The sequence below is a fragment of the Barbus barbus genome (assembly GCF_936440315.1).
Source record: "Barbus barbus genome assembly, chromosome: 15".
NCBI classification, from domain to species: domain Eukaryota; kingdom Metazoa; phylum Chordata; class Actinopteri; order Cypriniformes; family Cyprinidae; genus Barbus; species Barbus barbus.
Window position 1 is genome coordinate 28,909,060 of NC_136743.1, and position 222,126 is coordinate 29,131,185.

General features: G+C 36.7%; 4 protein-coding genes across 6 annotated transcripts; 3 read left to right on the plus strand and 1 right to left on the minus strand.

The window, feature by feature from the left end:
- Window positions 1-33,119: 33,119 nt before the first annotated feature.
- Window positions 33,120-123,128, plus strand: LOC306881608 (A-type potassium channel modulatory protein DPP6-like; the record flags this gene model as incomplete). Its single annotated transcript, XM_079435775.1, has 4 exons — window positions 33,120-33,311; window positions 118,473-118,587; window positions 122,763-122,861; window positions 123,103-123,128. 4 exons carry the CDS (start codon window positions 33,120-33,122, stop codon window positions 123,126-123,128), a joined length of 432 nt encoding a protein of 143 aa, XP_079291901.1.
- LOC306881922 (uncharacterized protein) lies at window positions 77,573-82,542 on the plus strand. 2 transcript variants are annotated; one of them, XM_079436286.1, is made up of 8 exons: window positions 77,575-77,684; window positions 78,143-78,240; window positions 78,856-79,163; window positions 79,391-79,546; window positions 79,951-80,042; window positions 80,190-80,363; window positions 81,709-81,759; window positions 81,923-82,542. In XM_079436286.1, the coding sequence occupies exons 3-5, from the start codon at window positions 78,969-78,971 to the stop codon at window positions 79,984-79,986; spliced, it is 387 nt and encodes a 128-aa protein (XP_079292412.1). In that variant the 5' UTR covers window positions 77,575-77,684; window positions 78,143-78,240; window positions 78,856-78,968; the 3' UTR covers window positions 79,987-80,042; window positions 80,190-80,363; window positions 81,709-81,759; window positions 81,923-82,542. The 2 variants fall into 2 exon arrangements, with proteins under 2 accessions (XP_079292411.1, XP_079292412.1); XM_079436285.1 differs by lacking the exons at window positions 81,709-81,759; window positions 81,923-82,542 and having other exon boundaries at window positions 77,573-77,684; window positions 80,190-81,223.
- Window positions 123,129-127,847: 4,719 nt separating the features above from the next.
- On the plus strand, window positions 127,848-157,677 carry LOC306881921 (A-type potassium channel modulatory protein DPP6-like). Its single transcript, XM_079436284.1, has 23 exons — window positions 127,848-127,955; window positions 128,058-128,132; window positions 128,290-128,342; window positions 128,887-128,968; window positions 135,060-135,180; window positions 140,125-140,279; window positions 141,917-142,014; window positions 142,903-143,029; window positions 143,300-143,338; window positions 143,411-143,518; window positions 144,296-144,387; window positions 144,483-144,530; window positions 144,606-144,718; window positions 148,148-148,201; window positions 150,146-150,244; window positions 150,332-150,401; window positions 151,900-152,094; window positions 152,193-152,247; window positions 154,627-154,744; window positions 154,835-154,893; window positions 155,563-155,635; window positions 155,753-155,826; window positions 157,451-157,677. The coding sequence occupies exons 1-23, from the start codon at window positions 127,881-127,883 to the stop codon at window positions 157,598-157,600; spliced, it is 2,133 nt and encodes a 710-aa protein (XP_079292410.1). The 5' UTR covers window positions 127,848-127,880; the 3' UTR covers window positions 157,601-157,677.
- A 2,599-nt stretch (window positions 157,678-160,276) lies between these two features.
- Window positions 160,277-215,995, minus strand: LOC306881941 (rho GTPase-activating protein 21-A-like). 2 transcript variants are annotated; one of them, XM_079436324.1, is made up of 25 exons: window positions 215,778-215,995; window positions 214,796-214,972; window positions 192,444-192,617; window positions 192,329-192,350; window positions 187,512-187,604; window positions 187,352-187,430; window positions 187,226-187,280; window positions 180,357-181,941; window positions 177,116-177,268; window positions 176,890-176,986; window positions 176,754-176,790; window positions 176,277-176,405; window positions 175,836-176,135; window positions 172,471-172,532; window positions 171,863-171,996; window positions 171,640-171,782; window positions 168,597-168,755; window positions 168,426-168,504; window positions 167,986-168,059; window positions 167,756-167,845; window positions 167,308-167,433; window positions 167,188-167,229; window positions 166,152-166,257; window positions 163,419-163,450; window positions 160,277-163,278 (listed from the first exon to the last, which is right to left on the minus strand). In XM_079436324.1, exons 2-25 carry the CDS (start codon window positions 214,865-214,867, stop codon window positions 161,737-161,739), a joined length of 5,385 nt encoding a protein of 1,794 aa, XP_079292450.1. In that variant the 5' UTR covers window positions 214,868-214,972; window positions 215,778-215,995; the 3' UTR covers window positions 160,277-161,736. The 2 variants fall into 2 exon arrangements, with proteins under 2 accessions (XP_079292450.1, XP_079292451.1); XM_079436325.1 differs by lacking the exons at window positions 192,329-192,350; window positions 192,444-192,617; window positions 215,778-215,995 and having other exon boundaries at window positions 214,796-214,914.
- Between the last annotated feature and the right edge of the window lie 6,131 nt (window positions 215,996-222,126).

The window sequence follows — 222,126 nt, forward strand, 5'->3', positions numbered from 1 at the left end:
GTAAAGAGATCTTGCCAGGGATATGGAGTCAGGGTTGAGCTGACTGTGTGTCTGTTTAGAATGGGAAAACAGACTCATTCACAAAACCAAATAAAAGTGAACCCCTGTGATGCAGTTGTTTTATTCTGAAGATTCAGGAAAAGCCCACCTATAATGTACAAGCAGTAGGCCCAAAATATATCTGGACTTAAAAGTATGTAAACAGAGCATACTAATACGTAATATTAAATATTACATGATAGTTAGTAATGTAATCTAGGCCACACATTTTTGACTACTTTTATCAAAACTTGTTTTTAACTTTCCATAAACATATTACATTGATATAAAAAAAATAAATAAAATATATTCAATATTTTTAGCATCATAAAATGCATTAAATATTATATTAGTGAATTAATAGTGAATCAATAGTGAGTTGATAAAAAGCTAATAATTAATTAAATCATTACAATTTAAAATAAAGATAACTGAAAATAAAAATTTTGTTTACCTGCATGTTAATGTTATGATTAACCGACATCAAAGAACTGTAAATGTGTTAAAATATTTGAAATATTAACTTCCACAGAGATACTTCAAGTACATATTTTTATTTTAAGGGGTTTGACTGACAAAAACACTTGGGAATCCCTGCACTGACATTGACATTATACACAACCAAAGTCTTTCAAGTTTGAAATATTTTTGTCCAGATTCCAGAACTGACAGTTACTAAAGGTCACTGAATATGATGATGCAATGTTTCATGGCTATCCAAAGTAACTTGAAATAATTACTTGTTTCATACCTGGTCTAATTGCTTGAGAGGTGCTATTTTTAAAACCAAAACAAGTGACATTTATTTACAATGATGAAACATTAGACCAACATGTCCACTTGAAACTCTGAAAGAGTCACACTCAGTCTTGATTTCAGCACGATTGTATTGCCAAAGCTATCCATTGCTTTGTGATCAGTATCTGGTTGATGGACCAGAACTTGAACTTCATTAAGTCTGCAGAGTGATCTGATACTAGAACAAAAGTACCATACATTAGTGTAGTTGTAATTTACTTGTGAGACATTCTCGTGCCGACATGTGTGAAGTATGAGAGGACAGAAAACGGTGACAAATCTGCCATCAGAAAGAGACTGGATCAGATTAATTGACATTTAAATGTGACATGGGTCTACACTGGTGATAGTTGCTTTACAAGCTGCTTGATACTTTGAAGCTGATCAGAAAATGTTTCCTGGATAGTAGAACAGTACTTAGAATAGTATATTGGTAGTAGACATAAATAGTAGATCTAAATTGTTATTATTCCTTCCAATAAATTCAAAAGTAAACTAAAAATGCGTTAAAACTAGTCTTTATGAGTTTTAGATTCCAAGTCCTCTGAAGCCATGTGATGACAGCTTTCAGATCTTGTACACTGACATCTGCCATGTTTATGATACATGCAAGATATTCAGTAACATGTGCTGCATTAGTCCTCACTGTATAAGGAAGAAAAAAACTTGCCCACAGTGTTCACTCTTTCTCGCCTTTACTATCGACACATCAGAATTGAAAGCTTCAAAAGATCTTGGAGTGAGATTGTGCTACTTCTGTTATATTTCTATACAAAGGTGCCCAAAGCTCCTCTTGGTATTCTACAGAAGAATTTTGTATGTGTCCACATACGCCTTTCTCACAGTAAAATCAATCTAGATAAAAATGAATTCTTGTGATGTGTTGATTTGAAAACTGTGTTGTTTGGTTTGTCTCGGAGGGAGTAAAAGTTGCATGTTTTCTACAAGCCAGCTTGTATGATCTTTGACAAGGTTAACTTATACAAATTACTACAAGTCATGTTATACCAGAACAAGGCTTATATTTATGCATGGCTTTGAAAGAAAATGACAGTGCAGTCCAAAAATTGGAAAAGATATTTACATATTAATGTTGAAAACGACACAGAACGTTTGTGGTTTGCCCGAAATCAACATACAGTGACTCAGACCCTTATCTGAACTCCAGTTAATACAAAATAAACTCTTTTAAGCAATGATACCATTAAAGAACCATTCTGGGTTTCCCAAAGAACCTTTAAGTGAATAGTTATTTTTCTACAATAAAGAACCTTTTGTGCAATGAAAGTTCCATAGATATTACATGAAAGTTCCATAGATATTTAAGGTACAGTAAACAGCCATGAAATCAGAGATCTATCCTTCAAAATCCAATCATATTGTGGTCACAGATTGAGATGTATGTTATTATCAAGTGTAAACAACAAACTGTCCCACCATTATTGATATGACTGCATTGACACAGATGAGAACAAAACTGATGCCACACTATTGTTTTCTGCAGAGCTGCTATTTTCCTGTTTTGCTCTGTGAAGCTTCTTTGATAAAATATTTTTTGTATATAGTGCTATTGAAATAAAGGTGACTTGACTTGACTCTGCCTTATAACATTTGTTAATGGATGCCAGATGATTCAATCTTCTTCAAGCCATCTCATCTACACTTTTACCCGCAGTCATGCATATCATAAACACATCTCTTACAGCTGGCATCTTTCCCATCACATTTAAGCATACTCGCTTAACCCCATCGCTCAAAACAGCACATACACCTGCAGTAGCAGATAACTTAATTTCAGTCAACTTTCTTTTCACAGAATCTGCTGGATACCAACCAATCAGATTTAAAAGTGGACGCTCCACTGAGACTCTGCTCTGCTCTCTGTTACTACAAGGGATAAGAACTACCACACATCATTCCTCCATGTCCTGCTTGATCTGTCTGCTGCTTTTGACATTCACCTACAGCATTGCTGGTAGTTTTCTCCGGTTTGAATCCCATCCCAGGGATAGATCCTTCAAGATTTCATTGAGTAGGAATGTGCACAACTTCATATTTCAAAATCGACTAATGGGTGGGTTGCCTGTCAGCTAGATGGAAAAGAATGTCTCAATACAATTTTAAGACACATTTTTAAAAGATGGAATATTTTAATTTGAAACGCCTTAAAAAGAATGCCAAATGTGCTGTGAGTGGCTGTAGTTGCGGTGTTTTAAAGGAAACAAAGATAAAACTTTTCTGAGATGAATTTACCATTTAGTTACTAGATTTGTTTTTTTTAAAGTCGTGACGTATTGTCAAGTATGGTGACCCATACTCGAAATTGGTGCTCTGCGTTTAACCCATCCAAGTGCACACACACAGCAGTGAGTAGTGAACAAATGCACACACACACACCGTGAACACACACCCGGAGCAGTGGGCAGCCATGCTGCAGCGCCCGGGGAGCAGTTGGGGGTTCGGTGCCTTGCTCAAGGGCACCTCAGTCGTGGTATTGAGGGTGGAGAGAGCGCTGGACATTCACTCCCCCCACCTACAATCCCTGCCGGCCGATGAAGATGAACTTCAGATCAAGACCCTGCATGTCTGATTATGCTGCACAGTTTGTGGACTACTGCAACCATAGCTGAGCTTCCATTTAGCACTATCAAACCTTTACAAATGATCAAAACAACAGCGTGTCTGTTAGCTTCAGAACCAGATGTGCCAGCATTTTGATTCAGCATGCTTCACACTTTTGAATTTTATTTTTTGATGAGGTGTAATGCTATGCGTATGCCATATCTCAGTATGATAAATCTTTTTTTTTCCACCTGTGAAGGGAAAACGATGTATGCAGAAAACAATGTATTGCAATGGACCGTGGAAACTGTAAGTTTTGGCTGCATTTCCCAAGCACCTCAAAGAATATTCTAAGTTCACTTGGAAAACAGCCTAATAAACATGTTTCCTATTGAACATGAGCTATAATTAGTCTTCTGAAATGATGACCACAGTGGAATGAGTTCTCCATCATCACTTTTCTTTGAAATAAACAAAACAAAAAGAGTTTGCCCTACATACAGTGTACGCTCAACTGGTCCCACTGCAGAATCCCCTCCCCAACACCCTCAAGTATCGCTCTAATTTACTTTTTGCCTCACATAATGAAGAATTTAAATGGGAAATTGCTTTTTGTCCTTCTAATTAAATTGATGGAACACTACTAATGGGAGAGCAGAGGCTGTTGTGGCCCTTCATTCTGAGTGATCTTGAGTGTCTTATTCCTGTTGAATATTTGCCTCCTACACTGTAAAAAAAAAAAAAAAAAAGTTGAGCCAACTTAAAATTGTAAGGCAACCAGTTTTAGCAGATTTTTGAGTTCTCTCAATTTATTTTTGTAGGAGATTCTCAACATTTTGTTGTATAAACTTAAAACAACAAGTTGAGAAAACTAAAAAATCTGGCTGCCTTAATATTTTAAGTTGGCTCAACTTTTTTTTTTTTTTTTTACAGTGCAAATATTCCCAAAGAATGCAGAAGACTGATTACATTTTCCTAATTTCTAGTCATGCATGAAAACAAAAAATCTGCCCACTGTCAACAAAACACCAGCACTGTAAAAAAAAAAAAACATTAATAAAAAAAAAAAGTAAAATTTTAAGGCAACCAGCTTCAGCTTGTTTTAAGTTTATACAACAAAAAGTTGAGAATCACCTACAAAAATAAGTTGAGAGAACTCAAAAATCTGCTGAAGCTGGTTGCCTTAAAATTTTAAGTCGGCTCAACTTTTTTTTTTTTTACAGTGTTTAAACATTTCTGTAAAACATGTTCTTCTCAAGCTTATTGATTTTTGCATGTTTGCGTTAAGACAAAAAGGTTTGCACACACATTTTTTATGAGCTATTTCAGCTTTTTAAAATATGTCACATTTTAAAATAATATTTAAGTCATTAAACAGTTAAATAACACATATCCAGCTGTAGATGAAGATGTTAAATCTATTAAAACCATTTTCTTTATCACAGCTCTTTGGGATGCTTATTAAACCATCTGATAATACTTCCATTAAATTAAATTAAATGAATAAATTTTTATTCTGTATGTTTATTTTAACCTATATGTTAACTAACTTGTTAGAAATTTAAAGCATTTAAAGCATAATCTTTTGGAGATCATAATGTCCAGTTCTCACTATTAACTATTAACTACGACTTTTACCTCAATAAACTCATAATTAATGCTTAATAGACTAATAGTTAGTAAGATTATTAAGTTTAGGTAGACTATACATAAGTATGCAGCCTATAATATGGTCATGCACAATAAGGCATTAATATGTGCTTTATAAGTAGCTACTGATAAACAGCCATTATGCTAGTGATATGCATGCTAATAAGCAGCTTTGTGAGAACTGATCCCTATGCCAAAGTGTTAACCGTTTGGATCAAAATGCTTTCAAGATATAAATTCATTCAAATGCGCACTGCTTAAACTCATGATATAAAACGTGCTCTAAAAGACGAGGCTGGTGACAGCCCATCTTCAAGCAGGTAAAAGCTGAGAGAGCATTCCAGGGTCTTGAAAGAGCGCTTTCCATGCTGCTGCGGCTGCTGAGTGCTGCTGCTATTCCAGCGTTTCATCAGGAAATCATCCCCTCAGCGCGCGCTGCTGTCACACCGCGCGTGCAGTTGTGAGAGAGGGTCATTCCCGCCGGCGGGAAACTGTCTTAACACCTGCATCGGATGTTGACAGCTGACTGAAGATTTTTACCTCAGAAAACAACGCGGGAACACACCTAGTCACTTCACCAATACGACCTGATAAACATTTCATTGAACTTCTTCACAGAACGAGACTTCTGGTATGAAAATGGATGTTTTTTAGTTTGTTTTTTCTATCCCAGGCTTTTAAGAACATAATTTCAAGGATTAACTTCTACTTTTTCTGTCTCAGACACACTGTTGAGGGATGAACTCGTCTGCTGGAGTAGGGAATTACCGGAGGGGTTCAACCAATGGTGATAAGGTAAACTGCTGATTTCTTCCAACATTGATTCAAGACATACAACAAATTAATGGATTAATAAATAAATCCAATTTCTTCTGTATCATTCCCACACTCTCCCACACGCCTTTTATATGAAAATGGTGGACATAATTCTCATTGAGCAATTTATGCAGCTTCATTATCCATGAAAATCACCCACTTTGTATTGAATATGCCCTAGCTAGACATAAAAAAACGGTAATGAGAACAAAAACAATGCAGCCTATGTGAGTTTGAGGTACAGGGATTTTCATAACAGGTCAGGTGTTGTTCTGTTTCCCTCAGGTTTTGTTGTTTTGTTCTGTTTTACTGCACCTAATTTAACACTGAGTTTCAGGGGAATTGTGTGAACTTGACAGGATTTATGAAGTGAAAGTCAAAACCACCTCAGGACTGCCAAAAGCCAAGCAGTGTGTCCCACTCCAAAGCTCCCTATGGAGGATAACTGTTCTTTGATGTTGAGGTTGGAAGCAACATGAAATGATGGAGGTGAATATCACATAACTTATATGGGAGTTTAAGACATTACATAAATTGAGCGGAAGACTTTGAACGTCAAATGGGCATTTGGCACATCTTCTTTCAATATATTTATAAACTGATGATACCTAAAGATGCCTTCATTTTGAAGATAGTTGTCAATTTGAAGTACTGTACAACTGCACTGTATTTACAGTTGTATGCATAGCCTTACAGCAAAGCACAGTGTGATTATCTTCAAGGTGGCAGTCATAAACATCGTCAACTTTAGTGTCTGTTCGCAGTCTATTGTCAAAAAGAGTTTAAGAATGTGAAATACATTGCCAAGATTGAAGTGTTAGGGGTGTGTGGTATTGACAACAAAAGATATCTTGATATTTAATGGGATTTTTTTCGATAATGATAATTAAACAATATTTTGCTTAGTGGTCGGTCATGGATAAATAAGTATATGACACTGAAACCTCCAGTAGGTGACAGCAAGTCCCTGTCTTAATAAGTGCTTCATTGAATCATTTATTCAGACAATTTGTTCTAAACGGCTGATTCATTTAGAAACAAGCAAGTGTCTGTCTTTATGAATGGATTATTGAATCATTGACTCAAATTATTCGTTCTAAAACACACTGATTCTGAGAAGCACAAATGTTCTGCTGCAGCTTTGTTTGGAACTATTTTCATTGTTGAAAAAACAGACCACATTGTGTCTCAAATGTAACTCACTTAATATAACTTATTGTTTGTTTAACTATTGTATAAAATTAATATCACAATGGCGATTGTGCTAATATTTAGGAAAAAGCCACAGTTGCGTGTATGATTTTACTTAACTGTATAAATAAAAAAAAAACATATAGTGATATTTTTTTGCTTTCATAACTTGAATTATAGGGGCATTCGAACTGCATTCTAATAGGCTACATCATGCATATAAAGGCTTTTGGACTTTCAAGTCGTATTTTTGTTTATTTTTTGCAAAGTGAGTGACAATGTCAGCTCATATCTTTAAAACAACAATTATGACACTCAAAATATGGTCAATTCTAATAGATTCTAATAAAATTAAGCTTGTTTTATATACAGCAGAAATTGACCAGACCAGGACTGTTATATGGAGTTATGCTTGTGTAACTTGAACCTGCACTTTTCTGCAACATTATCCATTCTGATAACTGACTAATATGTTATAGATGAGACAGGCTCACTGCATTATGATATCCAGGCTTAAAACGTCTATATAGGATGCTGTCACTCAAACAAATCTGTAGATTCACTGGACAAGGTTGCTTTGTTCTCTTCATCCTTTTCCATTTTTCTTCCTTCCAGTAATTTTTTTGTAGCTTACCTTTGGTTGTCCTTATCCAGTCTAAAAGATATTCAAAGCAGATGTATTGCTCATTTTGAATCAAGCGTTAGACTGCTTACACCCCCCAGTTTTTCCTACCCTAATTATCCTCACCATCAGAGTTTGAGTTATTGTCTTAATATTTCTGTGCAGAGCTTTTATTATTTTATTGTGCCGCTGTTTTCTGCAAACACCTCTGGGGCTTTGTCTTACAAAATTGAAGGTCTTGTGACATCACAGCAGCGAATTGCCAACATCCTGACCCACATAAACTGATATTTAGCTCATTGCTCATGAAGATGCAACTGACTGGAGAAAACATCAGCCGGAAGTCACTGAAGTATTTTTTTCTTCTTTTTTATTAGCAATTCTGTATACTCATTTGAAATGTTTACACCCACTGGATAGGAACAAGAAAGGCAAAGCGGAGGCACTGGGGGTGTTCTACTCTACTGTCAGGCAGATGGCTTCAAGTTTTGAAGAATCAAAATTGTCAACAGCACACTGAAATATATTTTCGCTTTTTAATGCATTTTAATGACAGTCTAAAAAGAGGAGGAAGTTTGCTGAGAATTACTGAGTGGTTTGCTAGAGATTACAGCTCTGTTTTTAATGGAAAGGATAATCATGTCTTTTATGTCATGGTCTGGTGCATGGCCATTCTTGCCATGTTAAAGAGTACTGGGTCCAGATTCTGTGGAAGCAGCAAACTAAACAAAGTGCGCCCTCTGCTGGTAGGATGTGTACTTGTTAGTGGCATCAGAGCACCATCCAATAGTGCCTGTTATGGTAATCTGGTTAAACAGGTCTTGTTTACTGTGGTGTCAGGATCAGTATGGATTGAAGTTATGCAGCTTGAAAGTTAGAAGAATTACTGAGCCATTCAATGGTTTGTTGTTGACATTTATTCCGTAAATAGACAACCATTTTTTCCTATAATACCCAATAAAGTAATATTAAACACTCTCCTCTACTCCACATGTATTTTGTGTCTTTTACTATATACTACATTGTATATTAGGGTTGTAACAATTCACTCCACATTTCACGATATGTGACCCTAGACCACAAAACCAGTCTTAAGGGTCCATTTTTAGAAATAGAGATTTATACACCATCTGAAAGCTGAATTAATAAGCTTTCCATTGATGTATGGTAGGACAATATTTGGCCGACAACTATTTGAATATCTGGAATCTGAGGGTGCAAAAAAATCTAAATATTGAGAAAATCGCCTTTAAAGTTGTCCAAATGAAGTTCTTAGCGATGCATTTTACTAATCAAAAAACTATCTTTAATTAATATCCTAATGATTTTTGGCATAAATGAAAAATCTATCATTTTGAGCCATAGAATGTATTTTTGGCTATTGCTATAAATATCCCCGTGCAACTTAAGACTGGTTTTGTGGTCCAGGGTCACATTGGTTTCATAATATAATTTTCTTAATTTCTTTTTTTCTTTTAAGATTTAAGATTACAAATGAAAAAGTATCCCTTTATTATTTCTCAGACAAAACGCTGCACATTTCTTTGTGTAGCCTAATTGAAATGTCTTTAAATATTGAAAAACGTCAAATCAAATAAATATATGAATAATACAAATAAAATAAATCTGTTCATATTAACAAACTAAGGCTTTGTCTGCGCTTTTTCCTAGCTTGTTTTTTTTTTGTCAATTTAAAAAAAATAAATACATTTTAAGCAAGGGACATGGAGGAGCTGTAAAGTATACAGCTTCAGCACCCTTGCTGTTTAAAAGGCGTATTGTGATTCATTTAACATCTCAATTGACTTGAATCCTCATGTTTTCATTGATTTTCAGCCAGCTCAGAGTGCATTACATTCCTATTGGATGTGATATGGGGGAAATGTTTATCTAAGAAAATATCCTGTGTGTGCTGTTGTTTGCACGACTCTATTTTAACATTTGTCTTGAAAAAATCAGAGGGCTTAATAATGACATTATCCTTGCGTCTAAAATTTCTGTCATCTACTTTAGAAGACAGTAATAGAGTCACAGGTGCTCTCTTTTTGCAGCTTTGTTGTGTAATGCAATAATGTGATTTATTTATTTTATAAATAAAAGGCTATTGATTAATAGGAAGTAAAGAAAAGGTTCTGGAGTGACTGGACAGTTTAATGTGTTTTGAGTGTAGTTGGCTGGAATCAGCTGGAAAGGCCCTTTACTGAATGTTACAATCAAAGCATGTTCATACATTTCACAGAATGATTCTAGGCAGCTGACAGTTGTTTTGATTAAGTTTTTTTTTAGGTAGTTTTAAAGTATATTTGCCATGTGACAGTGGGTGGTCTATGACTATATTTGTTGATTTTCCACATGTTGATCTACTGCATCAAACATAACATGACATGACAAAATGTCATGAATCATCTACCCTTAGTTTTCCTCAGAGCAAAATGAGAAAGTTGGAAAGTTGGCAAGGTGGAGCAAGGGGGAAGCAAGTAGAAGTGGTCCAAGTCCAAGAAAGAGTTTAGCAAGAATCACTAGTGTCCACACCGGTTTATTCTGTTTTCAGCAGTATGTCTGTACTTTTTACTTCTGAATGGAGGGCTGACCAAGGACAGTGCACTTGCTAATTACTTCTCTACCGCACAGACATCTGCTACACAAGCCTTCGCTTTGTTGTAGAGTAAAATGCCAGATTTTATGGCAGTTGTCAAAATCCTGGTTTGTGAGACTGAGGACAGAGCAGAGGTCAGAAATTATTTATTGTTAAAAAAAATGACCAAGCATGAAAATGTAATTGGTAAAAAACGATGTAATAAAAACATTCAGGGCTTTACTAAAATGTTTTGAGGTTTAAGTCCCGTAGGCACTGCCCATGAGTCTCAAATCTTTCCCACAATAATTGCTTTTTGCAAACAGCCATTTCAGGATCATTGGAAAACTTGCAAACCCCTTATACATCTGTGCATTTGCAGCCCATGCTTCTGGGAAACAGCAATACACATGGACAGCAATAATAATTTTTATGTCATATCTGACACATTGTTGATTTTAAATGCAGAAATTTGCCATATGTATAATTGTTGCTTATTGCTACATTGTTTGTTTAATTGTTATACCAAGAACTTAGAAACTATACAGCATGAAATTGGTGAATAGGTTTTCTTCTTACCTGGTCTCTGTTTTTGGCTGTTTATCTGATGTATTTTAACACATCATTTAGGTTTTGTTTGTTCGTGTTTTGTAAGTTTATCATGCCTTAATTGAGTTTTTAAAGACACATTGCACCTGTCTTTAGTGGTTTCCTCATTTTTCATCCCTTATTTGCATGCATCTCTCCTCAATGACCCTGCTCCTATCAGCAGAAGCCTGTCTGCTGGAGCTCTGAATGGAGGAGCTGTAAAGTATTAGTGGATGCATCTAAATCACTGCACTGCTTGGAATATATCACCACGGTATAGAGAGAACCCATCATGCTCTCCTGCAGGAGCGGATATATGTTATAACTCACTCACCGCGGCAGGATTACAGATTTGTGATAGAGAGAGTTTGGATGAGCTTCCTTTGCTGAAAAAATTGCTTCCTACTCCCTCTTCTGAAAGGAAAAATACTTTGCACATAGACAGGAAATCTCATCGTGAATTTTGAATATACAAAATGCACCTAAGATTAGGAACATTTCAAACCTTTGAAGAATATGTATTGTACAAACATACACATCAGGCAGAGCACAACAGTTACTCTTTTCAAAATGTATTTGTCTTGCTCTGTATGCATTTGTTTGATGGATGGTACATTTTTTTTTCGGAGTGTCTATTTACACTAAGTGCAAATAGCCCATCTTGTTGGCAAAGGCTATTTACATTAACTCCACCCACTAACGTTGGTTGGGTTAGTCAACATTAAAAAAAGAAGCAAGTTTAACATCAGTTTCAGTGGCGTAGATGGTAAGGCACATGCTTTTTGACGTGAGCCACCCGAGTTCGATCCCACCTTTTGCCAAACATTTTTTTCTCCCTTTTCAAATCTCATATCGCATCAGAAAGGCATTTATTTTCAATAAAAATTAAGGAAATAATCAAAAAGTTGAAAATAAAGTATTGGGTAGGGTTAGGGTAGGTGTAGGGAGGGCTTTATTGTCCCAATAAGGTGGCATCCATTTAATAATTTGAATTAAAATTATAATTTACACTCAATACGCTATTATTGCGTACTGTTTTATAATGTACTACAATACTGAGGTGCAGATAATTGCCACTATTTGCAATAAGTAGTATAAATAGCAGAAAATATTGCTATTTTAACATAGTGTAAATAGAATCCATTGCTATTTGCACTTAGTGTAAATAGCATCTGTCACTAAAAAAATATGCTATTTGCACTTGGTGTAAATAGCATCTAATTGCTATTTACACCGAGTGTAAATGGCATCTATCGCTATTTACACTTAGTGCAAATAGCCGCTGCCTTTTTTTTTTTTTTGGATGGTTTTTAAAACTTGGGTTTCTTTGAACGTTTTTCAAAGTTTAGTTGGCTGCTGCACACTGGAGTTCAGGAGGATGCTTCATCTGTCTCTTTCAAAAAGAAAACGTTTCGGGTGTGGTATGCAATTTGGTACGAATGCAATCAGGTGTAAATCACAGACCTAAACCATGCATAATTGACTACGAATACTTTCCATAATACCTTAAAATACCAGTACTGTTTTATCTTGATCGGTTTGAATATCTATACCTCACTAACTTAACGAATACAGTGCTTCATTATAAAGAGAAAATGAAAAGCAAATAAAAAAATAGCATTAATGCCAGTAAAAATCTTAAATCCAACAGTAATTTTAATGCCCACTCTGACAAAAAAAAAAGGGTCCATAGTCATAGATTTTGATACTCACTATTGGCTCGGAGTATTCCTGTTATGGAGCACATTACATTTACATTCAGACATCACATCAGAAATAAAACATGGAAAATAGAATGTGTGTTTTATTATTTATATATTGTGCTGCATACCACCTGCGGGCACAATGCGTGCCACTGGTATAATACATTTCTTATAGCTGCTTGTCTCCAAATAAATAGTTTTCGGAGAGCAACTAGTTTCCTTTGCTTATTTTGCCATGCATCAGCAGCAGACAAATGCAAGCACCGTTCTGTTTGTTTGCTGCAAATAAGTATTTATTTATTTGATTCGCTGAATAATTGGATAAACAAGTCCAATTTTACTGTCTGTATTTTATTAAACATGTAATTATAAATCCTGCCCGATGTGTTTTTTCCAAACAATATACAAATTGAAGGCTATTAAAACTCTAAAACTTTTTTCAGCCACATATTTTATTACAATGTAGTTTTCACTACTGTGAAATGACATCACTGTTAGAAATGATCAGTGCATAGTGCACAAACCCCAACTGGTAATTGATTATTTTTATTATTGATTATTATCTTTTTTTCTGCTGATTAGTTGTCGCTGCCCTATTGTAAAGTTTTAAATCCAAGTGAGACAATAGTGACAGCAAAACTCACGTTGATGAATGGTAAACATCTGCAGCTAGCACTAGCAGGGGAAGTAGGGTGAAACCAAATGTTAAAACAGCTTTAACAGGGCGATGAATAACTTGTGATGAATTTTATTCAGGTTTTAGTTTTTTATATTTCCTCCTAGCGCATAATGTACGGTGTTACAGAGCGAAACATAATGAGATCTCCTCTCTTTATGCTACAGTTGTCAACTGATACAGAGCTTGACTTAATTTTGACAGATCAGTCCCTTTAATTCCTTCAACTTTTTAACAGTGTTACAAAAGGGAAACCTAATGGAATCAGGGTTTTCTGTGAAATCTATCACAGAGGCTGCCTAAATGGATGATAACCTCAGAAACCTTTCTTCAATCAAAGCCCAAAGTGTCATGTCTGCTGCTCTCTCCTCTCCGCTCAGTGGACTCTATTAACCAGGCTGAAGTCTCTCCTGTGCAGGATTCTGTTATTTTTATGTGCCATCTGTCTCCCTGAACTGATGCAGCTCATTTATGATGCCAGTATTCATCCAGGGCCTGTCACTGCTCTCCGCAATTTACACCAGAAGGAAAGGTTAGCCGCCATCATTTACTTTTATTCACCAATACTGTAGATACTGCTGAGTCTTTTAGATTTTTATTTCTCTGTTCAGGTGCAGATGTATAGTCCTCTGGACTAGTTCTGATAGAGTGTTGTTTCTCTATCAGTTTATGTGCTATTTTTTACAGCCGTTTTGAAGTTTTAGCCCATATTTAATTAAACTATGCACAAAAATCATTAGTGCTGTGATTGCATTGCGCTAAGATTTTATACAATAAGACCTATTGGTTGTGTGATGTCACATTTGACCGTAACTAGTTCCCTCCTTAGATATAAAACTTTGATTACACTTATATATGCACTCACATGTAATTACTGTGTACTTACCTAAGAAAATGCTAAATAATATAATACTAGAAAATACTGAGTAATAATACTAGAACAAATGGTGCCGCGCATGGCAGCCATTGTGCTTGGCTCTCCAGTTGTTTTAGTGTTTTTGTTAATTTTTCCTTTTTTTTGTTTGTCAAACACAATCAGTTTCACCAGGGCAGAATTGCTGAACATTCGGCAGAACACACCACAAAATCTCCAACCGGTTTTCGATTACTCTGAAGTTTTGCTGAACATAGTAGTCGGCGGAGCTGCAGCGCTGTTTAGACGCTTCAAGATGCGCCGACGGGGGAAGCGAGCCAGCGCTCGTGAAGCTCAGACAGCACGGATTTCGAATGCCGTTGCCTAGCATCCATCTGGCTAATCGCCGCTCTCTACCCAACAAAACGGATGAACTCCTTCTGCTTTGCCAGTTAAACAAGGACTTTTCAAACTCTGCTGCTCTGTGTTTCACGGAAACCTGGCTGAACGGCACCATTCCAGACAGCACATTACATCTGCCTAATTTCCAGCTGATCAAAGCAGATCGCGACGCGGAATCAACGGGGAAATTGCACGGCGGTGGGACATGCTTCTACATCAATGAGAGGTGGTGTACAGATGTAACTGTGTTAAAGAAGATGTGCTGTTCAGATCTAGAAACGCTTTTAATCAACTGTAAACCTTTCTACTCGCCGCGGGAGTTCTGCTCGTTCATTCTCGTTCCACCGCAAGCGCACGTGAGCTCAGCTCTACAGAAACTCGCTGATCAGATCACAGACACAGAACAACAACACCCAGACTCTATTATAATCATTCTAGGGGACTTTAATAAAGCAAATCTCTCCCGTGAACTGCCAAAATACAGACAGCATGTTACATGTCCCACCAGAGACAGTAATATACTGGATCACTGTTACACAGCAATAAAGGATGCATATCACTCTGTCCCACGAGCAGCTTTAGGACTCTCTGATCACTGTTTGGTTCATCTTATTCCGACCTACAGGCAGAAACTGAAATCAGTTAAACCTATATTAAGGACTGTAAACAGATGGACTAATGAGACAGAGCGGGTTTTACAAGCCTGTTTCGACCTTACTGATTGGAGTGTTTTTGAAGCTGCTGCAAATGATCTGGACGAGCTCACAGAGACTATAACATCTTACATCAGTTTCTGTGAGGATATGTGCATTCCTACCAGGATTCATCTAACTTATAACAATGACAAACCATGGTTCACTGCAAAACTCAGAAAGTTCTGTGAGGCCAAAGAAGATGCTTACAGGAATGGGGACAGAGTCTTGTATAAACAGGCCAAATACACACTGGAAAAGGAGATCAGAGTGGCAAAGAGGAATTATTCCGATAAGCTAAGGATCTAATTCTCTTCCAGTGACACGGCTTCAATGTGGAAAGGTCTGAAAGACATCACCAATTACAAGACACCATCCCCCAGCACTGTGGAGAATCAACAACTAGCAGACGATCTGAATGATTTCTACTGCAGGTTTGAAAACACAAAATTCACACCTCCTGCAACCCCCCTCTCCCCCACACCTGAACTGCAGATCTGCATCAGGTCTTCAAAAAGAACAAGAGAGGGAGGCACCAGGCCCAGACGGTGTGACACCAGCCTGTCTGAAATCCTGTGCTAACCAGCTGGCCCCCATCTTCACACAGATCTTCAACAGATCACTGGAGCTGTGGACCTGGACACTGGACCATCATCCCCGTCCCAAAGAAACCCAAGATAACAGGACTTAACGACTACAGACCTGTGGCTTTAACATCTGTGGTCATGAAGTCATTTGAAAAACTTGTTTTGGCTTATCTGAAGGACATCACTGGGCCCTTACTGGACCCCCTGCAGTTTGCCTACAGAGCAAACAGGTCTGTGGATGATGCAGTCAACATGGAACTGCATTACATACTGCAACACCTGGACAGACCAGGGACTTATGTGAGGATCCTGTTTGTGGACTTCAGCTCGGCCTTTAACACTATCATCCCAAACCTCCTCCTGCCCAAACTAACTCAGCTCTCCATCCCCACCTCCGTCTGTCATTGGATCAACAGCTTCCTGACAGACAGGCAGCAGCTAGTGAGGCTGGGAAAATACACATCCAGCACCTGCACCATCAGCACTGGAGCTCCTCAGGGCTGCGTTCTCTCCCCACTGCTCTTCTCCCTTTACACCAATGACTGCACCTCTAAAGACCCCTCTGTCAAGCTCCTGAAGTTTGCAGATGACACCACACTGATCAGCCTCATCCAGGACGGTGACGAGTCTGCTTACAGACAGGAGGTTAAGGAGCTGGCTGTCTGGTGCAGTCTTAACAACCTGGAGCTCAACACGCTCAAAACAGTGGAGATGATCGTGGACTTCAGAAGAAACCCCCCTGCTCTCCTCCCATTCACCATCATGAACAGCACTGTGACTGAAGTGGAGTCATTCAGATTCCTGGGCAGCACCATCACCTGAAGTGGGACATTCACATTGACTCTATTGTCAAAAAGGCCCAGCAGAGGTTGTACTTCCTTCGCCAGCTGAGGAAGTTCAGCCTGCCACAGGAGCTGCTGAAACAGTTCTACTCTGCCATCATTGAATCCATCCTCTGCACTTCATTAACTGTCTGGTTCAGCTCAGCTACCAAATCTGACCTCAGAAGACTACAGAGGGTAGTTCGGACTGCTGAGCGAATCATTGGTACAACCCTCCCCAGTCTCCAAGAAATGTACTCATTCAGAGTGAGCAAATGGGCTGGTAAAATCACTCTGGACCCCTGACATCCAGCACACTCCCTCCTTGAAATGTTACCATATGGTCGACGCTACAGAGCTCTGAGCACCAGAACAGCCAGACATAGGAACAGTTTCTTCCCTCAGGCAATCCATCTCATGAACATTTGAACTCTTAACAATAAACATGAAACACACAACACTATCATACTTTTTATTTTTTATTTAACACACATACTTATTACATTTCAAATTTGCACCTAACGTACCTGTGCATACTGAATTGTCTATTTTGTATACTGTGTTTGTGCTATTTTGCATATTGTCCATTTTGTATATTTGTCCATTATTATTTTTTTATTATCTATGTCTTGTCCTGTCGCTGTCATTCTGTCGCACTGTGGAGCTACTATCACTATAACAAATTCCTCGTTTGTGCAATCATTCCTGGCAATAAAGCTAATTCTGATTCTGATTCTGATTCTAATATAAGGGTTAAGGGTTAGTACCTAGTTATTACCCAGTTATTGTATGTACTATAATAAGTACATACATTAAACTGGGATTGTAAAATAAAGTGCCACCAAAACTTTCAAGAGCTGCAATCATAATTTTGACTTTTTGGAAGTAATGAAATCACTTTTAATCCTGAACCTACCCAAACTTGGTCTTGTTCATTTGACTTGAATTGTAAACATTAATGCTGTTAAAATAAATGTTTAAACTATTTCCTTTAGATGTATAAGTTTACACTCTTAAAAAATACAAGTTCCAAAACAGGGTTTATACAAAGAGCTTTTCAATGATCTAAAGAACCTTTTCCACTATAAAGATCTTTTTGTGAAATGAAAAAGTTCCAGGCATCTAAAAGGTTCTTCATGGGACCACAGATTCCAATAAAGAACCAATATTTTTAAGAGTGTAGGGCTACTTTTTGGTGGCATCACTCTTTGTTCAACTTGCATTTTCATGCTCCCCCAGTTTCTAGCACTTCAGCAATTTTACCCAACATTTGATGTTATTAAAATTCAGTGGCATATTGAGTGAAAAGCCCAGTTTTAATAATGCCTAAACATTTATGCACCCCCCTCCCCCCAAAAAATATTCTTAATCTAAACAATAAGCCTTATCCTTAAGTGAAGGATTACCTCTGAGCTTACAGGGAAACAAAAGTGTCTGTGTTCTGCTTAGCTGCGTTTGTTAAATGGATGATTCAGTTGTGCCTCTGTTTGACTGTGCTAGTGGCAAAGTCTCAAATTTGACAGTCAGTATAAATGAGCTCTTATTGGCCTTCCTTGTGCTGAATTTGAACTTGCATGCCTGCCTTTGAGGTGGCAAAGCCTTCTCCTCAGTCATTTCAATAGCAAGACTCACTTTGTATGGTAATATGACATATTTTAGAAAAGAATGATAGTTTGAATCAGTTGTTTATACATACAACATCAATGCCAGATTTCTAAAAAAATAAAACTTGTCTGTGTGGAGCACTGGCTGTTGTCAGACATTCACTGGATTATTACAATTGATGACAAAATGAATGTTTGGAAATGTAAACTGATATTTCCTATTGACACACTACAGCAAAAGATAAAAATAACTGATTTAAAACCATTTTTTAACTGATGAAAATACTAGTGGCCTAAAACTTTTGCACAGTACTGTGTATAGAGTAGAAAAAGTAAAAAAAAACAAAACAACTTTGGTTGTATGTCAAATGAATGACTTCCAGGATTCTGTGGTTGTGGGTCTGAAGACTTTTCCTCCATTCTTGAATATTGATTGGGGAAGTAGAGTTGGCAGGACTTTGAAAGCACTCTCCCTTTTAGCATCTAAACCATAAGAAACGACACATTGTAACACCTTTCCTGTGAAAATGTCTTCATTCCTTTAAATAGCTTGGATCGGATTGGATTGGATTTAAATAGATTGGATCAGAAACAAATGACACAGGCAGACCATGTGGCAATGGCATGGCTAAAGTGTGACTTAGTAAGCCTACATTAATGACTTCCTGAGACAAACATGTAATTTATTAGGAATATGTAGATTTTAGCGACGTTCTGGCAGAGGTGCTGCTGCTGTGAACACTCACAGAAAACAATGTGCTCAAATATTAAAGATGTGGGGCAGCTCCTGTAATATCGCCTTGTCTATCGACAAAGACATCAGCTCTCAGCAATATCTCTGACTATCGTCAATACACTATATCGTCTATCTGCACAACCCCACCAACAATTTAACCATTTAAAATTTCTGTAAACGAAACCATAAAATCAAAATTATTTCTTACCATGCCAAGTTTTCCTAGAAGCCTGGGGAACTCCTTCAAGATTTCTGGGAGGCTTGTAGACCCATTGCTGCAAATCCACCATTTTTTGAATTACATGGACATAGGCAGTGTCCTCATAAACCACCTTCATATTGTAATACCTCTGTCATACCCATGTCATTATACAAATTTGTGTCCTCATAAACCACATAAACACACACACACACACAGACACACACATATATATAACTTTTATAACGATAAAGAGATTGTTGAGGTCTTTTTTGTCAACAACACAAATGTAGGTGGCTACTTGATTCACAGAATAACGCTAACGTTTACCTGCACAGCGATAGAGCAAATATCACATTAACCATGAAATCAGTGTGCTCTTACCACAGCTTATTAAAAATAGAGGTAAATAATCATATCATCATATTAATTTACCTTATAATCCTGCTTGCTACGAGTTGCTTGACCGTCTGGTGACGAGACGAGTCAAGATTCCACAAAATTCGATGAAGAGGAAAAATAAACAAACCGGTTGGGTCAAAATAACCCAACCCAGGTGTTCAGTGGTGAAAGAACCCCTTGCAGTCCATTTGACCCAGCATGAACAACAGTACCTCAAACAACCCAGAATAATGACCCAGCACAATTAACCCAACAATGTGTTTACAGAAATAACCCAGCACTTTTAAGAGTGTAGTGAGAATTGGTCCCCAAACTAAATTGTGACAGAAAATATTTATAGCCCAATAACATTTTTATTATAATTATTATTATTGGCATTTAATTTTTCGTTCTTGCTGTTTTTTTCTTTTTTTGAGAAAACACCTTGAGGGATATAGTCATCTACAACCATCCACCATAGTCTAAAATTGTGCTTTATGAGGTTGTCTGCATCTATTCCAGTCAGGATATTTTGGACAGATGAGAAACTCTAATTCTCAGATTACATTTGAAACCCTTACCTGGAACGATATGGAGGAAACAAGAGTTGTACTACCCTCACCCAAGAGAGAAAAGGCAATATTTTCAGGATGTCTGCTTTACAGGGAGGTGGTCAAGCAGAACTCAATCAAGACAGACTCAGGTAGCCTTCGTAGGCCTGTGGGGAAATATCCTGGTAGACAGTGGCTTGTTGCCTCTGTGAATCTGTTTGGAGCATCTTCAGTCATTCATGGTTAGTGTCCCTCCATGTCCGTGGCCAGACTTTCAAACATTTAGTAACACAAGAATCATCCATTAACTTCATCCATATGTTATGCATCTTTTATGACTTTATATTACAAGCTATTTCAGAATATAGTTTCATACAAACTTATAAACTTGTGTTCTTTAGACTTGTCTAATGATTGCGTTATTACAAGACTGAATAAATCACTTATGTTTATATTTCATCAACTGGCTGCCAAACAACTTTGGCTGCAGCGCGGCATCTAATAATTCCCATAATTTGTGTCCATACTTGGCTCTGCCTGGGAATTTACAATCACTGAATAATTAAGAATCACAATTAGCTCTTTAATCTTAAATGCAGACCAAACTATTGATCCATCATTCAACTTTTCTGCAGTTTTAAATCTAATGAGGTCATCAGTCATTAACGGAGAGGTCAAATCGATAACATCTTACCTAAATGCATACGATTTTGTGTAAGTGGTTGACTCTGGCAGCCTGCAGATGCTGATAACTTTCGCTCCAAAGCTCTACACCACATCTTTAAACCGACCCTAATGGAGGATGCTGTGCAATTCTACCTCATTTCATATATCACTCCTTATGAGACAGCCAAGTGGGTCCAAGCCTGTTAACCGTGCCCAGGGAGCAAAATGAAAACTAACAACCACCACCATGACATCGAAACTGCTGCTTTTATACCTTCTATTTAATTTTGCTCATAGACCAACTCCCTAGAGACAAGACGTGCATTATATCAATCTTTGTTTTGTGCACCAGGCAAACAACTGAAGGAGACCGTCTCAAAAATGTTAGGCATATAAAGAGCAGGCAAAACTGTGATAGATAAATCAACTGATATTTGACCATATTAGGGTAAGGTTACACGACAATGACAATGAAATGTAACTTTTTCCTGTGCGTTTTATTAGAGAAAGATGACAATAAAAGAATCATTGTATACATTAATGTGTGAAAATGGCTAAAAACGCTGTATTATGCATGCCAGGCCCATAGTTGGCAATGTCAGTTTATGAATAAACACTATGCGTCCGTGCACATACCTATAGACTGAACATGTAATACTCGTGCATGACGTCACCGTTTTCACAAATTCACAAATGTATAGTTTACATGGAAACGATAGCGGTATCATTTTCAAAAAACCCAAAACGTCTTCACTGTGGATGAATGCCCAAAGTGCATAAAAAGTTTTCAATTTTTTTAGTTGAAAATAGTAGTGGTAAACATCCCCTGAGATTGAGACTGGCCAGTAACATTGACCATTTAGTAGGGCTGTCCTCGACTAAAGATTTTTCTGGTCGACTAGTAGTCGTTCATTTTAAGCATTAGTCGACTAATCGCACATTTATTAATAAAGCATTTAAATCTTTATTATGAGCCTTTAATTGCCTACATAGCCTAATAAGCGTTCAAGCACACGCATAAAGCTTGCCACAGCGCACTGCAGAAGTAATGATTATGAATGTGTCATGTGACTATTAGGGGGCAGCCCTACCATTTAGCCAATTAACAGAAGTAGAAGTTCCCCCTTGTTTAATTTCCAAAATCTAGCCCTTGTCAATTGGTAATGCAAACATATTATAGTTAATGCTGATTAAATATTGTGTTCAAAAAGTGTTTATATTAATCTCAGCAATTTTATGAAAAGTCTAATTGTATCTGACCATCTGAATAAAGAGTTCACATAATCAATGTCACAAATTGACTTTTTTGATTAGTGATCTAGAAGTTTCTTCTTCATTTTACGTCATAACTATCATTTGTTTTAAATTGTCAAAACCCCAAAACTTCCAAAAATCTTGAAAAATGTCAGATTTTCAAAGTCTCAGTCTTTTGGATGCTACCCTTTGTTGTACTTAACGGGTTCATGGGTTGTTTTAACAGCATTTGCCTGTTCATTATGTTTGTGTTTCCACAGCATTAAGGTAAGTTCGTACATATTTATGAATGAACCGTTTGTTTTAAAATCTTCCCAGGCTACTGACATTTGTTATGACATCTGCTTCGAACATTAAATTGCACATGATAACTTTCCTTGATTCTACAATATGCAATTGTGAATCCACTTCACTAGCTAATTACTCTTTAACAGTGATGCTATAGAGCAGGGGTGGCGAACTCCTGCAGCCCTGCAGAGTTCAGCTCCAACCCTAATTAAAACTCACCTGCCTGTTACTTCCTAGTAACCATTCAGACCTTGATTAGCTTGTTGAGGTGTGTTTGATTAGAGTTGAAGCAAAACTCTGCAGGGCTGTGGCTCTCCAGGACCGACGTTTGCCACCCCTGATATAGAGCTACTGCAAAAACAAAAGTTCAAAGACAGAATTCTAAAAATGACTGAACACTTGTTTCTCTGGCACATAAGATCTATAGGCTCTAGAAATTGTGGATGTTTATATTCCATTACAGCACATCTTGTGTTTCTTTGCTCTCCAATTAATAGCCCGCTAGTCATCTATACTGTCTGCTTTTATTAAAACTCTCTTGTCTTTTAATGAAGTCTACTCTTACACAATGCCACTTCTCTGCCTCTCTCTACCCCTCTCCTGTGTCCAGAACAAATCTTCCAGAGTCACTGGCAGAGTCGAGTCACTGGGGTTTGTGTAATAAATTCTTTATTGGGTGTCAGAAACCTGGACTGGGCGTGTGTGCAAGGCAAAGATGCTCCATAAATGAAATTGCATGGACAACAAGGATGCCAGCACTCTGACTTTACCTCATGACGTGGAGCATAAATATCACCTATACTGCGTCATTTGCTAACCATGCACTAGACTGAATTGATCTATTTCAGAGCGCCACATAAACAGTGAAATGTGCAAATGCTCTTCAGCGTCCTTGTGGATATGGTATTTGTCAGCACAAGGGCCGGATGAAATTTCTTATGAAATTAAGTGATATTTTAGCTTTTCTGTTATATTCATATATATCTCAATGGATTTGCGCTAAAATGGCTTCAGTTGCTACTTTTTTCTTTTAATCAGAATATACAGAATCACTAGCAAATTAAATTGTTAAAAATAATAAAGGCATGTTTTCCACATTTTCACATACTCTATATAAGTTTTCTTTTATATGCACCAATATAAAACTACATTGTACATATTTACCTACATATGATACATTTAAGATAAAACAGTTTCATATATGAAAAAATGCCACATAAAATAATTTTTAGGTGATGATGCAAATAAATATTTGAACATATTTATTGAAATTGACGCTTTGAACTCATTCTTGGAAATTGTTTGAACTTACCAACACTATTGTTGCTACTGAAACCCTGCCCTAGAGATTTTACATATTCACACTTTTTCCTTTGGTCTGTAAACCATTTGGCAATGGCTGCTGTCACCGGCCGCTGTTTTGATGTGTGTTTTGTGAAATCTGCCCAGAATATTTAAGTGGTTTACCCTCACGCTTCAGTGGGGCAACACAAGAGAGAGGGAGGGCGAGAAGGAGAGAGAGACAGCGAAAGGAGGAGAGGTGAGGGAAGCCAGAAAGGACAGAGAAAATTGACTGAGAGGAGAAAAATACAGCTTAGAGCAGCGAGTGCCATGGAATTGCATACTTCGCTGGTGGTTGGGCATGTGCGGCCAAGACCGAACCTATAAGAGGCAGAAGACAGACAGAGTGAACAACAGGCAGGTAAAACACGCTGTACCACAAGTGGACTTCCATACTTTGCTGCACCATCAACTCAGATCCGTGTGTTGGTCGCATAGATCCACAATGTCAGTCTTTATTGCAACTCAATTGAAGATCGACACAAGCACTTCATTTGGAAAGGTAAGGCCTTGTATTTGCAGCATTTATTTCAGTCATTCCAAAACCATTGTGCATGCAAAACTGCTTAATATTTATGAAATTACAAGAGAATAGGCTAAAGCAGAAAATGTTTTGATAAGTGTCTACATTGAAGACCCAGAAAGAACATTCTCCATGCTGTAAGATATGACAAAACTGTACAAGTGTACAGCTGAAAAAACTACAGAAGTAGAGGTTTGATATGTCTTAATCATAGCACAGTCTGTCAAGAGAGATCAAGCATATTTAAGAACACTTCTGTTAGTTGTAGAGAGTTCAACTCTTTGATCGCTAGTTGCATGACTTGTACTGTACTGTCCCAATGCATCTGATTACAAATTCACAGATTTTTTTATTTATTTTTTGCTTAAATAGAAGTGGACTATTTCGCTTTCACTCAAAACGATATACAAACATACTTTGTAGTCTCCTGTGCCAATACATAATACCATGCATATTCATGCACAACCATACAGAGGATAAAAAACTTCCTGTTGGACCCAAGGCTAAAATGCATTCTGCCATATATTGAGGCTCAATGCTTATCACACCCTCCAGCACAGGTGACACTGATACACCACACAGCAGTTGTAGTGTTCATTGATTGCTACAGAAAAATCTTTTTAGGGTTCACCTTAAGAAAATGACCCTTCGAAACCACCTCTAGTTTAAAACGTGAAGAGCGCCTTGAAGAGTTTCTAATACACGTGTCTAATCCTTGCACTCTCTATAGATGTCTAATGTACTCACTCATCATTTACTCCCACAGACTGCTCCATATCATCCTTGGATAAGTTTCAATTTCCCTGGCACCTTATCTTGGACATTTTAAAATTGGATTTGAAGGCTCTATGATGTGCTTTCTCTCAAAAAACTTGGTTCAGTAAACAGAAAAATCTTCATAGAGAACACATCGTCATTTTCATACTCAGTTTCATGCAACTTTCTGCAGAAGAGAGAGATTAAAGATGAAAGTAAAAGTCAATAGGCATATATGGAGGTTTTGAATGTCATACCATAGTTGTCGATAGGCTCTGTAAGAATAATGATGACCCATTCAGTCCACAATTTTAATCAAAGCTTCGTAAGTAGTTATGAATAAATTGCCTGCTCTTGCAATCAGTTGACTCTGCAAAAGTGAACAATTTTCACATACCTCAGGTGGTGAGAATAGGCTAAAATTTTAACTCAATGTTGGCCTTGCATGCCTGAAAGTTTTAATAGTTTGAGAAATTTTAACGTACAAGTTTTCTAAAGGTCACTTTTTCTGATGGGTGCTTGAAGCAAAATAAAAAAGGATTAGGCTAAATGAAAGACGGTGATGTCACAACACCAAATACTTAAAGGGATAGTTCACCCAAAAATGGATGTTCTGTCATCATTTACTCACCCTTATGTCAGTCCTAAACCGTATGACTTCCTTTCTTCTGCAAAAAACTAAAGAAAATATCTTGAGGAATTTTGGAAACAGACACTTTAAGTGACCTTTGACTTCCACTGTATAGACAAAAAACACTGAGACATTTGTGAGTGAGCTATTGCTTTAAATCTAATATATAGTGTACAAAAGACAGAGTATATAATAAATATATAAATATTTAGCATGACACTATATGCCAAGGTTATGTACTGAAATTACATTTCCAAGAAGCACACACTGACAAAATGCATACCTTAAATACACTGTAAAGCCACACTTCATTTACTTCCACTTATGCGCAACATTATGAGAGCAGAAATATTTAATCCTCAGCTCTATATGCAAATAATGTGAACTCTGACACAAGGTTCACCTATGGAGACTAAACAAATTTCACAAAATTGTTAAAGAACACAAATAGTTCATGCTACACAAAAATGTGGCATAGTTTCCAGTATTGTTGGGTCCAAGGTCATTTTGCATGTGTAAAGATGTGGCTGCAGCTTAAGTCGCTTTTTTGATAGAAAAGGAGCATGAAGGTGTATGCATATGGTATACAGTATAAGCAGGGGCAGAAATGTGGCAGCCTATTCTATTTATACCATGTTTATATTGTAAGTGAAATTCATGCTTATATTTCAGGACAGAACTGCTTTTCATTACAATTACACATTAGAAAGACTACGTTACAGTAATGAGAAAACACATGCCTTTACTATTATATAAAATAGCTGATAGATGTAGGTCATGAAGCATATATGCTAATGTATAGTATTAGGGAAAAGAAGCAATTTTAGCAGTACTGGTAACTTTTATTAAAGACATATAAAGAAACACAGAATATCAGTGTATGATGAGAAAGAACGGAGACTGAAATATCTAAAATGGTTTCAATATCCTTTTTTTTTTTTTTACATTATCGATATACCGATACCTCCTCTGCTTTCTCGCTCTCTCTTCTCTCGGAAAGTGAGTTCACACACACTGCAGTGTGATGAGAAGCATTTATAACCACGTTGTCCAACAAAATACAGGTGCAACTCAATAAATTAGAATGTTGTGAAAAAGTTCATTTTTTCTTGCAAGTTATTTCAAAAAGTGAAACTTTCATATATTTAGATTCATTACATGTAAAGTAAAACATTTCAAAAGTTTTTCTGTTTTAATTTTGATGATTTGAGCTTACACCTGATGAAAGTCAAAAATCAGTATCTCAAAATTAGAATATTTACATTTGAGTTTCAATTAATGACCATCCCTACAGTATAAATTCCGGGTATCTCTTATTCTTTGAAACCACAATAATGGAGAATACTGCTGACTTGGCAATGATCCAGAAGATGAACACTGACACCCTCCACAAAGAGGGTAAGTCACAGAGGGTCATTACTGAAAGCTGTGGCTGTTTACAGAGTGCTGTATCAAAGCATATTAAATGCAAAGTTGACTGGAAGGAAGAATTTGGGTAGGAAAAGGTGCACAAGCAACAGGGATGACTGCAAGCTTGAGAAAACTGTCAAGCAAAGCTGATTCAAACACTTGGGAGAGCTTCACAAGGAGTGGACTGAAGCTGGAGTCAGTGCATCAAGAGTCTCCACGCTCAGACGTCTTCAGGAAAAGGGCTACCAAGCCACTTCTAAACCAGAGACAACGTCAGAATCGTCTTACCTGGGCTAAGGAGAAAAATAACTGGACTGTTGCTCAGTGGTCCAAAGTCCTCTTTTCAGATGAAAGTAAATTTTGCATTTCATTTGGAAATCAAGGTCCCAGAGTCTGGAGGAAGAGTGGAGAGGCACAGAATCCGTGTTGCTTTAAGTACAGTGTGAAGTTTCCACAGTCAGTGATGATTTGGGCTGCCATGTCATCTGCTGGTGTTGGTCCACTGTGTTTTCTGAAGTCCACAGTCAACGCAGCCATCTACCAGGAAATTTTAGAGCACTTCATGCTTCCTTCTGCTGACAAGCTTTATGGAGATGCTGATTTCATTTTCCAGCAAGACTTGGCACCTGCCCACACTGCCAAAGGTACCAAAAGCTGGTTCAATGACCATGGTGTTACTGTGCTTGATTGGCCAGCAAACTCGACTGATCTGAACCCCATAGAGAATCTATGGGGTATTGTCAAGAGGAAGATGAGAGACACCAGACCCAACAATGCAGATGACCTCAGCAGTGCCACAAACTGATCAACTCCATGCCACGCCAAATTGAGGCAGTAATTAAAGCAAAAGGAGCCCCTACCAAGTATTGAGTACATATACAGTAAATTAACATACTTTCCAGAAGGCCAACAATTCACTAAAAATGATTTTTTTTTATTGGTCTTATGAAGTTTCTAATTTGTTGAGATAGTGAATTGGTGGGTTTTTGTTAAATATGAGCCTAAATCATCACAATTAAAAGAACCAAAGACAAACTACTTCAGTCTGTGTGCATTGAATTTATTTAATGCACTAGTTTCACAATTTGAGTTGAATTACTGAAATAAATGAACTTTTCCACAACATTCTAATTTATTGAGATGCACCTGTACTTCATACTTCACTTGCTTCATAACATAAGTCGAGTGTTTAAATTTGATGTAGCTTCTTATAATAGAATGAGGCCAAATACTGAGGCCATATTTTATAATATTCTACCCGGAAGTTACTGCTGACTTTATTTCAGTATAGTGATGTATTTCCAGCGGAAACGGAATATTGAAAAGAGGGCGTGGTTTTATTTTAGCGCTCCTCCTCTCTGTCTTTCACTCATAGCAACCTAACGGTCGGAGGGGTGTGTTTAAGGATATTCTGCCCAAGCCGTCAAACTGACGTCATCAGAGAAGGAATGCTATTCCAGAGCGGATGCAAATGTTCAGATTTTGATTAAAGATTACCAAGACAAACTATTTTTTCAGCAGATTAACTTGTACGGATTAATTGTTCACATCAAGACTAGCAATCTGCGCTAGTAAAGTAAATAAAGTCAGTTTTGATTTCATGAAGACTTTAAGAAAAGATAATCCATATATTGTCACAGTTGTGTCTTCAGTTTTGATCAGTAAAAATGTTTCTATTGTCTTTTTCCTTTATGGAAAAGGGTATCAAATATCAATATTTTTCAAGGTATCATATTGAAGTTAGACATTTCAGTATTGAGACAACACTCGCCAACACAGGTAGAACATGCAAACTCAATACAGAAAGAAGGACTCGAAACAGGGACCGTCTTGCTGTGAGACAATATTGCTACCCACTGAGCCACCATGAGAAGGTGAAGAGTGTGAACTGATATAAATGAGTATATCATTATTAAAGACACTGACAAACAATGAGATGAATCCTACCTTGTCGAAAACACTCCCTCAGCTGCCTTTGTTATTTTTTTTTTACATTTAAAATAACTTCTCTGCATATTCAGCACTTGTCCATTACAGTCAATGAGGCAGCAAATTGAGATATAGCCCTAAACCTTGAAGTGATGTTTCTCTGTCATCCTATGAGCCAGGCTGGTATTGCTTAGAGTATTTGTGGAGTGTCCTGACAGATTACTCTATTGATCTTCAGTGGCTGAGGTCTGCAGAACTCTTCACAAAGAGAGATGCTCTTTTAAACACAGTTGACAGCTCAAAGATAAATTCACAAACAACAAACTCATCAAATATCAATCAGTTTACATTTGAGCAAACCTTTACGGCTGTCTGTCCTAAGCACTAGTGTATTTTAAAGAAACTGTCAATGGGCCATTATTATTGTACAGGGCATTCAAAACTTTTCCTAGACTTTTTCATTGGTATTCATCGTACCATTATAAAGCAAAACAAAATTCAGAGAAAACATCAAATGATTCTGATGTTAAGTTAACATAGCTATGTTTTTGACACACTGCTCAAATATAAGCTTTGTACCATAAAAATGATCTGAGATTTGAAGTACTTTAGCTCTTTACCCACCATAGACATTGGCATTTTCTGGCTTTCTGTGTTTTCACTGTTATATGGTAGGAGGCGCTATTGCACATCTTCTAAAAGAGTACTGAATCTGGCTCAAAACAGTGAAGAAGCAGCAGAAACAAGTGATTGCATATGTAAAATAATATGATCAAACATTAAACAGCATATAAAGCAACACCACTTGAAGTTATCGAATGAAATGTCAACCAAGGAAGTGGTTTAGTGGTTGATGGACTCAATCTACATCATCTATGTTTCGATCATCATTCTGAGTCCGATCTGAATGCAGTATTTGACAAAAAACACAATTTTATCAGCTTTGTGTTCAAAATGTTGCTTTTTAAAATGAAACTTACACACATACAATTGTTGAAAAAGAATGCATGTAGTTGTAATAAAATCGATTTTTCGTTTGCAGAGGTGCTTTGTTCTTTCTTTAGACATTTTGCATGTTGACATAATTATTCATTAGCAAATATTCCGAAATATGAATGTTTTGTGAAAATGGTCAAAACTGTTGGGTGACTGGTAACTTTAAAAAAAAACCGCTGGCACGGAGAGAGTTAATTGTGTTCACCAGTGCCACATCATTGTAATCGAGCCCAATAATTGAATGTTGACGGGCAACTGATTGATAAAGAATTTATTACACAAATGAACTTGAATCTTATTAGCGTCACTATCACTGTGGTTAATTGCATTTTGATATACAAGCTAAAGCAGAAATCTGCACACATAAACTCTAGGATATTCACATGCAATTTTGTATTTCGATTTTTACTGTAAAGATAGCTCTATAAATGATAAATAGACCTGTCTCATTATTCCCTGCCAAGAATGATATTAAGATTGATGCTCAAATGTACTCAAATCTCACTTCAGTTCAATAGATAAATATAAATTAATTATTAGTGATGTAAATATATGGATGGATTTGATTTATGGCTTTGTGAGCATCAGGAGCTTCACACCAAGCTTTTTCATAAGTCAAGTCTTGAGATTTTGCTTCTTTTGCGATGCAGCCATATTCATCCCAAACCGAGCACCTGTGCAGCATACAGACATGTATTTCAAAGTCCGTTTGAAGGATTTATGATGTTATGTTGTGGATGCTGCAGAAGGCTGAGTGGCAGAATCTCTCATCGCAATCGATTTTACTCCTCATTCATGGTTTTCTTGCTAAAATGAGAGTGCATTTCATTTTTGTTCACTGCTGTTTGGAGCTTTATTGAGTCCAGTATTATAGCTGTGAGTGGTGTGAACTAAACCTGTGATTTCTCAAAGATGAAAGTGCAGCCACAACATTGTGAGTTTCCACCATGTCAAGTATTGTGGTGTATTATATTATTAGCTTATTACTAACTTGGTTTTAGCACCTTTTTGATGAGATATGTTGGAAATGAAACATTCATGTGCATTCACCTCAACAAAGATCAGAAAAGAGACTGCTGGACTTTGCATACAGCCCTATTTACTTCAACATGGCTTCTGGGTAAATGTGGTAGTTTGAAGAGTCTGGATAATGCAGACACTGTATTGTCAAGCAACATCCCTTGAGGTCAAGTTTAAGAGTTTATGATCTATAAGCTATGATTAAGGTATATCCATGATAGCTGCTTCTCTATTTTTGCCCATTAAATCAATTAAACCTGAACACCTTGTAGAACCGAGTGCATGAATAATGCAGGCCATAAGTTATTCAGCCTCCAGCACCTCTGTTTTGAGTAAGCACACTTCAACTGACTGCCTGCACTACAGGAAAATGGAAATTACACCCAGTAAAAGGGAAATTAATTTATTCTTACACACAATTTAATTTCCTGTGCTTTCTAGAGATATTTGGGATACAGTCTGGAGCACAGTAACAAGAGCTGGAGAATGCATTTGAGCTTGTATTGATCATTTAAATGGGCTCAAGGTTTATTTTTGTGTTTAAACAAAAAACAGTTTGTGTTTATTGTGTGATTTATGGATTATATAACTTAAGAAGCGTCATGCAGGCATTCAGAAAACACAAGCATAGAATTGCCTACAATCAGTCAAAAGAAGAAAAAACAAACAAACATGAAAAGCCTTCGGACTTTAAGTTTAGGGGGAAAAAATCTTAGCTTTTCCTGGTATGCTATTTTTACAGTAGGCTATATTCATGTGTTTGAATTACAGTGCTTTTTAACAATCGTAGCATGGATGTTGTCTGTTTTATAATGGGCACCAAGGCTTCCTTAAGAGCCTTGGTGCACATTATATACAATGTTCTTTCTGCTGCAAAAATGACCTTTTTTATACATAATCAGTGATGTGCTAGGCTTAGGCTGTACTACATCCTGCAGCATAATACATTTCTTTTACATAATCTTGTTTCTGTTGCCCCTCTATGGTCCTCATTCAGATGTAGTTTTGTTGGTCCTGATAAATTATTAATAGGGGTCATTCCTGTTATTCAGTACAAGACCCCAACATGTATGCATTAAGATATTGAATGAAATATTACACTCACACTGAACTTAAGTGAATATGGAATTCATTTGACATAATCTCACTTCATTGTTTTGAGCAGGTTTCCACGTCCCTGCTCTCTCAAACTAAACAAGCTTTCTTGCAAATATTGTTTTCATCTGCGTCCTCAATACCAGTTTACATAATTTTATTATTTTATAATAACTAGCCTTAATGACATTATTAAATTTTAGCAATGATTAAATTAATTCTCTGATGTTATGTGGTATTAGGTTTGAAACTTTAAAACAATCTTGTTAGATACAATGGGGCTTATGCACAACAAATTTACATATTTGTAATAGAGGTTGTGTCCCTTCTATTGAGCTGTTTTACTCAATATGCCTATAATCCATTTTTAATTGAAATAACTTATTTTTGGTAGTTTAATGAATGATATGAACGCAGTCTGAGCTGTTGTATTTTATTTTACCACAGTGTGGCACTCCAGTACTGCGCATATGACCTTTCCAGCACTGTTTAGAAGTAAAAGAGAAGGTTATTGCTTAATATTGAACATTTGTAAAAATCCATCAATTGATGGGATGATACAGAGTGGAAGTTTCGGGCGGTTTAACTGCGCTTTATTTGAATGAATGTGGGATTTGAGAGTTGTGCGTGGTGTGTGTGTGTGTGTGTGTTCTTCAGAGAAATATCCTGTCTGTGGTCACTTCTCATGCAGAACGCGTCTCACACACACACACACACACACACACACACTCACACACTGCTCTGCGTAAAGCTCACACTGCTGTCTTTCCATCGCTCGCCCCATTCTCTGAAATGCAGTGAGATGTTGTAAGCTCTGTTTGTTAAATCCGGTGACAGAGTGCAATTTAACACAGGCTGTTGTGTAGACGCTTTTCTGCAGGCGGGCTATAGAGGAAACAACGTGCTTTGAATGCAGAGCAGACTTTCTCTAGTGCCGCGCAGGCTCCAGCCAAAGCCATAAAACAGAGAAATTACTCCAACGGAGCGCATTAGAGATTCATTTCAATTAAAGGCTTCGTCTTACTGCCTTTCTTCGGAGGACATCGGGCACTGGGCTATTCAAGAAGAAGAGCGTTTACCTTCTTCGGGAGAGGGACATTAAAATAAAGCCCATCCGAGGAGAGATACCGCGCTTTGAGATGCTTTAGTGGTTTCACCGGACTCATGGCTTCGCTTTACCAGAGATTCTCGGGGAAGATTAACACCAACAATTCTTTTCCCCATCCACCTGAAGCCAGTCATCTCCTGGGTGGACAGGTTCCCGAGGAGGAGAATAAGGCTGGGAAGAGTCCTCATCACCCCTCATCCCGACCCCCGGTCCAGTACCGCAAGAGAAACGCCTGCGAGGATGAAGACGTAAGAGTCGCGCTTTTATGTTCTTTACGCGCTGACTGTGTTTTATATAGAGGCGGTATTTTCAACGTTTATGTTTTTATTATTTATTAGAGTACACGTTTTTCCTTTTAACGAGGAATAAAGCAGAAGTAAAAGTTGCTGTTGCATGTTGTATAGGTTCAAAGGGATTATTCTTTTTGGATTGTGAAAGTCGTGTAGCGCACTGAGCGGGTTTCTGGTTGTTTTTATAACTAAAGCAGGGTTTTAAACTGTAACACAACTGTTTCGGTTCCCGAGTCGGGTTAGTTCTTTGAAAGAAGGCAACACAAACAGTGACCAGCAGGGTGCTTGGCGCGGAACCGCTGCACATGTTATTCTCACTGACCTGACCTTCGAAGAGCAGAATGACGTCACAGCGGATCATGCGTCACAAATCGTCAACATGTGCTGTCAGGTGTCGCTAAAATTCGTTTCAAATATTAGAAAATTCTGGGGCTGAATGTACATGTGTTAAAAAAACCCTACCATTAAAATTATAATAATACAAATAAATAAAAATGGGATAATGTTTTATTTCTTTTAAATTATGCAGTAAACCAATGTTTTTTTTTAAAGTATTAACACTTGAAAAATTTCTGTCCGCCAAAAGACAGTGGCGTAACCAAAATGCAGGAAGCCATCTTGTTGTCATGTGCTGAGAAAACCCAGCATGATTCAAAGATTACCCCTGTAGACCTCGGTGACTCTGTGTCAAAATTGTTCGGTTTCTTACGTATACTTGTTATGAGAAGCAGTGTTTTCGTTTTTTTTCTGGTTAAATTGACTAACATATTTATATGAATTTTTGAATGAATATATATATATAGATAACTTTGATAAAAAGCTATATAATGGATTACAATCAACCAAAAATTATTCAGCTGTTCAATTTAAAGGGGTCATCAGATGCTAAATTCACTTTTGCATGTTGTTTGAACATAAATGTCTGCTGGCAGTGTGTGTACATATCCACCCTATAATGATAAAAATCCACCCAGTGGTTTTTATTTAATCCTTAAAAATAATATACCCTTTTTCAAATCAGGCCATTCTTTGCTTCTTGTCTGTGTGATGTCACATGGACGAAGGCCGAAGTGAGAATAAGGGTATTTTTATGAATCTTTGCAATTGCTATTCCTAATAACGTGCTATTTAGCAAGTTCCGTGGCTAAATGCGGCTAAAGTAAACAGTCTCTCAGAGCACGGCTAGTCACCTCACAGAAGAGAGGGGCGGGGCGAGCAGGGCTCATTAACATTTAAAGCAACATGCAAAAAACGGGTTGATTTCTGCAGAGCTGATTTTGACAAGGTAAAAAGGATGTTTTTTACTCTACCATTGAGAAATATTAACCAAAGTATGTTATAGACTTTTCATTAAGTACACAATTAGATAATACCAATTTAGGTCAACCAATTACCAAGAAATGTTAATTTTGTTCAGTCTGTGGGGTAAAAAGTTTGCATCATCAATTAAAGAAAAAACACTTCCCTCCCTCAACTAACACTACCCGATACTTTATGTTCCACTTTTTGATTATTTCCTTCATTTTTATTGAAAATAAATGCCTTTCCGATGCGATATGAGGTTTGAAAAGGGAAAAAAAATAGTTTGGCAAAAGGTGGATTTGAACTCGGGTCGATTGCATCAAAAAGCACTTGCCTTACCATCTACGCCATTAATACTGATGAGCAACCAGCGTCTTTTTTCAGTGTTGACTGTCCATATTACACGTTGGTGGGCGGAGTTAGTGTAAATAGCCTCAGCCAACAAGGCGGGCTATTTGCACTTAGTGTAAATAGACACTCTGTATATATATATATATATATATATATATATATATTCTATTCTATTTTAACATGAAAAGTCTTGTTTATCTACCATGGTGCTGTCACATCAATGTATTTTAGTAGTAGACTTTGCATACCTCATGCTGGTTTATTTCAGTCTTACAGACTGTGACACTAAGAGCATGATATCTTTGTGTCTGTAGGGAATAGCATATTAGCTTAATGGATGATGTGTTCACTTTTCGTTATTGAAACTGTCTAGACAAATCGCTCATGCTTTGCAGGGTCACGGCCTACTAGAGCTGACTGCAGAAGGTTATGACTCTCAAAGGAACTTACTGTAAAATCACCTAGATTAGTGATTATGTTAGAAAGACTTCGCTTTACTCAGAACCACAGCCTCTTTCTGGAATTGTTTTACAGAGTAAGTCTAAATAATGGTTACATAACCAACTGCAGTTTAGTTTGCTTTGGTATATTGCATTAAATAGTTCTGATAGCTTTGGCTTCAACAACAAAAACGGGCTCTTTTAACAAGCTTTGGATGTTGGGCTGACAGAGCTGTGGATAGTCTGAAGTCCCGCTCTGTCCGGTGACAGTCTGTCAGCACGAGTAGATTGTGCTGAATAATTAATGACCGAGGCAGTGACAATCAGCAGACGGGGAGCTCAATCAGTCCCCCTTGATTTTGATCCCTGCTGTGTTTTTTGCAATTAATCATTTTTGTGGATAAAGCTGTGCAAAAATTCTAAATTCAAATTTAAATGTATAATATTTATCAAATATTATTTTGATTTAAGCAATAAGGCATTGATACATTGTAAATACAGATTGTATTTTAGTACAGCTGATATCACTACAATAAATTATTTTCTAAAGTTGCACTTTTTTCAGTGTATATTTACCAATCAGCATACAGAATTCATAATATCCGTTTGATCATGTGACTTAGACATCCTTTACTATGAGCTAGTACAACTTATACAATTGAAATGTACACTGAATTATATTGTCAGTCTGGTTTGAAATGCATAGGGAAAAAAATCATAGATCTTTGTTGTAGGCAGACAATACACAGGTGAGTATATTGCGTATATGCAAATTTTGCAGAGTAAAATTACATCTCTAACATCATTTGCTGCTTTTATAACCTCATTCATCACAAAGACAAGAAAAAATGAGCATGCACTTTACAACATAACTTCAGCTCAAGCCACCTTCACCCGCCTTATGTCATCAATACTAATAATGGTTTGTTAATGATACTTAGGCTACGTCTACACTAATCTGCATACATTTAAAATGCAGCTTTTCCTCTACAATTTTGTCCTTCCATCCACACTGAAAGCACACTTTTGTCCAGCAAAAATTTAAAGCGTTACTATATTTTCTTGTAAAAAATCCTCCAGTAATCTATTTACAATTTTAAAAATATTTTTTTTACAGTGTGACGAGTAATTTTTTAATGATAAATTCTTTCTCCAGCTATAAGTAAGTCAATAAAAGGCTGATTTCCTAGAAAGGTGTAAACACCATGGCTCTGAAAAAATGAACTTGTTATTAAAATGATTGTGTTCCCTTTATAATAGTCGGTCAATATGCAGTGATGCTTAGCTAATTAGAAGGTTGACTAATTAGTAATTAAAAAATTGACCTCCTGATCTACAGACTGTCAACGTATAAAATATTACACCAGGTTTTTCGTCTTGTAATCCCTTGCTGTGTTTGGCGGGGCCGTGAGGCAGTACAGTGACCTTAATTAATCATCCATAGGTGGCTGGCCCAGAATAGAGTGACATTCAAAAGGACAGGGGCCTGTGGATATGTTTCCTTTTATGAAGAGAAGCATATTGACTTTCTCTGTATACTCAAGCAGGCGAGGGGCAGTCAAATAACCTGGCTTTGCCTTGTGTCACGGTCCACAGTGTGTGACAGGCTGGATAAGATCGTGCAGGCTGCCTGAAGACAGGAGCGTGAGAATTACAAATCGTGACTTGCATGTCTTGGTCGCGGTCTCGTCATGTGAGTCTCAGGACCCAATGAGAGCTGCTGACATTTGAGTAGGTCAATCAACACCGTATTTTTAATTACCTCTCCACACACCAGTGAAAATGATAGCGCGTGTGTGGAAATGTCACACTCGACTGTAGGCTTACTACTCTATTATGAATATTACACACGTAGCATTAGAGCACCAATGGCATGTAAATGAGTATCACACACAATTTCATAGCCCATTCTTGATGCTTTACATAGCGTAAACACTTCATGAAACATCATGAAAAATATGCACAGTGAAACTTTTTTTTTTTTTGTACAATAAAAATGATCTTATCTGAAAATGCTTTTATAAGCTTCACTAAATACAGACTTTTTGGTCGAATGCGCTTATCTCCATGATCCATTCCAAGAAATTAATCTACATCCTAATCTGGTGGTTACGTCACATGTCTCCGGAGTATACTGAGATCATCCAACCATTTTAAAACGTGTCATTTCACTACGTATCCTGAGACAGTGGCTTTTATAGAAGGTGTGAGTATTTAGCAATTGTCAAATATGGTACAGTGAAAAAAAAAATCACTGTGTAGGACAAACCAATCATAAAGTACACTTTTCGCTTCATCGACTTTTAGTCCTACCCATACAAACATGGGAGACCTATAAAAGCCCCCTTAATAAAAAATAAAAACTGAATAAAAAAAATTCCCCTCAGAAAATACTCGTCTGTAATAAAAAATAATAAAAATAAAAGTCTGACTTTTTTCTCACAATTCTAAAGTCTTTTCTCAAAATATTGAAATATAAACTTGCAATTGTGAGTTATATTGATATCAGCACAGGTGTACTTACCTGCTAGGCATCACTGCCAGAAGCACCTCTTCTGTTGGACCGGCTTTTCTCAAAATAGTGAGATATAAACTTGCAATTGTGAGTTATAAAGTCAAATTCTGAGGAAAAAAGACTGATCTGAGAAATTGCAGTTTCAAGTTTATATCTTGCATTACTGACTTATTTTTTTCCCCAAAATTGAGATATAAAACTTGCAATTCTGACATTTGTCTTACAATTGTGAGTCTTGCAATTATGATATTTTTCATGCAATTCTGACTTCTTTTCTGAGAATACTGAGATATAAACTTGAAATTGTAAGTTATAAAGTCCAATTCTGATGACTGAATTGCACAGAATTGCAAGTTTATATCTCACATGTATAACAAGCAAGTTATAAAGTCAGAATTGCAAGATATAAACAAGCAATTCTGAGAAAAACAAATGTATCTTTCTACCCGATCTCATGAATGTGCGTATAAATAGTACGCCAAATAAAAACGAAAACTCGTGGTACTGATACGCAAAAATGGACTTTGGCGTGTATATGCTACGCGATGGGTAGGGTTAGGGTTGTGGGGTAAATTTCATATTATATGCACGTGAAAACTGTGTATTATATGCACGCCAAACATGCGCGTGTCATATATAAGCCAAAGTCAATTTTTTTGTATCAAAACCACGAGTTTTCATTTTTATTTTGGCGTGCTATTTATACGCATTTTAATGAGACCGGGCTGTATCTTTACATTAAGTGACACAATGAAATCAAAATGAACAATTCTTATGTTAAAACTACATATAAAGCTGTCAGCAACTACCAGACAACAGATGTACAGTAACACGGTAAATACATTTAGTTTTCAGTCACACTCATATAACAAGATACTTAACTCTGATTGTTATGAACATGATGCGATTGAGCAAAGACAAACCTGTTAAGTCTTTTAATAATTATAAAGGACTCGTCAGTCAGTCGATGAATGAGATGCTAGAAGTCCATAATTACTCTAATGTCGTGTCAGCTCATGGGTTTCTTCAGGTGTTCTTTCAGATTTGCATCACTATAGGCAAGAAAAGACAATTGCCGTTTCCATTGTATGCTGACTTCAAATGTATTATTTTTTTATATGTTGTATTATATATTTTCTTAAGATTGCAAAAAGGTGTGTAGATAAATAAATAAAACATACATATTATGCCTGATGAAGAACTGATTTGTCGAAATGTTGAGCAGGTTTGGATATTCTTTTCTCTTTTTTAGCTATAATTTCAGTGTGCAGACATTATTTTTCTTCATTTTTACTTTGTTTAAAACCAGAAGTCACAGGGTGTGAAATCTTACCCTTTTTGTTGCAAAGAAAGTTTGTATACAGAAATTAGAATTTTGAACTTTAATGTTGACACCATTAAATATTCATAAGCTTAGTTTAGTCTCAAAGATATTCACACTGACAAAATCTAAATGTCAGATGGTGAAGGCAAACACTTGCATCTAGAACCTAGATCTAGCTGACCTATGTATGTGACGTTATCTTCACAGACCGACAAGCAGAACCCGTTCAATCAATGTTGTGATCTGATTAATATGCAAATTTGAACATAAACCCCAGGGTTAACAAATGCACAGTGATGTCTTGAAATCTGATTGTCCATGACTAATTTATCCCTCAGGGTACAATATGCACAGTCAGTGTAACATGAAACATCTTAACCCAGGCATGTATTTACTCAAGATTTAGAAAAACAATTTCAAGTATAAAAATCCTTTTTATATGTAGAGATGCTTTACTGACTAATTGAGCATGAAAGGTCAAAAGTAGAAGAAGACAGAAAGGCATTTTAGCATGAAAATTGAAAGTAAGTGACTCTAGGTGTCTGTGTCAGTTGCTCAAGATTATCACATCTGAGAGTTTTCTTATGTTTCCCACTGTGATAACGGCAGAGCAGATTGTTAATGTTGAAACATGTTTTGTATTCAAGCCGCTACGTGTGAGAGACACATCACTGATACAAATGCAACTGTCTCCCAGAGGACTCGCTCGTCTAAGCAATGGAGAAGAGAAATGTTATTCTTAGCCCTCCACGTTCTCATTCAAGTAGACTTGTTTTAGAAAAGTGAGAGACAGTGGTAACAAAGCATTTGATTTTCGTCATCAAAAAATGATTGTTTCGCAGCGTTCTGCTTCACATCACACATGGATCGCTGTGAATCTGTCTGTCTGTCTGTCACTTCCAACGCAAACGCCTAGACTGATTTCATGAGATGAACAGTCTGGCTTCTTTGAGTAGAGTAGAAGTTAAAAATAGACTGAACGCGTTTGCAACCAAACTTTAAGCCTGAATAATAATCTCGTCATGTGTTGGAAGTTGACTTTGAGTAAGTGTGGAGAGGAAGTTGATTGGAAAGACTGGCTCTGCCTGTTTGAAATGCGACTGCGTGAAATGCATCATCTGAACAGATGCAGGCAGCAGTGATCCAGGCCTGTCATATTAAGCCGCAGCTGTCATGGTGAGCAGTACACTTCAGTTTGAATGCGCAAACACTCCCCACTGACTAAACACACACAAACATCTAGTACTGTTGCACTTTGCATAGCCTTTGCTGTCCAGATAACAGCATGATAATATGCCCTACCTGTAACATATTAGTTCATGTTTTGAGATTTTGCATTTCTTGCTATTTTATCTGATTGTTGCCAGATAATCAGGTCTTTTGAGCCCCGTGGGCTAGACAAACATCCGGAACGAGAGTCTCACTTGAGCAGATTCTGTAGCTTAGGGTACTGAAGTCTTATTCTGTGCTGACAGCAGTAACAAGCTGGTCAAAATGTTTGAGAAATGAACATTCATGATGTGTGCAACTTGGTGGTGGGTTTTCTGCACTTACAGATTCACACAGAGCCACAAAAATGACTAAAACGCTGTATTACGCATACCAGGTCAGTAGTTGGCCATGTCACTTTGTAAAGAAACTCATGCATGCCTATAGACATGTAATACATGTCTAGACAGTCTTTCCTGTAGCTCAAATAGTAGAGCATGGCGCTAGCAACGCCAAGGTCGTGGGTTCCATTTCCAGGGAAAGCAAGAGCTGATAAAATGTAAAAACTGTAACTTGAATGCAATGTAAGTCGCTTTGGATAAAAGCGTCTGCTAAATGCATAAATGTAAATGTAAATGTAATACGCATGACGTCAACTTTTACACAAATTTCGAAAACGTCAACTTTGAAACCCACTTTCGGAAGTTTACATTTTTGGGCCCCCAAAACGTTGTTGTCATGTAAATGAATTATTTTTTAACGTTTTACATTCACATTTCTTTTTAATTTTAATAGGGATAGCAGTTAATCACAATGATTCTGCTTCTACTTTAACCCAATGTTTAATGATTCTAGTTTGCCCCAAAATGCAAAATCCGTATTTATTCACCCTCATATCATTACAAAACTGTCTTTCTTCTAATTTGAGAAGGGGGTTTTTTTCCCCTCCATACAATGAAAGTCGTCACCAAAACTGTTGCCAACATTCTTCCAAATATCTTCAAACTTTTGTATTCTGCAGACAAAAGAAAGTAATAGGTTTGGAATGATGTAAGTTATTGAAATAATTTTAATTCTTGTGTGAACTATTGATTGCAATTGATTGAGTCATTATAATAGTTCTTTACAATCATTTTAGTGGTTTTTGAGGAAGCCGTTGGTTCAGTAGTGTAAGAACAGAAACACTGCCATTAAGTATATTGCCACAGTGTTCTGTCTGTGTTGGCAGAAGAAAGCAGACATCCAAAAGCCATTAATGAAACCAAATGGTTTTTTAAAAAGAAAATTACAAACCCAATGGAAGTTCCAGATGAAGCCAAAACTGCAACCACTGTTTTGGTCCTAAATGAGTTGGTTGAGTGGACGATTCAATGATTCACTCATAAGAATTGAGAACTCATGTCAGCATACTACTCTTCTACTAAGCGTACTACTCTGGAACACTTATTCACTATTAACAATAAATTCCTAATTTGCTGCTTATTAATAGTTAGTAAGGTAGTTGTTAAGTTTAGATATTGTATAGGATTAGGGATGTAGAATAAGGCATTAATATGTGCTTAATTAGTACTAATAAATGGCTAATATTCTAGTAATATCCATGCTAATAAGCAACTAGTTAAGAGACCCTAAAAGAAAGTGTTACCTACTACGCTAATACACAGTTACAAATTCAGTACATGACTTGTTTTATTCTTCAAAAAAACTGTATTTTTTTTATTTGAATCAGTTGATTGGTTCAAAGGACTCACTTATAAAGACATATGAGTGCGTAACAATGTAAACTGCAGAAAAAATCTCCTTCACTAATGAACAGACCGACAGTCTGTTGGAACAAACAAAGTCACATGATACAGTGAAAAGCTCTAATAGTGGTGAACTGTGTATCAGCACTGCTGCTCTCGACTAATCAGATTTGAGTATCACATTAACTGTTGTGTTAATACACACAATAGAATATTACAGAATGTCAAAGGCTATTTTCAACCAAGTGACATATCTGAAAAATTATTTAGACGCAAAAATGATCTAAAAACTGTATACAGTACATCCACTTACAATGAATTCGGCAGAAAGCAGAATTGTGAAGCTCATATTTTTGTACTTGCATAATGCTCCAGTTTATTATTTAAGCTATAAAGTGGTCTCAATCGATGAGCTTCTGGTTATGTGTTACCTACAGAACTCCTCTGAGTGCAAGCGCAATAAACATTTTTGTGAGAAATGTATTTTGATGTCTCAGTTGAAGACAGTATAATGGTTAATCTAATATACATTGTTTTCCAGCTCTGCTTACAGACACTTCCTGTTTACTTCAGTTGAACTTCCACCACAATCAAATAAATGCAGTAGATCTGGCTGTATCTTTATTTCTCTTCTTTTCTCCGTCTGCCTATCAAATCAGTCTGAAGTGGCTCAAAGGTCAGCTGCTCTGTGCCGTAATGGCTTCCCGGCTCTGCTACAAAAGCTGTTCTCTCTGCCTCACCGTTGCCATGGTTTCTAAGGTTGAAAAGGGTGCGGCTGAAACCTGCATGTTTCCTCCTTTTTTTAAAAACCATCTGTGCATAGATGACGTTTTAGCTTCACGAAATCGGCCGAAGTGCCAACTGTGATATCACATGACTGTTGGATGGTTTGATAATAATAAGCTGCTTTTTGATCTGTAATAAAACAGCCTAAACATCAAAGGTCATGTGATCGTTTAGCACCAGAGGATGGGAAAATGCCACTTCCGTAAATCAGTTAATTGCAGACATAAATAATTCAAGCTGTTTTTCACAGACGTACGTGTGTGTGTGTGTGTGTTTGTGAAGGTGACAGGCGCTCTCTATATTCACACGTCGTGACTCTTCAGGTCTTTGAGGGTTTGCTGTCACTGAGCATTGATCTGTTTTCCCTGCCAAACTTCCCCTGAACCTCAGCGCCTCTCAACAGGCCGTCAGTCAGCTCTCGGTCCTGCCCACGGCTGTCTGTCATTTCCTGCCACGCCTCTGGGATGTGTTGGCAGGCCGTCAATAATGAGGAAAAGCTCTCCTCGCTCAGCCAGCCAATCGCAGCTCTGAGGGACGCGAGCTGTAATTTTTGAAAAATACACAGAGGGAATAAATTTACATTTGAAAGCGTTTAGCCTAAGATAATGAGTGCTATATTCTCTGTAACACATGCATGTCCATCACAGGTGACTGCAGGATAATGAGGGCATTTGCTAGCAATCAGAATTTAAATGATGCAGAATCCTTCAACAGAGAGAGGTATCCAGAGTAAAATATCCAATAATTTTCTTTCTTTTTTTTATCTGTGGAACAACATGCAGTGATCATTTGTCCACAATAAGAACAGGAGCATGTATTAAACTCATAAAGACACCTGTATGATATTTGATACACACATTTCTAAGGCCTCTAAATGATCAACATGGTTAAGTAGATCAAATCTGTGCTGAAAAACCTGTTGTACACAATTTACTACGCCTCATAATTCAGACTTTTTTTTTAGCAAGTAAAAGCCTTTTAGTATATTTATGTGTGTGTATATATATATATATATACAATATCTGCATTCAGGTTGTAGTTCATGTGTCTTTTTGCTTTGAAATCTTTTAAGTAAACATAAGAAAAACTTCTATACGGTTAAAAATATATATAAACTTCTATACTATAAAAAAAATGTCAGCCTATGTCAGCTTTTACATGGTTTAGAAAGCAAATAGGGTCAAGTTTTGATTTCATGCTGACTTTAAATATATTATGAAAACAATTTTATGTGTCTTGCCTCCCAGTTTTCTCTGACATTTCTGGCTCGTATTGAAATGTCAGGTTGCTTCAGGAGTCTTTCCTAAGAGGTTCACATTGATGGTGCGAATTGATAAATCTCCCTTCTTCAGGCCTTCATTTCTTTCTGTACCCTCCTTCTCTCTCTCATTCTCTGCTCGCTTCTCTCCATCAGGGCTCTGTGTGGTTGGAGAAGTTTCTCCTGAGCACTTCTTCATCCTCTCTGTGCTAAGAATAGCACTCGTGTTTACTTACTTTGTTCCACTTTCCTCCCTACTTTCACTGTAAGCTGTTTTCCCAGAGTTTTACTGGGCCAGCAGTGATGTACAGCTTTCCTCCCTACTTTCACTGTAAGCTGTTTTCCCGGAGTTTTACTGGGCCAGCAGTGATGTACAGCTCTGTGCTGTAACATTAGCCTGATATAAGCTGAACTTTTCCCCCCTCAGAACTTCTTCATCAGTTTCTCTTGTATGTAGCTGTTTTCAAAGAAACTGTTTTCTCAGCCCTGCTGTATGAATAGGGCTCAGTAATGTGTTTTTGTGGAATATGTTGAAGTTCTGTGTATGTACTGTATGCTGTAAACAGAGCCTTTTGTTTCTGCAGCTGTACGTCCAAATAAGAACAAGGCTACAGTCTGCCGGTGATACATTACTGTATATGAATAGCACACACACGCACAGAGTTGCGTGTGAGATATAAAACTGACTACTGACTGGATAAATCTAGCAAATAAAGGAAACTATGCATGGCCTTCATTACATACGCTGTCAGTCAAAACATTTTTATCCAAAGGCTCATGTTTAAACATTTAATTTACCTAAGAATATTCTTCCAAAGCAAGCAAGCAAACAAAATAATTTTGTCATTAATTTAATTTAATTTAATTTAATTTAATTTAATTTAATTTAATTTAATTTAATTTAATTTAATTTAATTTAATTTAATTTAATTTAATTTAATTTAATTTGGCCAACTTTTTTGGCAAAGGTTGTTTTAACCACTGGAATAAAATATTAACATGGAAAATATTATCTGGAACAAAAAGTTACTTTCTATTAATTTTACATTTAATTTTTTTCTGTTAATAGAATAAAATAATTTAGAATTAATCTAATGCAGCAGTGTTTAGAAAGCAGATAATCATGTTAAATTCAGTGAGCTATTATTATTATTATTAATACACTTTTATTTTTATTGAATTTTTACACTTTTTAAAAACGTCACAGACCCCAGCACCCTTTTGTGTCCCCTTGATGATGAAGATAATGACAATAATAATAATAGCAAGACAACTCAAAATAATTATAAAAATAATATATAATATAATTTTGTAACAATAAATTATAATAGTATAATAATTTATAATATAATAATAAAAAATAAATAATAAATATGATTTAATAATAATAGTAATAATAATAATAATTATTATTAATTTTATTGATTTTTATAGCATCTTAACGCAACTTTTCCTAAACATTTTCCGCAGACCCTCTTGCATTCCTTAAATGGTATTTTGAATAATAATAATAATCAGCATCATCTCTTTTTGTTTGTTTTTGTAAGCATGTTTTAACACCCCCCCCCCCCCCCCCCCCCCCCCAGGTTCCCTTTGTGGCCCAAGCCCAACATATTTCACTACATATTTCCCACACTTCCAGTTGTGTTATTTACTATTATTCTAAAATATTGCATATAGAATAGTTTTCTGCCACCTTTTGAATTTGCTATGTGTTCTTCTGTGTAGCTCCTTTTCAGCATTGTGTTCTCCTTCACTGTGGTCACTGATTAAGTCAGGTTTTAATACACTTGATGGAGAGCGTTCTAGTCTATCCTGCTTCGTAAGGGTGTAATTAGGGCTTTTCTGGTTCCAAGTGGAAACCTGAGCGTGGCTCATTATCACTGGTAGTCATATAGTGTGTCTATTGATTTCTGCAGGGAAACAGCAGCGTGAACCAGCCAGTCAAGTGTCCTCTTACTGCTGGAGCTCCTGCTGTCCACCAGGGGCGCTGCAGACCCACAAACCAGGCTGCATTCATCTCTGAACATTAGAGATGGATGCTAAAGTACAGAAATTTTAAAATAGCATATGCATATGACATATATAGAAATTGTTATCGATCTACAGAAATAAATGCACAGAAAATGTAATTACAGTCAACATGAAACCTATTTACTTAATGATGCACAGTCGCATCAGTGCAAAATATGTTTGTCCTCATAATCTTTTAGTATTTGTAATCCCTTCCCTTCACAATCCAAACAGTTCCTCATGGATAAAATCAACATTTGTTTGTGTTTTACTCACAAATGCATCACATTACAGACCCAAAACGAGATGCAAACAGTCTCAGTGAAGTTTTGAGATATATAAAACGGTTAGCATTCTTATGAATGAATGCTTCTTCAGAGGAAGATGGAGACCAAATCAGCCTCAAAATGAAACCGCACCTGACTTTCCTGTAATATAAAACAATTTCTGGGTTCAGAGTAAAATTATTTATAGCCGCTCACACTCTCAGCATTGAAGAGGATTGATTGTGTCAGGTAATGAGTGTGTCAGCGGCGTATCCCGAAGGCTCATATTAATGAGCAACAGGGATCTTTTTGTCCATTGGGTCACCTCATGCAGGGAAAAAGACCAATTTCCAATTAGAATGACTCAGGAGTCGAAAAGCCCCAAGCAACACTTTATCTAACACAGGAGTGTGTGTGTGTGTGTGTGAGAAAATGATGAGTGTTTGACAATTATTCTTTCCTAGAGGACGTGTGCTGTGAGTTGCTTTAGTTAAAGATTCTGTTGGTTCATATGTCTGAGACCCATAGTGCAAATGTAAGAGTTTTCACATTTGAACCTGGACATTAACCAATAATTATTTAAGTTATGAGATAAAATAATATATTTAAGATTTTGCACTGAGAAATGAATGACTGCTTCATTGATTCCACAAGATGCTCTTTCTTTTGAATGTTATTACATATTATGCTGGTACAAACAAAGACAAAAGCTGTCAAAAAAAGCACCATTTTGAAGAAAGAAAAAAAATCTACCATTTAAGTACTAATACGTACATTAAAGATACTAATGTGCACCTTTTAGGGGTAAAAAAGGTACCACCCCAGTGACAAGCTTTTGGACCTTTTTTCTGAGCGTGTAATATTTGTAATTTAATTTTATTTTGTGACACTTTCATTAAAGCCTTGATTATAATGCATTATAAAGGTATTCATAATATATGTTTTAATGCATTGTATCCTTTCATACATAATTGTAGCCAAAGTTAAAAACCATTATAATGTTTAAAGTTTTTTTTTTCATTTTTTTTTTAAAATGCATTATTCTTCTTACACGTGTAACAATAACTAGATAAATATTATAATGTATTATAACTTTGGTTACAATTATTCATGAAATCATGCAGTGCATTATAAGGTGCATTGCAAGGCATAATTAATGCATTACTGTACTTTTAAAATGCATGATATATAAAGGCTTTAGATAAAGTGTTTATAATAATAATAATGTAAAATAGAAGCAATTTCACTTCTGACCCCTGTTGCAACTCTACAGAGTGTTTTTTTTAAAAAGTAAAATCTGTGCACAATGTAATCAGCAGGGGGCAGTGCAGCCCTCCAGGATACTGTGAATTATTATTATATTTTTTTTTATATATATGAATAAATGGAATGAATGTAATCTGTAGTTTGATACCATTTGACCTATAATAGAAGAGTGTGTACTGTTCATTTCATCTTTCATGGCAGACATTTTAACCATTGATGATTAAACAAAGCAGAAGCACTTCAGTAACTTAATAATTCAGAAAACTGTCAGTTTGAAATGTACACAGACAGACAGCATCATTTATTATACCATAATTATGAAGTAAACTGTGGACATAGTCTTTCCTGCCTCCTTCAGTGTAAGAATAGTAATGCCAGAGCTATTATGTTGGTCCTCACAGCTGAGGGAGTTGTGCTATTCCTGTTTGTGAAGATGAAGCCATGTAGAATTAATGTGTTGTGCCACACAACTTGTCATTTATTGACTCTGAAATGATAGGAGTCACACAGGATCCAGCCGAGCGCACAGCCTTTGGGTTTGATCGCTCTGTTCTCTCCTGACACACTAAAACATAACCCTCGCTCTCAATCTGAATTCATTCGCACGTGTTATTCTGTGCACCTCACTTGTTTCCTGTAGTGACCGTGAGTTGAATTCTGTTTTATTTTACACATGCAAGCAAAGGATTTATTCATTATCATATAGTAGGGTAACAAACAAATCTTCCATTTTTGAGAAACATTACTGAAAATATGCAAAAAATATTTTCAAGTAAATAAATACACAAACATCCCTGAAACAAATTAATTGTAAAAGGTCAAGTTCAAGTTGAGCTTTATTGTCATTCTGATTGCCTAGACATACATAAACTTAGACTGTACAAGAACTTTACATATATACTGTACATGAAATGTATATTTCGTACATTAAATTGTTGTGCAGATTAAAGAGAGATTTTGTGGGAAGCAGCGCATAGTGAAAAAGATTTGTAGTGCAACGCTCAAGTAAACATTTTTTATTGAGTCTTTGTAGCAGGGAGTGTTTATAGAAAGTGTCTAGTGTGCATATAGCGGGAAACTTGTGAAAGATTGCTACGTTACGCAGTTGCAGGAAGACTCTGGAGGCACAAGGAAATGTTTAACAGTCTTTAATCAAGGAAACACTGTGAATAATCACAGGAGTTTGAGCAAACACACATAGAAACAAGTAGACCCGACAAAACCAAACTGAACAGACTGGGGCTTATAAACACAGGCTAATGAGCGACAGACAGGTGCGGGGAATCAACTAATGATCAAACTAAACAAGGACAGGAAGGTGACCAAATAAGGCAAAACAGGAACTGAAACAAATGACAAAATGGGTCCAATCCTGACAAAGATAAACTTTTCCAGAGAATATATTAAAATGAGAGAAATTATGCTTAAAATGTCAAATGTCAAAACAACAGTGAAACATGTATCTTGTTTTAAGTATGTTTTAATGCTGGGGAACAAGACAAAAATTTAATTTACATTTACAGTTCATGAAAGCATATTCCATGGTATGTTTTTAATCTGTAAATGATATTGGATCAAGTTTATGCTTAATTTGTACTTTTTTATTTTATTACACTTAACTTGTTTCTTATTGTGTGTATTGGAAAAGTTAGTTAGTTCTAAAATACCTTTGTATGCCTAAATACTATGGCAGCATCACATGTGTCCATAATGCATTGCAATATCTCATAATGCAAGCATAAAGAAAAAGTCCATCCAAGACGGCAGACAATGAACATTGTTGATTCTACATATAGCCTACTTGCAATCAAAACTGAAAAGTATTGACAAAGCTAATTTAATATAAATAAAAATACATAATCCCATGTTTGTAAATGCTATATTTTTATGCTTATGAGTATTACTGTTCGTCATAAGCTTAGCAACATGCTGTTGCAAAAATATATTGAAAACAACTTAGATTTTTTTCTTATATGGAGTGTTTAAAGTTGTTGTTAAAATGCCTTTTCATGTAGAATGTAAGATATATTTTAATCATGGCTTCATGATGTTATTAAATCGAACTAAGCACTATTTGGAAAAATGAATTTTTGGTCAAAATCTTCAGAAATCAAATGTTCAAGCACATTATTTACTATTATCTAATTTCTTTCTTCTCTGTCCTTTAGTTTCTTTTAGTGATCATTTTCTTTATGTCATGTCTGAGTCACAGCTCTCATGTTTTAGAGATCTCAGCAACCGCACGTCCCCCTGCAATTTCATGCTCAGTGCTGGAAATGAAGGCACAGTGGTTTGAAGAAGGCCGACTCTTAAGACTGAGAGGACGTCAGTTCTACTCATGCGGACAGATTTTCTATGCTAATAATTGCTGTAGCTGCCAGGTTGTTGTTTTGCCATGCATTTGTGAAACACTTCAGCTCTCCGGTTTGCAGCACAGCTTATCTGTGATCATCAGACGTGATTTCATGGAGATGAGATATGGATTATTTATCTCACAGAATAATCTGATCAATAACGTGGGCTGGTGTAAAATCAGGGTTATGCATCATACAGAAATGAGTTGAAAATGCCTTCTAAATTCTAGAAATTGTAAAAATTCAAATTCAAATTGGCTGTAACTGCAGTTTGTGTAATTAATATCAGTTGAAGTTGAAGTGGAGTTTATACACACAATGCGTATTTCCAAAAGCATTATTTGATGTTAAAAAGTGTCTTAGTATTCTTTATATATATATATATATATATATATGATATGTCATATAGTGTGTAATATAACTATTTTGAATGTAAAAAGTCTGCAAAGTTTCAAAGATCAAAGTGCAAATAGCAATGGATTCTATGTTAAAATAGCAAGATTTTCTGCTATTTATATACTACTTATTGCAAATAGTGGCAATTATCTGCACTTCAGTATTGTAGTACATTATAAAACAGTACGCAATAATAACGTATTGAGTGTAAATTATAGTTTTAATTCAAATTATTAAATGGATGCCACCTTACTGGGACAATAAAGCCCTCCCTAACCCTAACCGATACTTTATTTTCAACTTTTTGATTATTTCCTTAATTCTTATTGAAAATAAATGCCTTTCCAATGCGATATGAGATTTGAAAAGGGCAAAAGGCAGGTTCATTGCGTCAAAATGCACGCGCTTTACCACTGAAACTGATGTAAAACAAGCGTCTTTTTTCAGTGTTGACTGTCCCAATCACACCTTGGTGGGTGGAGTTAGTGTAAATAGCCTTTGCCAACAAAGCGGGCTATTTGCACTTAGTGTAAATAGACACTCCGAAAAGTGGCGGTATAGTTTTAAGTAGCCTATATTTGAATACTGTGAGCAGAGCAGTACTGCCGCTCCCATATATACGCAGAGTACTCAGTTTGTGTAGGGCACCAACTCCCAGGGGGATACCATCCTAATTAATCAAAAAAAAAAAAATGAAGATGAAGCTTGTGCATCACTTTGAGGTACATTCATCATAATCCTGTGAAACTGTTTTGGCTGTTGACTTTAACAACGTTTTGATGTCTAATACTTCACCACCACCAACGCATCTAATATTCTTTCCATGTTTCCATGTTCCCTTATGAAAATTAGCCATGGTTTTACTACGAATAAAACCAAAAATCATGCTTCTTGTAGCCATGGTAACCACAAATTAACGATGGTTTTGTTACTTCAAATAATAGTTTACAAAGACGTAGCTATCAAGATAATATTATTTTGTGGTTATAACAACAGACTTACGCCAACAATAGCCTTTAAAATGACTTAAAATGCATTATGTAAAAACAATGAGGCAATAATGATTGTTAATTAATAATTATATGGTTTCATTGAATAACACTGTTAAAATACATAATTTAATACAACATAATTAATTTATGTGCATTACATAACATTAAAAATGCCTGCAAAGGGAGCCAAAGGCCTGGTAATTGCTGCTGTTACACTAACAGGACTGTCACGAATCCGGTTTATGAACTTCTGTTGACTCACCACCAGAGGTCACCCGCTCACCACATGGACTCTTGAACTACACTAACTGTTGCACTTCACCCCGGACTACAGTTCCCATCATCCATTGCACTGATGACACACACACACACACACACACTCAGCTGAAAACACTGATTACACAGCTGATTCCTATCACATGCCTTACTTAAACCATGGACTTCCTCATTTGTATTGTAAGCACATATTGCTACCCTAGCTGATAGTTACTTTACGGAGCGAGTCTGAGTCTGAGTCTGAGTCTGAGTCTGAGTCTGAGTCTGAGTCTGAGTCTGAGTCTGAGTCTGAGTCTAAAGCCCGGCTCACACTGTGCGATTTTGGCCACGATTTGTTCGTCTGAGACAAATTTTGAAAATCCTAAAATCCTAAAAGATTCCTATAATCCTAGGCTAAAATCGGTTGTCTAGATCGCTGGTTTGACATGTTCACCGACAGCCGATTAATGGCCGTTGCGATAATTTTTTTCCTCCGATTAAATTCTGGCAGTGTCAGAAGATTTCAGACACTTTCCTCAAGTTTCCTGCAATGTGACATCTCCTACGACGACCGTCAAACCAAGAACCAATAGGAACACTGAACTTGATGACGCAATTAGCGCGACAACTTCAAACCATTCATTATTTGTAAAAACAATACATGTACAAGGTAAAGTTTACTTAAAGTTTATTTATTAAGGGGCAGGATGTTTAAACTCGAATAACAAAATTACCTCAAGTTCGCTCTGTAGAACTGGAAGTCCATAAAGTCCTCTTTTGCCCAGCCATGACTTGCTCCACACACGTCGTCTTTTTTGTTTTTTTTGTTTTTTTTAACATCAAGGCATGTAATTAATAAAACTAACGCTACACGTTGCTGTTGTTTGCTAGCTACCATTATAGCGAGAGAACGCGGGTCACGTATTGATGACGTAAAACTCCGGACAAGTCTTCTTGAGTACGTCCGTTTTTATCGGCGTCTTGACTGTCGTACAGTCTGACATTAAGATAACTGAGATCCTACAGTCTGACATGGGGATCATGTTCGTACAGTGTGACAAGCAACAATCGCAAAAGACTTTTAAAAATCGCACAGTGTGAGCCCGGCTTAAGTCTAAGTCTAAGTCTAAGTCTAAATCTAAGTCTAAGTCTAAATCATGCCTGTTTCGGATTGTGTTTTCCCCTGCCTGGATTATTGTTGTGTACCTGGATTATCTCTCTTTGCCTTGCCCTGTTGGCTACTGTTCGCCGATCGTAGACCCACGCTTGTCCTAGGAATACTCTTTGTCTTGCCTCATCTATGTCTTTTTGCTGTGTACCGACCAATGCTTGTTTCATGACCACACCTTATAATAAAGCTCTGCAGATGGATCCGCACGCCTCACAATTCTGTCACTCCGTTACTAGGACGATCAAAATCCTTGTTTAATAGGCTATCGACCAAGCATTCAATTCAAATATCCACTTAATCTTTAATTTTTGGGCATCTTTTTGCAATAGATGACACAGCCTCTATAATTTCTTCAACAAAAACATACCAAGGTTTTATCATATAGTAAAACTGCTTAATTTTCCTTTGCTTGATTTCTGAATGCTTGAGACTATAAAATCAATCAGACAACTGTATTTATAAAATAACCATAACTGTCTAGAGCTACAATTGTAATTGGTGAATTATACAATTTAATTACAATTTATTTACTTTTATATTCTATCAAAAGTTCTATTTTGACCCTTATAGTAGGTTTTTTTTATTTTTTACTTCCATAATATTCGAGGGAGGGGGCACAACAATACAATTCTGCTTAGGGCACCCATTTGGCCGGCAGCGTATCTTCTGTTGTATCTTTTTATCTGTAATTGATATTGGATCTAGTTTACATTTGTAATTGTATATTTCATTTTTAATTTTTTTTACATGTGATTCGCGTTTTATTGTTATATATTGCAAAAGGTTGACAACATAATCATAGTATGCTGCTTTCTATAATACCTTCATATGGCTAAATACTGAGGCAGCATCACATGTATCCTTTGTGAGAAGACAATCCCATAATGCATTGCAATATCCTATAGTGCATTATTAAAAATGTAAAGGTTCCCCTATTATACTCTTTCGGATATTGCCCTTTCATGTCATGTGTAATAGGGCTGTTTTTGCATGTAAAAAGTATTTAAAGTTTCAAAGACAAATTGAGTCAAAATGACGAATGGAATTATTATCTCCCAAAAGAAAACAAAAATGCTTCTGAACCGCCTGAAATTAGTTTTCAGTAATTCCAGGCTTACTTCCTGCACAAACCTAGCATAATGCGTAATGCCTGCCTCATGGTCACCTGAGAAGGGGACCTCAGAGGATGCCAACCCCCAGACAATATACAGAATTGCCAAATTTTGCCATTAGTTAAACATATTAAGTTCCTACAATATATAAATACACTGAACACAATTATAAACGCAACACTTTTGTTTTTGTCCCCATTTTTCATGAGCTGAACTCAAAGATCTAAGACTTTTTATATGTACACAAAAGGCCTATTTCTCTCAAATATTGTTCACAATTCTGTCTAAATCTGTGTTAGTGAGCACTTCTCCTTTGCCGAGATAATCAGGTGTGGCATATCAAGATGCTGATTAGACAGCATGATTATTGCACAGGTGTGCCTTAGGCTGGCCACAATAAAAGGCCACTCTAAAATGTGCAGTTTTATCACACAGCACAATGACACAGATGTCGCAAGTTTTGAGGGAGCGTGAAATTGGCATGCTGACTGCAGGAATGTCCACCAGAGCTGTTGGCCATGAATTGAATGTTCATTTCTCAACCATAAGCCGTCTCCAAAGGCATTTCAGAGAATTTAGCAGTACATCCAACTGGCCTCACAACCGCAGACCACATGTAACCACACCAGCCCAGGATCTCCACATCCAGCATCTAGCATCTTCACCTCCAAGATCGTCTGAGACCAGTCACCCGAACAGCTGCTGCAACAATCAGTTTGCATCACCAAATAATTTCTGCACAAACTGTCAGAAACCGTCTCAGGGAAGCTCATCTGCTTTTGAATGCACAGAGATACCGTGACGAGATCCTGAGGCCCATTGTTGTGCCATTCATCCACGACCATCACCTCATGTTGCAGCATGATAATGCACGGCCCCATGTTGCAAGGATCTGTACACAATTCCTGGAAGCTGACAACATCCCAGTTCTTGCATGGCCAGCATACTCACCAGACAATATTTACTTTGACCTGGCCCTAACCACTGCAGTTGTAGCTTAGGTCTGGATGAGTTCAGTTTGTGTTGTTGCCATATCTAGACTGGAATACACTGTTTATGGCAAAATCCACATTGCATGTTGGATGAGGATGTGACTTAGTCATTGGTTAAAATGTATTTTTACTCCATTTTTACTCCATTATAACTCCAGATTTTTGTAGTGATGATTGCTTCTCAATCTTGCCTAGTTACTCAACCCTGTGTAGAATTGCATGACATGTGATGTGCCAATAGCCCACTCTTATGTTACTACACACACACACACACACACACACACACATTAGAAGAGATAAATGACATTTAAGGATCGTTCATGTTCATCTGTTTGCGTGTATCTATTGAATCATTCACTCAACGATTTGTTCAAAAACACTGATTCATTGAAATGGACCAAAAAACCATACTGTGTTGTTTGTTGTTGCAATAGTTCTGTTGTGATTTTGTTTGGATCTGTTTTGTCAGAGCAAAAGCCAAACAACGGTAACTGGTAATACCATGTCTAAAATGTGCTCGATATTTACGCAATATATACTTTGGGTTGACTGAAAAATTGTATAACAGCAACATTGTCATGTTAACTTCTTGGAAATGATCCAACACTGGCGTTGTTAGTTCTGACATGATTTCGAATTAGTAGCAGCGATTTGGACACATCTTTTGAACAAACAGCAGATCCTGAGTCTGTGGTGTTAGAAAGTGGTTCTACTCAAAAGAGGGTCTTTTGGGCAACCTCTGTTTATTTCTTATTTATTTACATACAGTACTTTTATACAACTAATATAGCTTTTCTATTCTGAGGATGAGCAATGGACCTCTAACCCTAAATTTGTTTTACTATACAGTAGTTGTTAGGTGACTGTATTATAACTTGAATCTCACTGTTTGTGCTACAGACATGAATGATAGGGATGGGAAGTCAAGTTTCTTTACTGTGAGTCTGTGCTTTCAGAGAGTTTGTTTCAATGAATCGGTAAAAAAAAAAGATTCACCAATTCTTTTCCTTTGCTGCATAAACACTGCATACACAATACTCAGTCGTAAAATTCATTTCCATATCTTGACTGAGTTTTTAATAAAATGCAAAATGCAGTTTGTTGAGCAGAGGTGTGCTATTAATTTTCTAAGTGATCAGGTATACCGTTTTCGCCTGGCATACGCTTAAACGGATGAAAAAAATACTATAGATTTACATTGAAGGAGTTAAATTGTTAGCAAACAACACATTTCATCCGGTTTAAGTTCTCCATCAGCGTGGAGTAGGTCTCGGCTTCGGCTCACTCAGCGCTCTAGTGCCTGTGAATATACTCTTCTCTTTCAACTGCAGTGAATTTGTGGCATCTGCATTAGCAGAACTCACCAGCTGAAGTCAAGGGGTTAGCAGGAGCTTATCAGGGCGTTTAGACATGTGGTTTTGTAATGCTGATACGCGCTGAAGTGTAAATGGAGCCTAATGGATTGGTAAGTGGTTTGGTGCTGATGCTGGTGAAACAGTTTGAAGCAGTTTTCTGCCAGCTTATGTTTGTGTGTGTGTGTTTGCGAGTGTTGATCTGTGGCTGTCAGAGTCTGGACTCCGTTGACCTGATGAAGGCCGATACTGTTCTCATGTGTCCCTGTTCCACTCAGCAGGGGTTTCACGAGTCAACTTGATGGTACATGAGAAAGGTCCGTTAGTTTTACAGTAGCAGGAATATATACACTTACACTTACAGACGAACAGACAGGCCTGCATACGTCTTAAAGTTTCAAAGGGATAGTTCATCTAAAAATTCTTATCTTTCAGTTGTGTATCATGTTCATTCTTCTCAGTTGTGTATCATGTTCAAGCTTCTGTTTCCTTGCAAGGTAATTAAATGGAGATTTATACTGTCAAGCTCCAAAAAAGACAACAAATTGTGAAAGTAGTCCATACAACTCATGCACTACATTCCAAGACTTTTCAAGCCTTTGTATGAGGAACAGATCAAAACTGAAGCAGCTCTCAAATCTCAGTTGTGGTCATTTTCAAATGTGCCACAATGGTGGCAAGCAAAAACCAGTGCCGTGTTGTGTCAGTTTGTGTTAAAATTCTGTCATTAATTACTCACTCTCATGTCGTTCAGAACACAAATTAAGATATTTTTGATGAAATCCGAGAGCTTTCTGACCCTCCATTGACAGCAACACAACTACCATGTTCAAAGCACAGAAAGGTAGTAAGGACGTTGATAAAATAGTCCATGTGACATTAGTGGTTTAACCGTAATTTTATGAAGCTACGAGAATAATTTTTGTGTGCAAAAAAAATAATGACTTTATTCAATGATTTCTTCCCTTCCAGGTCAGTCTGGCACGTAAGAGAAGAATTGTTGAATTAAGTTGTCATTTTTGTTTTCTTTGCACACAAAAAGTATTCTCGTAGCTTAGTAAAATTACGGTTGAGCCCCTGATGTCACATGGACCATTTTAACATTCCGAAGATGAACAAAGGTCTTACGGGTTTGGATCGACATGAGGGTGAGTGATTATTAACAGAATTTTAATTGTTGGGTGAACTAAACCTTTAATTAATGAAACTGCTAAAAACTTTATCTTTGCAGACTGAAAGAGGATTTCAGGGCTGTTAAGGGTAAACACGAAAAGCAAACTCATACAAATTTCACTGCATTCCAAAATTCAAGTTTGGTGAACTGCAAATTTGTATCATTACAAATATGTTTGACCAACAAAAAATTGATACGTCCTGTTTCTGTGGTGCAGACAGAGTGAGAGGAGGTGGTTAGGTAAGGCACAGGGAACAGCTCACAAAAAAGCACAACAGAGGAACGAAAAGCAGGTGCAGTCTTGCCAAACTGCCCAAATAAAGAGCATTTGTCTTGGCACATAGCGCCCCTAAAGTGAATGATTAAATTTCAGTCTGTTGCTCACGCAAAGGAATGGTGCTGAGCAAATGATGACAGAACATCATTCAGCTATGCAGAGTGAAACCCAGATCACAGAAAGAGACAAACACACTCACTCACACATTGGGGAAGCCTCTAATGTGAGGAGCTGGCAGGGTTAGTGCTGAGTCTCAGTGTGTGGTTGGGATCCGGATCAGGTGCACTTAAAACTGGGATGTGTCGTCACCATTAAACGATCTTCAGCCCGTGACCTGGGCCACATTTCTCCCACACGCATCCTCAGACAAGCTGCTGTCCACCAGCAGCATCTCAGCATGAAGACCAGGAAGCTGTCCAGAATACAGAGACTATATATTGTAAGTTTCTTTTTTTTTAACATGCATGAACTTTGGTAGTGTTGCACAAAAAAATAGTTACTGTTTGTTTTCTTTATTTGTTTCATTTAGTTCTATGCTAATTTGTACACCATGTGTTTAGTGTGTTACCCAGTGATGAGTCTCAGGAGACGTGCATTGATCACATTAACTGAATGTAATGATCATTTCATGCGTTTGGCATAATTTTTTGCTTCTCTCGTTACATGTTGTCAGATTGGTTCCTTTGCTCATGTCTCATAAAATATCTTGAATTTTACGTATTTATGTACTTTATATGTGCTACCTACTTCTTTAGAAGTATAACACAGTTTTATAATAGATATAATAGAGAAAATGTCATTTGAAATGAAACTCCAAAGGCAGAGAAATCCCTGAATGCAAATGTTATATCAAAGGTGTCTGAGATGTCAGATAACTGTTGCACTCTAAAAGGTTTCTCTCAATTTAGTAAGGATTACAAAACCTCTCTATCGTTCTTTGGATTGGACTCTCGGGGGTAGCGATTGTCTCTGAGAACGGAGTAGAGTTTCTATTAAAGCAGGGGAAGATTAAACTCTAATTAAATGCTGACAAAGTACTGTACAGTAGCTCATTTTCAAAGGCTCCAACACTAATCATTTTACTGTAATTGTATATACTTTCACTACATATTTTCCAATCGTTTTGGTTTGTGAATTTGCAATAAGCAATAATTGTAATCTAATAATGGACTGTGGTAACGTTTTCTACATATGACTCTTGTCCTGAAGGTGGTTGAACTTTCTGAATACAAATGCATTCATTACTATTCATTACCACTGTACACTGCACTGCCGAAAATCATTTTTTAATGGGTATTTTTCCCCCCGTAAAAATAACCAGTCATCCTTAAAACAAGATCAATTTAATTAAGAAGCAAACTGCATAAGATATTAAGGCTTGTTTTCAGAGAATGTATTTTGAATGAAGTTCATTTCTATTACTTAGCCTATCTGTAAAATATTTTAGTTCTTGTTTTAATAATAATAATAATATATAACTTGCCGTCCAGGAGGTAGCACTTTATACATTCTATTTAAATTGATTAATCTACTATTTATTTGTTTGTTTGTTTGCTTGCTTGCTTTAAGCTAAAATAAATTGCAGTCCAGGGGCCTGTATCATAAAACAAGTTTACCAAATAAGCCAGGTTTATTTCAGTTAGTCTGACTTCTTGTGGTTCAAAATAAGTCAGAATAGCTGAAATAAGCCTGGCTTATTTGGTTGAGGTTGCACTTATCCTCTAATAATGTCAGAATGCTTATGCTGTATTTCCTCACATTTTTAAATACTCACATTGTGACTCACAAGTGAGCTACTTTTCAATTAAAAGTGCATTTGTGATTTGCCATTAGTAAGGGATAATAAAAAAAACATCCTTTTGAATTATTGAAAATTAATGTGTAGCTTGAAATGGCAATATGGCAAGGATGCAAAGAAATTTAAACTGCTGTGTTTCCACTGATATTAAAAGTACACATTCTTTGTAATTTCATATATTTGCTCAAATATTCTTTTGTTTTTTTGTTATGGGAGGCTTAGCTGCTCTTTGAAGATCAGTTAATTTTAAAGCTTATTACAATCCTTAGATTATAGTGACATAATATGCTATGTGACAATCAACAAAACTGGAACTAGTAGTACTGCAGTTATATCTAGGAACTTTTGAGTCATAATCAAGAATTAAACAATGTTACAGCAGCAGAATCAAATCATTCAATATTACAAGGTTCATTTTCTTGTGGTTTATTGAACTTGGATATTTTCTTTAAAGGTCCACTGAAGTGGTGTACAGCACTGGGTAAGTGCTGTTTCTAAAACTGAGTTTGTCTAACCATTTTTCTCATTCCATCATTCCCTATACCCTATATAGTGCACTATGTGCCTTTCACCATATAAAATATTTACATTTACATTTAATCATTTAGCAGATGCTTTTATCCAAAGCGACTTACAAAATAGAAGCAATCAGACCAATGAGAGAGCAACAATATACAAGTGCTGTGACAAGTCTCAGTTAGTCTAGCACAGTGCACATAGCAAGTTTTTTTTTTAAATAAATTAGACCAAATAGAATAGAATAGAATACGCAAGTGCTAGTATTAATTGGTCAGGTGATGGTGAAAAAGATTAGTCTTTAGATGCTTTTTGAAAATGGCTAAAGACACAGCTGCTCGTATTGCAATCGTTCCACCAGCAGGAAGAGGTCTGTAAGAGTGATTTTGTGCTTCTTTGGGATGGCACCACAAGGCGTTGTTCACTTGCAGAACGCAAGCTTCTGGAGGGTACATAGGTCTGAACTAGCAAGTTTAGGTATATTGGTGCAGCAAGTTATTGGCAGCCAGTGCAAGCTGATGAAGAGAGGTGTGACGTAAGCTTTCTTCGGCTCGTTGAAGACCACTCTCGCTGCTGCCTTCTGGATCAGTTGCAGAGGCTTGAGAGTATATGCAGTAAGGCCCACCAACAGAGCATTACAATAGTCCAGTCTGGAGAGAACAAAGAGCTTGGACAAGGAGTTGTGCAATCTGCTCTGATAGGAAGGATCTAATCTTCCTAATGTTGAATAAGGCAAATCTGCTGAAACGGGCGGTTGTGGCAATATGGTCTGTGATGCTTAACTGATCATCAATAACAACTTCAAGGCTGGCTGTTCTGGAAGGAGTTACAAACCTAGCTGTATAGAGAGGTTATGATGAAGTGCTGGGTTGGCTAAGACCACGAGTAGTTCTGTCTTAGCAAGGATGAGTTGAAGGTGATGATCCTTCATCCAGCCAGAAATGTTTTTCAGACAGGCTGCAATGCGAACAGCTATTGTCGGATCATCTGGCTGGAATGAGAAGTAGAGTTGAGTGTCATCAGCATAGCAATGATAGGAAAAGCCATGCTTCTGAATGACAGATCCTAAAGATGACATGTAGATGGAGAAGAGAAGTAGTCCAAGCATTGAGCCTTGAGGAACACCAGTAGCAAGAAGATGTGACTTTGAATGTTTGATGTGACCCTTCCAAGACACCCTGAAGGACCTACCTGAGAGGTAAGACTTGAACCACTGGAGTGCGGTTCCTGAGATGCTCATCTTTATGAGGGTGGACAGGAGGATCTGGCGGTTAACTGTGTCAAAAGCAGCAGACAGATCCAGCAAGATGAGTACTGACAATTTGGAAGCTGCTCTTGCCAGTCTCAGGGCTTCAGTAACTGAGACTAGGGCAGTCTCAGTTGAGTGGCCACTTTTGAATCCAGATCGGTTGTTGTCCAGGAGGTTGTTCTGTGCAAGAAACATAGAGAGTTGGTTGAACACAACTCGCTCAAGTGTCTTTGCAATGAATGGAAGAAGGGATACCGGTCTGTAGTTTTCTAAAAGTGCTGTCATAAAATATAGTATGTACATATGAAAAAAAATAAGTAATTCTGAGAACAAGTGACAGATTTCAACCACAGCTTCAGCGTCTGTTTATAGTGTAGGGGCAGGATGCTTCAGATTCATTTAATTGGCCAGAATAACTGTACGTTTTGAATGCTTATATCTTCTAAATGTGAATTTTGTCATTGTTTTGGAGCACACTAGCTTGTAGATAACCTTAAGGCTAACATATTCATACTAAAAGCCAAAAAAATAAATAAAAAATTATAACACCAGTATAGGGAACAATTCTCACTTTTAACTAGTTGCTTATTAGCATGCCCATTATTAACATATTGGCTGTTTATTAGTACAATATTTATAAAGCACATATTCTGCATGACCATATTCTACATCCCTAATCCTACCCAATACCTAAATTTAACAACTCCCTACTAACTATTAATAAGCAGCAAATTAGGAGTTTAATGAGGCAAAATTCATAGTTAATGATTTGTTAATAGTGAGAATTAGACCTTAAAATAAAGTGTGATCAAAACCACATTTTTGCTTTCATATGGACATTCAAGACTATTTTTATCCATTGCTTTTAACACTCATATTGTTTATCTCAGACTATAGTTTAATGTAATTTGCTAATTCTGAGCTTTGTTGCGTAATAATAATTTTAAATGAACAATTAATTGTATTTGAATGCCTGTGGATTTACAGCACTGTGCTTAATGCTATTATAGTGCATTGTATAAACATATACTAGAAATGCTCACCGAGTTAAGCTAGTCAAAATTAATACCTCACCATGTCACGGTGCTATAATGTAACATAACAATCATCAACACAATGAATTACGTGTACCATATTATAAGTATCAGCGAGTCAACAATTTTAATGCATCAGAGCATCCATTTAGCTTTTAGGCACTCAGAGTAATGGGCTACAGAAACACACTTACTGCAGTCTGCTGAGAGGCCTGTGCTCTCCCTTAATGCACAAACTACTTAACAGAAAACCTGACATGCATTGTCAGTCATTTCACCTCTGAAATTCTGTTTGCTATTTCTGTAAATGCAAGTAGGTCAATATGAAATAAACTTTATTGAGCTATTTCTTTAAAAAGTACAGTAGGTTCCAAAAGTCTGAGTGAAAACTTTTTTTTTTGTCTTTTAAACCCCACCATACAGAATATGTCTAAGACAATAATACACCTGCAGCACTTTTTGTTAAGTGGTGAGAAAGGTTTTGTACAAAACAAAGACTTTGGGAGAATAAATTCTGGCTCATCTCAGGGAAGCAGAGGACAGCATCTACAGTAACAGAGTGACTGTGGTAAACCACCACCTGCTGTGGGAATCTCTCCGGAGAAAGTGTCACTTCCAGCCATCTGGAGGAGATGTTTTGGTCAGCAGGTCCTGGACTCCCACAGACTGATTTAATTTAGTTAGACAGCAAGGTGAACTGGTCAGGCAGGATTTTCACGTTTGGGTCTTGAAGTTTTGTTTCCTGTACAAGGGAGGTTACAGTCCCTCCTTTTAGCATTCTGTCTACTGTTGTATCATTTTCATGCTGTTTTGTGCTTTGGCATTTTGAACCTCTCCTCTGTTTTTGATGGGAAATCTGCATTTACATTTTCACACATTGTTGAATTGGGTTAATGTGTGGGTTTTCACATCTATTTTACTTATTTTCCAAAAAACAAGATGTTAAAAAAATCACAGTATGACTTTACCCATCAGAGACTGATTGGGTCATAAAAAGTGATCTCTCAATAGCAGGTAGATGAATGGGAGTGGAGGAGTTGAAAAATATGAAGGTGATGTCGGCCAAAATTTTGGAAATTAATTATTACATTTGTGAAGAATGTGAAGATAAACTTTTTTTCAATAAAAGTATGACCATGCGTGGAATAAGCTATTATAAAATCTACAAAATGTTGTAGTCTCTTTGAGAAAAAGACATGGGGACTAGAAAAGTATTTTATTTTCTAAAGCATTCTTTGCGATTTAGCTATTCAAGCATGAGTAATATGGCTGGAATTGTTCAGTGCAGTACAAAAAATGTCCCTCACAGTTATGTAATGTGAACAATTAGTGGTAATTATACAAAGCCATGAAACTCAAAGTGAGATTTAGCTAATGTCATAAAATGTGATTCTTTTTGTGAGTCTTTTTGGGTTTAGGTTATTGTTTGTCTGTGCCATTTATGCATGCTTTTATGATTTTAAAAGATTCTTATTTTATAGCTGAATCCTTTAAAGCCAGCTATATCTGGAGAAATTCTGAGCTTTGCAGTGATAAGTGTACTGAATGACTGGTTACTTTTTCTGCAGCCTTGACTCCAGAAGAATTTCTCATATTCATTTTTTTCTGTACAGTTTTTTGTTGTTGTAATTCTTAAAGAAAAAAAAAAACTTGGAGCCTTGAACCAAATCAAACTTCAAATCCAAACAAACTTGGATTTGAAGCATGAAAATACAAGACTATACTGAAGTATTTTTTTTTATGAGAATGAACTAATCATCCCGTGATGCATTGAAAATGTACTATTATTTATGTTTAAATCTATGTATAAACAGTTCAAAACTGCATATTAGGAAGTTCAAATGGCACGGTTGCATCAACAAATCTGTTTTTATGCCATTTTTGCATTTGTTAACACTACCGGGTAGGTTTGGTGTAGGGGATATTTCCAACACGATAGAGCATTAACTTTTAGTGACACTCCCAGGATATTTGAATTATGAACCACTGGAATATGTACCTGAAGCAACGTAATAAAAACACAGCAATATGTACCTATATCAATGTAACAAATACATGCCAGGGTCACGTATTGAACCTGCGTTTTAGTGCAGACGCTTCACTTTAAAACTTCACAACATTGTTTCAGATTAAACATAACATAGGCGACATTAAATTAATCTTTTTGACCAGGTTATGTATTGATTATTAATCTGCATTCAAGCATTAAATGTACAAATAGCTTTTTAAATGTGAAAAAGTGAAATGAAATACGACGAATCCTCCACCAAAAGTGCAATTTCTATAATATTTATACATTTGAAAACCAAGTTTTGTCACATGGCATAGACTTTCTCAAAGTAATTCTTAACATTAGCTTTTCAAAGTATTTCATGGTCTGTAATCAAAATAATGTCTGTGTAAATGTGATTTATAGGCCTACAGTATGTCTGATTTCCCAACATACTGTCCAAAAAACCAATGGGACTTAGTAAATCCATTGGTCCAATTTATGAACTTTCTGGTCCAATAGTTGACGCAATATTTCTTGATGTACGTACAGCATACTTTATCATTATTGGTTTTCTTGGGTCCATTTTAATTACAGTATGTTCTCAAAGGTGTAACAAGGTTTAAAATCTAGTCATTCAGAAAGGAAATTATATAATTCATATAAGCGTATTTTCAGTTCTGTCTACTGAACAGATTTACTATTTAATGTATTAAATGATATACAGTAGCAGTATTCACCAAAGCATGCACTTAATGTTCAGTTTGTTTTGTTCTCTTTTACTCACCTTCTCATTGGGTTTTATCTTATTCATGGATTTTTTGTAAAGCGTTACACATCCTGCGCAGACCCCATTCACCTCTGCTGTCCCACTGTCTATAACTCCTCTTTTATTATTATTGTTGCTGTGTGTTCTTTGCAACCGATAACCATGGTTACGACCTTTTTTTCCAGTTTTACTGCCATTAAGATGGAAATTGATTAGGAAAAATAAAACCCAGGCACCCCATAAATCTTTGAAATTGCACTATAACAGCAGTTGAGTTAATGAACTTGTAATGAGTGCTGATTCATCCGAAGAGTTGAGAGGAAATATCACTTCTGTTTTAGAGTCCAGTTTATGCGTTCAGCTTAGAAGTGCAAATCAGTTTCCATGTCACTTGAAATTACCGTTCTCTACAGTCGATACCGTAGGAACCTTACCGTTCTCTACAGTCGATACCGTTGGAACCAAATTCACACTTTTCTGTTACCCTCTTAGCTGTTCAAAGTCAATAACCTTGAAGGAATAGTTCACCCAAAATCGATTATTCTGCATCATTTACTCATTTACCACACATTTCAATACCTGTATATGTAGAACGTTTCTAGAATTTGTAATTTTTGGATGAATAATTCCTTTAGTGGAAGCTAAAGAGATCGAGGGAAGCTTTGCCTTCTATTTGTTTTTCAAGTAATATTGAATTTTTTGCTAAGGAGAGGTTTTTGCTACAGCTGTCAGTTTCACTGGCGCTGGTTTCCATGGTTTTGTGACAAATAAATGGGCAATGTGACAAAGCATAATTCTAAGTGCCTGAAGGTTTCACAATTTTGTGCTGGATTATTGAGAGAACAATTGAGTCCACAAAAGGAAACCTTTTACAAATGAACTAGGCCTACTTCTTACTAATGGTAGTTCTTCAATATAACAAATGTGACAGTTTTATAACACAAAGGTCATGATATACAATAGATCAACATATATATATATATATATGTATAGAGAGAGAGATTATAAGAACATCCATTTTGAGACAGTAGGATAATGACTCAATGTAAATTTTATTTGAATATGTTGGTCTGTCACTGCCAGTGAACTATTGTATGTTGGAGGAAAGATGTTTTTGGCTGGTAAGGGTAGCAAATGAATATAATTCTCCATTCTTCCTTCTATTTTAGTGTCTTTATTCTAAATCACCTGCCTATATGTAATTAAAATTCTGAATATAGCTCATTGCATAAATATTCTGATCAGATGGCAGTCAGACAGTAATAAGCAAACACCACTAATTAATTTCAGGTACCTGCCTTGTGCTGCAAAAACACAACAAATCATCGGCAATCTGGGATTTTAGTTTCGCTCTGCCCTCTAAAAGCTATCCATTTGCCGATCTCTGGTCAGCTTTTCCATCTACACAAGTTAGCGTACAGCAAGCCACTCTTGGAAACAGACGGAATAATCCAGGGATACACGGATGCCTTCATGTCTTCTCAGATTGTGGAAGAAGCTAGATGATTCCTTTAAGACCTGGAAATAGATACTGACATTAGAGTGAACAGATAAATATGATTCTATATCTGTAATAAGCCTACATGATTATGAAAAATGTAATGAGAAACCAGGCCTAGATTTATTTTTATGACCCATTTATACTGTGTGAGAAATATTAAGTGTGATATTGCATATTATGTTTTTTGTTTATGTATATTATTTATACAACTAGCTTTTATTTGTACTGCACTATAAAATGCTGTGTAAATGTACAGTTATCATTAATTTATACACTACCATTCAAACATTTTGGAATCGGTAAGATTTTTAATGTTTTTAATCTCTTATCCTCATCAAGACTGCATTTATTTGATGAAAAAACAGTAAAAACCGTAATATTGTAAAATATTATTACAATTTTAAATAACAGTTTTCTATTTTAATTTAGTTTAAAATGTAATTTATTCCTGTGATGCAAAGCAGTCTTCAGTCTTCTAAATATATAGTAAATGTTATAAATTATAAATATAAATTGTTTTGACCCAAAGAAGGTCAATCTAAATGGAAGGCTTTTAACAATTACTAATCACGATACCTGTAACCTTGATAATTTTCGGATTATTTGTGTATCTATATGGGCTTGCTCAGTATATCCTGTTAGCCAAACACATGAGAATGAGTGTGTGAGATGTAATGACTCAACCTGCCTGGCTTAAATATGAGCTGTGGGGCCATTATGATTGGTTAATTTGCAGCCGATTTCAACAGCAGGTGGCCAACCATCAGGGCTCTTTGAGGGAATTCTGGGAAGGTCAAGACTGGTGCCAGCCAGCTGGAGAAAAGCCAGGGATTTTTATGGTTGGTTCAGCCATGAGTGCTTTGGTTGGGGCATCTGGCTTTAGGGCGCTGTTGAATTAGCATACCAATGAGAGAGCTTTGAGAATTCAATTAAAGCCTGTAGAACACATAGTCGGATATTATTTAAAGCCCTGGTATACTTCAAGCAAATCTGAAGAACAAATGGGCACTTTGAACAAAATTTGGTCAGAACAAAGTCCATTTCAGTGTTTTGAAACAGCTTGTCATTGTGCATTTTGTGGAAAACTCTTTTGAGCTGCCATTGGTCCATGTGCTCTGCTACCCCACCTTCTTTGATGTTGAAACCTTTCAGGCTCATTAAAGGTGCCATAGAATGCATTGATACAATATTTTAAATTGTTTTCTGATATCTGCGTAGAAGGCATGTGGCTTAGGTAAGGGCAAAAAGTCTCCAGAAATGGTTTTACATGTGGATTTACAACCCTGGGATTTCTCCCTAGAATAAAATGGTCTGTTATTACCTTATTTAGAAGGGTCATGAATAATAATGTTGAGCTCTGCTCTGATTGGCTGTTTCACAGTGCAGCTCATTTCAGTAGCTCACACAGTTGGAAGGAAACACAGGGAGGAAAATATATATTTCAATACTTTCTCTCGCAGTTATATCATCAGGTAATTACACTGTATATAAAATGTGGGCATCAGGGAGCCACTATTAATATGCTGGGCACTGAAACTGCTTTCAAATGCACGATCGTTTTTTACTTTCACTTTCACTTTCGAGATTTGCGATCGCACAAACTCTGTTTATACTATGGAGCAGCAGTACTTACCACACATTTTACAAGATCAGATACTTGTCAGTGGTGCTCAGGATATGTAAATCATTCTCCATCATCCTCAGTCATCTCTCCTTACTCTGTTTATGTGGTAAGTGAAATCTTATGTACTGTAATAAAACAGGCTACCGCTAGCAGCTAACCATGTCCCAAGTGGCTTGCGTTATTTGATTAAAACGCTTTATTTGCTTTCCATGCCTTTCTGAATACAGACACCAACCCATCCCTGCACTTCACACCCCCTGCACAGCTTGGAACATAACATTTATTTCCATAATCTGTCATTTTTGCAGTACTTCTGATGATTCGGCTGGCGGCTGGCCTAGAACAGGCGCGGTTATATGCAAATGTTGGGGGTGTAACTATTAGTGATCCCGACTGTAACGTCACAGTCGGTGTTATGTCAGCGCCTATTTTTCAGTGGTCTTTTTTATTCACAAGATTTACAGGAGGAGGAAATAATGGTTTTTGAGGCTCAAGGTATGTCATTTCAATGTACAGAACTGTTATTATTCAACTATGCCAAGGTAAATACAGTTTTCCATTCTATGGCACCTTTAATTAACTCAGTTTGCTAAATCACAAAATTAAAAACAAACTGACACTGATAATACTGTAAATCTGCTTTGAAGCAATCTGTATTGTATGAAGTAGGGATGCACTGATGTATCAGCCGATGTATTTGTGCTGGTATCTTGACTGGTTTAGACCAGTTATGAATAGATGACTCCCGAAACCTTTCATATTCATATTCTGCATGGTGTTATTTTACAGCAGTGACAGAAATGAACTTTTCCATTAAGGGTTAATATTTGCCACCTTTGATTTCAAGAGAATTCTTACCTTTATAAAGGCAAAAATTTTCTGACTCAAAATAACAGTCTTTAATAAATCCAAACAAGGCAGGGCAAGACAAGGCAAGGCTGACACAGACAGGAACCCCGTGGAGTAACGAGTAGACGACGACGACACAGGCTAGTAACATAGGCTAATAACACAAACACAGCTGGACAATAATTAACTAATGATCACACTAAACAAGGACAGGAAACAAACCAAATATGGACACAAGAGGCGGGAACACAAGATACACACGACAGAGGACTGACACTAATAGGCTTTTACTAACCAATTTTTGCACTGCAAAAGTGGCACAGAAGCTGCAGCTAAGGCTACGTTTACACTGCTAGTTTTTGGGATTGACAACCGCATTTCTTTACAGGTGTGAGTCTCAATGTCTTCTTACAGTTAATCATTGGTATTGGCCAAACAAAGCAATTAAATACACTATCAGCCATTTACCGATTATTTAAAAACAGCCGATAATCAGGGCCGATTATATACTGTCAATTCAAAGACGGTGGAGAAACATGTACGATTGCAACTTGTGTGTTTAGAATTTAGGGTTGTTGAAGTTAATGTAATAATAATGCATTAACACAATCTCATTAACAAAAAATTAAAATGAGTTCTGTTTGACCTTATATGAATCACCCACAGTTCAAGCTAGGGTTGCCAGGTCTGCCCTTCACCAAACATTATTTGTAGCACACTTACTATGCAATAATTGCAAAGAGGTTTGTGCTTTGTTACTTCTGATAGGATACAAAGTCTGAGCTCCAAGAAATTTCTTTTTTCTTTTTATTTTTTTACAAAATTCACACAATAACTGCTGTTTTAGCACTCTTAAATGTGGCATGACAGATCACTGTAGCTGCTTCAGTTCGAGCGGGACCATGAAGCGTGAGTCGCTACCACCTTAAAACAAGTTATAGCACAAAATCAACATGGACGAACATCAGGTGTTGAAAGATACAGTACCAAAATATTAATGTCTCAAATCGTTCAATCAATGCGATCAAAATATCACTTAACGTTGCATTTCACAGTTCATTAGTTAGCTATAAAAGCACTAGGAAGCTTATTTACTGTAAAGTTTTATATGTATATTTGAATAAATTTGTCATGAAGACACATTTTTATGAAAACTACCTAATGTGCAGTTGAGTTTGACATTTCAGTTTTATTTAAGTTTTTATTTCTTATTGCATTCGCCAGTAAATAGCAGCTGAATATAATAGTTTGGCCTTTGTTGTTTGGGTAAACATGAGCAAAGAATGAAGTAGTATTTTTGCTGAGAATATTGATTTAGGATCATGTTTATGTAAGCTGGAGTATTGGAGAAGATACTACTTGAGTATAAACTTATGTCCTGCCATATCAGCTGATTCAGCTAATAGACTTCCCTCTTCTCATCGGACAAGCCTGAGGACTGTGAGTTACCCTGAGGATGTTCATTAGTGGCTCAGTGTCATCAGCAGTGCAGAAATAATTAGGAGTGTCCAGAGTCCCCCTCGACTGAATCAAGTCGAATACTTTAGCATACAAAGTGAAATCTGTCTGTCTCTTTGGGAGTGGTATTTAATTCAGCAATGAATATTGAATGTATTCTCTTCTCCAGGGTGGGGTTACACCAGATATTTATAAGGTCTTTCTTAAATTGTGACGTAAAGTTTACAGTATAGGCTTGGTAACTTAGTTTGTAACAAAGCCTTATTGGTTTGCAGTGTTTATTTTTAAGGCTAGCGTTGGAAGTAGGGGCAAATTATATTGACAAAAAATTATATCTTATATATATATATATATATATATATATATATATTAATTATACTGTATATAATTATACCTCTTATATCTTTTCTAGGATTTTGTTGATAACAATAATTAGATAATATTTTTCTGAGTGTATTTTGGTATCTTGACTGGTTTAGACCCGTCATGGACAGCTTTTCATATTCTTCATATTCTATGCTCCTGGTCTGTCAGAAATTGATTTTTCCATTAAGGGTCAGTATTTTCCACCTTTGATTTCCAGGGGCATTTTATCGTTATAATTTTTTTCTTCTAACATTCTTAGATGTATACATCAATTGTCAAATTCCTAGAGTTAATCAATAAATTTGATTAGAATAATGAGATACTATAGGCTGTTACCAATCAAATAAATCAGTATAAACAAAATGGAAGATAAGTTGCATCTAAAAACTTATTATAATTTCATATTGAAACCTGCAGAATCTCTGAGAATCTCACCGTTAAGATCGATTTCTTAGCTTTTGGAAGACAATTATTCACGTAATGTTCTCTCTCTTAAAAATAAATAAATATAAATCTCAACCTTTGGTCTAATAACACCCCTGCCTTCATTTGCATGTGCCGTTAATGAGTGACCTCATCACTGCCTCTCCAGGCCGACTATTAAACGATTCTCCATTTTGATAGTTTAATAGAGTTTGCTGGATAAACACTGCCATAATTTTCCGATGATTCAGAAGGACAGTTGGACTGCTGTGGTAATTATCTTTTCCAGCTAAGCAATGAAGCTCCTGATTTACATAATCATTTCTTTGATTGAAGCAATTTGGCCTGGTTGCCAGTTCAGGAGCTTCCAAAATGAAACATGGAGCCTTCATCTCGGTCGAAGTGTAAAATGTAGAAGAGATGTTGATGTAAAAAACACTAATCAGTGTTCGATTAGCAGAGTGCATATTTACACAGCATTGATGGTGTAGTAAAATCTGCTAAAGGTCACAGGGGGGCAGCACTATACAGAGGAAACCCTTGTGAAGAGTAGTTTATCAGGATTTCAGCTGTGACACAAAAACAAGGGATATGTGGAGCACTGTGGGATATACAGTTACAGACTTTTAACCAAATAAGAGGGATCATAAAATTGGTTTATTTATTTATTTTATTTTTTTGGTTGCATGTTTTTTTTTTTTTTACTCCTGACCTGAATGAGCTATTACACATAACAGATATGTACTAATAATCCACAAAGCAAAGTAATAGCGAAATAATAATTTGTAGACTTTTGAACAGGATTTTCTTTTTTATTTTTTGGTCTGTTATTTTGTCTTGTGGACTACATGTAAACATTATGTGAAAAATCTCTTTTAAAACGGTACTTAAAAAAAAAAAAAGCAATTTGTCATGATGCCTGTTAAAATTATTAGCATTTTGCATATTCTACAAGGTGAATGTAAACTTAAGACCACAGCTGTATGTTCCGATGTGTATTGTGCACTGTACAATATTTGAAGAAAGTCCTGTAATAATAAAAGATTAGAAATACTGCACAATTCATCATTTATCAAAAAGTATAGGAAGACTATGGACATCAAATTAATAATTAAGTTTGTAGTCTTGTTATTTTGTTGATTGGCTCTTTTTTTTTTATATATATCATATTTGATACATCAGGCTTGGCCCATATTGTATGGTTGTGACAGTATGGAGAAAAAATGCATCATTTTAATATGTAAATATGAAAATTATGCAAAAAATATAAAAGAAAATAATAAAATGTGCAATTTGGTGTAGTTTGTAATGTTCACATGGCCAAAATGAAATGAAATCTGATAGTTTGTAATGTAAATTAATGAGATCTTTATAACAGTGTAACAGACTAATTAGATAAAATGCATATAAATATTAGTTATCACTCCATATCTCTCCCAATAATAAATTTTTTTAAGATGATATTTAAATTCTATATTTATTTATTCTTTTTTTATATACACTCACCTAAAGGATTATTAGGAACACCATACTAATACTGTGTTTGACCCCCTTTCGCCTTCAGAACTGCCTTAATTCTACGTGGCATTGATTCAACAAGGTGCTGAAAGCATTCTTTAGAAATGTTGGGCCATATTGATAGGATAGCATCTTGCAGTTGATGGAGATTTGTGGGATGCACATCCAGGGCACGAAGCTCCCGTTCCACCACATCCCAAAGATGCTCTATTGGGTTGAGATCTGGTGACTGTGGGGGCCATTTTAGTACAGTGAACTCATTGTCATGTTCAAGAAACCAATTTGAAATGATTCGAGCTTTGTGACATGGTGCATTATCCTGCTGGAAGTAGCCATCAGAGGATGGGTACATGGTGGTCATAAAGGGATGGACATGGTCAGAAACAATGCTCAGGTAGGCCGTGGCATTTAAACGATGCCCAATTGGCACTAAGGGGCCTAAAGTGTGCCAAGAAAACATCCCCCACACCATTACACCACCACCACCAGCCTGCACAGTGGTAACAAGGCATGATGGATCCATGTTCTCATTCTGTTTACGCCAAATTCTGACTCTACCATCTGAATGTCTCAACAGAAATCGAGACTCATCAGACCAGGCAACATTTTTCGAGTCTTCAACCGTCCAATTTTGGTGAGCTCGTGCAAATTGTAGCCTCTTTTTCCTATTTGTAATGGAGATGAGTGGTACCCGGTGGGGTCTTCTGCTGTTGTAGCCCATCCGCCTCAAGGTTGTGCGTGTTGTGGCTTCACAAATGCTTTGCTGCATACCTCGGTTGTAACGAGTGGTTATTTCAGTCAAAGTTGCTCTTCTATCAGCTTGAATCAGTCGGCCCATTCTCCTCTGACCTCTAGCATCAACAAAGCATTTTCGCCCACAGGACTGCCGCATACTGGATGTTTTTCCCTTTTCACACCATTCTTTGTAAACCCTAGAAATGGTTGTGCGTGAAAATCCCAGTAACTGAGCAGATTGTGAAATACTCAGACCGGCCCGTCTGGCACCAGCAACCATACCACGCTCAAAATAGCTTAAATCACCTTTCTTTCCCATTCTGACATTCAGTTTGGAGTTCAGAAGATTGTCTTGACCAGGACCACACCCCTAAATGCATTGAAGCAACTGCCATGTGATTGGTTGATTAGATAATTGCATTAATGAGAAATTGAACAGGTGTTCCTAATAATCCTTTAGGTGAGTGTATATATAATTCAATGCAATACAATGAAGGTTGAGAGATGAACAAATAAACATTCCTCAAAATGTTTAATATTCACAATCATGATTTTTCTAAATATTATGTATGAATAAACAAGTAACCCTGAGTTGCTTCAGTCCATTAAGTGGTTGCCTTGAAATATTAATAACAATATAAAAGTTATTCTTGCATTTAGTTTATAAAAATCTGCATAAAGCTTTGCATATCAAATGTAATACAGCCGGCTTCATAGGGTTTAACTCTCTCCTCTTTTAACATTCATTTTAGAAGTTTTCATTTCAGTAACATTCACAAATTTCAGGCAGCTATGAAGAATTACTGTAGCATACTTAGGCCATAACCATATTTCAAGTAGAAAATGGTTTGGCGGTTCAATGATGACATTCAGTGAAATTTCACCAGAAGCCTGTGTTTTGTCTGATTAGAACAGCATGTGAAATCCTTCTCTGGAGCCAGCAGCTCTTTTTCTTCAGTTTCTCTGAGGGAAAGAGGTGTGGAGCCCTCAGCGCGCAGGCATTTCAGCTGTACTCATAGGGAGACGAGGGTCAGAGTTTAGCACTCTACACTGCAACGATTCATGCTTTGGCACCAATAAATGAGCTGTGTGTACACTATTGTTTCCGTTCCTCTTCTGGTTTGCAATTACGCTTTTCAAAATAGCTCATTGTCCTGATGCCACAATTGTTCGAGTGTTTGGTTTATGCTTTGGATGAGTTTTTTTGTTGTTGTTTTTCTGCCAACAATAAATAATACATAATGCATATATTTAAAAATGCAGAATTAGAGGTTCTGCTGGTGAACTAAATATATTTTGTTGCTAACAATTTATTGAATACTGTATTCAGCATGTAAGATTTATGTAACCAGAACATTCATTTGAATACAATATGCGCCCCCAAATTTCAGTACAAATGGGTAGTTGACAAATAAAAATTGGACTGTGTCCTATGATGTGATATAGCAAAAATATAGAAAATAAAAACTAAACATACAAATAACATGAGACCAATGTATCTTCATTCTTAGAGTTACAAATAGCATGAGAGAGGTTTATCTTCAATGTCAGAGGTTGTTGGTTTTTTTCTCACACCATAGGACACATTGATACGTCAACTACCCATATACAGTATGGCTATTTTTAATGTGATGAATAAACCAGAATTCTATTCAAAAATATGTTTGTTTTTTTTTTTTCCTAACAGCACTTGTTTTTAATATGTTTAATACAGTGTAGCACAAATGGAAGTAGTGACAGATCTTTACTTGTTTTGTGGCATATATCTGAGTAATGAATTATTGAAAAAGAAAAAAATGTTAGACAGAGACTGAGTTCCATCCGTCAGTTGTTAAATGGATATTTCACCCAAAAATAAAAATTCAGTCATTTACTCACCGTCAAGTTGAAACAAACCCAAATGAGTTTCTTTTTTTCTGATGAAAACAAAAGATCGTTGGCTAGCTGTTGACTTCCATTTGATGGAAAAAAAATACTATGGAAGTCGATGGCTACCATCAACAGCATTCTTCTCAAAATCAGAATATTCTGCTTCTGTGTTCAACAGATCTCTGTTATGTTAATGAAAGAAGTGTTTGAATTGTTCGCTATAACATGCATTTACAAAATTTAATTTTTTTATAATTATTACTGCTTAACTCATTCTCTTTCACATACTAAAAAATAGTAACCAGAATGCTGTATTTACGTTTCTGCTGTTGATATGAAATCTGTTGTTGTTTGTCGCGCTTGAATGAACGTGTCCTCCATTGAGGCCTTGTTTCACCTTTTTCTCCTGTGCTTTTTAAATCAACCACTGAACAGGCGAAATATAATGGACAGCTTTCTGCTTCCTCCATCTCGTGCAGCCGTGTGAAGTGCGCTGTGTAATCGACGTGCTGGTAAATCTATTCACGGCAGAGTCTCAGAGTGACTAATGCAACGTCTCTGTGCATTAGCTAAGAGTGTCAGAGGCACGAGAAAGGCTGGAAGAAGATCAAAAATAGATAATTGTGCCGTTTCCCTCATTGTTTATGTTTATGCTGTTGCTTGCTTCGTGAAACATCTCAAGACGAGACTGACAACATGAAGATGAATCCGTGCCAGTCTCAGTGCTCATCGCTTGGCCTCGTGGCCTTGAGATGTTGTTTATAGAGCTAGCACTGCACTGCTGCTTAAATTAGTGCTCAAGCGTTTCCACTGATATTGAAAGATGTGCTGTCCAGCTGAATACTTTTATTTGTGCTGATCAGATTCTGGGTCTTCTGAGCACAGATCAGACCGTGCTTTTTCCTTCGTCTGGCCTTTTCAGTTTTCTGTAACCTTTTCAAACCAGTATTCGCTTATGCATCAACTGTAGCTTTCTGATTTAAAACTCTTTAGAATGATGTAATTTATGTTGTATATTTGTATCTATGTTGTAACCTCCACAGATACTCTTTTCTATTTCCAGCAGTAAGATTAATTAATTAGTGTAACTTTTGTGCCATGCATGAGAAATGACTAAATGCAGTGTAGGTGGTGGAAATGATTGTTCACTTCCTCGCCGCTTCGCTAGCCAAGTTACAAAACCGGCATGGCAATTGGTGTTAGTTGCCATGACAACATCTATTGTAAAGTGAGATGGCGAGAAAAGAAATGAAGTATGCTTCTATTCAAGGGTATTAAGAAACAATTAAGCAACCAAAATAGTATACTAATTACTATAGCAATTTAATTATGACAGATCAATTCACATTTCTTTGTTTGTTGCTCTCCTGACTTTGCGATCAAATCACTTCTTAGTGATAAATTAGATCAGTTTTAAAGGAATAGTTCACCCAAACATGAAAACTCACCCTCAGAAAACTCAGAGTTTGTTTCTTCATCCGATTTGGAGAAATATAGCATTGCGTCACTTGCTCACCAATGGATCCTCTGCTGTGAATGGGTGCCGTCAGAATGAGAGTCCAAACAGCTGAGAAAAACGTGACAATAATCTACAAGTAATCCACACCACTCCAGTCCATCAATTAACATCTTGTGAAGTGAAAAGCTGCATGTTTGTAAGAAACAAATCCATTAATTGGGCATTTTTAACTTAAAACTAAGTCCTCTACACTCAAAAAAATGAAACACGGCATTTGTTGGTCCAAAGAATGTAATTATGTTTCAATTAATTAATTCAATTTCGTTTGTGCATTAAAATTAAAAGAGGTGTGTTGAGAGAATTAAAAGAAGTAATTCTTCAAATTTACACAGCTCAGTTAATTAAAATGAATGCAACAGAGTTGTGTTGCTTCTGCAGTACCGCATATCGGTCAGTAGGTGGTGTAAACTCTGCACATGCGCAGTTGGAAAACACCACAAGAAGGAACGAAGCACTTAACGATCACTCTTCAGCTCATTTAGATCGGCGCCATTTTATGAGAATCAAACACGGAGAATTACACTGCAAAACGTCAACGTGTTTTCCTCTATGTGAACAGACAGGTGAGATTTTCACTTTTTATGCATTTATATTGAGACTATGACAACATTTGAATCATTACTCACTTGTAATACCGTGTTGTGTATAGTATTGTCACGAAGTTGCCATATGCCTCGTGTTTTCTTTCACATTATAGTTAGATACATTTTTGTTTTATGCATTTATGTGAAATTTTATACTTGTTGAACTTTTATATACATTACATCACCCAAAATAAATGTAAATGACATTAAATTGCTAGTAAGGAATGGTTACTCCATTTTAATCAATTGTTTTGTGCTTGTACAGCAGTTATCCCCTTCTAATGTCAGTTTTAATAATTAATAATCTTAAAAGGTGGTGTTGGCACATTGTTATTTAATATGTCGCATAACACATTTTAACTTAAGTTTAGTAGTTTGCAGCTGTTCATATTTTGTTATTATTCTTTGGTGACTCCCATTCTTTTTCTCCCTTACAGAGTTTTGAAACTTGAAGGCCTGTAGAGTCCTGTATGTGGCTGTGCCGAGATTGTGGATCGTCTCAGGCCTCCAGATCAAAGCTTTTAAAGCACTTCAGGTTGGTACATGGACATTATGGCCGTAAACACAAATATCCATGTGCATATTCTAACTGTCCATGCACTTTTAAAACCTGGAATGCACTGCGGTCCCACTTATCCAGATCACATGGCAGTGAGCAGCTACCTCAAAATTCTAGTCAAACTACAGTGATAAATTGTCATGTTTGTGCTGTTACTGACATTCCTTCAGTAAATTATTTTCTCCACATAAATAATCACTTGCGCAGTCATGAGACAGTTAGTTGTATGTTTAAGGGCTGCTCATTTAAAACAAACGTGTATGGTACATTCAAATCACACAAGAGCCGAAAGCATTATCAGTTTTCAGTAACAGATTTTAAAGAAGGAATCGTGAAAACACAAGAGGTTAGTGAAACATCTAATGACCCTACTTCAAATGAAGAAACTGAAACATCTTTGTTAGAAGACGATTCCTCTTCTACTGATACAGAAGAGATTTCAGAGAACCTGCCAAAGTTGGTAGAGCTTAAATTTGCTTCCTTGCTGTTAAAACTGGAAAATCACTACCATGTTCCAGGCTCAGCTGTAGATGAGTTGTGTGGGGACTTGCATTATTTGCTGAGTGATGCTTCTCTCCCTTTGTCTCACAGAATCATGTTCTGAGCTAAACATCAATTCCCATAAGCGAAAAGGATCCATTGGAAGTCCTAACCAAGTGAAGAAACCGAGAAAAGCTGAGGTAAATTACTGTCCAGATTACCCAATGGGTGAAACAAAAGAAACTCTTGAAAATCAAAGGATTACACTACTATCGGAGGTGACTAAAAGAAACAACGAGCAGGTTATCAAGGGGCTGATGGACAGAACATTTGCTCTACGGAGGCACGAGGTGGTAGAACACTCCCCTTTCATTGCTGAATTCAAGAACAGATGGCCAGCACTCTTTACTGAGCGAGAGGTATGTCTTTAATGTCATGTCATCTGATTAATTGCTTGGATGTTGTTATAATTATAAACTATGATTTGAAGTATTTTAGATGTAATTCAGGTTTGTTCATTTATAGTAAATGTATATTATCTGTGAGTGCTGGTAAAGGAAGTGTATGATGATGTCCTGTCAAAAATTTATCAGCGCCCTGATTTGTCTCTCTCTCTCTCTTTTGTTTTGTTTGAAAATTGTACCAGGTATCTGCGGAATTCAGCAGGATTACAACAATTCCCTTGGTGTCCAAATTCATGGGTCAGCTTGATCATTTCTCCTCTCAGCTCCTCAAAAATTTCAAAAAGAAAGGAGTAGCAGCTGCACAGAAGATCACAGACATCCTGTCAGTTTTGGAACAGGTATGTTCTATAAATTCATCATCAATTCTCCTAATTCATAATAGGCCAAACTAATATTTTATCCAAATATAATTATTTTGTTATTTTTAACTCATTCAATCTTTTTTATACTAAAATTATGGATTAAAAGTTAAAGGTGAATTTTCATTCCTGAAGCTCCAAATATCATGATTTTTTTTCCTTTTGAAGCATCACTTCCTGCCTCTGTTATACATTAATAGAGTTATTTTTGCAACTACAATTAGAACAGCTCAGATGTTCAAGATAATTGTGTATCCCATGCAGTGCTTCTGATTTGGGACCACTTGACTTTCATAAAATAAAGCAGTGGGATAATTTGTGTAGTGCTACTTAAATTTAAGATGTACAGCAAAAAGTACTAATTCTCATTTCATTTTGATTAGAGCATCACCATTGAAAAAAGCGTGAATGCATCCTGAAAGCCTTAGTGGTCTACCTAAATGAAGATCCTTCAAACCTAGTGAAGGAGTACATGGTAAGCTATTTACAGATTTTTTTTTTTTTTTTTTTTAAAGAAACATTTAATATTTTTCTCTAAAACCAGTTCCTATTTTTAGCTATTTTTATTGGTAATTGTTTTATTTTGTACTTAATATTTGTACTTGTCTTTTGTTATTTTTAGGACACTGAACATGATGAAGCCCAAATTTTGATGAGCAAAACCACTCTCGGAATCTATGCCATCAAACATGAAGGGGCAGATGTTGCAGACCCATACGAGGATGTTGGTGTCATCATCGAAGGCATCCAAGTACTTGAAAACTTGGACAATGTAGCTAATGCTTGTTCCATGATGGTTGGTCTAATCTATGCATTAAACTTGGCTTACCCCCAGGATCTGAGATATACTTTTGAAATGTTTCAAAAGATTTTCATGGAACTCGATGCCACCAAAGTCCAGGTCTTAAAAAATAAACTCCTTTCATAGGCACTGTAACTTGAAACCAGGGTTAAGAGGCAGGACCTGTTTTGTCCATAATGTTGCACTGGCTGTTGTAGCACTTTTTTTTCACTGCTAACCAGGTGATATCTTTAATAATATTTATTTCATCTTTACTTTTGATTTCAGATGTTAATCTTCAATTGATTAACTGCAATGTTGTTTACTGCTTTTTTCCAAGTTTCAATAAGGTATAGTTTACTAAAGAAGACTATTTTTTCCCCAAGTATATTTTTGAAAATCATTTAATTTAAAGACAGTATTCTTGTATTTGACTTTTTATTGGTGATATTATTTTTGTTACATCTTGTAATAAGTAAATATTTTTTTTTTTGAAAAGTGAAGACAGTATTTAGATTTTGTAAACGTTCTTGTCTGAAAAAATGTAAAACATTGTAAAAATATTATTTTGCTTTCAAATGTCAATCATCCTTTGAATAACAGGTGTTTTTAGCTGATTTCTCAAGAAGGTGTACTTTATGCCATTAAAGAAGGCTGATCATTTTTTCCAAGTATAAAAAGCATTTTTGTCAATCCTTTCGTTTAAAGGCTGCATGCTTTTATTTTACTTTATACTTTTATTAGTATTATAATAGTATTTTGTTAAGACAGCATGTAGATTTTGAAAAACATTTTATTGTTGGAAAAACAATAGAAAGTGTTAATTGTAAAACATTGTAAAAATGTTATTTAATAAACAATGAATCTGAAACCTTATTCCTATCTCATTTTTAACATAACAATATTAATTTTAGAGTAATTTAACTTAATTAACTAAACAGATTAATACAAAATAACAAATGTTACATTGATTGAACTAAACAAAATTACATTAACTTTATGTAATTAACTTAAGTTCACTGAAATAAATATTCTTTCTTAAAGGCAACTTAACTCAGTTACGTGGAACCTGTTGACGTAAAAAAGTTAAGTAATGCCAATGTATCATTTTTTTGAGTGTATCTAGAATGCCGTTTTCTCCAGTGTAAAATTCATCTAATCTGAATCAGGAGAGAAATATGCACAGATCAAGCACCGTTTGCAATTTAAAACAGTTCTAAACAAATGTGTTGGTGGATATTGATTCGAGAGGACAACAGAGGATTGACTTTTTCACCGGAGGAAGCATTGTTATGGATTATGGACAGTTTAAAGTTAAACCCCTTAATAAATTAATTTAATATTATTATGTGTTTATCAGCTGTTTGGACTCTCCTTCTGATGGCATCCATTCACTGCAGAGGATCCACTGGTGAGCAAGTCATGTGATGCTAAATTTTTCCAAATTTGATGAAGAAATAAGCTACTGGAATAAATTTGTAGCAAGTTTTCATTTTTGGGTGAACTATTCATTAAAAGTTCAAATTTTCGTTACAATACAAAGATCAGAAAAACTCTTACCTTTATTTTGACAGGACAGTTGAAAGAAAGTCAGGACGCAATAAGAGAAGAGAGGAGGGGAACAGGATCAAGAAAAGACGGGAGTCAGAACTCAAACTCGGATTTGGCTTCAAACTTAGACAACTTTTTATGGATATCTATTCTGTGCCTGATTACAAATGATAGAAAATCACTTTACTGTGTTTTTGTTCTTAATCGTGAAAATTAGTTTTTAAATTATGTATCATGTTAGAAATTAAAATTTTCTTAATGTTTTCAATTAGCATATAGTTGGTGAGATAACATATTAGCCATTGGCTAAGAAAGCCAGAAGAAGATATCATGATACATGTTTGATCATGTAATGACAACTTTGAATGTCTGAAATTGTGATCAATATTTTAGAGTTAGGACTAAAATCAAGACTGAAGAAACTGTAGTATGCTGTATATGAATATATCACACAAGTAATATGGATATTACAACCCAGGCTCAATGGAAAAATGTACCTGTGGTAATTATTATGTTGATATTTGCATGTTTCGCAACTGAAATGACCAGTAAGTGGTGCTAAAAGTACATTTTACAGATGAACGTGAACGTTTAGAAATTAAAATTCTGTTGAGATGCATTAAATCACATTTGCTGAGGCAACTATGTAATGTTTTTGAGCTCTTTTATCATGACTTATGTTTCGTACGACTTGTACCTAAGTGCTCTGCATTGCAACTGCAGTGCCATACTTTTACTTTACTTTTTTACTTTTAGTCATTTAGCAGACGCTTTTAACCAAAGCGACTTACAAATAAGAAAAAGTAACTAAAACTAAAAGTCAAAACTCTGTAAATACTATATACACACATTTAAGAAAATAAAGAAATTAAATAAAATTGACAAATGCATACAACGTTTCAATATTAAACATTTAAATGAAAACAAAAAAATAAGCTAAAAACTGTTCAAAATATTAATAATATTAATGCTTCTAACATAACACTAAGCCAAACACCAAAAAACAACTACATGTGTATGTACAGCCACACACATGTACATATACATACATATAAAAATAAATTCAATATATATATTATTTCATTTCCATATAGTATGAAGTACTAAAATAACTAAAATTAAATAAAACTAAAACTGAATAAACAACCTATACGGACATCATCACTGAGCCAAGCACACGTGTTTTAAAACAACAACAACAACTTACTTACACATAGTAAGAAATGATTATAAAACTGAAGTGAAACAAGTTGTAGGAAAGAGGAAAAATAAAAAGCTATGCTTGTATCCTTTACCGGTCCATACCAGGTAGGCTACCAAGCAAGTTTGCTACATTAGAAATGTCATACATATGGAGCAGATTATGTGATGAAACTCTCAAAATGTATTAGCTGACAAATTTTCCACTATGGTAAACGTGCTTTAGGGTCATAATGGAGTATTGTGCAAGGAATCGTGCAAAAATAAGTCTTTATTTTTATCAAAAACCTACTGCTATAATCATAATTTGTGTGTGAAGGAAAAAAGTTGTTGGTGTTTTACTGCCAATAGTGTTCATTTTAGCTGGAAACTGCAGAAAAGCATGTATTATTTATGTATAGATGTATTTTTGGAGTTTTGCAGAAATGTAGATAGAGTTTTTTTGGGTCTGTTAGGATATAATGATGTTTTAAGGTCATTTTTAATCCTTTTTAGAGCATAACAGCCTTTGTTATTTTTTAAAATCATGTTATGTTCTACAAGAGAGAATGCCATACATGTTTGAAACAGCATGAGAGTGAGTAAATGATGACTGAATTGTTGGTTATGGATGAGCTACTGTGAAATGTATTAGTTACACATTTATTTAATCAATAAAATAACCTTTATATATTTCCTCTCATTACCATCTGTCTGACATAAACAGCAGCTTATATTTATTTTTGTTAGTGCATCGTTGGATCAGTGCAGATCTGTCAGAGTTATTTTCTTGATGAATAAAGCTTCGCAAGCAGTCGTGCTATCACTCTCTCCACTTATTTAGACCTGGACTTACTGTCACTCATTAAGCTGAAGATTTCAGCCTGCTCCTTCTGCATTTCCATATCAATGTGATAGTGGTGGAGGCATACTGGCTTCTGCACAAAGGAAATGGGAAGGTGCAGCATGACACATCTTGGGAGACTGGAGATGTGCTAAATTAGGGCTCAGTGCTGGTAAAAGAGACTGTTGAGTCGGTGCATGTGTAGCATCTGGAGCAGTGTGGACCCAACGCAAGTTCTGACCACAATGAACAACTGATATTAACCCTATAAAGCATTATAGTGAAGTGAAGTGACATACTGCCAAGTATGGTGACCCATACTCGGAATTCGTGCTCTGCATTTAACCCATCCAACGTGCACACACACAGCAGTGAACACACACACACACCGTGAACACACACCCGGAGCAGTGGGCAGCCATTTATGCTGCGGCGCCCGGGGAGCAGTTGGGGGTTCGGTGCCTTGCTCAAGGGCACCTCAGTCGTGGTATTGAGGGTGGAGAGAGCGCTGGACATTCACTCCCCCCACCTACAATCCCTGACTTGAACTCGAACCCGCAACCTTTGGATTACGAGTCCGACTCTCTAACCATTAGGCCACGACTTCCCACAATATAGGGGATATACGGGGATAGGGGATATACGCAAGGATATACGCATTATAGGGGATATACGCAAATTTCTAAGGGCTCTAAATGATCAACGTGATCAGAATGTTGGTGAAAAACCTGTTGAACACAGTCTACTACATGCATTCTGTTATCTGAATAGTTTATACTTTTTTAGCAAATAAAAACGACCCCCCCCCCCCCCCCACACCCCAGTGTCTCTTTTCTGATTTTAATAAAACAAAAATTAGAGTAACTTTTATATTGTTATTAATATTTCAAGATGAACACTTATTGAACTGACTTTATTGAATAAAGAATTTCATAATGCATTGTCTTGTTTTGTATGTATAATGTTTTTTAAACACTTATTCATGAGGCGTTAGTACAACTGATCTATAAGAGAGCTCATTACATTTATATACTGGATGATACTTTTTCCTATCAAATGACGTTAGACAATCATAATAGTGGCGTTTTACTGGCACCACCCCCTAAAAATGGATAATATCGATAGAGGGTCAGAATGAGGGTTGAAAATAATAATGAGGGTTTGTTTTGTTAACATAAAAGACCTCAAGGAATGCAAGTTATTGCAATAATTCAAAAAAAGTCATGACGGTATAAAAGATGCGATTCTCGTCAACCAATCAACATCACGAGAGAGGGAGACCATTTTTTTTATTATGCAATTATGTACATATTTATACAAACATATACATCTCACAACAGTAATAGAAAAAAAATGAAAAAGGGTATACAGAGAAAGAAAAGAAAAAAAAAAGATCTTTGTCAGGGAAAAAATAAGGACGTGTTTTTTTGACGTGTTCTAAATTCTCTGTGTGGAGTAACGCATCAAGCCAGATCACTAATATTAGCGTACGTAACGAAGCTGTTTATGATTTTTTGCAAGAAAATGAATGAATTCTGGACTACTATTTAATAAAATAAAAACAAAATACTGAAATGTTTTCAAATTAACTTACAGTAAGTTCACTTAAAGGTGATATCGTGATAAAATACTAGATAACTAACTAAAATACTAATAACGTGATTTAATGTTATTTTTTAATGATTAAATAAATGTTATTTTAATATTTTATGTAGTACATGATGATGGGGACATTAAAGCTACTGCATGAGAAGAATCTCAAGCTAGTTCTGCAGCTGCGCAACGCCTCGCGCTGCTTGAATGTTTGCTGTTCAGTGCGCGCTCAGCTCGAGACATATGCAGCTCATGTCTCGAGTCTAAATAAAGCGCGTTTAGTCGCTTCTTCTTCTCTCTCTCCCTCCCTCTCTGTCTCTCTCTGTCCATCACTGAATGGGTTTCAGTGAGAGTAACGCTTCTCATTCCGTCTGAAGAGCGCCTGCATCAGTGTTTATATCCGCGTCCTCAGCATGACTTCAGCCGAGTCCAGCGCGCCGGGAAAAGCGTCTCAACAAGACCAGGTAGCGACATTAAAGTCAGAAAGCTCTTCTTTTTTACTTCATCAATCATGTGTGTGGAGTATCAAACCTGAGGAGAGAATCGTGCTTTTGCTCTCACTGTCAGTTCTGGGCGCGTGTTGACTTGTCTTGAGCTCGTTTGGACAGTTAACTGTCCCTAAATCGCAGAACTGCACGTTTAATGAACATTGATTAGATTTTATATTGCACCACATTATTTTAGTTGTTGTCGTGCCACTTTAATACAAAAGACACAGCATAGTAGTTAGTTACAGTATGGTAGTTATTGGCGTGATGAAATGAGCTTTAATAAATTATATATCCAAAAGAATACTGTTATTTTAAATTTAATTTTTTCACAATATTACTGTTTTTACTGTATGTTTGATTAAATAAATGCTGCCTTTATCAAGTCACCTTTATTGTTTCAAAGCAGTTTTACAGTTATAAACAAGAAAAGTGATTTAATGATTCAGACAAAATTCAGTTAAAAAAAAAATTTTTTTTTTGGTGTTTTTTTTTTGCTATCAGTATCATTTTACCACTCATCTTTCATATACAGGATTCTTCATGTGGCTTTCATACACTATAAAATATCCTATGCTGAATTTCTATCAAAAACTCACAGGTGTTGAAAATTGGTGTCAGATTTTGGTGGCTGGTGGCCGCTGTATTGCATTAATGCATACAGGATTGCATTTTGCTAAGTGTAAATGTTAAAGTTTATAATAGTTTGATTCCTTAACATACTTTGAAAAAGTAACACCCCTTCCATAAGCAGTTTTCTGCATTTCACTTCTGCTCTATAGCTGCTTGATGCTTGAAACTGGCTGCAAGAACAGTATTCTTGAATTCTATGAAGGAAATTTGATGCCATAAAGATTTGCAATGCGCAGGGTAAGATTTGTGAAAGTGTACCATAAGACTGTAAGTGTAAATTAAATTTGCATGTCAAGAGAAGCTTTGTAAAGGTGTAAATCGCGTTTCAAGCGTGAGAAAAAAATATTTGCAGCATTTTACTGTTACTCATAAGTGTAATTCATGTATTGTGAAACTGCAGCTTCATGCTAGCGCAAAATATGATCTGCATTCTTATAACTTCCATTTTTCCGTGCTTACAGTTTTGGCCAAAATACGGTCAAAAGCACTGCAAGCCTGTGAACAGTAATTTGCAAGCGAAAACAACAGTTTAAAGAACTGCAAAACAGACTGACTGCGTAGAACCAATCTGTATGTGTAAAAAACAGACTGTCAAATGTCTAAATGACTTGTTATGTATGTAGGGCAAAAAGGTCCCGAAATAATCTGATATGTACAGCTCCGTCTTAATTTGATCTGCGCTCACAGTTTTGGCACGATTGTGAGGGGGAGGGCGGGTCCACCTTCTTTTTGTAGCCAATCAAATGAGGCTCTCGCTGACTCTCCATTTACTCTAATCTGATTGGTTCAAAGAAACACATCATTCACCAAGACATTTATCTTCATTTAGTTCGGGAACGTTCTCCATACTTTTAACTTACACATACAGTAAAAATAAATAAATAAATACAAACTTAAATTAAAACATGATCTTTTAAAAGTTGTGTACCATTAGGCTATGTGTTCATACTGAATTTCGAGCTGTGTAGTATCCTTCCCCTCCTAAACAGGCTATATTTAGTTTATTGTAATATTATATTGTAATTTTGATGATAATTAATGAAGGCCTAGTATCTGCACTAGCCTAATACATGCATAATTTCACTTGTCTACTGATCAGGGATGGTTTAATTTTTTTAACAAAAATTAACAGAAGCAACAGTAATATTTTTTTTCTTTAACATGTTGTAATTTAAGGCGACTTTACAAAATATTACTAAAATATTTATTAAATATTTATCTCTAACTAATTCACCATTTATCATCTGTAATACTATTGTGTAACCACTAGATGACTGTTTAGGGTGTGTGGCCTAGTATGGTGACCCATACTCAGAATTCGTGCTCTGCATTTAACCCATCCAAGTGTACACACAGCAGTGAACACACACAGCAGTGAACACACACAGTAGTGAACACACACCCGGAGCAGTGGGCAGCCATTGCTGCGGCGCCCGGGGAGCAGTTGGGGGTTCGGTGCCTTGCTCAAGGGTCTCACCTCAGTCGTGGTATTGAGGGTGGAGAGAGTGTTGGTTATTCACTCCCCCACCTACAATCCCTGCCAGACCTGATACTTGAACACACAATCTTCAGGTTACAAGTCCAACTCTCTCTCCATTAGGCCACGACTGCCCCTTTAGCTCTCTATATATAAACACATAAACATGGCTGTGTGGCTGGGAACTTTGGATTCCCACATGATTAGTTACTTGAATTTGGATATATATTTAGACATGATTAAATACATATTTATCAAAGTTTTTGCATTAGTCAAATCTGGACACAAAGAAAGCATTTTGTTACTCATTCTTGCTTCATATAATAGCTTAATCAGTCACATGAAAGTAATCCGAATCAATACTGAAATTTCAATATATACAATTAAGTGTTAAAAGCCATAAACAGAGACATGGTTTGACAAATTCAGATTTAAGTAGCTTTATTGGCATAGCAAAAGGTTTTACAAAGTGTAGCACTCTGATGCCATAGTGTTGAGTATTGTTGCATAACATCATTTTAATGATAAAGTTTAACATCAGTGGTGTAAACAGATTATGAAATTTCAATGTAAAGCAAAACCAAACCAAATAATGTTAACACCAGTTCGTAATTCAGTATGAACACATGGGAGTCTAGCCTAACGGAACACGACTTATAAACCATCATGTTTTAATTAAGTTGGTATTTATTTATTTATTTTTACTGTATGTGTAAGATAAAAGTATGGAGAACGTTCCTGAACTAAATGAAGGTAAATGTCTTGGCGAATGATGTGTTAAACCGTGCCAAAAGGAAAAATGGAAGTCATAAGAATGCAGATCATATTTATTTTGCGCTAGCATGAAGCTGCAGTTTCACAATACATGAATTACACTTATGAGTAACAGTAAAATGCTGCAAATCATTTTTTTCTCACGCTTGAAACGCGAGAAAAAAGTCTTATGGTACACTTTCACAAATCTTACCCTGCGCATTGCAAATCTTTATGGCATCAAATTACCTTCATAGAATTGTTTTTGGTGTTCCTCAAGTCACTTTAGATAAAAGTGTCTGCTTAATTACACAACATTATTAAATGTAAACATACAATGAAAAGTTAATCAAAACTGGCTTTTAATAGTGGAAAAAAACAAAACAGTGCAGCGTGTCCCAAACACAAAACAATATAAGGATATCACACTACACTAAGATTAACCAAACCACATAAAATGTAAAATAAAACTTTACACTGAAAAAATGTTCATCTAAAATGTTAGCACGTAAGTTAACTTGTTCAAGTAAAAAAATATTATTCAGTATTGCTTAATTATAACCTAAGTGCATTTATACCAACAAAATTAAATGGGTTATATCAAGTGTTATTAAATGTGTTAAACTGCAGGTTATCACTTTTTACAGTTTACATAACTGATAGAATATAATGTACAAAGAAGCTTAACTATTTATAATGCAATAAAATTAGATTTTTTTTTTTTTACCTAGACTATAACAATATAACAATATTTTACTGTATTGTTCTGTTGAATATAATATAGATTTGCACCATAAACTATACGGTAATTCACGCTTTTTATTTACAAAATAAATATGTTGTAGTATATTGTACAGTAAAATTACATTTAATTACCTGTCATACATTTACATTGTTTACTTTACATTGTTTTTACAATAATATGTATATATTCATATATGTTGTAAAAAATATAAAAATATTTTATGTATGTATTGTAATTTAATTTAATGAATTAATGTATTTATTTATTTATTTACCTATTTATTTATTTATTTATTTTACTGTATAACTTGATATAATCTACAGGTTGCATTTATATGATATTGTTTTTTTTTTTTTTTGTGTCATATGATGGGTACCATTTATGGCTCTGGACTGCCTGAATATTTTATAGAGAATATTCACATATCTCATATATTTCCATGACTTTAGATAAATGTGCACCTCAGGTGACAGTCACAACCTACACACAACAGATGGCCAGAGTAAACACCACTCTTTATTTCCCCGATCCGCATATTGGGTCACCAGAGGCAAAGCACTGAAACCTGCGTTTCTCATCGTTCAAATCAATTAAGCCAAACTGCTGCATCTGTTGTGCTCTGATTACTTCCATGCTATTCATTAATCACACAATCACCTGACCTTGTTACATTGTTCTGCTAACATGACCCATCAAGCATGTGCTACTCTTGAGTCATTTAACTGAGGTCTACTGCGATTTTTAGAATATTGAGGATTTTTTCCTAATAAAATGAAGCCTCACGAAGAAATGGAGATATTTAAAGAGCGAATTCTTATTCACTCTCTCAAGCTGCTTTTCGCACTTCAGCCCTAAGTAGGGCTCTCTGATGATAATGATTAGGGTTTAAGCAATGGAAGAATTGCTTGTCCTAGAATAGCTGGCTTTGATTCTGCTGAAAGGAGGGGCTATATTTGGAGTGGTGGTGGCGATAAAGTGGGTCTGATAGACAGGATTAATTGGGAATTGCATTTGATGTTCGGAGCCCGGATGAAAAAGAACATCCCCCATGAAGTACAATTATGAGCAATCAGTTCAGGCTCAGCACTGACAGACGGGAGCATGTATTCCCGTCCACCTGCCCTTCAAAGAGCGCCTGTCTGTCTGTCTGCGCAATAACAGCGGCGTGTTGGGAACAGCTCAGCTTTGGCAGGTCTTTGGATCGGGTTTATTGCCTTCATAATGCTATACGATGATGACATTCTAATCGAAGAACTTGCACTCTGCTTAATTCTTAAATGTGATCAAGGAGATTTAATAGAGCTGCAATATAGTTCATATTCAGGCTGTACGCTTTCCAGGTGGATCTTATTTAAAGTTGTCTCCTTAATAACTTGTGCATTTTTGCACTTAGATAAAAGCACTTGTGACTTACACGTCAAGATGTGGGTTTACTGTGTGTTTAACCTTGCTTTCTAGGAGTTGTGTGGGAATTGCTGTGATATTAGATGTCTGTACTTTGCATATCTGCCCTTCTTTCTCATATCTAGAGGTGATGGATTTTAATATCTCTCAGAGATGTCATATAATAAGTGTGACTCTATTACTCTTCAGTCCTTTCTCTTTCTTTCTCATGCTGGTGAACCTTACAAAAAAACATTTTACATTTAACACCAAAATCAACAGGGAAATAAATATAATAATATTTCCATCATTTTCTTTGCCTTTTTTTATTTATTTATTCATTTATTTTTTTTTCAGTGGTGGTCAAATTCTTATTTTGTAGCTTTGTATTACATATCATTAAAATAATGTAATATACAATGGTCAATCAGCTTCAGTTAAAGACAGAATAATTAATACTAAGTTGTGTAAATTATTTTACATCACTGAGATTTTTGGCATTACAGTAATATTTATTTAATATTATTAGGAATACTAGCAATACTTAGTAATATTTGTTAGTAATATTTACCAGCTATTTATTTAGGAAGAAAACGTGCTTAACTGTTACAAAATAATAACTCTTGATGATCTTAAATATTCTTCATTTCTTTAAATAAAATATAATTTCTTTCTTTTAAATTTTTTTCACACACCTGCACAGCCTTTCCATATCATCTGACTGCTATTTCAGCTTCATAATAACATTTTGACATGGTTTTTGCATATCCTGTGGAAAATGTGAGTGGTGTTTCCTAATGGGAAATCACTAACACAATACTAGGATGCTGTGAGTAGTTGCAGTTGCTAAGTCATTTAAAATGGTTTTTGTCTTGTTTATGCCAAGGTGGGTCTGTGTGGTTGCTAGAGTTTTTTTGGGTGCTTGCTTATTGGCCTAATTCAAAAGAGCCCACTGGTTCCTATAGTAGATATGGCTCAGGTCTGTCCTGTGTGATGTATTTAGATTTTTTATTTTTTATCTACTAGATGAAAATCTTTGAAACTAGCACACCTCTGCACAACAGGATTTGAAGTGTCATTCATATCCACATCATATTGTGCATATCACTATGATCAATGGTAATAGTCACAGTAGCCTTATTTCCAATTAAGCTATTTTTCTACCTCCCTCCATCACCTCTGAGACAAATCACAACATGTCTTCACTAATACTGTTTCTGTTGCCGCAGGATGTAAATCATGGTTTTAGAAATGTGGTCAGTTCCTTTCTCTGCAATGTAACAGATTGCTTCATGACTCATATTGCTCCACATCATAATTTCAGATCTGTTATGTAGCATTTTTGTAACAATTCTGTGTTGATTTTTTTTTTTTTTTAATTATTGCAGTGAGAAAATTATGGTTGGTTTAGTAAAGGCTAGTAAGTATATCTAATTTGTTAAAACTAATAAAATGTATTGAGCATAACGGAAGTATCTTTTGCTTTTTAGTACCATATACAGTATATTTGATCAATAAAACAGTAGAAACTGTAAAATTGTCAAATATTATTACAATTCCAAATTCTGATTTTAAAATGTAATTTATTTCTGTGATCAAAGCTGAATTTTCATCATCATTACTCCAGTCTTCAGTGTCACATGATCTTCAGAAATCATTCTAATATGCTGATTTGCTGCTCAAGAAACATTTCTGGTTATTACCAGTGTTAAAAACAGTTGTGCTGCTTCATATTGATCAAAAATAAGTCATTTTTTCATTTTTTCAGGTTTGTATGATGAATAGAAAGTTTAAAAAAAAATAACATGACATGTATTTGTTGTCACTTTTGATTAATTTAATACATCTTCGCTGAATAGAAATATATTTCATCTCCAAAAAAAGCTTATTGACCCTAAACCTTTTAACAGTCTACTTGCTGTTTTATATTATTATTTTTTGCAGAACTGTTTTAATCAGTCATCTTGATTGAGATGATTATAATGGGCCTGTTAAGGATCTCTTTTATGCATCATTTAGCTGTTGATGTTGATGTGCCAATCAACACCTCCTGTCTATTTCACAGTTGTAAAGTGCCCCTCACACACAGATGGCACTAAGTGCTTTCCTCCACAAATGCTGTTGCTGTCAGGATTGGCACGATGGAAGATAAAAAATTATCACGTTATTGCAGGCTAAATATATGGTGTTGTCAGAGAAGAGCGCTGGAGATATTGTTTCAGATGCCTCGTGCATCTTCACTCGCTGATGTTTTTATAATAAAATGGAGTGCTTGCTGTCAGAATGGAGAAACCAATTATTATCAACAGCCAAAGCATTTATAAATTGATGGGAAAGTGATATCCCATTATGACGTAACAATATGTCACTTGATGACCTCTGGGAAATGAAGTGAAACATGCCTGGCCGGTGTTATGACAGAGATCGGCCGATGATTTCTGCATTCACATGAACAAATAAGAGCGCTCAGACGTTTCGCTCGGTGATGAAGGTGCCTGTTCTAGTTGGAAGCTGTGTGTATGAGGAAACTGTGCCGCTTTATGTGTGAGTGCTGTAACAGTGGCTTTCATTCCTCCTCCATCATTTCCTATTTTTCCTTTTGTAGTTTCCTAGTTTGCCCATTAGGTGTAACAAATGAGAGGCGCTTCGTTCAGCGTCGCCTTCGGTCTCCTCTCGCTCAGAGTTCCACCTTTTAGCTTTCCCAGCTTCTCTAATGGCTTCTTTGGGCTGAAACTAATGAAGACGTCTGCTTCAGTGTCACTTTTCATGAAGTAATTCAATGTTATCCCTGATCATGGCTTGTTTTTCTTTTTCTTTTTCTTTTCCAGTTTTGCAAAAGTTTTTCTGCATAAAGTTTGGCCTATTTTGTCGCTCATTCTGCCCAAGTTTGGCTGGAATAAAATCCTTGACTGACATATAAATGACCAATTACTGTTCATTTTGTTAATATCTGATGTTTATGGGTGATAAAACTCCATAATTACAACTAGTTTGACAAAATGCTACAATGTTTGGGTTCAATATGAGGTGCTAATTATATTTCTTTTCCCAAAATATATTTATTGATGTTTTGTGCAGATACAGCATCTTATATACACAAATTTGTAATTCACAGTTCTGCTTTACATCCCACATCCAATCCCTCGTCTCTTCCACCCCTAACATCCCAAAAATACAACACAAACAAGTAAAAGTAACAATACTGTAAGTGTAGTTTATAAATGATACAGTAAATGTACAAAGAAACAAAGAAACAAAAAAACTCTTCTGCATCTTCAAGTGATAGATCAATAGTATTAATATAATTCAACAAAGGTTTCCATGTTTTGTAAAAGGTTTTTAAAGACCCTTTTAATGAAAAAACAATTTTTTCCAGCTTTAAACAAAAAATAATTTATTTTATCCATCTATCATAAGAAGGAGGAGATGCATGTTTCCACTTCAGGAGAATAAGCCTCCTGTTGAAAGCAACAACGTCTTGTGTTGTTGAAGGCAAATTTGGCTCAAAAGGAATTCCGAACAAATCCGTAATGGGTTTGGAGCTAATATGTTAAGGTTTTTTCAAAAGTATCAAATATTTTAGACCAAAACTCTGTCAATCTTGGACAAGACCAGAACATATGTATGTGATTTGCTGGAGATTGTCGGCACCTGTTGTAAGCGTTACTTCTATCTGGGTATATTTTAGCCAATCTGGTGTTAGTGTAGTGTGCTCTGTGAAGAATCTTGCTTTGTGTCGGGCACATATAGATGAAGAGTGTACTAAATCAAGTATATAGTCCCACTCTATTTCGCTGATAGTGATCCCCAGCTCTTGTTTCCAAATATGGAATATTCTTGGGTGATTCAGAGGGGTCAGAATTGAAAGAATCTAGTGATTCATAAATGACAGAGATTAGCCCTCTTCTGTCTGGGTTAAGAGATAGAATGGTGTCCATTTTTGAATCAGACGGACAGAAACTGAGGAAACTGATTTTGTACAAAATGTCTGATCTGAAAGAAGCTAAAAAGATGGGTTTTGGGAAGACTAAACTTTTCTGACAATTCTGAAAATGATAAGAATATACCTTTATCATACAAGTCCTTGATGGTACTAAGACCCCTAGAAGACCAATCACGAAAAACTGAATCAGAACATGATGGTAGAAAAGATAAATTGTTTAATTGTGCAAGAGTTGATGGACTGATTAACCCAAAGTGTTTTCTGAAATTAACCCATATCTTAAGAGTATTAGTCACTACTAAACTGTCTGAGACATTTTTACTATTTATAGGAAGCTGAGAGCAAATCACTGAACGAAGGAATATTTTTGAGGATGACAATTCTATTTGGGCCCAGATTGGATATTCAGGAACTCTTGAAGTGTTAGTCCAATACAAAAGCTTATTAATATTACAGGCCCAGTAATACTGTTGAAAATTTGGTAAGGCAAGGCCCCCCTTCGACTAGTTCGAGAAACTTTCTTCTTATCCGTGCATATTTGCCGCCCCACAAAAAAATAATTAGTTGTCTGATTCAAAGTTACAAAAAAAAGACTTATAAATAGGTATATGCTGGAAGAGATATATGAATTTTGGCAAAATTGACATTTTAACCAAATTAATACGGCCAATTAGTAATATTGGATGAAAGGACCATCTCTGTATATCTTCCTTATAAGCATCTAGTAGAGAAATAACATGTTTTCTAAAAATAACTGTGACTGATTTAGTGATGAATACACCTAAATATATAAATCCATCCTGAGTCCGCTTTTAGACAGCGTCTCATCTGCTAGATTGATTGGGAACAGCTCACTCTTTTGAAGATTTAATCTGTAGCCAGAAAATTTGCCAAACAAATAACAAATTTGGAGGATTGGTGGTAACGACGAAGTAGGGTTAGTTATATATAAAAGAAGATCATCTGCATAGAGGGACAGTTTATAAGAGGTTCCAAACCGAGTAATGCCTTCAAACTTTTCCTCACTTCGCAGCCAAATGGCCAATGGTTCTATAGCCAATGCAAATAACAGAGGCGAAAGGGGGCAACCTTGGCGTGTACCTCGGCGCAGGGGAAAGGTTTTAGAATGTGTTGCATTGGTGTGCACAGATGCAACAGGGGAGGAGTATAATAATCAAATCCATGCTTATAAAATTTGAGTTGAAACCAAATTTATTTAAAAACAAAAACAAATAACCCCATTCAACTCTGTCAAATGCCTTCTCGGCATCTAGGGACAATATAACCTCAGCAGTATCAGAACTTGAAGAAAGGATAGTATTAAAGTGTCTTCTGGTATTATAAAAAGAGTGTCTACCAGTCATGAAGCCTGTTTGGTCAGGGGAAATAACAGCAGGCAACACTTGCTGAAGGCGAAGGGCAAGGATCTTAGATAGAATTTTTAAATCCACGTTTAACAAAGAAATTGGCGTGTAACTACTGCAGAGCAGTGGATCTTTATCTTTCTTTAGTAACAATGAAATGGATGCCTCAGACATGGTTGTTGGCCTCATTATATACTCTTTGTAGAACTGGGGTTAGAACAGAAGAGAAAAACATTTGATGGTAAAGCCATCAGGGCCAGGAGATTTACCATTTTGAAGGGAATGAATTGCCTTTTGTACTTCCGTAGTAGACACAGGCCTTCCCAAATCATTTGTGGAGGTGGAGCCATAATTTACGCAAGGGAATATTAATTGATCAAAGGGGTTTGGGCCACTCCATAATTTTGAGTCACATTCCGAGGAGTAAAGATCTGTGTAATATTTTGAAACAATCGAGTTAATTTCCTCTGGGTCAGAAACTATGTCACCCTTAGAAGATTTAATTTTGGGGATCAGTCTAGATGGCCGGGCAGTTCGAGATTGAAATGTAAGTGATTTGCCAGCTTTTTCACCAAATTTAAAAAAATGCTGCTTGGCACTCAATAGTTGCTTTTCAACTTTATGAGTTAGAAGTAAGTGAAGCTGAAGCCGTTTTTTAAATTGCGGATGAAGGGGTCAGAGAATATTGGAGAGCTTGTTTAGAAAGTTGGTCTGATATTTCTGCCATCCTGGAATTCTCAGATCTCCTTAACTGACAGACATATTAATTATATTTCTTAAAGGGAAAATTATCTGTTGTGTTTTGTTTGGATTTTGAAGCTTGACTGGTAATTTTGGTCTTTTGGAGTCATACTACTTTTAGAGACTAATATTATGGTGTTTTAGGTTTTGTTTGAATTTTGACTGGTAATTTTGGTCTATTCATCAATGGTTTCAGAAGACTTGGGGTCTCAATCAGCTCACTAGTTCTGTAGTCAGGGCATTGATCAGGCACTTGGCCATTTTAAGGGCAGTGCACTGTAACTTTTGTTGCCTGAAAAAACCTACAATGCACCACGAAAACCAGGAAACATTGATGTTCACTGTCCTCACTTACCAGAAATTGTCACATTTCTGAAGCGTGAAACATGAAAAGCATGCATGCGCCAACTCAATAAATTACATAAAATAATGACATGATAGAAGGTTTGAGAAGACAATTTTTTTTATTTATGTAAATATACACACATACTGTAAACACACACACACACACACACACACACGTAAATATATATATATATATATATGTACAGTATATATCTATTTACATTCATATATGATTTATATTATATATAAATATAGCCTAAATATTTTATATACTGTATAAATATCATTTTTTTCTTAAATATATACATGCATGTGTGTGTTTTTATATATACATAATAAATATATACCGTACACACATAAATGATGTAAACACGAATGGGCCTTTTTGGAAACTATTTTTTTGGAAACGATTAATCATGATTAATTGTTTGACAGCCCTAATTTCAGTTTAAACACACACATTGTTGGACAGATAGTGAACACATCTAGTTCTTCTTCTTTGATCTCTAGCCGGTGCTTGGTTTAGATTGTTTCCTCAGACCGTACGCTGCTGTGGGTGCTAATGATTGCCGGATTTCATTTACAAGACACTTCCATCCCTGGAGGTTCATGGCCATGGACCTAGCCTTATCGAGGTTGAGGCGTTAATTTCTCAAATCCTCTTCAACCTGTTTGAGCCATTTTTTTTATGCAGTTCGTTGGACTTTCCACTGGACAGGTTGATTTCACCAGAGGAGTTTGTATGGTAACCTGCTATCCGTCATTCTACATTTAACAGGGTGAACACATCTAGTTAGCACTTATAATAATTAATATTCGGCTGAAATGTTGTAAGGACAGATGAAACAGCAGCATAAAAGAGCATAAAATATCATATCAAAAAGATATGATTCCTGCCTGTTGTTAACTAATACCAGTAGTGACATTCTACAATGTTGTATGTTCATGTTGTATGTAGTCATGTAGCTGGAAATTGATTAATCACTGTCCCAATGCTTAGTGAGCCAGGGTCTTTACCAGTGCCCGGATTTGTGTACACAATATACTGATTCAAGAGCTCAGAGCCGATTGAGACGCACCCTTGGAGATATACTACTTTTAGAGACTACTTTTGCATTTTTGCTTGACTGGTAATTTTGGTCTATTCCTCAATGATTCTGTAAGACTTAAAATATGGTACATGAGTCATACTACGTGTGTGTGTGTGTGTGTGTGTGTGTTTTGTTGTTTCTGGAGCTTAACAGGTATGGTCTGCACTGTTGGTACTGTGTATATAAAAGAGCTGTTTTTATTCTCAATGAAAAAAATATGATTATGTAAGTAAATGATGACAGGATTTTCATTTTTGAACTGTCGCTTTAAAGCTAAATACGTGAGTTTGTTTTTGAGCATCTTAGTATGCCAGTCTCAATATGATTAGGAGATCTCCATGGAGATGACATGTTACATCTGAAACGCAGCTCAATGGTTTCTCGTGGATTGGAATGTGCTGTGACTTGATCACTGGTTATTAAAGATGTTGGAGAATCTCAGAGAATCTGACAATGAATACTGCTTCCTCAATTGCAGCAAATCAGTTTTAATTCAGGTTGTAGGCTACAAGAAACACATCTTGAACATCTTTCATGGTTAACATAATATAAACTAATTCCAGGTGAGCTAACGGATTAATGACGGACGTCAGAAAGCTTATATTGCTGCAAGCATATCTGTTTGTCTTCTGCCTGAAATAAAACAGTCAGCTGCTGCAAAGGTCATCCCGAAATCAATAACATTTCAATTACAAGCAAACAAGACTGTGGCATATTACGCCCTGCAGTAGATTTCTTGAGAGATCTCATTTTGATGCTTTCTCTGGGGTGTAAATATCAAAATATCAACCAAATGTCATTTATTTAAAATTTATTTTAAAGCACAAGAACACCTTTTGAGCAAAACGTTAAATGATGACACAATAGATCGCCTGTTCAAAATGAAGACCTCATGTGTTTGGATGTGTTGTGAAATGTTAGCGGATCATTTTCTTGTTCATATATAGTTCATGTATTGAACTACAGCTGTAATTACTCTGTTAGGACACCTGTATGAACTTCAGGATAAATGACTGCATACATCCACTTAAAATCACCAAAACACTAGCTGGTTTGACTGAAGTCACAGCAAAATTGTCCCAGAAAGATGAAGTTAGTTCTGAGAAAAGCTATATCATTTGTTTTGTGTTTAATACAAAGACATTCACACATTTTTGGTCTGAGTGTCTAAGCACTGTACTACTAGTTCCACTGTATATATTTAAATCTCTATATTTTGGACATTTCTCAAAATACAGACGACTTCTTGTTTCAGGAAAGGTTCATTTTTCAAGTAACTTAACCTGAAGGATACCACACTGGAACACAAAAACTCTTCCTAGTGACACTCAAGGTCAAATATCCATTTACAGCAATGTGAGGCTGTAATCCAAGAACAGAGAGCCAAGGATAAAAGAACAAGATAGAACATATCCACACCCCAGTGGTCACCACATACACCATTTTTCTATATACATACTTTTATAGTTGAATATTTATGATAGTTATGGAGTTTTCTAATATTATATAGTTTTATAGACTTATATAGATTTATTTAACATTAATGGCACTGATACTTGTTTGATTGAATATAAATATTGCTTATAATTAACTAGTTAAATAAAACTAAATTAGAATTTTTACTAATATTTGCATCAGTGTTTTTATTATTATATTTTCAGTGAATATATATATTTATACACACACACACTTCTCTATATTTTAGCTTTAGTTGTTTTAGTACATCAAGTTAAAGGGGTCATATGATGCTATTTTAAAGATCATTATTTTGCATATTTGGTGTAACCGAATATGTTGACATGCTTTAATGTATTTTTCAAATACTGTACATTATGTAGATCCTCTATGCCCCGCCTCTCTCAAACATGTCGTTTTTTACAAAGCCCCTCCTTCCAACAAGTGCAGTCTGCTCTGATTGGCCAACTGACCCAGTGCATTGTGATTGGCAGAACACCACAAGCACTCGTCGGAAATGTAACGCCCCTTACCATAATCGAGCTTCAGCTTTCAAGTTAGTTTTATCAGTTCAAGGCAAACCCGAAAGGGGAACAGAGTCGTGTGACCTATGGTTGCAAATTTCGTAAACTTTCCAGAAATTTTGGGAACTTTCTGGGATTTTTTGGAATCTTCCCGGGATTTCCACCACTTCGCAACCCTAAGCATGACAGACACGTGTGATGATGCTCGTATGTATTTGCAGTACACAAGCCACGGTTAAGAAGATTTCTGACAGGCTGTAACCTCCGCTGTGATGTGACCCTGTTCCCCTCACACAGACACAACATGTTACGCGCAAAGCTCCACATTTGAACAGTCAATAGCAAATACTTGAACTAATAACAAAACATACTTACAGTCGCTGATTCAGAAGCGCCAGATTGTCATAGCAAAGTCCGAATTGACCCATTTTTTATTTAGAAATAGCCATAAAATGCGTTACACAAATTCAAACATTTGGGTTGTGCTGTTGTGTTGTGAACAAATCTTAACCAATGATTTCTAATTGCATCTACTTTCGGAAGGCCAAATAAAGTGCTTTCACATAGAAACACACAGCATCTCCCTCTCATGGTTGCATCAACACTACTGCGGTTTCTGAAACCACACCTTCTTTCTTTGCGTGAACATTTGGGCGGAATTATGTAAATATTTCCACATCGTGACGTAGACATGCAGGGGCATGTTTGAATGAGCCGTTTTAGGGGGCGTGGGCGAGTCTTAACTTTTACAAAGAATTTATCTTTGTATTTGAGATTTTAGTCTTTGCAACTTTAGGGATCTCGTCTATGCACAAACAGCTTGTAACACTCCAAAGAGAAAGGAAAACTTGAAATCGCATCAAATGACCCCTTTAAACTAAAATAAGAATGGTTGCCTGAAAAAGTTTTCTATAGTTTATTTTATATCAGTTAAAGGTGATTTATGTAATTTCTGACTGTACTAAAGCATAAAAATATCATGATATTTTGGCAGATATTTGGGAAACATGATAAGTTCATGTACTTTTTTCTCAAAAAAAAAAAATGCTACAGCCAGTTAATCTACTTTGAAATGTGCGTTCGGTGCCAGAATGTCTGTTTTTGTTTTTGTCTGTGTGACTCTGCCCACTGCTAATTCACCTTATAGTATTTCGACACCCCGGGTTGCCAGTTAGCAGAAAACACAGTGTATTGCAGTCATGGAAGCCAGTAAACAAAGTAAGTCAGAGGTCGCAGATTCTACCTAAATAGCTCTAGCAGAGGCAAAATAAACACAGATAAATCAACTCATCAACTTTGCTTGTCACCTTCCATTGTCATTTGCGCTCATTCCTGTTGCGTGTGCCCGATCTGGCATCCCACGTGAGCATTGAGTCTGAGGAGGAGAGAGAGGGAGTAACTACTTACTCCAATATTTTGAATTTGGACTGCAGTACCCATTTACAACCACTAGCTGTCAATATTACAAACTTTAACGTTTATTTTATTTCAAATAAAAATCTGTTTTTTTATGGGTTTGTTTTTAGTTTCAGTTTCAATTCTAGTTTTAGTTAACTATAAAGCTAGCATTTTGACTCCTTGAGACCAACAGCAGGGGATGCTGGGTAATAGTTGAGATTACAGAAGCAAAGGGCAGCTTTAATTAGCACCTACTAATTAAACGACTGATCTGGTGTACCATTACAACAGCAGATCAGCGGAGCACAAACGGTAGCACATGAGCAGTATAGCAGAGTGCCTGCTGCAGATGTCCTTAAGGTTAATAAATAGAGTTTATTGTGTGGGTGGAACATCACAGATGCCGTATCATTTAACAGCTACTGTGCAGGATGCACAATGATGCTTCCTCTTCAACTAATGCTCTGCCTCACTTTATGCATGCTCCATATATTTCTGCACCAAACATGCAAAATGTGATATTTTCCGAGTGCAGTCGAGAGTGCTTGTGTCTGTTCAATTATAAGATCAAAAGCTCTCAGTCGCCTCTTCAGTCTGAACCGCATCACAGACAGAGGGCTTTCTTTAAACCTGGCCTCTTGTTGCGTTATGTGTCCTGCGGTGGCATTTCTTTCAAAGGCCTCTCTGACCCTTGTGTCAATGGGCTAATTGCACCTATTGAACTTATTTGTGTCTCCACAGAAAATCCTCTAATTTTCCAGCAGGATGTTGTTTCATATGAATGGCATCAGACGGATGTCTGACCGGTTAGCCGGTTAATCTGATCCTCTGACAGCATGCATTCTTCATTTAGAATTTAACATGGATTATATATTAATGGCTTGACATAGATTCATCCTTGATGTGTATGGAGTCTGTTTCATATTGCTGATGTGGAAAGTTCACTTGAGCTAAAAGTCGACCAATGACCAATCAGAACTGACCGAGTACAAACACTCAGCTTTACACAGATTTTTGGTTGTTATGCATTTTCAGGTTTCTCGTTTGTATTAGTCCTTTAAATTTTGACGGCAGAATAATTCATTTTGCAAAATGCTCAAAAAATGAATTTAAAAAGAGCCTTACCAATAAATCTAATTTTATTTAAAAAATGAAATCTAAATTTCGTGTCTGTGTTAATTGAAATAAAGCTGAAATAAATTAAAATAAAAACAAAAGCCTATAAAAATATCAAAAACACATAACACAATTACCAAAACCTGAAAAAATTGAAATGAAGTGAGTTTCAAGTGACCAGCATTTCTTTGCCCTACGCCTTTCATCTGTCCAATACATTTAAAGTCTTCTAAGGAATAGGGTGTAGGGATGATCACTACTGTATGGATCAGACCCACATGAATATAGAGCCTGATCTCATGATGAAAACGTACATGTGGCAACTTTTTTGCTAGACGCGAAATGCGTAGCGCCATGTACGTTTTGTGACATATTCAGTGTGAAATGTCCACTGAGTGGTGCTAAAAAAGTGTTATTTTTTTCCCCCAGAAAAGATGAAAGTACATTTGGTAGTTTTATGTGACTTTGGATTTGTACAGTAGGTGTCACCGCAGTTCTGACTTGAAATGTCCATTAAGTGGCGCTATAACTCTAATGCTTCGTGATGTTTTAAAATAACGTATCATCTGCACTAAACCTAAACCTACCTGATAGTTTGAACAAAAGTGAATGTGACATAAAAACACAAGTCGCAAGCATGCCGTTTTAGCTTGTTTTTCCGATCCCTCATCTTTCAGCTTTTGTATAATTTCTGTTGGAAACTGCAGCCATATGTACTTATTGGTCTCGTTTTGCAAAAAAGTTCCCACAGGTACGGTTTCGTCATGAGATCAGAATAGAATACATAATATTTTTCTAGTTTAAGCTGAAGCAAAACCAGTTGTATCTCTGTTTTACAAGTGTCCTTTAGATTAGATTGAACTCACAGCATTTGTGAGTAATTTGTCTCTGATTTAGCATGGCTGTGACCCTACAAGGACACCCAAGAAATCCCATCCGATGAGGCTTAACTGATGCACCTGTCCTGCTGGCCAGTGACAGTTTGGGTTTCAGCACAGCATCAGTCGATTGAAATCACTGATGTCAGTCGTGGTTCTGGCCTCGGTGAGTGAGAAGCCCCAACTTTATCACTGAGGCGATCACACTCTCCATCGCAATTCCATCGCTTTCACTCGTTCCCCTGGAAACAAGAGATCAGGAAAGATACGTTTCATCCTTCATGACAAGTTTCTGTCATTGTTCTTCTGAGGCAACAAAAACAAAACCTTTTCACTGAGGAACACCAAATCATGGATGAGGTTTGTAGGCTTTTATCCTTATCGCAAGAATAACTAAACCTGGGTTGTTTTGTCTCATGTACAAGAAAACAGGGCTTGAGAAGTTTTTAATAGATGTGTGTTTCATGAAAACCTAAAAACCCTCAGGGAACAAACTTTCCGGACTGTTTGAGCTTCTGTAATCTCACATAAGGTGAGGCTCTTCGTTCAGTCGAAAGGTCAGAAGTTGAGATTGTGGTTTAGAAGGACAGAGATGCAATCTTTGAATTTAATTTGGAGAATTTCTGAAACCTGTTTCTTTCACACGGATCCTGGTGGAAATCTTTTTAATACAGACGCAGTCTCCTGCTGAGCCCCTAAGAACTAAATCCCTCTTGTTGTACAAGATGAGAATGTTTTCATGTGTTTTGCGTCTGAGCTTTGTTGGAGAATTACATTCACCCTCGTGGGACAACACAGATTTCTGCATTTGTCAAATAGACAAACAAGCTACTACAAAAGGGATTATTTTGACAACTCTGATGTTTGAAAGCCCTAGACGATTCATTGTAGGTTGCATGTACGGTAAGCGTAAACTTGTTAGTCAGAAATATTTGTATACATTTGATTGTTATTGTGTTTAGTTATTTTAACAATGCACTGCTATACAGAGACAAAACATCATATCACATACAGGTCTTCAGTTTACACTTTTGTTATGGCAATGGAAAGTTTTATTTGATCTTAACTGAACACTGCAGTCTTGCATTGCCCTCACAAACATCTATATCATATTTAACATAGTTATAAATATAAAAAATAGATATGATGGGTTTCATATTAAATCATATTATATTTAAGGTAGATAGAATTGCAGTTTTGCATTGCACATATAAAACACTTTATTTTAAACATAAAGGTATAATATTTAAAACAATTATATGATTTCATATATATCTTACAACAAATTATTTATCATATTATGTTTAAATAATTAAAAAAAATTATTTGCATAGATATAGCTGTTTGTGGTATATCAATTGTCGATGTTGATAATGCTTAGAAGTGGCTAAAAATGTATTGCGCCCACTGATGACACTATTTGTTTGCACATTACAGCACAAAGGACCACAAAATTAATGCCGATCACAATTTGCACATATTCATGACAATACCCCCGGAGAATGAAATGACAGCCTGCAGTAACTGGAAATATCCCTTCTCGTCTCTGTTTACTGGCAGTTTTCAGGGAATTGCTTCAGGGAAATACTGCTGATGTTTTTGAATCCTGCACATCTATAATGAATGCTGAAGTAATGTAGATACGCATTTATATTTTTGTATTTAGCAGATGCTCTTATCCAAAGTAACTTACAGTGTATTCAGGCTTTCCATTTTATCAGCAAATGTTATCTATTACATGTAATGAGAGCAAATCTGCTTTTCAGTTTTATCTGAACACTAGCACAAACATTATCCAGCCTGTATATTTCAGCCTGTATTTGCTCCCTGTTATAATCAAGGTTGTCATTGTTATTTAACCCATCTGTCAAACGAGCATTATGTTTTGCCCTGTCTGCCTCACTACAATATTTTGGACCAGGACAATAGATTTCAATATGGCCCAATGAAGTCATGGAGATCTTTATTGTGATAGTGAGAATGAGAAGATTAAGCATGTAAAAACAGCAGCTGAATATAAGTGTAAAGCTTGAGATATCTAAACTAAGCAAATATATTATACATCTATATATAGCCTATATTTACAAAATAAATACTGTAGTTCTGGTCCTGGAATCTGATTGGTTGATGTAAAGTCCAGCAGCACAGTTCGTTTCTTTGTATGGTGAGGATTTTTCAGTGACCTGTTTTGTAGGTTACATTGTTACCTCAGTAGATGGCGATAATTGATACATTGATTCATTGTAGAATGAACCAAATGGCTGGATTTATGAAATTTTTGAGTCATTGAATCATTCACTCAGTCAATTCGGTACATTTTTATATATATTGTTTTTACACCCGGTTTTTACTCTTTGGTGACGGCCTTTGGCATCAGCATTTCAGAATAAGTTACGTTTGTGATGCTGTATGAGTGAATTATACAGTCACATGACTTGTTTCAACAAAGTCACATCTTTGTTTAATACACATCAATGAATGTATTCATTAAAATGTTGCTATTGTAATTTGTGCAATCTTCCTCAAGAGTGTGATAGCTAATGCACATTTTGGGATATTTAGCCTATAATCATCATAGTGTTTCCATTCAACATTTTATCTGATATCCCAGAATCCATATAAAAGTTCACTAAGTTTTTTGATCATCCAACATGTGTAAATGTTTGACATCAGAAAGTTCAGTATAGGTTTTTGGTCAACAAATGCTGTTTTTGGACTGAGCAAGAAGTTTTAGTAGGACATCAAATATGTGACTCCTCGAAATATGACCCATTTTTATGCCCACTGTTACATATAGATCACAGGTGTTGTGCAGAAATAAGTTTCAAACACACCATTCATTAAAACCGGCGTCATTCCTTCTGCATGCCTTGCTTTAGTGGGATGTACAGTACAGTGATAATGGATTTCAAGCCATTATGTATTTCGTTTCCTGAGATTGATTGTAGGAAAACAGAAGAATATCTATGGAAAAACTGCAAAATTGTTCAAGATTAAGGTGCTCACAGTCCTTTAAAAAGCAGACTGAGATGTATGAAATGAAGATGCATGAAATTAAACCTGTGGATGTGATGAATATAATGGCAAAGGAAAAGTACTATAATGTCCTAGATTTTATACTTTGATTTCCCCATGGACCTTTTTCATTTTCAAAGCATGAAATAAAAAGATTCAAGTTCAAGTTCAAGTTTATTTGTATAGTGCTTTTTATGATACAAATCGTGGCAAAGCAGCTCTACAGGAAATTAAGTTTCCACAATATATTTATATATTGCAGAACCTTAATATATTTAACTTATGGCAAAATTTGGTAATGCTGTATGTTGTCTGAGCGTTGGCATCCTCTGAGGGGTTGGCATTATCTTTTCTCAGGTGTTCGGTCATCTCAGATCATTTAAGGGTTGGATCCAGACTGAAGCTTCTGTAATTCCTAGTTACCACGGGATGTTAATCAGAAACAGAGAAACAAATAGAGACATAATTAGCGTAGCTGCTGTTCCATCTAAGCACAAATTATTTGTTCAACCCAAGCTAAAGAATAATAATAATGTACATTTGATCAGATATAACTGCAGTACAAGATTATAAGATGCATTATGTGAATGCTTGGCTACAGAGATGTGTCTTTAATCTAGATTTAAACAGAGAGAGTGTGTCTGAACCCCGAACGTTATCAGGAAGGCTATTCCAGAGTTTGGGAGCCAAATGTGAAAAAGCTCTACCTCCTTTAGTGGACATTGCTATCTTAGGTACTGCCAAAAGTCCAGAGTTTTGCGACCTTACGGAGCGGGTTAGATTGTAGCGTGGTAGAAGACAAGTTAGGTACGCAGGAGCTAAACCATTTAGGGCCTTATAGGCAAGTAATAATATTTTGTAAATGATACGGAACTTAATATGTAGCCAGTGCAGAGACTGTAATATTTAGATTGGGTGGCGTCTGTTTATTTGTTAATCTAGTCACTGTGCTAAATAAAAACCTTGGATTGTTTTGGTTATTATCTATGAGTTTGCGGATATGCTCTGCCCTGGCAGCTTTTAGAGCCTGTCTATAGCTGGACATACTGTTTTTCCACGCAATTCTAAAAACTTCTAAGTTAGTTTTTCTCCATTTGCGCTCAAGATTACGAGTTTCTTTGGGTATAGCTGTTGTACCATGGCACAGTATGTTTTTCTCTAACCTTTTTCAATTTGAGAGGGGCAACAGCTTCTAATGTATTAGAGAAGATAGTGCCCATGTTGCTAGTCATTTCGTGTAGTTCATGTGTATTTATGGGTACACAGAGCAGTTGAGGTAAATCAGGCAGGTTATTTGTGAATCTGTCTTTGGTGGCTGGAACAATAGTTCTGCCCGGACGATAACGTGGAGCCATATACAATATCAGTAATACGCAGCATGCACGATACAAGGAAATGATCAGTAACATCATCACTTTGAGGTACGATATCTATATCGGTAAGATCAATTCCATGCGATATAATTAAATCTAGCGTATGATTAAAACGATGAGTGGGCCCGGTGACGTTTTGCTTGACTCCAAAAGAGTTTATTAGGTCAGTAAACGCAAGTCCTAACGCATCATTTGTATTATCAACGTGAATGTTAAAATCTCCGACAATTAGCACTTTATCAACATTAACTAATAGATCTGAGAGGAAATATGCAAATTATTTTAAGAGATCTGTATATGGCCCTGGCGGTCTATACACAGTAGCCAGAGCAATAGATAGGAGAGATTTCTTTTGCATATCTGACAGTGTAACATTAAGCAGAAGTATTTCGAATGCGTTAAACCTCCTGTATCCTGTTTTCTGAGTAACATTGAGAATATCACTATATATTGTTGCCACACCGCCGCCACGACCAGTCTGTCGGGGCTCATGTTTATAACAGTAGCTTGGTGGAGTAGACTCATTTAGACCAAAATATTCATTTGGTTTAAGCCAGGTTTCAGTCAGGTAGAGTACATCAAAATTATTATCTGTGATCATTTCATTTACAATAACTGCTTTGAGTGCGAATGATCTAATATTTAGGAGCCCAAGCTTTAAAAATTGTTTTTGTTAATTTATTTTGCGTTTTTCTGGTTTAAGCACGATCAGATTTTTTCTAGATCCTGCATTAAATTTATATTTTGACCTCGCTATTTGGGGAACAGACACAGTCTGTACAGATTGGACAACGCAAGTACTTCTATCTTTTAAGTGGGTAGAACAAAAATCATCATAGCAGTTATTTGAGAATTGGCTTACTAGTATACAGAAAATATTCCAATTATTAACAAAGAGCAGTTTCTGTTCTTTACACCATGACAATAACCATTAGTTTAAAGCAAAAATCTACTGAACCTTTCATGTCCTCGTCGATACGTGGGAAGCGGTCCTGACACGATGATCGTCGTCGCGGGCGATGTGCTGGCTCCTGAAGTCCCTCTTCAGTGTCTCCGTCTGCCGCAGCTTGGTGTCGTTAACCCCCGCGTGCAGCACGACAGCACCAATGCTCTCATCGCCCTTCAGGATCGTGGGTATCTGTGCAGAAACATCGAGAACACGAGCACCGGGGAAACAGTGAGTGTGCACTTTACCTTCAGCTAACGTAGCACGGACGTGCCGGATGATGGAGTCTCCGACGATCACGGTTCTGGGTGGAGATCTCGAAGATCGGAGGCGGCGGAGGGGGAGAGGTCGTCGCCCGGGGCCTGGCTCGCGTCTTCCGCTGCTGGTGCACCCAGGGTCCGTGGCGTCCCGGCACCGGAGTGAAGGACATCTGGGAAGATCGCGTCCTGGGTGCACAGGGCCTGTGCAGAGAAACACACGGAGTAGGGGTGGTGGCAATGTTAGCAGCGTGCTGTATACTTACCCCGGACTTGTGAGCATCAGGCCGGGATGTTTCCAGCGTGGCTCTCCGATCTCTCAGCTGGGCCTGCTTCTCCACCAGGTCACGGATCTGCTTCTCCACGACCTCCAGCTCCAGCTGCACCGAATGCAACTCCAATGTGTCCTCACCTGCACTCAAAGGTAGACACACATCTGCCATTTAAGCAAGTAACAGTGAAACAATGGTAATGTGTGTGAATAGAGAATTAGCAGTGTAAGTGAGATTAGCGGCAGCCACGCTGCCAATGCTAACGGGCTATAAGCTGATAGCAGACTCGAGAAATCAAAATAAAACTAGTGACAAGGCGCTCTGATTGGTTTTGTTTTAGAATGCTATAGGGGATATATTCACACGTTATAGAAACGAAAATAATAGTGTATAAAATAGTTTTTAAGATAGACGATAAAGAATCAACTTGATGGAGCTCAAACTCAAAATACGCAGTCAATCAGTGATGCTGAAATGGTGTACATTGGCTCATGCAAAATATTCTGTGATACCACTCATTAATTAAGCAGCTGTTTAAATTTAGCAATTGACATCCTTGTTCTAGATGGTTCCAGCTCAAACAAACACCACAATGCTGCATTTCTCTCCTTCAAGTCAAAGCACACAAACTGCTTCATTTTATTTATCACCGACAGCATTCTTATCTCAGACGAGTTCAACATGAAGCTGTTGCTTTAGTGTTGAGAATATTGGATTCTGAAATTAAAGATGACTCACCTGATTTGCCTTGATATTGCGTCTTTTGTTTGTTTCAGACAAACTTTTCATTTTGAAATTGTGCAGATTGCAAGCTTATGACTTTCCACACATGCAAAGCGATCAGCTTGATTTCTTTCGAGACCTCTCAATGTTAACACTCTCAAGGTTGTTTTTTAGAAATATGAATTAAATGTGAACTGTATATTTGCTAATTGTCGGTACTACTTTTGTTCAACCACTTGACAAATTTGTTAACGATTCATTCATATTTAATGTTAAACTACATTTTTACATTTTCTATAGAAAACTAGAACACAGCCACAATGCTGTCGTAAGGTCTTATAGGTTGCTAGGGTGTACTAGGTGTTTGCTAGGTCAGAATAACCTATCTACAGTGTCGATTTCTTTGTCTTTTTTATCATCTTCCTGGTGAATATCCTAAGTCTGATCACCTTGAGAAGTAATAGAGCGCCTTAGGCATCATTCACGTCTAGGTGTGGGATGAGTTACAAGCCAAAGTTTATTACCTAGGGTTTGGTGTTTGTATGAGCAAAAGCAAAATTTTCAAGGTGATATTTCAGCTGCTGTATTTTTTAATTCATCTGTGTGAATTGAAATGTGAGCTGTCAGGCTGTTCAGTGAGCCATCTCGTGTGCAGAGGTAATGGAGACAATCAACCTTCAGTTTTACAGGGACGTTTCATGAGGCACATTTGAAGCGGTCCTTGAAACTAGCTAGTAAAACAATGATCAGTGTTATAAACCAACTAATTACGAGAAATTGCGTATTCTTCTTTCATGGCCCACTCAGGGCCATTTCATGAGTGAATGCACTGTATATTTATTCTCGCTTTGTTTTTGAAAGAAGTCTTTTGTAGTCAGCAAGGCTGCATTTATTATTTATTTATTTATTTATTTTTAAAGCAAACCAGGGTTCGAACTCGGACGCCCGCAATGCAACAGCGTTATATTTATTTATTTATACGTTTATTTGAATAGGGACAATACAATAGACATAATTCCAGACAAAGACAGGAAAAAATGCACTGCACATAGAGTTTATAGCAGAAGCTAATTTGCATTTCATCTCCATAGAAAGGCTTTTCTATAAAATCTATACAAATATAAATAACCAAAATAATTATAATAAAATAACTATATATACCTAAAAAACTAACGTTACAAATTCTTCATACAATATCCTCATACATCACAAACAGAATACAACCACATGCCCAGTTTTTATAGACTCTTCCAATCTTAATAAATAACTAGTAAGGAACCATATAAATTATATATAATTATATATTTAACCGTCAGTGTAAAAGACTTTATATCATGTATCACTTTAAACTCATTTGGCAACATATTCCAAGGTTGTGACCCCTTTACAGAGAATGATCTTTGCCCTTGTGATGTTCTACAAAACCCAATCCTATAGTTTCCAACCTCTGTACTCCTAGTGGTTCGTCCTATAGCATCATGTCTCTTTACCAAATTACATAAAACAGAAGGTGCCTTATTACGCAAGCATTTAAAAATCAATTTAACGTATGATAAATTTGTAAAATTAAGCATATGCCATTTCTTTAAGATATGACAGTGATGCCATTGATTTGGCTTTTTATCTACTATTTTTAGAGCCCGATTATACAGCATTTAAATTTTTCTAATTAAAGAATCACTAGTTTGAGACCACACTGTAATACAATATGAGATACGGGGCAAAATCATTACATGCAGGAACAGATGAGCTGCCTCTGTCGTAATGTAACACCTAATAAGTTTAAAATTTAAGGTCATCTTAACTGTTTTTGACAGCCTGTTTATATAAATTTGAGCTGTGAATCTAGAACTACTCCTAAAAAGCTAACTTCATTTACCTCTATTTCTTCGTTAAGTACCTTAATTTAATTTTTTTCTGTTGTCGTTCTATTAGAAAAACACATAAAGACAGTTTTCTTAACATTTAATGTAAGAAGCCATCTAGATATATTTTCCATTTGGTCATTTAAAAGTGCAGCAACCTTAGCTAATGACTTAGCAGATGTATATATTACTGTATCATCAGCATAGAGCTGATATTCAGCATCCGGACAACTACATGGCAAATCATTTATAAACAAACTGAAACGCAATGGACCCAAAATTGAGCCTTGAAGTAAACCCATTTTAATCCTTATAAACACTGATTTAGTATCCTCGATTTTTACACACTGTTCCCTTTGCTTTAAATAAGAGGTAAACCACTCAATTGATTGTTTACTAAAGTTAAATGTACTTAATTTACACTGTAAAAAATTATCGTGATTTTAACGGTAAAAAACTGTGAAAATGCTACGGTAAAAACCTGTTACATGGTTAACGGAAAGTTCCTGTAAAATTTACAGGGAAAATCCGTAAACTGACGTTCCCAGAATTCCCTGCGTTCCATTTCAAATTCTGTTTGAATTTGACGTTTTTTCTTTGAAATAACTGTTTCTTCTTAGTTTTTTCTTATCAGTTATGTTTATTAGGGTTGTATGTTACATCTAATGTTGTTAAATTAATGTTTATAGCATATTTCAGTTTAAGGAGTCTCACCATGATGGTGTTTAGTGCTTGTGTGAATGACACTGTGCACCTTCTGTATATTCTATTGTTTGAAAGTTGCTTGTGATGGGCTTTGGCTCATCATGTGACTTTCTCATCATCACCTGTATTTGGTGGTTATCAGTGTATTTCAAAGGAACAAAACAGATTTCAGTACTTTAATAGGTTGGTATATTAAGATTATATCAGTTAAAGAAATTACGGTATTTAACTGTACATTTAAGTTAAAACCGTAAAACCTAAAACGTTGCTACCGTATTTTTTACGGTAGAATTCTGGCAACCACAGCTGCCAGTTTTTTACCGTAAATTTGACAGATTGTTTTTTACAGTGTAGATATCAAGATTTGAAATCATATTAGAATATCCTGATTTGTAAACTGGTGTGACAACAGCCTTTTTCCAAATTTTTGGAAACTTACATTCTCTAATTGATAAATTTACCAAATGACTTAATGGAGATATCATCAAGGAACTATATTTTTTAATCAAATTAATATCTATATTAAAAATATCCTTTGCGGTTGAATTTGGTAATATTTTTATATTATTTTATTTTGATCAATCTCCTTAATGCTAAATACATTTAATGCCTCGACCTCCACCCTATTTTCTAATGCTGTAAATTAAAAATTTGGAGCTAATTCATCTACTGAATGAATAAAATATACATTAAACTCGTGTGCCAAAGTAGCTTGATCATGTATTACTTTACCATTTAAATTAAATTTTTTGATTTGAAGTCTTATTTGCTAAATTATTTAATTGTATCCATAAAACTGTACTTTGTCCTCTGGCACTCTCTATTAATTGTGTATAATATAATAATTTTGACTTCCGTAATTCTTGTACTACTTTATTTCTTAAACCTCTGTAAATCAAATCATCTGTATTTAATTTAGAAGATAAAGCAGTTTTTAATATAAGATTTTTCATAAGATTATGAATGTCTCTGTTCAGCCAAGGTAACGATATTCATAAACTTTTCTGACAGGTATAATACTTATTTAACAAATTGGTCAAATTTTCCATTAAAGAAGTGCAACACTGATTTACTTCATTTAAATGTAAAATATTACCCCAATCAGCATTGTTCATTTCCCATTCAAACTTTTGGTATCCCAAACTTGAATCTGTTGGGTCTCTGATTTTTGAACTGCTGTAATCGTTGTTTAGTTAGTTTCCTTGCTGTTAATACCATATTATGATCTGATAGACCTGTCTATACGTTTTTATGATGCACTCTTCCCTATTTGTAAAAATAAGATCTATTACATTCCTGCTATTTCTAGTAAAAAAAATAGTACTAACCCCAGACTTTTAACTAATACCATACTAGTTGATTTGAGGTGACCACCTCACTTATGCCTCACGGATTATCCTTCAGTTTGATTTTAGACTCAGAAAGTGAGTTTAGCCAACTTGATCTTTATTTGGACATGGACAGATTTTTCAGCATTTAGTTGAAGATGGTGTGTTGAGATCTCTCATCTTTTTGTGGCTTGTCTTTTCTCAGTGCATCTGCAATATTGTTATCACAGCTGTAATGGCATTTCTGTTTTCATTAGCAGTAGTTTTGGAAATGCTCCCATAGCAAAGAATTGCTTTAATTGGGAGCTAGATAGAGAGGCGATTGAGCGCATCAGATTTTAAACATCATTGGGGTCAGATGAGATGGTGCTATTGTAATTAAAGCTAACTGCTGTGTGTTACTGTTTGTTCTGTCTTGTTGTTGAAATAAGCCAAAAGCATTATTTACAAACCCACTCTCAGACATTAAAGCACAAAGCCACTCAAATCAGTCGGTTTTATTACTAATAATTGCATGGATTATTTCACTTTTATAAAACCAGCCAGAGTATCATATTTACTGTATGTCTGTGTGTGATTTTAGTTATTCCTACATTTTTTGTGCATTTAGAATAAACATAAAACTATTGATGAATCATGATTCACTCACACACAAATTCATTTTCGTTCATGCTTAGGCACAGTCAATGACTAAGACCCAGTGTATTACAGTGATTTTCAAAAATGATATTATTTTAAGTGTATTTTTAAGTGTAGTACAGTAAAGCCCGGTTTCACAAATGGGGCTTAGCATAAACCAGGACTAGGCCTTAGTTAAATTAAGACATTTAAGCAACCTTTATAAAAATGCCTTAGAAGAAAACATTACAGGTGTGCATCTTGACGCAGAACAAGGGACAAATTTACGTGATATTAAAAGTGCCCCCCCGCGCCCCCCACATAATCTACGTCCCTGTGTCAGAGCAAGATATTTTGCAACATGCATTTTAGTCTGGGACTAGATTAAGCATTGTCTGTTAATAACCTAAATTAAACCTTGATTAAAATATTTTAGTTTTTTTCTTAACTGAAAATTCTACTAAGCTAATTCAGCTTTTGTTTATGATGAAAAGTCCATCAGGCCAAAAAATTTATTACATAGACCTACAATAAATAACATTTTGGTTTATGTCTAACAAAATGTATTGCTCAGAAGTCACCACTGTCTGTTATACACTTTTTAGGCCACTCTGAGGTTGTTTAATTTAAAAGAAAAAAATATGTATTTCCAAAATATTACTGCATAATTGCTCTCTCCTCTCTTGTTAATGTCAGCTCAATCCCTGTGGTTTTACTCTGCTCTTGAAATAGACCAGCATAGTTCAGAGTTCCCCGGTGGCTCCAAGCCAGACGGGAAGCTGTCCTGGGCAATCACAACCCTCCAGCTCCCCTCCACCAGACAGACGTCCCAGCAGCAGCAGCACCCTCATGCTAGTGCTCCTCTGACCTAATGACTCACTGCATCATCAACTTCTGCATCACATTGCCAACAAACAGCACTGTTCAAGATAAGCAAGGGAAATTCACAGTAAAAGGAAGAGTACACATTATCAGTGTTTCGTAGTGAAACCGCATAATAATATGAGTATAAAATCTTTGATTGGTGCAGTTTCATTGTTATAACAGCCTACAAAGTCTGCTGTTCACTTTGAATGCTTCACAGAACATAAATGTGACCCTGGACCACAAAACCAGTCTTAAGTCGCTGGGGTATATTTGTAGTAATATCCAAAAATACATTGTATGGGTCAAAATTATCAATTTTTCTTTTATGCCAAAAATCATTAGGATATTAATTATAGATCATGTTCCATGAAGATATTTAGTGAATTTCCTACCGTAAATATATCAAAACTTAATTTTTGATTAGTAACATGCATTGCTAAGAACTTCATTTGGACAACTTTAAAGGTGATTTTCTCAGTATTTTGATTTTTTTTTGCACCCCCAGATTCCAGATTTTCAAATAGTTGTATCTCAGCCAAATATTGTCCGATCCTAAGAAACCATACATCAATGGAAAGCTTATTTATTCAGCTTTCATATGGGGTTAGAAATCTAAATTTCGAAAAATTGACATTTATGACTGGTTTTGTGGTCCAGGGTCACAAATAGATGTGTCTTCATTGCATGAGTGAACCAGAGCCTATTAAGCAGTGAAACAATTTTAGACTCACAGGTTTGAAATAGTCTTGAGCAGCCATAGACTGATACTGCATATTGGCCAGACAGATATGTCAGGGTGATGACAAATTGATCTATATTTGAGATACTTATCATTGAATAACTCTGCCCTCTCAGCTACCAGCCACCATGTCAATGCACAAATTCTGTTTTTAATCTTTAGTGAATTTACAGTTGATGTCGTGTTTAAAAAAATGTGAAGCCCGTATTTATAATACATTGTAAGGGTATTCTTAAGGCATTATAATGAATGCATAAAAAACCTCATGTTATAAAATCTCATGAATAATCATAACAACAATTATAATACATTATGGTACTTGCGTATTTGTGGTCATAACTTTAACAGTATGATTATTTATAACACACAAAGAACACCATATTAAATCTACTTTTATAATGGGCTATATCATAGCTTGACATTGTTTAGTTAAGATCTGCACAGTACCTTACTACATCTTTTGAGTGCAATGTTTATATATATAAAACTAATTGAATTAGTAGACTTAGGCAGGTAGAATATTCACATACAGTACTTGCAAAGTATCCTATACTCAGTATGTCTGTTGAGGAACCATCAACATAAAGTGTTAGCATACAGTATATTCAGCAGACACACTACTAATACTCTCATGACAGCTAGTTGACATGTAGTTACAGAGTTACTTATCAACAGCTGTCTAAAGGGTGCCATCAAAATAATAAAAAAATAAAATGTTCAAAGCAAATGTGTCTTATTACACATTCATCTGATCTGATATCTGATCTTATGGCTGTTTGAGAGAAAAAAATATGTGTATTATTGTTATTATTATTACTTATAAGTGGTCTTTGTCTGCTTTAAGTAAAGTAACATGAGTAACGTAGACTTATAATACACTATAACTATGATAAATATAATCCATTGTAACTTAAGCGGATGGATCATGTTCATTGTAAATCATCATACTCTTAAAAGCTATAACCACAAATAAGTAACTATTATAATACATTAAAACTGTTTTTATGAATATACATGAGATGATACAACATATTATAAAGTTATTTATAATGCATTATGCATTCATTATAATGCCTTAAGAATGCCTTTTATAATGTATTATAAATACGGGCTTCATAGAAAGTGTTACCAAAGGGCTTTATCACATTGCTATTAGAAGAAAAGTAGATCAGTGACCAATTAAGTAAATATGTATGTATTAATAGTTATAGTTTTATTAATATGTATTCATTGTATTTTATTACAAATGATTATTGTAGTATGTTAAAGTAAAAATGGGTTGCTTTATGATAGTTTGATGGACTTGGGATGGTTGTCAGGTCTTTGTTGAATTTTAATCAGTTCTTCAACTTTTATCCATTATTGAGTCTTAAACTGAATGTTTTCATTTGCTTTAAACCCGAGACACACTGCACGATTTTTAGCTGTCCCAGGCGAAACATTGTCGTCGTGAAACAATCGTGGCGATTTCTGTGTTCGTGGCTCCTAATCGGTGGTCCTATTTTGTACAGTGAGAGATGTTCAAAAACTGCAAACATTTACCCTTGTTTTACCCTGATGTCTGTCTGCGTATTTTGGCATGTCTTCCAGTTTTGTACTTCTGTAACTGAGTCTGAAAGTCTTTTCCAAAGTAAAGCCATCTTTCCACACCTGCTAAACACCATCTGGCTCAGCCTCCTACAGTAGCCACGCCCCAGACTCTAGCTATTGGTTGAGCTGGGATGATTGACAGATCTGAGACGATGCCTGGGAGGTTCAATGATTACACTTTAGTGGAAGACAAACCCATGAATGGCATTTTTATAGTAGTCAATGAACAATAAACAAAAAAAAGTTGAGAGAATGTATTTTCACATAAAACCCCCAAAAAACCTTCACCTTTAAGCGTTTACGTGTCTGTTTTTGTGTTTGACAGGAGCTGGTTGGCAGTAGCCCTTCACAGAGGAACTGGAAGGGAATCGCCATCGCCCTGCTGGTCATCCTGGTCATCTGCTCTCTGATCGTCACCTCCGTCATTCTGCTCACACCAAGTATGTGCTGATGTCTGCGTGCAATCATTAACACATTACAGGTCTAATATGCAAACAAAATGTTGCCGTGTCCATATTCCTGACGTGTATTTCGTCACATAAAACCCCATTTGTTAGATCTCGTTTGTATAAACTCCCATGGAAAAATGCAAATATACTAGTAAGTATGTTTAGGACTGTGTAATAGTATCTTTGTTTATTAATCAATTTAGTTTTCTGGTTTAGATCGAAGCTGTCCCTCTAATGAATAATGGGGCTGTAATGTAGGTTATGCTGAGATCTCACTGAGCATACATTTTTAACAGTGTTGTTTTTAGTCGTTTAAGCATTTGGCAAAACATCACAGGTAGTTTTTGCATGTTGTTTGCCATCCTATTTACTTCTTATATGAAAGATAAAACACACTCTCTATTTAAACAAATGAGGGGAAATGAATCTCATGCCTTCTTTGGAGCAGTGTTTCAAAATTATTTAAATGAAGGCAAAATATGCTTTAAAATAAGGTATATATACATTTATTTTGTATTTTAATTTGTTCTAAGAACTAGGATTATTTTTATGTTTTGAGAACTAGGATTCTGTAATTAAGGAATTTAAATATTTTAAGTGTGTATAATAATTTTACTTAATTATTTTACAAACGACCACCTTTAGTTGCTGTAAATACCCTAGTAAAAAATGCCATACTTTATTTAAAATGTATTTATTTCATACTAAGTATACTTCAAACCCATTAACATATTTATTGACATATCACCTAAGACTTATTAATATAAAATTATAACTAAACTTTATTTGGAGTATTTCTTTATTGCACAATGCACATTTATTAATATTATTGTCTGAAATGTGTTTTGATATCACTGTTAATAAGGATATGTATGATCTCTGTATACTATCCGTCTAAATGCAAGATAATAAAAGTGTACCTGAAGACCACTTGCAAAAGATTTCACTTTAGCACAATCAAATACAGTAGTCAACGTTTGAAGTGGATCAAAAACATTGTCCTAAGACAAGAACGCACTCTGGTTTTAGGTTTTGATCCAAATGTGATTCACAAAATTAGTTGTTTCAAATTAGCAGACGTTTAGTATACCAAAAGTACAATTACAGGGTATTTTTAAGTACATAAATATGTAATTGTATTTGTACTATACTTAGCACAAAATAAATGTATTTCAAATACATTTGAGTGTTTTTTGTAGGTTTATAGAGGTCTCAACATTGTTCCAAACAGCTCAGATTTTTACTTTTTACTTTTATAGCTCTGAGCTCTTCATATATGTCAACATCTGGCTCCTTTAGTTCTGTTTTTGTGTGTCTGAGGTTTTCCTCAATAATTTGAATAATGAACTTCTGGTATTGTTTATCAGTTGTTGTATTTTGGTACACTTAGATCATTTTGTACCAGAGTTAAACTGTGTTGTTAACGCAGGAGAGACAAAGTGATGAAGATGCCAAGCAGCTGCTGCAGCCAAAATATCCCTGGTTCTGGGTTCAATTATAGTGATTTTCCAGGGTAATTAGTAAAGCATGTATTATATGACTGTACTTTAACACAAGAAAAGTGGGCCACCGTGTTTCCCCAGAGTTCAGCTAAATATCTTTTTTTTCAAACACGAGTGATAGAGTATGTATGCAAACATGGATCAATTGTTAGAGAGGCTAAATTAGGATTCGCCTCAAGGAACGAGTGAACTCATTTTTAACCCTCACCTAATTGAGGGTGAGCTGTTTCCTTGTGTGGGGCTTGAAGAAAGAGAATCTAAAAGTACTAGACAATGGAGTATTTGAGTATTATATTGAGTACTAATGCTACTTATATATTATTTATATACAGCAGCGCTTATTAATAGCTTTTATTTTTATTTTTTCAGCTATCATTTTATTTGTAGTTTTACTGACTTTTTGTGATTTTATTGATTTTTTATTGATTAATGTATAAGTTCTGTTTATGTAGCTTTTTTTTTTAAGTTTTAGTAATTTTAGTACTTCAACAGGCAACATTTCTTTCTTTTTTGGAGTTCTTAATCTAATATTTAATTAATTAATTATTTTTTTTATTTCAAAGTAACATTTCCATCTACTTCAACTTAAAAACTTAAGTTAAATTTCTTTTTTAAGTTTTTAATCTATTTTATTTTATTTTATTTCAGCTTCATTTTAACACTATAAAATTTCCATTTACTTCAATGTAAAAACTTGAGTTCAGTTGTTGCCTTAAATGAAGTATAATCAAACTGGCTGTACAAGTTATTTCACCTTAAATTATATTAAACTTAAAATGTAACGTTATGAAAAAATTAAGTTGAAGATAATATAGTTAAATTAATGTGATGAGTAAATGGAAAATGTATGTTGTGTGTTGCCATGACTTATTGATCATGTTATTTTTTCCAGTTACATATTTATTTAACATTATTATTATTATTATTATTATAAGTTTTAGTTTCAGCTCAGGATATCAATACTGTTATAATCACAATTATTCCATATGATGAATCCATCCATATTTCTTACTTCTGCTCTTTGTATCCAGTTGCAAAGTGTTAAAATCCTGAATGGATACTTATGTAGAGAGACAAACTATTTGGGTGAGTGTCCAGTCGTCTAATAACAAAAAGCCTCTGGCTGATTAGATCAATGTGCACACTAGGGAGCCCCAGTCTCGCCCTACACCTCATGTCAGCTCTAGTAATTGGCTGTGGCCCTGTGGACCAGCGAGGGAGTTGTTTGCTGAACCCAGTTCTCACGGGACAGAAGCCATACAATATAGTGGGAGCTATGTGTCATGGTGCACACAGCAGGGAGGAACAAGGAACACGCAGACGAGGATGTAAGCTCAAATAATATGTCTTTAATGAAGACAGGGCAGGACAAGGCAAGGCAGACATCAAACACCGGGGAGTAACGAGTAGACCAGACGACATAACACTGAACAGACAGGACTATAAATACAGAGGTAAATCAGAGATAAGGAGACAAACACAGCTAGACAAGGATTAACTAATGACCACACTAGACGAGGACAGGAAACAAACCAAATAAGGGCACAAGAGGCAGGAACACATGACACACACGACAGAGGTCTGACACTATGCATACATTTATAAAAAACACTGTTGTTGTTTTCCCAGTTTCAAACTCACAAACCTAAAGTTGAAGAGCAAATGTGCTGTGAATAATAAATCAGAATCTGTAAACAAGAACACTGGGGGCGATTATTATTTTTCTACATAACTTACAAAATACTTCAAACACTCCTTTCATTGTTTGATAGAAACTCATTGTTATGGCATCCTTACTGAATGAAAAGAGAGGTGCACAACTGAAAAGAAAGGTGTTGTTGTATGTTTTGCAAGAAAATGTTATTTCTCATTCTAATATTTTATGCTCCTTCAGTCTTTTTACTTCAAAATTTCATGGTTTAATTAAATGTGTTGACATTTCTGTGAAATGTACCTGTAATTTCTGAGTGAAAAATGTTTCTATAGCAGTTTTTAATTTTTTTCAGCGCTGAAATATGAAGGAGCTATTTCAAGTTTGCAGATGTACACTAGGACAGTGGTTAGAAAACATACTCCGCTGGCAGACCACTAATCTGGGGGAAAACACCACTTTTATTGTTGAATCTATTATGTATTGTTTTTTAAATGAAAAATAATTATGTATTAAATTTATATTAAATGCAATTATCTATCACGAGCCCACTTTTTAAAAATATTTAAGTACGACTTAAGTACATCTTGATATTTAATTTCAGTTATTTTTATTGTCTTTGACATACGGTTAAAGTACTGCCGAACGTACTGACATGTGCAAACTAAAATATACTTGATTGTCATTTCAATTAAAACTTGTATGTCATGTATTTATATTTGCAGTTACACATTTGTAATTATAAAGCTGCAATTTAGTACATTTAAAATGTATTAACTTTTAATTATATATTTATTTACTTCAAAGATTTGAAGTTCTCTACAGGAGATGGCTCTACACAAGGGGTGGCTGTTTGTCTGTGTAACACCTTTATAATTTTCTTTCTATAATTTTCTATAACAATAATCTTTCAAAAATGTCAAACTATTTAAAAGGTTTTCCAGCAGTTCACCTTGACAAACTTTTATTTTCTTGCCTGTTCTTGTAATATTGTCCAAATCTTCTGCTCACAGCTGAGGATGACAGTCTGGCCTCCAAGAAGAAAGTCACGATTGAGGACATCTTCAGCGGGACGCTCCAGGCTCACGACCCTAAGGCAAGATGGATTAGCGGTGAGTGGCGGTTGAGTTTTACTCCCTGTTGTTCAGCTGCCAGCGCTGTGGGTGGATGCAGGATCTTTTTCATCATCTCATAACACCAAAGAAAGAAATTGCATCAGGATCTGCATCTGAAGCCTCATACTGATCCAATGCAATCTCTGTGGTACTTCAGATGAAAATCCCCATTTAATATGGACAGGTGTGGAGATATATTCTTCCCCAGCATTGCATATTCTTCTCTTCCTTTGTTCAGGCTTGAATTCTTTCACATTAGCTTAGAGGCTCTGGGTTTTCATCATACTCTTAAAGCAAATGACTGCAGACTGAGAGTCACTGTATTGTACTTTATTGACTGTAAAACTTGGATAGGGCTGTGTATTACTTTCCATTTCTAACCATGCAGCATACAGTACCTGGTAAAAAAAAATATATATATATTTTCTAGCTGGTTTAGACTGGTACATGGTTTCCATCTGGTTCAAACTGCTCATTTATGATCATCAGGTGATCATGGTTTGCTCAATGTGATTAATAGCTGGGTATTTATTTTTGACAAGGTAGACAATCCTGTTTAAGTAGTTTATTGAAACTCGTTTCCTCCATGGAATTAAAAAAAGGTAATTGTGACTTTCATCCCACAGCTGAGACATTTGCTCAAAATTCTGAACTTATATATCACAATTTTGTCTTTTTTTCTCACAATTCTGATAAAAAAGTTTTTTTTCCTCTCAGAATTGAGATGTACAGTATACTCATATTTGTAAGAAAAAAGTCAGAATTAAAATCCACAGTTGCCTTTTTTATTTTGTAGTGAAAAAACAAAACAAAAACAAAATCAAAAACAGAATTCCGAGATGTAAAGTCCAAATCTGAGAAAAATTCTGGATTGATATATATAAACTCTAATTCTAAAAAACAAAAGTCAGAAGTTTGAGAAGTAAACTCTATTGTTAGATGTAAATTTTGGATGATTGACATCAATTGAGATGTAAACTCAGAATAAAAAAAAAAAAGTCAGAACTGAGATGTAAACTCAGAAAGAATTCTAAAAAAAAAGTCAGAATTGTGAGATGTAAATTCTAAAAAATGAGTTAAAAAGTCCATATTGTGAAGAAAAAAAAATATAAAAAAATATAAAAAAATATAGTTTGCTTGCTTGTTTGTTTTATAGGCATTTTTAGGCTTCTATGTTAGAACTGGTATACAACCTTGGACCACCAAGAAGTAGCCGCTAGCTACTTATGTAACTGTTTTTTTAAAATGTATATACATTCCTATAGGTCTCTGTAAGAAAGAACTAACAAGTATATGTAAATTTTTAATCTAAATATAATTTGGCTGTTAAAGACAGCGCAGCAGTTGGGTCAGGCTAATTAACCGTGAGAGCAGAGGTCGGCATGACCTCACAAAATGGGCAAATCCCCTTCCCCCAAGACTCCACCTATCCCCAAACTCATCGATCTACATTAGCATGTCACATAATCTTCAACAACTTTTGCATGTTTTCTATTTTTGTTATTGGATTGTTCCATGTACGAATTCATCTATAATAGCTATAATCACTATAATTGCATCATCTCAGTATTTCCAGTGTTTACAATTGCATTGAATGGTGTGATTGTACAAGACATAAAGCAGCATACTCAAATACATCTATTCATTTTTAAAGTGCCTGATTGTTCTGTGCATTTCAAAGCTCTAATATTAATACATTCTGTTTGAGGTTTAATGCAGTGTATTTCTATATCAACAATGAATCTTTGTAAAAAAAAGAAGTAGGCCTACATTTTATCTGGAAATAAACCTATGCTTATTCAGGAAATAATAAACATTAAAAGAACATACCTCACTTAGTGCAAACTAAATGTAATGTTTTCAGAAACTTAACTGTATGTTATTTAAAATAACATGAAATTAGTCGAATGGTAATATTTTACAATAAGGTTTCGTTAGTTAGTTAATGATTGTTACAGTATTTATTCATTTTTGTTTATGTTAGTTAATACAAATACAGCTGTTATAGTTGTTAGTTCATGTTCGCTCAAGTCCATTACGTAATATTAACAGACAACTTTAGATTTAATAATGTATTAGTAAATGTTGAAAATAACATCAAATAAAATGAATAAATGCTTTAGAAGTATTTTTCATTGTTCATGTTAACTGTTGTAGCCTATAATATTGATAGTCAACAAGTAGGTAGGTAGTTAACTATATAAAGTGTTGTAATGCGCTACTGTTGAACTTTAGGGTGCTTTTTGACCTTCTTAAGTAGGACTTAAGTACATCTTTATGCAATATCATAATTCTATAGAAATATGCAAGTGTACTGACAAATGTATTGACAAGAATTTATAGTAAACTAAAATATACTTTATTTTGATTAAAACGTGTATGTCATGCATTTAAATATATTTGTAATCACACATTTATAATGAAGTTGCAATTTAGTACAATTAAAATATATTAACTTCAGTGTAATGTTAAATAACACACAGTTAAGACTATATTCAAGTACTTCACATGTACTTTAGTTTGTTAGTCAACACATCAAAATAAGTGTACTTCTGTAAAGCATGTCAAAAGATCATAAAACAATTCAAAATGTACTTTAAAGTAAAACTTTAAACTATTGCAAAGTGTATACTTTCCAAAAGTGTAATAAAGTGTTAAGAAATATAGTCAAGTGATATAATTAAGTACAATTGCTCTTTAAGTACAAGTGGCCATTTTTCATTAATATTATAATATCTGCAAGTACTTTTAAGAAAAATTATACTTTTAACATTTGAAGCAAACTCTAAGTGTACATTCAATACAATTAAGCATGCTTCTTTTTCACTATGTGAACAAATTAACGGTAGGGTTCTCTGTCTCAGACTACAGTGAAAAAGCAAGAAAAGCATAAGCACTTTAACAAACACTGGACTTCAGAAGAAGAGAAACTGTAACCAAGCGCTTCTGCTTGCTGTAGTGTTTTGCACGCTATCATTGAAGGTAGTTCTCACTGAGGTTGTTCTGGTGTAGGTCTCTAATGCTAAGGCTCTTGTTGATGCTTTATTTGAGCTATCTGAAATTTCAATCGATTTTTGGCAGGGTGAAGAATAGGGGTGTCCTTTGTTTGTCCTTGTTTGTGTTGTAAAGGTGCAGCCCTGGTGTCTTGTAAACCGTGCAAAAGATGTAAATCATGTTTTGATCTGCATTTTGATTAATCATTTTTCGTTATTCTGCTGCTGAAAATGCGTTTGTTGATTTAAGGCTGTGTTTACCTCGGAGAAACAGCCCTATTATTCTCTCTGACATGCTCCACAACTCAGCGTCGAGCCTTTTTAAAAGCGATCACTCGTCTGTATTATTTATCAAGGCGTGCGCTATCTGCATTCAGGTCTGGAGCAGACTTGTTTACCGGGGTAGGTATAACATTTACAGCCTGCATAAATAAAGAACACAGTTGCCTTAGCAAAACAGGAACTTTTAACGCTGGGACAAATGAGCCAATGCTTTAAAATGAGCTGGAAATAGGTTTTAAAGGCTTTTCAAAAATAAATTAATGAATGCATAATTATATATACATATATGCACACATATACACACACACACACACACACTATAAAATATCTAACTAAAAACTAAACATTTTATGATTGTTGAACGTTTTCAATTGGTTCATCTAAAGTAATTAAACTGTTAAAAGACACTCAGTATCTATCTATCTATCTATCTATCTATCTATCTATCTATCTATCTATCTATCTATCTATCTATCTATCTATCTATCTATCTATCTATCTATCTATCTATCTATCTATCTATCTATCCAAAGTTTTTGTAATATTCAAAGTTTTTGAGAGTAGTATATTTAAATTATCTTTGTTCACTGCATTTATTTAAGCAAAACTACAGTAGTATGTTAATAAAATATTTTTTTTATTTTAAAGGGGTCATATGATGCTTTTTTTAAAGATAAGGTAAGAGATTTTGGATTTGCTTCTGCTTCAGATAATATTGAAGTCAGGTGATTTGTCTGGCCAGGGCGGATCAGGGGCATCTCGGTGCTCCGACACCATATTTTTCTCATTTTAGGATTGGTATCTGTGATTCTGTGAAGTTCTCTGTGGTTGGTTTTTGTAGAAATGGGGTCTTCAAGGTGAATATTGAGGTTTGCTATCACTTTGCTGTAGTAGTTCTGTGTTGTTTGTCCCATGCTCAGTGGTCTATATCATTCACTTTTTTGTTTTCACCCACTATTCTTCTTCACTGATGAAGACTTTCTATGTTTGTGTACGCAGCCATGATTTTGAAGACTGTTGGTCTTAAAAAGGCAAACACACTGTAAATCTTTAAGGCAACCAGCTTCAGCAGATTTTTGAGTTTTCGCAACTTTTTGTTGTGTAAACTTAAAACAAGAAGTTGAGAAAACTCAAAAATTGCCTTAAACTTTTAAGTTTGCCTAACATTTTGTTTTACAGTGCAGTAGGGTGGTTGAGGTTACAGATGCTCCTGCTAAACTTCCGGCTTCCATGATTTGTCCTTTGTGTAAATCTGACACATCTCCCATTTCACCGAGCGCTTGTACTAAACACTGCTGAACACACATTTTACTACACTGATATACCTAGAGAATATAGACAAGGATAAATAAAAAGTAATTGCAATGTTTGTTTTTTCACTGTAGTCTGCACAAATTTTATAATAATGGGTGTTATTTTGTCCATATATATATATATATATATATATATATATATATATATATATATATATATATATATATATATATATATATATACTGTGTGTGAATTATTAATTAGTTATGTTTGGGAATAATTAATTATTAATTTGGTAATGTACAGCTAGCTGAATATGATCCCAAAAGAAAGATTTATAGTGATAAAACAAAACTCTCTCTCTCTTTCTTTATTTTGTGACAATGACCAGCTGACTGTACTTGATATGTATTTCATGGATAATCATTTTTTCTTCTTCCTCTTCAAAGACACCGAGCTGCTGTACACTAAAAAGGACAGGAATGTGATGAGACACAACGTGCTGACCAATACCTCCAAGACTGTGGTGGAGAACACAACATTCGAGAGTTTCAAAAACCAGGTTCTTACCTCTTTGATTAACATCAAAACATACAGATGTTTTGTACAAAAAAAAAATTAACTTCAGAGCTAAAAGGCATGATTTTTTTTTCTTTTCTTTCAGGGATCCTACAAACCGATCACATACAGAGTGTCTCCTGATCTAAAATATGTGCTGGTGGCCTACAATATTGTGCCGGTAAATGCTTCCTATTCTGATTTATAATGTGAAGAATCTAGCTATGTTTGTTACTCAAATCCTCTTATCTGTTGCATCACATCTCTTTGTAAAAGATGACACGATGTGCGACTGATAGCTTCTAAAGGCCATCTCGTCTCTTCTCTTTGTTCTACAGCTTTATCAGTACTCCTTCATGGCCTGTTACATCATCTGCAGCCTTGACTCTCCGTAAGTCTTGTTGTTGAGACTGAAATCCTTCCACATTCTCACCGGTTTTTCTTTTACTGTCATCTCGCCTGAGCTTTTCAGAGAGGACAGAGCCATTGTGGAGAACTGAATTGTGGGTAGCACTACCACCTAGTGTGTTTCCTAAGAACTGGTGTCATTTCCCCAGAGCGGTCCGTGTCTGTGCAAATATAATTAGTCGTTCTCCCTCCCTCCAGTCTAAATTATTCATTACGAGTAGCCTTAAACATTGCAAGGGATTTCAGATTTTGACCCACCAAATACATCAACATGATAATTGTATAGGATACTTCGGTAATTAGACTTCAAATAGGTGAAACAAGCAGACACACATCTTTCTCATTCAGCTCACACACACTTTCACGCTCTCCGTCATTCTAACAGACACATATGAGACTATTTGACCTTCTCTGGTGATGCATTGCAATACATTTCATACATGAATGCAAAGAAGCACACACACACACACACTCACACAAACACAGTCGTCCTTTAATGGTTTTGAGATTGGTTTGTTTTTTGACAGAGAGAAAGTGGAGCTGACCCCTAATGAGGTGCAGAGCACTGCACTGCAGTACGCCGGCTGGGGTCCCAAAGGACAGCAACTGGTAAGAGAATCACACACACACACACACACACACTCCCACCGATGACTCACTGAAAAAATATGAGGCAAACTTCAAAAAAAGCTACAATTAAATACCACAAGACACAAACACAGTTATAAGAGATTGCTTTAATATGTAGCCTTTCTGTATAGCCTGACATTCATTATAACATTAATAAGTGGAGCATGTAACAGGTTGAAAAGAATGTCATCAGACATGCAATATGCATGTTTACTGCTTAAACAAGTTAAATATTAATAACATTCAATTGTGAATACATGCAAAAATTGTATGTATATTCTGCATATATTATAACAATAAGATTGTTATTATTTCTTTCAGTATTTTATATTCTTTTCCTGGAAAAAGTGTGAGTTTTATTGAAACATGCATGAAATAACCATCATGATCATGATAATCTACATCAAATCCTGGTTTGCCTTGATCCACTGGTTGTGATAGAAAACTAAAGAAGCCCAAATCCGCACTAATCTTTAGACAACAGTGTGTTTTAGGCTTTCAGCTCAATTTGACTTAAACTCTAAAGTAAAACAGCTCTTTTTCGTGGTGCTAGAAGAACATGGATGTGTCATACCTGAGCTGTAAATAGTAATCGCATCTATAAGGCAAGTATATATTTTAGTCTAGCTGTAACTAGTCACTATTTCACAGTAAGTCTCAATAAAACAAATTCTTAACATTTTGAATTGTCTTGTATGCCATATACACTATAGTTCAAAGGTTTGGGGTCAGTAGTAATACTTTTATTAGGCAAGGATGCATTGAATTGATCAAAAGTGCTCAAATAAATTACTTTTCAATTCTTTATTCACCAAAGAAACCTGAAAAAAATGTATCACATTTTCCACAAAAATTTTAAGCAGTTTCTATATGTTGATAATAATAAGAAATGTTCCTTGAGCAACAAATCAGAATGTAAATATGATTTCTGATGGATCACGTGACACTGAAGACTGGAGTAATGATGCTGAAAATGAAATTAAATTAGACATAAATTACAATATTATTGTTTTATTTTATTTATGATCAAATAAATGCAGCCTCGGTGAGCAAAATACTTCTTTCAGAAACATTACAAAATTGACCATTTCCGAACTTTTGAACGATAGTGTATCTTGTGAAATTTTGAAACTATAAAAAAGTACTAGAATTAGAAAATATTGTTTAAAATAATTTGACATGAAGTCTCACTGCTTTATATTTTGTATTAACTACCCACATGTCCATAATTCTGCTCAACATTTAAATGATAATTGTGGATCAAATAAAGAAGTGTGAATCACCACCAGAACAGCACAGGATCTGGAGATGTGAGCTGCTCATATCGGCCTGATTGTGTCTGAGATAAAGCAGGACCTCTAGTAAAGCAGTGGCAGATGGCAGCAGCAGGACACAACCCCATTTCAAAAGAGCTGATTTTAGTTTCTTTCTGACCTTAATTAGTGGCGTTTGGTAGGGCAAGAATCACTGTTACTCTTACCAAAGTTAGGGTTAGAGATTCGAAGAAACCCCTAACTGTAGCTTTTAAATGTTTTAAAGGGGTAGTTCATCCAAAAAAAAAGTATTTTCATCATTTACTCACCCTCACATTACTCCAAAGCTATATGTGTTTCTCTTTTCTGCTGAACACAAAAGAAGATATTATGAAGAATGTTGGTAACCAAACAGTTTCTGGTAGCCATTGACTTCCGTTGTATGGAAAAAAATAATATATATATATATATAGAAGTCAATAGCTTCCAGCAACTGTTTGGTTACCAACATTCTTCATAATATCTTCTTTTGTGTTCAACAGAAAAGAGAAATGCATACAGGTTTGTACCAAAATGAGGGGTTACATCTCTTTAATCCTCATTCTGTACTGCTATAGATGTGAATCATGTAAATGGCTTGTTGAGAAAGGGTGCACTGTCACTGTTTTACTTTTAAATGGGCGAAAAAATCTGAACCCAAGGGGATCACATGTGTCTTTTATTGTTTGTGATGGGTGAACAAGAAAAACACAGACACAGAAGCATTACTGTGTTTGTATTAGTACTGTAGCCTGTTGTTTTTGTATCAAAATCGTCTGTTATCAGTCAACACAAGAAGTGCGATATAATCCAAGCTCAGATTATTTTTGTTTGCCTGCAAACACAAACTCATATATGGCACTGCACTGTATTGTTATAATCATACACAAATACATATTTGTTTTTGTGTGTTATAAGCAAAGCACACTTGCTCACTTACGTGTGTGTGAGCGGAGCATCAGGTGTGTAATTTTCCGGGCGCCCGTATGCTGCCCTGCGCCTCTGTGATGCTTCTGGCAATTAGTTTTCCGTGACAGAGCAATCAGCAGGGGTCTGCACAGTCAGAACCTACACTGAAGGTCACATCCCAGACTCCTCCGGGGGGAAGAGAGCACGATCAAAATGGCGGTCATGGATGAGCAGAGATAGAGATGTAGAGGAGGAGTCGCTGTACATCACAGGTGTGATGGAGGAGAACGTACACACAGCGGGACGGAGGCCAGAGTGTAGACACATGCCATTGGCTTCATCCCAAAACCCACCGAACCACCTCACTGTCTGCCGTCTACATAGTCAGCTGCCTTCTAAAGCTCAAAATAGCGTTGCATCAGTGTATAATGCATTACATCATGAACAAGATGAAGGATTATTAATGCATAAATCAATCACAGAATGCCGACAGTTTCTGACACGGTTTTCCATGTATTATGTTGTTATTATATCCTTGTTAGTGGGACAAATCATACAGTCTCATGATAATCACTCATAATAATTGAATCTTCTCCTTCTTGTCTGTGTCTCAAAAAAAAATCTCTACTGTAGTTTTACGGGGATGAAGTATTTTTGTAGGCCAACCCTGATGTTAGCATCAACTTGGTTCTCTCACCAAAAAGCCAATAGGATTTTTCTGTAGGCTTTTGAATTGTTACAATGAATTATCTGTGACCAACTAAAGTTGATGATTCTTATGTTTTGTTCATCAGGATAAATGAATGAATTTGGAAGCTTAAATAGATTTAAATCTAAAATTAGGCTATAAACAAGCTATATGTTTACACAACTTAAGCATCACCACTATTAATCTCCTGAAAAATATTTTAATCTTCATCTTTACTTAAAGTTTCAGTTTGAATAGTTTGTAAGAATGTGAGTATAAACACAATGAGGCTTTAAAAGCAGGTTAGTGAGTAGATTCTTATATAAGGTCTATTCAGTATTATTCAGCAGCTTTTTTGCTTGCTCAGGAGCAAATTACCCTTCTCCATCCCCAACTCCTCCTTTCACTACAGTCAGGACTTGGCTTTCTGATATTCCTTGTTGAATCAGACTCCTTTTATCTTAATGTTGTTACACTTAAATATCATTAAGAACATTGATGATACCTGCTTTGTTCTGTTCTGTTTGCCCTAAGGGGGGTATTCCTGCTCTCCCTGCGTGTGTGTGTGTGTGTGTGTGTGTGTCTGTGTGTGTCTGTGTCTGTGTCTGTCTGTCTCTATCTATCTGTCTGTCTGTCTGTCTGTCTGTGTTTGTGTGTGTGTGTGTCTGTCTGTCCGTCTATCCGTCTGTCTGTCTGTCCGTCCGCCCGTCCGTCTGTGTGTGTGTGTGTGCATGTTTATGTGGTTTATGAGGACACAAATTTGTATAATGACATGGGTATGACAGAGGTATTACAATATGAAGGTGGTTTATGAGGACACTGCCTATGTCCCTATAATTCAAAAGGCTTAAAAAACATACTAAATGGTGTTTTTTTTTGAAAATCTAAAAATGCACAAAGTCTCCTGTGAGGGCTAAGTTTAGGTGTAGGGTTGGTGTAGGGCAATAGCACACAGTTTGTTCAGTATAAAAACCATTACGCCTATGGAGAGTCCCTATAAACCACAAAAACCAACGTGTGTGTGTGTGTGACTGTCTGTTTGTCTGTCTGTCTGTCTGTCTATCCGTCCGTCTGTCTGTCTGTCTATCTATCTGCCTATCTGTCTGAATCAGGAGCTGCTCACATTCAGAGTAAATGACAGTGATTAGATGCATAACAGTAACAGATAAATACCAGGGCACAAGCGCAACCATTAGTCAAAGGCAAGACAAAATCAGAACACGATTCACGAACATCACAGTAATAAGACAAAACCACAGGTTTAAAGTTCTCCTTAATAAATAATACTAATCACATCAAAATGCTCTTAATGGTTTCAAATGCAGTACTATTTATTAATTAATATTTATTTATTAACAGTAATTATCAATCCTCAGCATTTCCAAAGCTGCAGTTGTATCTTCTCATAACAGTTATCTGAGCTTCTGTGTTAAAACCACAACCAGAGAAAGGATCATTACAACAGACTAGACCAGACACAATCTCAGCACACACAGGCCTAATGTGTGACCTCCGAATACAAGAAAACAAGCTGCATGTAATACAAACATAAAAAAAAAAATACACTGTTAACACTAGTTTATTTAATTTTGTCCACTGATGTCCAGCAGTCGACACACATGCATCATATGAGAATTATTAACTTTTATCTTTTATTTATATATATTATTAATTTAGTTTAATAACATTCTGTGGTGGAAACTTCCCAAGACAAATTTCATAGCTAGCTAGCATTTTTCCACATCTAAAATGTCATATCTAACGTGCTATTTATTGACATTGTTTTCTTGATGTAAACTAACATTTGAACAAATTGATTTTGGAAAAAATAGTTGGTTGTGGAAGGAATGAGACTGAAAATTGATCAATCATTTATCACAATAAACATTACAAAAATGTATTTCATATAAACTGCCATTGAAAAATTGGAAAAATAAACAAGGTTTCCAACAAAAAAAGAAAGAAGTTAGGAGAGTGAATCTGTTGTACCAGATGAAAAGTGCTGTTCTAAATTGAATTGAATTGGTACATTGTAAAACTGTCTTCCTCTTAATGACATACTGTTACATTGTAGTTTATTACCATTCTTGTTTTTAAGAGTTTGTTTTGTTTTTTCTTCTTCAGGCATGGTCTGTTAGATTTGCATGAGCTAGTGCAGCATATTTGTCTGTGATTTTGGCTGCTGAATAAATCCCACCAGAGCTTTTCACACACACATTACCTCTCCCACAGCTGTCAGTCATCCTGCAGACAGTCTGCCACCAACCCTAATTACTGTAGCATCACACAACATCGTAAATATTCACTAGAGATGTGTGAGATGTTACAACTCATAGTGTAAATTCATCATTTAAATTAATTTTTTCCATTTCAATGTTAGTGTAGTCACTCTGTTTTGGTTTTGTACAACAGCTTAGTGACTTTGGGATGCAGCTGAATACTTTACTGTTAAATAAACTTTGAAATGGCTTTTTATCATTCATACAAAGTGCAGACATGTTGATTTGTCCAACAGAGCGCAACAGTGACCACATTTTTCCAGCAGCCTTGTTCCTGGAAGTATTTCCCCCTTTGTTTTCTCCATATGCATGTCAAAAATTCTCCATTTAATATTTTTAAGCCTTGAACCACATTACAACATTTGAAAACCTGAATAAAAAGAGCCATATACAAGGCCGTGTGCTTTTAGGAAATGAACTACTCTCTGTAATATAAATCCATGAATGTACGGCTTTCATTTGTAAGATACAATATATTTGAAGCCTATTGTAAAATATTCAGAAATGTATGAATAGTTTGAGAGTGTAGCGCGACCAGGTCAATAATGCCATTCACAGTTTTTCATTGGAGTTTGCAGCTCTATTATCTGTTTATATAGTAAGAGCAACTTTCTGATTGATGGATCTCTCTTCAGGGATTATGGGTCGTGTCGTTTTTAATCCTTTTTTAGATGAAATCATACAACTTGAAGTACTATCACTTAACATTCTCAGAGATCATGGTAGATCGGTCTTGAAAGTTGTATACATTAGCGCTAATTCAATTTCCCTATAGAGAAAATTAATGGGATTTTTATATCCATAACCCTGCTGTTGTGCTCTAAAATCTTTCAGTTTCAGGAGTTACTTTGTCTGGTTTGACATGGTCTTTCCATCAATAATTCGTTCTTCTTTCCTGACAGATTTTCATATTTGAGAATAACATCTACTACAAAGCACAAGTGAACAGCCCATCAATCCGTCTGGTGTCCACAGGCAGTCTGGGGGTCGTATTTAATGGACTTGCTGACTGGCTCTATGAAGGTAAAACCCATAAGCATGAATAATAAAAACCCCAGAGGGTTGTGTGCATGTAATAAAAGAGCAGAAGTGATTGTGAGTGTCTGATGTGTTTAGGCTGGGTGGAGATTCTGTGTATTTGTATACAGTGTCTCATCCATCTCTCTGACTCAGCACATTTCTTCTCAAGTTATATGAATATATTACTTTTTAATTTTATTTAAATGACATTGCTAGGTTATACATCTCTGCTTATTAGTTTAGATTTGGCAGATGTTGCAAGATAAAGTTATAATTTGGACAAATACATATAAATAGCAAGAAAAAATTGTATTTTTAACCTTCCTGATGAAACAGATTTAACAGATATTTTAATATGTTCTACAAGACAAAATAACTACATTTTCACAAGTCAAAGTTTGTTTGCTTATTTTAATTCGATTACTTTGCTAAATTATTTTATCTTAATAATAATAATAATAGCAATTAATATCAGTATTTTTACTGTTACTGTACTGTTTTTTGTTTAAAGCTAAACGACTTTTGATAAGTTTTGATGTAAAAGTGAAGGTAATCTGGTTCGTTTCAAGATGTTTCTGTCTTCTGAACCTGTTCTTGTACAAAACCTAGTTGGGTCACATTTTATTTTAAGGTCCAATTATCACTATTAACTAGGCTACTGTTTTTGCCAAAATAAAGTAGTTGTTAAATTTAGGTCTGGGGTGGATTAAGGGATCTAAAATATGGTTATGCAGAATAAGGCATCGATATGTGCTTTATAAGTACTTATACACAGCCAATATGCCAGCTAGTGCATGCTAGTTAACAGTGAGATTTGGTCCCTAAAATAAGTGCTACCCATAATTGCAAGGAAGAATACTTACTGTAAATGCAGTTATGTATCACATTTGTCTCTATTCATGCTTGTCACTAAGGACCTTTTCTGGAAAAATATGACTGGGATTTAGATTAAAGCATTAATGCTGGTGTCTCTCTGAACCTGTTCAAGGTCACACCGAGTTCATTTCACAGCAGTAAATGCACCAAACTCTTTCAGTACCTTACTCTGGCAGATGCAAATATGTGACATTCAACCGTCGTAAATTCAAACCATGTTTTCATTTCATCATAAGCATATAAATGCTAAACATATTAAACTGAAAAATTACAATTATTATTAGACCTGTTAGTGTATGAACAGCATTGGGATGTGAGCTCAAGATTAAACCTTTTTATAATCCATCGTGCAATAGTGTGATTTAAGACAGCATTTAAGTATAATCTCTCACAAGCTCGGGATTTTAATACTCATGATGATTAATGTAGCATCTCATCCTAAAATACTATGTTTGCCTTAGGACTATGTTCATTTAGACTTGTGTTTGTTCTTTCTCTATTAGCTATATCAAGTGTTTGCTTACACTCAAATTCACACACACAGATTTCCCTGGCTTTATGCGGTCTGCAGTGTGGGAATACTGCATGATGGAAAAAACAGAAAGCTTTTTAGAGTAATTTTCAAGATATTTTATCCATCTGGTAGTTAATTGTGGAAGAGTGAAATGCTGCTGGTTAAAGTGCATTAAAGTGACCTTGGTGACATCATCTGAAAAGGAAAGGCATTTTATTGGCAGAGCGAGTTATTACATTTTGATGAAATTTTACAACATTTTTTTTTTAATCACTCTCTGAATCACTTGCACCATAAGACCAGCAACATGTATTAAGAAAGTAAATAGGGTCAAAGTGGCTTTCAGTTTTCAGCACGTGTGTGTGATGTGCTGTACTTATGAGCAGAAGTAAAGCAGGTTTATCATGTCACATCTCTTCATCAGGGTGTCGCTGAGCTTTGCTTCTGCCAGTAAAATCCATCTAGCAGTTTGAAACTCCTCTGCATCTGTATTAAATCTCCACTAGTTTTTAAGTTTATGTGCTTTGCAGTAATGTGCACACACTTGAAATATGCACTCTTTTATTATTGAAATGTAGGAATCTGTTTACTAAGATAATATTTTGTCATTGCTCCACTACAATTAGTGAGGAAAAGAAAAAAACAGACCGAAATCCTATAAACTTTTAAAATTATGAGCCATTATTATGGTGTTCAATCATTAAATGTTTATATAAAGTAGGGCTTGCACAACTAATCGTTTTACTACATAGTCGAGTCAAATGTGCCTTATGTAAATAATAGTTTGCATTACCCTAGTACTGCTAATTTACACATAAAGAAAAAAGGCAGTGGCTGTTTAGCGATAGATGCTATTTACACTATGTTAAAATAAGATTTTCTGCTATTCATATACTACTTATTGCAAATAGTGGCAATTATCTGCACCTCAGTATTGTAGTACATTATAAAACAGTACGCAATAATAGCATATTGAGTGTAAATTATAGTTTTAATTCGAATATTTAAATGGATGGCATCTTATTGGGACAATAAAGCCCTCCCTACACCTACCCGATACTCTTATTTTCAACGTTTTGATTAATTCCTTCATTTTTATTGAAAATAAATGCCTTTCTGATGCGATATGAGATTTGAAAAGGGAAAAAAAAAGTTTGGCAAAAAGCAAGTTCGAACTCGGGTCGATCGCGTCAAAAAGCACGCTCCTTACCATCTACATCACTGAAACAAAGTGTTTTTTTCTCTGTCTTGACCATCCCTATCACATGTTGGTGGGCGGAGGTAGTGTAAATAGCCTTTGCCATCAAGGCAGGCTATTTGCACTTAGTGTAAATAGACACTCCGAAAAAGGCAACATCATGAAAAAAGTATCACAAAACAAGTAATATGCTGATAATAATAATAATAAAAAAATTTGATTAGCAAATCAGCATATTAGAATGATGGAGTATGATGCTGAAAATTCAGCTTTGATCACAGGAATAAATTATATTCTAATATATATTGAAATAATAATAAAAAAAACATTTGATTCAAATTATAATAATATTTAAAACTTTTACAGATTTGATTATATTTTTGATCATATAAATGCAGCCTTGTTGAGCAGAAGAGACTTTTATATCTCAGATTTTTCCAGTCAGGCAAGCCAATACTATACTCTTGATTCATTCATCTTTGTGTAATTTTGATCAGTTTTTCTCCTGATGTTTCTCATCTGGGCTCTGGATGCTCTTTATTTGATGACCACATCTATTTTTGAGTCGTGTCAAACATGCTGTTAATGGTGTAAAATCTCTGCTCCTCTGCCGCATTCACATATGATCCGTCTCTAACTCCCTCAGGATGAGTGTGATTCCTCCAGAAACACACACAACCCTTTACTTGAATCAACCTTTGATTACCTCCTTCATCTGTGGCTTTAGTTGTAAGGAGAATTGTATGCTGGTAATTGGTTTGGTCAGACTGAGTCACATGCTCTTACAACGTCCGTTTAATCTCTGCTGTGTAAAGACTTCTACTGCCACCCTGTGCTCTCACATTTCATGACAGATAGCATTTAATCAGAACAGAGTAAGCATTGGCTCATGAAGGGAACATTTTTTATTTTGTAATTCGTGTAACATGAAAGAAGATATTTTGAAGAATGTTTAAGCTGCTTCTTTCCATTAAACAAAAGTGGATGGTGATATGAAACTGAGTAAAATAAACCATTTTATTGTGTTTTCATGCTGTTTATCAACTTTTGTTGTATGGAAAACTGTGTTGGTATTGTTAAGTAAAAACTATTACAAATAGCTTTTGTACTGAAAAAAAAAATTAATTAAATATAAATATAACTAAAATAATATTAGATGAAGCGCTGAAATGTACTAAACTAAAAAACTGAAATAAATCTGAATAGAAATATTTAAAGCACATTACAGAGCTACGAAAACTTTAGCTAAACTAAAATTAATAAATAAAAGCAAATAAATACCATAAAAGTATATAAATATTACTAGAATGAAATATTAAAATGACAAATGCACATTACAGAGCTACTAAAACTTAAACTATAATGAAAATAAAACAGAAAATACTATAAAGTATGTACATTTTTGTAACATAAAGAACTTAAATTGACAATTATAATTATAGCAATTGACATTATAGTTACTAAAACTTAAGCGAAATGAAAATAAAAAAGAAAATATAAAATAAAAACAAATAAATAAAAGTATTTAAATGTTACTAAAATAGCACTGACAGAAGTTCTCAGTTCTATACAAAGTTCTAAACAAAGTTCTAAGTTCTCATTTGGTGTTTCACAGAAAAGCATTTGGGTTTGTATTGACATTAAATTGAAAAAAAAAGACTATTTTAATTATTGGGTGAACTATTCCTTTAAGAATTTGGAGCCATGGTGCAGTGGTTAATGTCCCAGGTGCTCATGTTGGTGATGAAGGTTTGAACAGAACATCAGGGATTATATTTATGAATGAATTTCTGTTTAAATCATCAAGCAGATTGTTGCTTTTAATGTCACAATTTGCATAGTAATTTATGCATATGTATTGAATAAGCCCTATTCTTGTGCCAAAAAGTAAATAAATAAATAAACAAGCAAAAAATAAAACAATCCCTGTCAGTGTTGTTCTTGTCTAGGTTACGTAATGTCTTAATGAGCTCTAGAGGTCCAGTTTGCAGTGTTACAGACAGTCATATTTTACATTCCCTCGTGCGACGCCGCTCTGTTCCTCCTCCAGCTCTCGGCGTCAGCTGTATGGAGTGATGCATGAGACTCCCGAGGCAGCAGCCTACAGGCAAATGGATGCGATAAATCACACGCACTGTTTTTGCACATGTTGCACATGTGTCCGCTGTCTCTGTCTGCTTTTGCTTGAAAGCATATTTAATCCTTTAACACGTATTAGGATCTGACAGAGATGCGGTCACCACGGAACAAAGCTTTACAGGACATGCGTCACTTGTTTGTGTGCAGTGTAGACTTTCTTTAGTATAAAGCTTGAGTTTTGTGTTTAATTCACTCGTGTTTCATTTGTTTGTGTTTACAGAGGAGATCTTCCAGAGTCACATCGCTCACTGGTGGTCACCAGATGGTCTCAGACTGGCGTATGCCACCATCAATGACACTCTGGTGCCCAAGATGGAGATACCCATGTTCACAAACGCGCTGTATCCCAGCGGACAGGAGTACCGCTACCCTAAAGTAAATCTCTGCAGCTTCTTTTTATGATCAAACCAAGGCTTGGTTGTGTATGTGCCTCAATGTCAGTATCTTCCAGTGTCACTGTAACCTTGAAATGGGATCTGATGGTTACTGTTGTCTAGAGTGACATTTAAAGGGACAGTGCGCCCAAAAATGAGAAATCTTTCATCATGTTTTTCCAAACTATAAGACTTTGGTTTATCTTCAGAATACAAAAGAAGCTATTTGTTATATCCTCTCATTGTTTTAGTTCATCCATTGAAAGTTAACCAAAATTTTCAAGCTTGAAAAAGTGAATAAAGACATTTTAAAAGTAATCCATGTGAATCAAGTGGTTTAGTCAGCATTCTGAAGAGACCTGATTGCATTATATGATGAACGCATTTAATTTAGTCTTTTATGGTGTTATTCGCATATATAGAACACATCAAATATGGTCAACAAAAGCTCTTTCATGCTTGCTTGATGCTCAAGAACAAACCTCATTGCTCCTCAAGCATGCACACAATGCCTCAATGGATGGATAAAAAAATTATGAGAGAATATTAAAAATATTCATTTTGACAATGAATGAAAGACTTCTTTGTTGGAACGACATGAGGGTGAGTAAATGATGACAGATTTTTCATTTGTGTGTGAACTATCCCTTTAAGCACTGTAGTGACATAACTAAATCAGGTTTTATAAGTGAAGTGAAGTGACATACTGCCAAGTATGGTGACCCATACTCGGAATTCGTGCTTTGCATTTAACCCATCCAACGTGCACACACACAGCAGTGAACACACACACACACACACACACACACACACACACCGTGAACACACACCCGGAGCAGTGGGCAGCCATTTATGCTGCGGCGCCCGGGGAGCAGTTGGGGGTTCGGTGCCTTGCTCAAGGGCACCTCAGTCGTGGTATTGAGGGTGGAGAGAGCGCTGGACATTCACTCCCCCCACCTACAATCCCTGCCGGCCCGAGACTCAAACCCACAACCTTTGGATTACGAGTCCGACTCTCTAACCATTAGGCCACAACTTCCCTTATAATAGTTATGGCAAGCTATAACTATCCATCTGCTTGTTTATTCTTTTATGCAACATACCTAATTTACATTTATTCAGTTGCCAGACAGATTTTTTTCCAAAAGCAGCTTACAGTGCACTCAAAGTATAGCCTACATTGTGAATTGAACCCATGACCTTTGAAGATGCTTTACCAGTTGAACTTTAATGGAACAGATGAAAATTGTTTGCACACAATATATTTTGTGGTGTTTGTCACAAATGATTCTAGAATCATGCAGTTTGAAGGTATAGTTCACCCCAAAATGAACATTTTGTCATCATCTACTCACCCTCAAGCTGTTCCAAACCTGTCTGAGTTTGTTTCTTCTGTTGAGCACAAATGAAGATATTTTGAAGAATGCTGGTAACCAAACAGTTGACAGCAACCCATTGACTTCCATAGTATTTTTTTTCCATATAATGGAAGTCAATGGCTACCTGCAACTGTAATGTTTTCCAACATTCTTTAAAATATCTTCATTTGTGCTCAACAGAAAAAAAGAAACTCATTTTCATTTTTTAGTGAAATACCCCTTTAAGGGTCCCGTGATGAGATCTCTGTTGTCTCTGTAGGCTGGGGAAGAGAACCCTGATATCTATTTGTCAGTGGTGAGTCTGAACGGCCCTTTACACACAGTGAGGATGAGGAAACCAGAAGACCCCAGAATCAGGTGAAGATCTGCCAGTGACCACACAACAGCATGCTTTATCATGCTTTTCTGTTCCAATGGGGAGTTTACAGTGACCCCAAAACGTATTTGGACCTTTAAAATGTCAAACCAAGTGGCATCTAAAAAAATTATAGTAAAACCTTTAAAAAACTAACTTCACTTTTCTATTATTTTTTTGGGCTGACTTTTGACAACCAAATTTTGTTTTGCTTTCATTTTGACAATATACACTACCATTCAAATGTTTGGGGTCAGTAACGTTATATTAATGTTTTTGAAAGTCTGCATTTATTTGGTAAAAATACATTAAAAATAGTTGTTTTATTTTATGGTTGTTATTTATTCCTGTGATGCGAAGCTGTATTTTCAGCATCATTACTCCAGTCTTCAGTGTCACATGATCCTTCAGAAATCATTCTAATATACTGATTTGTTGGTCAGGAAACATTTGTTATAATTATCAATATTGAAAACAGTTATGCTGCTTAATATTTTTATGGAAACCATGATAGATTTTTCCAGGATTCATTGATGAAAAAGAGATCAAAAGAACAGCATTTATTTGAAACCGTAACATTATAAATGTCTTTGATCAATTTAATGTGTTAATTAAAATTTATTTATTACTTAAAAAAAAAAGCTTACCCCAAATTTTTGAATGATATTGTATCTCTTTAACAAACTCTGTAAACAGGTCAGACTAATGGACTGCATTACTCGACAGAAGAATGGCTTAAATGGCTTTAAGAAAAGCTTTTTAAAGGATTTTTGAATTAAGCTAATGATCTGAATCCATTTTGCCCAAACACATTTACCCACAAAAAATGTACACAGACTCTATTTGACACAGTTTGAAGTGCTATTTTAACCAGCTTCCCTCTTTTGTAGGAAAGATTACTACATCACCATGGTGAAGTGGGCAACCAGCACCAAACTAGCTGTAAACTGGCTGAACCGAGCGCAGAACAACTCTATCCTGACCCTGTGTGAGGCCACCACAGGCATCTGCACAAAGGTACACCAGCACACACTTAATTATCACTATTGTCCATGTTTTATAATAATGCTAAATGACACAAATGAAAGTGTGAGATTTACGTGACCTTTAATTTTCCAGAAAAGGCTGCAAGGGTGACAGCGCCTATTGTTGCATCCAAATGTATTAAAATGCATGTCAGTTCAATGAAAGAAAAGATTAGTCAGTGCTTCGGCTGTATATAAAGGACTTTGTCGAACAATAGGAGACATACAGAGAAAAAACAATAATCTGTCGGTGTGTTTTCAGAAACATGAAGATGAGAGTGACAGCTGGCTTCACAGACAGGTGAGTCACGCATCACGAGTGTGGGATGTGTGTGTAAGAGTGCTGCTCGAATGTTCGTGAATCTCTCTGCAGAACGAACCCCCGCTGTTCTCCAGAGACGGATACAGGTTCTTCTTCACCCGAGCTGTTCCACAGGGCGGCCGAGGGAAGTTCTTCCATATATCCATGTCCACTTCCCAGGTGAGCTGTCACTGAGAAACTACACGCTACTTATGAAGGTTTAAAGTATAGTTCACCCAAAAATGAAAATTTGCTGTTAATTTACTGTTAATTTACTCGCCCTCAGGCCATCTAAGATGTAGGTGACTTTTTTTTCTTCAGTAGGACTGTAAAGTAAATTTTTAGCTGAAACTGTGGTCCTTGATGATTCATATAATCAATGGCTGCCGGCACTTGAGAGTCTAAAAAAGCATATCAAGGAATGTAAAATTAATACCTGTGGTTCCTGGCAATATATTGAGTTCTTACATGATCGGTCTGTGCAAGAAACTGAACATTATTTACAACATTATTGTCTGTAATCCATGGATGAACCAGTTCATCAAAAAGAATCGGTTCAAAAGAATGATTCATTCGTGAACCAGACATCACTCTGAACTGTTTGCCTGAAGCTATGATTACATAGGTAGTAATGTTGTAAATAATGTTCAGTTTCTTGCACAGGCCGATTGTTTCGCTTCATAAGACCTCAATATCAGGAGCCACAGGTGTCAATTTTGTCTTGCCTGATGTGCTTTTTCTGATGCGGAAAGTGCCGGTAGCCATTTACTTGCATTTTATGAATCACCAAGGACCATGTTTTCAGCGGTTTAAAAATCTTCTACTGAAGAAAAAAGTGACCTACATCTTGGATGGCCTGAGAGTAAATGAACTGCAAATTTTAAATTTTGGCTGAACTATCCCTTTAACAGCATGCTGAAGGTAAGAAGAAGTGACTTCCTGTTGTTGTTTTTTTAGCCCAACAGCAGCACAGACACGCTACAGTCGCTAACGTCAGGAGACTGGGACGTGACGGAGATATTAGCCTACAATGAGGACACCAAACTTGTGTAAGCTTGTGTGATCGGCAGCATTCGAAAGATAGTTCACACACTGCTTTTGTAACATATTAAAATGGTTATCTGTAATAAAAATGTCTTTGCAGATACTTTCTGAGTACAGAAGACGATGCAAGACGGCGCCACCTCTACAGGTATGACAGATGATGTGACACACACACACTGATGTAATTGGGAAGCATTGCACTGATGACGTGTTGTTTCTTTAGTGCCAACACAACAGGATCCTTCAACCGCCGCTGTCTTTCCTGTAATTTAAGCTGTGGATACGTCAGTGGATCATTCAGTCCAGATGCTAACTACTTCCTTCTCAACTGCAAAGGTTTAATGCTTTTTCTATGCAAAACATCTGTAAATATTTTTTTAACAGATTTTTTTTTTAATTCAAAAGTATTTTTTACTAGAATAATTTATTTTACCCATAGGGCTTTATAAAAGTCTTTGTTGAAGAGTTCCAAGCTATGAACCAAACCAACTAGCTATAGGTGAATCAAAGCACTGCAAACATGGATTTGAAGCAAATAAATATTTGAAAATCTGATAAAAATACAAGATTAAGTACCTAACGGCTTTGAAGAAAAGAATGAATCATGAATAAATCCCATGAATCATTTCAAATGACAAAATCAAATTAAAAATGATGTTTGCAAGCATAGTGAGATTCTATTATGTCATTTAGTTTCCCTACAAATAAAATTAATGTGAATTTTACTTTTTGTTGCACTGACCACAGTTGGGTTCCGGAGGCAAAAACTCCATTCATTTTCTCTATAGGGAAATTCATGTTTGCAATAACTGATAAACCTTTAAAGGTGCTGTACACTGTAAAAAAAAACAAAAAAAAACAGCCAATTTTTAAGTTGGCTCAACTTTTTATTCTACAGTTTATGTAGGATTGAATTAGGTATTGCAGTCCAAAATACTGGAGAGGGTTTTTTTCACCCGGCCCCTTCTCCTCAGACTTGACACACACGCAGGTTGCCAGATTGACAACACCTACAGAAATGAACGGCGAGTGCACCTTCCTTGGCAGCTTCCATGACTGATATGAAATATGCAGTGTTTTCCACCAACTGGCAACCCGGGGTGCCGAAATACAATTGGGTAAACTGGCAGTGGGCGGGTTACACAGACCAAAACAGAGACAGACATTCCGACACAGAATGCAGGAGAATTGTAGCATTGTTTTTCAGATAAACAAGTATGTTAAATTATCATGTTTCTTACATATCTGCAAACATATTATGGTATTTTTATGCTTTAGTAGAGTCAAAAACTTACATACAGCCCCTTTAAAGACAGACATGTTGTGAGCTCCAGGGTTGTTAATCGAGTGTATGTGCTTCTGTTGAACCCATCTGTTTGCATTAATTCAGCTTATTTTTTAAATGAATCATGTTTAGTAGTGAAAAACTATATTATCCATGATGCTGTGCAGAAAATTCCACCAATTAGAGAGTCACAGTGAGCAAAGCTCCGCCCACTTAAGCACCGCAAATTAATCACATCTCCCTACGCTCTCAAAATATTGAAATATTTGTATGTATATTAATATTTTGCAATGAACTTAAAATATATTGTTTCTAAACAAGCTAATACTTTTATATGTTGCCATTTTTTATTTGATTATGTCATTTGCAATGGTTCATGGGATTATAGTTCTTTCCCTCATCAAACTCATTAAGTACACAGTGTTGTAACTTGGTCTGTCCGATTTCCATTTACTTATAGTAAATGTTACGTTGAGTTTCTGCTCATAAGTGGCTGGTTTGGTTCATGGCCTATAACACTTTTTTTAAATCCCTTTGAGAAAAATTAAAGAGAAAAAAATACTTAAGGAACCAACAACGCTGAAAAAGTGGACGGGTACTAATGCACTCTATTACATGCTTTCTCTAGAATAATTGATACTGATTGGTCAGTTGCTGCATTTTGATGTTATATAACTAACTGTTGTCATAAGAAAACAACATTCTACATTGCTATATTGCTAGCTTCATAGCTAATAGCCTTTCATACATAATAGAATAGTCCATATTTTATCTTATTGAAATGGATCATTCCACAATAATAGGCAATACGCTATAACCTTAATAGGCAATAAAAGGTCAGTGTTTCAATCATTTTCATTTTTTATTTCTAATTTGATCTTCTCTTGACGTAACCGCTCACTGCCGAGTGTTTGGCTCAGTGACTCTGGCTGATCTGAGTGTGTTAGTCATGGCATCATTACCCTGCTGTGTGTTTTATCAACAATAAAGGGTGGTTGCCATGGTCAGTGATCAGTTTAGCAGGGTCTGTTGAGCACAAGGAAAGGTCAGTGTTTGTTATTAATTAGATGAAGTCAGAGCAGAGTCTTATGCTCCCTGCAGCATGATGCTTCTCCAGACCTCAGCACAGAAAGAGCAGTTCTTGTCAGTTCTTGTGTAGTTGATGCATCCCACCTGTTGTGTGGATCAAACCAAGCATTGATAGCAAAGGTCAGTTTTAGGTGCTATATAATTATTCCATGTTTAATGATACAAAAGGGGGGTTGAGTGCATTGATGAATTCCTAAAAGCAGCTTTGAAAACGGCTCATCTCATCAGTAATTAGAGTCAGAACAATTTGTTAGAATATAATTTCCAGTACTTTAATTCGGCAAGGATGCATTAAATTGATTAAAAGTGACAGTAAAGATCTTTTTTTTCTCATCGAACAATAAAAAAGTATCATGGCTTCCTCAAAAATATGAAGCAGCACAACTATTTTTAAAGGGGTCCTATTATGCTCTCTTGATTTTGTTTTGGGGTTGTACTAGAACATGCTCTCATGCTTGGTGGTTGAAAATCGCATTATTTTTCACATAATTTACATTATTACAATACCTTTCTCCCCAGCCTGGCACAAACAACTCGATTTGTTTCAGGTTTGATGAAGGCCCGCCTTCCGAAAAACGAAATGTGTTGTGATTGGTTAGCTGTCCCAGTGTGTTGTGATTGGCGAACAGCTTAGACGGTGTTTCAGTATTGCCCCGCCCCTTGCCAAAAGGTTTCCCCACCCCCCAACCATTCAGATTTCAGTAGGCGGGATTTATTTTTGTGATATCACAAATACAGGAAAACAACTTTGTAGTCCAAACGAGCCGTTCGTTGTAGTTCTTGAAAAGGGATTTTTAAAAAAACTAAATATCTCCCTTTGGAGTGGACTTTGAGATAATAATATAGATCATGACATACAAATTTTATAGGAACTTAATTTTAAAAACTACTACTCTTTATGATCATTTCCAAAGTATCAGTAATTTGAATTGAAATTTTATTTTATTTAGCCAGTCATTTACATTGCAGTGAATCTGCTTCATGCATAAAATAATAAAAAAATACCAGTACCAGTTTTGATTGTCTACCATTTTATTATTTTAGCCAAGTATATTATATGTATATCTGTATATTGTCCATGTGTAGGTGCATCTTTGGTAACTTGCATGAGGCCAGATATTGAATTAACATTACAAGATGCTAACATAGGATGCTATCCTGGCCAAAAATCAGCCACTTTGGAAGAAATCATCTGAGCGATATATAAAGTGGTTACATGCCATTTAGAGATGTGTTTTACCTGAAATAGGTTATATTTCACATACATCATAACTCACACAATATGTATAGTGTAATGCTCAGATACACAAGGAAGCCCAGCATGCTTTTGTGAGATGGGATGACGTGAATGCATATGCTGTCAGACACTAATCTTGTGTTTTTGCGTGCAGGTCCCGGTGTGCCTCACACAGCCGTGTACAGCACCAGAGACGGAGTGTACGAGAGTGAGTCCTCAGTCTGTTACTGCATTAAACACTATCAGCAGGTACAGACACACCATCACATTCACTTTATCAGCTCTGCACCCAAGAGCTTGTTTCTCTGGAAAGGTATATCTCACCCCGAGGACACGATAGAAGACCTAGATATGTGCTCTATCAACGGTGTTCGAAGGTTAAATGTGTTTGAAGATAAACGCTACACAAAACACCTCAAATGTGAGATAAAGATTTATCGAATTGTGTCAGATGAATTGTTTGAACACCATGTCCCCAGGTTGAGCAGGTTTAAGAGTGTGAGCAGAGACAATGGAGAACGGCTGTGTGCTTAGCATAATTAGCGGTGATTATCATCGGCCTCTTGGGAGAAAGAGGAAGCAGGACAAAACAGACTGATCCTGTGCTTTAACTCGCTCTTGGGATTCACAGCAAGTCGTGTGTTTATTTTGACGCCCATATTAAGAGATAACAGTATTTTTACACCAAGAGGTCAAGGTTTAGCTGGTTAGCATGACCCTGTTAGCCCCTGCTGGTAATTGTTGTAGCTACACCATTCTGGGTGGAAAAAGTGGCCTTTTCTCCATTTAATATAACTGTGTATTCTGATGAAAAAACATACAGTATCATATTACATTATATTATAGTAGATTTTTTTTTACCAGTGTGCTTTATTACTAGCAATGATGTTTGGGGTCAGACTTTTCTTGTTTTTTGAAAGAAATAAATACTTTCATTCAGCAAGGATGCATTAACTTCATCAAAAGTGACAGTCTAATGTCTCTACCAAAAGATTTCTATTTGAAAAATTATTTGCTTTCTAATTTGTATTCAACAAAGGATGCACAAAAAACATTATCATGATTTACTTTACTTTTACTTTTAGTCATTTAGCGGACGCTTTTATCCAAAGCGACTTACAAATAAGAAAAAGTAACTAAAACTAAAAGTCAAAACTCTGTAAATACTATATACACACATTTAAGAAAATAAAGAAATGAAATAAAATTGACAAATGCATAGAACATTTCAATATTAAACATTTAAATGAAAACAAAAAAATAAGCTAAAAACTGTTCAAAATATTAATAATATTAATGCTTCTAACATAACACTAAGCCAAACACCAAAAAACAACTACATGTGTATGTACAGCCACACAAATATACATATACATACATATAAAAATTAATTCAATATATATATTATTTCATTTCCATATAGTATGAAGTACTAAAATAACTAAAATTTAAATAAAACTAAAACTGAATAAACAACCTATACAGACATCAACACTGAGCCAAGCACACATGTTTTAAAACAACAACAACAACTTACTTACACATAGTAAGAAATGATTATAAAACTGAAACAGAAGTGAAACAAGCTGTAGGAAAGAGGAAAAATAAAAGCGATACTTATATTCTCCGGTGTCCCTGTCCGGTGAAGTCACACGGTAGAGTCGATGGTCTTTACACTCTTCGGTCATCACACGAGGAGGGCTTTACATGACGGCTGCCGCGGTATAATAACCCTTTTTATACCTATCTAACCAACCACTATTTGAATTCAGCTGGACCCACTTTCCTGTTTATTACAAAAAATGGCCAAGCATGTGCAGACACTGACAAGATACGCGATACAGTATGAGACCAAACAAAATATTTCCAAAAAATATTACGCAGCACAGCTGTTTTTAATGTTAATATTAAAACAAAATATGATTATAAAAACAGGAATAATCACAGGAATAAATTACATTTTAAAATATATTACAATAGAAAATACTATAAAAAAAAAAAAATCACAATATTACTGTTTTTGCTGTAAATAAATGCAGCTTTGGTGAGCATAAGAAACTCAAAATCATTAAAAGACTGCCCCCAAACTATGGTATATTTTATTGTAGGTGAATACATCTCTCTGATTATTTACTGTATGTGTTTCCCTCAGAGCTGCTGGATGTGGAGCTCAATGAGCAGTTGAACACCACTGTGAACAACACGCAGATGCCCAAAGTAGAGTACAGAAAGATCAACATAGAGGATTACTGTGAGTATCTTACAGCAAACTCTCAAAGTCAAGTTTCACAAAACTTATGATTTTCAAAGTACAGTGACTTTCCCATCATTTGCACAGGTCTGAACATGCAGATTCTGAAGCCAGCGGGGTTTATAGACACTGCTCACTACCCCATACTGCTGCTGGTGTAAGTGATTCACACACACAGAATAACTGACACATGATGCACACCAACCACACGGCAGTCAAAACACAAGAACACAGCAGATTAGTCCAGCAAAGACCGGACTTAAACAGTAAACACTAAAGCTGTACTAACGTTTTTTGCTTATTGTGGCTACATCAGTGCTGCTGTTGCTTTGTGTAGTTGTTTGTCTCCTCTTCAGTTCACCTCACTCATTTTCTATAGGGTTCAGGTCAGAGGACTGGAATGGCCATAGCAGAAGCTTGGTTTAGTGACCCATTTTTGTGTTGTTTTTGAGGTTTGTGTTTGGATTATTGTACGGTTGGAAGATCCAAACATGGCCCATTATAAGATTTCTAACAGAGTTAGTCACTTATTGATTTTTTATCTGTTGGTATTTGATAGAATCCATGATGCCATGTGTCTAAACAAGATGTCCAGGACCTCCAGCAGAAATATAGGCCCACAACATCAAAAATACAGCAGTATATTTCATTGTACACATGGGGTACTTTTTATCCCTGTGTTCACCAAACCCATCTTGATCTGACCATAGAAGCCAGTCCCATTTGAGTTCCAGTCATGTCTGATAACTGAATATGCTGGAGATTGTTTTTTGATGAAAGCATTTTCTTTTCTTGAAACCCTCACAAACAACATGTGGTGATGTAGGTGCTGTATGATTTTTATTTTTTTGAAGGTTTTCTGACCCCGAAACCTTTTTCTGCAATTCTCCAGCTGTGGTCCTTGGAGAGTCTTTAGCCACTCAAACTCTCCTCCTCACCGTGCATCAGGACGATATAGACACACGTCCTCTTTCAGGCAGATTTGTAACATTTTATGTTGATTGGAAATTCTTAATTATTGCCCTGATGGTATAAATGGGAATTTTCACTGCTCTAACTCTTTTCTTAAAGCAACTTCACTAATTTGTGAAGCTCAATTATCTTTTGCTGCACATCAGAAATATATTCTTTGGTTTTTCTCATTGTGATGGCTGACTAAGGGAATTTGGGCTTTGTTTTCCCTCCTATTTATATTTCTGTGAAACAGGAAGCCATGGCTGGATAATTTCATGTTCATAATCACCCTGGAGTGCTCAAAATTGTGAATATGAATGGGAATATATTTCAGATATATTTTACTCATAAGAATTTCTAGGGGTGCCAATAATCAAAAGGATTAACAATGCCCATTTATTTTCATAGCCCTCTTTGATCATATTTACCAAGGGTACCAACAATTCTGACCACGTGTGTGTGTGTGTGTATATATATATACATATATATATAATTTTTTGGTACATAATTTGTGAAATGTGACCCAGATATGATATTTCATCATAACATTCACCCAGTGCGTTTAATAGAAATCATATAAAAACAAAATAGAAGCTTAATTTTGATATAGTTAATTTACTGTGGTATTGTTTTGAGGCTTTTGTCTGATTAGATGCTCCTACAGCATGGCAGGTTCTGACGCATTTGCTTTGCTCTGGCAGGGACGGCACCCCCGGTGGTCAGATGGTGACGGAGCAGTTTCAGGTGGACTGGACCACGGTGCTGGTCAGCTCCTTCAACACCATAGTCATGCGTCTGGACGGCCGTGGCAGTGGCTTTCAGGGCACAAACCTCCTCCACCGCATCAAGAAGAAACTGGGGGAGTTTGAGGAGAGAGATCAGCTGGAAGCTCTTAGGTCAGATCATCCACATGAACGACTCTAAAACTACAGCAGCATCAGTGCTCAGAGAACACTTTACTTCATGCTTACATCTGTTCTGTGATTCTCTGCAGAGTGATATCACAGCAGCCATACATTGACAGCTCAAGAATTGGAGTTTATGGAAAGGTGAGTTTGCCTGATGACTGTCGGGGAATGAGTGTAGGGATGCTACTAACTTATGCTGGGTACACACTAAAAGATTTTTAAAGGGCTGGTTGATTGCGATTTCACTTTTTTCATTTTAAATAGTGTGTAATGTTGCTGTTGGTGCATAAACAGTATCTGCAAAGTTGCTGCGCTGAAAGTTCAACGTAAGCGGAGATATCTCTTCCATATTATAATGTCTTTTAAAAATCAGGAAGTTTAATGCCTACAAAAACGACTCAAATGGGACTACAACGAGATACTTCCCGGGTTTCATACGTAACAAACCTATAAATTTACATCAACCCTCCCTCCAGAACATGCAAAAAAGGGGGCAAGGCCATGTTCTGCGGCTTTGACTAAGAGGAAGAGTTATAGTGGAGAGCTGTAGCCATGCCGTCGAAAGTGTGTTATTTTCACCCAGCTGTCAGGTCTTCTGTGTTCAGGCTTCCTACGGACGCTGTTCGTCAACAATGGTTAAAATTTATGTTTGATTATGTTCCTGACAATTACAACCGTAACTTAGCTCTCTGTGCTGCGCATTTTACGGAAGACAGCTTCCAGAATCGACACGAGTTCAATGCCGGATTCAACCAGAAACTATTACTAAAACATGGAGCAGTTCCAACTTTAAAACCAGAGGCAGCAGTTGTTGGGCCACAACCTGTAAGTAAGATTTAATAATTTTAAATGTATTTGCATGTATAATTTCAGACGTAATGGTTTAGTTTTATCAAGGACGTAAACAAATGCCAACGCTGGCTTTAGTAGCCAGTTAGTTTTGCTATTTCGTGTGTCTATGACAGACGCGTACAAACATTTTGGACCCGAATTTGTAATTATGTACTAATTTTGTAAATGTATTTTCCATGTACACTTTATGACGTAATTTTTCATGTAATTACTCAGTCATGTATTCAGTTATATTAAATGTTTAATCAGGAGAAAACCGTATCTCAAAAGCTAACTAACAGCAGTAGCATTTTCAAGTAACAGCGTATCGAAATTCTTTGACAGAATAATAATAAAAAAAAAAATTGACCATTCAGAAACATTTTGTAAGAGCCATGTTTGCGGAGGTTCTGCTTGACTCTCTTCATTACCGCTTTCTGGGTCTGATTCTGGCTCAAACTGATACGGCAATATTGACACCATTATTGACATTTGACCGGAGCACATGCAACTGTCGCCCGTAAAGGTAATGGGCGTGAAGTTTCCGGACAATGTGCAGTACGCAGTTTAGCCAATCACAACACACCGGCCCAACTAACCAATCAGAGCCCATTGCCTGTTTCTGAGGGAGTGGTTTCATAGAATCAGGAAGTCAACCGGTCATTCAAATGACAGAGGAGAAAGCGGCTTACAATAAAGGTGAAATTTATGAAAAATAAGGCGTTTTTTAACAAACGAAACACGAAGACATGTTATATTGCACCCCATAAACACAATCAAGCAAAGAAAAAAGGCAGTAAACCACCCCTTTAAAATCTTATAAGACCACAAACATGAGGGCAAAAAATTATAGATTTAACCGTTTTGCTCCTATATGTGACAAAGACAGCACACCAACAGATTTTCAACCAAGAGTCCCGACTGTGAACACGGGAAACCTCGCAAAATCTCTCGAGACTTGAGAATAAAGGTGACCCTGGACCACAAAACCAGTCTTAAATCGCTGGGGTATATTTGTAGCAATAGCCAAACATTATTGATTTTTCTTTTATGCCAAAAATCATTAGGACATTAAGTAAAGATCATGTTCCATGAATATATTTTGTAAATTTCCTACTGTAAATATATCAAAACTAATAGTAATATGCATTGCTAAGAACTTCATTTGACAACTTTAAAGGCAATTTTCTCAATATTTAGATTTTTTTGCATATTTTAAAATTTGTATTAATATTTTGAATTGGCTTAATTAGCTTCATTTTATATTTTCAGTTTTCATTTTTAAATACTACTATTTAGGTTTAATGTTTTTTTTTATTGATTTTTTTTTTTTTTTAGTGCTTCTACTTTTTATTTATATTTTATTTTAGCTACATTATCAATGAACAAAAATAGTTTTAGTTTACTATAATAACCCTGCCCGGAAAGCAATCATTATTAAATTTTGATGAATGATTTCAAAGAAAACATTTAGAGGATCTGGAACAGCATACAGTGAGGATTCATTCAAAAGAAAAGCGGGAACACATAGTAAGAGTCGGTTTTGATTTCACGTTCCCTTCAGGAGGTCTGTATTGTTGAATTCATATTAATTTTCTCATGATGGAATTGTACCATGTGATGTTTGATTGTATCATTCAGCATAATTTATGTTCCTGCATCTCTAATAACCAGTTTTGTGTGCTTCAGGCATATGGAGGATACCTGGCCAGCCGACTATTACGCTCAGATGAAAATCCAAATGTGTTTAAATTCAAAATCAAGTGTGGCACGGCCATCTCTCCCATCACTGATTTCTCTTTATACGGTATGATGTCATATCCAGTGTTTGATCACTCATGCCTGTCAGAATAAAATGGTCTCATTTCAGTGTTACTCATGATCTTCTGTTCCACAGCTTCTGCGTTTTCTGAACGCTATTTAGGACCACTGCAGGCCAGTAAGAGAGAATATGAGGTAATGTACAGCAACATGAAATGGTTGAAGATCATCAGCTCAGACACATCTGTTACCAAGCAGGATAGAAGCTGATTACATGTGATCTGGATTATGACATCAGATCCCAAATATTAAGTACTTGTACTTAGATCATATTATTTTAAAATGTTAATTTAGATTAGTTACTTATTATGGATTACATGATTACAATTTATTCACGCAATGACATTACATTATTTATTAATTGACTATCCCTCATTATTCTTTCTTCTTTTTAAATTTTTTTTCATATGATGCAAGGATACCCAAACTTTTTGTCAGTCAAACCACTTTGACCTAAAATATCTGCTTGAAGTCCCCTTAGATTTAAAGTTAATATTTCAATAATTTCAACACATTTGCAAGTTCGCTGATGTCGATTAATGGTCATATTTGATTTCTCTTATTTTTTTCAAAACAATAATCCCATTTAAATCTATAAACAAGTTATATCCAAAAGTAATCTAAAAGTAATCCAAAAGTAGTCCGAATACAATACATAAAATGAGTAACCTTGATTACATCACTGAGTACAATATCATTAGTAATCAGTAACATGATTTTTAAGTAATCTCGCCAAGACTCTGTCTTACATATGGTGTTATCTTGTATTTTTTATCTTGTATTCTTGTATATTGTATTTTTTAGATGGCGCGTTTAACAGACCACATGGAGCAACTGAGGGACAAAAAACTTTTGATAATTCACCCCACGGCTGACGGTACCCTTGATTTAAACAAAGCTTCTTGTGCTTAACTTTATTTCTTAAATACATGCTTTTCTTTCATTTGTTTAACTGGCACTGGATTGTGTGTAACATTTCTTTCTGTTCACACAGAGAAAGTCCATTTTCAGCACACGGCCAAATTCATCACCCACCTGATAAATGAGAAAGCTAATTATACATTACAGGTAAGAGCTGATCAGCCGCTATTTAAAGCTCTCAGCTATCGACTCTCATTTCTGAATTATTTAACATCTTTTTAGTGGTGTTTGTTGCATCAAGAATCACTATTACTGTTACATATACTGATCTGAACAAACCACTTACACTATTAGTACAAATCAAGAACTCATCCTGTTCCAGTTGTGCTGCAGACATGAATGACACCTCAAATCATGTGGCTCACTGAGGAGAGACGTGATATTTTTACTCACTTCCTCACAACACCTTAACAACTGTATAGAAACACATTACAAACCACTTAGACACCCTAGCAACTACATTGAAACAAACTTAAAACCACTCAGACACCCTAAAACACTCGGAACCCCAGCAACATGTTAAAAAACACTCGGACACCCTTAACAACCAGATAATAACATGCTAAAAACACTCATATACGCTTAGCAACATGTTAAAACACTCAGACACCCTAGCGACATGCAAAAAACACTTAGACACCCTTAAGAACCAGATAATAACATGCTGAAAACATTCACACACACTTAGCAACATGTTAAGACACCCTAGCAACAAGCTAAAAATCCTCAGACACCCTAGCAACATGTTAAAGATCACTCAGACACCATAGCAACATGCAAAACACACTCAGACACACTAAACAACCGGATAGTAACATGATGAAACACTCATACACCCTTACAAGCATGTTACACTCAGACAACCTAGCAACATGTTAAAACACTCAGACACCCTTAACAACCAGATAATAACATGCTAAAAACACTCATACATCCTTAGCAACGTTAAAACACTCAGACACCCTAACAACATGCAAAAAACACTTAGACACCCTTAACAACCAGATAATAACATGCTAAAAACACTCATACATCCTTAGCAACGTGTTAAGACACCCTAGCAACAAGCTAAAAATACTCAGACACCCTAGCAACATGTTAAAGATCACTCAGACACCCTAGCAACATGCAAAACACACTCAGACACACTAAACAACCGGATAGTAACATGATGAAACACTCATACACCCTTAGAAGCATGTTACACTCAGACAACCTAGCAACATGTTAAAACACTCAGAACAACCTAGCTACATGTTAAAACACTCAGACACCCTTAACAACCAGATAATAACATGCTAAAAACACTCATATACCATTAGAAACATGTTAAAACACTCAGTCACCCTAGCAACATGTTAAAAATCACTTGGACACCCTAGCTACATGCAAAACACACTCAGACACCCTTAACAACCGCATAGTAACATGATAAAACAGTCAGACACCCTAGCAACATGTTAAAACACCCTGACACCCTAGCAACATGCTAAACACCCTGACACCCTAGCAACATGCTAAACACCCTAGCAACATGCAAAATACACTCACCTTAGCAATCACATAGACAAGTGCTAAATACCACTCAGAAATAAGTAATGAATTGTGGACTGTTATGTTGATGTGTATGACAGATTTGTGAATAAAAGCATGATATTCTCGCTTTCTCTCTCTCTATATATATATACACACACACATATTCTTAATCAGACAAATTAATGAGGTAAAATGATTTGTTCTTGAGTGAATGAGTGTTTTGCTTGTCTGTCAGATCTACCCAGATGAAGGCCACTTCCTCCACTCGAGAGAGGCGCAGCTACATCTCAGTCAGTCGCTTGTCAACTTCTTTGTGGAGTGTTTCAGACCCCAAGAGATACTGACTGAAGACAAACTGGAGCAGGACAATGAGGATGATGGTTAAAGTTCTACTCAGATCCAGCACGAGCCAGCTTACAGCCCAATATGCAAACTCCTCCCCTCCAGCCCACCCTCCTCCATCCCCGTGGTAGTTCTGATGGCTTCTCCTGAGCCTCTGTATGGACCACGTCCCTCAACTCTGATTGGCTCATTGGCTCCAGGAAAGAATCTGAATGACTTGGAGATACAAGAACCAGTGGAGGTACATGATGAACCATTTCATTCTCACAGCACCACACGAGCAGTGCGAGAAAACCAGCTGGACGTGCGTGATTCGGTCAAAACTCTTATGCTTGTGTTCTGTAATTCATGCATTGCTGACAGAAAGCTTTAAGAGACGACAGCACAATATACAGAAGAACGATTGGCCAGAATTAAAAGCTGCAGATTTACTCAGCATTATTTTCCCTGCTGCGTAACGTTCTGATGAGTTCAAACCAGTTTAGGTCCTTTATTTGGGTATAAATGTCCCTGTGAACCCATTTGTTTCTGTCGTCAATGTCATCGTTATCGGGCCTATATGGAGTCAAAACAATGCCACATATATTTGCAAGAGAATTGAAGTATTGCAAGAAGAAAAAAGTTTTGAAAACAAAAATAAAGAACTGCAAAATATAAATGAAACGGAGCAAAAGCATTGACTTTGCAATACATATTTTCCATGGCCATATCTACTAATTTATTTGCAACACTGCTTTTTTGTTGCGTTTAAGTCAAGTCTGAGCTTGTGATACCGTTTTCCACTTTGCACTTCATGTTTTTGCGCGTCTCACTTTGTGGCACTGTTTTAACATGGGGGTGGAGTCAAGGAACGGGGGCGTGTACAAGGCCTGGGCATGCCTCCCTAGAAGTGACGTCATCGGCCTGAGACGCATATCACAACTGATCCAGGCACCGTCTTTGAGCAGAGGCATGCGAGTGGATCGTTTCCTTTTAAGAACGATGTGCGCTAGCGTTCCCCTCTCACAGGTTAAGAGATTTTAACTGTTGATACACATTTAGTTAAGCAAATGAAACGATACACATTTTAATGCTATAAAAGTGTGCACATTGAGAGAAATAAGAGCAGATGTTCATATTAACAACTTTTTTAACTTGAGCATACGCTGCTAATACACATAAACATATTAATAAAATTAAAACATGCATGTTTTAAAGCTAGTGAATAAAAGGAAACGATCCACCCGCATGCCTCTGCTCAATGATTGGGCCTGGATCAGTTCTCGGCCCGATGACGTCACTTCCAGGGAGGCATGCCCAGGCCTGTTGTACACGCCCCCATCCCTTGACTCCACCCCCATGTCAAAACAGTGCCACAAAGTGAGATGCGCAAAAACATGGTGCAAAGTGGAAAACGGTATCGCAAGCTCAAACTTGACTTTTGCGTTGCAAATAAACGAGTAGATATGGCCATGGAAAATATGTATAGCAAAATCATTGCTTTTGCTCCGTTTCATTTATATTTTGCAATTCTTTATTTTTGTTTACCAAAACCACATAATTTTTTCTCAATACTTTCATTTTCGTTTGCAAAACGTTCTTTTCTTTTGCAATACTTCAGTTCTCTTGCAAATATATGCGGCATTGTTTTGACTCCATAGAGGCCTATTCATGCTAAATGAATTTGCGCGAAATATTTATAAAACCATTTTTCACATGTCAGTTGAATGTGGTAATTTACAAAAAAAAAATTATTGGAGCTGAACAAATGTGCTTAAATCATATACATAAAAATTTAGACAGGAATTAGTTCTGTGCATTTCATGAGGCTATTTGTTCATCAAATGTGCTACTGTAAACGGTTCTTTAAAATCAATCAATTGTTGTAAGTATCCATATCAGCGTCCGCATGTCGGCACAATGGCATATTGTTCATTTGTGAATCGGCCCATTCCGAAAAGGACAGTCTTTTATTTTATTTTTTTTGAGTGCAGCTGCAAATGTCTATGGATATTCATTTAGTCACTGTGCCTTATTGGAGTATACCTGCTAAAGACAGGCAGTCCATGAGGTAGGATGAATAATTTATGGGGGGGGGTTTAGAAATAATGTTTTGTGTTATCAAACAGAACCATGCCACAATCCTGCCAAGAACATTTTCTTTACAGTCCTGTGTACTAGTTGAGTTGTAAAGTAATCCAGTAGCTTAACTGTGAATACAGAATTCATAGGACTAGCGTCTTTGGGCAGGTTTGTGTTTTGTTTGGGGTTTTATGTCATTCGTGGTTACAAAGGTCTTTGAAGAATGTTTTTCATAGAATATATTTTCTTGCTCTATAATTTGGCATGGTGGCAAGATGGTTTCCTTTGTTTTAATGTATCTATTTACGTGTCGTTACTTTTGACAGCTTGAATGTTCCTGTGGTTCCACTGAATTTATTGTTGTAAGTGAAATCCTGTCTTGTAAGCAGATGCACTGATGTGTAAATTACTACTGTTTTGGTCCCTACTTGTGTGTACCTTGTACATAAAGCATTTTGAAAGCTATTTTGTTTGTTTCTTCATATACTGCAAGTTTCCATATGGCTACATTTATGTCGTTCACATTTATTGAACAAGTAGTTACAGCGTTTTGTTTTAGCCATCACAAATATCATGCAAGTTCCTGCGATAGCAGTCTGCCCCCTTGTGGTGCCAATCTGAAATGAATGAGGAAATAATTCAACAGGACTAGTTCTTTATCAGACAAAAAGGGTTTATTTTCCAGTGTTTTACAATGTGCATCCACCACGTGAGCAGACCCAGCATGATACAAACAGTTAGGGAAGCATTGTTCACACATGGGGAGACTGAAGACCCCCAGAGATGATTAGCATGTTCGCCTTCACTCTCCCAGGTCCCTTAACCTCACCTCTGTATCGTACAACACTTACAAAAAGAAACTGATGCAATGAAGATGACCGGAGGAAGAGGAGCAGCTAAAACATGAAATAGATATGTACATTTAAGTTACTTACTTTACAGGAATATTTAAAATTCAAGTCTGGTTAAAATACCAAATGCAAAACAATAATGCATTAAAATAGTGTTAAGACCCAGGAGGAATGCTGTAGGAATGGAAGCATCTCATTTTTCCATGAATGAAATCTGGCTGAGGGGAGTAAAAAAAAAAAAAAAAAAAAAAAAATCATCTTTTAAACTTTTTTTTTTTTACACAATGTGAGATGTGGCTCCTTCAACAACCCGATACCAGTATTCAATATGAGGCACTTTCATGATCCAAAGACACCTGATTTGTTCTCTAACAATCCATTCTTTTCCCATCTTTTTTTCCAGCTTTATGCCAAACAGTAATCGTGTCTCAGTAGTCGTAGTACAACAAACAGCAACATGTACACTGCAAATTGCATCAGCGAAACTGAATTCCTTTTTGTCTTCCGTTATTTAAAAATGTTTACTGTGCCGAGTGTCTGCCATGCACTGCACTTAAAAAAAGAAAAACGAAACAGACACTGTTCCAAAGCACAGCACACGAAGCAGTCTAAACAGGCAGAATAAACAAAAAAGCACAGAAAGGGGAAATACATACACTTCATAAATTAAAATGGCAGTTGGTTTAGTATTACAACAAGCAGATACATTCTTGTTTTGGTTACTGAAGGATCTATCGCAACAACGGGGGCCTCTTTACACTTCCAGTAAAATAAATCTTTTATCAAGGCTCAAGACACTCTAGCCTTCTCAACATCCTATTGACCTACCTGCTCAGCCTATTTCTTGGTTACTTTCCTTTAACTTCCAAGCCATTTGGACTAAAACTGCTCCATGATGTGGTATCTCAAATCTACAATCTATACTCGCCGGAATTCGAGTTCTCCCAGTTTTCCAGCAATACTGCACTTCGGCCAACAGTGAGAGGGCCTCTGTTCGCTGTACAACATTAGATCGGTACATAATTTCATTCACAGAAGGAAATATCACAGGATGTTTCAAAAACATTCCTCGCAACTCTCAGAGAACGCTCAATAGCAATTTCATACACGCTCTCTCCCGATCTCACATGCACTCTCGCTCATGATATCGACTCGCTGCCAACATGGCTTACAAGCATCGCTCAAGTACCTTAAAACATGTCAATACTCAGACACTCAAACCGTGTGCTCGTATATAATATACATGAGCGCAAACTCACACACGATTTCACAGGTACTGATAGAAACGGGAACGGACCACTTGAGCACCAGAGAGTTTGTGAGGGTGGGCATCTGCAGCCAGGCTTAGGCTCTTGCTCTGAGCGGCCGCTACATCTCCATTAAGGAGCTGACCCAAGTGGGAGTGCGAGGACCCAGCGGAGAACAGGGCCTGTGATCGGGAAGGGTGCAGGTCTAGTACATCCACACTAACTTCGGGGTTGCTGGTGCGGTGTCGCTCTCGAGCGATCCAGTCTCTGATGGAGAAGTCCTGCGAACTGCATTTGGGCTTTAAGCGATCCATAGCCGAGAGCTCATTGCCCTCGACTCTTTGCCAGTCCCCAATTACCGACAGCTCAGCAAAGTCCCGCTGACCACCCATGGTGTGCCTGCGGCGAATGTTGCTTTTCCGTTTACTCCGAGTCTCGGGTGACCTGGTGTGCTGGGAACCCATCCCAAACATGTCATCTGCTGACGTCCTCAGTCGACACTTTAACCGGTCTGTGATTTTGATTCGCCACATGGGTTCGGCTCGTTCCGATTCGCTGCGAGAGGAAGAGCTCAGACTGCCGGTGGACCGGCCTTTGACTGCCTCTAGTACTCGCGAGAGTCGACTGGATTCCTTGTCGCTGCAGTTCCCGTCTGCTGAAGACTCGCTGTCCGTCTTCTGCTGACTCCCTCTCTTGCGTGCCAGGGTGTCGCACGCGATGATTCGATGGGAGGGGATTAGGTTGGGTACATCTTGCAAAGGTGTGACGCTGCCCTCCGGTTGGTTGCTATCTTCGGTCGGCCCGCTATCCCGGCCACCGGCAAAGACTGATAAATCGCTCTCACTGTCGGTCTCCATGGGTCGTCCCTCACTGATGAGCTCACTTCTTTCATCGTCAGCATCATCCCCGCGGCTTTCGGCGACCGATTGCACCTCCGGACTGAGGGCGATGGACTCCACCCCCGTGTGGAAGGTCATGGAGGAGGTGGTGGAGTAATCTGACGTGATAGAGCAGACCTCGGCTCCTGGGCCCATTCCTGTGCTCTCCATCCAGTGACCCGGTGTCCTCCCGTGCCTCATTCTGGGTACTGAGGCCTGGGAGCTGGTGCTGTTAAGCGTGCCCAGATCTGAGACGCATCCGTCGTCGTAGTTGGAGGGAGGATCGGACAGGGAACTTTGGCGAGTCATGTGATAACTAGATTTAGGCGATGTGATGATCTTAGATGAAGGACAAGTCTCCTGGGGCAGGTGTTCAGAAATAAGCTGCTTGTTTTCAGAGGTTAGGTCAAGGCTGTCTCCTGGGCTTTGCTCATCATCCTCTGTCCTTTCTATTTGGTCATCAAGTCCAACTTCACTCTCAGCATCCTCAGTTTGGTCATCAGCAGGCCAATTTGGATCATTTTGCACCGGAAGATCCTTCTTAGAGAAACAAGCGTCCAGGTCGTCGTCAGAGCTGCTCGGCTGAGGCTTGTCCTTAGGCTTTTTGCGTTTTCGGCTAGCAAAGATGGAAGTACGCAGCAGCTCTCTACTATATTGGTCTTTACCAGATCCCCAGGAACCCTGCTACAGAACCAAGCACATAAAGACACGTGTGAATTTACAACGCAATGTGATCAATCACAGGGAATTGGCTTCTGAAACAGAAATCGTCTCCTTTTGTATATAGCGATTTTGTAATGCCCTCAATAAAAGAAAACACTCACCTTTGATTTGGCAGAGTCACTGGTGGTTGAATCTAGTGGAACAAGGAGAGAAAACGGTAAGCAGGCTATTTTAAGTGGAATACAGCAGGGACAAAGAGCCAGAGACGAGGGGAGATTGAAATATAAATATCCTTCACCACAACAGCAGTGGAACAGCACAAACAGTGGAGTCATGTAGAGATCTGAGAGATGAAGGCGACACACATAAGCCATCGCACAGAGAGAAATGGAGGAAAGAGAAATGAGTGAGGACAAGAACCCGGCAGGGTGCAGTAAGACAGGAGGCAGCTCATGCACACATTCACACACAGACAGACAGCCTGTCCACATTTAAATCACCAATCACTGACAAACACACACATACATACAAACAAACACACGGAGCCAGCAGAACAGGTCTACAGGCATTCTTTCCCAACTCAGAGACATCACCAAGGCAGGGATGGACATCCTTACAGCTATGTATTAGGGGTAAGAGTTGACGCAAATCTGGTCGGAAATTTCAAATGGCTGAGTATGCTTGATTCTTTACTTTTGTAAACCAACATGAGTTGGTTATATTGCATCATGGGATTCATGTGCTTAATACACATGCATATTAAGTCCCTTAGTCACAAAAATCTTTTTAAAATGTTAAGTTTAGTGTTTTTTCCACCTACTTCGTAATTTTGCCTACCGCTATGTAATATATCCCTTATATTACATAGCGGTCCCTAGCCATTTCTAGTATTTTTAAGGCAATAAGTGGCTAGAGAATTTAAATGTGCACAGTAACTATTAGCTCAAATAACAGTAATAATTCAACTATATTAACTGCGACAAGTTTAGATATGGGAGATTTGAAATAAAGCATAATAAGGTGTGTTTATATAAAACAGGCACAGAGATGTCAAGTTGTTGTGAAATAAGAAACATATTAAATGATGTTAATACTAGAGGTCGCCATGTAGCTGTACTGTGCTTTTCTATATGGATCCATTCTAACCAAAGCTAGTGGTCAAGTCCAAAGTATACTTCGGCCATCCACTTTCCGCAACGGTCCGCGCACTGTCCGTGTGCAGGCCAATTTTGTGTCTGCATAAAACAGCGCAGGTGCGATATCAATGTGTCGAACGCATATGTCAAACTCGTTCATCTGCAGTTGACAATACTTTGAAAGCTGCGTGGACACAGCTGTGCGCGAGACGGAGTGGAACGTGGAAAAAGAAGTATGCCAGGCCTTCAGTCACACAGCACCTGAAATTACCAGCTAAAATTGACCGAACTATGTTGCAAGTCTGAATGTCCTTTTACAAGTCAAATCAGTCACTTGAGGAACCATGTTTGTGTTGAATGGAATCAGCTTGTCGGTGCATAACATGGAGATGCAGAATGAATTAAAGCACTGAGAGACTATGACAAGGGACAACAAGGGTCAGATATGACAGGAGGGCAGAAAGGGGCTAAAGGGGCCAAAGCTACGAGGAGGAAGCGAGTCCTTACGATGGGCTACTTCACCACTCAAAAGCCCCTTTGCTCACTCTCCATCAAGAGCTACTAATGCTTTTGAATGGTACGATATTCGTCGGGAGCTTTATGATTTGAGCCGGCTCAGCCCCTCACCACACCCCTTCAGACATCATCAATGACAGTTACGGTATGCCACAAGACTGGAGGAAATCCTGAAGACCATACCATGCTAGAACTCCTTGCGGTCAGCTTCAGAGACAACGAGAGACAGCAAAGAGGCTTTTCAGACACATTACACCATCACAGCTCTGTATCCTCTCTGTTAATAATAGTCTTATAAGATATGAAACGTGCAACACGACGATGACAAATATCAACTTCTCTGACACTCTTTTTTTGTTTCTTTTGTTTTCTGGTGGGTTTGTCCCGGATTCGCTTTCAATTTATAAGAATCGGGGATTTCTGCAGACTAGGCAGCTACATTGGGGACAACACTCCTCCTTCTTCCTACAGTCCCAGCTGTCCATCACAGACATTACAGAGTCCATCAGTGACATCACCGAGTGATAGACGCCGCCCACTTGGCCTGTGTCAAGATTGGGTAATGTGTGAGCAGTGCTGGACAGGGACAAGGGAGAAGAAAACACTAGAGACAAGATGGGTCAGACGGGTAACCCTTTGGTGGTTTATCATTGGTTTTTCCATTTCTTTTGGGAAAGAACACGCCGGGTTAGCACAAGAGAAGAGTAAGGAGGGAAAAGAACTGAAAGAAAAGGAGGAGTGGAGTCATAACGGAGACTAAAGCATTAGGGGAGGGATGACAATGAGTGAGGTTCAAACCAATACAAACCAAAGCAAAAGGAGAATTCTGGAGAAATCATAGCATTGAAATAAAGGCAACAAGTCTAAAACAATGGCGGAAGGTAAAGAAACAATTCAATGGAAAAAAGTCGATTCATAAGCATCACATACATAGGAACTATTTTAACCAATTTTCAGATAGCTCATCAAATATGTTTGACCAATGCAAAATTGCTAAAATAGTTCACCTTTACATATGCACCAAGACATTTCTGGCAAGCTTGCTTTTGTTCACTCTAAACATTGACAGATCTAAATGGAAAGCATGAGCATCTGCTAATCATCTGAAATATATTAAGAGAGTCTAAACATACACAGTAACATCTGAACACACTGTACGTCTCACTTTGGTTTTAAGTAATATCCATTCTCCTAAACTCGTATCCCTAGCCTGGAACAGTTGGACTATGAATGCAAGATTACCTGAGACGTCTCCCGGTGACGGAGCGGTGCGGCCAATGTTGGTCAGCAGATGGTCAATGTTGGGCACAGGCTGAGACTGAACTGTGCTCTCTTGCTCCACGGTGGTCTGACATAAACAATGAGAGAGATTCAATTCATAAACCGTTTACATGAGGCAAAGCGAACTTTGAGTGCCGTTTTAAGCAGTGTATGTATGAACTTTTCCAAACAAACACATGTTGACTTTCTTTTTAAAACACTGTTTGCAAAGATTATTTGTGAGCAGTGGCAGCTTCAACCACCTTGCAAATGCTGGTGGGTCTATAATGTCCATAAAGTGACTGAAAAAAATCCATGTGATCTTATTCACCAGCAAATCAGGACTTAAAATCGATTCAAAGTCAATTTCTTGCAGGTTTACAGTCTGCTACTGCATGAAAGTAAAGAGCAGAAAATACAGTGAAATTGGTTAGTTTATTAGTTCTTTGTTGATTTTGAATTCAGCTTTTGGAAAGACAAAGCAAGTCTGCATTTAGCAGTGGTGGATTTAACTCACGGATCAGTATCCACAGCCATTTAAAGAGAGCATGGTGAGCACTGTATGCTATGAGTGTATGACCTGTGCACTGTACGCTATGAGTTAAAGCGGCTCTCATCAACTCTGTATAAAGATGCAAAGCTGCATGAAGCTATATTAAAATAAGCTTCTAACTTGCCTCACACCCTAGTTTCAGAGATACCTGTAATGCAGCTTTTGTTCTGTAAAAATGAAATAATGCATCAGGTCTGAACTCTCCTTGGGGTCCCAAAAATGATCAGTCTGCCCCAGTAAGGGCATAGGAAGTTCCTCGATGTTATCTGCACCTAAATAGCTCTACACAAGCGAGGTGGACCAGGTGGAAATAGGACAAAAGTAAAACTGAGAAAAAGATGAGGATGATGTTTCTGACCCGTGTTACCCTGGAGACTCGAGTCTCCAGTTCTTGACAGCATGGTGATGTTTGTTTAGGGCTCAGAAATCCACTCAGAGAAGAATGGCAGGAAGCTACAGACTCACCGTTGGCTCTTCATCTCCATCTTCTGTGAAGAACCAATCATACTGTAGAAGAGCAAAGCAGAACGTTCAGCAGAGTTCAGACATTAGTTTACACACAGATGAAAGGGAAAAAGCTCTTACTTGCTGAATGAGAGTCTCAACGATCTTGTACTGATCAGGCATGTGCGTGACCATGTGCGTCATGTTGTCTTCAGAAGTTCTGACAAGAGTTGGGCCAAACACAATGGCCAAGTTACGTGGCTCCATCTAATAAAATACAAAGAAAGCTTCCATTAATGGCTTTCATCACTTTTCTTTTCTATCTGTAATGGAAATTATTGACATCACACAACAAGCATTTGTGCTTCCGGGTTCTTCAGACAAGCTATGACAGATAAGACTGAGCAACACTGTCGTTTTAATGACCTGATTATATTATTTAATTTTTTACTTATGAAAGAGATTATTTAGTGTTAAGTAATAGTATCTACAAAAGCAGATTAAAGTATTTCTATTCATAATTTCTTGTCATAGGTTGTTGAACTCACGTAGACAGGGTCAATGAACCAAACATTTACAAAGCTCATACCTTGTTTTTCTCACAGTTTTCAGAGACAGTTTTGAGATGTCCAGAGAGGAACTTCAGCGTTTCATAATGATGGTCTGGTAACTCATGAATCTGAGCAGAAAAAACAGTAAATATAGTTTAAACCTGTTATCTGTTGAGGATTTTATTGCTGATTTAAAGGATTTTTCTTTTTCCAATCTAGTAAATGTCAATATTTAGTAAATCAACAGAGGTCTTCAGATAAACCGTACCAGTCTCTTCAGTGTTTTTAACCGCTCAACAGGGTCCTCCATTCGATTGGCATCAATAAAGTTGGAATATTTTTCTATGATCAGAGCAAACAAGCATTATAAGAACATTCCGGAAGTGTATTACTGAGGCTCCCCACGCCAAAAAAAATGCTATAAAATATTATAGCTAAACATACATAAAATCTAAGATTCAATATAGACCTTTATGACTTTACATTTTATTATTTAAATTAAAAAGAAAAAAAAATCCACACATTTTTCAGGCTTGCTTTTGTTGTCCTCTAGGAGGAGTCCTTTCTCCACAAGTGGAGAAAATAGAGCTTGGATACAAGATTTTCTTAGATACGAGATGCTCTCTATGAGAGACAGCAGACAGTATTTTCCATGCATTTTGTATAAAGCCAGAGGAATCATCTATCCTATGCGATCATGTGTCTCACCGTTGGTAAACAGAGGCTCCGGAAGTTTCCTAAAAAAGGACTTGAGCAAACTGCTGATCACATTGAGGTCTCGCCACTTCTGCTGAACAAAATGAAAGCACAAAGATCAGGTCTGTCTTTATGGTACAAGCTCTCAGGTATAATATCACACAACACAAAGTGTTTACTCACATCATCCTGGATATCAATGTCTGTCATGCCTTTAGTGTCTAGTTCCTCCTGCATGCTCGAGATGGCAGTGTTGTTTCCAGGGACTCTATAAATGCCTGTGTACTCCAACCCTCTCTCCTCCACCAGCTTACAACACACATCCACGATCAAAGGCACAAACTGTAGATTACAGATAGTAATTAGTGTTATTTTTAATATCATAATCTCACAAAACTCAATAAGTAGGTCATTTTTCACCCCAAAGTCAAAGAAAATGGAATCTATTTTTAGAACCACTCATATTTTCCCATCATGGCATGAATTTTATTAAATGCATTTTATTATTTATTTACATTAATTTCATTATTTTATTTACTTCTCAGTAGTGTAATATATATATATATATATATATATATATAAACATACTAAAGATTTAAATGTAAAACATTCAGACACACACAGGGGGAAATATACTAACAATTAGTGATCGACCGATATTGATTTTTTATAACCGATACCGATACCAATTATTTGCATGTCTATGTGCCCGATAACCGATATGCAGAACCGATATTTATTTACTGTTATAAAATAAATAAATGACTGCGTGAAGTAAGTCCATACTTCACTTTGGTTTTTCCTCCTTTCAGTCATCTTAACAAAAAATGTTTTGAGAATTAGCAGTCTTTCACGCAGGGCTCTAGACTCATTCTTCCCACTGATCTCACTTTTGCGCACGAGAACATAATTTGGTTGCAATTTGTTTTTGCTACAACATTTGATTAATCAATGCATGCTGATGAACTTTTATCATAGTTTATAGTTATATGGTAACGAAAGTTTTCAACATTAAACTCGTTCTTTTTCATCTGTATTATTTGTGATTTAAATTTTGTGAACAGGAATTCCTTTTTTCGTGCGCTTTTTACTTTCAAATTTGCGATCTTGGTGTCACATTTTACAAGAAAAGATCATTGTCTGTTTTGCTTATATCTATACACCTTTAACTTTTTAAGACTAAAACAAAAGATGGATTCATTGTTATTCTTAATTAAAAAGCGCAACAACAATAAAACAGTAAGTTGACAATTTATCAACAAAAACGAATAAGACGAGGCATGGCATAGGACACACCACATGCTGTACTATATACAGTACCTAGTATATTACAGAATGTTTAGCAAACTCTGAGGAAGCAAATAAATATTAATATATATATTTTTTTTAATTAAGGAAAGCCTCCATAGCATAACCTGAGGTAAACAGCAAAGATAACAAGCTTCTCAAAACGAAAACAAAAAGAAAAGTAAAACTAAACTGGCTGTAGCTGACAGGACTTGCATGTTTTTTCTACAAGAATACACCACGTTCACCTTCTCTGGTTTAAGAAGCGGTCTTTTACTTTAGTTTGAAACAAATCCATCCGTTGCGCTCCATCCGCGACGCGCACCTTCACGCTCGTGCTAACGCGGCAAGTATAAACCAGGCTCTACCCACTAAGCGCTCGTGGTGAAAGCACCTCTCTTCACGTGATCAGTGAAATCTGACTCCTGCTATAATGTGCTGCGGCTGGCAGCGCGCGCTGTATGAAGCAGACGCTTTGGAGCAGCGCAGACCTGGCACTCGTACAAATGCGACCACGTCAAATTTTAACTCGCAAACAATTACCATTTTGGTCGCAGTCTAGAGCCCTGTCATGTTCAATTTAATCTTCGTATTACAACAATAAAAAACATTTTATTTATAAAAAGCTTTAGCAGCAACATTAATATTAGCAGTAAGCAAAATGAACATAGAAAGTCTAATGTTTTCAAATGGAGAAAATAAAGGAAAGGAGTCATATCAACTTCATTTTTAACTACAGTTTTAGTAGGTTTATAAGCTGTTTAATAGGATAAAGAGTGAAGAATAATTCACTGGATAATGTTAATTCACGGAATAATATTCTCTGGAATATTGGAATATAACAAGCATTGTATTTTATTGCATTTCTCAACTGGCATGCTCTAAATTATGCTGCTGACAGCGCGGTTTATATGCCTTTACACAGAACTATAGGCTACTCAAACTGCGATCGATCGCGGAGATAATAAATAATTAATTTCCATAGAGTTGTATTAATTTAGATGTTTATAAACGAAATGATGGTTATATAGTAAGTGTTAATACAATTTAGGGTGCTTCAAAAAAGTGAATCTTGTTAAAAGTTACATGCGGTGTCCGAGCTGAGCATTTCTTGAGCATCAACCGCTGAGTGAACTGCAATATGAAAGTGGCTTCACGAGACTAATGATGAGCATATAGACAACAGAGAGAGAATTACATTCAATGCTTTTCTTTCCAACATGCAATCATTCATGGCTGTATTATTTAATTCATGCAAAGTTACGTCTTTATTGGGAGAGGACTTGACGGATTATCTATGTGACTCCGACTTCACGAGACTAATAGACCACAGAGAGAATTAAATTCAGCGCTTTTATTTCCACCATGTGCTAATTCATGGCTGTGTTATTTCAGGCAAAGTTATAGCCTATCTTTATAGGGACAGGGCTTGACAGAGTATCTTATTTATCATATTTCTTAGAGCCAAGTTGCATTTAAACTATATATCAGGCATTTATGTAATACATCTAATTTGTGCATTAATGCCTGCAATATTAAATAGTTTACTAACTACAGCAAATCAAGTACCTGCACGCCATTGCTGTCTCGTCTCCCCTCAGATGCGCTGCAATTGCGATCTTGCGCGCAATTCTGAAAACGTCCACAAGATGGCGGTGTTTATCGGGGAATCCGATATTACAAAACCGATATTCGATTATGAAAAAATGCTTAAATATCGGGAAAAATATCGGGAAATCGATATATCGGTCGATCTCTACTAACAATGTCACAATGCAAAAATTCATAAAGGCTCAAATGTCTTCATGCAAAATCTGATTTCTTATTTCCCCATTTGCTCGGAGTGAAATGTAACCTTGACATGTTTACGTGAGTTTCACCCATAATGGTCTAATTTGGATTATGCAGTAGGGCATTTGTAATCTCTGGCATTTCTTACTCTGTTGGTTTGCGCAGGGGGGCAATTATCCAGTCGTACTCCAAACGTGACACCAGCAATGGGCCTCTTATCTTGAGGCTTCTTCTTCAATCCTGGAATTCCTCTCCTCCAAGTGGCTTTATCTCTCGGAGGACTGGAGTCATCTGAGAGACATATCGCTGATATTAACATTTTACTGAAAACACAATGGGTTTCAGTGTTATTTCATAATGCTGTGTGTTACCTTTACTCCTCTCCTGTTCGCTCCTGGGCGAGTAGAGGCTCTGACTCTTACTGCTGCTGCCCAGCAGAGTGTGTCTAATGCTTAGAGACTGCCGTGAGGTTTTGGGTGACGGCTCCGTCTTACTGCTGGGTGCACTGTAAGAACACACACATTTCTAGACACTAAATACAAGGCAATCTTATGCAGCTCAACAATGTTCAAAAGACATAAAAAACTAATGAGCTGTGCACCAAGGCAATATTTTTAGTCATCACATGCAGGCTTTCAACACAAAACCTGTGCTATAATAAATATTATTAGTATTAACAGTTTTAGTATTATAGTTGAAAGAGTTGAGTTGAAAAATGAGCCTATTTTCAAAAAAAGTGGAGCGTTCCTTTAAGGCCTTATACGAAAATACATAATGTATTTAACAATTTAAAACCTTTGCAATTTGAAAATTGTGCTAAGCCATACTGCAACTTTGTGTGTGGCCATGCTTTTTGTTTGGTGTTCAGTGTGAGTGAGTGACAGCTGACAGTGTTTCATTTCAGTGAGGCAGCTCATTAGGATTTGGAACAGGGCCTTTATTAAGACAAACTTTCTGGTCTCTAGGACATGTTCTTTACCTCATGGATATATACTCTTTGAGCTTTCTGTTGATCAAATCAGTGCTGGTTACGGCAGCGTTCTGAAAACACAAGACAAAGAATCATTAACATTGAGGTAACATGCAAACCTGAGAGTACAGCAACATTAATCTGATTGTGAGTGTTAAGGGAAACCAGTTCCTCTGGCAAACATAGGAGACGAATATTAACAAAGCCTACCCATAATCCTCACACCTTCAGTAAACAATGTCACCTCAACACTGATTTCAGCAGATGACAAAGCGCTGTTGTGTTAGCAGTAAACTGGTTTTCACATGGTTTAGTTTCAGGACAAAGTTATGCCTGAAACGAATGTGATGCTGTGATGCTTCTACTCTGAGGGGCAGACATGGGCCACAGACTTCAGATAAAGATATTAATCTACTGCTCATATTAGTTTTTTTGTGAGGCTGTTCACATAATTTGTAATCAGACACTGCCTAGGTTTACATGCACAATTTGTGGTTCAATCGGACTGAATTCATTCCGATTGATGAATCTGAATGTAGTGTTTACATGAACGTTAAATAAAGTGATCGGGTTGATGTGCGTGTTAATGTCACAGGCTTCAAATCGGAATTAAAAAATTTTTTGACATGCGCACACTGCACAAATCCAGTTTCTCACTGTTTGCACATAATAACCACTCTCCTACACTGTTTTGAACAACAGAATGAATATTTTTCCATTTTTGGATTAATATACATATAAACCGCTGTGCCGTGCTGCTCATATTTATCACGCAGTAAAAACTCCCCTCCCCGCGCCCAAACAGGTTGCTGGGAATCCAAAACAAGGACTGGTGTGATCTTGTCCTGCTCCACTTCACAGTTGCCGAGTGAAAAGAGAGTTTTAGAATGACAGGACACGCATTTATACAACACTTTATTCAAAAGGATGAACCGCTTGTTCCACACGTCATACGTCGTTACACTATTTCTGCATCAATGCATATGCGCAGTCCTTTCAGTTTTCAATCCGATAGAGTGTTTACATGCACGCTCAATCGGATTAGAAAAGGAATAAATCACCCCCCTTAAACGGATTGAAATTTAATTCCGATCGAGCTCAATCGGATTGATTAAGGTGAAGGCTTTTCATTCCGATTGAGCCGTCAATCCAATTACAAACGGATTATTTGGTTGCATGTAAACGTAGCCATTGTTTAGAAAGGAGTCGAGGATTGAGTGGTTATCCTGTTAGCCTCTGTTGGCAGATGCTGGAACTACACCATTATGCTGCAAAAAGCAACTTTATTTATGGCGATTCCAAATTAGCGGTGTATTCAAATAGTAAAAACTGCAAGCAAAATATACATCACAAATATTTTACTGTACACAGCAGATGCTTTAGCAGAGCCTGATTTTTGGAACACCCATAAAAGCATAAAATAGATTTTTCCAAGTCTGCTGCCTTTGACGTCACAGCAGGATAGCCGATAGTGAAGGCCAACTGGCCACCAGCCAATCCAGCTTTGTCCGGTTGTCATTTCCCCGCAGTTACAGTAATTAGTCACATGGTAGTTGTGTATCAAGTGATTGGCTCAAAATTGGTGTGCCCATTAGCAAAACAGCAATACTGTTTATGCATCCAATTCATCCAAGGAAACGAACATGCAGCTATGGCCAGTTTTGATTCCCATCTGTTGACCTCTTTACACTTAGGTTTGAGGTGTCATTTCATTAATGAAGTCTAAATCCCCAAGTATACTTGCACTTTGATGCAAATGCATGTCTACAGCCAAACGCAGAGAATACTTGACAGTGTGTGCAAACATGCTCACTAGAAAGTATAATCCTTGTTTAATGTCTCCACGATTTTTCTGCAGAAGTTATGACTGACAAATTGTCTTTGTACTCATTTAACTTAGAGTTGCGTGTATCTCTTGACCCCTCGTCACAGGAGCACTTGCCTCAAGTGATGTGTTTTTCCACCTCATCTGTTTCTTTAAAACTGACTGTAAAACATCGGACCGTGTTTACACATTATGGAAAAATCCATTCATACAAAAAAAAAGTACAAGCTGAGCATACGGAGTACAGTTAGATCTGGCTTTACATGCATAAAAAGCTCAATTTACATCACACAACTGTATAAATACCTTAGCAGTAGGGATGGCTCGATACCATAATTTTGGCTTCGGTACAATTACCAGAACGTAATGCCTCAGTATCGATACTAAATCAATACCATAGGTGACAAATAACCAGCCTCAAAAGATTAGTGAATTGAAAACAATTATATTAAAATAATAATGATAAAACAGATTCATATTTTAATACCTTTGTATCAAACTGTAACAAAAAAACCTACACGGCCAAACAGAAAACAAAACAAAAAAAAAAACATCTGAAGTAAAATATATTCAAATCTTATCTTTTCAGTGCAAACAAAAACCTACCGGGAAGGGTTACATTTTGACTGAGTTTGAAAAAAATAAAAAAATACTACTGAAGTAACAATTAATGCAACAAATGTTGCTTTATTGTAAAGTGTTATTCTAACAGTCAAAGTAATATTCAAAATCATGTTATTATTTCTCTCTCAGATTTTTTTCAGATTTCAGACTCAGCCAAAGAAAAAGCATTAAATAAATCTCACTCTCTCGGCTGCTTCATATCAGCGGTCGGCAGCGTAGCAGAAACATTCACTTCATATTACTGATACAAAATTTAATATAGCAAAACTATTGCTTAATTCAAATTCAATTAATATTCGACTGTATGAAATGCTAGTGCATATATTACGTGACCAAAACTTCACTGGTTCTAGTGAGTCACACATGCACATTTGAGCTTTCGTTGTTACTGTATCACATCTTATGTATGCGCGTTGATCAGTTGTAAATAAAAGTTCAAATTAAATCTGAATTTGTGAATGATGCCTGTCGATCTCTTAATTTTCTGAAAAAATCAGGATGAGCAAGCGACAAGTGCTTAAAGTTTGATGTGTTGTCTCTGTGGAAACATGATTTATAGCAACGCTTGCATACAAGTGCAGTAAGGTCAGTTCCTTCACCTTTGTCATCTGTTTTGTATGCAAAGTAATGCCATATTTCACTTCTACTGTTTTCTTTATTTATTAATTTTGGGTGCGTTGATAAGAGTTTCATCTGTTTGATCCATCCCGTTGGTCTGTTGCCACATTTACCGGTTGCGCAGCAATTTGGGAAGCACTGCCACCTACAGCTGCACTTTGCAACAGCAGCATATGAAATACCGAATTGAGCAAAATTATGATATCGTACCGTTTTAAATATAATATATACCTGTATTTTTCCAGTACCGGTAAACTGTGCATCCCTACTTAGCAGTCACTTTAAAATGCTATCATGCTCAACAAACCTCCTCGTCCAGGTTGCTGTTTTCTTGAATGATTTTTATCCAGGACAGCATGTCTTCTCGGCCTTCCGCCTGAAACAGATACTCGCAGTCTGAAGTCGTTAGCCGCAGGACATTCTTGCGCTTTGTGTCACTGTAAGAGATGTCAATCAAGCAGGCCTTGATGCTGATTGAAAGAGGCTCGTCCTCTAGTTGCGAGTTGACGTGAGAAAGCCCCTCCTTTTTGTCTTTATAGAGGTAGAGGGAGTGTCCCCGCAGCACTGCATACATCTGTTTCCACGGCCGCATGCCACCTCCTACTCGCTATAAAGAGATGGAAACATGTAAAGTTTAGGTCATGATCAGTAATCTACAACAATTACAGTAAAACTATCAACACAATTCAATATGCTCTTGAATGAAATGGGAAATGAGTAGTGAAAGAGACAGAGATCATTTTCCCACCTTGCCCTTCTCAGTGTTGAGCTGTCGGAAATGCAGCCAACTCTCCTTGGTGGAGTCACTGAAGATCTCAGTGGAGGAGTCTCTTCTGGAGCTGGAGCTGGAGTCATCAGACTTATGGCCATCCGATGCCTATAAGAGCAGAACAAACATGACATTTTGGTATCTAGCCTTGGATAATTGTCTATCATTTATGCTCTGTTCCAAAACCTTTTGGAACCTCACAAATGACTGATGTAGAGATCTCTACATTGCATTGCACGTCGCTGTTGCACCATTATTATAGTGACTAATTTGGGTGCATTTTTGGCTAAACACTTCAATAGGATTGTCTTTGAATTTGACTAAAAGAAAGTCTTAAAATGCTCCAAACACAGGCATCTCACAAGGTTTTGGAACAGTTGCCATTATTAGTGAATGAGCATTCTGGTTTAACGAAAGCTGCTCTTTATGAGGGAAATTTTTATGTGCATCTCTCACCTTCTTGAAAACCCTTAGACTCGGTTTGCTGGATCTTCTGTGGAAATGAATGATTATGTTAGGCCAAACAACCACTCACATTGACAGTATAAGGAATCTCCAACATCACGATCCATCACTTTTAAAAGACGCTTACCCACGGCCTTCCTCCCGATAGTTGTCCAGGCCCTCATCGTATGATTTAGAGCGCTCCGTTTTGGTTCCAGATTCTAGAATGGCATTTCTGAGAGACTCTGCATGCATGTAGACAAAAATACACCATCAGCAACAAGCTCAACGAAATGCTCACTGAACCATTCACATGGTGCTCTCAGATGGCAATAATTGTTCAAAAACACTGAAATCTGTACAGACACGCTTACCTTGGTCATGAGACAGTTGCCGGCGCATGAGGGGGCTGGGGCTGGGGGTGGTGGGGCTGGGGCTTTCAGAGATTACAGCCTGAGCTCCAGAGATCACAGCTGACGCAGGAATATGGCTGCCATCATGGTCTACACTAGGGCTGGCTGCCTCATCTGTAAACACGGTAAAAGAGTGGTAAATGTGAATAATGCAACTCTGGCATGCGTTCATACATGTACACACGGGCTCACAGAGAAACAAGCTGAAGTAAAGAAAAATAAAAAAAGTTACATGTGTTCGTCCTACTATGATGTACGTTTTCACCCATCATAAACATCTTATCACTTATCTCCTGAATTGATACTGTCACGATAATTGGTGTATATATTGATATATAGTCACACTGTTTTAACACTGAGTTTCAAATCCCTGTACTGTTTCTTTCAATACCTTCTAATGTTCATTTATGCTTATTTCATACTGTAACAAGCAGAAAAGATGAAGAGATGATAGGATTTGATTTAATATGAATCTGAATATGTATATAATATAGAGTGTCAACATTGCTAAACAATAATCTCACTTCATCCATGAGCAATGGCTAACTTGAGCTCTTTAATTTCATCCTGTTAATTTTCTTGCTATTGGGTAAATAAATTATGTTTTAAGTGCCTAAGACTGACTAATTTTTGTCTTGAACACAAAGTGTGGAATGACAAAAATATGTTGAGGACATACACTTCCCAAGCCGAATTTCCCATTGGGACTTGCTGTTGATACTAACAGAACAAAGAATAAGACAAGAAGATAAACCATAACGTACCACATACAACAGCTTTTATTTTGCCTTAAAAATTTCAAGTCAGCCTGCAAGTGCATGTCTCGATTTCATTGCAAGCAAGAAGTCTGCTTAAACTTTTATAGGAATGAGGACAGTTTTATTTATCTTACAATTTGACATGTCCTGTTTTCGAGAGCGCTGAAAACTTTTGAGCTCCTCTGCAGGTCTCAGCCGAAAAAGGTTGGAGTACAAAGCTGTTCTGTGCTGCCAGAGGGCTGGAGCAGCTAAAATTAAAGCAACTGCCCTAGTTCCTGCATCCTCCAGCGTCTCAAAGAGGGCCAAGGGGAAGGTGTGCAAAACCCTCTTTGGGCCTAGCTAAAAAGCTCTAGCGTAGCCTACAGATCGCCTCGCTCCAAGACACAAGAATCTTAATGCCATCAGCGCTGACCTAGCTTAATTTTACAGGATAATAGACCGGGTTGTGCTACAAGGCATTGATGGCAACCATCCTCTACTCAATTCATTTCAACAGATACTTTTCTCCAAAGCAACTTACTATGAACAATCTGAGGTTTGGAGCAAGAAGTTAACAAGCTGGACAGCTAAAACAAACTCGGCAATATTAGTTATTGGTTTGGACTGGAAATTATGTAATCAAAGTGGAATTAAAAACAACCATATTGATTCCCAATGTTAACTGGATGTCACTCAAGGTAATGTGAAAAAATATAGCATACTACTGCAATTAGGGCATCATATACAAATCCTAGGATAGCTTAAATATACCTAATGTCTTTTACAGCTAAAAACATTTACCTGTTGTTTAAAAATTCAAAATAATTTCTACCATTCATGTTTACTGCATACATGTGTCTAACCATCCATTTCTTTCAAAACCTCAATAACCAAACATTTTTATACAAACAGTTTAGACAATTTGCCTCCCTTGCCAGGTTAGCTGAAAACTCAGGGAGAAAAAGCAGTACAAATCTGACTAATAACAGTAAAATTATTTGCAGTGCCAGAAGCAGGAATGCTAGGATTGTGGTTATCTGAATAAAACACACACATCATATAACCAGGAAAAGTACAATCAGAATGAGTATGTGATGTGTTACCCATAATAAAATCTAGAGCATTTACTTACAGTATTAAATTAGTAAAGAGCCAATGAGAGTAAGTAAAGAGCTTAGACAACCCTAAGACCTATTCAAAGTCTTAATTGTTATTGATTTACAACCAACAAAAACCACTGGAGTCGTGACCCTAGTATAAAATAAATGATGATAGTGCTGACTAATATTTAGACTGTAACACAACTTCACAATATGAAATCATCTAAATCTGGAAGCTATATCTGAAAAATATCAAATATTTAGCCTCAAGTGGATTATAAAGGTTAATATTTTTTTCAAACCATCATTTTGCCCAAACAATAAAAATCATTAGTGAAACCTTGTAAATTTGCATCACACCAAAAGTGTTTTTTTCCCACAATGACCTGATGGTACATTAACCCCACCTATTACATGTTTACATTATTATTATTATTATAAACATACAATAAATATAAACATTATCTGAAATGGTACACTCTTAAAAAAACTCAATGGAGAAATAAAAAGCATATTACAATAATTGCAATATTCCCAACATTTCTTAATTTCAGGGCAAAATTACAAGTGAACAGATCATGCATCTTCAATATAATCCTCAGCACTAACGGGGACATCATATACCTACCTGAAATACCAAGTAAATAATTTGTATATTACCAGTCACCAGTATTAACACTTCTACTGCTACTTATTTACCTTCTCTCTTGTATTCTTTCAAAAAGTATCAGTATTTTTCAAAACTCATCCAAATTTGTAAACAGTATATGAGGTAAGCAACAAACCTGTTACAGGGTATGCCTAATATCTGAAGGCTAGTGCACAAAACAGCAAAGCATCAAAAGACAATATGTGACAGCACAGCTAGGCTATCACTCAATATTCCAGGCCAATCCTAAGGCATTAGAGTATGAGAGAAGGCCACCTCCTCCCTGAACAACACCATGACTCACACACAGTCACTCTCACTCTCCTTCACTCACTCCCAAACAGCCACACTCACAGGCCTAGATTTGCACCTTCTGCATACATCAACTCTACTCTTCAAGCTTTGAGAGTTTGATGGAACAGATGATACAAAGTAAAATTTGGCCATGATAATCCTCTGTCTGGACACATGGGGTCGGGATTTGGAATTGTGATCACAGTTTGAAATTGCATAAGGTACTGGAGCATTATTAATACAGGAAATCACTGACGGCCCAAATTGAACATAAAAATTAATTGCACAATACATCCCCATCATTGTCTAAACATAAGCAGTTATTGTTCAAAAATATCTGCGGCAACTCTAAAACAATCCATACTGCTGGCTCAAGCTTGTTGCTAGGTTAGCGTTGCTATGGTTACAAAGAGTGCACTTACCGATGAAGGGAATGGAGTCAAGTGATTCGTCCAGATTACTGGAGCAGAAGGAGGAGTCAAGCCGCTCCCCTAGTCTTCGCATGTGCATCTCCCGGCGGGCATCATTGGGCAACCAGCAGACAACGCCCTCTGCCGGCTCAGGACCATCCGTGTCATTCACCGCAAGGATATACGAGGGATGGCGGAGAGGTTGTGGGGTCCCCTTCCCTGCTGGGGGTTTTTCCCGGAGGACTACATCCTCCACAGGACTGGACCCGTTTACCGGTAGGCCCTTGACATCCCGTGGGTGTGTCCTCTGAGCTGATACCCCACACTGTGGCCTCTGCGGAGATGGAGCAGAGTAAGATGCCGACCTATATCCGACTGGATTTTCCTTCCCAGTTTCTGGGCTTTGCATGGTTTCAGCCATAGTTCTTGATTGGTTCAATGACGAATTAGAAATACGATTTCCGACAACAGCTCTGCTTTGGTATTTGGAAGGAGGCTCTTTGGCCTGGTTTAGTTCATTGCGAGATCGCTCTGGAAAAGCAGCGGTGGGTGGGATGTCCGTTCTGGAGCTGTGCGTATGGGAGCTAGCAACACCCCTGACGCTCATGCCATACCCTGTCGGGGGACGGTAAAGGACCGCCCGAGGTGGGAGAGACTGTCTACTAGGACGACTCCTCTGGTCTACTCTGCCATACAGCTGAGCGGCCCACGGTGCAGGAGAAACTAGTTCACCATGTTCCACATAGTCTGACGAATGAACACGGGGCTTCCGCATGAGCCCATCAGAGGATACGCTACGAGGCGGCCAGTCCCTGGCATGGGCCGCTCTCTCCACCCCACTCATCCTATCCTGCGAAGCGCTGCGTGGAGGAAGCACAGAAGGGCCCTGGTAAGCCCGGTCATGAGATGTGCTTCTGCGGCGTAACTTATTGCCCCAGCCAGGTTGGGGTCCGCAGCGGGGGCCACCGTGGACACTTTGGGATGCAGCTCGCAGGCTGTCTAAACGCTCTTGAATAGTCCGACTGTAAGTGTGAAGACCTTTATTATCAATATATTCCCGGTATGTCTGGTAAGTCCGCCAGTCAATGTTCTGGTGGGTAGCAGGGGAGGTAATGGAGGAAGTAGGCGCATAGTGTGTAGGTGGAATGGCATAAGGATCACCATGGTGACCTGAAGGGAACATGTCAGCTTTGCGAGGGTGGAGGTATGGCGGACGACCACCAGACACCATACCAGGCCTGGCTCTGATCAGCATTGGATCTGGGCCTACTAGACCATAGTCACCCCGATGACCTGGAACCATACGGCCCATGTGAACATGAGGGGGTACCACCACTGTCCGAACACTTTCATTGCACACACACACTGCAGTTTGTGTCCTTGGAATGGGTGGTGGAGGGGGAGGAGGAACTGGTATCTCCACACGGTATCCTAGATCAGATGGTACAACCCCCGGGGCTGATGACTCAGTGGCCTGGGCCATCCCCGGGGGCTTACAGTCTACTCGAGGGTAACATATAGGGGGTGGCTTCGGGATATGGTGGGCATTTCCACTGTATGAATCATGACCCTTAAGGTAGGCATCTTGGGAATAGGCCTGTGGAAGAAAGAATCAGATAAAGTGAAACAGTACTCACAAAATCAGAAAACTCGAAATTCATGATGATTTCCTACAAATAGTTCTCCCTGTGTGGGAGGATGGCACTACATTTGCATGTGGGAGTGTGACAGGTCAGAAGTGTGAGCTGTACTCTGGTGCGCCAAGTGCTGGAGAATTCTATAATATTCAAAACAATATCCAAAACTGACATTTCAGAACAGAAATACACCTACAGTAATTAACTTGACTTCCAAACTACAGGGCTCCAAACTTCTAATTACCATTTCTGCTGTGTATGACTGTAAAAAAGAGGTAATTCCTTCCCTTTAAATATCATAGTACTGGAAAACAAGACCTGTCTCCATTTCACACACCGAGACGTATCTCCAAAGGAAGCACAAGGCAGCCCAAAATAAACAGAGATTCAGAGTAACAAGAAAGTGATGTCACCCACCATTCGGGTCACCACACGTGACCTAAGCGACACTGAAGACGGAGGTGAACGATGACCCTGATTAGAAACGGCACTGAATCTGACCTCCGTAATCAGGTCTAAATCCACAGTTTAAGGTAAACAGGACTTCAGCTGAAGAACGTCAGATTTAAAACAAACACCAGGCTCCATATTGTTTGTCTTCCTCCGATTTGGAGTCTTTCAAAACACGTCAGCAAGTCATGTAAAGTGGACTTTCAACCCATCATACAGAGTTACATTCCTTTTGCATAACTATACAAACCGAATCGGATATCAGTAGTAGGGAACTTCACCCCGCCTTTCGAGAAATGCCACAGACGGCTTATTACACAGGCCAAAGTTCATCATAGGAAAAGAGAGAAATGAGGAAAAAGGGGCGAGGCACAGTAAATATGACTGCTGGATATAGCTGAGAACTACCCACACGGCTAAATCAAACAGGTCACACAAAATCTCTGCTACTGCAATCGAGACATTCAGCACGCTACGTGATACTACTCTACACATAACCAGAAACGTCATGACAGTCATCTGAAAATGACAAGGGACAGGAAATCAACAACCAAATGGAATATGATGGCATGCATGACATTAATAAAAAAAAAAATCATAACAATCGACATGTATGCATTTGTTCATCTGCTTACCCGACTAGTGATTTCCTGTGAAAACTGCAGCCATTACATCACAAACCCATGGAGTAAAAAACAGAGAAAGGGAGGGAAAATAAAAGAGCAGCATACATTAAAGGCGATCAAAACCAAAAGAATCAAGTCCATGTACTGACAACCACTATTACAGTAAATATCTATGCACAGAGCACAAAAAATGTACAGGAGCTGCAGTGCTGCCAGTGAGGAGGGACCATGGGAAGGTGGAGAAGAGCGGTGTGAAGACTGTCACGTTAACGTTGCCACCTGCTTGTCCTCGTTGCTCCCAATCGAGGAGGGGGCTGAGGTGCCTGCCGCCTGCCTCGCGTAGTAGCGATCGGCTCTCCATCTCTCCCCTCTCCATCCATCCGCAGGCAGATTACTCCGTGATCTCACACACTCTCCCACCCTCCCTCCCAGCCAACGCATCCACTCGTTCACTCCCTCCCTCACTCTCACTGGAAAGCTGTAACCATTCACATGTCGGAGGCAGATGCTTGATTATACATTCAGCTCAGATGGTATAGCTTCCCCCTCCCTTTCCCGCTTTCTCTCTCGCCTCTGCCAGAGAGACGGCCCACAACATAGAGCAGTCAGCTGACTCCAGCTGATCTAATCTAGTCTTTCCTGTCTCTCCTTCTCTCACAGAAATCCTTACACCACTGCCCACGGTAGCATCCTTTCACGCCTCTTCTGATCAACTCTGCTACTGTGACTAATGTCACCAGAGACCTCGAATGGATCAATTCCCCAACCAACTGAAAACCCTCTTTAGACAGGCCACAGAGCTGCCTTGCTACACTGCTGCACATAAGAGTAAAACACCATAACGGCAACAGCTGTGCAGCAGTGTCTATGATTTTAACTATCTTGTATAGTGTCTCTTGCATTGAATTTTGTTTTATGCATGCTTTATGAGTGAAGTACTAGTTAATGTAACCCCACCTATATCATGTCTCCTACCAAATTATTGCTCATTTGATGACGCACACTTTGGTGTACACCACCTTCTCATAGAATGCCAGGTGTGTGTGTAATTTAATCAAAGTACACACTGCCAGAGCTTTTTCGAACCATGCTCTCAGACAAAGGGCATAAACCCCCCCCAATATTTCCAGCCTCCCGCTTGGAAATTCAGCCTCTCTCATTGGTCAAGCCCATCCTGAAAGGTGTGACTCTTCCCTGACTTTAAACCAACTCCCCACATGCCATTTTAACTGGAAAACTATGAGTACAATATTCTTTAATTTCATACTTAAGCAATTCACATACGTTGAATGTTATAACGAGAACATCTTATTTCAGAAAAGGGTGTTTTTTCTTCAGTAATCTAGATAAACACTGTTATTCCACTACAGTCTGCACATGAAACAGCAGAGGTGCTTTGAGAAATGCCTTTGCCTGCTGCCAGAGAGTTCAAACGATGCTTACAACAGTAAATGGCACGCATTAAAAGTTAATCTAAAGGGCAAGCAAATGAGTGCAGGACCCCATGTGCGCACTGAGCTGAGCGAACTGTGGACAGAATTAGAAAGCACTGAACAGACTTAAAATAAAACAGAGAAACACGATGTTGGGTGATTATTCACACAAAATAGAATAATAGTCAGTGTTCCGAAGGAACGTGGACGAGTCATGTTTCTGAACACAGTCGAAACAAATGCAGTTTTACCACAAAAATAGGGGTGTTAAAAGTTTCAATGTTTTTTTTTTTTTTTCTTTTTTTTTTTTTTAATTAAATAAACGAACAAAGCCACCCCAGCTTTATATCAAGCCGATGTAAAGCTGCTTTGACACAATTTGCATTGTTAAAACGCTATACAAATAATACTGACTTGACTTATAAAAATGCAAAACAAGAACTCGTATTTTGCAAGCATAATTTTGGTGGCATTTTTCCCCAAGGCCTGTTCAATTTTGACCGTTTCTTATAACAAATCAATAAATAAAATTATTTTGACAAGCTGATAAAAAAAAACAATACCACCTGTAAAAACAGCATACAGCCTTTGAAGTGTATTCCATCAATTTTAGAGTTTCACACTTTTTCACAACTCGCAATTTTTGAGTGAAGGCATGAAAAGCAGCCAATCCCCTAATGTAGACGCGTCTTGAGTTTTTATTCCAATTCTAATATATAAATACTCATGAGCTTTGATTGGGGCACTCACACTGCTGCCCAAATATTTTTCAGTCGCACACAGTAATTTTCAGTTGCATTTAAAGGTGACACTGTAGAGCCCTGTATAGATTTGTATACACTGCACAGCGATTCTGTATCAGAGCTCTGTGGGAGAGCGAGCCCATGTGCCAGGCCCCAGCTGGCATCTCTCTCCCAGCTGAGAGGCTGCTTCAATACAAACAGCCTTTCATGAAAAGAGAGCTTCCATCCTGACTCAGAGAACATCCTGCTCTTCACCTCTACAAACTCTAAAGGTTCGTTATATTAGAGCGTCAACTAAACGTACAGCACACAAGTTTATAATTTTCTCACAAAGTACAGCATGTTCAAAAGTTCACAGCAACTTAATATGGAGACTAAAATATATCAAAACGAGTTCTTGATTAACACTAGAGTCGATCTGGTGCATATCCAGATAAAACAATGGCAGCATTCACGAGTCAGAAGACCCAGGAACACAACACACCATGGAAATCAGTCTGTAATGGAAAGTGTCAGAGAATGCAGGGCAGATGAAGTGATGGCTGCTCTACAGTTATGTGTAATTGAGGGCAGCTGTGATGGTGCAGCAGTTTGAGGCTCGCTGGAGAAGGACAGGCTGCAGTGTCCTGGTTACCAGTCCCAGATAAAGCAGCACACAGAGGAGCATGAGGAACCCGCCTCATTTCCTCTGAAATGGGTCAGAACCTTCATTTCCATGGGTGCAAATAGAACAAGTGCTGCCGAATGCAAACTCAAAACATAATGCATACAAAGACCTCATTAGTACGATGTATTCAGAAGCTTCTGACCAGTTTTATTTGAAAAAGCACTATGTAACTCTGTGTCCTAACAAGATGCAACAAGTCAATTTGTCTGCAATTTGTCTGTCCACACTGAATGTGAAAATGATATGCAGCATGACACTTAAAGCCAATCAGAAAATATTTCATTAGTAGATATGAAATAATTCAATAATTATTTCATGTTTTTATTAATCATCTGAACACTCAGGGACTTCCAAGGCAACTTATGGACCTTGTGCATCAGAGAAACAAGTGTGTAGCCATCTTTAGAATTTTGTCTTTGAACTAGAAAAGTAATTAGCTGGCGAGGTGAATTTACTTATTGTAGAATTAATGAAAGTTATGATGTGCATTGTAATGTTTGAGGTGGATGTCATAAATATCAGCAGACCGGAAAAAAAAAAAAAAAAGTGATTAATTCCTAAATCCATACAATGTTACAAAGACCGAGCACAGCGCTGAAAAGGGGAGTAGCAACATAAGGTCTACATAAAGCAATTAAAGTCAAAAAGGCACACTGAAAACATGTACAAAGTGCACACATTTCGATTTGTGCCGAATGAGAGAGGTACTCGAGCCCAAGTTTATTTGTATAAAATGTTTTCCAAATGTCAGAATTTTCAGTTTTACTTTACATAAATCTGATTAAGCCACTGTTTATAATGAATGCCACTATAATTTTCTTGTTTTATTCTTATATTTCTCATTCCTAAATACTGTTACATTTAAAAGATTTGTTGTGGGGTGAGGGAACTATTGTGTTTATAATTGTTCATAAATGTTTTGTGTACTGGTATTTTAAATTATTACTCCATTTAATAATTAAGTGTAAATTATACACCAATGCAATGATTTCTCTCAACAGTACAATTCTGACCCGAATTCTGACGCAGATTCATTTTCTGAAAAATATGGTAATAATATGCATCTATGTGGATTTTGGACCAATGAGATTTTGCCGTGGGAGGGGCTTCTAAGCGCAATACATTAAAAACAAACCAACAAAATGTTTTGGCCACTTGTTGATTTTATCAACAGTTGCTTTGCTGTGTGGAACATGGTTAGGACACACATTTTACCACAGTCAAATTTATTAAAATTTAAAGTCAGTACAAAAAAAGTTAAAATTTTTTTTGCTCAGGCCTGCCTTAAAACAAATGAACAAAATACAAAAACAGTAAAATCTTACCAGTTGTAGTATGTCTTCATCTTTTGGCATAACACACAACTCCAGAAATGTATGACTGGAAGTGGAAAGAAATATTTAGGGCCAAATTCAGACTTTTATTAGGACACAACTGTAACACACTCTCACCTGTTCTGGATGAGCCCTATGACCTGCGAGTATGTCTTCCCAATGATGCTCTCGCCGTTCACTTTCACTATCCTGTCCCCTGTTGACAAAGTTCCATTATCAGACATCGATAGGCAAAAGGAACGGATGTGCTGTACATTTGTAATGATGGTGTAATTACCAGTGCAGAGTCCGGCACTGTGAGCAGGCCCTCCCTCTTTGACCTGCTTCACAAAGATCGTGTCCATGGGCTCCAGTCTGTTCCGCGGTCTCCCTGGCAACAACAGAAGCAGCAGAGTCACGAGTGGCCCAGATCACAACAAACCAGCTCCAGGAAGAAGCGAGCGGTCACAAGACTGAGCCACAATAAACATTTTTTAAAAATCGCACTAGTTTTTCAAATGAACCCATTAATAGAGCGGAAATGCTGGGACTTCATCTGGAAGTGACCCAGCATTCAATGTGACATCCCTCAGCCCCTGAGGGAATGCTATACTTGGCTTCATCCTGACATAATATGCCAGAACACAGATCACAGATCTAACAGTTGAACAACTAACACTACATATTCCCTGAGGATGACAGCGATGAGACACTTTAGGCACTGGCCCATGTCTACTCACACTGAAAGGAATGAGGATCTCTCCACAACGGCCCATTATTTCGTTCAATATCTCTCTGTTAGCCTACAGAAAGGGAAATAAACCTGTAGATTCTGCATAATACATAGACCATCCTAAGTCGGACATTGATTGTCCTGAAATCCACTGTCAGCATGCTAAATCCCTCTTTGAGGCTGCTAAAAATATTAAACAGACCAGTCAACCTCATTAAATCACTACTATGCTTTTGCTCTTGATCAATCCTAATTACAATTTGTTTTTCACATCCAATCCGTTTGTTCAAACAGTTAATATCAGGTATATCCACATTGGTTGCTAACGTGTGTTAAAATAGACAGCTACACACACAACAGCACAATGCGCGTGACATTACAAACACTTTAGATTAGGGAAAGCCATTCATAATAAACTAGTTGCTTATTAGCATGCATTGCTAGCATATTGGCTGTTTATTTGAACTTATAAAGCACATATTAATGCTTTATTCTGCATGACCCCATTCCTAAACATAACTACTACAACAACTACCTACTTACAAATTCTGAGTTTGTTCAGGGAAAACTCTTGATATGAGTGAATATATCTAGCAATCAATCAATCTATAGATAGATTAGTAACCATAAACCAAACCCTAATCCTAACCATATAGTAAATACATGTAGCTAATTAATATTTCTCAGTACTTAAATGTAGAATTTCACTGTAACAAGGACACCTTAAAATAAAGTGTAACTGTATAATACTAAATATTAAGCAGCACAACTGTTTTTAACATTGATAATAAATGTTTCTTGAACAGCAAATCAGCATATTGAAATGATTCCTGAAGGATCATGTGATGCTGATGACTGGAGTACTGGTGCTGAAAATTCAGCTTTGCAGCTGGAACTCACAGGAACTAATTTAATTTTAAAATGTATATAAATAGAAAACAATTTTTTAAATGTTATATTTCATCAAATAAAAGCAGCCTTAGTGAGCAAAGGAGATTTCTTTTGAAAACATTAAGGAAAATACCCCTCCGACCCCACACTGTAGACTACCAATTAATCAAACAAAAACAGATTTTGCTACATGTTTGAACAAAGTATTAGAACCATTCAGATGTGCCCAGAATTCAGCATGGCACCAACACAAACAAACCCACTTGGCATATGGCTGCTTTAACCGCTTTCAGTCTTTTCTGGAATTTAAGAATGGAAAACAGAGTTCGGAGATCAATTAAAAGTGTGTAGTTGAGCTGCAGATACAGGTGTAAATCAGCCTTTAGAGACCAGAAACTCTTTATTCTAAACACTGCTCCGACATTTGGAAAAGGGCAACACTGAGGAGATCATCAAGAACATTTGTCACTGCATAATGTCCCATACCAAGTGATGACATCTTCCTCGTAAAAAAAACTGCAATTGCTCCAGCAGTCACCAGACAGGACTGGGTGTGCTACAGGTCACGGTTGTGTTTCTCTTTCTTTTTGCTTGAGGTCTTGCCTGTGCAGACTGCTGCAATGCTTCGAAGCCTGAGGCATGATATTCATACATCGCAAGTGTGAAAGCAGAAGCAAATATTATGTAGTTTAATGGTAGTTTGAGATCAAGTTAGAGTCATCTGGGAATTCTACTTATTTAGACAATTTGCATACTATGCACAGTACATATTGTAAGTACATACTAGAGTAGTATAGTACTATGCTGACAGCATTGCTTCTCCAGCAATGTGAAGCTTTTGTAAAGATTAATGCGCCCTCTTGTGTTCACTGTCATACACTGTAGAAGTCAAATATAAAAACACATTTATCTCAGGAATATGAACAAACGTTCCCAGTACTGCCACATTTTTTGCATTTGGCACATAATTCATATTCATACTCATATTAACATCAACTAACCAAAAAAGTGTGTACAGGTATCAAAAATAACAAAACACAACAGTAATGCGCCAATTATAGTAAATGAAAGCAAGAGAAAAACACCCATAAACTAATCCCAATGATTGCTATGCACAACCACATGAGAAGTTCAATTTGACATAGATGCATGTCAGTTATGCAATATGTGCACTTTTCTTTCTTTTGCTGAGAACATGAAACAATGACTCATTCTTATACTGTCCAAAGCAGATGGATGGCAACATGGGAAAATACAAACGATTCTTCGTGCAAATAAAAACCAACTAAAACCAGCACAGAAATTCACAACTACGAACCTGTAACCACATTTTCAGACAGGTAAAACAGGCCTGAAACTTGAACATTTCTAGTTCTCGCACAGCATGCAAATGGAATATTTTACTATTACATACCCTGATGTAAGTTTTTTGCCTTACTATGTTTTGCATACAAACCAGAGGCACTTTTAGTGATGTTATGTAAGACTCGTGACCTATTTGGACTCTTCTAGGCAATGTAAATCAAGTTTCACAGTGTTGTGTGCTCGCACTAGATCTGATTGTGTTAAAAAAAAAGTTGTAAAAATGCTTTTTTATATTTCAGTTGTGCTGCACAGATCATAATGAACAACGGTAGCAGTTCCTGTTTCAATTCCACACTTTCAGTGGGTTCAAATCCTTAACCCTTGGCAGCTACAAAAAATACATTGATGCATTGGATACAGTTTATGGTATAGGCGTGAGAAGAGGTGTGATATTACGGGTACTTCTCTTGTGCATAGCTCTACACTTTAGCACTACGCCGGATTAGCCTACGTTAAAGAAACGCTGAAATATGTAGGTCAGATACTTGTATGACGCACCGACTCGAACATGCAGAAGAGCATTTAACGAGGTTTGTGCACCACAACAGGCCAAAGATAATGACAAAGCATTTATAGACCTAAAGCTCAATATGAATCTCTTCTGAGGAAAGTGGGGCATGATTTGAGGGCCCAGCAATGGAAAACAGCAGGGATATTTTGGGAGACAATCATTCCTTAACTATTATCTCTATATTCTCTAGACAAAAAAATTACTCTATATTGATAAAACAAAAATTTCCAAACAGATGTGCTTTCCTCCTCATATTCTTCATTATTTATAAAGAATGCGGTTTGTCTTTGAAAGTTCCATTCTGCGTGATTTGTTCAAATGCTGTGGGCATTACAACCTTGCTATAATTTAAAACGAACAAACCTATGTAGGTCACAGTTTATTATCTGCACTGTAATGAAGTCAGACAATGTGGCACAATGTTGGGGATCTGTATTGCTGTGGAAGTCGGTATTGCTGTAGCGAGGATGCTTTATTAAGGGAGATGAAAGCAGAGATGCATGAGCAGGTTTTAGTCATCCAAAGTGCTAGAAGCATTTATTTAAATGTTTAAAAATTTAGCATATTGTTGTCCAGCTCTCTACATGTTCTTTCGTAATGCAAGAACATGTCCTAGTCATTCATACAAGTCACTAGCTCATTTTTAAAAGAACTGCACATCCCTAATTAATGGCAAGTGACTAGAGAAGGAAAAAAAAAAAAAACAGATCAAAAACTGTTTTTACAGGCAAGCTCTTTTGCAACAAAATGATGCAATTTTTAAAAACACACTCAAGGTCAAAAGTTCAAACAGTACAGGGGGAGAGGTTGAGCAAGGGAAAGAATCTAGCCGAGTTATTTCTGGCAGCTATGGGCAGTTGTGCTAAACCGTGTCACGAGAGCTATCATGTAATGCAAGGTGAATAAAAGCCAATCCTTGAGGGAACAACTGCACTCATTCAAGCTTTTAGGGTACCGAGATGCACCGGCCAACCAGTCATCAATCGGAACCGCAGAGTTTTTGTTTTATTTTGGCCCATTTCTGTTCTGACTTGCACACAAACTACATTGCAAACCTTTCCCAAAACGTCATTTGTGTGGAAATACTACAACATCTGTAAGCAGGACATTAACAGAGGCAAGAGATGGGACAAGCTGAGAAAAAATTCTGTACCCAGCAGATCAAACTCACTGTTAGCAATGCGCAAAATACTGGATGAAAATACTAAATATTGAATTGGGCATTTATATGAATGAATCTCTGAAGGGAACTGACTGTCTTCAGAAGTTGTGATGGCATTTACTTTTCATCTACCTCAAAACCCAGGAAATGCTATATTTAAGCAGTTCCATAAATGCCACCTAATGACAAAAAGTGAATTTTAATTCAGCACATCAAGTGTATTTCATGCACTTCATTTACTTCTGTGGACACTTCATGCACTTAATTGTCACAGCTTTGCTTATGTAGCAGATGGAGGGGGGATATCAGACTCCAAAAGTGGGTTACAAAATAATCTTGTAAAATGTATACACTAGACGGCAGAGTGCATTGTGTAGCATACGTGTATAGTATGCTATTTGGAACACAACTACAGTTTAAGTTAGTTTTATGTTACTAAAAGTGATAACTTACCCCTGTGACCATGGCCTTCATCCTTAAAAAAAAAAAAAAAATAGAATTTGTGTTACAAAATGTACAAAATGAAAAATATATTAGTGATTGAAAGCAGACAAATGATGCACACTACCTTAAAACTGGAGTTCACTGCAGACTCCGGTGGGTACACAATGAAGTGACGCAGAGTGAAGCCGAAGCCTTGTGAAGTGCGGCGCAGACGAAGAGTCTTAGGCCCTGGCCAGGAAAATGGCTCATCCTCCAGCTGGAAGAGCACTCCTGAAGAATCATCCTGATCCACCACATCCTACAGACAAACAAATGAAATCATGAGGAAAAAGAAGTGCCACCGAGTACAACAGATCGACAAATCCAGATTTCAGCAGACTAAAACAATTCAATGAGAAGTGGTTAATTTCATCTTATGCTTATTATCATATGTGAGAGACAATTAAAAAGACATTCATTACTACATGTATATACTCAAAGCAACTTTGAAGGGTTATTAATAAAATACAGGATGGAGTAGTTATGAAGATTTCTATAAAAATAAAACCAATTTGAGGTCCTAAGGAGATAGGACCTTGCATGACACATGAAAGACTAAAATCCATAAAATTCAGTCATGCACCACAATGAATGTTTCCGAATTTTTTTTGAAAACCACTATTAAAGTTTTCATTTAGCTGAAAAACTACAGCCGCTATGTTTTGCAGGAATTAATGATGTAAATCTTATCTTTTTTGTGGAAACCTGTTTTAATGCATTTCTTTTATCAACTTTAACAAGGCTCAAGTTGTGTTAATACAAATATTAACATTTCACACAAGACAGCCAAGATACATCACTGGAGTCATTTCAAAGCCATTTCGCCCCAAAAATCAGTGCAAAAAACCTGGGTCCACCTGGGTCTATGCATTACTAGCAGTTTTAGCCTGCTCAGACCAGTCCAGATCGTGCAGTGTTGCCACTGACATTCACACCAGTGAATCACTTCTGTGAGCAAGAGATCTGCCGGGTTTCACAAGCAGAAGCAGTGGACAAACCACACCCTGGAGAAACGGCGTAACTCGCTGCGCATGAGGTAGAAGTACAAATTCGAAAAATTAAATTTGACAGTCAAATCAATTCTGTAGACATATAGGTAAACATTTTAAACAGCCTAGTCAACAAACTAAAGCAGGGTCACCACAAAGATGAATCAGATCTGCTATGACATCACCATCATCCTTGACATTTTCCTCTTCATACTGAGGAACGCCCACTGAAGGTTGAGTCAGGACTGGCCTGATGTCATGTCTGCAGGGTGTGGGTGATGTTTTGTGCCTCATCTGAAGTTAATTTCCTTGTGGATATATTTAAGGATAACAGACCACCACCAGTCCCCCCCCACAGTTTTGCTGGCATTAATGATGTAAATCTCAACTCTTTTTTTGTGGAAACCGTTTTTTCCGAAAATGAAAATGTATTTATTATTTGATTTACTTTAACAAGGCTCAAGTTGTGTAATTAGCTCGTGATGATGTCTGAGGCCTTGAGCTTCCTCTGGCTCTTCGTGCCTTACTGTTCCAGAGTGGGCATCCTGCCTTCGGAGATGCACTATTATGTGTATGGAGTATTTATAGCCTCACACCTATCTGATATTCACACCCTACCCTTTACTGCCAAACCTCCTCCAGCAGAGGTGTGAGACATCAAATATTCTTTCACCATAAACACCATCTGGCATCTGAATCGCTACAACTGGTGATGTGAACTGGTTCGCGAATCTGTGACCCCGTTGCATGAAGTAGCGACTAACTGATTTATTTTTAAGTGTCTTACAACCAATATGCAGAGACATTTTTTTCAATTTTGCCACAACAACTTTATTAGAATATAAAAATAAAAACAAACATAATGATAACAGTACCTAATATTAGTAATTAAAAGGGGGGAGGGGGTCCAATGCTGTTTCATGCATGTGGAGTTATTTACACTGTTAAAGAGTTGGATTCTCCAAAGTTTAAAAAAAATGATTTGGACGTATAACAGTATTTCTGTGCCAAATACACAGTGTTTCTGAAAGTTTCGGAAAGTTTTTTTTGATCATGGCTCTTCATGACGTCATGAAGGGTGGAACTCCTTGTATGGGCATTTCTCCTGGAAGCGCGTGCCCGTGCACATCGACTGGAGCGTTAAGCTCCGCCCCTCAATCTACCCCGAAGACCAGAGCAAAAGTTGTCTCGTTGCCATTTTCTTTTGCCTTGCGCCAAAAGGTAAGCTCTTTTAATTAATTTGTTAAAACATAAGTTTAATATTTGAGGTTAATAATTGTGTTACTATTAATGCATAAGTTGTAGTTATTTTTAACTTTGGTTTAAACTCGGAAATATCGAATAGGTATTGAATAGGTAAGTCGGTATGTTGGAGAAATGTGCTTTTTCATCTCAATGTGGTAATGATAAAGCTTAAATGTCAGTAATCTTAATTAGATTTTCAGATGTATTTAGCTTTGATGTTAGAATGTAAGTATAATGAATAGCACGTTATGGTGTTGTTGAATGAAATGTCTTATAGCATGTCCTACAACCTTAGATACGTAACTCTGAATACATTATATGATGTTATGTAAACCGTTGGAATGTTATATAAACTCTATATTTGCTACTGTTCAGCTCACGAAAGACTAAATGTGTCCAATGGCATTAAGTTCTGTGAAGACAAATTAGTCGAACGCCGCCATTGCATCTTTACTGAAGCCACATTGATGGCAATAAGTTATTACTTATGCATTTGGGGGACTGTTAAACTCATAAATCTACTTAAAAACACAACATTAATTTGATCTTTATAAGGTAAAAGTGTTTAAAATTAAGTATTGTTTGAAGTAGTATTTTTATTGTTTATATACCATATTTAAGTTTTTGCTTTTTTACATTTTTTAATTATTATTAAGCTGGTCTGATCGATTCTCGATGAAAAAAGAAAAACTGTCAATATTCTGACAGCTGACATTAAAGAAAAGAATTTAGATAGATAGATAGATAGATAGATAGATAGATAGATAGATAGATAGATAGATAGATAGATAGATAGATAGATAGATAGATAGATAGATAGATAGATCAGGGGTAGACAATAAGGGAAATTTGCCACTGGTCTTTTGAAGTTCACTGGCCCAGGTCAACGCGTCGGGTATTGATCCCAATAATCACAAAAAAGAACAGTTTGCTTGAACAACATGAATAGCATTTATTTTTTTTAAGGTAGGTTTAGTGCAAAGTGCAGCAAAACTGTGCAAAAACATGAAACAAGTGCAAATAAACTTATTGCATAGGATTCATTCTCCGTAGTCACACAGCAATTCATTATATTATGTTCATACCATAGGTTGCATACACGTTAACTTTTCTCTAACTTACTTGTCTGCATATGTGGGCATTGATCTGCAGAGCTCACAGTAAACCTCTTTTTTTCTTGATCGTAGCCCAGCTAGGGGTGGGCGATATGGGAAAAATATCATATCACAATTTTTTTTTAGAAATATCACGATTCACGATTTTATCACGATTCTTTGTCATGTTGGTTTTACAAGTTGTCTGAGCATTACAGCCAAACTAGAAAGACAAAGCCTTTCAAGGTAACAAAAAACAAAAAAAAAGACATGGCAGATATTTAGGCCAAAGTGGGCGAAGATAAAAATCTTTGTCATCGTTCTATCTTTCTTATTAAAAAATAAGAACAAAGATACACATTACAAATACACATAATATACAAATAAAACAAACAGTGCTTTATTTTCAGGTACAATGTGTATTTAGCAGAGCATTCAATGAAATTGAATGAACAAATATAAAAATAAAACACTAGATAGACTGATTCCTAAAACAACTGTATTAAAGTTGTTCAGTCAAGAATAGTGAGTGATTTTTCTCTTTGCGTTTTGTTAACGTTAAATGAATATTTCCCCCAAAAATAAATATTCTGTCATCTGTCTGTCAATTCTGTCATGATGTTTTATTTTTATACCATCATTTTCTCAAAAGTTGTTTTAAACCTGAACGAGTTTCTTTCTTCTGCTGAACATAAATGATATTTTGAAGAAGGTGGAAAACCAATCAGTTGCTGGTCCTCAGTGACTTCCACAGGATTTTTCTTTCCTACTATCAAAGTCCATGTGGACCAGCAACTGTTTGGTTACCCTCATTCTTCAAAATATATTCTTTTGTGTTCAGCACAAGAAATTAATAGAGGGTTGGGACAACATGTGAGTGAGTAAATAATGACAGAAATTAAATTTTAGGGTGAACTATCCCTTTAATGACAGTCGACAGCATGTTTAGTGTCCTGTCCCTTTAAGAGCTGCACGCATCTAATATACAGGCACGCATCCGTTTCTCTCTTAACTATTTACTTTTATTTTAGAGATAACCAACTGAGTATGTATGTAAACCTTGTGTGTTTTGACAGTATTAGCGCAAAAGATAAGTTAGTTGAGTAATCAGGCGCTGTTAGACAGGCTTTTTAGTGCGCGTGCTTCAGGTGTATGTGCTCAGAAAAAGCGCACGTCAGACCAGCGCGGGAATGAAACATTTAACCAGCAAGGCTTGTGCGCAAATAATGTACTTTTGCGATCGCGAATAAGTGCAGTGTCCTGTCAGAGTAACTCTACTGCTGTATGTGGTGTTGTACAGTATATAGAGACGGAGGCGCCAGAACTGTATTTGACATAATGTCGCTGTAGCATGATACTACGATATTTCTTCAAAAGCAGATCGTGGAGACATTTTTATCGTCCACGATCAAAAATCGTCATATCGCACACCCCTAAGCCCAGCCAATTCCAGCGGTCTCGCCACTGGGGCTGAAACTTTCTCTGCCTTTTCTTTTCGTATTCCCTTTCGCTTTCCCTCAATTCCTCTGGTGATGTTATCTTCCTTGCCTTCTCTTTTTTTACCCGGCGTTTGGCCGGGTGATGGGGGTTTCAGAAACATGTAGCCTAGCTTAATAGTAGGTGCTGAGCAGCAGTGTGCAGTTTGCGCGCGTAACCGTGGGAGCGAGGAAGGCGGTGCAGACGTCACGGAGCGCATAAACCGCTGCATCTGTAACTGTCGAGATCACGTAACGTGTTAGCGGTGGTTACCGAGACGATTTAACAGAAATCAAAACACAGAACCACAGGTAATTAATGTGAAATTAGACTTTTTTTTTTAAATCGAGGCATTATTTTTACTGGGCCAATTATATTGTCGACCCCGGTAGGTAGGTAGGTAGGTAGGTAGATAGGTAGATAGGTAGATAGGTAGATAGATAGATAGATAGATAGATAGATAGATAGATAGATAGATAGATAGATAGATAGATAGATAGATAGATAGATAGATTTAGATTAATCGATAAATTAGTCGATAGATTAATCGAAATAAAAATAGTCCTTAGTGGCAGCCCTACATTGTAGCCCTAGTTTTCACTATGAAGTGAATTTTAGCTAGTTTGAAGAAACAAGCAACATTGCCCAAAAGTTCATCTGCAGTCCCATGTGCAACACTGAGCAAAAACATCTGCTGATGTTTGCAATTGGAAGGAGGGCTACGAATGTATTATCCCTCTCATGACTGGTTGATGAGCTCAGTGCTGGAAAGACATGGAAGAAACATCCTAAGCTTTTATCAGGTGTGTGTTAGAGAACATTGACTCAACAGTGATGTGTTGCGGGACATGGAGCTTTGGTCTATTACACAAGTAGGCTTAAGGTTCCTTGAGCGGCTGGAATATGTTTGCAGTGTACCAAATTCTGATACGAGGAGCCAAGTCTTTGAGGAATGAGTTAATAAGTGTGAAACACAGCGAGTGCACATGAAATCTGAGAGCCTGCGTGAACTTGTGGAGCCAGTTTCTGTCAAGAGCTGACAATTTCCAGAGTCCTGCACTCATATTTGAACTGTGGAGCAGTAGTAAAGATAAATGCAGGATGTTTTAGACAGTAGTGTGCAGTAAAGCAGGGAGTGCTGTATACTGGACTGATTTCTGGCAGAAAGGTAACGGGACCTCACAGATGCCAAACTTAAGCTGATGTGATAAGATAACAGCAAAACATGAGCTGTAACTCTTTGAATACCCCTACCAGTCATGATGTCAGCAGTTTTGAAGTACTGAAGCAGATCACAGTCTTTTCTGAAAGATCTTTAGGACCTTTTTTCTGTCGCATCTAGGGCTGGGTATCGTTCAAAAATTTTCGATATCGATACCGAGAGTTCGATACCGGTTCCTGAACGGTACTTTTTTCGATACCAGTTTTATAAAATCAGTTTTAATAAGATTACATTATCTGAAAAAACTATTTTTTTTAGCTTGTTGATATTTATACAGACTCAAAGCCTCATCTCCTGAGCCTCTGCACAAAGGAACAAAATATATCCAACACAATAAATAAATAATTTTAATAAAGTTCCAATTGTTTTCAGTTTACACATCTGTTAGGCTACGTTTACATTAGTGCGTGTTCATTTTAAAACACATAGCTCAGACAGAATCATCATTTCTAGGATGTTAAAGACTTCAAGAAATGTAAAAATCTTCATCCACTTTCATAAGTGGGTGTTTTATTTTCTTTCACCATATGTTTTATTGTTATTAAATTCTGGTGTAGTATGGCTAATTATTTGAATGCATAAAAACAACTTAGTTTATTTAAATTTATTCTTAAAATAGCCTAATGAAATGTTTTATTTTTCCTCAGAAATTCTGTGTTCTGTATCTGGTTTTCAAATGAAGACATAAAACATTAATTTAATTTATCTTTAAATTATTGAAAATCAAAGTTTATTTATTTTGGCAAACAAAGGGGGGTTACTATTAAAATTAAAACATGGAATAACTGTTGTGTGATCATTACTAAAAAAAAGTTTTAATAATTTTAATAGTAGCCTAGTAGTAGCAGTATGTACTGTCTGCTGAACAATATTAATACCGTTAACCTGTTAACATTCACCAGAGCGACGTCGCACTGAACGCTCTTTGTTTGCATGTGTCATTGTTTTCTAATAGAATAAATGAAACGGGACAAAGTTAATATTAAAACCGAACTTTTATTTTGACGGGTTGCCTGGAATACCTTTACAGTTCTGTGTGTATACGAGATGAGTTAGTTTTACTCGAATCAAAAGGTAAAATGCTCATGAAGTGACTTTCAGAGCAGGTCTGGAGATGTTGTTCATGTGTTTATGTCCTCATTTAGTTAGGCGGCAGACGCTGAAATGACCGCGAACGTCACGCGAGCTTCAGTCTGTGTATAATAAACAAACCGCGCGATTTAAAGAGCGGACTGCTCCGTGCGCTTTCGAAACGCTCTTGCGGATGTCAAACACTGATCAATCTGCACGTCGCCGTTTCTAGTCAAACGCATCTAGTGCTGCAGGCTTATTGGCTCACTGATGGTGATGAGATTAACCCCTTAGGTATCGAAATTTGGTACCGAACGACAAGACGTTTTTCGATACTCGGTGGTATCGAGGCAATTCGGTCGGTGCCTAAAAAGTATCAAACTCGATACCCAGCCCTAGTCGCATCCTTTGTCTAAAATTGGTTTAAAACAGCCACAAGAACATGCATTAATCCATAATGCCATACATAAACATACTAGTATTCAGAAGTCTGGGATCAAGACACTAATACTTTTATTCTGCAAGAACATATTAAATTGATCGAAAGTTACTGCAAAGACTGTTACAAATATTTACATTTCAGATAAAGTTTTTTTTTTTTTTACTAAAAAAAAATGTATGGTTTCAACAAAACAAAATTGAGTAGCAAATCAGCATATTAGAATGATTTCTTGAGGAAAATGTGACAATGAAGACTGGAGTAAAAAATAATGTTATTTTTTATAATGATATTATAAAATAATGATATTTCACATTACTGTTTTACTGTAGTTTGACCAAGCCTTATTGAGCATAAGATACTTTCAAAATTATTATTTTTTTAAATCTGCCCAAACTTTTAAATGGTATTATTTCTAACTGAAGTGAAACAACATAAAAGCATTATATATGTATGCCCTGAATAAAAACTAAGCAAATATGCCTGATGAATGCTAAAAGCATTATTTTGACAACACAGCAGTCATGCTGTGCCGCACAGAAGGACAGGATCCATTTACAGTGTGTCAAGCAAGAAAAACTACAGGACGACAACACAAGATAGCATTAATTATTGAGTATTTCACACCCACATATAGTCTATTTTGGATCATGCCCTCAGAGCAAACTGGAACTTTTCGCTGGTCATGGAAATTAGTGTTCAGAACCAGTGTATGCAGATTCAGGCAAAATTGCTAGTATGCCTTTCATGTGAGATCACAATCCCCAACCAGATGCAAATCAGGAATAGTGCTCAGTCATGCAGAATGGATGCGACGGTATTGCTTTGGGACGTAGGGGCAAGGCTTAGCTACTCCAAACAGATGGACAGGGAGCGGCTCCAGCACAGATAGTCCTGCACTTTACGGTGTGTGACAAACCAAACTAATAAATACTCTACTAACACCTTTATGTGCCAAAACCCCCATAATTAAATGGCCACATCTCAGCCATCTCAGGTATAGCACCCACATTATGAGAATATGGTGTTTCTAATGACAAGTAGATGAGGAACTCTAAATAAGAGGCTCAGAAGATGGGCAGCATGATTCTGGCACTGATAGCACCTGTAACACTTAGAGAGGACAAAGTTGACTGTCCTTAATTCGATGTGAATCATCTAAATTTATAATGTGGTTAGAACTCCAGAAGACCACCCAAACCATCTGTCCAACTAACAGGAACTGCTGACAGATGAATACAGGGAAACTAAAAGTGGCACTACTGGCCCGCAAACCACAATGCTTGGCAGGCCTGTGTTTTCCTCTCCAATGGTAACAGTGCTCATATCCTGTTAGGGGAATACCAGAGTATATTTAATTGTGACAGCATCAAGTGAGTTGATAGTATAAAAATACATGTTACGCTAACCTTTTCATAAAAGGTTCATTGATAAATACCACAACATGAATAGGGCAGAAGCACTAAAATTCATAAACAGTTCATCAGGCTATATTCCAAATCTTCTGAGACCAGATGAAAGCTTGATGCGAAACTGAAGTTGTTATTTGCTTATACTCTTTTCTGGCAGCTGCTGAATATTCTACATTCCAAATGTTCGAAAGGTGCATCGCGATGGCTTGTGATAAAGCATCAACAGCACAAAACCCGCTATATCACTTTTGATTACAAATACAACTGACTTTTTTGTCCTTCTTGGAGCTTGACATACAGGTTTACAACAACACGAGTTGAGTAAATAATGGCATTATTAGGTTAACTATTTTTTAACATGCTTGTGATTTCTCTTATTTTCGTTCCATGCTTGATAAATGGATTTTGGGGTACGATAACAAATTATAGAACGGTGTACAATCTTTTTTACATAATTTAATGCTAAATAACTTCCAGACATGGAAGACTGTCTGTTTGTTTGTGTGCCTGGCCCGCCTCCTCTTTCCATCGTATTGGACTGAGTTTAAGTAGTCATGCCACTCGTGCATAACAGACATGTTCCTCCTAACCACCTGATGGATGAGGGTTTTACTCAACCACATATATTAGACAATATCCAGAGAGTGAGAATATAAATAAAGGCAATAAACAATAGCAATGATTCAAACTAATATGATTGGAAGAATATTTGCATCAAAGATGGGGTGACATTGAAAGATCAGAAGCCGAAGTCATATATGAAAACAAATTCTTCAAAGGGCAAATATCATAAAAGGGGTCACACTCAGCAAAATGCCGTCTCATTATCATCGACAAACTCACACAAAATACAGAAATATGATTGTCAACATTGTAACACACAAAAAAAAATTAAGTCAATTAATAAACCTTGCCCATTCTTTAGTCCATCACTACGATCTGACTGAATAGATCAGTGCTTCTCAAACCTGTCCTGTTGACGTCAACATGAAACGGCTTGGGATTCGTATTAAAAACGACTCGTTTCAATGATTCAGAGTCGACGCTTTCTTTTGAGAAACAATAACTTCATACACGCAGCACTTTCAGATTTAAAACTTTACAGGATGTTTTCATTCACTTTCATTCATGAACATAAGGCTGCAACTAATTAATAAATCAATTAACTTGTCAATTATTTTTCAATTTAAAGATCATTTACTTAACTTACCAATAAATAAACACAACTTCTGCCATTAAACGTTCAACCGTTTATTCAGATGTTCCTCATAAAGTACTTACTTTACAAAAATAAATCAATAGAAATCCAATATAATACAATAAAATATCAGTAATTCAAATGCCCATTTCCAGAGTCCAAAATAAATTTAGATAAACAAGTGAATTTATTTATTTATTTATTCAAAACATGAACAAGTCACAACCATTATTCTAACTCGGGCAACCATATTGGCAATAATCAAAGATGGCGATTTTCATAACACTTTGAATCACAATTGACTGTGTTAAATGAGTCAAATCGAGGCGCGAGTTCTTCCATCAGATCTTTGTGTCATATATATATTATATATATATATATATATATATATATATAAATAATGTATAAATGGAAAATGGCACAGTTTATTTTTAAATATCTCGCTTAGCATCAGTCAGTCAAACATTATATGATATTATGATAATTTAGCATTAAATGATGATAGAACTTTAGTAATTAGAATAACCATGTGACTGAACTTAGGTCTGGTGGTGGTGCTTAAGATATTGTTTGTCATTTAGTGTTTCTATAAAAAAAGGGGGGGGGGGAACAATACTGATAATAATACAATAATAATAATACAAATAATACTGATAAGATAAAACTACTACGAATTCTACTACTAATAAGAACAATATAAAACGATTATTGAGCTGTTGGGTTCATGAATATTAATCAGGTTAGATGTGTTCGACTTGGAGCAGCGCAGCTCGACCGATCGCTGTGTGTCAAATATATATAAGAGAGCGGACGTCTCCTTATGCTTTCTCTCGGTGTACTTTGATGTCATACACCGATCGATCTTCAAGTCGAACACACCTCTTTACTCTCGCGTGTCACATGACAGAGTAATCGCAGCCTCTGCGGTTGAAAAATCGTGTTTTCATATCGCGATATTATCGCAAATGCAATTAATTGCTCAGCCCTAATAAAAATAGATTTAATGTGAATCAGTACTCTATAGTACCATCGCAATTCGGTCAGTACCTTTAAAAGTACAGAGTTCAGTACCCAGCCATATAGGACTAACAACTGTATTCTACTGTTATGAGTGAGCGCAGCCTATACAGGGTTCGCAAAATCGCTAGCCCGACGTCCCGGGGCTATTGTGTTTTCCAGTCGGGCTACCAAAATGCACCATTGCCCTGCCCGACGGGCTAGCTTAAATACAGGGCTCCCACGCAATGTTCCCTCTAAGCTGAGTGACCGCGCTCTTCTTCCACAACGGCCGCGCAGAAGAAATAACGTGCCTCGCGCACACAAAAAGTTGTTGGGAAGCCATTTGATTGAATGCTGCCAGTAAAAGGGAAAGAATAGCAATGCTCGGGCAAACCGCTATAGAGCTGATGTCACAACAGAGTTAGAACCGGTTTCATAGAAAGAGAACGATACGCACCAAATGAGTCGCTGTAGAAACTGAATACTTCAATGGTTGCGGTGCGCTCAACACGAGAGCCAAACGTCCTCATGTATTAAAGAAGAATGGCTTGATTAAGTGCTGGAAATAGCGGAGGCAAAGAACATAAAACTCTGAAACATGTTCAGTCACACACAAGAGTATTGTACAAACTGTACTTCATAACGATGTTTAGACAACTATAGAAGAATTCATGTGTTCACGTTTTTTATATATTTAACTTACAGATGTCAGCTCAAGTTTTGCTTCAGTTTGTATTCTATTCTATCGGTTTAGTTTGTCTTGATAATATATTATGTTAGGGCTATATTATAAACCTGATAAATTATTGATCTTGTTTTTGAGTCTCTTGCTCATCAAGGCTGTATTCATTTCAAAAATACAGAAAAAACTGTGATATAGTGAAATATTATTGCAATTTCTAATATTGGTTTCCTATTTTAATACCTATACTTTAAAATAGCATTTATTCCTGTGATCAAAGCTGGATTTTCAGCATCATTACGCCAGTCTTCAGTGTCCCATGATCCTTCAGGAATCATTCTAAGATGCTGATTTATTATCAGTGTTGAAACTGTTCTGCTGCTTAATATTTTGTTGGAACCTGTGTTACTTTTTTCTTTGATTCTTTGATTAATAAAAGTTTAAAAACAGCATTTATTCAAAATAGAAATATTTTCTAAAAATAGAAGTCTTTACTATCAATTTTATCCATTTAACACATCCTTGCTGAATAAAATTTAACTTTCTTTAAACTTTTTTAAAGTATCTTTAAAAAAGAAAGAAAAATTTTTCTGATGCCAAACTTTTGAATAGTTTATATTGTAACACAAAATCTCTATTTTGACTAAACACTGTTTTTTTTAACTTTTAATATTTTTTAAATATCACAGGTCCCAAAAAATACAGTATAAAAAAAATAAAATAAAAAAGCAGTACAAATGTTTCCAACATTGATTAAAAATCAACATATTTGAATGATTTCTAAAGGATCATGTGACACTTTGCTTCACAGGAATTAATTACATTTTAAAGTATATTAAAACAGAAAACATTTATTTTAAATTGCAATAATATTTCACAATATTATTTTGTGAATATTCAGTATTTTTTATCAAATAGATACAGCCTTGATGAGCATAAGAAACTTGTTTAAAAAACTTTATTGATCCAAACTTTTGAACTGCAGTGTTCAAAAATTTAATGTATTTTAGTTTTAAATACATTAAATGGTATAAGAAATAATTTTTCAAATTGCCTTAAATAGATTAAGAATTCTGCAGATACCTTGTAAATAGTAAAATAAAACTCTTTCCTTGATATTCGTTGATATTTGTGTATTGAAAATGTTTTTGATTGACATTTAATGGTCTTTATTTTATTTGGGCTAGTTAAATTAATTTTCGGCCTACCAAAATCTGAAGAGTACCTGCCCGAAGGGCTACCAGGGATTTTGAAATTTATTCTATAAATAAACTATATTCTGGCATTGGTTACCATAGTGTTGTACATAAGTGGCTACTGCTAGTGATGAACATAAACAGAGCAACACATTAACAAATATCATGCAAATCAATGTCTTTATGTAACTAATGACAATTACATCGGCGCATCTTGGATATATACATGCATTGATGAACAGCAGTAGTATAAAAATGCCACTTATGTCAAACCACATTGTACAGACACACCTTGTGACAAAAGCTAAGCACCAATACTGCTCATATCTGTGATACTCTCCGTACACACCGCCCTTTTGTTCTGGATGAGTGAGGAGCAGCAGTTCTTTCAGGGTATGCAACAAGCCTGTAAATAATTCATGATTAGCGCAGATGCACCTGGACAATGTGTTGCGCTCATGGAGATGCGTGAAGGGTGGTTGGGCTAGCATCAGAAAGCTGAAGTGTTACTTTATTAGAAAGCAACAGCTAGATAAGCAATAAATTCCCCAGGCTTATTCTCCATGCTCCTGTCCTTCCAGGAATTTAGCATTATAGTCATGTCATGATTGCAGTTTGTTCAGCTGGGCACGTCGCACAAGAGGTGCATCCAGAGAACAAGTATGACTACAAGCAGCACCTATGGGCTTGAAACAAGAGAATGGGTGATATCAGCAATGACAACCACTCAGAAAACTCAAACCAGAATGTCACATGCTCACAACAAACTAGTACATTAGTAGTAAATAGGGCTGCAAGATATATCGCATGTGATTGTCATGCGCATCTCGTCAGTAAAGCCGGTTCTGTGATTATTGATACCACGTTCAATATCGCAGGAGATTCTTCTACGATTCTGATCTTGTCGGTGAACTACAGCTCTGTGTATTAAATGCCGTTCCATTTGAAAGCAGGTGATGGAGATTTATTAATAATCACAGAACATGCTTTACTGACGAGATGCGCATGACAATCGCATTCAATATATCGTGCAGCCCTAGTAGTAAAATATAGTAAAAGACAAAGTATACTTTTCCTATAATGTATTTTCTGTCATTACATGAGTCAGTGATTATTCTTCCTAAATGAATAAACTCTAAATGAACTAACCATGTCTGGCATGCTGTTCTTTTAAGGCACGAAGCAGTAGCTGGAAACAATTTGTCTTTCTCTATTAAATTGAGAATCTATTTTGCCTTCTGGCCGAGGAGTTAATCATATGACGATCAGTAACAGGGCTGAGAAATGGGAAAAAGTCGAAAGCTGGGAATGCTAAAGCAAATACATATGACCTACTACCATGTAGGGCTGTCGCGATAACCACAATATCGCAATACCGCGCTATTGACGAGCACAACCGCAGATGAATGCAACAACCGCGATATTTCCGTCTTTGAGCCGTCTTTTCCTTAAGGTTACACCCTTCTTGTTTTACACTTCGTGCAGGTGTACTGAATATTAGTAATGATAACAATGTGTACCATGCTGATTTGTACAGAGGCTCAGTAAATTTACACTTAACAAGCCTAAACAGACAGCGAATGAGAGAGAGATCGACTGATCGCGTGCGATTACCTGCGTCTGTCCTTCAGGTCGAGTCATGTATATTTGTGAAAACAGGTTGTCATGTCCAAGGAAAGCGAAATCTGTCTTAGCATCGATGCATTGCTAATCAGCTGAGCCTTTAAAATTGGCGCTAAAAGTTAAAATGATTGCCACAGCGTGTTTCATTACATCTCTCTTTGAATGAATCAGCATTTTTGAAAGTGTAGTTGAATGAACGGTTTAAAGACTCACTCAAAGACAGTCTCTTGATGCCACCTTGTGGCGAAACAATGAAACTGAACTATTCTGTAGAACTATAACTATTCTGTATATATATAAATTCTGAAAATCTTTTAGAGCTCATGATTTGTTTAAAAAATAAAACATGTTACACATTAATGAATAAATCAGTATATATAAAATTTAATTTACAAGTGTGTAATATATATATAATGTAAGCTATAGCTTCTGACCATTAAATCAAAACATACTCATTTTATTACATCAATTACTGCTTTATTTAATCAGAAACACAGTCTATGTTATTTGTGTAGGCTATCTTACTTTTAATTTAATTAGAAGTAGGCCAAGATTAAAACCTAACGGGAGGAGGCTGTCACTGCACGTGCTATTACTGGTGACTCTATCACACTCCAAACGCGTCATTCTGTACATGCTTTCACAGATTAAATGCAGCGATCCAAAAAAGTGAATCTAATCGTCAATGGGACAAAACTTTGCTTCAAGAATGAGCCTCATTGCTGACATGATCTAATCGCTAGCACACCCTGAGCACATGTGAGTTAACCCCTTCCTTTCATCGGCAAGACATATCGGCATAATTTTTCATATCAGGCCGATGCCAATATTTACATTTAAAGCCATTATCGGCCTATTCCAATATTAGTCCAATAATATCGTGCATCCCTAATACAAGTGGGGAAGTCGTGACCTAATGGTTAGAGAGTCGGACTCGTAATCCAAAGGTTGTGGGTTCGAGTCTCGGGCCAGCAGGGATTGTAGGTGGGGGGAGTGAATGTCCAGCGCTCTCTCCACCCTCAATACCACGACTGAGGTGCCCTTGAGCAAGGCACCGAACCCCCAACTGCTCCCCGGGCGCCACACCATAAATGGCTGCCCACTGCTCCGGGTGTGTGTTCACGGTGTGTGTGTGTTCACTGCTGTGTGTGTGCACGTTGGATGGGTTAAATGCAGAGCACAAATTCCGAGTATGGCGTCACCATACTTGGCAGTATGTCACTTCACGTCAAAGAGTGCATGTCTACCTATTATAGAATAACAATCCACTTGATCAATCGGTTCGCACTCTGTGTGAAAGCATTCGTCGGCAAATCGCCTCGCTATTTCACAACGAACAGTGTGAAACAGCCTTCATACTGTTACAAACCTATATTACTTTTTCTTCTGAAAAACAGAAAAAAAGGTATCAGTATTTTTTTATTTCCATAATATGGAAGTCAAAGGTCACAAACTGTTTGGCTACCAACATTCTTCAAAATATCTTCAAGTCCTGCAAATGAAAATTATGAAATGACAGGTTTGGAACAACATGAGGGTGACTAAATAAGGACACAATTTTCATTTGTTTTAGCTAACTCTTTAATCCAGATTATGCTTAAATCAATTTTATTTTGAAACTTCAAATTAGTTATTTATCCAACAGTAAAGTAGTAGGAGGACGCATTAGTCAAGCCCTCCAGTGTGGAAACTGTGGTCAACCAGAAAATCAAGAAATGCTTGAGACCAGCTCTGCCTCCACCCAACTCATTAATCTACTCAAAAATGCATTTCACAAGGAAATTATGTCAACATGACAACAACTGGATGATGATAATGACTTGTTATTCTATTCAAAATAACAAGAGAATTCTAGAAATGCAGAGAGACTCAACGTTACTTTCTCACAAAAATGTATTTCCCATGTCCTGTACATTATGAGTTGGGAAAAGATGGGGATTTCCAGGGTTCCAAAAACAAACATTTACTCACCTTTTTGTTGTTCCAAACCTGTATGACTTTCATTGTTCCATGGAACACACCAAGAGACGTTTTAATGAGCCTCCAAGCTAAAGATTGTTTTCCATACAATAAAAACCATATCATGACCACAGACTCAGGCTCTAAACCAACAGTCCAATTTCCTGAAGACTTGCCACATTTGTACGTGAAATAAACCAAGATTCACTGCAAACCACTTAAACCTCATCCACATATGAATATTTTCCGACTTAAGGACAACATTCCAAAGCGCTTTTTTAGAGTTTGACCATCCCTGGTCACAATATACTTTCTTTGAAGAGTCTCCATACTGCTCTATTTTAAGTTTTTGTTTTGTTTTTTTATCCCAGTCAGCCATACAGGTTTGGAACAACACGAGGGTGAGTAAATGATGACAGAATATATATTTGTCTGAACTATACCCATTAAAATGCACAGTGCAAGTGTCACAATCCTGTGATATTCCAAAGCTTGTGCAGCTCAATGCATATTAATAAGCTTTAAAACTCTGAATATGAGTAATGGAGCACTGCAGGCCAAGCACAATGAGCTAATATTATTTACACAGAGGACTGTTAATATAAAATGAGTCACTCGTGTAACAAACTAAACAGGAAAAAAGTTACTATTCAAAAACCAGTGTTACCACAGAGTTCCACATGTTAGTCTTCAATCAACATAAGTTCAGCTGAGTCATGTGAAACAAGCACTAAGCTAAAAAAAATAGACTTAAATCTTCCCATTCACACATTAAATCTTTTGGCTCAACAGGTTTCCCTTCCTCATCACTCAGTATGAAACTCCTAATGAAGACAGACCACTGGAAGAAGAGAGACATCCTGTCCCTTGACTATTTCAGCAGAAAAACAGAGGCAGTGCTGAATATTAGATTAAAGGGGAGGGGTAATGGGAGCACAAATCGGCAGATGCTATAAATAGATGACCTTCAACCCACCGTGAATGTGGACAGGGGTTTATACAAAGGTCTTCATTCAGAAGGCCAATGGAAAGATTCGGCAGGCTGAGCACAAAAATGTTGATTGTTGTTGGAACTAATATCACAGCAGGACACCTATACCCAACATAAATCACTAGCACTCACTTACCTTTTCTCCATTTAACCCACTTCGCTTTCTTTTTAAATGGGAAAACCCTGCTTATTTGAGAAAAACAAACAGAAACGAAAAACGAAACCAAATCACTGACCACATACACGCCTGCAGGAAAAGATCCAGACCATGGATGACAGCTCAAACTGAGAGCAAGAGAAAAGATGGTCAGTGTTACTACTTAACTTACAAAAAAACTAAACAAACCTTACTATTCAAGGCCAAGTCGACTCAACCCACACTGAAAGCCATAAGTTAATACCCAACTACACAGCAAAAGAAATATTGCACATATTCTTTGGCAGAGTCAGCATTCAGATGCTCCCCACATTGAACATATGTTTAAAGGAAGAGGTTTCACACCAGCTGTTTGCATTGTAGCTGCACTGCGATCTGACTGTGTGGCTCAAGCCCCTTTCACACAGAGATTCCGGAAAATACACGGGTAATGTGTTCCGGCAATTGTTCCCGGGTCGTTAGATTTGCTGCATTCACACTGCCAGTGATTTTCCAGAATCTGTGAGAGCGTTCACACACAACCCGTAAATGTTCCGGAATGACACGTGACGTAATCATGTGACGTAATGCGCCGCGCACCATTTCACTAATGAAAAAAAATAAATAAATAAACTGGCGAACGATTTCAGCTTCAGCACGGATAGTGAGGGGCTCCGATCGCTGCTTCATTCCTGTTTACACATTTTTCGTTGTGTGAATGTTGATCTGCCTTCAAAACACCCGGTAAAAGAGTCGCATGATAACACGCGTCATCAGTCTTTATGGCATTGATCCGGCATGGTTCACACAGCGCTCGTTCCGGGACTGAACCCGGCAATGTTACTAGGTCCCCAACCCGGGATTGATCCCGGAATCAATCCCGGGTCGTGGTTGCGTTCACACAGAAGGCACTCTGGCAATTTTCCGGGACCAACGTGCAGTGTGAAAGGGGCTTTAGACGGTTTAGAAAAGCTTCCCCCACAGATAAACGGATGCTCCTCGCCTGCCAGGGAATTTCCTTCAAGAGCATCCAAAGAATTTCATTTCTTCTGCAACACACACTTATGGTTAAATATTACAGTCCTTCATGTTTCTCTTGAACTACAAAGGAACTTCAGACAGCAAATAAACTCCAGGCTGTGGAAAAAGTGTGGAAAAATCCAGACTGGTTTTGTGCTGAAAGGACAACAACAGAGTTCATCAAGAGTCAAAACATTAACCTAAGCTAAAAACCTTTTAGACAAACACGAGTCTCAACTTCCAAAAGACTTTTGATATGCAAACTCACCACATCTGAAAACAGGTTCAGCACACTTGGCTATAAACAAAACCTCAGCGATATAACCATCAAACGAAGTAGCTACTTCAATGCATGGATAATACCACATAACAGAACTTTGAAAAAAAGAATTTCTTCAATATGAGAGCAGAGGTAAGGCATTACTTTCACAGCTGGCATTCAGGAATAATGAGCAGATCTGGATGAGGAAGCAGCACAGCTGGTGCATTCCACACAGTCAGTGACAACAACAACAACAGGCCACACAACAGCACAACTTAATTCAATCTTATGACCTCAACAACATGTTACTGCTGAGTTTCTTCTAACTGAACTCTGTTAGTCAGAACAGCGTTTCCCATTAATTCCACTTTGACGGACTGTTTCATAATGAACCCGAAAATATATTTACACTTCTCATAATAACATAAAAGGCCTATGTTGTGTTTTGTGCAGTTGCTTTGAACTAAAATCAAAATACGGTTTATTGCACATTATTTTTACATCCGCATAAAGCAGCAAACAACAGAACATGAGGATTCACATGGTCATCATAAGCTATCACATCACACACCTGCAGCGCTTCTGCGAGCGGAGAAAAACAAAGCTAGGCGCTCTATATATACACATGTCTTATTTTTATTACGAATAAATAGGCCTATACAAGAAATATATTTTCACTTAAATAATAATTAAAAAAAACTAAAGAAAAACTGTGCAACAAGTAGCCTATGCAGAGTTTTAGTTCATTTTTGTGCTGCGCAAAAGGACACCAGAGTGCAGAAAGCGGCATCCCATTTTTTTTAGATTATTTTACAAAAGCACAAAGATTAGTTTTTTTTGTGAATGTACACAGATAAAAGCAAACCTTTTACAATTCCGACTATCTGAATCATGACTAAAAGGAGTAGTTTCTTCCGCTGTTAGAAGGGGGGGGGGGGGGGTAATTGCACCAGCGCTGCATGCGCACACAGTTAAGCATTCTACTTTGACAATGCTGCCTGTCCCACTATCATAATAAAAAACAATCAGTCAAACATATGGAAAAAAAACACACTGCTCAGTTTAACTATGTAGTAAAAATGTACGTAATTCACGTCAGCCTATTTCTGAATGAAATAATAAAATGTGACTTATAGGCAACTTATGTCTTTTTTTTTCTCTCTCTCTCTAAAAAACATGTAAATTAAATAACAGGGCTTGACGCTTACCTTTTCCCCAAGGAGCACATGTGCTCCTAAGTCAAAAAATTTAGGAGCGCATTAAAAAAATTTAGGGGCGCAATGCAAATTTTTCAAATTAGGTGTTTAGCTTAATAAGGGGATACAAAGAGACATTTACAAGCACAATTATTTAATTTATCAGAATACAGAAAGTACACAAGTTTTTTAAATAATTTTACTTCAGACACTATTTAATAGGCTAATTATGTAATTAGTTATAATCCTATTAAACTGTGTCGGTATAAAATTTTCACAATAATCATTGAAGCTTTTGTCACGGTATATGTTTTTGTTTTTAAAATCACAATATATAATTTCTAAGTGAAAAAAAGTGTTGTCCTCCTAACAGGTTAAATAACTTTATTAAAGATAATTTACTAAAAGACTTTTATAAAAAATACATAAAAATATAAAGTAAACAAGTGTTTCAAGATTAGAGTGCAAAAGATTGTTCAAATGAACGAAAGAACAATAGGTAAGTAAGTCCCATTTGTTAACATTAGTTAAAGCAGGTTAACATTAACTAAAAATGTGCAATAGCTATTTGTTGCAGTAGTTAATATTCTTTGTTAATGTTGATTAATAAAAAATACAACCATGTTAGTTAATGTTAGCTCCATTGAATTATATTAAGACAACTTTTGATTTTATAATGTATTAAAAGTTGAAATTAAGATAGCATTATTAATAAATGCAGTCATTGTTTTTTTCATGTTAACTAATGCAACTTGTGTTACTGAACAATAATAACGAATCAGTCGTTGATATATAGATAGGCCCGCTGTTCTCTATTATAGATCAGTGGATGGGCCATGTTTTAGGTTAGAAAAAATGTTTGAAAATAAATAGCTCATTAAGTCTTTAAGTAAGAATTATTTGATGCTATTGTGAAGACTAAAGCGAATATAAATTTCCAAATGACTGTGAGTGTGAAACACTATTTACACAGTTTTAGGAAAGTAGGCAGCTGATTTGTTTACTGGGTTACCGGGGTAACGGCAGCGCCCTCTAGTGGCGAATGTGCGTCATTTAGCGCGTCTTCACTTTTACTCGCTCTGCTTTTCTTCTCATCTGTGCTCATTTAAATTAAACCATTGCCTTTTTAAAGTTCTAACGTAATCATATGAGGCTGCATCGCAATTTTTCCATAAATAAACAGAATAAATTAATACGTTTGTTATAGGCTACTGTATAAGTTAGGCTGTTTTGTATTTTGTTTTGTATTCGCACTTGTGCTCCTAAATACATTTTCCAGTTCGCACACATCTATTTTTAGTCGCAAATGGGAGTGAAATGCTCGCACTGTCGAGCCCTGAATAAGTGACTTTAAACCGTTTAACTGATTGTATTAATCGGTCAAAATTCTTATCGGTCAGTTAACTGGTTAAATTGAACATCCCTAATTAGTGCTGTTATTAATTTTATTATTACATTCAAATTGTTTGAATTGCTAAAAACACCAATGTTAATGTGATGTGTGCTGGCACACTATCGCAATTGAAAAACGCTTCAACTTTGAAGTCCAGGTACAAGTCATTGAATATTTGCTCTTTTCAATTTGGGGGGGGGTTGGAGGAGCTCCTAATTGTGCTCCCACAGTGTGCATTAGGTTGATGCCTTTCATTTTAAAACCGACAAAATTTTACTGAACTCCCCTACATAGAACAAGGTCCATCACCAATAGTCTCACAAAAGGGAAACAGAAGTAGTAAATCATTGTCTGTTTACATCTAAAATCATCTCACTTAATGCCAGGGTGTGTTTCACTGGTGTTAATGACATTTTAATAGTGTTTTTCCTCTACACACTCTATGACTAAAGTAAAGTCGTACTCACTACAGATAACGTACACTCGCTGATGTAGATGCACACAGTTCAAATCAAAGACAAACAGTCTATTAAATAAAAACATCTGCTGCAAAACACCAAACCAGTGCTACACGTTCCAACCTAAGTGTGAAATATTGCTACAAAAAAAAAGCATTTCTGTATTTGTGACAAGTTCAGGAAAAGAGATCAGCTCATCTAAAATGGTAAATCATCTCAATCGACCCACAACTGGCATTAGCCTATTGGTCAGAGTCACAGATCTAGGTTGGTAACCCAAAATGTTATGATGATCTATGATCCCATCACCATTGTGACCCTCCAGCGGGGATTTTCCTTCAATAAGCAATCCAGTAGGATAACCCACGGGTCTCACCTCATACTGCGGAGATGCGCCGGCATAACTCAGCTCTTCCTCATCTGAATTCCTCCAATGTGTTGCCATCATTTCACCGCTGCAGCCCACATCTAGAGAAATCTCCTCAAATCAGCTCCAAGATCACACTTCATTATCCAGCTGGATTTGGTTTTCAACATGTTTGGGTAAAAGAGCCTGGAGGATCAATTTTGATATTTTAATAAAACTTGCAAAAGCATGTATTTACTGGAGAAAAAAAATACTATTTGACAGCATAATATAGCACTTTAATGTTTAGATTTTTGACACTTTTTACTATTTTTTTTTAAGTGAGAAATCTCTTTTTAACCTTCAGAGCGAAATTACATTATATTTTTAATGAGTTCAAAGTTCTCTGCACGCTTTCAGATATCTAAAGACGCTTTAACGCGATTTCCGATTGGTTCTGGGGTTTTGTTTGACAGGTGTCTTAAAGTAACCTCGTTAACTGTAGTAACCAATAGACTTCGACCAATATAAACGCCCTAAAAAAATCGCATATTCCAGCAAAACGTGAGTCTTTCCCGTGTGCCACATGGTTATATGCGCCTCACATTTTCTTCATTCATATCTCAGAGGTATCAAACTGTGAGGTATCACAACACACGAGCTAATTAAACAAGTTTAATCTTGTTCAAATAAAATGATAACCCTGGACAGAGCGTCTAATCGGACTGTGAGCGGAGAGGTTTGATGTGGTGTGGTCAGACTGAACTGGTGTATGAGCGGCTAACAGCGCTGCAAACTTTCTCCTGTGTACTCAAACACAACCGACTCTATTTATATACACTTTAAAAGCGTCAAACTTCATTTTAAAGAGCGAACACATTAAATCCTTCGCGTGTTGGGCGAAGTTTGAGTGTTTTGAGGGATATACAAAAGCTTGGGATCTGGTTAGCATGAGTAGCTAGCAAAACAAAGTAAAGGCTAACTGGTATTGTAATGGCTAGCCAGCACCTACCTGTTCGGAATAAAGCCCTGATGTAACGCCCATTGCGCACCAAAGAACTTATTTATGCGTCAGAACTGTCTAGGCGACAGGATAGCTCCGAGTCTTGTCCTCAGTCCGAGTGTTTTTGATGGATAAAACAATAAGAAAGTTTTCCTACTCCCCGGTCCAACTCGACGCACACACGCGCGCGGCACTAGTTGGATCGGGGCTCGAGCGCACTCGGAATCCTTGGAAACGCCACCCTTCTCTAGCTGAGGGAGCCCACATCCAATCAGATTCTTCCTAACACCTCACGTTTAAATTTCAGCCAATCATTTGCGTTGTTACAAATTCTATTTTCTTTATACGATCTGTTATCTCTATCAAGTCACTTAAAAAAATCCTACAATTTTATTTTTATTTCTCACTCCTTTTTTGAAGTGCTGATGTGCTACAAAATAGGGAATTTTTAGAAATATAATTGTAATGCTACCCATTCAGTATTATTTTAGTACCACTGAGATAAAATTATAGTTTTCACAAATATTTGAATTATTATTATTATTCCAGTTTTTATTTTTATTTCAGCTAACGTTTTAATAAGTTTGTTGTATTTTGTCAATTTATTTATTCGTTTTGAATATGTCTTATAGTTTTTATTATTATGGGTATTTTTACTACATCAAGTTGAAGATAAAAAATAGAAATGTTGGCAACTAGCTGAAATAAAAGTTTTTTGTTTGTTTATTTGTTTGTTTTAGTATAAGCAAACTATAATACATTTGTGTATAGCAAGTTTTCAGAGCCAATTTGGTCAAATAAAATGACTGAAACTGGACCACTACATTGTTTACACAAATAAGAGAATCTTAGTAGAAATTCATAGCAATTTATTCATGTTTACTTGTCTCTGAAAAACTTGCTGCATACCGGATGCATGTTATGAAATTGAAAGTCTGTTTATAATCGTTTCTCATAGGATTAGTAAAAGTCATGAAGCATCAATAGTTGAACTATTTTTTATGATCAGACCCTAAACAGAAGACGAGGGTTAATGTCGACAGACCGTGGGGACGTGTTCCCCTCCCATCTTTGTTTAGTTGTCATATGCTAACAGAACAAATGGAGCAATGGTGTGGGATGGAACGTCTTGTTAGGACGTTTTGTCTCTAAACACAATAAATGGACAGTGCTGCTGTTTATATCTCGCCCTGTGCCACAGTTTGAGCAGACAATACAAAGTTTGTAGTGCTCTTCCCACAAAACCAACCTAAATTACTGGACACTGTTAAATATTTGCTATTTTATGCAGGATATCCTATGTAGGTTTTCATAAAGTCATTGGTATAGGTATTTTATGTATAGATACTCCAGTCAGTCGGCCTGCATTATAATTTCTTATTCTTGACCAACAGAGCATACTTTTAAATTATATATATATATATATATATATCTGTCAACAATTGCATTGACAATGACAATCTTGGATAATTATATACTTCTGTCTATGAACTAAATCCCTCAAATTCTTGCTCTCTCTGTCCCTCTCTCTCTCACAAATACAACTGTTTGTCTGGATTACTGGAGTCACATGTCGGCCCGGTTCAAAGCAGGGTCGGGCAGTTTTGGCATGCGATTGGCAGTGGCTGTGGAATGTCTGCACACACACACTGTGTCCCACAAGAGGAGCGGCTGCTATGCTCACAATCTCACAGAGCTTCACCACACTGCATCCATCATCTAATTGCAATCCCAGTGCACTTAAGTCAGTGTCAGTATTTAGCAGAATATAAGCGATGTGCACAATTCATCTTGTAATATCAATATTATTTTTAGAAGCATTTTTCTGTGTATAGATTACTACTTCTAAATATTAAACTATATGTGGGTATTAAAGAGTATTATATACTCACTCATATACACTCTTAAAAATAAAGGTGCTTCAATAGGTTCTTCAAGCGATGTCATCGAAGAACCGTTTTTGGTTCCACAAAGAAGCATTCAGTCAAAGGTTCTTTAAAGAACCATCTCTTCCTTACCTTTTTATAATCTGAAGAACCTTCTTTCACCACAAAGAACCTTTTGCGAAACTGAAAGGTTCTTCAGATGTTAAAGGTTCTTCTATGGCATCGTGAAGCAGCTTTATGTATATATCAATCAGATGTTTAATGTTTTTTAAAGAATTCTCTTCCGCTCACCAAGCCTGCATTTATTTGATCCAAAATACAGCAAAAACAGTAATATTGTGAAATATTTTTACTATTTAAAACAACTAACTGCTTTCTACAATTACATTTAACAGATGCTTTTATCCAAAGCGACTTACAAATGATGACAATAGAAGCAATCAAAACCAACAAAAGAGCAATAATGTGCAAGTGCCATGACAAGTGTGGGTTAGCCTAGCGCAGGACACATAGCAAGGGCTACGTGAAAGTCTTCAGTGTCACACTTCCTTCAGAAGTCATTCTGATATGCTGATTTGATGTTCAAGGCACATTTTTTATTATTATTATCAATATTTAAAACGGTCAAGTACATTTGTTTTTTCTTCAGGATTCTTTAATGAATAGAAAGATCCAAAGATCGTTTATCTGCATTTATCAGCAGTTATATGGAAAAAAAAAAAAATAATAAATAAATAAATAAATATTATATATATATATATATATATATATATATATATATATTCTTTTTTATGGGGGGGGCTTATAGAAATTAATATTAATTAGCAAGGATGCTAATTACGTTGCTAAATTTATAAAAAGTGATGATAAAGACTTCACATGTTACAAAAGATTTCTATTTCAGATAAATGCTGTTCTTCTGAACTTTCTATTTATCAGAGAAACCTGAGAAGAATCTACTCAGCTGTTTTCTACATAATAATAATAATAATAATAAATGTTTCTGAGCAGCAAATCAGAATATTAGAATGATTTCTGAAGGATCATGTGACTGGAGTAATGCTTTGAAATCGCAGGAATAAATTACATTCTAAAATATAGTCAACAGTTATTTTAAACAGTAAAAATATTTCACAATATTACTATTTTGCTGTATTTTGGATAAATGCAGGCTTGGTGAGCAGAAGAGACTTTTAAAAACATTAAAAATCTTACTGTTCAAAATGTTTAACTGGTAGTATATATATATATATATATATATTTATATAGTGAGTGAATAATATAGTATTTGTGTGTTGCATTTGTTTGAACTGAAGAAATGACACAAATATTGTATGGTACAGTACCACTACTTTTGCTTGTATTATTCTCATTTGTACACTCTTAGAAAAAAGGTACAAAAGCGTACAAAACGAGAGAGCTTTTCTATTTTTTTTGTCACTTTGGATAAATTTGTCTTGAACAGACAGACAGATAGATAGATAGATAGATAGATAGATAGATAGATAGATAGATAGATAGATAGATAGATAGATAGATAGATAGATAGATAGATAGATAGATAGATAGATAGATAGATATATAGTTTTGACAGACAGATTATAGATTTAGAATTGAAGAAAAAATTATTGGTTCGGTTAGTTAGAAATAAGTGATTTTACATATTCAGAAACACAAAGAGAGAGCGGGCGATAACTTGAAAAGTGAGTCCTGAGAAAAGTGTTGAGTTTCTAGAGGCGCGCACAAATGTTCCTTTCATTCACGGCCAGCCGAAGGGGCCACCTGTTTCAGGGATTGGGTGGCCTTTGTTCCGAGGTCGTCCTGACCAGGGACTTTCACAATACTTCCCAGCCCAGGGAATTCCTCTCTCTGCAGTCGGATCTGAAATGGAGCCCGAGCCACGGCAGAAGCTCTCTCGGGAAGCAGCCATCCAAGGAAGAATGTCAGTCAGCTGCATGTACTCCTTGTGACCAACTTGGAAATACGCCTGCCAGTTATAACAGGAAAACAGAAACCATCTTTGTTTAGATGGGGTCTGCTCTAATTCAGTTTAAACAGTGCATAAAAAGCAAGATTGTGTGTTTGGGAAGGTCTATTTAGACATATGTGCCTCCCACAGAGATTAGATTACTAATATCATACTCAGATTAACCTGCCTTTATTATAATGTGGAAGGTCACAGCTTTGTTTACTACAGTTTTTTTTTTTTTTTTTGAGGCTATGCACAGCAGATCACTTCATATTCACCTCAGAGACGGCCTGTGCTTGGAAATAGCGAACAAATCCAACAAAAACTGTGGTTAAACAACCCAACAGAGAAAAGGACGCTTTGTTTTCCCAGCACACTGAAACTCCTTCTTGCTGTTTAAATGCTGGAGTCATATGTCAGGTGTATGAATAAGGCTCGACGGTGCCGCCCATCTGTTATTGTGAATGTCCACTCACTCTATCAATGCCCAGCTTTTATTTATCTGGCAAATCATGAGAACAAAACTAAAACATCAGGACACCAGCTTCATGTTGCCTTTGTGTGCTCCTTTTTTCCTTTCTAGGTTTTGTGAAAGCCAGGTAGATGAGGATCCATATAAACTAGATTGTATAGTGTGAGTAGGGCTTGCTTGCCATGTGGCATTGTTATTGGCCATGTGGTTGCTAAGGTATTGTGAGTGGTTTGTAGTGTGTTGTAATGCAGCTCTCTGGCTGGCCCAGGTCAAAAGAGCCCAAGTCTGTATGATAATCTGGTCCATATATATGAGGCCAATTTAATAAGTAATAAGTGAAGTGATTCAGCCAAGTATGGTGACCCATACTCGGAAATCGTGCTCTGCATTTAACCCATCCAACGTGCACACACACAGCAGTGAACACACACACACACACACCGTGAACACACACCCGGAGCAGTGGGCAGCATTTATGTTGCGGCGCCCGGGGAGCAGTTGGGGGTTCGGTGCCTTGCTCAAGGGCACCTCAGTCGTGGTATTGAGGGTGGAGAGAGCGCTGTACATTCACTCCCCCCACCTACAATTCCTGCCGGCCGGAGACTCGAACCCGCAACCTTCGGATTACAAGTCCAGCTCTCTAACCATTAGGCCACGACTTCCCCTATTTGAATGTGTTGTTGTCCATGTTATTGCCTGACACACACAAATCATAAGTCTGGCTGCTTAGAAAAGTAATTGCACAAATCTCATCAGTGATACAAAATTGGTATCACTTTTTTGGAAAAAGATAATCATTTTATTCAGAAAGGATGCATTCAATAGATCAAAAGTGTCAGTGAAGACTATTTTAAACCAACGCTGCTCTTTTGAACTTTCAAAGAATCCTGAAAAAGTATATTTTTTTAACAAAAATATTAAGCACCACAGCTGTTTGCAACATTGACAATAATGAGACATATTTCTTGAGCTGCAAATCAGCATATTAGAATGATTTCTGGAGGAATAATAAGACTGGAATATTGGCTGCCGAAATAAGTTATGTTTATTATTTAGTTATAACATTCTACAATATTACTGCTTTTGCTGTACTTTTGATCAATTGCTGCAGATGAGTATAAATGATTTCTTTCAAAAATAGTAAAAACATTTTTTTTACAGACCCTAAATGTTTTGAATGGCAGTATATGTATCAAAATTACAATGAATTATAAAGAAACACATCAAATTAAACATGAAATTGTGAAGCAGTCTGTACTGTGTATATATCTAGCCAATTGTTTTTATTATTGTATTAAAATAAGCATATTTGATATTTTGGTAAACTAATTATTCTCACAATTATAATGATTATGAACAACAAAAGTGTGTAATTTATTATAGCTGGTAATAATTACTAATTACACTGTAATAAAGACTTCTATAGCTTACAAGTCTAATAATTCTGAGGTATTATTGCCTATACTGTAAAGTGTGTTATTTGAGCAGTAACGCATCTTTTAGTAGGGGGACTATATTTTAAAATAAATGCTGGTTGTATGTTACTGTAAACCCTAGTTTTGGATCTACAATTCTTTTTCAGTGTCCTTGTATATACACCAAGTTTGCTGGTTTTAAATCATCATTTTTACATCATCATAGGAGGAGTTAGATAAATTTGCACAGACAAGGTTGGTGAGTGATTTTAGACTGAAGGAAAATACATATTTACAGTCTGTTTGTTGAGTTTTGGCCTGTTCTTTTGCCTGTGTGTCCCTCTGCATAGACATTCAAGGAGGCAACATGAATTACTTTTGTCATTTCCTGGAGTATCCAGTCTAGACAGAGAATCCTCCAACCTCCAGCAGAGCCAGTCGAATACACAATACACTGGCTATCTTTAATTAGAGGCCAGAACTGACACATTACAGAAATGTACCACTTCTACACCACTGTAACAGGAAACTCACAGCCTTAAACATGACTTGGGTACAAAATATGCCATGACTCACATCCGTGAAACCAGCTTTACAGATGGTGGTAGTGTACTTT

Excerpts from the sequence above, each read along its gene's own strand:
- LOC306881941 (XM_079436324.1), bottom strand. The coding sequence starts at position 214,867 with ATGATGGCAACACATTGGAGGAATTCAGATGAGGAAGAGCTGAGTTAT. Across the intron at positions 176,406-176,753 it reads GTCTAAGGGTTTTCAAGAAG|GCATCGGATGGCCATAAGTC; the intron begins GTGAGAGATGCA and ends CTGCTCTTATAG. Across the intron at positions 168,060-168,425 it reads GGAGCCTCTGTTTACCAACG|AAAAATATTCCAACTTTATT; the intron begins GTGAGACACATG and ends CTCTGATCATAG.
- LOC306881922 (XM_079436285.1), top strand. The coding sequence starts at position 78,969 with ATGGGTGAAACAAAAGAAACTCTTGAAAATCAAAGGATTACACTACTA. Across the intron at positions 79,164-79,390 it reads CACTCTTTACTGAGCGAGAG|GTATCTGCGGAATTCAGCAG; the intron begins GTATGTCTTTAA and ends AAATTGTACCAG. Across the intron at positions 79,547-79,950 it reads TCCTGTCAGTTTTGGAACAG|AGCATCACCATTGAAAAAAG; the intron begins GTATGTTCTATA and ends CATTTTGATTAG.
- LOC306881921 (XM_079436284.1), top strand. The coding sequence starts at position 127,881 with ATGAGACACAACGTGCTGACCAATACCTCCAAGACTGTGGTGGAGAAC. Across the intron at positions 140,280-141,916 it reads AGGAGTACCGCTACCCTAAA|GCTGGGGAAGAGAACCCTGA; the intron begins GTAAATCTCTGC and ends TTGTCTCTGTAG. Across the intron at positions 148,202-150,145 it reads CAGAGACGGAGTGTACGAGA|AGCTGCTGGATGTGGAGCTC; the intron begins GTGAGTCCTCAG and ends TGTTTCCCTCAG.